We start from the raw sequence: 236,377 nt of genomic DNA, 5'->3' as shown, positions 1-236,377 counted from the left end.
AAGATCTTGGTTTTAATAAACGCTCAGATTTACTTCAATAATTTTTATTTGAAAAGTATCAACATTATATGTAGCTTTATGACACAAATGCATCCTAACACCTGAACCCAGAATGGTAATTTAAAATACCATTTTTTTAAACAGCTGCATTGAGGTATGATTTACATTTCATTAAGCCCACCAATTGTGAGTGTACAGTTTAGTGATTTTATTAAATTATGGAATTGTGGAATCATCACATAATCCAGTTTTAAAACATTAGAATATCTCTCCATTTGTTCAGATTTTTAAAAAATTTTCTTAGCTCTGCTTTATAGCTTTTAGTGATCAGATATATTACACTTGTTTTGTTAAGTGTGTTGCTAAGTATTTTATTATTGTGAATGAAACTGATTTCTTAATTTCATTTTTGGGTTGTTCATTGCTTTTATATAGACACTAGAGGCCGGGTGCATGAAATTCGTGCACTGGGAGGGGACTGGGTGTCCCTCAGCCCAGCCTGCACCCTCTCCAATCTGGGACCCCACAGGGATCGGGCCTAAACTGGCAGTTGGACATCCCTCTCACAATCCGGAACTGCTGGCTCCCAACCGCTCGCCTTGCCTGTCTGCCTGATTGCTCCTAACCACTTCTGCCTGCCAGCCTGATCACCCCCTAATTACTCTCCTGCCAGCCTGATCGATGCCTCACTGCTCCCCTGCTGGCCCGATCGCCCCCAACTTCCCTCCCCTGCAGGCCTGGTCACCCCTAACTGCCCTCCCCTGCTGGCCTGGTTGCCCCTAACTGCCCTCCCCTGAGGCCCAGTGCCCCCCAACTGCCCTCCCCTGCAGGCCCGGTTGCTCCCAACTGCCCTCCCCTGCCGGCCTGGTCGCCCCCAACTGCCCTCCCCTGCAGGCCTGGTCACCCCTAACTGCCCTCCCCTGCTGGCCTGGTTGCCCCTAATTGCCCTCCCCTGAGGCCCAGTGCCCCCCAACTGCCCTCCCCTGCAGGCCCGGTTGCTCCCAACTGCCCTCCCCTGCCGGCCTGGTCGCCCCCAACTGCCCTCCCCTGCTGGCCTGGTCAACCCTAACTGCCTTCCCCTGCTGGCCATCTTGTGGTGGCCATCTTGTGACCACATGGGGGCGGCCATATTTTGCAAGGGCATGACAGTCAATTTGCATATTACCTCTTTATTATATAGGATATTGCTAAGAATTGCATAATGAGCTGTATCTTACAGTATTGCAAAATTCATTTATTCCAGTAGATTTTATTTGTAGATTCCTTATCATATTACAGATACACCTCAACTTACAATGGGGTTATGTTCTGATAACATAACCCCATTGTAAGTTGAAAACATCTTAATAAAAAATGCATTTAATACTACACTGTAGAGTATGGGCTGTTTATCGTCATGACCAGGTGACTGACTGGGAGCTTGCTGCCACTTCCCATCAGGAAGAGAGAGTATCATACCATACATTGCTAGCCCAGGAAAATATTAAGATTCAAATTTTGAAGTTCAAATCATGTCATGCACCATCTGTATCTGTAACTAAGGAAGTTTTACTTTTTCCTTTCTAATCTGCATGCTTTTAATTTATTTGTCTTGCCTTATTGCTCTGGTTAGATACCTCCAGTACAATACTGAATAAAAGTGACAGGAGTAGACATTCTTGCCTTAGTCCCAGTTATAGGGGAGTATTCAGTCTTTACCCATTAAGTATTAGGTTAACTACATTCTATAAATTTTGATATGCTGTCTTTTTGTTTTCATTCAGTTAGAAATATTCAAAATCCCCTTGTAATTTCAAAATTATCCCAAATTGCTAAGTATTGTCAGATTGCCCATATTTCTTTATGTTGATTTCTAATCGAATGCTGGTTTGAACAGAGACCATTCTTTAAATGATTTCAATGTTTTAAAAATAATGTTGAAGCTTTTTTATGCTCTAACATGGGAGTGAGCAAATTCTTTCTGACTCAGTGAGCTAGTAAACATTTTACACTTGCGGCCATACAGTCTTTGACTACTCAACTGCTTTTATGGGATGAAGGCAATCATCAACAATAGGTAAATAAATAAACATTTATTTACAAAAATAGGCAGCTGCATAAGCATGTGAAAAGATGCTCAACATCATTAGTCATTAGGTAAATGCAAATCAAAACCACAGTTGATATCATTTCACATACCCATTAGAATGGCTATAATTTTTTTTAAAAATTAATGTATTGGTGACAATAGAGAGAAATTAGAACTCTTGTACATGGCTGGTGGAAATATAAAATGGTGCAACCACTGTAGGAAACAGTTCAGTGGTCTTTCAAAAGCTAAACATAAAATTGCTATATGACTCAGCAATTCCACTTCTAGTTATATACCTAAAAAAATTGAAAACAGGGACTCAGATAGATACTTGTACACTAAAGTTCACTGCTGTGTTTTTCACAATAACCAAAAGATATAAGCAACCCAAGTGTTGATCAATAAATGAATGGATAAAAAAATGTGGTATATACAAATAATGGAATATTGTTAGGCTATAAAATGGAATGAACTTCTGATATATGCTACAGTATGGATGGAATTTAAAACATTATTTTAAGTTAAATAAGCCAGACACACAAGAACAAATATTATGTGACTTTACTTATATGAAATACTAGAATAGGTAAATTCATAGGGACAGAAAGTACATTTAAGGTATTGAAGGGAATGAGGAATAGAGAATTATTGTTTAATAGGTACAAATTTTATGCTTGGGATGATGAAAAAGTTTTGGGTATAGATAATGGTTGCACAATATTATGTAATTAATGCCACTGCATTGCACACTTAAAAATGGTTTAAAAGGTTTTTAAAAAATTAGGTGGTTGGGAACCAGACAAGTGGCTTGTCTTAGTTGGTTGGAGAGTTGTTCTATACATCAAAAAGATTGTGGGTTGATTCCCTGTCAGGGCATATACCTAGGTTTTGGGTTAAATCTTCAGCCTGGAGCATATGGAGGCAATTCATGGATGTTTCTCGCTCCCTCCCTTCCTCTTTCTCTAGAGTCTATAAAAACATATCCTTAGCCAGGCCGGCATGGCTCAGTGATTGAGTGTTGACCTATGAGCCAGGAGGTCATGGTTTGATACCCAGTCAGGACCCATGCCGGGTTGCAGGTTTGATCCTGTGTGGGATATGCAGGAGGCAGCTGATTAATTATTCTCTCTCATCATTGATGTTTCTATCTCTCTCTCTCCCCCTCTCCTTTCCTCTCTAAAAGCAGTAAAAATATATTTTAAAAAAACCCAACATCCTCAGGTGAGGATTAAAAATAAATTAGGTAGCTGGCCCTTGGGCTGTAGTTTGCTGACCCTGGCCTATTATATCATCTGTTTGGGGGGTAATACTCCCTGTGTGCTTAAAAAGAATATGTATTCTGCTGTTGGGTGGAGTGTTCCATGAATACCAATTAGCTAAAGTTGTTTTTCCATGTCTTATGTCTTTGTTCTTCTGTTCCTCCTTTATTGTCTTAAATATTTATTAGTATATCTATTTCATTCTTTTGTTGACTTTTAACAAAATTATTATTTTTAAATAGTTACTCTAGGGACTAAAATATATCTCTTAACTGATCCAAATCTACTTTAGATTTATACTGACTTAATTCTGTCAAAATGTGGTAGTTCCAGTTCTCCTCCCTCATTGTCATGCATATTACTTCTACATATGTTATAAATACAACAATACAGTGCTATAATTATTGCTTTACACAATCCAACAAAAATGCACGTTTTTAAAGAAATTAAGAGAAAAATGTATGTATAGTATTTACTCATAAATTTATCATTTCTGGTGCTCATCATCTCTTATTATCTATAGTCATTTCCTTTCATTCTGAAGATTTCCTTTAGTATCTCTTGTAAGACCATCTGTTAACAATGAATTTCTTCAATCTTTTAATTAATCTGTAAATCCAAAACAATTGCAATAAAACTCTCAAGTGAAGGGATTAAGCAAAAATAAAACACCATATATCCTATATAATAAAAGCCTAATATGCTAAGTGTCTGATTGTTTGTTCCATTGTTAGACCAGGGGCGCAGATGCTCTGACTGGTAGGTTAGCTTGCTGCTGGGGTCCGGCCTATCGGGACTGGGTGCGACATGCCGAACATGCCCTGGAGCCCTCCCGTGGTCCCTCCCCAGCCCTGCGGTCCCTCCCCTGTGCCCTCTCACAATCTGGGATCCCTTGGGGGATGTCAGAGAGCCAGTTTTGGCCTGATCCCCACAGACCAGGCCGAGGGACCCCACCAGTGTATGAATCCGTGCACCGGGCCTCTAGCATATTTATAACACACAGACATAGACAACAGTGGGGTGATAGCCAGAGGGAAAGAGAGTTAGGGGGTAGGTGGATGTGGGCAAAGAGGGGAAATGGGAGCATGGGAACAGAAAGAGACTTTGCTTGGGATGATGAATGCACAATGCAGATGATGTTTTGTTCAGTTGTACAATTGAAACCTATATAGTTTTGTGAACCAATGTCACCCCAATAAATTCAATTAAAAATAAATAAATAAAATTAATTCAAAAGAGAAATGCACACAAATGCTCAAGGCAATTTATAAAAGAACAATCTTCCAGCAAATAAAAAAATGAAGCCATAATAATCAGAAAAATTGGTATAAGAATGGACAAATAAATCATTAAAACAGAAAATCTAGAAAAAACTCATGATTAGAATTTACATGATTTATATTCACCTACTAAATAATAACAGTGACATTTCCTATTAGTGATGACAGCATAGGTCAAATGGTGATGAGAAAACTTCTGTACATCAAAACATACCAATGTTAAAAGAAATGAGGCTACGCCGAAACCGGTTTGGCTCAGTGGATAGAGCGTCGGCCTGCGGACTGAAGGGTCCCAGGTTCGATTCCGGTCAAGGGCATGTACCTTGGTTGCGGGCACATCCCCAGTAGGGGGTGTGCAGGAGGCAGCTGATCGATGTTTCTCTCTCATCGATATTTCTAACTCTCTATCCCTCTCCCTTCCTCTCTGTAAAAAATCAATAAAATATATTAAAAAAAAAAAAAAGAAATGAGGCTGGGAAAAAGCATTTGCAACATATACAACAGATAAAGAATACATTTAAGAATATGTAAAGAACCTCTTATAAATCAATAAGAAAAAAAACAAAAAACCTAATAGAAAAATGAATGAGACAAAAACAAAATACTTGAAAATGGGGGAAAACAAATGACCAATAAGCATGAAACGATGTGCAACCATAATAGTAACAAAGGAAACAGAAATGAAAACAATGAGACCCCATCATTCATTCATCAGGTTATCAGCAATTAAAATAAATTGACAGTGCAAATTTTATTGTTGTTGTTAATCCTCACCCGAGGATATTTTTTCCATTGATTTTTAGAGAGAGTGGAAGGGAGGGGGGAGAAACAGAGAAACATCCATGTTGATTGGTTGCCTCCCACACGTGACCTAGCCTGCAAAGGAGATACCTACACTTGATCAGAATCAAACCCTGGACTCTTCAGTCCGCAGACCAATGCTCTATCCACTGAGCCAAACTGGCTAGGGTGATAATACAAATTTTTAAGAATATAAGGAATTGTGTGTAGCTTTAAGAACTTTTGATTTTGAGTATTGATATAGCTATTCTGGAGGGCAATTTGGCAACAGTGTCTAAAATGTTAAATGACTCAGCAATTTCACTTTTCAGTATCTGTTCAAAGAAGCATCCCTCAAGGAGATATATATAAATAATGTTAATTGTAACATTGTTTATAATGGTAAAAAATTGGAAGCAATTTAATTTCCACTAATTAAGAAATGCTTGAATAATTTATGTTGTATCCATATTTTGGACTCCACATAAGAATACAAAATATGTGTGCGTGTGCGTGTGTGTGTGTTGAGAAAGAGGAGAAACAGAGGAAGGCACAGAAAATATTTGGAGAAATAATGGCTAAAACTTCCCAAATTTGATGGAAAACATTAATCTACAGATCCAAGAACTCAGTAAACCCATAGAAAGTTAAATACAAAGAGGTTCATACCTGTTTCCTCACACAGCATGAGAGGTGAGAGAGCTCTCCAGGGTCTCTCTATAGGTGCACTAATCTCATTCTTGAGGGCTCCACTGTCATGACCTAATAACCTCTCAAAGGCCCACCCTCTTTCTGATGCCACTGTGGTTAGGATTCAAAATACATGTCATAGGGGTCATGTCTTCACAAACATATGAGTTTTTGAGGAGACACAGTCTATTGTAACATCCTTCACGTGTATATTGCTAGTAAGTTTGAATGCTATAGTTTTTGTCTGTTGATCTTGTTTCTGGTTGCCTTGTTGGATTTTATTATTATTTGTAATAGTTTGTTAGCTTATGCTCCTGAGATTTTAAAAAGGACAAATATATTATCTGAATATATAGGCTATTTCCCCTACTTGGCTATTATTTACACATTATTTTGTTCTTGCCTTATTTTTATTTGTTAGAATATCCAGTGTAATGTTGGATATCAGAAGTGATAGTCATTCTTGTCTTATTTCTGACTTTAATGGAAACCTTCCTAATAGTTCACCTTTGTACCTGAGGATTTTGGAGAATAAGGGCTTCAGATTAATAATATCCTTCATTTGGGTTAAGAAGGTTCTTTCTATTCCTATTATGCTAAAAAAATTTAAATTAGATATACATTTTGAATTTTATCAAATGCATTTCTGAAACATCTATTTGCATGACTGCATAGTTTTCATATTTAATCTAGTAATAGAGCAAATAACATTAATATTTTTTTCCAATTTTGAACATCTCTGGCATAAATCCTGCTCGGTTATGACATATAATTCTATTAATACATTACTGAGTATGATGTAATAACACGTTCTCCAGCATTTTTGCTCTACTGCCTACATTTTGTCCCATCTCAGTACTTCCTGGTGGCCTAGGGCTCTTCCTGTTCCCTGAATCTGCCCTTTCTGAGTCTGTAGCACATTGGAAGTTGTTCCCATTTTTAGGTAGTAGCTTATCTCTGTTAACATTATTCCATGTGCTTTGCATATTTCAGGATTCCTTATAATAATTTCTGGCTCACACAGTATCTATTTCTTTATTCAAATACTGCTATTAATTTAAAAAAAAAGAAAAGCAAAAAGCATATGATCTGTCATAGGAGTTTGGGATGGAGGGACAGGAACCTTTGTAGGGGCTCCAGCTTCCTTCTTATCCCAAATCCAAGACTGATGCCATTTTCAGGCTCCTGCTGGAACCTGATTATTTCTAGTACGCTCTGATCTGATGAAATACCACCAAACAAAACAAAACAAAACGAGGCACATCTACCTAATGTCTCCTCCTTTTCTAATAATGTGCTTTTTGGTTGAATTCCATAAAATGTTAACTATTAGGAAGGTGGCACATTAGCCAAAGTTGTCTGTAATGTAGATATGTCACATTATACCTCTCCCAGATGGCTTTTCAACACCCATTTGGAACAAATGCCTAGAATTTGTTCTTGGAATGAGCCAGCGTGGTATGCCATCAATACTGTTTTTCTCCTCCACATCAGAACAGGATTTTGTTTTTTTCAAGTGAAGTGCTGGTGATCTTAGTAGCATTAAGCAGCATTTTCTTTCAAGTTCCCTCTCTCCTGAGGTGAAAAGGACACTGTATCTTCTAACAGTTTGTTTTCCTCAGAAGCTTATCACACACAATCTTTGGCCTAAAGAGGGTGGCAAACTGCTTTGGGCTTATTTAAGGGCAAAGAATGGATTCTTGTCTTAGAGTTTCCCAGTGGCAAAGTTGGAACTGTGTGCACCTATTCTAAATTAATCCTTAATCCCCCAGTACAAGTTATTTCTCTAGCAAGCAAGACTCTACCCAGGAGGAAGCTAGAATGGCCAACTTAGGCTAGCATAGAAGCCAGCATCCCCCCAACACACTGCTGAGCACATGGCCTTTAGTGGCTGAATCCCAAATCCATTCACTGAATCCAAATATGCTAAGAACATTCATTCATGTATTCAATATGACCAACCACCTACCATGGGCCTGGTAGTGTTCTGGCAGTGCAGATTCAACAGTACACAAGATTCTTAAAATATAAATGCTCTTTTAATATCATGCTATGCTTTGAAAGCTTCAATTTTGTATTAGGTTTTTTGATGCTGAGGTAATATGATGCTGGTAGGGAGGGCAGAACCTTTTTCCTGCAGGGTACACTGTGAAATGATATACCATTTCTTTCCTAGGAAATGAGATATGCAAAGAGATCATCAGTTTGCTTGTCATTAGATATGGTAGAACTATATTGGATAACCAGTCTTTTCTTAACTAAGATCCTCACCAGTAACCCACCCCACACCCTTTCACATTGGGGCATAATTCTTTGAGGGAGGACAGCTTCTTAAGGTTCGGGGAAGGTAGGGTTAAGAGAGAAAACTCCCTCTGATCAATACAGCTGCAGCATCATTATAAATAATTTAACCACATACACTGCTTTTAGTTTCTTTGGTCTGCTTCTCTCATCAAGCCTGGCTGTGTTTCTGCCACAAAACTTTGCTCTTTGTGAGGCTGAAGAACCTCCCCTCAGTACTTTAGTCATCACCTTGTATCATTGTTCCTACTTTATAGCTAAGCATCCATGTGTTTTACCATCCTGAAGGATGTTGAAGACATTGTTACTTTGAGATGTCATAAGCCAGAGATGAAGGGAGTTACTTATTAGTGCTGGTAATAAAATAAATGGGCTTATTCTAAGAGCCATCTTCCTGCTGCTCCTTATTTATTTTAGAAGGTTGTTTGATAAGTGAGAGTTGGGGGAGGGAAGATATGAGGAGGAAAGAGAAAGAATTTACAGGATCTCAGAGTCAGATTTAGTATAGTTTTTCACAGCAGTGAGTGAGAAGAATAGGGTATGCAAGAGGTAGTACTTAGTGTAAGATTGGCTGCTATGTGATTATCAAACAAGGAAATGATTGGCTCTGGCAAAAATGATAAAGTGTGTCTATTGTTCTATTTTGCCACCAAGACATACTTTTAAAATCTGTTTCTTATTATGTCAGTGTTCCTCAACAAACAACACAGCTGAAATCTCCATGAATTTAAATTAAGAATGTTAACACCAATATAAGCTACTGATTTATTAAGTATTTGCAAGGACTTAGCACTGTTGTTCTATTATAGAGGAGAGAAGTATCTAGGAAAAAATTTGCAGAGTAGAAAAAAAATGCTAAGAAAGGGATTCTATAAGCATCATACTATAAAAATAACATTGACTTTGAGGAGCAGGAAGGACAAGCTTTTGGCCCAGAGGGAGGCATATTACCACCTGTCCCCGAACTACAATAAAGCTATGGTGCATGTTTAAAATTTTTAAATCATCTTATTCTAAATAAGATCAAGGGCACAATGGGAAAAGCATGCTGAGAATTTTATTTATTAACTATTTTCAGTTTTTTGTAACTGCCACATTGACTATCTTTGCACAGAACACTCCTTCAAAGTCTTACTATTCTTGCTGCTTTCCTTTCTGCCCATTGACTCTGCTTTACTTCATTTGCTTCTTATGTGAATCCATAATTGAAGTGGAAGTTCTGTGTTTTCTGTTATTTAAAGGACTCAAATGGCGTTTGTGGCCCTTTTCCCCAATACTCACTCATTTAGACAGGTCTCCAACTGGTGTACCGAAGCTTCTGGGTGCTCTGAGTTTCCTGCCTCAGCCAATGCTGGCTGTGTACTCTGGCAATAAATAAATAAATAAATAAATAAATAAATAAATAAAATAAAAAGGGAAGAATTCAATAGTTTGAATAGCTTGTCTGGTGTCAGAAGGCAATCAATACTAATAACAAACTGAAAATAAATCATGACACCTCAGCCATAGCCTTAGGCTCTGATGCAGAACTCATATCACTTTGTTTACTGTGACATGCACAATTTTGAATTCTGTCAGGGGAAACGTTATTATAATATTTTCCATTGTAGAGGATTCATATACAATGATTTTCTTCTTAAAACATTTCTGGAACACAGTAACAATGTATATAAATATTTCCTTAGAGAAGCAATATGGCTACATTAATATAAATGAGAAGAATATTTTCTGCAAACATGTCTATTTTAGAGTTGTATCAGCTCTAGGGGAGAGCACTGTATGTCACAAAGGCATTTCACAATATATTGTTTACTCTTAAAAAAAGGAAAATTGTCAATACTTACCTTTTAGTATCCTTATATGTAAAGATTCATAACATGTTTTTCTATGTGTAATGTATACATAGTGGAAATATTCTTATCTCATGATTCCAAAAGTTTTCGGTTTCTTTTTTCAATACACCAAATTTGGTTTACCTGTATGAAAATAAATACTTTCTGTTTACTTGTAAAAGTACTTGTTGAAGTACAAACTTTAAAAATTTGTTTCACGAAGAAACCAAGATGGCGGCATAGGTAAATACCTAAACTGCTGCCTCGCACAACAATTTCAAAACTACAACTAAAAGACAAAACGGACATCATCCAGAACCACAGGAAAGCTGGCTGAGTGGAAATTCTACAACTAGAAGGAAAGAGAAAAGCACACGTAGACTCAGAGGAGCTGCAAAAGGCTGAGGTACAGAGACGCACGTGGCGAGGACTGGTGGCTGAGTGTGTGGCTAGCTTTCTCAAGCGGGAGGGAGATGGAAGCTCCTGACTGCGCTAAACTCCAGTTCAGGGTGAGACCCTGAGGACCCAGACTCATACGGGGAGAATCTGGACTGTCAGGAAAAGAGAAAAGCCCACTGAGACTCAGGGGAGCTGCGAAAGGCAGAGGTCCAAAGGCGTGCACACGGAGAGGACTGACTGCTGAGTGTGCGGCTGGCTTTCTCAAGCGGGATGGAGATGGAAGCTCCCGACTGTGCTGAACTCCAGCTCCGGGTGAGACTCTGGGAACCCAGACTCATTCTGAGAGAAACTGGACTGTCTGGCAGCGGGCGAAACTCGAGGGCGGCTTTCTCTCAGAGGTGCTCACAGCAATTACCGAGGGACACAGACCCAAAGGCCTCATAGGGCAGGGCTGATGGGAAGCCAAGGCTGTCTGCTCTGCCCTGAGACTCCGTCCCATCCAAGCTGAGCACAGAGGCTTTTGCAATTTTTCAAGACTTGTCTCATAAGGGTGTCTCCAGCACAGAAGTTCTCCCAGGGTAGACACAGCTGATCCTCACAGCCAATTGGCCTGGAGGTCAATTCCTCCCAGTGATACCAACAACAATCAAGACTTAACTACAATAAGGCTGTGCACATAGTCCACAAAGGGGTGCACCAAGACTGTCCACCTCAGGTAACTGGGGAGGCTGAGCCACTGGACCCTAGAGGACACCTACCACACAAAGCTACTCTACCAACTCAGGGAAGCAGTGAAAATGCAGAGACAAAGAAATAGATCACAAATGAAATAAATGGAGGAAAGCAAACGACTGGATATAGAGTTCAAAACCACGGTTATAAGGCTTTTCAAGAATTTCCTAGAAAAGGCCGATAAATTTAGCAAGACCCTCGAGGATATGAAAAAAGACCAACTAGAAATTAAACATACACTGATTGAAATAAAAAATATTATACAGAGACCTAACAGCAGACTAGAGGACCACAAGAATCAAGTCAAAGATTTGAAATACAAAGAAGAAAAAAACACTCAACCAGAAAAGCAAAAAGAAAAAAGAATCCAAAAATTTGAAGATAGTGTAAGGAGCCTCTGGGACAACCTCAAGCGTACCAACATCAGAATTATGGGGGTGCCAGAAGAATAGAGAGAGCAAGATACTGAAAACCTATTTGAAGAAATAATGACTGAAAACTTCCCCCACCTGGTGAAAGAAATAGACTTACAAGTCCAGCAAGTGCAGAGAACCCCAAACAAAAGGAATCCAAAGAGGACCACACCAAGACACATCATAATTAAAATGCCAAGGGCAAAAGACAAAGAGAGAATCTTAAAAGCAGCAAGAGAAAAACAGTTAGTTACCTACAAGGGAGCACCCATATGACTGTCAGCTGATTTCTCAACAGAAACTATGCAGGCCAGATGGGAGTGGCAAGAAATATTCAAAGTGATGAATAGCAAGAACCTACAACCAAGATTACTCTACCCAGCAAAGCTATCATTCAGAATTGAAGGCCAGATAAAGAGCTTCACAGATAAGAAAAAGCTAAAGGAGTTCATTACCACCAAACCAGTATTATATGAAATGCTGAAAGGTATTCTTTAAGAAGAGGAAGAAGAAGAAAAAGGTAAAGATAAAAATTATGAACAACTAATACATATCTATCAACAAGTGAATCTAAAAATCAAGTGAATAAAAAATCTGATGAACAGAATAAACTGGTGAATATAATAGAATAAGGGGCATAGGAAGGGAGTGGACTGACAATTCTCGGGGGAAAAGGGGTGAGTGAGATGTGGGAAGAGACTGGACAAAAATTGTACACCTATGGATGAGGACAGTGAGGGGGAGGTAAGGGCAGAGGGTGGGGTGGGAACCCGATGGAGGGGAGCTATGGGGGGAAAAAAGAGGAACAATTGTAATAATCTGAACAATAAAAATTTATTAAATCAAAAAAAATTTGTTTCACATTACCCAATTATTTTGTTAACAATGCGACAGAAATGATTATCACATATAAAGCATCCAACACCTTTTAAACCCAGAAGTATTTAGTGAATGGATAAATGAATGACTATACTTTATACCTGGAGAAACTGAGATCAAAAGAAAGGTTTTAGCCATAATCAAGTATAGTATAACCCAACTAAGTAATTGTCTAAATATCAATTCAAATATTATTTTCCTTACTTTCCTTAAAAGACAAATGAAAACTTTAATATTGGACATTTGCTTTATTTGAAAGGGAAATCTGAGTAATGTCTTGCAGAAAAAAAAACAAAAACCTCCAGATAAAAATTTCAGAATAAAAATAAGTATTTCTTCTAAAACCACTTGTCTTTCTTTTATTCTTCATTTTAAGAGTCTACAATATTATTTGAATACTATGAAGTTACAGAATCTCATCAACTATAAATTGTGGATAAGGGAAAACTAGGAATCTAAGTAAAGTTCTAACTTAAAAAAAAATTGTATAAACCACCTTGTTTGCATTTTTAAATGACTACTGCAAGTGGGAAATAAAAACGGTAATACAGCCTTATTTTCACCTGCCAACAAAAGCCACAATTCTATTCTGAGAAACTGTATTCTGTGGTGCATGAGTCTAAAATTTACTGTCTCTTTTTTTCTTTTACAGAACCTTCAGAAATGTGTCCAACTTAAAAAAAAAAAGAAAAGAAAAACACATTTCCCAGCTTTCTTTGCAGCTGGGGTAACCAGTGAAATGTCCGTGAAAGTTGTTGGGTGGGGCTTCTGGGAAAGCCCTTTGGCCCTCTTCTTCCTTCTCTTCTAACTAAAACAGTTTTGACGCCTGGCATTCCAATCCCATCTTGGACTATTGAGGAGAACCCTAGGATAGAAGCCATGTGCTAAGATCTCTAGAGAAAGAAGAAAGATGAGCCTGAGTTCCTAAGAATGGTGAGACTGCTATTCCAGCCTTTGACTACCTACCTCCCATCTTCTTTTACTCAAGAGAAAATTAAACTCTAATTTGTTTCAACCATGTCATTTGAGTTGTTATACAACTAAAACGAGTTCCAGCTGATATAGCCACATTAGAGCTATTTGACCTTTAGCAATTCATTTAACTTCTTTGTATCTCAATTTACTCATCAGTAATAATGGGCATAATAACAGAGAGTTGCCATAAGGATTAAATGAATTAATACCTGTAAAGAGCTTAGAATTGTAACCAGCACACTGAGGGCTCAAGGAATCCTCTGTTGTTATTATTCTTCACTTGCACCATCTATACTATAATGCCTGGAGTATAAATGTAAAAGAAAAGGGTAAATGAAGAAGAGAAATCACCACATTCCTTTCTTGTCACATTCTTTTTTTAAAATATATTTTTATTGATTTCAGAGAAGAAGGGAGAGGGAGAGAGAAACATCAATGATGAGAGAGAATCATTGATCGGCTGCCTCCTGCGCGCCCCCTACTGGGGATCCAGCTCGCAATCCAGGCATGTGTCCTTGACTGGAATCCAACCTGGGACTCTTAAGTCCGCAGGCAGATGCTCTATCCACTGAGACAAACCAGCTAGGGCTGTCCCATTCTTCAGAAACAGAGACCTGGGCAAAGAGCTTAACAGAACAGTGACAATACTTCTCAATGAAAAGCACTTTACAGATTACCAATAGTGTTCAGATAACTAAATTCCTCTAATCCTTACCAGAGTTCTAAAATGAAGGTGAATGTTGAGGCTTGTGTTGACAGGTCAATAGCTGACTGGCTGAGTGGCCAGAGTCCAAGTTCACTGTTCCAGTAAGGGCCAGTTGGCGTGGTTCCATTTCATGGCCCAGTGAGGCATACTTAGCCCTGGCTAATCGCTCTCTGAACATGATTCCAAGTTTAAATTGTATGGGAGAAGACACAAGGAAGTATAACTCAGACATGCTCCTGAGAAACTCTAAGCATCTGCCTTCTCCACCTGCCAGCAGGTGCATACGGATGGCAACAAAGGCTTTTTTTTTTTTTATTTTTTTATTAAGAGAGAGATTTCCTGATTTTTCCCAGAACAATTGTTTTGTCAGCTAGCTTATTCAGAAGCCTTCTGAGCCTTAGGATTTTAACTTCAGGATACTTCCAGGATTAGCTCCATTTCAATCTTAGTCACCACCTGATACCTGCCATATTCATAAACTCTCCACTTCCTGCCTTTACTCCACTGATAGGGCGTGGGTGTTTCTTTGACCAGGTGCCTTTTATTATGGCCATATTTTTATCACTTGTTATTCCACATTCCAGTCTTTCATTACTCACAAAGGATTAGAAAATCCCTCAGGAGATCAACCAAAGGACTTGTATGCATGCATATACCAGGTAAGCATAACCAATGGACACAGACAGCAGGGGCGTGAGGGCATAAGCGGGGGGGGGGGGGGGGGGTGTAGGTGGGGGGGGGCAATGGAGGGATAAGGCACATATGTAATACCTTAATCAATAAATAAAGAAAAAAAAACAGAATAGGGACAAAAAGAAAAAAGAAAGAAAATCCCACAGGCAGCGTCGTCTTCTTCCAGGTCAGCTGCCAGGATGGTTCTATTTTCTATGCCAGACTTGTTGCCTTTGCTTGGACCCTCTTATCAGTTCACTCGCTATCAAGTCTGTGGCTCTAAGGCAGTGGTCGGCAAACTCATTAGTCAACAGAGCCAAATATCAACAGTACGATTGAAATTTCTTTTGAGAGCCAAATTTTTTAAACTTCTTCTAACACCACTTCTTCAAAATAAACTCGCCCAGGTCATGGTATTTTGTGGAAGAGCCACACTCAAGGGGCCAAAGAGCCGCATGTGGCTCGCGAGCCGCATTTTGCTGACCATGGCTCTAAAGCAACTCATCCCAGGAAATTCTCTCTGAGGAGTCCATTCCCACTAGTGATATCCAATCAGGGGGATATAGACACATATGTAATACCTTAGTCAATAAAAAAATAAAATAAAATAAAAAAGAATGACTTCCTGTAATACGTACCAGAATGAAGCCCCATTTCCTTGATTCTAACAGGTACTATCAGTATAATAACAGGTTTGGGGGTTGGGGGAGATAAGGAGGAATTGACATGGAATTTTTAAAAAGTAGAAAGGTATAAAAATGCACTATACTTTTATTTTCCTTGCAAAACCCATAATCCCATTCTAATAATGAGTAAAATATCAGACAAACCCCATTTGAGAGATGTTCTGAACTCTAATGGTTCCCATGAGACTTGCAATGCAGTGGCAACTGAGGAATGGTGGAATTAAAAAATAAGAATCTTGTTCTGTGACCTTCCAGTTATTGTTTAATTATTTTTATGGTTTTGTAAATTATTTTATTAAGTCATTCCTCAGCCCTTTCTCAAATATAATAAAGATTATTAAATTTACCATTTTTCCTAATAATTGGTACTAGATATCTGGAATAGAAAAATGCCAGGCTATGTCAATTGAATGAAAATTTGAATTTCTGCAGAGTCAGTTGGTCTTTGGGTCACTATTATATGTAAGTGTATGATTATAAACATACTCACACATATGTAGTTGTATCTACAGATCCATTTCTAGAAAACAAACTGCCCACACTTGTTGCTCCTGCAGAGGACTAGGGAATGAGGGTTGGGTGTGACAGGGAGACCTTCCTGTCCACAGTACCTCTTTTGTCCTGTTTAACCGAGTTGTATCAATGGTTTAAAAGTATGATACTTGAAGCACTTGTTTGGGTAGTGACAATCACTTTCCTCATGGGGCATCTAGTCTGAAATTCTTCTTGTACTGTGTGTTTAAGGGGAAAAGATGAAAATCATTAGGTCTCCTGTGTTTAAAGCCAGGTTGCTAAGTTACCCAGACTCTGTTAATAAGGAAATAAACCTTTGAAAATAAAAAAGTTCCCCATAAATCAGAATATTTTGCAGCTGTGTGCTCAGTTGACAATATCTGCCCTCTTCTCAGACAATAGTGAAACATAACTGAAAAGAGATGTAACATTGCAAAATAAAAAGGAAATGGAGGAAAAAGCATTTCATTTTAATAGTCAAGCATCTTCACTGATGCCCCTCCCACCAACTTCTCTCTCCTCTCCAAATATACCATCATAGAACTCTGGGGACAAGCGCATTACAGATATACTCTTTATTCAATATTAAAATTTTAATGGGTAACTTCCATTATGTTATTATATATTTATAAACACAGAAGTGTTATTGTGCCTCCCATAAATACATTGAATATTAAACATTCAACAGTTATTAGCTAGTTTGCAATCTCCTATGACTTAGGTAAAACCTCATTTTAATAAGGTGGAGTGAGCTCTAAGAACTCATTTAGACTCTAAAGTAATGTTAGTACATGCCTGTTATAGAGACGAAAGCTGAAATAATTTTGGAGCTCTACATTCTGTAATCTGTGCTTCCTCCCCTCCTAGTAGGCAGTAAAACATTGAAAAAACTTAAAAGCAGTGCTTCCTGAAACTAATTTGTCTACTTAGATATTAAGAGGCCTTACATTTAGTAATTCTTCTTACACTTTTAGATTTTATCTGAGGGATGTATAGATAAAATAGAAATATTTTCAGTATATTAAGGAGTCAATTAACATGGAGCCGACTTTTTTTTTTCTTTCTCAAATCCCCAGGCTTCCAATTACTGATGAACCACCCCGGAAAAAAATATTTTTTGCTAGAAACTTAATTGCCTCCTAAAGATGTGGCTCTCAACTACTATTTTTATGAGAAATTCATTAACCAGCCTGAAGTCACCTTAAGATCATGTACTCTCATGTAAGAAGGGACCTTTTGAGTTATTTAAAAAAGTGATCCCCAAACCTGGCTTTTCATCAGAAATTCCCATGGAGCCTAAAACTACAAGATTCCTGTCCTTCTGAATAAGAAGTTTTGGAGGTGAGTGCCACTATAATGTTTTTAAAGCAAAGCTCTGAATTTGATGATCCAAATTCTGAACGTATCTCTAAAATATTTTTATACAACACAAACCATTATCACAACAAAATTTAAAGTAATTATTTAATTTCGAATCCATAATCAAATTACTGAGTAGCCAAGTCCAGACTGGCATGAAAAAAACTAAGAGCAGAGGGGCTGGTGGCCTGCCAGTACTCCAGAGGACCCCATTCCAGTACTCCCATAAGATGCGGAATTGGTGGGGCCCCTTGTAGAGCACGCCTCACATACCAAAGATCCTGGCATTCTTACCTGAATCCACTTCCAGAGCCTGCATGGGGCTCTCCCCTGGCTCCTGTTTGGACTGTGCTGCCACGGTGTATACCCCAAGGTACAAGGTGTGAAGATCAAACAGCTGTTTGTGGTGGGAGTTAGAGGTGATCCAGAGCTTGTCACAAGCATGAGGGAGTTCCTCACGGTGTGTGACAGTGCCTAGGGTGGGAAAAAGAGGCCTGGCCTTGGGCTGGGAACTCTAAGGAGGCCAAGATTTCTAAATTTGAACCTGGCCTTTAAGCCTCAGGTTCCTTTGAGGTGCTTGAGTGATGTTGGGCATGGAGGCTGGGCATGTGTTGTGAGCAAAGATCACCTGACTCACTGTGTGGAATAAAGAGAAATCTTGTGATCAGATGGAGTGGGTACAGGTGGGTAAAGAGAGATCAAGTGGGGATGAAAGGACCACCCCCTTTCAAGAGAAAGTGGATGTTTATTTTGTGGATATTCCCAATGATTGCAGGGAGCCAGAATGGCAAGCCAGCAAGAAATCTTTTCCCTGGTCCACTTCACTCCTGCCCAGCAGGAGTCACTGCCAAATCATGGCCTGGGGTGGAACATGAAGTTAATTATGGGTTGTGCTATTCACAATGATTTGGTATGATCTGCTATTTGATATATTTGCCAACCTATGACAATAGAACATAATTTTCGTTTGATTTGTAACTCTCAAACATGTAGACATGTGGTATGTGAGATGGTCCTGTGACCTGCTTCTCCAGGCATTGCTTAGGAGGGGAGGCAGTCCTGGGAATGTCAGTTTGTCTTCTACATCCAGGGAGGCTCAGCAGCATTGGAGTGGAGGGGAAGTACCTAGGTATATGAAATGGAGACAGTGCTTCAGGCATTAATAGCTAGGAGTTTCTGTATATGCCAAGGATGTGTGTGGGTACAGGGGGCTGAGGGGTGTAGAAATGGAGTTGCTTAGATCAGGTAGATTGCTGGAGGCCTGACATCAGGGCAGAGGCCATAGTGCTGGGACTGTGCAATCAGAGGCAAACGGCAGGCAGCCCACCTCAAAAGGCCCCCACTAGACCAGCAGCAGACACCTCCATAGTCATCAGCCCCGGAATCAAACTAGAGCAGTAACCTGCAAGAGGCCTCCACCAATACCCAGAACACAAGGAGCAGGAGGGAAAAACAAAACAAAATACTGATATTAAAAGACTGAAATTGTTAGTTGACCAATGTAAATGGCGCCGCTCCCAGCCCTGCCCATTGATAGCAAAAAATACAGGCAAATGAAGATCGGGTCCATTTGAGAAAATAAATTTAATATTCTCTTTGCATATGTGAGCATTTATTACCATAGACTGATATCATATTAGTTATTTCGGGCAGGAGTAAAGATCACATTGTTGAATCATACTGAGCTTACTGTTAACTAACACCCCCATTTAAAATTTATGGGGTTCTCTCTTGTCTCTCCTGCCCAAGCCGCTTTTTCTAAATCAGTGATGGGTCCTCAGATTTTGAGTGTGCACCAGAGCCACTTGGAGGGCTTGATAAAACAGATAGCTGGCCTCTCCCCCAGAGTCTCTCATTCAGTAGGTCTAAGGTGAGACCTGAGAGTTTCCATTTCTAAAAGTTCCCAGGTGATGCCACTGCTCCTGTCTGCAGACCACACTTTGAAAACTATTGTGCTAAGTCTATATTAATACATTATTTTGTCTGGCTGGCGTGGCTCAGTGCTTGAGCCTTGACCTACGAACCAGGTCACAGTTCCATTCCAGGTCAGGGCATATGCCCCACTTGCCAGCTTGATCCCCATGTGGGTTGTGCAGGAGGCAGCAGATCAATGATTTTCTCACCACTAATGTTTCTATCTCTCTTTCCCTCTCCCTTACTCTCTGAAATCAATAAAAATATATTAAAAAATAAAGACATTATTTTGATTTCACTATCTCAGACACAGCCCAATTAGTATTCATTCATATAACACATAAAAAATAAACTCCCCCCAAAACTTAAGACTTGTTTTCTACAAATGTTATTTATTAACAAATGAATACTTTTCTTCTTTTCATGCAGAAGGGAACAATTTTAAGATTGATAACATCCAGTGTTGCAGAAGATATGAGGAAAGAGGTACTCTAATACCCTGTTGGCCCGGCAGGTATGGCTCAGTGGTTGAGCATATACCCAGGAACCAGATCCCCAGTTAGGGCACATACCTGGTTTGTGGGATTGATCCCCAGCAGGGATCCTGCAGGAGGCAGTAGATCAATGATTCTCTTTCATCACTGATTTTTCTCTCTATCTCTCCCTCTCCATTCCTCTCTCTGAGATCATTAAAAACATATTTTAAAAAAAGAAACCCTGTTGGTGAGTTTCTGAAAAGCTATACTGGTTTTGGGTGGCAATTTAACAGTTATTACCAATACTTTTAAAGTACACATTATTTAATCATGAAATTTCTTTCTAGGAAAGCCACAGAAAAATATATGAGCTTCACAGCAACATTTATAAGTTGGAAATAACCTTAAGATGAGAAATATTTTAAAATAAGTATCAGTTACAAAAGAAATAAAAAGGTATTGCCTGAACAATTATTCTTATATGCTTATTTCTATAATTTAACCACTGAATCATTTTCTATAGTACACCCTACAGCAGAAAAAAAAACACATTTTGTAGCACAGAATTCTAGCATGGTACTCAACTGCTGAAATTCAGATGGCAAGGTAAAAGTCCATTAACATTCTAGAGCAAGCTACTTATGTACACTTTGTCAAATTCATTATTTTCTTTCATTCCTTAGAGACTTTATATAGCTCTACCAAACTCCCTGACTTGCTCATCTAGGATTAAATGAGGGAAATTGGCTTTGAGCCTAAGCTCATATTTCTTCCAGTGAATTTTAAGACTACTTTCTGATCACATTTAAAATCTGTATCAAAGTACTGTCTACCAGTACAACCTTAGAAAGCAGTATGGCAAAAGCTATCAAAAATTTATAATGTGTGTATTCTTTGCCCCAGAACTCCACAGCTATAAATTTAAAGAATTACATGTAGGCAGCGATACATTTTCAAAGATCTTATAGCAATATTTTTGTAATTGTGTAAAACAAAGCACCAATTGGTACATTTATGCAATCAGATACTATGCAACTGTTTAAAGCAAAGTATGGATAGTGAAACACATTCATAATATACTGTTGAACGGAAAGTTATAGTACAAAATATATAGCATTTCTCATAGTCATATTATGTATACTTATATGTGTGTATTTGGGTACGTATGTATGTGGTATTGGGAGGATTTAAGAGTATGTTTTAATGTCTGGTAGTTCCCTCTATTTTTTTTCCCCAGTTTCATAGTTACTCTCATATGTTCTCTAAAAAAAAAACCCAACAACAAAAAATAAAAAACCATGGTAATTTTTATTGGGATAGCTTAAATTTGTAAATTAATCTAAGGGAAAAACAGGTTTTGATGTTGAGTCTTACCTAAAAATATGGTATAATCTTTTCATTTTGTTCAAGACTTTTTTGTCTTTTACATGTTTTATTTTTATGCTTTCCTCATAGGTTTTGGACATGTCTTAAGTTTACACATCTCTCTTTTTTGAAATCACAAAAGGTAAATTCTCTACAAGTATATTTCCTAACTAGTTTAGGTTTGTATATATATATATAGTCTTTTATTCTTCTTAGTAAACATTTTTATTGAACTATGATTATACATATAGAAAAGTGCATAAATCATAAGTGGACAGCTTCATATTCATAAAGTGAATGCACCTAGGAACCAGCACCTGGATCATATAATGGAATATTACCAGCACCAGAGAAGCTTCCTTGTATTCTTCCAGTCCTTGTTGAGCTAAAGAGGACAGTTGGAAAAAAATGTATACGTTATGAATCCTTTTACATCAAGTTCAAAACCAGATAAAACTAATTGGCAATTACGTCAGGGTAGTGCTTACCTTCGGGGAGGGAGGTAGTGACTGCAAGGGGATGCTGATTTCTGACACCATAGGTAAGTTTTTCCTATTTTGAACTTCATTTAAATGGAATCAGAGTATGAACTCTTTTTTACCTTGTGAAGGCTACTGATATTTCTGTTAATAAATTGCTACTTTACTAAGTTCTCAGAGTATTTCTACAAATTCGTTGGGTTTCCCAGATAGAAAATCATACCTGCAAATAGTTTCACCTCTTCCTTCCCAAACTTCATTAGCTAAAACTCCAACACAATGTTAAGTAGTAGAGGAGATAGTGGGCCTTGTTCCTGACTTTAGTTGGAAAGCCTCTTTTGTTTCAACATTAAGATGCTGGTTTTTGGGCAGAGGTACAATGTTAATGAATTACCATCAGTTTCTACTTGACTATATTTAACATAAATGAGTGCTCAATTCTGTCAAATACCTTCCCTGGATTATTAACTTTTTAAATAGAAATATTAATGGATTGTCTAATATTGAATTTTCCTTGCATTCCTGTAATAAACTCAACTTAGTCATGATTTATTACTTTTTAAAAGTGCTAGTGGATTGTTTGCTAATAGATTAAAATTTTTGCAGTGATGTTCCTGAGAGTCTATAATTTTCTCTTTGTCAGGTTTTAGAGACAATGCCATTACATTCATTTTATAAAATGAATTTGGAAGTCTTTTTTTTTTTTTGGCACTTTTGAGGTTCAACATTCTTTTTCTAGTCTCTGGGATTCTTTAAACATTGAGACTATTAATCCTACAGATTTGGTAGAAATCTTAAAACAATCTGGGCCTGATGCTTTTTTTGTAAGGAGTCCTTTATGTTTCTTCTATAGTAATAGTTCATTCTGAATTTTTCTATCTTACTAGGGTAAATTTTGGCAATTTGCATTTTTCTAAAAAAGGTATTTTTCTAATTTATTATATGCAATTATTCAAAGTAGTCTTATAATTTTGAAAATTTCCCTGTTTTACGGTTATTTCTATGTCATTTAAATTTTTGTTTCCTCCCTTTTTTCCTTAAGTAGGTTAGCTGGTGGTTTGTCTTTCTTACTCTCTCTCCCCTTTCCCCCCCACTTTTTACTAATTATTTCCTTCTGCTTTCTTTTGGCCTTTTTCCTCATTTTTAAGACTTGATAGTTTAATTTTCAGCTTTCCCCATTTTTATTGACATAGTTCTAAATACTATATATTTCCTGTCATAACTGCTTTAAAAATATATTAGGTTTGCCCTGGCTAGTGTTGCTCAGTTGATTGGAGAATTGTTCCATACACCAAAAGGTTGCAGGTACGATTCCCAGTCAGGGCACATGCCAAGGTTTTGGGTTTGATCCCTGGTTGGGGCAAGTATGGGAGGCAAATAATTGATGCTTCTCTCTTACATCGATGTTTCTCTTGCTCTCTCTCCCCCTACCCATCTCTTGCTAAAAAAAAAAACAAAAAACAAACAAACAAAAAAAATCAACGAAAACATATCCTCGGGTAAGGATTAAGACATAAAAAACTTAAAAAACATTTAAATAAGAAATATTAAGTTTTCATCAGTCTCATGGTGATGTCTTTCTGGTGTGCTTTCATTGTCTATGGGGCTTAATCACAAGGAACAACAGCCCGTAATTATTGGAATCAAGAGGTCATTGGTCAGCAAACTCATTAGTCAACAGAGCGGCAAACCGCAGCTCGTGAGCCGCATGTAGTTTGCGAGCCGCAGTTTGCCGACCACTGGTCTATGGTGATATTGGTCTGCTTCTTATAACTCTGAATGGGATTTGATTGTAATCCTTTTCAGCTGCTCATTTAGAAAAAAAATTAGTTTCTCTGAACTTTTAGGAGGGAGGGTGATGACTATTTTTAGATCCTGGCCCTAACCCTCCCTTTTCATTTTTACAAAGTGATTTTAAAAGGTTATATGTGTCTGTACAGGTCTTCCTTCCCAATATTTACCTAGACTTTCTCTTCCCTTTGTCCTATTGTACTTATCCTGTCCAATTTGGGTTCTAATTCTAGTTGTTTTTCCTCGGTGCTAGATCCCCAGGGGTGAGTATGGGAGGCAAACAATTGATGCTGTCTCATTACTTTTTTTAAAAAAAATATATTTTATTGATTTTTTTACAGAGAGGAAGGGAAAGGGATAGAGAGTTAGAAACATCGATGAGAGAGAAACATCGATCAGCTGCCTCCTGCACACTCCCCCACTGGGGATATGCCAGCAACCAAGGTACATGCCCTTGACCGGAATCAAACCTGGGACCCTTTAGTCCGCAGGCCAACGCTCTATCCACTGAGCCAAACCAGTTAGGGCTGTCTCATTACTTTTAAGAGCTACATAGGATAGGCCCCAGATCGCTCTAGCACAATCATCACATCTTATTGTATTGCTGAAACACTCACCTGAAAATGGGAACTTGTAGAACCCCTCCTTAGTTTCAGCTTCTGTTCTCGGATTGGCCCACTGCACTTTCTAGTGAGAAACTGTGGGCAATGTTATAGTTCAGTGGTCGGCAAACTCATTAGTCAACAGAGCCAAATATCAACAGTACAACGATTGAAATTTCTTTTGAGAGCCAAATTTTTTAAACTTAAACTTCTTCTAACACCACTTCTTCAAAAGACTCGCCCAGGCCGTGGTATTTTGTGGAAGAGCCACACTCAAGGGGCCAAAGAGCTGCATGTGGCTCGCGAGCCGCGGTTTGCCGACCACTGTTATAGTTCTATTCTCAAGACTGTCAGAAACCAGCTGCCTTCCTTCCATTCATACAGATATTGAGACCATGTTGGGCAGTGATTGTCCTCACTTACTTGGATATTCACATTCAAGGGGAAACCTTGTCCTTTAGTTTTGTAGAATAGGGTCTGCGGCTATCCTAGTTACAATGTATTCATATGGGGAGATTAAAAAATTATACTGCTGCCATCATTTTCTCTGAGTTTAAACTGAGATCTCTATTGTAGAAAAGAAGTTTTAATAATAATTTTATGGCAGTTATGACAGAAATTGTAATTGGGAATATTCTGTATTTCAGTTACTATGCTAAGTACTTTATATGTATTATCTCATTTCATCTTCAAACAACCATATGAGTTAGATATCGCCCCCTCCCCAGTTTTATCAGTGGGGAAGTTAGGGTCTAAGATCACACTGCTGCACTGGCAGGTCTGGGATTTAAACCCACCATCTGACTCCAGAAGACCTCTTTACTAAACTGACTCACTCTATCAAGACGAGTAGTTTTCAAACTATGTACCACTGCCAGCAGAACTTCTATTTGAATTTAAATATTTACAAATAACTGTTTAAACATCTAATGAAAATGTACACAAATTACAGATCAAATCTAAAACACTAGATGATAAATAGGTTGAACTGTATTGTATGACCTGATTAACCTTGTTTTTATGAGATGCTCAAAACAAAGCTTCTACTCTCTCCTAAAAAATACCATATTAAAAGAGAGAGAGAATACACCATATTAGAGGTGGGGATACAGCATTGGGAATAGTTATTTGAGATTTTGGAGTTCATATTTCTCTTCTCATTGTATCACCATTGCTAAAAAACAAAGTATATATGTAAAATATTACTTATAATTTACCTAATAAATACTTTCCTTGTAAATAACTATTTAGAGAAAGTTAGGAACAGTTTCTCCACAATTCACACTAGTCTGGTATTTTTTGGTCAGTATGCTGCTGTGGAATATGACAATCACTGGTTCTTAAAGTTTTTTCTATTTTTATAGATAACTTTTTAAAAAAGATGTTTTTATTGATTTTAGAGAGGGAGGGAAGAGGGAAAGATAGAAACATCAATGCATCAACAATCGGCTGCCTCCTGCACGCCCCCTGCTGAGGATCGAGCCTACAATGGGGCATGTGACCTGACTAGCAATAGAACCAGCAACCTCCTGGTGCATGCGTTGACGCTCACCCACTGAGCCACACCAGCCAGGCTATAGATTTTTACAAGAAGGCCCCTCTCAAGTATATAAATTAGAATCTTATTATAATCTATAATCTTATGCTATTAAATTATACAAGGAGTCAGAAAATATTTCTTAATAGTTTATGAAATATTTTACCTTGGCATTCTCTTTCATTTATGAATACACTTACTGTTACTAACTTTCCCACATTCCAACGACTAATGGTGATTCAGGAAAAATAGTTTGGGCTTTGCCGTTACATACGTTATTTTAACTCCGATGGCTAAATGATGATGTAGTTTGAGATGTGGATATCTTAAAATGCCTGAATTTAAACAGAAGCAACTCATGGAAGGATTACATCTGTGGTTAAACTTATGTTTTTCCCATCATCAGAAAATTGATTTTATTTCTAATGTAAAAAAAATTTACTTTGGCAAATTGAAGTTTAAAACTGTCCATACCAATAATACATGATCATTTTTTTCAAGTATATACTAGCTTTCCCTTTATTTGGGAAGAACCATAATTTAAGGCTATTTTTCCTCCAATTTAGAAAATTAAAATAAAATGTTAAATGTTACTATACCTAAGTAGCGATACTAGTAATTTAGTTTTTATACTGACACTTGGAGAACAAATAATTCAATATTTATTATCACCACGATTTTAACTTAAATCCAACCCCTTAAGTGAAGCGTTTTCCTTCTCCATTTCAGTACTAGTTTCATATCTTTGAATGTCATCAAGCAATAGTGATTGATGTGATTTACTGAATAACTTATTATTGACCAGATGAGTTTTTATACTACCTCCTTTACAATTAGCAAGTTCACAGAATAAACAAAACAAAAAGAACAAAACCAAACCCCCGTCTTTAACCCCTAAATAGTACATTTCCCTCCAACTTACCTGAAAACATAAAAACATAAATGGCCACATATGGAGCTAAGCCATTCAATTTACTTGAGCAGTCCTATTTTTAAATTAAATTTTTAGTTATTAAATTTGAAAAAATTAGAAAATCACCAGTTTGAAATTAGAAAAGCTAAAGCATGGGGCAACAAGCTAAAAATAAAATACAAGTGGCTAAAAATAACTCAGTTATAAAAGTACTAGGATAAATTATGATATCACATATCTCAGAAAAAGAAACAAAACTACTAAATGTCTTTTCTTCCAGATAATACTGTTTTCTCCCCATAAAGGAAAAGAAAAAAACAGGAATAATTTGAGATTAAAGTAAAACATAACTGTTAATTCACCCCAGCAACATCTAAATAAATGATCTGCACAGCACATAACTTTTCCATTCACTATCACATACAGTTAAATTACTTTTCCCTCAGTTACATAATAGTCTTCTTAAAACAATCTCCCTTTACAAAAATTATTGTATTAGTTAAGCCTATTCATTCGTGCTATGAGGTTAATTTCACTTATACTGGTATAGCCCACACAAGTTTAATTGGCACACATTTATGAATGAGACAAAAAAGTCATTCTTCTTTTTAAAAATTATGGGATCAATTGTTTTCAAGAATAATCCCAGATACTTAATTCTTAAAGCAATTTTTTACCATCAGCAGTCAAGCTTTTAAAATGATCACTAAGTGTTCATCCAAAGATTATCAATGCTATGTGAACTGTAAACTTGAAGATTTCTATTTTATAATGATATAATTTGTACTGAAGAGTTTAAAAAAAGATAACCTACATACACACAGTTAATTTTCCTCAAAGAACTTCTTAGAAATACAGTATAAACATTTAAGAACCATAACAGAGTCCATTGTGGTTCAAACTTCAAAGATTTTCTTGAAACCCATTACAAATACTGGCTCAAGACCATATTCCAAAGTGACACCAGCACAAGATTTGATTGTAAGACTCTACACCTCTTAAAAAAAGAGCACACTTGGTTATACATGGCTTTTAACCTTGAGCTACAGTTATGCTACAAATCCCCCCACCACCCTCCCAGTCTAGAGTCAGTCATGTGGAGATGTGTACATTCTCTGAGCACTGCTTAGAGTCCTTGGTTTCCCAGCTCTGATGGAGATCTCGAAGGCGTTCAGAAGTCCGTGTGCTTACATTCAGGGCAGGATGAACTGTACAAATTCCACTTTCCTCCATTAGAGACAGGCCACAAATTCCAAAGTATGCATGCAAAGCATCTGAAAATGAGGCATTTTGTCACAATAGGCATTCTAATTTGTACATGCTACAAAATACTTTAGCTACATATCTGTCAGCCCATTACTACATTAAAATTCTATAGTTTTTGAAATATTTGCTTTCACAAAGTCTCAGACACCAATGTCTAAAAAACCAGATGATCAAAATCTGATATTTTATTCAAGACAATAATATTAACAAAGGAAAACAGTTCCTAGCTGAAGAAGTGACATTTCCAACATACTTTGTGACTAAAGAACAAAAAGGAAAAGTAGCAGTAATATAGTAAAAGTCTTCTCACTGTAGTGGGGTTTCCCCTTTGCTTACTCTAGAATATGGAAACAAGGGGCTTTAACTCTATTATCATAACAGGAAAATATTTTCTTAAAAATGAAAATAAACAAACCCCTGAACCTAGGTAGTAGCACCCTTCCCCTTTAAGTTTTATTTCTGATAGTACCCAAGCTATATATTATCCTAACGGTGTGTTAAAAGGCACTTAAGCAAAATAATCCATTCTGGAATGCTGTACCATATTTAATTTTCCAAAATAGGGTACTGTCAGTCATTCTAAAAATATCTGACCTGAAAATAAAAGCAAGCTTACATTCTATTTGGCTATAATAATGTGAGATTTCATACCATAACAATTCTTCTACACTATTCTCACTAGTTTCCCATCTTTCAGGGGTCAGCAACCCTCTTCCATTAAAATGGCCACTGAAGTCACATGGCTGTTGCCTGCCTGAGAGCCTTATATGGACTTCTAAAGAGCTCAGAGCTCTGCAGTTATGGGAACACTACAAAAAAACAGATTTTGTAGCAGTAAATTTTTTTTTCTATTTTTGATTTGGCCATCATTTATGACCTCAAGAGCTATTAAAGTTCAAAACATCTTACCAAGTCAAACTTTGTCAAAGAATTAAAGAATAAGTTTTAGACAAGTATAATTTACTTTTCAAAACAGAATGGTAAATAGTTGTGCTTACTCAATCTTATTGTGAAAAAGTTATTTCACTAATGGAGGCCCATGTTAATGCCCTTCTTTGTCTTTTCACAGAATGCTTAGGTTTCTTCTGGCTCATTTTCCTCTAATTTTCAAACCATAAGAAAAAATTTTGTATTTTCCCTGTACTATTATATGTTAGAAAGTACTTTGAAGTTATTCTAAAATTAAAAAGACACAAAGCAACATTAACTTTTACTATCTATTCTAGACAATAGGAAACTTTCCCAGAAAAGAATGCAATAGAAAGAGAAATAAAATACATCCAGAATAACATAAAATTGGGCCTTACACTTTACAGTTAATATACAAACACATTTTTTTTTCAAAAGGATTCTTGTAAAATCCAGTGAACCAGCAATTAATTGTTTCAAACCTCAAATATTAAAAAAAAAATAAAAATCTTAGTATTCAAGCACTTAGAATACATTATAAATACATTCTTTTTTCAAGTTTCCTCTATAAATGTACGTAAAATCTCCTTGTCAAATTGGTTATTAGATTTATTAGAACCAATAATAAGTTAATTTTAAAGACTTGTTAAAATAATTTTTATAAAAGCTCTAGGAAAAGGTCTCAGGTCTATCCACATAAGTTCAATTTATCATACAAAGACTTTCTTTTTTTAAATATATTTTATTGATTTTTTACAGAGAGGAAGGAAAAGGGATAGAGAGTTAGAAACATCGATGAGAGAGAAACATCGATCAGCTGCCTCCTGCACACCTCCTACTGGGGATATGCCCGCAACCAAGGTACATGCCCTTGACCGGAATTGAACCTGGGACCTCTCAGTCCACAGGCCGATGCTCTATCCACTGAGTCAAACCAGTCAGGGCTATCATACAAAGACTTTCTATGCTCTGTAGTGTACAGGCTCTGAAGACACTGTAACATATCCGTAAAAAGTATTACATCGAAGTATTCACACAAATGTTATAGAAACTGATCTTGCAAGAAAAAAGCTTCAAGAATTTTCTTTTTAAAAAGCTATTATAAATACTCAAATGTATTTCAAGTATGCTCATACAAGAAAGCTTTCTAAGAGACTGTCATTTCCCTATTTCCATTATTTGTTAAAATAGTACATTTTTTGTTAAAATAGTACTATGCACTAGCTGAAAAAAATGGCATCAAGACCAAAATAACTGTTTTCTTGAGTCCCTTTTCTAACATATTTATGGGTATGTGTTATAGATACCAGAACTTTAAAAATATTATTTTGCTTTAGGAATTAAAAGCATTGTTCATTTTTTCTAAAGGAGAATATTTTGCATGAAAATACAAGTGTGGATGTAAGGACATATTCCTGCTCATTTCAGGTACAAAAATATAATTTTATGAGCCCCCTATTTATATTTTGATTCAAGTACATGTTCGGACAATAGCAGTTCAATAATAGAAGATGAACTGAAGAGGCTCTAGGCTAATAATAAAAACCATGATTCTATTACAATGCTGCAAAAACAATCATTTCTTGAATCTAGTTTCATATATTTATAGCTAATAATTTTTCAACTTGCTTATTAAAAATGTCAGTGTTCTGAATTATTTTTAACGAACTCTCAAAGTGATTTTTTTTTTGAAGCTGTAAATAGATTCATTTTGCTGGAGGTAATAACATAAGGCGGGGGTGGCGGGCAGTAGCCTGAAGAATGATGCTAGAGGTGGAAGAGGAGCCAAATCCCAGGAAAGCCTGTGTACATGCCAAAGAACTGACTGAGTGCTAAGAAAGTCTTTGAATTTTTAAAATACATTTAATAGAAGAGTTTAGATTAGAGGTTTTCAACTTTTTTTTACATCAGAGATCCATTTGAGAGACTGAAAAAAGCTTTGGTCCCTTCTCTTCTTTAAGCACACGTACATACACACATATGAGGGGGACAAGGCTAGAGGCAGGAAAGCTAATGAAAAGACTTCTGCAGAATCCTAGGCATGAACTTGGGTTTAGTGCTACTAGAGTTTTGGGCCAGGTGGAGCATGCAAATAATGAGTTCAATTGGCAGGTGAGGTCTGAAGGGCCTTTAGATGGCATCCATGTAGTTACTGAGCAAGCAGTTTTGTTTGTTTTTTTGGTTTGTCTTTTTAAAAAAATATATTTTATTGATATTTTTACAGAGAGGAAGGGAGAGGGATAGAGAGTTAGAAACATCAATGAGAGAGAAACATCGATCAGCTGCCTCCTGCACACCCCCTACTGGGGATGTGCCCGCAACCAAGGTACATGAACTTGACTGGAATCGAACCCGGGACCCTTCAGTCCGCAGGCCGACGCTCTATCCACTGAGCCAAACCGGTTAGGACTGAACAAGCAGTTTTATATTAAGAGTATGCAGCTTAAAATAAGGTTTGGAAAATATCAGAAATATCCACGTATTTTGAAGAAATGTCATTATTAATATGGAGTTCTCAAATATTTTGAAAAAACCCACTTAAAAGTACTTATGAAATTCAAGAACCTTTTACTCTTCACATCTATATCATTCCTGAGTTTGGAAAGCATAGATTATCATACTGTCTGAATCTATTGGGTTCCTGAGTTTTAGATAGTGAGTGAATGGTTAGAGTTAACACAGCAAAGTATTCATCATTAATCTGCCAAAATTCAGGTAAGAAAAGTCTGGATAGTGAGGGACACCTGTATTCAAGATTTGAGATTTTTGATTTAATAATTTTTGAAAAGAGCAAAAATGGGTTCCTCCTTTTGGATTAAGAGCTATTTATTCTATGTAGCTCAACTGATAGCTAATAACCTAAAGACTTTGAATGGATCAAATGATTCTGTAGTTTGGACAGGGCTTATTTAGACTAACCTGCCTTACTGCCTCAAATAAAACATTGCTAAGTAAAATATTTAGAAAATGATGTAAACTATACCAATATATCTTTTTTAAAAAGTATTTTTATTGATTTTTTATAGAGGAAGGGAGAGGGAGAGGAAAAGGGATAGAGAACTAGAAATATCGATGAGAGAGAAACATCAATCAGCTGCCTCCTACACACTCCCCACTGGGGATGTGCCCGCAACCAAGGTGCATGCCCTTGACCGGAATCGAACCTGGGACCCTTCAGTCCACAGGCCGAGGCTCAATCCACTGAACCAAACTGGTTAGGGCTATACCAATATATCTTGATAATCATATCCTTCCTTTATACCCCCAACACCTAAATCTACCCTAAACTTAAACAATTTACTTACCTTTTAAAAAAACATATTATTTAATGTAAGTTTACAACTAAGGCTAAATTTCCTATATGTCCTTTCTGACAAAGACGCTTGAAGGTTTAATCAAGAAATAAACAAAAGGAAAGTTCTGGATTCATACAAAAAAATAAATTACCTGGATGACTATCTGGCCACTTGGCAAATCCCCCTACGAGGCGATCTTGAGTTGATAAGATGTAATTTCTATTTTTCTCAAAGTTAGTGTATTGGAAAATTTTCAGAAGCTGAAATGACAAGACAAATATAAGTTTACTGACATAAAACTTGCATATTGACCATTTTCAGATCTATATCATTTAAATACGCTTTTCTCAAGCTAAGGCTCTCAGAGCAAACCTCTGGGGGGGCTTGAGCACTTAAAAGTAGTCAACCACATTATCTTTTATATTATCGTATCAAATGTACTCTCCTGATTTCTTGACCCATTCAATGTTTCCTTCTTTTGAACCATGCCCACTTAACCTCTTTGCATCACAACTTCCCAAATCTGTTCAACTTCTTTAGTCATTTAAAAAAGTACAATTTTATCTACCATATTTTAACTCTTAAGATAAGCTTTAGAGCTGCTATTAAGTTACAAACTGGTAGTAACTAGAACTAAAAATAGTTCATAAAAGAGCAACAAAACTTTATTAACCTGCTTTGCCAGAGCAACAGAAAAAACTCAGTAGCCTAAACCTAACAATATTTAATGCTAGAGACAGTTTTGAGAATAGTAAAAATATTATAGATCTTTAATTAGAAAAAATAAAATATAACTGAGACAAATATAATTTTAGCCTAACAATTATGTAGCTTAAAGATTTATGTCATGTATTATTTGTTCTCTCTCTTAAGATACCATTAAGTAGGAAAAAAAAAAGGATAAATCAAAGTGTAATGAGAAGGGGGTGGTAAGCAATAGGCAAGAGAGTTCAAGATATTTCTGTAAGACACAAAGTAACTGAAAGTGTATTAATGACTAATGAGAGGCACGGAGGGTATAAGTGATCAATGAAAAAGCATTATTTCTCAAAAATAAAAACAAACCAATAAAAAAGTTATGGTACAAATAAAAAACAAACTTATTCATTTTGATTTAATTAATCTTTATATAATGAAGAGGTAATACGCAAATTGACCATCACGCCCTCACACAAGATGGCCACCCCCATGTGGTCAAAGATGGCCGGCCGGCAGGGGAGGGCAGTTGTGGGTGATCAGGCCAGCAGGCGAGGGCAGTTAGGGGTGACCAGGCCAACAGGAGAGGGCAGTTGGGGGCAACCAGGCCGGCAGGGGAGGGCAGTTGGGGAGGACCAGGCCTGCAGGGGAGGGCAGTTTGGGGGGACCAGGCCAGCAGGAGAGGGCAGTTGGGGGCGACCAGGACTGCAGAGGAGGGCAGTTGGGGGGGGGGGGGGGACCAAGCCTGCAGGGGAGGGCAGTTGGGGGCGACTGGGCCAGCAGGGGAGGGCAATTGGGGGCAATCGGGCCAGCAGGGGAGCAGTTAGGCATCAATCAAGCTGTCAGGGGAATGGTTAAGGGGTGATCAGGCTGGCAGGCAGAAGCGGTTAGGGGCAATCAGGCAGGCAGGCAGGCGAGTGGTTGGGACCCAGCAGTCCCGGATTGTGAGAGGGACATCCCCCGAGGGATCCCAGATTGGAGAGGGTGCAGGCAGGGAGGGACACTCCCTCCCCCCCGCCCCCGTACACGAATTTCGTGCACCGGGCCTCTAGTAGAATATAAGGAAAAACTGTTTAGAATCCTGATGCTGGAAACATTTCCATCAAATTAGTCCCTCTACTTTTGAATATATTGAAATTTTCCATAATTAAAAAAACATTAAAAATGGTACAGGAGAGAGGAAGGGGGCTATTGCCCTCATTTTAAATCATTCTGTTTTTTGAATTTACTTCAGCCATATGTATAAATTTTTGTCTAAGAGAAAAAATTAGGAAATTATATAGAAGATTAATATAGACTTTTATTAGATTCCAGAATATCATAACTAGGTGATACTTAAAAAAGGGAAAACCTTTAAGTAGTAGCTAATAACCTTATGGAATTATGTGTATCAAAATGTTGTAGAGATGGGGGAAAACATACCAATCAATACACTGCAGACGGTTTACATAAACAAAAATAGAAAACCTTAAATGATTTTTAAAGAAATGACCCATGGTTTATCTTTTAGGATTAATATCTTCCCATAAATTCTTTACTGGTGTGCTTAGACAGATCCATGCCCTAGATGGACTACCAATCAGTTTCAGTAACAAGTTTTATTATACCTACTTTCTTACCTGGGCCACCTGAATTTTGTAAGAATGGAAATTTTCAAGTAGTACAACAGATAACTGAATTCTATCAAAAAACCATATAGACACTGGCTTTGCCAGAGCAACGAAAAAACTCAGTAGCCTAAACCCTCTAAACACAGCTAATATTAACAGAGAGTATAGGTTTCTCATTTTTACTATTTCTCTTACCTTTAGAGTTGCTCCCACCCAAAAAGAATAACAGGTGTCTACAGGCTTATTCGGTCTTCCATGATAACCATTTTGTTGCCTCATTATACACCATCTCTTTATCCTGTTCAATTCTTTTTCTGAAAAAACTTCTTCTAGTTTACCCATGAGACATAGCGATGCAATGCCACAAAAAGTTGAGCCTCCTGTTAATCAAAACCACATAGCTCTTTATACTTCAAAACAGATGCCTAGGAAAATAATATAAAATGGTCGGAGGAAAAAAAGTGGTTAAATAATCCTAGAAAATAGTGAAATAAAAGTAGTTTAAATTTAAGACAACTATAATTTTAAATAGCCACTAAACACTGAAGCCTTCAATATTAATTTGATGAAACAAATTTTAAAGTAATTTAAAGCTATAAGAAACATTTTACTTATGAAAACAAGTAAGGCTTAGGGAGACTAAAAAACTTGTTCAAAGTTATATGGTTAATGGCAGAGCTGAAACTAAAACATAGGACAGACTACTATTTTCTGTCTAGGACTCTACCACCTGAGTCTGATTTTAATTCCCTTAAAGATAGTGTGTTACTTATGAGTTGAGGTTTTATTTGCCTGAAGCTACAGCTAATTTTAACATATAACATAAGCTAGAAGCTGGTATGCAGATGTGATACTTAGTCGGCTTAATAAATTTAAGGAAGAAAAGTTTGAGCAAGGGAGTGTGTGGGCAGGGGAGAAGAAAGCTGTAGCTGGAAGTAGATGCACAGTGAGTATCCATACTCACTACAGTAGACTGAATAGTGCCCCGCAATGATATCCAGGTCCTAATCCCTGGAACGTGTGCATGTTACCTTATATGGCAAAAAGGACTTTGCAAATGTGATTAAATTCAGGATCTTGATATGGGGAGATTATTCTGGGTCACCTGGTTGGGCTCTAAATATACCCACAAGAGCAGAGGGAGATTAAACCACAGAAAGAGGAGGCAATGTGACTATGGAAGCAGAGCCTGGAGAGATGTGGCAATAAGTCAAGGAATGTTGGCAGCCACCAGAAGCTGGAAGATGTAAAAGAACAGGTTCTCCCCTGGAGCTTCCAGAAGTAACTAGCCCTAGTGACATCTTGATTTTAGCCACATAAGATGAAGTTCAAACTTCTGGCCTCCAGAACTGTAAAAGAATAAATTTTTATTGTTTGACACTCCCAAGTTTGCAGTAAAATGTTACAGCTGCAATAGGAAACCAATATGCTCATAAATGTAATTACTTTCCTCAGAAAATAAAAAATCAGTATTATTTCATAAAGAAAAGAAATAAGACTTTCCATGGGCACTATTTGTTGTCAACTCCAAACAATTTAAAAATCCTTGTATTTCCAATTTATTACAACTTCAGTTAGTAATTTTTATTTCAGCTATTTAAATAGATGATAGTTCCTAATATTCCTCATCCTGTAATTTTCCTTTTGGTGTTACAAATCTTGGATGTGTTCTCTGGAAAAGGAAAAGTGAGCATTCCCTGTAGAAAATTTAAGGCATCTATCACATCAAATGGATTACTGTAAGTAAAAACTATTTAACCTTTAGAATTTTCCCCAATTAGCTGGGTGATCTATGTTAGTCCTAAGTGAATTAAAACAGAAAAGTAAAAAAATTATCATCATCTTTTAGAATAATTCTAGGAAGCAACCCTCAATCTTATTTCCTCTTCAATAAACCTCTAGTTTCAATTTTTCTTTCATAAAAATCTGGCAATGACTTCGGGTATTATAATATCACTAGTGGCCCGGTGCACGGATTCGTGCACATTGAAAGGAAATTAATTAGAAGAAATATTTTAATACTGCTATTCACCCTTTCTCTATAATACAAGTGTCAACCAAATTCACGATGGACAATGACATATCGAAACATGTGCGTGTGACTGACGCCAGTGAGAGCTTTATATGTATCACACATGTGCAAGTCAACTTAGCCTTTTATAGATATAGAATAAACTTGCTTAATTAGAACTGCTTTCTGATGTAGCTAAACTTTTTCCAGCCCAGTGAAGCACACCAACTTCTCTTTTAGGTAATTGTCAGCAACACAGCAGTAAATATCAACACAAAGCAGATTATTATTGTAGATCATGCAGGAAGAACAAAGGGTAAAATATTTAACTGCAGCAGTGTTTGACTATTTTGTGCAGTGAGAAAACCTGAAATCATTTTCAAAATCCAACATTTCTTCTTTTCAGTCGGGTCAAGTTTCTAAACTTTCTAAATCTCCATTTTCCAGCTACTGAAAAGAAAATAGGATTCTCCCAAGTCTCCTAGTCTACCTACTCCAGGACTTGTGAGGATCAAATAAGATGAGGCACGGGAAAACGCTTCACAAACATTTGGTTAAAGTGTAAAATACTTGCACCTGGCTATAAAGCAAGTCGGGTTCCTGGGCTGAAGAAACTCCAAGGAGGCTAGTCTCTAGGGCAGGGGTGGGCAAACTTTTTGACTCGAGGGCCACAATGGGTTCTTAAACTGGACCAGAGGGCCGGAACAAAAGCATGGATGGAGTGTTGGTGTGAACTAATATAAATTCAAAGTAAAGGAGCGGAGGGGAGAGCAAGAGAACCCTCCGCTCTTTCGGCTCCGCGGGCCGGATAGAACAGCCGAACGGGCCGGATCCGGCCCGCGGGCCGTAGTTTGCCCACGGCTGCTCTAGGGAGAGGAAGCCTGGTGTTGCTACATGATGTCATTACCCTGCACCCACAGTGACCGTTTCTGGGTTGGGCTGGGCTGTGGGCCACATTTTGCGCCATGGGGTCTTGGCAGTGTTGGCTGCAATTTGGTGCGCTGTTGCTCCAGGGTGGTGGTGGGGCCTGTGTCCCACTTGGGGGAAGCTGAGTGTTGCTTTGTTGGCACCAGGTCTGTGCTGTTTCTCTGTAAATGGCCAGTGCGTGTCACAGCAGCTCCTGCATTGAGTATCTGCCCCCTGGTGGTCAGTGCTCGTCATAGTGACCAGTTGGACAGGCAGAGGGACACATAGCATATTAGCCATTTATATATATACACACATATATAGATTAAACATACTAATAGTATATTTCCTTAAAACTACAGAAAGGTAAAATGAAACATTTAACTGTTACTATAAAAATTACTCTGTTAGAACTCTTAAAGCAAAACAGCACAATTCAAAGTAAAAATAATCTTTACTTTGTTCAAATCACCAGATTTTGAAAATATTAATGTCTGAAGTTTGGGTTTTGAGTAGTCAAAAACAGTAATTACAAAGTCCATACTTTAAGCTAAAATTCATTAACCAAAATTTACCCCTAAGAGATTGTTTCACAAAATTCCAAAAAAAATTAGTTCTAAAAACCTGGATTTAAAGCCTTATATTAGACATAAAAAACAGAAAGAAACACAATAACACCTTGACAATAAGTAAATTAAGAAGTATTATAAAATAGCAGGTACAGAACTCAAATAGAATTATCTTCTGGGGGTTAAACAGGATTAGATTAGATCAATGATTCCCACAAGCTTCAAAAAAAACCCAAAAAAAGGCTGAATTTGTGCTCTGTTCTTTTGCCAATAATGTAATATTATTTTACATTATTAAAGTACAATACAAGAAATGCTTCTCATGGTAATGATCTGAATTCAAGAAAAGGTTAAATTATGTTTATTATGCCTTAGTTGAAGAAGGTATGAAAATAACCTTCCTTATCAGAGGCATATAAAAGTAAAAATATTGAGGCACATACAAATAAGAGAAATATTCCCACCTGAAATTGCTAAAAGTTTGCCACCTAAAGCGATACGTTTTAGTTGTATAAATAATTAATGTATGCACAATATTTCAATCATAAAAAAACATCACAGGAAGGGACCATAGAGATTCTCTTTTAACAACCTTCTTCTTAAGTTCTTCCAGGTGTAGGCTAAAGGTGTTCCTGACTCTAGTTTTTATGCTATGATTTACTAATATTTTAAAAGTGTAACACAGTTATAAGTTAACTTATTGCTCCCATAAGGTTTTACAGCTCAATCTTAAGCATTCTCTTAGTATCTATTTGTACATACCAAATTATCTGAAAGAATCTATATACTCTGAAATGTATAATTTAAGATGGTCAACTAACATATAGCTAGATATAAAGTAGAAAGCTTAATAGTTACATAAAGAAGTACACCATTTTACACTTCAATATCACATGAAAAGGGTTAAGTGAGGTAAATTCAAAGAAGTTGAGTGCTTAGATGAAATTAAGTCAAAGAGAGTTTACTACTTCTCTTCTGGATTAAGAGTAGAGATATTTTAAAAGAATCATGGAATCAAATTAATTTGTCTGAACTTTTACGTTTATATTATTCATCCTGAGAGAGAAAAATAGTTTTAATCCTAGCAAATCAGGTAAATCCAATTTGTTCCAAACACCAGAACTGTGCTATTATAAGAGAATCACTAAGGTAAATAGAATCATTACATGATCATGGCCTAGAAGGGTATAATGTGCCTGTTTAGTTTTCATGACAAATGGGCTCCAGGCTAAGCAGTAGTTGGAGAAGAGTAGATGAATTAATAAAATAAAACAAAATAACAGTGCATTAAATAACATTTAGATTGCAGAATTAGGAAGAAAAGTACATGAAGAAACTTGATTATTACCAAATTGTAGCAGAAGTACATAGCACAAATTTTTGCTTTGAGATGCAGAGTGGAATACCGGATAAGCTATTCATTAAATACTTACTGAACAACTACAATATACAAGCACATATGGAGTAAGACATGGTCAGCTTACAATTTAGCAGAGAAGATCAAATAAACTGAGGTAAGTACCATGAAAATGGTATGAACCAAGTATTACAGAAATATAGACAAGGGAAAAACTGCTCAGGGCTTGGGGGATGGAGGTGGAGGAATGACACCAGATGATGAAAGGTTCAGAAAATGTGATACTGGAACCAGGCATAGAAAGATGGGTAAAACTCTGAAGGTTAAGAGAGGGAATCAAGAAAAGTGGAGGGGAAGCATTTCAGGCATGCATGCATGCATGCATAAATAAGTAAATAAATAAATAAGAGTACTAGCAAAGTCCAGAGGTGAAGAGGCATGAAGGAGCACTGGAGAATACTTCTCTTTACAGCCTATAATAAATTCTCTGAGTAAAATGGCAATAATTATTGCAGTGGTTTTGTACTGCAACAACTTAGCTACGCTAGAACTTCCTGTATGGCCTGAAGTTAGAGAAAATCTGTAAGATTTGTAAGATGGAAATGAAGCAGCAGCCAGTGCCCTGGTTGTTTTTAGGGGCGGAAGGAGACAAAGGCAGAAGTGCTGGCAGATTCCTGCTTGACCTTATTCTCCATATACTTGGAATCCAAGTTTTTCTTACTTCTTGCCCTTGTGACACCAGGCCCATAAACAGATGCAGGAGCAACAGCCCTCCACAGACTCCTCCACCACAGTCACACTCTGCAGCTGGATGTGCCTGGCTTCCCAGATTCCCCTGCAAGGTCTCGCTTGCCCACCTGTGCCAGTGCTTCAGGAGGGCCTGTCAGTGACTTTTCCCCAATCCATCAACTACTCATTTTAGGACCTTACTACTCAATCTTTTTCTACAGTGATGGAAAATCTTATTCTTATAATAATAAAACCTTATTCTTTCATATCCATAGGGTTTTGCTTTTCTGAATCTAATACAAAAATGACTACTCTCAGAGGGCTGGTGTCAGGATTAAATGATACTAAATGGTAGCTGGCACAGAGTAGCAGTTAATAAAAATTATTTTCCTTTTAGTTTATAGACCAAACATTATAAACTGGCAACTTATGTGGGACAACTGGTATGACTAGCAAATTACAAAAAAATAATGACAGAACAGATTACACACCCAACATTCTGGATTTCTGGCTTCTCTGGTAGTAGCAGTTTCACATTCCTGAATAACAAGGACAGGCTTGGGAAGAAGAGGAGAGGAATGGTTTAAACATGTGCAGTTTGGGATGCTGAAGAGACAGAATGGGGGTTATGCAGATCAGAAGCAATAGCACATGTTTGGAAACATAGTTTGGATGCCATCAACACAGGGATGATTGATAAACAACCATCTGTTGGTTCATTCAACTGTGTGCCACACATGTTATAGTGTGGGGATACAATAGTGAATAGAACAGGCCCAAATCTCTGTCCTCATGAGGCTTACATTATGTGAGGAGACAGTGAATAAATAGCTAAAATATAAAAAAGTGATATGCAGAAAAAGCCAAAAAGGGGGATAGGGTATGAATATGTGGTTGGTATGTGATTCTAAATAGGCGGTATGTTGGTAGTTTGCAATTTTACTGTAAACAGGGGGCTTATCCAAAAATATCATATAAACCCAAACTTAAAGGATGTGAAATAAAGCCAGGTGTATGCTAGGGCTGAGGTTGGAGGAATCTATAAAAAACCCAGCAAGTATAAGAACCCTGAGATTTAGAAAGAAGAAAGTTGGGCTGAGGTAAAGAGATCAGAGGAAGAAACAAAATGGTGAAGAAGCCAGAAACAAATTGTCAGGAAGTGGGGCAAAAAGAATGTGATATTTCAAGAAAGAAAGGGGAGAGGTTAATAGCTTCAAATGCTTCAATAAAGATAAGGAATGAGAAAGAGACACTAGATTTGAAATAAAGACCACTCATAACTTTAAAAAAGAAACTTCCTAAGTTGCTGAAGCCTCACACAGAAAATTAAAGAACAAGCCATTTTGGTAGAAAGGCAAATAGTATATTTGGACCACTATTCTAAAAATATTAACAATAGAAAGAGCTCCCTCTCCCTCTAGGGAGCACGCCCACACCTTTCTGTTTCCCCTACTTTTCCCCAGGCGTTACCTTTGCCTTTCTCTCTAAGCTCCAAGGGCTTGTCTTCTACCTCTGTAACTTGTTTCCTGAGCCTACGCAGCCCAGCTGTCTCACTTCTACTACACCTGTCATTTTCTAAATAAACTTTTCCTTATAATTTGAAAAAAAGAAAAAAAGATTAACAATAGAATGAAGAAAAAGGGAGTATACAATGACTTTGCAGGGAGACCAAATTGCAGGACTACTATTTAGGAAGAGGTTTTACTTACCACTATAGATAGTGATAAAATGAGACAGGGAAGGAAGGCTATACCAAAGACCTCTAGAATAGTACTTCTCATCCTATCTAACCAGAGCACAAAAAGAACAAGAGTATCTGATATTTGTAGGACATCCTGAGGTGTCCTGAGGAGGGTGCTCCTGGCCAAAGGCCATCTTACCAGGGGCTCTAGACACCCAGCTTTTCTTGGCTGCCACAAAGGCTAATAGAGCAATAGCTTGGCACACCAAGAACCCATTTATGGTACTGCAGCACTCTGATGAGGAAGCTCTCCTCTAGGGCTTTAGGCCTCAAACCTACCATGGTGAATTTAGAGCTAGAAGAAGGATGTAAACTTTTTGGCATGAATCACAGTCCATCACTAATGACCTTGATTGGTACAATCCTAGGCAAATCGTACTGACTCAAAATCACTACTTGTGTGACTCAGCAAGATTTTTCTCCTGAGAGGATCCCTCTCTGTTTCACATCCCACAGAATGTAATCCCAATTTCTTGGGAACAGTGTCTGTCCGACAGGTCTCCTATACTGGTGTCTCCTCAGCTAGAGTGTCCATTAACAACCTTTATAATAATGATTACCAGACCATATCTTTTCAGAAATTCTTATAGATGCCAGATTTCCTATTTGGGCTACAAGTACATCCTTCCTTACCAAGTAGTGATGATCAGTGACATAATTGCTACTGCCAGCTTGCCCCACTGCCAATCTCATATAGACTCAGGCACACACAAGAATTATGGTGTCCTAATAACAATGTGGCCTCAGAGGAAAATCCAAGATAGTCTTCTATACAGTTCTAGTGACACACACTACAAATACGTACATCAGAAGAGGGAGTAAAGATGTGAGAGAGTGAAAAAGATACCTGATAGAACAAGGTTCCAGGGAAAGTACAAGGATATGGGATTGAGAAATATATATTAAAAAAATATTTTTATACGTGTTTTATAGTTTACAACCCACTTTACCTCCTATAATCCTAATAACAAAATAAAAAGACAATTATTTCTACACTGTTGATGAGGAAGCTCTCAGAGATACTAAGTGAGGAGCCAAGATCATACAGCTGGGGTCAGGGATGAGACCTGAAAACTGACCTGTTCTTTCCACTGTATCACGCTGGTAGAGGGATGGACACAACAGGTGAGTACAAAAATAACTGCTGTGATGAAGAGGAAACAAGGAGTTCACTCAAAGAGTCTGCTTGATTTAGCCTCTTTCTTTTTTAAAAAGGAGCATGGAAACTTGTTTACTTCTACGTGGAAATACTCAATCTGAAAGAGTTGACTACTGATGTGCTGATAAATTAAGTGACTATTATCTCTCTATCCTGGTTCTGCCAAAAGTAGGAAAAAATGTGGAAGGAGAGATTTTATCAGTGTATATATTGAACATATGTTATGAGGCAAAATGTTTTATGACTATGACTTAGGATAATTATATTAAAGAAGGTAAATAAAAATCTTTCATTTTTTCACAAATTCATTGATTCATGTTTAATAGCCTGCATCTACTCTTCTAGTGTTATGCCAAAGAAGAAAACTTAATATTTTCTAACAATATCTTAAAAAAATCACCCCAAAATATTTTCATGAAAATTCTGGTCTGAGTAATTTATTAATGATTACTGACCTAGAAGAGGTTCAAACTGGCACAACAGTGTCAAAAGAAAGAAGTAGGAAGGAAGACGGTCAGGCTGCACCAAGGGCTGAGACAAACTTCTGAGGTCCTCCATGTTGAAAATACCATGATGTTATTTGAAGAAACAAAAGAAACTACATGTTCATTTATTTTAAGATGCCTTACCATGAGATTCAAGTCCAGCTCCCTGTGCCAACCCATTGTCATAGGACTGAAAAAGAAAAACATTATTTGGTTTAATAGGGAAATAATAATAAATAAGTTGTCATGTTATTTTTTTGTCTCCTTTATATCTTCCAAAATATGCATTCTTTGCCACAAAGAATAGATGTAGGCATTTTCAAGTACCTGCTTTTGTCTTACTAACAACACCAAATTACTAAATGCATACATTAGGCACATTCTGAAAATAGATTATTCAAAGATGGCACCCACATATACAATTTCTACTCAATAAAAAGACCCAACTCTTATTCCTCTCCCACTTGCAAGAATATACGAGTTTAAAAAAAAATGTAAAGATTTTATACTAAAAAATCATTATAAACACAAAATAAAACTATTTTGAGGCTTTTAGATAGCTTAGGATAATGATGCCTGCCTAAAATTTAATCTCCCTATATGCTACAAAATCAAAACAATACAACTATATAAAAATAAAACCTTAGCAAAGCTAAGTTTTTGTTTTGAAGACATGTTCAAGCTTCAAATCACCTATCTATAGAAAAAGAAACATCAAATCCTAGCAAGTCATCTCTCCCACTCCTGATACTTTTGCAGAGAGCAAGGGCAATCTGAAAAATAGTGAGGAAGTGAGAGGAGGGGAGATAGTGGCAAGTCTGAGACTGATCTAAACTCACTACCTGAAAGAGAGTCTACCCTAAGTGCAAAATACAGGTGGTCCTTGCTTTGCACAGTTCCAATATGCACAAACTCTAAGGTTCCATGGCTTAAATAACACAATATGACTCAAATTCCAGTAACTACTTATACATTAACTAAGAGCAATTGCATAAAATACAACCTTGCTGCTAGTTCCTCAGTCCACAAATCACTACATAAATAATAGATATGCATCATGACAAGTGACCAATCACATTATCCTTTTCAAAATCTGTTAGTAATTTGTCATTGCACATGTTATTCAGTTCATGCAGATACAGCAAGTGTCTCTTAGTAATAAACCCACATGACAATTTATAAAAGATAGTGTCCACCAAAGATGAACGTGCAGTAAATAAAGGAAAAGAATAAACACTGAAAGTGAAACTGAGATCCAACACAGAGTTATAGAAGAAACAGCTGATCATGGGAATGCTGACAGTGCTACAGTCAGAAGAACTAAGTAAAGGCAAAATATCTACATGGATGAACAAAGCAGTTGTGTTGAAAAGAATGAAGATATTATAGAAAAGTGATGCAAGAAACTTCACATAGAAGGAATTCTGAGAGGTACACAGAGATTCACTGCATATGATGAAAGTGCAAGAGATAAAATGTTGGAAGTTGATACAAACTTATAAAGAAGTATGATCATTTACCAAGACAGAAAAGATGCTTAATCCACACTGTAACTTATATAAGGAGAAGCAAAGCACTGTCCAAACTATTCTTGATAATTTTTTTTACCAAGAAAACACTTTAATTCTCAATCTTGCTAATATTTTAAATTACAGTGTATTAAATAAATATTGGCTTTACCATTAAAAAAATTCTCAATACATTTATAACTGACAGGAGAGTTTTTAATGTTTGAAAAAAATTGCAAAGGTCACAGAACAATTGTAATTTCCCCCCATAAATGATTAAGACCACTTAGTATCACCCTGGCCTGTTGCTCAGTGGTTAGAACGTTAGCCCATGGACTGAAGGGTCACAGGTTTGATTCCAGTCAAGGGCACGTATCTGGGTGGCAGGTTTGATCCCTGGCCCCAGTTAGGGTGCATTCGGGAGTTAACCAATCCATGTGTCCCTCTCACATCGATGTTTCTCTCCCCTTCCCTTCCATTCTCTTTAAAACTCAATTGGAAAAATATCCTTGGGTGAGGATTAACAACAAAAAAGATCACTTTGTATCATTTTAGTTTGCATGATCATCATTTACAGCCTGGCACTACCATGCAAAGCAAGAACTGCCTGAACTGAAAGAGTTCTGGTAAAACTGAGCACTAACTTCAGGAGTGTGCAAGCGAGTTAAGAGTGTGCAAGTCAAGGTGGCAGTGTGCAAAGGAAAACTCAAAAGAGCAAAATTTACAGACTTGGGAAACAAAACAAACCTCTTTTCCACCAGAAAATCATAGAACTTACAATCCTTTCCCTATCACTAAAAAAGAACAGAACAGCCAACACTCGTAAAAAAAAAAAAAAAATCAAACATTGTTCCTTTGCATTGAAAAAATGGCAATCAAAGTAGGAATTCTTGAAAGAAAACACAATCCACAAAATGACTAAACAAGGCAAATCTATGCAAAGTAACTAAGCTGAAACACAGCAACTGAAATGAAAACATCTTATATATGAAAATCTGCCTTTCCCTCCCCCCAAAGAGTGATAAAGTGGAAGAAAACTCTTACAGCACCCCAAACTAAATTACATATCTTCAAACAAGCATTTGAGAATGTGAAAAGAAAATGTTAAATAAAAACCAGAAAAGGATAATCAGTAAAAAGAAATAAAAAGTTAAATGATTTCAGGAGAGGGAAGAAAAAGACAAAATAAATTGAGAAATGAAGACTAAATTACAGTATGCCTAAAGAATAATAGTCTCAAATGAAAAGACAATAAGGGACATTAAAGAAAGACTGAAAATAGCCAAGAGAATAAAAATGAGATAAAGAAGTAAAAAGGGCCAATGAGAAAGTGGTTGAAATGAAAGATAAGCAATAAAAAAAACATACACAAATTTGAAATACCTAAAGAAAAAAGCAAATAATGAACTAGAACTAGAGGTCACCAAACCAGGATTGCAGGCTAAATTTGGCCTGTGGTTCTGTTTTATATAGTCCTGGAGTTAAGAAAATGGTCAGTCTTACTCATACTATATAATAAAAGGCTAATATGCAAATTGACCGAACAGGCTGGCCACTATGACACGCACTGACCACCAGGGAACAGATGCTCAATGAAGGAGTTGCCCCCGGCGGTCAGTGCGCTGCTCAGCCAGAAGCCAGGCTCATGGCTGGCGAGCGCAGTGGTGGTGGAGGGAGTCTCTCCCTGCACCGTCAATAGGACATCCCCTGAGGGCTCCTGGACTGCGAGCTGGGCTGCAGAGACCCCCGCCCCTGCCGCCCCAGTGCATAAATTTCATGCACCAGGCCTCTAGTAATAAAAGCAAATTAAAAAAAAACACCCTCCAGACTGGTAAAAATCAAAGTAAGATAACACATTTCATTGGTGAGGCTGTATGGAAATGGGTACTGTCATACAGTGATGGAAATAAAGTAGTCTGTACTGTTGGTAAAGAAAATGGGGAATATCTAATAATATTACATATGCATTTATCTTTTGATCAAGCAATTCCACTACTATGAATTTACCCTAGAGGCATGTATCTTGAACAATACATAAGCATATAAGCAGGAAATCATATTAATTTCAACATTATTTGTATTTGGAAAATATGTATTCTGCACATAGAATAGCTGAAAGAAACAATGGCATACCACTGTACACAATAGAATACCATTGTACACAATGGAATACCTTTATTATATCTAAAAAAAGAATGCAGACAATCTCTATGACCTGATACGGAATGATTTTCAAGCTATGTTAAGTGAAAAAAGCAAACTGCAATAAAGTATTTACGGTATGGTACCTTTGAGTAAGAAACTGGAAGAGAGATAAAAATATATATATATGCTCATCAAAAAGAATTATAGGAAAGACAAATAAAAAATTAGAAGAATGGTTACCTACAGAGCAAATGAGAATAAGGTGGTAAACATTGTGGTTAAAAATGGGAGTGGATGATGAAAAGGACAGGAGGCCTCCATGAGTTACAATCTCTGAATATACATTTTTACATAGTTCTGACTTTCAGAACCAGGTTAATATTTCATTTTTAAAAAAATCCTCACCCAAGGATATGTTTTTATTAATCTTTTAGATGGAAAGTGGGGGGAAAAGATGGGGAGAGGGAGATACATCGACGTGAGAAACAGCTATCAGTTCCCTCCCATACGCGTCCCAATCGAGGATTGCACTCTCAACCTAGGTATGTGCTCTGACCGGGAATCAAACCTGAAACCTTTGGTATACGGGAAGATGCTCCAACCAACTGAGCCACCTGGCCAGGGGAGGTTAATATTTCACATATTAAGTGTATAAAATCAACAAAGAATGTGTGTATGTGTGTGTATGAGGGAGAGGGTATGTCCTAAAAAGGAACCCAAACTGAAACAAACTTGTTTCTCCAATAAATACCAAAAATTAAAGGGGAAAAATAAAAGAAGTAAACTAAGTATTTCTGAAATATACTATTCTGAATATATACCCTCGGGCTCTAAATAAAAAGACTCATTCTGGATAATGAAGCTCTGTTTGTCAGTACCAGAGAAGGGAGTTAATATGAAAAGAGAAGGATTAAAATGAATCTTGTGATGTAGGATTGAAATCTGAAGTATCAGTATGAACTCCTGGTTTTTAATATATAGATAAATAGATACAGAAATAGAAATAGATGTGTTTAAGGGAGCGTCTGTGTATACTTGCATACATATATACATTTCCTACCTCTGCTTGCTGAGAAAGGGGCTAGAAGCAATATTGTACTAATACCAATAGCACATTGATATTGGGACAAATCCTGGTTTCTAAACCCCACTCTCCAATAAGAAGAACCAGGGGTCCTTGCAGAAACGACTAAGTCCAGAGCTGAGGCTGGAAAAAAAAAAAAAGATGAACCTAGAAATATCTTGTGTCAAAGAAAGCAAAGAGATACTCAAAGAATGAAGGGGATATGTCAAAAAGGCAAAGAGCTTGCTGAAGGGTTTCTCACTGGCCAAATCTGGGACAATCTGAGCATCAAAATATTGGGAAGTAATAAACCTGGGAAGCAGCACTTCCATTTATCCAGTTTTATATAAGAGACTAAAAAGTAGAACAAAAAATAATTCTGGCTGAGATTAAGATTTCCTTATAGCTATCGATAAAAAGATTAAATTGTACTGTGTGAAAGAAAAACATATCTACTTGGTATTCTCCTTAAAATAAACCTTAGATTTTAAAAAATTACTAAGAAACCAAAAACATTTATTGTCAGCCCAGTCAATCTTGTTATACTTGGGTCTTGCAAGTCAAAATGGCTTAAGGAACTCACACCTCACATGCAATATAGGAATCATCTCACCAAGGATGCCAAAATTTCCCATTATGCTTGGCCAAGACTCCTCAGTGGTCCCTGCTAGGATGGACTATTACTGTTTGCCTTTGAGATTTTACTATTTTTCCTGCTTTTAAGGCAGACCATTCTCTTTCTGAAAAAGACAATGTTTCTTTAGGTACAATCAGATCACATTTTAATTTTAATGGTCGAGAAAATCTGTCCTTGAAGACTATTTCTATATGACTGGCCTGATATATGACATACCCAAAAAGCAATCTTATTACCCTTATTTCCAAATTCTTGCTGGAAGAGATGAGGTATGCAATACACTGTAGCCCCAATAGACCAACAATAATAACATTTTAAAAAGTCAATTTAGTCCTGGCCAGTATGGCTCAGTTGGTTGAGTGTCGTCCCATGCATCAAGAGGTCCCCGGTTTGATTCCCAGTCAGGCACATGGCTGGGTTGTGGGCTCAATCACCAGTAGGAGGTGGGCAGGAGGCAGCCAACTGTTATTTCTCTCTCATCTATGTTTCTCTTTCTCTCTATCTCCCTTCCTCTCTCTCTAAAATTAATAAAAACATATTTTAAGAAGTCAATTTAGCCACATAACTCACCATACTTCTCCTAATATAGTTGATGGCTTTTTTCATATCCATGCCAGACCAATTGTTGAGCATATAGCAAATACAGGAAGCACAGTATATAAATCGCATGTCATTTTCACTGCCTTCAGGTACTGCACAAAAACTGGAAATAATAACAATATGATTTACTATTAACACTGTACAATAAATCTTATTTATTTTTTTGCAGGGGGGTTAGAAACACCTACTTCACATCTTTTTTCACAGAAAAATCTATCACAAATAGGATTTAAAAATCTAAAAACAGATTTAAAAACCACATACTCCTTGCATTGTTCAATAAAGAATAGGTCTACTAACTTGAATAATATAAAACTATCTCTAAATCATTACTCCAAAGTTCTGATTTCTGGGTAGTTTTACATACTACCAGAGTTACTCCTCCCAGATGCCACCAGTCAGAGTAAGTTGTTCTCAGCCAGAAACAGCTATGGCACACTATGATAGAAAATTAATGGCCAAAAAAAAAAAAAAAAAAAAAAAGTAGCAGGTAAAACCTGGAAACTATTGGGTAGTAAGAAATTCCCAAACCCAAGTTTTGCCATGCGGAATTTCTTCTAACTACGGTATATATACTAGTATATATAGATAATCAGTAATTAGTTTGTTGATTATGGTATTTTAACTTAATTTTTACCTATTTAATTAGTTTTAAAGAGGTAGTCGCCTCTTATCTATTCCTTTATTTATAAACTAGAGGCCCAGTGCATGGATTCGTGCACCAGTGGGGTCCCTTGGCCTGACCTGTGGGGATAGGGCCGAAACCAGCTCTCCAACATCCCCCGAGGGGTCCTGGATTGCAAGAGGGCGGTTCTCAGGTGATGCACCCCAGAATCAGGCTCCCTCCTCTTTGGTTCCGGGTGCATCACCTGAGAACCTCAGCTGCCAAGTCACCACAGCTTGGCAGCTCCTGCATTGAGTGTCTGCCCCCTGGTGGTCATTGCACATCATAGCCACCTGTCAGACGGTCGAACTGTTGCTTAGGCTTTTATATATATAGATAAGGATAAGGTTGCAGTAAACAGACTATGCAAAAGTATTGAGAAATTAGCCACATGTACCTGATGAGATAAATGTTTAGTATTTCCAACTAATGTCAATTTGTTATATGTTGACATTAATTTTCCCCTCATCAAGAACAGCATTTTAAAAATATTGACAGGAAAATAGAGATAATAGTAGACAGGACAGAGAAATAACAACATAGCAGGAATTGTTTGCAAAGTCTTTTCTTTAGGTAGTATAGCTACTGCTTTATCACTTCCTGGGCTTAAAAAAGTTTCACCATAAAACTCTAGGAAAATTCTTCTTTAGTTAGATACACCACACGAACCATCAAATATTAATGAACTCATTAACTTCTTTTTCTATCCTTTAAAAATGTCAAGAAAACTACCTACACTAGAATATTCAATGCTCATCCCTTTCTCCTCCTATCACTATGTCTTAAGGAATAAAAGTTCAGACTAATAATAATTTGTGATAAACTATAAAGTTCTAGTATAGTATTACATTCATTTTTAGTTTCAAAAGACTTTTCTTTAAAAAAAAAAAAGGTAAGAAAGAATGACCCATACCTTCCATCTTCCAGCTGAAGAGCTCTCAAGCCTGCTAAGCAAGCTTCTTTATTTACTCGGCTTAGATCGTCTCCAAGAATAACTAAGCAAGAAAGACCAGTGTAGGTCATTGCTATGTGGCCACTGTCATAAGGATGAGCTATTCCAGGATTCTGAATTAAAAATGAATATGTTAATTAGTAAAATGAAATAAAAACGTATTTCATTAAACAATTTCAGCAAATAGGTAAAATTAAAATGTTGTCTATACTAATTTGTGTAGACATCTGACTGAGAAAAGCAAACATCAATTTTATATATATTCACAGTTTATGAATCCTTTGTTTTTAGATTACCTGCTAAAAGCAATGGGCACACATGGTTGGAGACACCTTGGCAAATTATTGACTGTGACATAGGCAAGTTGGTGTATGGCCAAAGACAGAGGAAAAAAGTTGAAGTAGTGCCTCTTATCAAATCATGTCACCTTCTCTGAAATCACTGCTATTTTTTCCCAAAATTTTGAAGCAGATGATAGCAAAACTAGCAGCAGGCCATTTACCTTCAGATTGCAACTGGATATAAACCTTAGCATACTCAGTGTAGCCATATACTAGCTTGTAACCATTATATAAGCAAGAAAATAGTTTCTATTTTGTGAAACCTCTTTTGACAAAATGATGTTTGCTATGCTTCCTACTGTAGAAAAATATTGGTATTTTGTGCACAGATGAAACATCTACAAAGCCTGTGCTGGTTCTGCTTCTTTGAAGAAAAAGTTTCTCACTTTGTTAGGACTCACTGCTTTCTACACCTGCATGTGCTGGTACCAAAGCCTATGGCTGTAATGCTGAAGATATTTTGCCTATTGCCACAAAGGTCAACAAATTCATCACAACTTAGGTCTTTAATCACTGCCTAGCAAGAGTTTTTCTTTTATTACTAAAAAATGAGAACTAAATATAAAATCCTTCTCTACACACACAAGTTCATGGGCTTCTTAGAGAGCAAGTATCCAGCACTTGAGTGCTTTATTTTCATTTTCTCCAGGGAATCAATAATTAACACACACACAGAATAGTAAGAGAGACAAAATTTTTGTGACAACAGGAATATCAGTGTATATGTACTGTACATTCTTCCAGTAAGTACGGTGGGCATAGCTTTCCCTTAAAGAATTCAGTTCATGCCCTCATTGGTTTGGCTCAGTGATAGAGTGTCAGCCTGTGGACTGAAAAGTCCTGGGTTCGATTCTGGTCCAGGGCACATGCCTGGGTTGTGGGCTCGATCCCCAGTGTGAGGCGTGCAGGAGGCAGCAGATCAATGATTCTCTCTCATCATTGATGTTTCTATCTCTCTCTCCCTCTCCCATCTTCTCTGAAATCAATAAAATATATTTATTTTTTAAAATATATTTTATTGATTTTATGCAGAGAGAACGGGAGAGGGATAGAGAGTTAAAAACATCGATGAGAGAGAAACATCGATCAGCTGCCTCCTGCACACCCCCGACTGGGGATGTGTCTGCAACCAAGGTACATGCCCTTGACCAGAATCAAACCTGGGACCCTTCAGTCCACAGGCCGACACTCTATCCACTAAGCCAAACCGGTTAGGGCTCAATAAAATATATTTAAAAAAGAAAAAGAGTTCAGTTCATAATGTACATTACTAGAGGCCCAGTGCACGAAATTTGTGCACTTGCCGGGGAGGGGAGTCCCTCAGCACGGCCTATGCCCTCTTGCAGTCTGGGAGCCCTCGGGGGATGTCTGACTGACGGCTTAGGCCCGTTCCTCCTGTGGGAGTGCACTAACCACCAGGGGGCAGCTCCTGCATCGAGCATCTGCACCGTTGGTCAGTGTGCATCATAGCGACCAGTCGTTCTGCCGTTCGGGTCGATTTGCATATCAGCCTTTTATTATATAGGACTAGAGGCTCAGCCCACAAAATTTGTGTGCAGGTACGGTCCCTAGGCCTGGCCTGTGATTAGGGCCATTTTCCCCAGCTGCTGGCCCCACCCCCCCCCACCACCCACCCCCGGTTCCCCATTTGCCATCGGGCAATCGGAGCCTGCCGGCTGGGGGGAGAGACCGAGAGGTCAGCAGTTCCCACCCACTCACTGGCCCTGCCCCCGCCATGAGCTGCCCTCTGGCGACCGGTGGGGTGGGGGCCTTGGCCCATGTCCCTTGCCACCCACCCCCAGTTCCCCATTTGCCATTGGGCGATGGAAGCCTGCCGGCCGGGGGGGGACCAAGAGGTGGTCAGTACACCTCATGGTGACTGGTCGAGTGGTCATTCTGGTTGTTCCACCGTTAGGGTCAATTTGCATATTAATTATCCTTTTATTATTTAGGATTAGACAGTTTTCAGCCATATTGAAACTGGGAAGCTTGGTTCTTTCTGTATCCTGGTTTAGTATTCTTTCTCACTAAAATCTCCCCACCACTCCTCTCTTTCCTTCTGACCCAAACAAAACTGACCTTTGATGGATTGAATGGAATACCCAGGTATGAAGAGCCTCGGAAACCACAGCGATTTAGATTTGACCCTAGAAAATAAAAACTTAGTCTTATTTAAAGTATCCCTTACTTTTGTACAGATGCTAAACCAGTTCAATTACATTATCATTCAGAAAGAGACTATTTTAGTACCAAAGCTTTGTCACTACCTCCATTTTCATGCTAGCTAATGCTGAATGCTTACTATGTGCCTGGTCTCTCCTAGGTACTTTATGGAAATTTCCAAACCAGTCAGGTCGAAATAATGATTTTCTACCTGGTACCTTTAGTTTACAACCCAACTCACTATTACAAAATGCTTTTCTACTTTTTCTGTTTGACCATTTTTATGTGATCAACATATTCAATCCCTCATTCTACAGAACTGAAAGCAGAAACCCAAAAGTGACATGTTCAATGTAACTGTTGGTTAGTAACACAAAAGGATCTAGAATCCCAATTTCCTATCCAGTGTCTTTATTTTAACTCATTGCTCTTTACAGAGGAGCAAGCTAAAGATAAAATTGATCTAGTCACAGAATATATATGTGCTTTGTATTTTAGTATTAGACAGACCTCATTCTGAGTTCAATAACCCACTTTTCTTTGAAGTAGATAGAACACTATAAGTTAGCAACTAGTCTCTCTCTACTCATTCAAAATGTTTACTAATACAAATTTTTTTTCTATCTAAATTTTTTTATTTTTCAAGGTATCAATGGAATATAACTGTGAACTTAAGAATATAGTTACATTCATAAAAAGAGAACTCTTGTGCACTGTCATTGGTGGGAATGTAAAGTGGTACTGCCACTATAGAAAACAGTATGGAGGTTCCTAAAAAAATTTAAAAATAGAATTACTATATGGTCCAGCAATTCCACTTTTGGGTATATAGCCAAAGAAAATGACATCATTATCTCAACAAGATATATGTACTCCCATGTTCACTGCAGCATTATTCACAATAACTCATCTAAATATCCATCAACAAATGAATGGATAAAGAAAATGTCACGCACAAATGGAGAGGACTATTATTAAGTCATCAAAAAGAAGGAAATCCTGAGCTCAACCAAGATGGCGGCATAGGTAAACAACTAAACTGCTGCCTCGCACAATTTCAAAACTACAACTAAAAGACAAAACGTCCATCACCCAGAACCACGGGAAAACTGGCTGAGTAGAAGTTCTACAACTAGAAGGAAAGAGAAAAGAGCATTGAGACGTGCACAAGTGCTGAAAAGCTGAGGTACGGAGGTGCGTGAATCGGGCTGGCGGCAGGCGACTGGGTGTGCTGCTTTTTTCAACCCGAAGGGAGACAAGCTCCTGATTACTCTGAACTCCAGTCTCTGGGGAGACGCTGGGGACCCAAACTCCTATGGGGAGAAGCTGGACTGTCTGCCGTTGGGTCGGAAAGTGAGGGTGGCTTTCTTGCAGAGGTGTGCGCAGCAATCATTGTTTACTGCGCTGGGGCGTGGGACATGGGGACTTGGAAACGCGGAGACGCAGAGACAGCTGACTGGCAGCCATCACTGTTTGCCACTCCCTAGCCTAGTGACTCCCTGAGACCCCGCCCCGCACAATCTACAAACGCACCCAAGCTCCACACAGTGGCTTTTGCATACAAATGGTCTGCCCTATCGCAGCTTAACCTAACAAACTGCAGCTCTGGTCAGACAGCTCCGAAACCTCCAAACCCCAAGCAAAGAGGAGAAAACTGTAGTTCTCGCTGTAGCTCCTGCTGGGTGGCCTCAGACAGTAGCTGACCTGCACCCCATTGGAGATCCAGAAGCTAGTGTATCTAGTGGTCAGTGTGAGACACCAGATTTCAACTCCTCACATCCATAAGTGACACATTCAAGAGGCAGACTCAGTGAGCACCAAAGCCCCACTGAAGCAAGTCCTGCCCCATAAGTGTGTCTCCAGCACAGCAGTTCTTCCATTATAGACACAGCGGGTCCTCACAGCCAATTGGCCTGGAGGTCAATTCCTCCCAGTGTACCAACAGCAATCAAGGCTTAACTACAACAAGACTGTGCACACAGCCCACAAAGGGGTGCACCAAGAGTGTCCACCTCAGGTGATAGGCTGAACCACTGGTCACCTACCACTCCATCAACACAGGGAAGCAGCAAAATGTGGAGACAAAGAAACATGTCATGAATGAAAGAAATGGAGGAAAGCAAACTACTGGACATAGAGTTCAAAACCACATTTATAAGGATACTCAAGAATCTTCTAAAAACCGCTGAGAAACTTGATGAGACCTCCGAGGAGCTTAGTGAGACCTTCAAGGACCTTAATGAGAATGCCTAAAAAATGGAAAAGGACCAGTCAGAAATTAAGCATACACTGTCTGAAATAAAGAATATACAGAAATTCAACTGTAGATCAAAGAACCCCAAGAAACAAACCAAAGATCTGAAATATGAGGAAACAAAAAACACCCAACCAGAAAAACAAAAAGAAAAAAGAATCCAAAAATATGAAGATAGTGTAAGGAGCCTCTGGGACAACTTTAAGCGTACCAACATCCGAATTTTTGGGGTGCCAGAAGAAGACAGAGAGCAAAATATTGAAAACCTATTAGAAGAAATAATGACAGGAAACTTTCCCTACCTGGTGAAAGGAATAGACTTACAAGTCCAGGAAGCGCAGAGAACCCCAAACAAGAGGAATCCAAAGAGGACCACACCAAGACACATCATTATTAAAATGCCAAGGGCAAAAGACAAAGAGAGAATCTTGAAAGCAGCAAGAGAAAAACGGTTAGTTACCTACAAGGGAGTACCCATACGTCTGTCAGCTGATTTCTCAACAGAAACTATGCAGGCCAGAGGGAGTGGCAAGAAATATTCAAAGTGATGAACAGCAAGAACCTACAACCAAGATTACTCTACCCAGCAAAGCTATCATTCAGAATTGAAGGTCAGATAAAGAGCTTCACAGACAAGAAAAAGCTAAAGGAGTTCATCACCACCAAACCAGTATTATATGAAATGCTAAAAGGTATTCTTTAAGAAGAGGAAGAAGAAGAAAAAGGTAAAGATAAAAATTACGAACAACAAAATGACAACAAATACATACCTACCAACAAGTGAATCTAAAAATCAAGGGAATAAAAAATCTGATGAACAGAATGGACTGATGAATATAATAGAATCAGGGACATAGAAAGGGAGTGGACTGACAATTCTCAGGGGGAAGGGGTGTGAGGGTTTCGGGAAGAGATTGGACAAAAATCTTACACCTATGGATGAAGACAGTGGTGGGGGGTAAGGGCATGGGGTGGGGTGGGGAATCAGGTGGAGGGGAGCTATGGGGGGGAAAAAAGAGGAACACCTGTAATAATCTGAACAATAAAGATTTATTTTTTTAAAAAAAGAACTCTGACTTTAAGTAAAACATATGTGTAGTCTCATGCTCAGTAAAGGAACTAAGTTTTCTCAGACTATTAAATTATAGTCCAAACTGGCCATGTGACTCATTTTAAATGACTCTGCCAAAGACAAAAATAAAAAGTCATTGGGAATAAAAAAAAAAAAAAGGAAATCCTGCCTTTTGCAATAATATGGATGGGCCTTGAGGGCAGTGTGCTAAGTGAAACAAGTTAGAGAAAGACAAATACTGTTCTCACTTATATCTATACTAAAAAGGTAATATGCTAATTAGACCAGGTTGACTGGCCATCTTCTGGACATCTGACTTCCTTCTGGACAAAGCCATGGTGGTGGGGGCAAAGGCAGTTAGGGGTGATCAGGCCAGCAGGGGAGAGCAGTTAGGGGCAAAATTGGGCTGGCAGGGGTTAGGGGCGATCAGGCCGGCAGGAGAGGGTAGTTGGGAGCGATCAGGCCAGCAGGGGAGGGCAGTTGGGGGTGACTAGGCCGGCAAGGGAGGGCAGTTGGGGGCGACCAGGCCAGCAGGGGAGGGCAGTTGGGGGTGAACTGGCCTGCAGGGGAGGGCAGTTGGGGGCGACCAGGCCTGCAGGGGAGGGCAGTTGGGGGCGAGATCAGGCCAGCAGGGGAGGGCAGTTGGGGGTGACCAGGCCTACAGGGGAGGGCCGTTGGGGGCGACCAGGCCTGCAGGGAAGAGCAGTTGGGGGCGACCAGGCTGGCAGGGGAGGGCAGTTGGGGGCAACCAGGTTGGCAGGGGAGGGCAGTTGGGGGCATTAGGCAGGCAGGCGAGTGGTTTGGAGCCAGTGGTCCTGGATTGCGAGAGAGATGTCCGACTGCCGGTTTAGGTCCGATCCCTGGGATCAGGCCTAAACCGGTGGTCGAACATCCCCCGAGGGGTCCCGGATTGTAGAGGGTGCAGGCTGGGCTAAGGGAACCCCCCGCCCCATGCACAAATTTCGTGCACCAGGCCTCTAGTGTGAAAAATAAAAAAAGCTGAAATCGTAGAAATAATAGATAGTGGTTTTCAGGACTGTGTGTGTGTGTGTGGCAGGGGGGCGCTGGGAGGTGAGTTAGGGAGAAGTAGGGAGATGTTGAGATGTTGGCCAAAGCATACAAACTTGTAAGACAAGTTCTAGGGATCTAATATACAGCTTGATGACTATAGTTAACAATACTGTACTGTATGTTTGAAAGTTAAGAGAGAAGGTCTTAAGTGTTATTGCCACACTAACACAAATAAAGGTAATTATGTGAGGGGACAGAGCTATTAACTAACCTTACGTGGTAATCATTTTGTAACATATACATGCATAAAAATCAGCAGTTGTACCCATATCTCAATAAAACTGGAATAAAGTAAATTTAAAAATGTATAAAATTAAAAAATGGTCACACCCACAATAAGAAAATAGTTATAGTTTTGATAGCTATTAGAAAATCAGCATGATACATACATCAGGTAGGAATGTAGTATCAACAGGGTGGACATGTATAGCTAATAAAAAATCAAGTTGATTTAAAAATAGGCTCTGATCTGAGGAAACCAGCTTCATATCTCTTATGACTGGTACATGACTAATTCATAATAACTGGTTTTTAATCTTCTATTCTTTAAATCAGGTACTATTCTCTATTCAGCTTTATATCCCCTAAAATATATAGAATAGTACCTTATACATTAATTCTTTGAACAATTTAGGAAACCTTACCCACAAATTTAAAACTCTCCACCAAGCATCTTCTCCCATTAACAAAAAAATAAAAAAACATTATCTAATGGTGACAATAATTTTGATGAACATGGTTCTCTTATCCTTGTTGAAGACTTTTAAATTGGTAAGCACTTGCCATTACAAAAACAACAACAAAAAAAACAAAGAAAGACTTGCCATTATATATGGACCCATAAAAATGCTCACACCTCCTTCAATCCAGTAATGATACATCATGTGCACAGAAACACCTGCTGCAGTACTATAATGGTGAAAATTTAGAATAAATAAATACTCTCAAAAGTTTTACATTTTCCTGGTTTATAACTTTTTGTTTTTTAAAAGACTCCAAATGTAGTGTCTTTACAATGCTTGACATATTGTTGGCATTTATTATGAGTTTAATAGTAAGACTTTAAGTTTTTCTCTGAGATATAACCCAATCATCAGGCAAGAGCTAGTTTTGTAGCATAATAATTGTCTTTCAGGTGCAGGCACACAAATAAAGGGATTGTTTTTCCTTCCAGTCGATAGCTAGACACTTATATTCTCTATTAATACACCTATAACAATATATCTCTCTACATGCTCACACATAAGCTCACATATATACATTAAATTCATGTACATATTCCCATTCTTGCCGCTGCTTCTTTCCATCTACCCAATTTCACTTTCTGAAGTAATCTGGATTTTTATGATATACTAGGGGCCCGTTGCACGAAATTCGTGCACTGGGGGTGGGGAGTCCCTCAGCCCAACCTGCCCCCTCTCACACACTGGGAGCCCTCAGGGAATGTCCTACTGATGGCTTAGGCCCGCTCCCCCCGGGGAGCGGGCCTAAGCCGCAGTCTAGCCTCCCTTTGTGGGAGGCGACCGGGCTGATCAGGGGAAGGCACCAGCCCCATCACCCCGCTGCTGCAGCCACTGCCAGTCACCTCAGTCACCAAGGTGTTTTCATCAACACGGACTCCAGTTCCTTCACCATGAAAAAATGACAACTTTCTTTAGGCATTTTCAAGATGTGTCTTTCATAGGATATGACATTTCTTTATTTTTTTTTTTTTATCCTCACTTAAGATGTTTCCATTGACTTTTACAGAATGTGGAAGAGAAAGGGAAAGACAGAGAGAAACATCAAAGTGAGAGGAATACTTTGATTGGTTGCCTCCTGCATGAGCCCTGACCTGGGCCCCAGCCAGGGAGGAGCCTGCAACCTAGGTACATGCCCTTGATCAGAATTGAACCCAGACCCTGCAGTCGGCAGGCCAAGGCATTATCCACTGAGCCAAACCGCCTAGGGCAGGATATGACATTTCTTAGCCCTCCAGCAGCAGACCTTCGTTTTTTTCTCCAGAAGTGTGGTGGAAAAACCCTAGATCACCTTTTTGGATTCTTATTACCCAAGTTACTAAGAATATTACCAGTGGCATACAGGAAGCTTAGCCAATGAGCAGTCAGAAAAGGTGTTTCCTCTGTAGTTCACACCTATCACCTCCGATCTCCGGCTCCACCCCTGCCAAGGCCTAAAGCCTCAGGGACTGGGCAGGGGCCCCCCAGTTCCCTCCAATCGCTGGCTCCGCCCCTGCCCCCTTGGCTCTGATCACAGGCTTGGCCCTGCCCAGGAGCCCCCTGGCTCAGGCCCTTCCCAGGCTGCTCAAGGCCCACGCGGGGCCTACCTCAGAGTGACCTGGGTGCCAGGATGTTCCTGGGACCCAGGCACTGGGCACCTATATATGCAAATTAACTGCCATCTTTGTTGGGTTAATTTGCATACTCACTCTGATTGGCTATGGGCGTATCAGAGGTACGGTCAATTTACATGTTTGTCTATTATTAGGTAAGATTGCTATCTAAACTGCTTCCATGTAACAAAATAAACTAATTTGTCTTCATGGCTCTACCATGGTGTAGGATCACCAAATCGGTGGTTCTCCATTCTTACTGTGCATCACACAGGGATTGCTGGACAGGTCAAAGATAACTGACTATATATACTCAAAGGAATACTATACTCCTATTAAAGTAATAATTAGGGGGAACTATGTAGCAACATGGAGAAATGTATACTGCCACGAGAAAATATAAAAATATGTGCATTATGCTTATAATTAAACAAATGGTACTTATCATTAAAGCCCAGAAGAGAATAAACAAAATAGACACTGGATGATGGCAAGTTAGGATACTAGGTCCTTTTTTGTTACTAAGCAAATGTTAAGTATAAACTTCCCATTTATTCCAAATTTACAACTGGATGCATAGGGCATAGTTTAAAATTTTTTGGAGATTATTAAATGGCACCACCTAGTGTTCCTATTCAGTAGTAGCAAAGCAAAATGAAAGAGGTCTGGCTGCCTAACAGACTCAATTGTATAGTTTCAAAAAAATAGATGCTTCTTAGGTCCTAACCCAAGCCCACATCAAAGCTCTGAGAATTGGGCCTGGACAGTCATATAAAAAAAGAAAAAACAATCCCATGACACTATTAATGGTGGTCATGCCACTTAAATATAATTCAAAAGTGATTTGGTCATTTTCCTAACTTCTAATACCTATTTTAAAAGTTAGGTTTTTGCACTAAGCAAACAGAATTCAAGTGAAGAATATGGCAATTTTTATGTAAAATTTGACATTTATATTTTATGACTATGGAAATAATTCTTCATAGGTCTCAAGAAACACGAGGTTTCCTAGTAAAAGGACACACCTTATACAATCTTTTTCAGGATGTCAAGAGAGACACAGACAAGGCAAATGTAAATTCAATAGCTTAAAAATGTTTTTGTAAATACCTATTTTCTAAATTTCACAGATTAGTTTTAGAATTGGACCTAGATCAATTAAAGAAAAGGCAGGTGAAAGACTTTCTTTCATAGAAATTAGAGATTAAACAGTGTTTCATCCAACAAAATAGTAAATTGAGAATTTAGAATTACAGTTGGACCGTGAAAAGATTTGTGGTGTGGCCCATCAGACATTATGACTAGGGACAGTTTGGAGCATAAACCAACCTCTGTGGGATCTTTGCAACAAACTCTTGATCACAGTGCTTCCAAAAAGGTGCTCTACAATTTTTTAAACTTGCAACATGCTTGAGTTAGCCACAGGAAATTATATTTACATTTTAAGCATATTATTTTAAAAAGGCAACAATCTGCCCTGGCCAGTTTGGCTCAGTGGATAGAGCATCAGCCCTTGGACTGAAGGGTCCTCGGTTGGATTCCAATCAAGGGCACATACCTCAGTTGCAGGCTCAATTACGTGCGGGAGGCAACCAATCGATGAGTCTTTCTCACATCGATGTTTCTCTCTCTTTGCCTCTATCCCTCCCTTCCACTGTCTTTAAAAAATCAATGGAAAAATATCCTCGGGTGAGGATTAAAAATTTTTTTTTTAAATAAAAGACAACAATCTGACTGAAAAATCTACTAAAAATAAAACCATTAAGCAATTTACCTTTTAATATTAAACCACCTTATCTACATTCCCAAACACTTAATCATAATATTTTATGAGATCTATTAATGGACATATACCAATAATGAAAATAACAAAGGACTAGAAAACAGAAAACTGTATTCTAATTTTGCCTCTAGCCTTAACTGCTTGGGTATAGAGCCATTATATACATTGTGGACAAATGACTAATCTCTCTGGAGCTTAATATCCTCATTTGTAAAACAATGGACTATAATATCCCTTGCTCTATACTAGCTTAAAATTCTCTAGTTGTGCCCCTGATCAGAAAAAGGAGCACACAATTCCCAGCCTGATCCCTTGTGTTTCCTAAATACTTGCACAGGTTGATAAGAAGGGTCCCAAGCCTCCAATGGTCTGACCACACACAAATTACTAGGATACCACTACAACTCTGGAGTTAAGTGGAAGGTCAGGGTTAATTTTGATTAATTATTCACAATGTACTTGAGTGCCATACATGGCAGTATATATATTTATATATACACACTTCAAAGCAGCATTGTCAGAAGCCCGGGATTTCATGCTGGCTCTACTACTTAACATGTATGTGGCCTCTGGGCAGGTCTCTTAACCATTTGTACACCATAAGCATCTATAGATGCAAGCAGCGGACCTTTTTTAATTAAATTCAAAATATCGTGGCAGTTAACTGGTTAATCACTCCGCCTCTCATTTTCCTCTTTTGGGTCAGGCAGATCAAATTTAATAAAGTATTTGACAATGCTTTCGAAAATTATAAAATATTAAATAATGTACAGCATTATTTCTGCCAATATCAAATCCAAATAATCAACAAACAGTCATCAATGTGGAAATGCACAACACAGGATGGTGCCACAATTGTGAATCTTTTAATCCCAGACAACTCTAAATTATTCTCCTGAAAGAGTAAATATTAGACTTGTTAAGTGTTATACTTGAACAGAATGGAGTGTTGCATTACAATAAAAACATAGATGAATAAAATATATTAATAGTTTATGAATAAATATGAAGGTAGGCTAATCCAACAACACATGTAATGCCAGGTACCAACTAGTCACACTAAAAATAAAATGCTAAAAACTCACTCACTGTCTTCTGTGGGAAGGACCTGCAGGGAGTAAATCCACTCTATTATATCATCTTTGTTCACCACATCTAAGGAATCCAACATATCCAGCCCAGAGAGCGCAAAAAATGCAATCGTCAACCTAAAAGAAAAAAAATGTAAGATTCCATCTTTACTAGGGAACCACTGAAGTCTTTCTGATTCAAAAACATAATAAATTCATTCTAATTTAAACAAAACTCTCATCTTGCAAATGTAAAAAACTCCCAATATATTCTCATAATTTAGTAATATCAATCAAACCTTTGCTTCAATTTTTAAAAAAGAGATATTTTGGGGTTAAAAACTAATCCCACCCATCTGAATTTATTGAAGCCAGTATATTAATAACCTGAAGGCTAAAAGTAGACTTAAAGAAAATTTCTCACAGCTGTTCAGTACAAATAAAGTCAAAAGCCTGGAAAAAGATATAAAAATCTCAATTTTCACTAATTTGCCAAAAGCAATTATGCTTATGGCTGCTGCTTAAATCTTAAAAAATGTTAGAATAAATCAATTTTTATTCAAATTTGTTTACAAATAATGTGACCTCTTAGAAAAAAACTTACAATGAATTTTGGAAAGAACACTTTAAAAAATACAAATGCATTTCAAATTCATTCTCCCAAAGAGATCATTCTTTGATGGAATGAAAAACTGTAAGACAGCACTTATTCCAAGATTGTATACTAAATCAGAAACCTAAACCTTATGCTTTCATATAAAAACACTATCTTAGTGATTGCTTTTCACATAAAGAGCTTGTTATATATAATTCCTTTCACGTTGAGATGCATTCTACAATGCTGTTTGATTTGAGTATGGTTATGCCATTCCCATATTCTAGTAATTCCTATGACTAATATGGATAAATTAATACTTGAAATGATCTGGTCTAAAATCTTGTAACAGAGCCACTTGAGTCATTCTGTAACCTTGTTAACAGAGATTCTAAAAGAGAATTAAGCCTTAATGCCTAAGGTACCTATTGTATATAGACTTCTTCCCTCTGTATCTAGAATGGTATTATCTAGAATGGTATTACCAACTTGAGGAGAAATGAGAAAATAATCACTTTTTTTTAGATTGTAATGTTCTCTCTGATCCCTGGTTGAAAAAAGCTGGCATCTATTAGCTAATGGGGGGATAAACCAAAGATGAACTTAATCCCAATCAAAGCTTAAGTGCAAAAACTAACACTAAAAAGATATTGGTACACTTAAGAACAATAAATTTTGGGAGACTTAATTATTGAGATTACTGCATATTAGACACTGAGCTAGAAATTTCTCATACACTATCTGAATTTAATTCTAATAACCCACTGCAGATCCACCTTAATTAGGGAGGTGATTTATCTGGTTAAGATCAGGATTAAATAGAGGGGAATGGAACACCTTCATACGGGAAGCTGTAATTTAGAGCTCAGATTTCGTAGTCAAATGAGTTAGGTTCAAATTCTAGGTTGGCCAATTTAGAGCCATATATAACCTGGGCAGGTTACCTAACCTTTCTAAATCTTTCTAAGTGCTTATCTGTAAATTATTGTTACACCTCACATAGTTACTGTGCTTACCTACCCATAAGCAAGCACTCAATAAATGGAAGATACTATTATTGGTATTTTCTCTGTTTCGAAGGGATAGGAGTATCAATGACTACAATCACAGTCTCCTGTTACAGGTCTTTTCTCCAGATTTGGGTTGGCAACCTTTCTCCCCCAGGGAACAGCTCTTCTCTAAAACAAAATGGTATACAGACTTGAGGAAAACTTCTACTAAAATCACTACTCTTGGTAATAAGTATATTTCACGAGATAAGGTCTGCCTTATTTCTGGTATGAACTCAAATATCTATTGAATTAACTAACAAATGAAAGACCTGCAATACTACATCTAACCCTCCTGGAGAGCTCTCACAGGGTTTTCAGTTTTACTACAATCCAGAAAGTGAATGATCACAATCAGATAAAATTAAACATCTAATAATTTAGTTTATTAAAGCATTATTATAGAAAAAAGCAAAAGGAAGACAGACATAAAAATGGAGAACAACATGAGATTGTTGATAACAACCTGTTGAGGCTGAATAAAATAAACATCTTCTAATCAGTAAAAAATACATACTAAGCAAACATATCGAAAGAGCTATTAAAATATGCTGGTATTCTTTACTCAGTTAAGAACTTGAGAAATAACAGTCCATCTCTTAAAATTTCTAGCACAAGATAATGAAGTTCAAAGAATTAAACTAATTTGCTTAAGATTTCAATGTTATATAACCAATTAAAACTAGTCAGGAATTCTGAGTGGCAGTGTGGTGTTCTCAGGAGTGTTTCTCAAATCTGGCTGTACATTACAATCAGTTTAAAAACAAGCAACTAAAACACCACAAACCAGTGGTCGGCAAACCACAGCTCGCGAGCCACATGTGGCTCTTTGGCCCCTTGAGTGTGGCTCTTCCACAAAATACCACGGCCTGGGCGAGTCTATTTTGAAGAAGTGGCGGTAGAAGAAGTTTAAGTTTAAAAAATTTGGCTCTCAAAAGAAATTTCAATCGTTGTACTGTTGATATTTGGCTCTGTTGACTAATGAGTTTGCCGACCACTGCCACAAACAAACCTAGAGAGGCCTGGGCCCTACTCTATGACAGTAAAATCAGAAATTCTGGGAGAAAATTGGGAACCTGGTATTTAAAACAAAACAAAACAAAACAAAACAAAAAACCTTCCCAGGTGAGTCTAATGTGCAGCCAGGCTTTCCCATAGCTGAGGTTCTCCACTGGCAGCAATATTACCCCCCAGGGAACATTCTGAAGATTTTTGGTTCTCACAAATAGGGGAAGGTGCTACTGGCATCCAGTTGGTAAAGGCCAAGGATTCTGCTAAATGTCCTCTGGTTTACAGGTCAACCTCATTAAATAAATACCTGGTGTTTCATAAATACTTGGAGTTTCATTAAAGATATAATAGTAACTCATCTTCTTTTCTGATAAATATTCTTACCTTTGAATATATCACCAATAGCTTATCCATTTCTATGAATATTTGGTTATTTCTAATAAAGTTGGTATCAACATTTCTGTACAATTCTTTATATAGATATGTTTTATTTACCTTTGTCAAAAAGTGAGTGCATAATCTGAGTCGTTGAGTATTTGAAGGTTTAAATTTACAAAGATTAGCACATTGTGGTCTAAAGTGAATATACCATCATGGATGTTGTGGTTCAGTTGTTTGGGTGTGATCCCATGTACAGAAGGGTTGCCAGTTGAATTGCTTGGCGTTGTCCCTGGGTTGTGGGCTAGCTTCCCAGAATGGGGTGTGCAGGAAATGGCTGGTCTATGTTGCACTCTTGCATTGTATTTCTCTCCCTCACCCTTCTCCTCTCTCCAAAACTTAATAAAATTGCCCGTCTGGCATGCTTCAGTCATTGAGCTTTGACCTATGAACTAGGTGGTCATGAGTCAATTCCAGGTCAGGGTACATTCCGGAGTTGCCGGCTCAAAGCCCACTGTGGGGTGTGCAAGAGGCAGCCAGTCAATGATTCTCTCTCATCATTGTTGCTTCTATCTCTGCCTTCCTTTCTGAAGTCAATAAATATATATTTTAAAAATCAATAAACTATTTCTTAAAATTAAAAAAAAAAAAAGAAATATCTGATGGAGCCCTGGCTGGTGTGGCTCAGTTGGTAGGAGTGTCATCCAGTACACTGAAAGATCTTGGGCCTCGGGTTCCATTCCTGGTCAGAACACAAACCTAGATTGCAGGTTTGGTCCCTAGTCCTCAGTCAGGCACCTTTAGGAATATTTCTCTTTTACACCCATGTCTGTCTGTCTGTCTGTCTGTCTGTCTGTCTCCCCTCCCCCCTCCTTCCCTTTCCCCTCTTTAAAAATCAATGAGCATGTCCTCGCATGAGGATTAAAAATAAATAAGTAAGTGAGTAAGTATCTGGTCAAAAATGTCAACAGTGCTGAGGTTGAGAAACCCTGATTTAAAGTCAGACTGTTACCTGTTTATAAGTGTTACCTGAATGATCTGTTTTTCATTTTACTTGCTCTTGGATATGAAGACAAATATGAAGTCATCTGGTGGAACCCTATTTTAAAATCTTGCATATTTAATTATTAAAGGCTTCTAAATGTCCAGCATTTTCAATTCATAGCAGTTGAAACTATGGTTTATAGAATTAACAGCTACAGAGCAAAGCTTATGTTTATAAAATGAAGTGCTCAGCAGTGGCTGGCAGACAGGACCAGGAAGTCATCTGGGCCTTCCCCTAAGATAGATTAGGAAAGCATTCCTTTTCTGACTATGCCAGAGTTCTCAAGTAGTCCTAAAACTCTGAGAGGAAGAAAATTAAACAGGCCACAGGAAATAGAAAGGAATTTTAGGCTGTGGGCCTCTGGGAGAAATAATGTAGGATTTTATGTTGACCAGATGACTGCTACTTGGAGTATAGATTGCTGTGCAACTTGCTCTGTTGCAGGTATACAGAGAGGTAATCTTGTCATGTGTGTACCTAAAATCAGGCCAATGAGGTTATTTTTATTTTATTATTTCTTTGGAGGACTTTATTCTTTCTTTCCCCTAAAATTGAACTCTGAGTATGTAGTCTGAAAAACAAAAGCAAGCCAAGTCTTTCTGCCTCTTCTACACTGAACAATACATATACAAGGTATATCTTACATGAATGAAAAAGTAACATTTTTTGTCCCTACATCAAATTGCTTCACCAGTGGAGCATAAATGACGTCTCCAAAAGATCTCAAAATTTTCAGGCTTAAGAACAAAGCTCACAATCCAAGACTTAATATCCACTTGAGTTGACTATTAACTACTTTTCAGAAGCTAATATAAAGAAAAATTTCAGGTGAAACAACAAACAATATACATTTGAGTTTTCATAGAGCAATTGTTATTTGAAAAGTAAAAATTATTTATTCTTATTTGTTAGACTAAAGGAAACAATTCTGCCAAAATGGTGGGTCAGAAAATAAGAATCTAAATGTCTAGGTCCAATATTAGCCTTCTTTAGAGTCAACTATTTCATATCCTAAAAAGGAATGAACACAGGAACACCTGAATCATTGATTTACTACCATATCCCCATACCCAGGCACACACAGGCACTCAATAAATGTCTGTGGAATTGAACTGCAGTACCGGATAAGAATAACGTCAACACACAGTTTTATCTTAAAACTCTAGTATCAGTAGAAATTTTGTGACCAATCACCTTTGCTTAAAAGGTTGGAGCTTCTTCACAAGTATCTTTTAAAAAAAAATGTATTTTATTGATTTTTTACAGAGAGGAAGGGAGAGGAATAGAGAGTTAGAAACATCGATCAGCTGCCTCCTGTACAACCCCCACTGGGGATGTGCTGGCAACTAAGGTACATGCCCTTGACTGGAATCAAACCTGGGACCCTTCAGTCCGCAGGCCGACACTCTATCCACTGAGCCAAACCGGTCAGGGCTTCACAAGTATCTTAAAGTCAATATGAATCATATACACCACAAAAGGACTTAATGCTAAACTAAGAAAAGACTGTAAATCAGGAAACAGAAAAACTGAAAACTTAAAAAAAAATCACTACAAAAACTGATATGTACAGATTATGTTTTAAAAAATATATATTTTTATTGATTTTTAGAGAGAGAGAAAGGGAAGGGGAGAGAGAAACATTGGCTGCCTCAAACCAGCAATATTTCAGTGCACAGGACACCCAATCAACTGAGCCACACCTGCCAGGGTTGTACTGATTATCTTAAATGTATTATTGAGCCATAAGAAACCAAAAATGATTTTTAAAAATTCTACTCAAATGACAAACACAAGGCATAAAATATATATAATTAATATCTAGCTAATGTAATATACCATGATATAATATATCTTTTATCTAATATGTAATGCCTGGTATAGATCCTAAGATTATACTAATGTTATTAAATCAAGTATTAAATTGGCTGTTTAACTTAACATTTTTTACTGTTTTACTTATATTGTGACCAGGATTACACAATTTACTGTCAATATGCATTAGTCTATGTGGTTTTGTCCATGCTGAAATTTTAAAGGGTAAACCAATCAAACACACCTTCATTTTGAAATACAACCACAGACCTATAATAATAGCTACGAAGTTCAACAGTCAAAATAGGATGGAAGATTTTTTTTATCCAATTGCTATGAATTCACATAAAATTAATCCCAATTAAGTTATGTGTTTATCAAAATATTTCTTAACATACTATACCATACAATTTTGGAACTCTTTTAAAAAAATAAATTTATTGAGGTAACATTGGTTAATGATATTATATAAATGAAAATCTTAAGTCTAGGCATGGGCTCTGCTAGTCAATCAATACTGATGGACAGAGAAAGGAATATAAATAATGCTTTACTCTTTTTGAACAAGAATCTGTTCATCTTTCAGGGCTCAGCTCACATTATTCAATAAATATTTGTTTAATGCTTCTCATGTGCCCCAAACTGCTCAATGTCCCAGTACAATGCTGTCCAATAAGATTTTCTGAGATGACAGAACTATTGAAATAGGAGCAAAAGCCACTGCCAATGTGGTGACTGAGCATTTGTACTATAGTGGCTACTGTAAACAGAATTGAATTTTAAATTAAATTAAATTTTAATTAATTCAAATTTAAATAGTCAAATGTGGCTAATGGCCACCATACTTAACAGGGCAACTCTAGTATTAAAGAAATAAACAAGATAGATAAAGACCTTGCCTTCATGAAGTTTACAATCCAGTATGAAAAAATATATTAAGCAAATAAGCCAATAAATATATAATTTTGGGTGGCGATTGGAAGTGGTGTCTTTTGGAAAGGGTGATTAGAGAAGGCATCTCTAAAGAAATCTGGATTAGGTACCTGTCCTTCCAATTAGCTCCCATGAATCCTACCTACACTAATAGCATAAAACTCTATTGAAACTGCTTGCTTATCTTGGTCAGCTGTATTCCAGCAACTAACATAATGTTTCCTGAGCAGTATGCAGAAGTAATCTACAAAACTTCCAAAACTGACCCAGTCAGACAGTGTTCAAAATACACTAAAGACTCAGAGTTCAGAAAATGTGGAGAGAGATCAGAGCAAAAACAATCTGCTCTTCCCATCCAGTTTCATGCAGCTTTGGAGCCTCACTTCAAAACAGCAATGCGGAGCAAAGACTGCCTCCTCCTTCCGTTCTTCTCATCCGCAGACTTTTACTCTGAATGACTAATTCATAGTTTCTCGGCTTCTGCCAGATCACACTCTTATTGCAAATATACTTTTCCAGGCTGCCTTCAAGCAGTGCACCTCCTTCGCCAATCTTCTCCTCTCATTAGATTTACAGTTCCTGGAAAGTTAATTTCTATTCAAACCTAGAAGATCTCTGCTGCTCCTATACATCAAACACAAGACAGTCATTCAGTTATGAGTTAATGAGTCCAATACATGGTGAACAATGGAAACAGACTTTTAGTGATGAACACCCAACAGCGTATACAGATATCGAATTATAATGTTGAACACCTGAAATGTGTATACTGTTATTAACCAATGCTACCTCGGTAAAAAAAAAAAAAAAAAAAAAAAAAAGCCAATGAATTAGGAAAGGGAAACACAGGAGAGGCTGTTTATCTAAAATATAATGACAAACGCTTTGCCTTTTTCCCTTTATACTAGAAAAGTAATGAGGCCGGGAAGACGGAGTAAAAAAGCTCAGAGTTGACACGGTAAATGGTCGGGAAGTGAAAAAGGCGGAAACTGGAGATTGCCAAAGCCCAGACGTACAGCTCCCCCAAACCCTCTCGCTGTAGCTCGGAGGAAAGAGAGTGATCACAGGCCCAGCGGAGAGCTGAGGCGCGGGGCAGGGCAGGTGGGCGGCGGCGCAGCCCCCCTCCGGCGCCTAGTTAGCTGACAGGCTCCGCGGCGCTGTTCAGCCGGGGCCCGGACTCCGGGCCGGCCCTGTTGACTGTGGCCACCAGTTACCTGCTGGTCTCCAGCGAAGAATAGCGCTCCGGCAACACCTGGAGGCAGCGCTGGAAGAACCGCACGTGTCGGTCCCGCAGGAAATCCAGCCGCTCTCCTTCGCAGTCCCCCGCCAGCTGCCCGTCCTCCGTGGCCGCCATGCTGCTGCGGAAGCGACGCCTGCCGTGACCCGGAAGCAATTGGCGAGCGGCGCGAAGGAATCCCGAGGAGCTTAACAGGGTGGGTTTACTGAAGACACCGTCACTGGGGAATCGGACGCCGCACTTTATCGCCGGGTTTCTTCCTAGATAGAGCACGACCCAACCTTTCCTACTCTAAACCCCAAAGCTTCGGAAACACCTCGCAAGCCTAGTAAAGTTCGGCCCACAAATCTCTCTAGTACTTTGATCCTCCTTCGGTATTTGGGAGGAAGCGCATTGTCAACAGTTTCAAGTGTGCTTTGAGGAAGTCAGGCCCTAAAGGTCATGAGGATGGTATACATGAAAACAGGAATGGCTCGGTATAAATTTTCCAACACTCATTTTGTGGGGCAGGCCACAGTTTTAAGCTGAATGGATATGTTAACTAAACCTACAATTCAATCTATGGATATAAACAAATGTTTATTAAGTGGTTACTGACACTACAAAAGTTGAGTCGTTCCCAGTTCTCGAGAATACCAGAAATCACGTTTAAGTATATCTAAATGCAATTTGCATGCACAACATATATTCATACATGTGACTGCTTGCATTTTTCTTTTACAAGTTTTAACATTTTACTCTTTGATGAATCAATGTCTTGACTTCAGCATCACTGTTTTATCAATTTACAACAGCACATAAGCTCCACCTATTCTCCAACTACCCATATACTAAAAAATGAAATCACATGCTCTTTTTTTTCAAAAAGAGGGATTTAAGTTGCTTTAGCATTTCCCTTTAAAACTTCATAATGAAATATTGAAAGAAACCCACCCTAGGATCAGGCCTGAACTAGATTTTTGTTTGTTTGTTTGTTTTATAATCAATTGAGCTAATAGAAGTTTGGGTATAATTTTAATTAATAGCTTTGTTAGAAAATTTATTTCTTAAAAAGTGTATCATGTGGGCTGGAGTTATCTCATACTTATTCACCAATCCAAAGTGCCTTGCATAATTTTAGGTACTACTTACAGATTTCCTGAATGTCAACAAATACAGCAGTAACAAATGGCTGGGTATAAGCAGAGGGCTGTCCTTGGTGCTTTTCTACAACTATCGAGTCCATAATTCTTGCCCTTCAGGTATGCCCTATCTAGAGAGTTTTCACTACATTATTACTATTACACTCTCTCTCTCTCTCTCTCTCTCACACACACACACACACACACACACACACACACACACAATCAAATATCTGAAGATGTTCAAAGTGGAGTCATATAAAATACATTTAACTTACTAGAATCAACTATGCATACTCTATATATGCTCTGAAAAACAATCCTCTTCAACCTGGCCCTTAAAAGGAAGCCAAATATTTAATCTGATTCTCAGCTCAAGAACCAGCAATCTGATCCAAATCAGGAGGAAATATTTCTATGATGGGCTCAGTGAGAAGTAATATTATATACTTCTAGGTAAAGAAAAGGCTTTTCATGGGTGATTTTGATCATACAAGGTTTCTGACATATCCATGACAGAATCTAACCCCTACATAAAATGCCACTCAACATCATTAGCTATGTTTTGTTTTATAATCAATTGAGCTAATAGAAGTTTGGGTATAATTTTAATTAATAGCTTTGTTAGAAAATTAAAGAAGTATAAATAGCTCAAGTCTTCAAAGTATGAGAATGATGGAGCATCCTCATTATAATTGAATCTTATTTAGCCATTAAGTGATAATGTCTAAATTATGTAGAAAGATAGAAAAATGTGTAATGTAAAGTGCTTACAGTATAGTAACTAACTTATTCTATGACTATAGCTATTTTAAAATATGTAGGTATACTTTTGGAAAAAGTTACCCCGGGGGTGGTTGAATTGGTGCTTTTTAACATTTGTGTGTGTGTTTTTTTCTAAATTTCTTATTAACATACTTTTAAACCAGTTTAAGAAGTGTTTATTTGACATCTCTTCTATGTACTTGCAACTGAAGACATTTCTGTTGTTTATTTTACATAGACTTTATAAAAAGTCATATAACAAATTCCTCATTCATTTTAGATTCTGTTAGAAGGACTGGTTGTTCAAAGAAACTTCCATACATTTTCTATTATTAAAAAAACAAACAAAATAAAAATAAACAAAAAAACCCCATACAGCATTGCCCACTATGCTTACCTTAGATGCAGGAAATTGAAAGCTGCATTTGTGTGCAAAAAAAAAAGCAACATGTTAGAAAGTAGCACATAAAAACCTTTACTTTTCTGTATCTTCTTAGTTATTCAATTCTGTTTTTAAATTCCCTTGTCCCGTTCTATATTTTATTCTAAACTGCCTCAAATCATTTTTAAAATTCATGGAAAATGAGTGCTACAAATAAAATGTGCATTCCTGATTAAGGATGTTTTACGTTAATTCTATTTTGCAACAGTAACTGTATAATAATAATTCAGTTCCCTTTAGAAATTATATTTACTTTGAGTCGTAAGTGTGAAAGAAGAAAAAATTTTGACTACTATTACTCATAGTAAATTTGAGTCATTTGACCTAAATGTATCAAGTTACATCTAAGATAAAAGTCCTAAGAAATAACTTTCCTATGTTTATTATGTATACTAGAGGCCTGGTGCATGAAAATTCATGCACTGGAGGGGGGGGGTCCCTCAGCCTGGCCTGCCCCCTCTCACAGTCTGGGAGCCCTCGGGTGGGAGGTGACCCGGTGATCAGGGGAAGGTGACGCCCCCATCACACCTCTGTTGCTGCCACTGCTGGCAGCGCAAGCCTCGGCCGGCCCTGGTTACCCGAGCCTCTGGCAGCCCTGGGCGGATGGGCAGCCGATATGCGAGGCTTGCCTGCGCCTCGGGCTGGCCCTGGGCAGCTGGGGGGCTGAGGGCGGGTCCGGCCACACCAAGTGCCTGCCCCTCCCACTCCCCGGCAGGGCTGAAAGGACTGGGGGACTCCAGCAGCGTTGAGGGGACTGGGCGCCGCCATCTTTGTGATGGTGTGATGGTCAATTTGCATATTCACTCTTTATTAGATAGGTGGTAACTTTTTTATAAGCTGGTGAGAACTAATTAAAGTTAGGAACTAAGATTATATATGAAAAGTTGAGCCGAATTCTTACATTGTGTTTTCATGTACCAAAGCTTGTAAATTTTAAAAGTAACTATTTTGAACAAATGTTTTGAGGCAAACAAAAGCAGAAAATTGAATCAGGCAGGAAGATATGAAAGGCACAAACATTTTATAAATGTGTGAAGTCCAGAAAGGCTGAAAGGAAAATTGGAAAAGCTAAAGGAAACCAAAATGATTTTATCAGTAATACAAATAATAGAGTATAAATGAGGTGTGAACTGTGAGGCATATTTTTAATATAAATACTTTATATAAAACAAAGCATGCTTCGAACAAATACAAAATATTTATTACATAAAAATGTAGTAACTGATAAACTACCAATTCGTTAAACTTAGAAAAAGTACTAACTTATTTCATAATTCAAACCAAAAAAAACTTTATATTTTTGTTACTCAAGCTAACTTACCTCCAAAATATAAATGTTACAAAATTTTGGTTTGAAAATGTCATTCTGTGATTGTCCCAACTTATTTTGCTGTGCCATGCCAAAAACAAAGTATCTTTGAAATGTTCTGAGTATTTAAATGAAATAGTATTTGTAACATAAACTTATTCAAAAAACTTTTACATAATAATAGGCCAACATACACATTACATACCCTCTTGGTATAAACAGGAAATACTAATGACAATACTACTTGGAGCTTAACATCTGTCAATTCACATACAACACCATAATCAGTCTGTCTTAGCTAGTGATATTTAAAAAACATGCCGTTAGTCACTCTGTCCTGTTCAAGCTGAATATGCTAACATTCCCATCAACTGAATACCAATTTCATTATCTCATATTCTTTTCTAAACTCCTTGTCTCCAGGTTGGAATAGCCCTAAGGAGAAGAAGAGAAGAGTAATTATAAATATACGGAAAATTTTTATAAAAATCCTAACTGATTAGATGTTAACTTCTATTTCTTTTATTTGAACTTTTTTATAAAGCAAGTTTTATTCAGGTAGAGAAAAAGTAAGAGGCCAGGGTGCGGGCGCCAGTGTGAAACAAGTGAAAAGTATGTATCCAAGTGGAGGTGGGCCAACTCAAGTTATGCTGATTAAATGTTAATTTTAAAAAATATATGTAGATTTATTTTTATCACTTTTTACTGTAAAATATATACATATCAAAGTTGCACAAAATATAAACATGGTTATTTTTTAAAATATTTTTATTGATTTCAGAGAGGAAGGGAGAAGGAGAGAGAGAGAGAAACATCAATGCTGAGAGAGAATCATTGATTGGCTGCCTCCTGCACGCCCCCTACGGGGGAATGAGCCTGAAACCCGGGCATGTGTTGTGACCGGGAATCAAACCATGACCTCCTGATTCATAGATCAGTACTCAAACACTGAGCCATGCTGGCCAGGTGAAACATGCAGTTATTAAATTATTATGAATCATTCTAACTCCTTTTTACCTATGTGGGATATGTAGAAGTGGCCCAGAGCCTGTTGGTCCTAAGTTTTTGGTCCGTTCTTCCCAACCTTTGGTAGGTTTGTAAAGCCTAGAAGGATCTCTGCTAACATTGTTTTCAACCTGTAATCAGAAGTAAAATGAATCTGATATATTAACATTGTATTTGTGATCCTTACTGAGAAAAATACTTGATATTAAAAACTGTTAATAACCTCTTCTGTAAACTTTTTATTGTGCTCATATAGCTAAAATAAAAGTTGGGACTACATCAATCAATAAACTGTTACTTTAGTTTCTTTTTTCTAGTTCAATTATTTTATTCTCTTTATATTATGAAGGAAATATGATGCAGCAAATAGTGGCATAGCCAGGCAATAAATTTAGGATAAATATCCACCAGTAAGTTCTTTGTTTTGTCGAGAGTCACCTATATCTTTAGCTATTAGTATCACCAACTGAGATTATGCAATGTGTTTATAATGTGAAATGGTAGAATTCAAACAACAGTTTAAATTGTACTAAGCTATGCTAAATAAGTTCATTTTAAAGAAGATGATATAGAAATCAAGCTGGATATAAAGAAAACGGATGTTTGTATCCTTACAAACCAAGGAATTAGGATAACAAAAATAAATTAATCTCAGTACAGAGTACCTTTTTTTTTAATTTTGCCAGTCTTCTTTGTTTTTCTGCCTTTTCATCTTCTTTAGACTGTCTATCAAGAATTTTCAGTTCAAGTTTACGCAAATCCTAAGAAACATATGCCAACAAAAAATATAACATTAGAAAGTAAAATCAACTAAAATTTGTTGCAAACTTTAGTTGCTTGGAAGTAAAATTAAATCACCTTAAATATCAATATTCCTTCAATAATGACCTTTTCCAACAAGAGTAAAATCTTTATTTTCCTTGAAAATAAGTGTGATACATGCACATCTTTTGGAATAATTTTCTGCTTGGTTATTTCTTATTTTAATAGGTGAGTTAAGCCCACTTTCAGTACAGATATGTCTGGTTTTAGAGCTCTCATATTTGGGGCATTTTGTTATTTGGGGAGATATTTTTATAGAGATTAAAATTCCACTAATGTGTTTTTGCCTAATTTTTTGTACTTTCCTTATTTTTTGCTTTATAGATATTGCTATGTTTTATCTCATTTGCACTCTTTCGTTTTAAGGTATATACACTTCTTTGTCTTTTTGAGACTCTTCGGATTGAATTCCACTTTGATAAGATTATAATCTCTTTGATTGCATTTTCTTATATATATTTGTTTTTAAATCATTTATGATCCTGCCTCTCAGCAATAACCTTGATTCCTTTAAGTATACATTGAATATCTACAATGTACAGGGTACAGGAATAAACAAAAGGACAAAATCTCTGCCCTTGTGGAGCTTCTATTATGATGGGAGATGGACCGTGAACAAGTAAGGAAATCATCTGTGGGGAAAAGCCAGTCAGTTTGGCAAAGAAAAAGTAGTCTAGCCTGTGGCTACCTTTCCAGCCTTGTCTCCTGCTGATTCCCACCTTCCATCTGATGCCCTTAGAATACTGAAGTGTTTATGGGTTCCCCCACAAACCACTGTTACACTTCTCCAAGCTGTCATTCATGCTGTTCCCTTCGCTAGGAAAGATCTCCCCTTTCTTCTTCAAGACTCAAATATCACTTAGTGTCTCTCTGACACTAATAGCTATGGTAATAAGCTACCCTTCCTGCATACCCATCTCCTAAAATTCTCTGTCCACAATCACCTCAATCACTACACTATTTACAACGTCATACAGAAATATACTTGCCCATCTATCTTTCCCACTAGACTACAATATACAAGAAATGAGGGGGGAAAAATAAGGGAGCACTGGTAAGTAGAAGCCTAACATAACAGAAGCACTCAATTTTTCCTGAACTGAATCTGGAAGTAGTACCGCTATTTGTAGTAATACCACTAAATAATTCCTGAAATTATTTAGAAAACATATTTACTCACTCTTTCTTGAAATCTGGAAATTTCATCAGCAACAGTTTTCCTTTTTTCTGCCTTTTCTGTCTTTTCCCTTATCTCCTTTTCAAGTCTTAAAAATTCTTCCTGTTCTTTCTTCTGCTGGGTGTAGTTTTCTAGTAGTAATTTTAGTTTAAACTGGCGTTGGCGCTCTTTCTGTTGCCTTTTCTCTTTCTCTTCCTCTTCTTTTAACTGGGAAGCATATTTCATTGACATTTCTATACTTTTCTGTTTTTTCCAAGCTTCCACTGCCAATTTCTGCTTCTTTCTTTGTTCCTCTTTTTGCTTTTGATTATCTTCTTGTTTGTTATGAAAAAGCATAGGTATGTCCTCTGCCTTTTCCTTGAAAATTTCCTCCTTTTTTTGCAGCTTTTTAGTTTTCCAGTTCTGAATAGACTGATGAAGAAAATATAGTAAGGGAAAAAGAACTTTAATAACCAAAAGCACTTTAAAATACAACCTCAAGTCCATCTTTCTATAAAGAATATTGGTTACAGGATGCTTAGGTTTCCAAGTGTTTTTTGTTGGTTTGTTTTTTAACCAGTACAGTTTTTTCTACTTTTGTTTTTAAAAATTAATGTCTCTTAAAACACTGACTAATGATTTATTCTTTTGGCCTTTCTTGTCCTCTCTTAACCCCCAGGTTCACAAAGATTGCACCTCATTTGTGTGTTCATGGGAAACATTCTTTTCCTCTGATCATCTTACTTATGCTTCCAAATCCTCTTTCAAGGCTTACAATCCTTTCTGAGTGACCCTTCTTTGTTCAAATATCAGAAGAGGAATTAAGAGTGGTGTGGTTGAGAGTATGGGCTCTGAAGTCAGACCATTTAGAACCAAATCATGGCTTTACCATCTACTAGGTATGACCTTGGATGAGTTACTAAATTACTCTGTCTTCATTTTGCTCAAGTGGTAGGGATATATATCTCAAGCAGGGATATTATAAATACTAAATGAGTCAGTCCCTGGGAGGTAGTGCTTCATAAGTGTTAAAAAAAAAAAAAAAAAAAAAAAAAAGCAAATTAGCTTCATTGCTTTACACAGGGTATGTAAAGATTTTTTAAAACTAGAGGCCTGGTGCATGAAATTCGTGCACGGGGTGGGGGTGACCCTCAGCCCAGTCTGCACCCTCTCCAATATGGGACCCCTCAAGGGATGTTGGACATCCCTCTCACAATCCAGGACTGCTGGCTCCCAACCGCTCGCCTGCCTCTGCCTGATTGCCCCTAACCGCTTCTGCCTGCCAGCCCGCTCACCCCCTAGCTACTCCCCTGCCAGCCTGATTGACACTTAACTATTCCCCTGCCAGCCTGTTTGCCCCTAACTGCCCTACCCTGCCAGCCTGGTCACCCCTAACTGCCCTCCCCTGCCGGCATGGTCCCTCCCAACTGTCCTCCCCTGCAGGCCTGGGTCCCCCCAACTGCCCTCCCCTGCAGGCCTGGTCACCCCCAACTGGCCTCCCCTGAGGCCAACATCCCTTGAGGGGTCCCATATCTTGCGGTGGCCATCTTGTGTCCACATGGGGGCATCCATCTTTGACCACATGGGGGCAGCCATCTTGTGTGTTGGAGTGACAGTCAATTTGCATATTACTCTTTTATTAGATACTAGCAGCCTTCTGTATGCCATAAAGGATACATCTACTGAATTCCTTTACCCTCAAGTCAGGAAGTTGTTCCCTCATCTTTCCTCATGGTATATCATTCATTTATTCATTCAATACATTCCTATCGTATGCATACTCTATGCAAGGCAATGTGATAGGAATCATAGATGATTAAAATAATACCAAATGTCATTTAGGACAGTGCTACTCAATGTGCCAGTCCACAACAATGTCAGAGATTCATGCCAGAATGTAAATCAATGTATTGCTTCCTTCAAAGAGAGGGTTTTCTATTAAAAAAAAAAAAAAAAGTAAAAACTGAACTAATGTGCTTACTGGGCAGCTGATCCTAGTTCAATCACTTTATCTCACTGAAGACCAGTAACAGTTTGCAACCTAACAGCCAGTCCATGGACCAAGTTTGAGTAGCACTGTGCTAGGTGACATAAGATAAATGCATAAGTACCAGAATATGTTCTAGAATATATTATGATGTGCTATAGCACGCCATAAAAGAGGTATAAACAACATGTTAGTAGGAATTTCTGAGAGGGACTACTTATGTTTGAGTGGACAAGAAGGAAACAGCATCTTATCTGGGCAGATTTTAATAACTGGGAGTTGAGGGGAAGGAATGGAGGTTCCAGAAAGTGGGAATAAGATAAACAAGGGTATTCGGGCCAGAAAGTTCAGGGCATATCTGAAAATAAGTATCTTGAGCAAATGGCGATAAAAATGGTAAATCTTCTCAGCATCTTAAACTGAGTCACTTTAAAACTATATTTTGATGCTTTCCCCCAAGTTTCCTCCTCCTCCTCCATGTCCTACTTCAGTAATTTTACCTCCATTTTCATACCCCCTCCTACCTCACCCCTTCAATCAATCAATCATCAAATATCAGGAAACAGTGGTCGGGAACAAGCTAGAATCAAGGTGCTTTACCTTAACTACATGAGGCACTGTGTCTATTCTTTTTCCCTAGAGAGGTGGTTCTTAAACTTTAGCTTATTACAGAATAACCTAAAGGACTTGTTAAAACACAATTCCTGAGCCCCACCCCCAGAGTTTGGCTTAGGTCAGTGGTTGGCAAACTGCGGCTCGCGAGCCACATGCGGCTCTTTGGCCCCTTGAGTGTGGCTCTTCCACAAAATACCACGGCCTGGGCGAGTCTATTTTGAAGAAGTGGCGTTAGAAGAAGTTTAAGTTTAAAAAATTTGGCTCTCAAAAGAAATTTCAATCGTTGTACTATTGATATTTGGCTCTGTTGACTAATGAGTTTGCCGACCACTGGCTTAGGTCTATTATAAGTTCTAATAAGCTCCCAGGTGATGTTGATTTTGCTAGTCCAAGGACCACTTTGCTGGTCTAGGGACCCCATGTTTTCAGTATCCAGGAAAAAAGCCTAAATAATTCCTAATAGCTTGTTATTTTTGAGTTTTAAAAAATTACTTATGTTTCAAAATTTTTCTTAAAGTCCCAAATTTCAATTTTCTTACATTTAACTTATTTAGGAGAGATAAAACAATAAACACAAGCTATTTCCTCTAAAAATTTAGACTAAACATGGGATCAGTATTTCTTTAATACTCCTTGGGCATGTCATCTGTTGAATAGTCATACTCAAGCAAGTTAAAGTTTATAATAGCTGACTTCTACAAAAAATGTGACTCAGATTTCAAGTATCTGAACTCATGGTTCTCAACTAGGGGCAATGTTTGCCCAATGGAGACATTTTTGATAATCACAACTAACGAGGTGTTACTAGCATCTAATGGGTGGAAGCCAGGAATGTTGCCAATCATCCTACAATGTTCACAACAGCAGTCACAGCAAAGAATTACCTAGCCCAAATGGTTAACTCTGCCAAGGTTGAGAAGTCCTAACAAAACCAAAGCCAGAAGAATATTTTTGTGAAAATGAAACTTTTTAGATATTTGCTATACTTAAAAGTTACTCTTTTCTCTGGGGTAGTCAAAATTTTGAGTCTTTTCAAATAAGCAATCGGTCTGAAGTTCCAAACCTCAATGAAACTTTGAAGAGTGAAAATTGTTTTTCTACTGCCTCTTTATATTTTACTAGAGGCCTATTGGCACGATTCGTGCAAGAATAGGCCTTCATTCCTTTGGCTTCACTCCCAGCTGCCCGGGAGCCAGCAAGTCCCCGCTCCCCACCCCATCCTCCCGGGAGCCCGCAAGTCCCTGCTCCCAGGAAAGCCTGGGAGCTGGCACGTCCCCACTCCCTGGCTGCCCGGGAGCTGGCAAGTCTCCGCTCCCAGGTCTCCGGGAGCCGGGAAGTCCTCGCTTCTGTCTGGAGCACCACTCCAGTAGCTCCCTCCGCTGCCCCCCTTCCCCTTATAGCAGGCTTCACACCGCTCCATGCCTGCATATGTAAATTAACCTCCATCTTTGTTGCATTAATTTGCATACTCATTCTGATTGGCTGTGGGCATAGCGGAGTGATGGTTAATTTGCATGTTTCTCTTTTATTAGGTAAGAAGATTGAAAACCATGTGGCCTTTGCTGGTAGGCTGCCTTTTATCAAAAGCCTGAGTATATCTGGATTTCCCACATTTCTGGTGGACATAGAGGGTTTTGCCCACAATCAGAAGTTTTCTGGCCCACTATATTATTTCTTGGGGTAGAAATGTTTGGCCTTCAGAAAGTCCAACTATAGTTCCTTTAGTTAAGTTACTTAAAACTTCCCAATGCCTGTTGCACCTTCTGTAAGATGGGGGGAAAACTGCAATACACCTCATGGAGTTGTAAAATTAATAAATGTTAAAGAGTTTACCACAGTAGCTGGAACAGAGAAAAATACAACAAATAATAGCTATAATAATTATTATTACCTCTTTTTTCCTTTCTTCTAGGGCCAGAAACTTTTGATACCATTTCTCATGCTGTTCAACTTCATCCTGTGTTCTTCCAGGAAGGTGTTCTAGGACTTCTCCCATAAATGTTGGCTTCCCTTTATGTTTGTTTCTCACCTTTACAAAGTTCTGGTGATCATAATCATCCCAGCCCCCTTGTCGCCCTCCTGTTTGCTGAAGGAATTTTTCAAAATCCACCACTTCTTCTGGAAGAGTACTTGGTGCTACTTTGTCTACAGGAACTTTGCTTGACATCACTCTGAAAGCTTTCTCTGTTTCTGAACTACCCAAAGCCCATGTGTCAATCTTCCTTGATATGGCGCTCAACTCATTATTAGTTATTTTCTCTTCTTTAATAAGCTCTTCATATCTAAAATTTCAAAAATAAAGTTTGAATAATAAGATACAAATCAATCCATATTAACCCTTTATTTTTTCCTCTTAAATTATTGCTCTTTCCATGTCATCTTCTCCACTTAGCATTATTAACATTTATAAATCTAAGACTTGAATTTCCTTAGAGAATAAGACAATCTTTCACATTCTTATCTGAGATTTTATAATGTCCATATATAAATGAACATTCACTTTAAACATAAAAAGCAATTTATAACCTAAAACAAAATTAGAAAAGTGTTGTTGCCTTTGTGTAAGACTAATGTTAAATATCTATACTACTAAAAGGGTAATATGCTAATTAAACTGGGAGACCTTCCGGATGTCCTTCTGGACAAAGCCATGGTGGCGAGGCTGAGGCAGAGGTGGTTAGGGGCAAGCAGGCCAGCAAGGGGGGGGGGGGCAGTTGAGGGTGAGCAGGCCGGCAGGGGTAGGCAGTTGGGAGCGAGCAGGCTGGTGGTGGGGGGCGCAGTTGGGGAAGATCAGACTGGCAGGGGAGGGCAGTTGGGGGCGAGCAGGCCAGTGGGGGGGACAGTTGGGGGTGATCAGGCCAGCAAGGGGGGCAGTTGGGGCAAGCCGGCCGGCAGGCAGAGTGGTTAGGGGCCTGGGATCGGGCCTAAACTGGCAGTCAGACATCCCCCAAGGTGTCCCAGATTGGAGAGGGTGCAGGCCGGGCTGAGGAACACCCCTCTCCCCGCACCCCCGCACAAATTTTGTGCACCAGGCCACTAGTATAACAATAAAATGGTTTATATATAACAACCTAATGGAGACTTATTGGAAATATGTCAATTTTACATTAAAATGTGTTTAAAACATACATCAATCTCTGCTCCTCCTTAAAAGTGTTAATTGCATTTTCGATTTCTTCCATCATTTCTCTGAGCTTTTCAACAACTATAAAAAAAACAGAAAAATTATATCATTTCAGTATGACTAAGAATTAAATATTAGGGAAAAATGGACTGTTCCCTTAATTTAAAAACATTTCTTAGCCTAAAGGATAAGAAAAATATACTTATAAAAAGCTAATTTTTATTATTATAATTTTTTATTACACATTTTTCCCTATGTACATATATCATTAAATATTACTATTATTTACCAAAAATGTTTCATACTACATAAGCTGTTTTGTAACTTGTAGTTTTTATTTAACAAAATGTTAACTAACATATTATTTTATTATCTAAATCTATCCTAATTCATTAAGTAATTCTCCAATAATCAACCTTTAAATAGATGCAGTAATGTAATAAATATCTTTGCATGTATTTTTTTGCATGCTCAAATAAGTATTTTTAGAGGATAACTGCTAAAACTTGAAATGCTAAATAAAAAAGTATGCTTATTTTCCAATATGCTAGATACCATCACATTATACTTCAAAGAAGCCACACCAACTTACAGATCCTGAGAGTGCTCCTTCCCAGGTACTTTTAATCATTTCCAATATGAAAGGCAAACATTTATCATCCCTGATTTAACGGACATTTTTTGTGATCTTTAATAAGCCTTTTCTCGTTTTGTATTTCTCTCACTGCAAAATGGACCTTATTATCTTTGCCCATTTTTCTATTAGGTTATTTACCTTTGTTACTCTAATTTGTAGGCATGCTTTATATATTACTAGAGGCCCAGTGCATGAAATTAGTGCACGGGTAGGGTCCCTAGACCTTGCCGGCGATCAGGGCCAATTGGGACTTTCCGGCTGCCAGCCATGGCTTCCCTTCCCTGACTGCCAGCTATCAGCCAGGGCCTTCCTTCGTTCCACGCCATCCCCCCTGGTGGTCAGCGCACATCATAGCAAGCAGTCGAACTCCCAGTCTCCCAGTCCAACTCCTGAGGGGACACTTTACATATTAGCCTTTTTATATATTTACATATATAGATGGATATTAGCTTTTTAAGTTACATATATCACTAATATTTTCCTATCTTTCAACTTTGCGTATATAAGGGTTTGTGGGCTTTTCTTGGTATTTTGTTTTTTTAAGCAGTCAGTTTTGCCCACTTTTTTCTTTATGGTTTCTGATCTTTGTCATTCTTATAAACTATAATCCTATATAATAAAAGCCTAATACGCAAACTGACCAAATGGCAGAACGACTGGCGGAATGACCAGTCACTATGATGCACACTGACCACCAGGGGGCAGAGGCTCAACACAGGAGTTGCCCTCTGGTGGTCAGTGAACTCCCACAGGGGGAGCACTGCTCAGCCAGAGACAGGCTCACGGCTGTTGAGTGCAGCGGCGGGGTGGAAGCCTCTCCCGCCTCTGTGGTAGCGCTAAGGAGCAGCCAGCTGAGTAGTAAGGAGTAGCGAGCAGGCGGGTGGTAAGAAGTGAAGGCTCCCAGACTGTGAGAGGGATATCCGACTGCCAGCTTAGGCCCACTCCCTAAGCTGGCAGGCGGACACTCCCTGAGGGGTCCTGGACTGTGAGCGGGCACAGGCCAGGCTGAGGGACCCCCCACCCCCGCACGAATTTCATGCATTGGGCCTCTAGTACAATTATAAAAATATTAGCCCATGTTCTCTTCTAGCATTTTTATGGTTTTTTATATTAATTTAACGAACTATAATATTCATATTTGCTATTTTTAGTGCTTCCTAAATTTTAAGCACGGCACAAGTGCTTTATGTACACTGTCTCACTTCATCCCCAACAACCCTGAGTTAAGTCCTGTGGTTATTTTCATTTTAGAGCTGAGAGATGAAAGCTCAGAAAAATCAAGTAACTTGCCTAAAATCACATAACTGGTAGATCAAGAATTTGACTCAACATCTGTTTGATTCTTACAATCTATTCATCTTGAGCACTTTACTGTTTCTCTCTAACATAGATGTTTCTCTCTCTCTCTCTCAAAATCAATAGAAACATATCTTCAGGTGAGGATTTTTAAAAAATGCTATAAATTTTTATAAATTATGGAGTGGGCAGAACAGATATTAGGGTCATTTATATGATGGAGAATCGGTGGTAATGAAAGATTCATATGCAGTCAATGAAGAGGAAAAAAGACTGATTTCCTGATTTTTAGCCTAATGGTTTTCCCATCATTTGCTTTTTGAAATAATTGCCTTTTAAGATGCACTTTAAATGCCTAAAGAAATGGTTAAATAATATTAGGACAAATACTAGTCATTTATAAAAAATTAAAATTGTATCCTTTCCTCTCTACTTATGTAAACATAAGGAAATCAGTTTTTCCTCTTCAGCTACTGCATATGCAACCTTGGCATGTGCTCTGACTGGGAATCGAACCCACAACCTTTTGGTGTACAGGACAATGCTCCAACCAACTGAGCTTGGGCAGGATTTATAGCATTTTAAAGATAAAAAGCTATGTAAACGTCAGATAATACAGTTCTTTAATGTATTCTTATCAATCCCTAACCAATAAAGTAGGGCTTAGTTCCATCAATGCTAAAGAGAAAAATTCTTGCCAAAACCGGTTTGGCTCAGGGGATAGAGCGTCGGCCTGCAGACTGAAGGGTCCCAGGTTCGATTCTGGTCAAGGGCATGTACCTTGGTTGCGGGCACATCCCCAGTAGGAGGTGTGCAGGAGGCAGCTGATCGATGTTTCTCTCTCATTGATGTTTCTAGCTCTCTATCCCTCTCCCTTCCTCTCTGTAAAATATCAATAAAATATATTTTTAAAAAAAGAGAAAAATTCTTATTAGAAAAGTGTAAATGTTTCTAATGAACAATAAAAAATACTAATATATAAGAATATAAAATCTAAATGTACTTACAACCAGGTGTAGGCTTCACATCTTTTAACTGATGCTGAAGTTTCTTTACATTATTATGTATTTTGGCTAATTGTTGCTGGATTTTTGATCCTATAAGGAAGAAGTATGTACTTTAAAATAATTCTATGACAAACATGATTACAGTTCAGGATTCTACACCTGAGACGGCTCATCCTCATTTGGTAAAAGATAGCCAAGAGAAATTAAATAATGAACAAAAGATGGTTACTTAAGTGTCATTACAGCCTGAACCTTTTAATAAGTACCCTTGCTCTAAATAAAGCATCTCTCAATTTCCTCCAATATTTAAAAGCACAATGGGGTAAATCTTACTATAATCTGTGCCAAGGAAATGTCTTTTTCTTTACTCTGTGGAGATTGAGTTATTGGACACTCTTTTAAATACATGGATCAATAGCTTAGGCTTAATCGTATTTTATTCTTCAACAGAGTTTTCTTTTTTTAATTTGTTATAATTTTATGGGAATAGAATTTGGGCTAGATCTCAACTCTATTTTTAGAATATTAAAACTAAATATTAATTCTATGAATACTGACAAACTTCCTAATGAGAATTAATTTCATCTAACCACATCCTTATGTGACTGACTGTCACAGCCTTGACAAAGTGCTTTCAGGTGCCACTCAGTGATATCTACACTGTAGCTGCCAAACTCATCCAAAGGATCAGCCTGAAAATGTTGGGCCCACAGTAAAAGCCTGTAAAACGGAGGAGGGTCTCAAAGACATTTTCAGCTGTTCTGTATCAGCAGCAGAAATCCTAGATTCCCCTTTTGAATTTTCTTTCTGAAGTAATAAACTTACTTTAATACTTATTTCAGTTATGTAGGCTAAAATCATATATTTATATTCATACTTCTATATTTGTGTAATATATATAACAGTAATATTATTTTATCATCTTTGGGTACTTTATTATGCCCCTCCATTTTTTTAATGTTTCACAAATGAGCATGAAAAACCAAACAGCTATGTCCAAAAGTCTTTAAAATATATATATTTTTTAAAAGGTTACCAGTAAGCCTGGAGCCAATGCTAATATCCAAAACAAACCTCAAATATGTGTATGTGACTTTGGCTTGTTATTTCTTAATTAAAATTCAAGTGTTCCAGAAGAGCAGAAACTTTATCCATTGTATTTTTAAAGGGTCCTATTTACTGTTGGAACTTAAAATCAAGAAACTTCTCTAGTAATGTAAGCAATTAGGAGAGTGGGTTTTTGGGGGGCTATAGTTTGATCAGTTATAGTGACATCTCTATAGGGCAAGTAATCTTTTATTTCTTCATTTCGAACTGCCACTCTATTAGGCAAACCATTCAAGTACAAACCATTTAAATACATAAATGCAGGCTAAAATTGTGGCATGATGTTTGAGGTAAGGAAAAGAAATTTACTACTTCTGGGTTGTAATAGGGGAGGGAAAGCCTCTATATCCTTATATTAAGTGCATTCCTTCCTCTCCTTGATAAGATAAACACAACGTGTTAATAAAGAGAGGCAAAGGTATAGCAGAAAAGAATAAAAAGATAAAAATAAAGTTGCCTTAAAAAGAGAAAATGAAGTGACTTAAAATGCAGAGAATGGAGACACTATACATAGTGGCACAACTGAGAGATATAAAGATCAGCTTCTCAGTATCTATAAAAGAACTGAGGGAATTTAAGAAATAGTAAACTAGGAATGTTTAGATTTCTCTATGAATCAAAGAGGAGAACTGAAAATCTGGTTTTATATTAGGTCCTGTTGTCATTCAAATAGAAGAGGGAGAATGATTCTTGCCAGTATCCAACAAAAGATGACTTTTAAAATAGTGCAATCTTATGTTCTGAAAGAAAAAAATTATTAAGAATTTCTTTTAATTTCTTTTAATTGGCTATAAGGGATTTATAATTCAATATTTTATAAAGCTTAGTTAGTTGATAACCATTATTTTTCCTTTAAACAATGCTAAGCAATTTTTTATTATTATAACCTAAGAATTTTTCAACATATAAAATCTACTCTTCAATGAAAGAAGGTATTCTTATAGAATTAAGACCAACATTTAGTACACTATAAACAATGATTGATATTCATAGCAAACAATAGAACATTTTCTGTGTAATCTATAAGGCACTTTTTCATATATTATCTCATGGGATGTACAGAACAAATGCCCTGAGGTAGAAATGGTAGGTATTGTATCACAGACAAGTAAACTCAAGTTTACAGGATTATGTGACCTGATCACTTCATACTATTATGATGAGCTAAGACCAGATAGCCCAAGAATTAATTTCTATTTAAGAAATTTTAATAACATTATCTAATTTGTCAACCAAAAAACAAAATCCTCTTTTTCCTATTAAATTGAGAGAAATACACACAGAAAACAATCCAGCTAGAATCACTAAGTAGTAACCTGACAAAATAAATACATATCCCTAAAAGACAAACACATTACTAACTAGAAAGTGTCTTGATAGAAAACATAAGTCAATGCACAGATAAAAAGCACATGGCAAAATTACAACTTTATGTCACTCAACAGTTTTTGTTCATCATGAACTCAACTTACTTTCTGTTTTCCTGCTGTTAATCAATTTATTTTCCAATTCTTCCAGCATACTATGCTCAATTCTGAAGTCACTTTTTTGGTTGTAGAAATGACTGTGTTTATCTTTTTCTATGTTAATAATTCTTTAGAAAAAGAAATAAATGGTATAAATATGACTTAAATATATTTTTAATTGTTTAAAATATGAAGACACTTATAATAATCAGAACTTTATATTTGGATTCATTCATCTAAGGAGTCAAAATATAATGACTTGAATAATAAGGCTAAGGAGTCAAAATAGTAGCTAGAAAAGAGTTAAGTTCAACTAACACAAGTAATTTGAATTATTTAAATTATAAAATGTTAATTTAAAAAAATGCAGACTTGCTTTTAAAATACATAAACCTTTCACTGTTGATTCCAACTCAATCTCACTGTGCCTGAAAGTGGCTGCCACTGGTGATGGCTGCTTTCAGTAGAAGATACTGTTAACTTTATAATCTGAACCAAGACATTTAACCTTCATCATTAAAATGTGAATAATAGTTCTCCACTACCCAACAGGGCTGTAATTCATTATATGAGATAATATGTATGAGGGATCTTTATACAGTAAAAATGTGCTATGGAAATTCAAGTCATTAATATTATTAATAAAACTAAAACTTCAAGAGGCAAACAATCTATGAATACAGAAATTTTATTGTATTTAAGGGAGACTGTCTACATTTACTTCAAAGCTTCTTTGATTTAGTTCATCTACCAGTAAGAAGGTCTGTTAGTCTGAATCCTGGGGTAAAACAAAACAAACACTGTACGAACAAAAATCTTTTTTAGTTGGACAAAAAAAATTCTTTTCTTTTTTTTTACATTTAATAAATCTTTATTGTTCAGATTATTACAATTGTTCCTCTTTTTTCCCCCCATAGCTCCCCTCCACCCAGTTCCCATCCCACCCTCTGCCCTTACCCCGCCGCCACTGTCCTCATCCATAGGTGTACGATTTTTGTCCAGTCTCTTCCCGCACCCCCCACACCCCTTTCCCCCTAAGACTTATCAGTCCACTCCCTTTCTATGCCCCTGATTCTATTATATTCACCAGTTTGTTCTGTTCCTCAGATTTTTAATTCACTTGATTTTTAGATTCACTTGTTGATAGATATGTATTTGTTGTTCATAATTTTTATCTTTACCTTTTTCTTCTTCTTCCTCTTCTTAAATACCTTATAGCATTTCATATAATATTGGTCCGGTGGTGATGAACTCCTTTAGCTTTTTCTTATCTGTGAAGCTCTTTAACTGCCCTTCAATTCTGAATGATAGCTTTGCTGGGTAGAGTAATCTTCGTTGTAGGTTCTTGCTATTCATCACTTTGAATATTTCTTGTCACTCCCGTCTGGCCTGCATAGTTTCTGTTGAGAAATCCGCTGACAGTCATATGGGTGCTCCCTTGTAGGTAACTAACTGTTTTTCTCTTGCTGCTTTTAATATTCTTTGTCTTTTGCTCTTGGCCTTTTTTTTTTTTTTTTTTTTTCAAATATATATTTTATTGATATTCTACAGAGAGGAAGGGAGAGGGACAGAGAGCCAGAAACATCAATGAGAGAGAAACATCGATCAGCTGCCCCCTGCACACCTCCCACTGGGGATGTGCCCGCAACCAAGGTACATGCCCCTGACCGGAATCGAACCCGGGACCCTTCAGTCCGCAGGCCGACGCTCCATCCACTGAGCCAAACCGGCTTCGGCTGCTCTTGGCCTTTTAATTATGATGTGTCTTGGTGTGGTCCTCTTTGGATTCCTTTTGTTTGGGGTTCTCTGCACTTCCGGGACTTGTAAGTCTATTTCTTTCACCAGGTGGGGGAAGTTTCCTGTCATTATTTCTTCAAATAGGTTTTCAGTATCTTGCTCTCTCTCTTCTTCTGGCATCCCCATAATTCTGATGTTGGTACACTTGAAATTGTCCCAGAGGCTCCTTACACTACCTTCATATTTTTGGATTCTTTTTCTTTTTTGCTTTTCTGGTTGGTTGTTTTTTGCTTCTTTGTATTTCAAATCTTTGACTTGATTCTTGTGATCCTCTAGTCTGCTGTTAGATCTCTGCATAATATTTTTTATTTCATTCAGTGTATGCTTAATTTCTAGTTGGTCCTTTTTCATATCCTCAAGGGTCTCGCTAAATTTATCGGCCTTTTCTAGAAAATTCTTGAAAAACCTTATAACCGTGGTTTTGAACTCTACATGCAGTCGTTTGCTTTCCTTCATTTCTTTCATTTGTGACCTGTTTCTTTGTCTCCACATTTTGGCTGCTTCCCTGAGTTGATAGAGTGGCTTTGTGTGGTAGGTGTCCTATAGGGCCCAGTGGCTCAGCCTCCTCAGTTACCTGAGGTGGACACTCTTGGGGCACCCCTTTGTGGGCTGTGTGCACAGTCTTGTTGTAGATAAGCCTTGATTGTTGTTGGTATCACTGGGAGGAATTGACCTCCAGGCCAATTGGCTGTGAGGATCAGCTGTGTCAATGCTGGGAGAACTTCTGTGCTGGAGACACCCTATGGGAGAAGACTTGCAAAAGCCTCTGTGCTCAGCTTGAATGGGGTGGAGACTCAGGGCAAAGCAGACAGCATTGGTGTCCCGTCAGCCCTGCCCTAAGAGGCCCCTGTGTCTCAGTGTCCCATGGTAATCGCTGCAAGCACCTCTGAGAGAAAGCCGCCCTCGAGTTCCACTGGCTGCCAGACAGTCCAGTTTCTCCCCGAATGAGTCTGGGTCCCCAGAGTCTCGCCCGGAACTGGAGTTCAGTGCAGTCGGGAGCTTTTGTCTCCCTCCCGCTTGAGAAAGCCAGCCACATACTCAGTAGCCCGCCCTTTCCACACACGCGCCTCAGTACCTCTGCCTTCCACAGTTCCTCTGAGTCTCAGTGTGCTTTTCTCTTTCCTGACAGTCCAGTTTCACCCCGTATGAGTCTGGATCCCCAGAGTCTCGCCTGGAACTGGAGTTCAGTGCAGTCAGGAGCTTTTGTCTCCCTCCCACTTGAGAAAGCCAGCCGTGCACTCAGTTGCCAGTCCTCTCTGCGCGCACATCTCAGTACCTCTGCCTCCTGCAGCTCCTCTGAGTCTCAGTGTGCTTTTCTCTTTCCTTCTAGTTGTAGAATTTCCACTCAGCCAGCCTTCCTGTGGTTCTGGATGATGTCCGTTTTGTCTTTTAGTTGTAGTTTTGAAATTGTTGTGCAAGGCAGCAATTTAGGTGTTTACCTATGCCACCATCTTGCTTTCTCCAAAAAATTTATTTTCTTAATACCTGTTCTCTTTCTCCCAGAAGATGGAAATTAATAAGAATACATCTCTACTAATCCTGGATTTAAGGAATGGTGGAGTATCTCTGGCCATTGACTTAATTTCATATAACTTGAGGGGCAACTATCTAAGGTAGAGTTCCCAATCTTTTTCACTTTGGCACACATAGAGAAAAATTTGATAGTTATAAGGCATACTTGGAAAAACAGATGAGACTGCTGCAGGCACTACCTCGCTGCCCCAAACACTGAGGGGATCATAGCTTAGCACTTGTGTTTCAGAGAGGAAGCAATGAGTAGAACAGAGATGCCAAATAGATTTCAGCCTGCAGGTCAACTCTAATGGATTGATGGTGGCTACTGGAGTCCTGTGCTGAGGACTGGGAAGCCCATCTAGGTTCAAACTGGGGATGGGGAAATTACTATGATCAAATAGAAATCTCTAGCATTGACACAGGATGTACTATGACAGTAAGTAAGTTATACTTTGCCATTCCTGGATTAGAAATATTAACCTATAAAGACATTCAAAAGATAATAATGGAGACAAATTGCCAAAAAGATGATCAACCTCACTCACAATAGAAGAAATGAAAATTAAAACTATACCATGGTAACACTGTACACCTATCAGACTGGCAAAAAAATCACAAGTTTAAATAATGTATTCTAATGATAAAACTGTAGGAAAACAGGTCCTCTCATACATTGTCGGTGAAACTGTAAATTGTCTATGGAGGACAATTTGGCAATATGTCAGTGCATATTCATATAACTTTGACCCAGAATTTCTACTTCTAGGAATATTTCCTAAAGATACACCCACACATATGCAAAATGATGTGGACCTATGTGAATACTGCAATTAATTGCAGCATTGTTTGTTATAATAAAAGATTGACTATAACCTAAATGTCAATCACTAAGGGGCAGGTTAAATAAATTATGTCTCAATTATAATTTAACCTGGAATACAATGCAGTGGTACTGTGTTCCATGTACTGATAAGGAAAGATCTCCATTACACACACTTTTTATAACAAAGAATTTATATGACAATGTTAGTCAGACCAAAAAGTAGAAAATGCTAAATTGTATACCTTCAAATGATATTATTCCCCTCATATCACTCTGATTCAACAATTTTACCTCTTCTTCCTCTCTTGGCTCATCTATCTTTCTTTTTAGTTTTAGCTTAAGTATTCTAAATTAAACCCATTTCATTATTTAACTAGAGGCCCGGTGCACGAAATTCGTGCATGGGGGGTGGGGGTGGTCCCTCAGCCCAGCCTGCACCCTCTCCAATATGGGACCCCTTGAGGGATATCCGACCCACTGGGATCGGGCCTCAATGGGCAGTTGGACATCCCTCTCACAATCCAGGACTGCTGGCTCCCAACTGCTCGCCTGCCTCTGCCTGATTGCCCCTAACAGCTTCTGCCTGCCAGCCTGATCACCCCCTAACCACTCCACTGCCAGCCTGATCGATGCCTAACTGCTTCCCGGCTGGCCCCATTGCCCCTAACTGCCCTCCCCTGCCAGTCTGGTCACCCATAACTGCCCTCCCAGACCAGTCTGGTCACCCCTAACTGTCCTCCCCTGCAGGCCTGGTCGCCTCCAACTGCCCTCCCCTGCTGGCCTGGTCACTCCTAACTGTCCTCCCCTGCAGGCCTGGTCCCCCCCACAATTGCCCTCCCTTGCTGGCCTGGTGTCCCACAACTGCCCTGTCTGCTGGCACAGTCACCCCTAACTGCTCTCCCTGCTGGCCTGATCGCCCACAACTGCCCTCCCCTGCAGGCCTGGTCCCCCCCCCACAACTGTCCTCCCCTGCAGGCCTGGATCCCCCCCAACTGTCCTCCACTGCAGGCCTGGTCTCCCCACAATTGCCCTCCACTGCAGGCCTGGTCCCCCCCTAACTGCCCTCCCCTGCAGGCCTGGTCCCCCCCAACTGCCCTCCCCTGCAGGCCTGGTCCCCCCCAATTGCCCTCCCCTGCAGGCCTGGGTCCCCCCCAATTGCCCTCCCTTGCTATCCTGTCTCCCCCAACTGCCCTCCTCTGCTGGCCTGGTCACCCCCAACTGCCCACAACTGCCCTCCCCTGCCAGCCATCTTGTGGTGGCCATCTTGTGTCCACATGGGGGCAGCCATCTTTGACCACATGGGGGCGGCCATCTTGCATCTTGGAGTGACGGTTGATTTGCATATTACTTTTATTAGATAGGATTTCACCCCAATATACTTCAGTGTGCATCTCTAGAGATTATGGATATTTGACTTACATCACTAAAATGCCACTATCATGCCTGATAAGATACAATCCCTTAGTATCTAAGATATACTCTTAAGTTAAAAAAAACCACACCAACATGCAAGATCCAGAACAGATATTAAAATTTATATAAAAAGACAAACTATGAATATGTACTTTTATTTCCTTATAAGCACAGATTATAAAATATCTGTGGTACGATATACAAGAAACTAAAAATAGTGGCTGTATGAGAGGAGGGGAAGTGGGCAGCTGGGGTCACAGGCAAAACAGACTTTTCACTGTGTACCCTTTGATATGTATTGATTTTTAAACCATGCGAATGTTTTATCTATTCTGAAAATAAAACAGTTATATTACAAATTGTGTTTTGTTTTTTCTTTATATGCAATGAGAATTGCTGAATGGAAATATTCTTCTAATGGATTTTTATAACATTCTCCCAATGAGTTTTTCCAAAACCTTTTAACAGATGAAGAAAGCCTACTCAGAGCTGTAAAACCAGCACATACTGGTAGACAAGTATCAAGACTGGCATAATCTACTGGTTTGCTATATATATGGACATTAACTGCTTGGTAGATTAACTGTCTAGAGAGAAACATAAACCAGAACCCCTAACTAAGAGTCTAATGCTATCCAAGGTAATACATTTTAGAAATCAAAGAAAATAAAACTGTATTTTTTCAAATTCTGAGTATTAAAAGTAGTATATAAGTATTACATAAATGCAATTGAGAATTCAATCTCCCAAATCTATAGTATAGTACAGCTTTCCAAATTTCAAACAGTATTACTTTTTTATTGGTAGAATTTCTAAACAGACAACTGCCACTAATTCTGGTCCAGAGACCATTTTTTTTACAAGTCTTCTTTTCTCTGGGTTGTTAAGCAAATGGATAATTTATAATTTCAAAGAAGTGTTTTGACAAACTTCTCAATTGTAGGGTAGGGTTGACTGCTCTGAGTTCTAATTCTTTTATCATTCCTCATGATATATATCATAACACTGAACATTCAATATAGGGCGTCCCATAAAAATGTATACACATATATTTTTGACAGCTCAATTGATGTTTCTTTCTCTTTAGATTTAACCCATTGGAATTAATAATTACTCAAAGTGTGTATACATTTGGAGAGGGACACCTGTACATATCACTAGTTATTCAAAGAAAAAATACAAATACACCACAAATTAAAAGTTCTCAGCCTAATCATTGTGTGCAGGATGGATCTGAAAGGGGCAGAGACCATGAGAGGGAGACCAAACAAAAGGACATTTCAAAAAATAACTTGAGGTAGAGACTTTTCATTAAAATTGTTCACTCACTCAAAAATATTTACCAAAAGCTAACCTTGGTAAGTGAAAATATATTCAATCTGTTATTTGATATATGAGATATAAAGAAATAACTATATTGTTTCCTTTGAAAGACACTGGTTCAAATGGTAAAAATAAATAAAATTCAAATAACTGCACTTAAAATTAACTTTATATTAAATAGTCTCATCATTTGTCTATTGTACACACTCCACCTTTCTCTAATGACCAGAATTTTGTAACTTAATGTGGAGATTGGACAGGGTGGAGTAGAATCAACTATACATTGTTCATAATAAAATGGCTAGTAATGTTATTTGGAGACAGTGTTTTTATACTTACAGATTTTTAAATTTGTCTGCTGTGCGTATGAATTCTGCTTTCTTAGGCTGACTAACTTTCTGTTTCCAGTTGTGAAGCTGAAAAGAACGAATTCCACCTGAAGTACCAAAACAGCCATCATTCTGCATAGAAAATTAAAAAAAAAAGTTTATCCTCAATAATAAAAATGGTAAAAGATGAAGGTGGAATTTTTTTCAGAGATGAAATGTCAATGATGGAGTTTCTCATGGGATAATTTTATCCATTCATCCATTGATGGCTACTGTAAATAAAGTTACAATGAACATCTATTCAAGTTAATGTTTTTGTTTCCTTCAGATAAATGCCTAGAAGTGGAATTACTGGGTCATATAGTAGTTCTATTTTTAATTTTTTGAGGAACCTTTGTATTATTTCCCATAGTGCTGCACCAATTCCCATCAATAGTGCACAAGGGTTCCTTTTTTTCCACATCCTTACCAACACTTGTTGATTCTTGTCTCTTTGATGGTAGCCATTCTAACAAGTGTAAGGTAATATCTTATTGTAGTTTTGATTTGTATTTCCCTGATTAGTGATGTTAGTACCTTTTCATGTACCTGTTAGCCATTTGTAAGTTTTCTTTGGGAAAATGTCAATTTGTTTCCTCTTCCCATTTTTTAAATTGTATTGGTTTTCTGCTATTGAGTTTTATGAGTTCTTTATATATTTTGGATATTAACCCCTTATAAAATATATGATTTGTAAATATTTTCTTCCATTCAGTAGGTTATCTTTTCATTTTGTTGATAGTTTCCTTTGTCATGTAGAAGCTCTGTGTTTGATATAGTGTCTTTATTTTTAGAGAATAATTTTGCTGGACATAGATATCTTGGTAGGCAGTTCTTTTCTTTCAGCATTTTGACTGTCATCCCACTGCCTTCTGGAGTCAAAGGTTTCTAATGAGAAATCAGCCATTAATCTTACTGAGGATCCCTTGTATGTGTTGGGTTTCTTTCGATATTTTGTTTTTGTTTTTCTACAGTTTGATTATGATGTGTTTAGGTATGGATCTCTGAGTTTATTCTGTTTGGAGTTTGCTGAGTTCTGACAACATATAAGTCAATATTTTTCATCAAATTTGGAAAGTTTTCAGTTATTATGTCTTCAAATATTCGTCTCCTTCCCCTTTTCTCCTCTCCTTCTGGGACTCTCATCCTATATAATAAAACCCTAATATGCAAATGGACCAAATGGCAGAATGACCAGCAGAACGATCAGTTGCTATGATGAGCACTGACCACCAGGGGGCAGATGCTCAACGCACGAGCTGCCCCCAGCCCGCAGACCCCAGGCCAGCCAAGGCAGGTGCGAGCGGGGATCCCCTGATCGACTCACCAGTCACCCCACAGATTGGCCCTGATCAGTGGCCAGGCCTAGGAACCCTACCCATGCATGAATTTCATGCACCGGGCCTCTTGTTATACATAATGCTTGATGGTGCCTAATAGATCTCTGAGGCTCCATTCATTTTTCTTTCTTTTTTCTTTAATCCTCATCCGAGGACATGCTTAGAGAGAAAGGGAGGGAAGGTAGGAGGGAGATGGAGAGAGATGGAGAGAGACTGAGAGAGAGAGAGAGAGAGAGAAGAGGGAAGAGAGACATCAAAGTGAGAGAGAAACATCAGTCGGTTGCCTTCCCACCCAACCAGTGTGGCTCAGTGGTTGAGCATGAACCAGGAGGTCATGGTTTGATTCCCGGTCAGGGCACATGCCTGGGTTGTGGGCTAGATCCCCAATGTGGGACTTGCAGGAGGCAGCAGATCAATGATTAGCTCTCGTCATTGATGTTTCTCTCTCCCTCTCCCTTTCTCTCTCTGAAATAAATAAAAACATATTAAAAAAAAATTGGTTGTCTTCCGTACCTGCCCGATCAGGGACTGAACCCACAACCCAGGTATGTGCCCTGACCGGGAATCAAACCAGCAACCTTTCAGTGAACAAGACGACACTCAGCCAACTGATCCACTCCGGCTGGCTGTTCATTTTTCTTCATTCATTTTTCTTCTTTTTGTTCCTCAGTCTGGACAACCTGAATTTACCTATCTTCAATTTATTGATTCTTCTACCAGCTTAAATCTAATGTTGAGTCCCTCTAGTAAATTTTTCATGTGAGTTATTGCACTTTTTAACTCCAGAATTTCTATTTAATTCCTTTGTTATAATTTTTATTTCTTTAAGATATTTTCTATTTGGTGAGACATAGTTCTCACACTTTATTTTAGTTTTTTAATATAATTAAAACAGGTGATTTAAAGTCTTTGTCTATTATGTCCAACATGTAGTGTTCCTTAGGGAAGTCTACCTTACTACCTTTTAAAAAAATTATCCTGTGTGTGGACCATATTTTCTTATTTCTTTGTTTACCTCATTTTGTTGTTGTTAAAAACTGGACATGTTAAATAACATGTGGCAACTCTGAAAATGAGATTCTCTCCCCACAAAGATTTGTTGTTGTTGCTGTTTGTTTAGTTACTTTCCTGAACTAATTCAGTAAAGTATGTTTGCATGGCACCTGAACTCTCTGCTTGGTTAGCTTAGTTGTCAGCTAATGGCTGGTTGGTCAGAGATTTTCTTAGATGTCTTGAACCAATAAGTCTCTTAGCCTTTGCTGAAGGGGTCTATGTCCATGCCAGGCATGCTTTCAACACTTGTGTAAGCAGTTTATACCTCTGCCTTAGCCTTTACTTCCTTTTTGCAAAAAGTTTCAAGGTTAGCCAAAGATAAAATCTTAGGCCTATTCAGTTTTTCTTTGGCATATTAGTTTCCTGTTGCTACTATACAAACTTACCACAAACTTAGTGGCTTAAACAACAAATTTATTTTTTTACCGTCCTGGAGGTCAAAAGTAAAATTAAGATGTTGGTAGGACTGCCTTCTTTTTGGAAGCTTCAGGGAGAACACACTTCCTTACCCATTTTTTGGCTTTTAGAGGCCTCCTTCATTCCTTAGCTCCTGATCCCTTCCTCAAATCACTTCATCCTCTTACTTCCATCATCACATCTCCTACCACTGGCTCTGATCTTCCTGCCTCCCTCTCATAAGGACCTTTGTGAATATACTGGCCCACCCAGATAATCCAGGATAATCTCCCCATTTCAAGATCTGAAGTTAATCATGTCTGCAAAGGATGTGCTATCTTTGGTAGGGGGGTGGTGTGCATTCTTCAGACTGCTACACCCGAACATACATGCAGTCCTATGGTTGTGTGTGATCTTCTAGAAGAAATCCGTTTTGAGTAATCATTTGAAGTCAGAGAAGTAATGTCGTTATTACTGAAAGACTACTGCAGGGTGCCAAGTATCATAAAATATAGGCCATAACAGGGAGGTCACTAGAAACAAAACAACAACAACAACAATGAAACAGAAGATGCAGCCCCATCCTAGTACAAAACCATGACATACACTATTAGAGATATTTCCAAAAAGTCACAATTCAACAGCTAAAATGATCAAGTGGGAAATGGCATTTGAGAGGAGATAAAGATATTTGTAATTTTAAGTTATGGAAGGCAATGGCTGAGGGTAATTGTAAAATAATATACAAATATTAAAAAGCATAGATAGAGCACATTGTTATTTTTCATAATGGGTGAGAATTTTATGGGATTCCACAACTTACAAAGGTTGTAGAATAAAATACAATATAAAATGTTTCTAAAACTTCAAAGATAATCACTTCAAAATAATTTAAGGAAACTGTTATGCACTGAATTGTGTTGTTCCCCCTCCCCACAAATTCATATCTTGAAGCCCTAACTTCCTTTGTAATTATAGTTGGAGATAGAGCCTTTAAGGAGATAATTAAGGTTAAATGAGGTCATAAGGATGGGGTCCTAATCCAATAGGACTGGTATGCTAATAAGAAGAAATGACACCAGAGTGCTCCTCCCTCTCCCTCCCTCTCCTCTCTCTCTCTCTCTCTCTCTCTCTCTCTCTCTCTCTCTTTCTCGATGTGCACAGACATAGCAAGAAAGTGGCTGTCCACAGCCAGGAAGAGAGGTCTCACCAGAAACCAACCCTGACAAGCACCTTGATCTTGAATTTCCCAGCTTAGAAAACAGGGGAAAAAATTTTTTTTTCCTGTTCTTTAAACCACCCAGTCTGTGTTATTTTGTTATGGAGCCCTAAAAGACTAAAACAGGAACTTTAGATATTTTGGCAGATATCTCTAATATCATGAGGTTGTCATCAGAAAATTATCTTAAGAAAACATTAGTTGGTCTCAGTGTTAGAGTCCATAGGAACATTCATTCATGTAATCATATGACAATATTCAAGTTCAGTGTTAGGCTATAGAATTTGAGCATATCATTGTGTGTATGGGGGAGGGGAGTACAAAGATGGGTAACACATACACTCCTCACAAATCACAATAGTACAGCAGAGATTCTAATTCCTTTTTTAAAAACCCAAACACCCTTGAGGAGTTCTACCCCATTATCATTGCAACTGTCAACTATGAGGCTGTATCCCCTAAAGTGGTGAGAGGATATAAAGCAGGGTGTCTTAACCTCAGCACTATTAATATTTTGGACCAGATAATTTTTTGCTGTGAGGGGCTATTCTTTGGCCTCTACTCACTAGATCAGTTGTGGGCAAACTACGGCCCGCGGGCCAGATCCGGCCCGTTCGGCTGTTCTATCCAGCCCGCGGAGCCGAAAGAGCAGAGAGTTCTCTTGCTCTCCCCTCCGCTCCTTTACTTTGAATTTATATTAGTTCACACAAACACTCCATCCATGCTTTTGTTCCGGCCCTCCGGTCCAGTTTAAGAACCCATTGTGGCCCTCGAGTCAAAAAGTTTGCCCACCCCTGCACTAGATGCTAGTAGAACACCAACCTCCCCCTACACCTCCACAGCTGTGACAACCAAAAATGTCTTCAGACATTGCAAAATGTTAGGGACTGATACAACATTTGAAACAGCTCCATGGTGATTCTGATCACCCTGGAAGGCAAACCCCTGGAAGGCAAACCCCTGGAAGGCAAACCTTATTTGTAAGAATTTAGGGAAGAAATCTCTTTTAACCAAAGTAAGACAGAAAAGTTTCATGGAGAAAGCCAGCAAGATGGCTAAACCATAAGGGTTATACATTTAAAAAAATATTTTTAAAGTGTTTAAAAAATATTTTTAATACTAGAGGCCCGGCGCATGATATTCGTGCACTTAGCGGGTGTGGGGGCGGGGGAGGGGGGAGGAGTCCCTCAGCCTGGCCTGCGCCCTCTCACAATCCGGGAGCTGTCAGTCAGACATCCTTAGCGCTTCTGCAGAGGTGGGAGAGGCTCCCGCCACTGCTGCTGCACTCCCCAGCCGTGAGCTTCTGGCTGAGTGGAACTCCCCCTGTGGGAGCGCACTGACCACCAGGGGGCAGCTCCTGCATTGAGCGTCTGCCCTCTGGTGGTCAGTGCACATCATAGTGACTGGTTGTTCCTCAGTTTGGTCAATTTGCATGTTAGCCTTTTATTATATAGGAGGATTATGAACTTTTATATATTTTATATTTTTTTCTGAGTCATTTGGGCCAGAGTTAGAATAATAAAGAGAATTACAAAGGTGTGAGAAAAATTGTCTGAGGTGGAATTCCTTGAATTTATATAAGACACTGTATTTCCCTAGATTAGAACCTGGGTGGGAAACTTTTTTTCTACTAAGGGCCATTTGGATGTTTATAACATCACTCATGGGCCATACAAAATTATCAACTTAAAAAATAGCTTGCTATATTTGGTCAAACATTTAACTAACTCACCCTTAATGCCTCGGCAGGACCAGAGCAAATGATTTCTCCGGCCTTATATGGCTGTGGGTTCCATCCCTCCCTTAGAGAAAGAAAAAGATGGAACATGTCCTCAGCTCACAACAGCCTTTCTTCACAAAGATTTAGCGAGCACCTACTATGCTCCAGGACTAAACAGGCACAGTTCTTGGTGCTGGGAACACAATAGTGAATAAAAATTTCTGCCCTTACAGAGTTTACATTCCTAAGGGTGGATGGTATATGGAGAAAGACATTTTAAAAATAGGTATAAAATATGTAATAAATCATGGTAATAAGTGCTACGACGAAAAAGGAAACCAGAAAAAGGGACGGGTTATGCTGGATAAGGGAATTCAGTTTGGGGAGGGCATAGAAAGAATCATCGAGCCGATGGCATTTGAACGAAGATATCTGAAGGTGATGACAGTGTTAAGCATCGGGAAGAGCATTCTGAGCAGAGGGAATAGCAATTTCAAAGCCCCGAGGTAGGAGAGTGCTTGGCATGTCTGAGTGACCAGCAGGGAGCCGGGATGGCTGCAGCAGGGCACTGGAGATGCAGTGACAAGGAGGTGGGCGAGGGCGGGGCAGCTCATCGGCGGGGTAAGGATGTTGGCTTTTACCGTGAATGAGATCAAGGCGCTCTCGGAGGCTTCTGGGCAGAAGCGTGTCCTTACTGGACTGAACCGCCCTGCTGTTGAGAATACTTTAGAAAGGCAAGAGTGGAAGAACAGAAACCACTTAGGAAAGCATTTCAGCCAGGAAGAAATGATGGTGCGGACAAGCGTAGTGGTGAGAAGAGGTGGACTCTGGGTTTATTCTGAAGGCGGAACAGACAGGACTACCCATGCTCCATGCGGACTGTGAGAGAACAGCGGAGCCAACATCTTTGGCCTGAGCGACGGGAACCAACAATTCTCCTTGAGGGATCCTCTGGTCCGCACTGTGGAGAAAGGGGTCCCAAAATGACCTCTGGAAACACATCTGCCTCGGACCCTCCCTGTCAGGTACAATAGCAGAGCAGCCACCAAGCAATTACTCGGCACACAATCACTCTCCACCAAGCACTGTACCAGGGGATTCCCAGACACGATGGCCAAGCTCGGGCAGGTGCATACCACCGGCTGCAATTTTTCAGGGAAGCACCCGAGTCGCGGAGAGGAGGTGGCTCTCAGTAAAAAGCAGTTAAACGCACAGGCGAACAAAGCGCCACGCCAGGGCTGTGCCAGGCCTCGAGCAACGGGAGACGAACACCTCCCGGGCCGCGCTGCAGACACCTGTTCAGACACTTCGGGCTCACGGCCGCCACCACAGAGGTTCCGGCCCTCCTCCATTTACCTGTTGCGGCACCTGCGCTGCTCCCACGCCGTTCCCGGCGGCAGCGCCCGCCCCCGCCACAGCCCCGGCCACCGCGGTGGCCGCCGCCGCCACCACGACCGTCGTCAGGGCAGCCATCTTTTCTCGCCGAGCCGCTCCGGCCGCTGCGACCACCTCGACCTGGGGGTTCAGGCGCCGGACGCTCCCGGAAAGGCAGACGCTGCACAAAGCTGCCGGGCTCGGGGCTCCGTCGGGATGCCTGGCCGGGCGTGGATACGGGGCGGGGCCGGAGCGTGGGGCGGGGCCGGAGCTCGTAGCGGGGCCGGAGCGCGGGGCGGGGCCGGGCGTGGGTACGGGGCGGGGCCGGAGCGCGGGGCGGGGCCGGAGCTCGTGGCGGGGCGGGGCGGGGCCGGGCGTAGGTACGGGGCGGGGCCGGAGCGTGGGGAGGGGCCGGAGCGCAGGGCGGGGCGGGGCGGGGCCGGGCGTGGGTACGGGGCGGGGCCGGAGCGTGGGGAGGGGCCGGAGCGCAGGGCGGGGCGGGGCGGGGCCGGGCGTGGGTACGGGGCGGGGCCGGAGCGCGGGGCGGGGCCGGGCGTGGATACGGGGCGGGGCGGGAGCGCGGGGCGGGGCGGGAGCGCGGGGCGGGGCCGGGTTGGGGCGCAGGTTAGATAGAGGCCTGTCTTGGCTCTGAGCTGCGGGGGTTGGGGGTGCGGGGGGAGGGGGCGGTATATAGCCTTCTTAGCAAAATCTTGCTACACCTAACCTCACCCGTTCCCTGACCACCAGAAAAATTCATTGCTTTTTATTCTCATACTGAAATGTATTCTTGACATATATAGAAATATCTGTATCTATCTTAATATATAGAGATAGTTTACATAATAGAACTTATTTCTAGGTTCCTACTAAGTGCTGCTGAGACTGAATCTAAATGAAAAAGTATTATTGATGAACTTGAACAAAAACTACATTTCACTTTTTAAATAAACAAACAGAGTATGCCCCACACTATCAAATATGAGAGACAGGAATGCATCAGGACTTGAGGTTTTTGTCTTTCCTTAATATCTTATATGCATTTCTTTTCCCTGAAAATCTGGGTTCCTTAGAATATCAGCATATTTACTTATTTGCTTTTTCTCACACAATTAGGTAGTTTCAAATTACAATTCTAATATTACCACTAACAGTAAACTTACAAAGTGACGTTAAAGAACATGTTGCAGTTCTTTTCATCCTTGGAATATCTTCTGGACAGGATATCCAGGCAGAGTGTTATGTTCAAAAGTTTTCTGAAATCTGTCTTTTCTCTGTGTGGTTATAAAATCAATTTGTATATAGTTGGGTTCTTTCGATTGTATTTGTGTTCAATTTCAGTGTTTTCTCTTTTTATTTTCCCCCCTTGGATGCCAGTAGAAAATAAAGAAGACAATCAATCGTGTTTGAATGGTTGTTGTCATTTGTAGGTAGTCCCAGGTTTACCTTCCTTAGATCAGCCTTGGGAAAATGAATAATCTTCAGTGTGCTTGATAGTTTTATGACTACACCACTTAGACCCAATAGAGCACTTTCCCCTGAGAATTCCAACTCATTTGATGAACATGAACCTATCATTTAAAAATTAATTTCAGAAAAAGTTATCAGAAGGTCATTCTTTTATAGTTAAATAGAAAATTAAACTGTCATATTATCTACATATTCATGAGAACAAAATAACTTTTCAATTAAGTATTGATTCTTGCTTGAGAATTTAAAATAAAAAAAAAACAAACAGATCCCTATACATAAACGTACAAGTTAACAAGTTATACATCAAGAAACTAATAAAGAAAACAATGAGTGGTTGGGACTTCTGTAATACTGGAGTTTTGTTTGTTTGTTTGTTTGTTTTACAATTATTATGTATTAACTAGAGACCCGGTGCATGAATTTGTGCATGGGTGATGGGTGGGGTCCTTCAGCCTGGCTGGAGATCGAGGCCTATGGGAGCCTGGCAAGCAGAGGGGAGGGACCACGGGAGGTTGGCCAGCTGGCCCCCTAATTGGGGTTGGCTGTGGGTGTCATAGCAACTGGTCAACCAGTTGTTCCAGTCGTTCAAGTTGTTTGGTTGTATGGTCACTTAGGCTTTAATATATATAGATATGAGGAGTTATACTGGCTACCTCTGGGCTTCTTTTTATGTGAGAAAAACAACCAACAATTTTGTAAAAGCACTGCTTTTTGTATTTTTGCTGAGATAATCCTGCCACTGCCAGCTTAACATTAACTGATACCTATAAAATATAACAAATAGTAAATGTCTAGTGATGGGCATAATTTGGAGCACAGAAATATTTTATGGCTTACTCACGTTGGCAAAAAAATCAACAAGTATTAGAACCATTACCATGGAAAGATTGTAGATAGCAAACCAGTTGCCAAGGACAGGGAAGTACATGGAAGTGGAAATACCACTCTGATTTGAGCTTGGAAGTAGGCAGTATTGAGAGACTGCACAGATGGTGTTATAGAGCAGCCTGAGGGAAGTATCTGGTAGAAACTTTGGCGGGATCAAAAATGAAAGGAAAAACAAGAAAAGAAAGGTTTTGGTTTTGTCAAATTTGTAAATTCAAGTGTGTGCTTGACGTGACTGCTGGTGTAAATGAGTGAGAGATAATGACTAGTTCTTGTAGATCTATTTCCTATCAATATTTCTGCAAGGACTGGTTCTTAGTTTGGGGGCAGGGATGTTCACTCTCTTGGCAGAGCTTGGGATCGTAGCTGTCAGACAGATTCCAGAACTGCTCTACCTTCTTAAGGCTGCCAAGCCATGGGGAGACTACCTGGAGAAGGGCATAAAAGCGGGGGGGGGGGGGGGGGGGGGCGGAGGGGGGGCTCAATATAGAGTGGATTAAATGACATATTTTATAAGATAAATCTAAATTTATAAGATAGATCTAACATATTGAACTCTATTCATTGAAAACAGGAACTATACCTTCTTTTTTAACATTCATGAAACATTCACAAAAAATGGCCATTTATTTAGGCCACAAATCCTCAATAAATGCCAAAGAGCAGAAATAATGCAGATATAATTCTCTGGTCACAAGCAAACTAACTGAGAAGACAAAAAGACTGAATTACCTGGAATTTTAAAACTCTAGAGTCAAAGAGGATATAAAAAATAAAACTGCAATTGAATTAGAAAACATTGGTGACATTACATATTAGTATCCATGGATTATAGCTAAAGCAATCATCACAAGAAAATTAGCATTTGAATAATTTTATTAATAAATAAGAAAGAATAAAAATAAATGAATTAACCACCCAGCTTAGGAGGAAATCAACAAACAAAAAAAGGAATGAAGGAAAAATGAACTAAGAAGTGTTAAAGCAGAAAATAATAAAATAAAAAACAGATAAATGGTGATTCTAATGAATAAATTTAACAAATTAAGATAGATAAACCAACTAGCTAACCTGATTAAGAATTAAAATTAATACAGCACAAATAACATTAAAAAAACACAAAAGAGAATTTATAAACTACTTTGCTCAACTATCTGAAAATAAATTTGAAAATCTAAATAAAAAAATAATTTTTCTAAGAAAAGACAATTTTCTAAAATTGGTAAATTAAAAATTCAAACATTAAACATTAAAAACCTAAGAAAAAGGAAAAAGTTGTCAAAACGATAGGCTCCCAAAGACCACCAGGCCCAGAGGGCTTCACAGGTTAATTTTACCAAATATTATGGAATAAGTAGGCTCTAATGTTTTTTAAATTGTTCCAGAACAGAGACAAAATGAAGAAAATTCCAAATTCTAATAATAAAAGTGACATATGCTTCTTACTCAAAACTGACAGCAATTGCACACAAAATACCTGACAGAAATCAATTATGAATATTGATGCAAAAAACATTTACTAAAGTTTTAGCAAATGAAATCTAGCAGCATCTCTGAGGAATGAAAAGAAAAATACTTTTCTCCATAGGATCATAAGAATGATACAATATTATTCACTATGTTGGGAAGTGCTTGGGTACAGTCAGTTGGCTCATCCAGCATCTATTCCTATCTCTTTTTAGCGTGCCATCCTATACTATATAGGCTAGAAAACTCAGGATTCTCATTTCCCAAGCTCCCTTGCAGCTAGGGCCCTCAATGTAAAATACATTTTGCCAATAGGATGCACTCCTGTGAAACTTGATTTCAACTCAATTAAATAGGAGAAAAGGTGATGCCTGAGGCATTCGTTTTGTGGGGGTGTAGCAGACAGGATGAAACTATGGAGCTGACAGTTCAAGCATCAGTTTCCTGATCCAGAGGTGATAGGTAAGAAGGAGTGTTCTCCTGGAGCTAAGAATTCTGGTGGCAACTTCTCATTCCTAGATCACATCAAGATGGTGTGCTCCTGGAGCTAATGGATGGGTGTGAGTCTGACTTCTTGACTGTAGCAGAGGGAGGGAGCAGGTCTCTTGGTGGGCGAGTGCTGCAGTGTGGTTCTGGGAGTTAGCCTCCTCCTCCAGCTCTTCACTGATTTTCATTCCCGGCATTAAATCTCTTTCTGTTTTCTGCAGTTGAACCCTGGCTGATAAAATAGATTACAAGAAAAAAAATTGTATGATTTTATCTAAATATACTGGAAAGACATTTGATAAATTTCAACATCCATATTTGACTTTAAAAAATCTTCATAAAGTAGGGAAGATAGGTAGTTTTTAAAAGCATTACTAGTATGTTTAATGAGGAAACCCTAGACACATTCCCATTAAAATCGACAGCAAGACAATTATGTCTACAGTCTATTATTTAGCATAGCTCTGGAGGTTTTCCAATGGAATTAGGCAAGAGAAAGACATAAGAGGTATAAACACTGGAAGAGGAGGACATTTATTACTGCTTACAGATAATTGTGTACCTGGAAAACCAAGGAACTCAATTATAACTTAAGATGGATAGTATCAAATTAGTGTGTAAAAATCAATTGCCTTCATCTATACGAACAACAACCAGTTAGAAAACATAATGACTATATGTCAATTATACCTTAATTTTTAAAAAAGAAAAAAAGAAATAAAGGCCCAAATTGCAATAGCAAAAATGAAAATACTTACAAATAAACTGAAACCTAGTATTTGACAAAGATAAAATTTTAAATTAGCAACCCAGTCCTGGCCGCTGTGGCTCAGTTGGTTGGGCATCATCCCATGTATCAAAAGGTTGATGGTTGGATTCCCAGTCAGCGTATATGTGGGTTTCAGGCTCAATATTTGGTAGGTTGCAGGCAGGAGGCAGCTAATCAATCTCTTATCGATGTTTCTCTTTCTCCATTTCCCTTCCTCTCTCTCTAAAAATCAATAAAAATATTAAAAAATAAATACAAAATAAATTAGCAACCCAAAGAGGACTTCTGAAAGGTTAAGTTTCATGTATGTCTAAAATTATTTAGCTCACAACAGGACAGTTTGACTCAGTAGAAAACTCAAGATAGAAAGAAAATTTCCCTCAGAATGCTGAACATATTGTTCTGTTGTCTCTCTCTCTCTCTCTTTTTTAGTATTGCTACTGAGAAGTCCAATATCATCTGATTCTTGTTTGTCTGTAGCTAATCAAGTCATTTAGCTCTTTACTGTCAGAGGTTTGAGCAGAACTCAAAGCATGCCAAATCCAGGAGAGCACTGGAGTGTTCTCTCTATCACCATAATGCCATAATTCCAAAATGATAAGCAAAATTAATCTCCAACCAACTCATCTCATATTTTTAAATGATTTTCTACCATGGAATTTGAGAACCTCACTTTTCTTAAACTATATAAAACTGCATTTCTATTTTTATCCACCAGATGTCATCTGAGAAACAATAAACAACTGTACAGTCTATATTTGATTTTTTTGCAAAATAAAATAATTTTAATATTTTATGCATGAAAATTAGAAGTTCTTGTTATATCAGCAGTAGGGGGAAGAAAGCATATACCAGTTGAATCCTTGGCAGATAAATAAAAACATTTATTCTCAGAGTCAAACTCTCAAATATAGTCAACTGACATTTAGTCTCTTAAGTAGATTGTTTCCCAAATTTTAAACTAAATCTAAGAGTTCCTCATAGTTCAAGTTGTTAGAATATTTTAATACTATCAATTTCTATATAATATAAACAGTTAAAAAGACAAACCTCAACTACTTACCAGAATGTAAACCAAAATAATAAAGATGAGTAGCTTCTAATTCATGAACGAATTTTTACCAACAATCTCATTCAGACTTCTGTAACCTATTTTTCCCTAATGTGTCCTTAAGACTCCTTAAATGACCCACAAACCTTGTGCTATCTGGCCCTGACCACCTTTCTTGCCTCCTTCACTTCCTCCCTTAGTTCTCCAGCTACCCTGGGCTCCTTTCAGATCCCCAAATGTAGCAACATCCCTTTGCATATGTTGCTATTTTTCAGTGCCTTTACTGATTATCTCACAGGTGGGTGGAAGGGTGGAACAGCTTTTCCACCCAAGAAACCGTTTGCAGAGGGGATTTTTCCAGGTACTACCACAACACGGCACAGGGACCCTACCTGGAATTGTCAGTTATTTCACAACTATCATTCATTCATTCATTCATTCACTCATTCAATAGCTTTCTATTGAATAATCATTATGTACCAGTTACGCTGCTTAAAGCCAGGGCTGTAAAACCAAATGAGACATGCCAGTGGACTAATAACTGAAGTCCAGTGTGGCACATATATATGTACAATGCACAGGGTGTTACAGGAATGCACAGCTCAACATAAATTAGAGTTGGGGCTCGGTGTCCTCAGGAGAGCTTAAAGAGAAGACACCGGAGCTTGGTTTTCAAGGACAAGAAGCATTTAATTGTAGTAATAAGGGCGGGTCAAACAGTTGCTTAGAAGAGAATATAACCTGAGGGTGGGCACAGAGAAACCGACACAAAATCTTGTTTGGGGAACTAGAAAGAAGTCAGTATGCTCTCACAAAGCGTGGGGCCAGTTCAACTAGAAGCTAGGAGACTCTTAGTGATCCTGAGAATTGACAAGTTAGTTCCTTCACCTCCACTCTCACAGCCCAATGCCCCATTAAATAATTGTATTTATTTTTTTAACATGAGGCAAAGAGTTAGAGACAGTAGAAAAGTTGTTTTCAGCATGAGTCACAGTCGTGGCAAGTGCAGGTTTATAAATCTGCATGAGTTTTCATTGCTAGATTTCTAGGGAAAATAATTGAAGCTGGTCATAGCGACCAGGCAAAGACCTGGTGAGACTATGTTGCATCTGCAATAAGATGCTCCTGTAGCCTGGGTTCTGTGAGAAACCAGAGCCTAAAGGAGATGTTTCTGAGCTGCCACTTTTCAGGGCCGCGCAATCCCAGAGAAGCAAGCCTGAGGCAGGCGTGAGGCCAGGCCGGCGTGAGGGAGGCCTGAGTCAGTCTGTTATTGGCAGCAAGTGTGGTTATAATACTCCGGCTCATGGGGTGTGTTCAGTCAGACCAAGTAAAGTACTGCTTCTCAAGGTAGCCCAGGAGAGAGGAAGGGAAAGGACTCTTCTGCCACTCTTTTCCACTCCCGGTCTCCCAGTGGTCCAGCGTCTGCCCCATGGGGCGTTAATGCCCCAGGAAAGGTGTGACTGGTCTCTCCAGGCATCTAGAGGGAGCTGAGGTTATACTACTTCAATGGCATTGAAGTGGCATTTGTCAGATGTTTTTTGACCACCCTTTACCATTGGCTTCATTTTTCATTTGGACAATGTCCTAATTTCAGAGAGTCTGCTCCCCAAAGAAGTCAGAAACTATCTTGACAGCTTAGATTTGAGTATAGAGAGAGACCAGGTTCTGCCCATTAGACCCACCTGACTCAGATCTCCATGCAGAAGGAAGTGAGGTACCTCAAAGAATCCATCCTGGCAGGTAGAGGCACCTTCCAGAGACCACCGCCAGAGGGCCCACCTCTGGTGGTCAGAATGGGGTGTCTGCACCTAGGGACAGCACAGTGTCCCTGGATCCATCCTGTGTGTAACTGGATGTGGCTCCTGGTCTCAGAACATCCGTGGTTGAGGTTGATTCTCTGGCCCTCACGGAGAGTCTTAGAACTACTTAAAACCTTTAATAAAATCATTTTCTTTCCCTTACCCTAGCTGGAGTGGGTTTTGTTTCTGAAATCAAGAACCTATAAAGATTCATGTTCCCTAAAAATAAATTCTGGATTGTCTTCAAGTTATGACATACTTCTAATCCTAGATCTGCTCATTTATGTGGGACACATCTCATTAATTTCTATTCTGTAACCTACAATCATAGAATTCTAGAATCTTAGATATAGAGAGATCCTTTTAGAGATGATTTTCTCACTCACCTTTGGCTTTGAACAAACTTTCATACCACATCCATTTGAAGGAACTGAGTTTCTCTTGAAACAAACAAATAGAAGTTTACACGGGCTGAAATGTCTTTGTGCCAGTCAGTCAGTGAGAGGGCTGCAAGGGCACTCTTGGGAAATTTTATTTATGTGACAGACAGGTGAAGAACCTGCAGGCTGTGACCCAATTTAGTCAGATACTCCTAGTAGAAAAAAAGCAGTGACCTATAAATCAGCACTTTTCCTGCACTGTCTAGTGAAACCAGGTGACTATTTCCAGCCCTAATTTTGTTCCCTGGTCTCTTAGCATTTAGCTATGTCACAAATTTCCTTTTGATAAAGTTGATTAGTAAATTTGTAGGAAAACCAAAAATTTAAAGCAAAACCCACAGGAATTTTTGGAAAGTGTCACTCCATAAGGTATCCATCTATGAATCAGGTATGTCACAGCTGTATTATACTAGGATCATAAATTATAAGAATTATTATGGCAATGTTCTTCTTTTTAGGACATCATAAAAAATCTGATGAAACTTTCAATTTGTTTTGATTTCTCTCTTGAGTGGAAGGTTATAATGGCCAATGGGCACTGATTTTGGTCCTTATTTAGAACTATTTGTTCCCCAAGGATGGCTGAGGGAGTGAGTTTGGGTAGCAGATTGGGGTACGTCTCAGAATCACTAGAGGACACTGCCACCACTCTCCTCACCCCTGGTTCTCATATCCTGCCCTTTAGATGAGGATGGCAAAGAAACACAGCTCTGTAAAGCTGGCAAGATGCCCTAGGCAGTCCAAAGAACTGTGCCCCAAATAGAACACCTAGAAATATACTTATTTATTATTATTTTTTAACCGACATCCGAGGATATGTTTTTATTAATTAATTTACTTTTTGGTAATCCTCACCCAAGGATATTTTTTCCATTGATTTTTAGAAAAAGTGGAAGGGAAGGAGAGAAGGGAGGGAGAGAGAGAGGGAGAGAGAAATATCGATGTGAGAGAGACACATGGGTCGGTTGTGCCCCGACCAGGGTCAGGGATTGAACCTGCAACCCAGGTTCGTGCCCTTAGTCGGGAATCAAACCTGAAACCCTTTGGTGTGAGGGCCAACGCTCTAACCACTGAGCGAGCATGCTGGTCAGGGCATTGATTTTTATTATTTTTTTTAGAGAGAGGAAGGGGGTGGAGAAAGATGTGAGAGAAACATTGATCGGTTGCCTCCCGTAAGCACCTGGGGATGGAACTTGCAATCTTTTGGTATACAGCACAATGCTCCAATCAACTGAGACATCTGGCCAAGGCCGGGTAGTTTATTTTTAAAAACAGAGATATTCTTTCCTATACAAGCAAATACCTGTGTGTGAACTTACGTTTTTTCTCCTATTGCTATACAAATATTTATATGCTATTTACACTGTTTATACATCTTAGAGGTTATTCTATATCAGCACAAACGATTATTCTTTTTGATTGCTGCAGAATAGGGACTGTAACAGAGAACCTGATAATTTCTCAACTATACTCTAATTACTCTATTTCCCCCAGTCTCATCTCATTGTCAACTCTAAAGTAATTAGATAATATGGCAGCATTTTCTATTAGCCAACAGTTTTACCTTTCTATAGGAAATATCATTTAGGTGATGGAAGGGTACTTTGCTAAACGTGACATATTTTTGTTGGTGTTTTTTTCTTTTGTATATTTAAAACCTGGTTTTAAAAGAAAGACCATAAGCTTTGCTTTTCCCAAATACTTTCTCTCCTCTTGGCACCGATCCTTTACTTATTGATCCTAAATACGTGCAGGTTTGGTTTTATGTTACTCCCAAGTACCTTTGATAGAATTCTATTTCCTATTTTCAGTCAGGGTTCATGACCAGGGTTCATAAAAGTAGCCTAGAATTTTTGAGGGATGGGATGGCAGCCAAGCTCCATCTCTGCCCTGCCCCAAGTGGTTCTTTAGCTTTCCTGGCCTCAGAACACATGTCCTTGGAATGCCTGCTGGCCTAACATTTGGTACAATCTGGTCTTCTCGTCCATTCCTTTAAAGTTCATAAAAAATTCTTCCTGATGTAGTTATTAAGCATGGCTGTAATCAAAGGATCTCTCAAAGTCTCAAAGTTCAGGAAAGTGACAATGAATGAAATCTGCTGTGTCACCTGCGCCCCCCCCCCCCAGACCAGATACCAATAATTTACAACTAATAATAGTTCTCTTTCATCATGCTACCAAATATGATGGCAAGACAGAAAAGTTACCTGTAATTCTATGTATTTCTGCTGCTACCAAGACTCATGAGCCTATAATACCGTCCTTAGTACAAAGAAAAGTCTAGAGAATAAAAACCTTAGAGTAAATAGCTCTCTTTTTTTTGATGAGAGGTGCAGAGGGAAAGATGGCAATGAAAGGGAATACTTCGTGCAATTATAGATTGTTTTTAATAGCCCTAACCAGATCAGAAGGTTATTTCTGCTAAGAAATCCAAAGTTCTGGCAAACACAAAATCCTTTTACCCCCTTTACTTCTGCCTTTTCTTTTCATGTTGCTGTTACTTTGGGTTTTTCCTGTCTTATTCTCTTTTTGTTCTGTATAATATCATTACATCAAAGGTTTGGAATATCATTGTGGTGTTTATTATTTCCATACCTATATATTAGATTTAACCTCTATCTTTTCCCCATGTTTAAGACCCATATAGCCACAAAATTCTTAGACATCTCCACTTGGATGTTAAACATATACCACAAATTCCAATTGTTTAAGATCAAATCTGTCATCTTTATCCTCAAACCGCCATTTATCCAAGCTACAAACAAAGTATCAGTACTGATGCTTTCATTTTCACACTTATCTCAAAATCCAATCAGGTGTTGAGTCCTTTGGGCTTCTACAGGTTCTCTGACTCCATGCTTTCTCCTGCCTTCCAGCATCTGTAATACTGTTCACGCTTTCTTTGTCCTCTCCGCCCTCCCTTTTCCCCAACCTGTACTTCAGCAGACTAATGCCAACTCAAAACTTGAGGATTAATCCTAAACCTTCCAACTCTCCCAAGTCTGATTTGACCTTTTTATGTGATCTTAATTTTGCATCTTAAAATCCTCTTATTGTAATATTTTCACACTGTATCATAATGGCATTGTTTGGTATATGTCTCATTTACTACATTAAATTTCCGGAAAGAACAGGGTTATGTTAATTTTATTCTCACTGGCATCCCTCATCCCTAGCATTATGTCTGAGTCAGTGTAGACCTTCAATAAATTTTACTTGAATGAAAGGGAAAAAAAACCCCAAACGTCTTTTCTGAAAGAACCAGCAACACCACTTTTAGGTGTTGTAGGAGAGATGGTCAGCGCCATCCTCCAAACATTTATTTCACCTTCTGAAGATAGAGTAGTGTGGGGAATGAGGCTGCCTAACCAGGGGCAATATTTCCTAGCCAGGATACATTTAGGTGCACTGGTTATCACCAATGGAAGTTGAGTGGACATAATGTGTGTAATTTCTGGGCCAAAGAGCTTGAAAAGCTAGTATATCTTCTGCACTCTCTCTTTCTCCGTTACTGGCTGGATGTTGAAGTTTAGGCTAACCTTGACAGGAGGCAGGATCTCCTGCAGCCTGGATCTCTGAAAGGTTCTGTGGGACAGAGCTGTCTACCCCCTTACTCACACCTACCTCATACATGTACTTGGACTTTACATAAGCAAGAAATAAACTTTCATTATGTAAGCCATAGAGGTTTCGGCATCTATCTGAACTTGGGTTACATCAATTAGCATTTATTAACTCACATAGATAGATAGATATCTACCATAGAAAAACTCTTGCACAAAGAAACATATACATAAATATATCAATTATAGCATTGCTCATTCTGAAGAAAAAATGGGCACTCTCAAAAGGAGTTTGTCCAGAGGACCTGAGCACTTTGCTTTAGGGATTAACAGCCAAATGGACCATAACACTCTTGATTCAGATTCAAATTTAAATGACATTTCTCAACTGAGAGAGCGGCCCCAGTGAAGTGATTGAGTGTTTATGGACTCTAGAGTTCGACCTTAATCCAAATCTAGACCTACTAACCTACTACTGAGTCAACCTAGGGCAAATTACTCAACTCTCTGTTTCTGTTCATTTCCTATCTGCCTGGTCAGGTTGTTTGTAAAGTTTAAGCGAGGCCATGAGTCCAAAGCCCTTAGTAAGGTCCCTGCACCTGGCAGAGACCCAGGAGTTAGCAAGCAGGGTCCTGAGTGTTCCTGTGCATGTGGGCTCTGCTTCAGAGACCCATCTCAGAGAGCGATCTTGTGAGAATGACAAAATGTGTTACTCTGTGAGAAACTAATATTTCTAATCCACCAAATAAATAAAAAGCTATTTTATTTTATAAACTTCATTTAGAAAGTGCATTTTTATGGTATTAGACCAAATGTCCAATATTTAATTTGCTTCAGTAAAATCTGGGCCAATCCTCTTTCAATTCAATAAAAATATAATCCTACTGGAAAGCCATGTTCTTCATCTGTTTCATTTGGAATTTCTCGCTCAAATCTGTGTCTATATGAAATTCTGAAATTTTGCAAGAATTAATGTTCTCTTGGTCTGTCTAGATTGATGTTAAATAATTTATATGAAGAATATTAAAGCTTGGTCAAGACAGCTCTTTCAGATATTTTGCTTGACATTTAGAACTTCCAGATTTAAATATGGAATTAAATGTTTTTTTATTTGATAAGTATCTGTCTTCTTTCCCTAGTACATAAGTTCTGTGAGAATCTGGAACTTCACCTGCTATATAATAAGAACTTAATAAGTCACTGTTGAATGAATGAATGAATGAATGAATGAATGAATATATGAACAAACCAACAAGGTTTTTAACCACACAACTAAAAAGAGAAAGTCTGAGCTAGAAAATAAGATGTGTACATAGGCTAAGCCTCTTTCATCTAAATGCACTGAATTTAGTTTTTCTCTAAATTCACAGAATTATTTTTCATTCTCCCCTTTTTTATTTATGAAGTTGATTTAGAATCTTTCCCATATATGAACTGAGTGCATTTTATGTTGTATGCAAATTTAAATTAAATAAATTTTCAATGATAATATTCATGTGCTATTGACAAATGAACTGGACATGTTTGGTCCTAGGAGATACGCCTGACGAACTGGAGGCCTGCTTTCACGGCAACCTTAGCTTACCAGTATAGGTAATTTAAGGGGCTGCTTCAATTTCTCATTCTGTGTAGTGTGTAATTTTAGTTCTAGTACAAAAGAACTTCTGCTAGAGGTCTTTCCAAGGGTTAGTGACATCATTTTTTCCATATGACAAGTCTATTTTTACTTTTTGTGAAAATATTAAAGAATCACTCTCAGGTGCAACATTATTTTCCTTAATTGGCTTTTAGATGATAACTTTTCATATTAAAGAAAAACACACCTGGAAATGGAACCATAGACAAAAAGTTCAAAGAGTGTTGATGTGATTTTTGTTCTCTTCTGAAAGAGGGACTTGGCCTTTGACCATGATCCCAGAGACAGTGAAGGGAATTCCATTTGTCTTCTGGCCTGAAAGGCAGTTTGATAAAAATTAACAAGGAGGACTGTAATTGCTAATTAAAAGACACTTCCATAGACTTTCCAAGTAGGAAAGTCCTGCCTAAATGACAGGAAATAGAATGCAAGTATCAGAAGAATGCATTTTGAAAGCACATTCTAAATAGCTGTTTGACAGTCTTTCTGTGTTTCCCGACTGCACTCCAGTGACATACTGCTCCCTGACCTAAATTAACTTTCCAGAAACAGTTCTTATTTTCTACCTCAGGTTTTGTTTTGTTTTGTTTTGTTTTTTTATTTTAAGTTGTGGGGTAGAAACCTTCCCAGTTCATTCATTAACTACCAATATGTACAGAGGAAATTCTAGGCTCTCACAAAGCTTATGTACTAGTAGAGGAACACAGACATTGTCAACTAAGCAAATAAGTAAACAAGATAATTTCAGTTACTGATGAAGGCTGCAAATAAACTAAAACAGGAAGATGTGATGGAGAATGTGAGTGGGTGATCTTAAGAGAAAGTTGGTTGGGGAAGTGCCATTTGAGCTTAGACCCAACTCTCCCATGAAGAGGTGGGGACACTCTTTCAGGCAGAGAGAAGTGAGGGGAAGGCAGTTGTAAACACCTAAGGCATGAACTTGGAACAAAAGAAAGCGTATGTGGTGGGCCTAAGTGAGCAAGGAGAGAATGGTGGCAGATGGAGGTCAGAGAAGTAGGCAGAGGAAAATCTTGGAATTTATGCCAAAATGAGAAGTTGGCAGAACATTTTACTCAAAGGAGGGACTGTGTTTTCAAAAATCACTCTGCATGCTATGTGAAGAATGGCTCTATTTTAGCTTTATAATTATTTCAATTAATCCAGGAATTCTACCTAGATCAATAAAAGAATTATGTTTTGTTTTGTTCTGTTTTTGTCATTTTCAAATCCAGATTAGTTTGTGATCCCTCCCCTTATTCTTCCTCATCTTTAGAAGTGACCTCCAGCAATAGCAGAGCCTTTAGGTAATAACATTTCCTATCCCCAGAGAACATGATCATAATGACTACCTACATAAGAAATGTCCAAACCTATAGTGAATTTTTATAAGAGTTTATCTGAGCCAAACTTATGACATATACAAGGGAGCAAGATCTCAAATGCTTTGAAGAATAACAGTTTTGCAGACTCTTTTACACATTTGAAATTAAATAGGAGATGTAAGGAAGATTGGAGGAAGCAAGGTAGGGAGTGGGTTATAGGATAGTTAAGATTATGTGCTCTCCAGAGGGTTAAAACCTGCCTCAAGTGGTATTACTTCTGGCATTCAAAGCTGTGTTAGTCTGTGAGTCTGTCTCTATTTGGCTTGTTAGTTCATTTTATTCATTAGATGAACTCATAGATAGAGAGCAGGCTGAGAGCTATTGGGGGTGAGGTGGAGGAGTGGAGGGATTGAGCAAAAAAGAGAGAGAGAGAACTAAGGGACAGGAACAACAGCATGGTGATTGGTGGAGGAAGGAGAGAAATTAGAGAAGGGTATTGGGGGTAATAAATGGTGATGGATGGAGACTTGACTTGGGGTGGTGAACACACCATACAATGTACAGATGTGTTGCAGAATTGTGCACCTGAAACCTATATACTTTTATTAACCAGTGTCACCCCAATAAATTCAATGAAAAGGAAAAAAATATATGTATATATATTTTTAAAAGATGTGTTAACCTAGATGCACAAGAACAATGGATAGGGCTGGCTAAAGACCTTTCACTAAAAAGTTACATGCCTGGGGCATGACCAACCACCGCCTGCCCAGTTAGGAATTTATGATCAGACCACCCTGTGAGGTTACTTTCCATGGACTCCCTTTTTTCTGGCCAGATGACCTAGTATAAGGATAAAAATTCGTCTATTGCCTCATGCTTTCCTAGCAAATATATTTGTTTGTTTGACCTGGAAAAGGCAAGCTGCAACTATGCCAAAACCCAGGAGTTTTTGACAGGTCAGTTGTACTTGATTCACTAAAATGACTCTAGTTTTCTCAGAGAGAAGGAAACCTGTTTTACCAGGTTGCTGCTCTCAAAACACAGGCCTAAAAAATTAATAGAGTTTCTAGGTGAGAGACTCCAGAATTATGATTGAAGGGTAAACTATTTGAAGTATGAATTGTACCAGGGCCTCAAAAAGACGGGACAAGTCTGTTCCCCAAGACCTCAATGTGAACGTTAACAATAACAGTGACAACGATAGCCAATACTTATTGAGAACTCAGTTTTTGCCAAACATTAATCTAAACCAGGTGTTGGCAAACCTCTCCTGTAAAGGACCAGAAAATAAATGTGTTAGGTTTGTAGGCTGTCTGGTCTTGTAGCAAGTACTTAATTTTGCTGTTATAGTGAGAAAGCAGCCATAGGTAAGGAATGAGTGTGGCTGTGGTCCAATGAAACTTTATTTTTCAAAACAGGCAGGGGGCTGAATGTAGTCCACAGGACATATCTTGATGCCCCCCTGACTCAAATGACTTACTTGTGTTAACTTATTTGAACCTCAAAACACCCTGATTTTATTATTCCCCTTAATTTATTGATGAGAATAGTGGCCCTGAGAGGCCCAGATGACACAGCTCAAACATTATAGAGCTGAGGCTCACACTGGTGCAGCGGGACACTGGAAGCTGAGCACAGAGTCCTTGCAAGCGTGGTGTGTATCAATAGTTTTGTCATTTTTATTGCCGAATATGAATGTATCACAGTTTTTTTAACCATTCACCACCCACTGAAGGAAATTTGGGCTGTATATAGTTTTTGTATATTATGAATAAAGCTGACATGGATATTCATGTATATGTTTTTGTGTAAGCATAAGTTTTTATTTTCCGGGATGAATGCCCAAAAGTAATTGCTGGGTCATATGTTAAAGAAACTACAAACTGCATTTGAAGGGACTGTTCTATGTTATTCTTATTTATGTTTAAAGTCTATGTTAAATAAGAAAACTCCTTTGTTATTCCATATTAACAAGTTGTGCATATTTTTAAATTTAGTTAAATCATTTTATTTTGCCATTACAAAGTTAAACTTATATCAGATCTATTTTTACTTTAAATTCTCAGTGGTGGAAGATAATGTAATCCTCATCATGCCCCTACTATTGAACATACTTGATCTTTTTTTATGTTTACCTCTCTAAACTTATAAAAATTAGACAGTCTCCATAATACTCAAGACTGTGTTTTTCTCCTCTTTTTGTATAAGTGGAGAATATAACGCAAAGTAAAACCAAAAGTTTCTTCCAATATACTATAGTTTGAGAGTGGAAAATATAAGCTCTTATTGGGTTGACTCAAAAGCAAATTTAAAAAAACACAAAATGAATCTGATTTTTATCTCCCCCCACGCCTTTACATTTTCATGTAGGTAGACCAAAAGATCAAATAGCAGACTTCTTTTTCTAAAAAAATAAAAAAATGCTTAGAAGTAAAAGTAATAATCTCTCTATAAAAAGCAAACAGAAATGAGGACAACTGGGATGACACAATGTCACCAACTGCAGAAGACACGAGAGTCCATGATCTCCACTGCAGCATGCGTGACGCAACTGATAAGTTTTTGTTGAGAAGTCATTATATACCAGACACCATACTAGGTATTGTGGGGAGAATGGGATTTAATAACATAGGATGAAAAGTATAATGCCATCCAAACACTTTTTGTCCAGTGGGAGACACATGGATCCCACAGGAAGGAGCTGGAGAGTGATACAGAACAGTACACAGTTAAATAAGTGGCTGGCATGTACATTGATTGTGGGCCAAACACTGGGCAGAGAGCTTTGCATATGCTACTCACTCAAGTTTCACAACAACCCTGTGAGATCACTATCACCATCCCCATTTTTTTGCAGATGAGGAAACGGAGGCTTGCAGGATTAGTTACAATATAATGTCATTTGCAATCGTCTGGTTTTCCAAGCTCACTGAAACTGTCTCTCTCATGTACATATCTTTCCAGCCCCAAGGATGGAATGGAAAAGTCCCCTCTCTGCAAATGTGCACCTGGAGCTGGGAGGCAGCGTAGGGTAAATCTCCTTGGGCCCAATGTGGCCCTGAGACTTAGTCACGTTAACCCTGGGTATTGGACTCACCTGAGCTCCAGGAAGCAGGAACTAGAGCACAGAGCTTCTCCATGCCTGAGAGCTTTAGGTGTTTCACTATGGTTTTCCATCTTTATTTTGGTCACAGAACTCTTTGCTCAAACGTTTTATACTGGGGGAAAAGAAAGGAAAAACAAAGAATTGCTTTGGTTGAAGACGACAGTGGGGGAGGAATCAGAGTCCCACCTGCTCCCACCACCTCCCTCCCCTGGAAGCCCCCAAGGGGCTCATGTTTAAGCAGTTACTGCACAAAGCTCTGCTGACTCTTGCTTCCCTGAGCCAAGGAGACACAAAAGTATTACCCTGTTAGGCATAGTGGGATGAGAGACCTGGTGAGAAGATAAAGTTGGCGCCCAGGCAAGCAGATGAAGGAGGCTACTCCTCACCTGCTTGGGTACTGGGAAGGCCCTGGTGCCCACAGAGTCCAGCTTCACCTGCTCCTTGTCCGCTCTGATACCAGGATTCCCCAGTTACAGCATCCATGTTCAAATGCAAGTATTTTAAAAAGGGGTCTGAAAGTTTTTAATAGCCAGGAGACAGAAAAAAACACAGAGGAAGAAGAGAAAGACGGTCCACAGTGGAAGCCACGGGCTAAGAGAAACCCTCTGCTTTACAATGTTGCTGAGATCCAGCCTTGAGTGTGAAGTTTGTGGCAAGAAGCCTTCCTGCCGATTCGAGCAGGTGAAGTCCTGTCAGAGCAGAGGCAGCTCAAGGCACAAACCAGTTGGACAAAACAGTTGCTTGGACGCTCATACAGGGCTTTAAATAGAAAATAAAATGCATATGTCCAGATCTGAGAATTTGATATGGGACACGAGGCCATTTCACTGCTCTTTGAAACAAGACAATCTTTTAAAGCAGATTTTGTTGCTTCCAGAATTGTTCTGTATTCTTTGGAGGCTTTCTTTCTTACTTATGTGGCTTTCTTTTGGCTTCTTAGATTAAAAGAGTATGATACATATATTCAATGTGTTTTTTTTGTTGTTGTTTTTTTTTAAAATAACAAGCCCAAAATTATACCTTTTCTAGAGAGGGAACTTTCACCCTTGTGTTTCTGATGGGAGTCTTTGATACTCTGCCAGGATTTGATTTTGAGCCATTGAGCCATTAGGATGATATAAAAGTCTATCTCCTCTGCTCCATGACCCACAGCTTGAGGCATTCAACAGAAAAACTAACATTACAGATGATGGTTCACAGAGCCCACTGGCAGATTTCAGGGTCAGAGATTTCCAAAGAGGAAAATTTCCTAGAGAGTTTCTATGCAAAGATTTTAAGCAAGACTGTCTTTTGAATATTCTGAACACTCCTCTTTCCTTTGTGAACAACTAAAAAATTAGAACAAGATGTCAGACTGACCACACGTGCCAAATCCTTTCAATTAACAGGATACTTAATTTTTTAAATTTTATTTTTCAATTACAGTTTGCATTCCCTATTATTTTGTATTAGTTTCTGGTGTGCAGAAGAGTGGTTAGACAATCATATACTTTTCAAAGTGCTCCCCACCCCTGATATTTTAAGTACCTTACATAGTTATTATAATATTACTAGGGACCTGGTGCACAAAATTCGTGCAGGTGGGGGGGAGGGCGTGGTCCCCTCAGCCCAGCCTGCACCCTCTCCAATCTGGAACCCCTCGGGGGATGTCTCACTGGCAGTCAGACATCTCTCTCACAATCTAGGACTGCTGGCTCCTAATCGCTCACCTACCTGCCTGCCTGGTCGCCCTTAACTGCCCCCCCCTGCTGGCCCGATGGCCCCTCAATGCCTCTGCGTGCCAGCCTGATTGCTCCTAACTGCCCTCCCTGCTGGCCTGGTCACCCCACTGCCCCTGCTACCAGCCTGGTCACTCCTCATGCCCCCCCGCTCACCACTGGCCTGGTTGCCCCATGCAGCCTGCTTGTTCAGTCATTTGGTCGTCCCTCACTAACTCCCCTGCCAGCCTGGTCATAGGCAGCCATCTTGTGAGGGTATGGGGGTTAATTTGCATATTACCTCTTTATTATATAGGATTGACTGTATTCCCTATGCTGTACTTTATATCCCAGGACTATTTTGTGGCTACCAATATGTACTACTTCTTTTTTTTTTTAACGATATGTTTTCAGAGAGAGGAAGAAAGAGGGAGAAATAGAAATATCAATGATGAGAGAAAAATCATCAATCGGCTTCCTCCTGCATGTCCCCTACTAGGGATCAAGCCCGCAACCTGGGATGTGCCCTGACCAGGAATCAAATTGTGACCTATAGGTTCATAGGTCGATGCTCAATCACTGAGCCACACTGGCCAGGCCAATCTATAATTCTTAATCCCTTCACCTTTTTCATCCAGCCCCCAAACCCTCTACTCTCTGGCAACCATCAGTCTGTTCTCTATATCTATGAATCTGTTTACATTTTGTTCATTTATTTTGCTCTTTAGATTCCACATATACTAGTAAGTGAAGTCATAGGGTACTTGTCTTTGTCTGACTTGTTTCATTTAGCATAATACCCTCTAGGTCCACAGGTTTTGACAAAAAAATTAAAAATAGTTTTTCATTCATGAATTTGTTGATTTGGAATGTCATAAAGAGGTTTAAGAAATCATATGTATTTATATGTTAATGAATTGGTTTTGTTACAAAAATAAGATTTTATGAAATCAGAAGAGAGCCCTTCACTCCCGAATTCATTCAACATGTGTGTGCTGCCCCCTCCTCTGTGGCACTCGCTGGACCTGGGTCTCGGAGGCAAAGCCTTCACAGGTTACCTTTCAGGTGCTGAGAGGGGCTGGGAGACAGACAGGAGAACAAGAACTTTATTTCAGAAGATACTAAGAGCCATGAAGAAAACAGACTTAGGTGATATGACTAGGGAGCAATAGGGACTTTACTGGTTTTCCATTGCTGCCCTAACAAGTGGCCTCAAACAGATTGGCCTACACCACCAAGTGTGTGATCGCAGGTGGTGTGGGTCAGAAACCCAAGGCAGGCTCATTGGGCTGCGCGCCTCCCTGGAGGCTCCAGGAGGCCCCGTCCCCTGCTCATGGGGTGCTGGCAGAATCTACTCCTTACAGGACAGTTCCCTTCCGTGTCCTTGCCAAAGCCACTCCCAGCTTCCAGGGGCCACCTGCATACCTTGGCCCGAGGTCCCTTCCTCCAGCCTCAAAGCCAGCAACTCTGGTTGAGTCCTTCCCCTAGCATCTCTGACCCACGCCCCTGCCCCCATCGCACTTTCAAGTTCACCTGGTTACCTTAGCCCAGTGGTCAGCCAACTGTGGCTCATAAGCCACATGCGGCTCTTTGGCCCCTTGAGTGTGGCTCTTCCACAAAATACCATGGCCTGGGCAAGTCTATTTTGAAGAAGTGGCATTAGAAGAAGTTTAAGTTTAAAAAATTTGGCTTTCAAAAGAAATTTCAATCATTGTACTGTTGATATTTGGCTCTGTTGACTAATGAGTTTGCCGACCACTGCCTTAGCCCACCTGGCTGATCTGGGATAGTCACCATCTTACCTGTGTGCCTGTTCTTCTGTTTGCTTCGTCATCCTTATTGCGTTGGTCACAATCACATTTATATTACCTGCTTTCCTATAGTCATTTGAGTTTATGACTCATGACATTCTCAAACCACTTTGCTACATTCTGCTATCGCAGTTACACACTGGGTACTCTATAAATATTTAGTAAATTAATGAAAGCATAAAATGCTGTGTTTTCCACACAGATACACTTGCCATCAGCAGCAATTTGGTCAAGAAAAGTTTTACATATTTTCATAGTATTTTGTTTTTTTTTTTCCCTCTTTTGCTCTTATTCTCTACTAGAGGCCTGGTGCACAAACTTGTGCACCAGTGGGGTCCCTTGGCTTGGCCTGTGGGATTGGGTTGAAACCAGCTCTCTGACATCCCTGGAGAAGTCCTGGATTGTAAGACGGTGCAGGCCAGGACGAGGGACCCCACTGGTGCACGATTGGGGCCAGGGAGGAACACGGGAGGTTGGCCAGCTGGGGAGGGACCACAGGAGGGCTCCACAGCATGTCCGGCACATCTCGCTCAGTCCCAATCGGCTGGACCCCAGCAGCAAGCTAAGCTATCAGTCAGAGTGTCTGCTTCCTGGTGATCAGTGCACGTCATAGCAAGTGGTTGAGCAGCCTTAGCATATCATTTAGCATATTACGCTTTGACTGGTTGAATGGCCGACCAGACGACCGGACACTTAGCATATTAGGTATTTGTTATATAAGATTGTTACAGTTTTTCCCCTTATGGAAAATTTATGGAAGAGCATGCATGGGTAAAGGAAAAGACTATTACCTAGCCTGTTGATTTTATGTGACCTAATTTCTAATTGTTCTCTGAGTTTATTTTGTGATGAAGCAAATATTTCACACTGATACCACCAGAATAGAAGATAAACTTTGTCTCTCACTAGGCTAGGGCTATGTGAAATAGGTCAGCTTAATTTTAATTAAAAACAAATTAGAATTAAATAAGTATTTTAATCATGACATGTTGAATAGTGTTTATTAATAAAACACACTCCTAAATGCAATCCTTAGGTCAGCCCTTAGAAATAAGAATAAAGTGAATCAATCCTTCATCAGAATAATGTTTCTAAACCTCTTTGCAATTTACCAATTTAAACCGGAGGCAAAGTCCGAGGGCAGCTTCCACATAGAAGGGCTGTGGTGAAACCAGATGACTCACTGTTTGATTTAGCAGTTGTAATACATATCCTTGCCAGTTTGTTTTGTTCCCACTTAATTCCCAACTTCCCATCTTTTTTCTAATGAAAAATCAGCTTTGAAAAATTGCTTAACAAACTGCTTTCACTGAGTCAAAATTTCATAATGCAGCCCTGATTGCTGAAGTCCTTTGAATGCTGGATTTTGCGAAGTTACCTCTGGGAAGCAGTCAATGGAGAGAGGAGGGGAAAATGTTCCCATATTCACTGACATGAGAGACTATTTCTTCTCAGTGTGTTATAAAATCAGAGTGAGGCTGTAACAATCAAGCTTTGATTTTCCTCCCATTTCTCTTCAGAAATTCTCTCTAAGGGAGTTTTTGAAGTTTCTGGATGAAAAGCATTATGTAAACGCAAGGTGTCTAACCTATCTCTGGTCTGTACATAGAGGAGAAGGAAGGTTATTTTGTGGGCTTCTTGGAAGGGAGAAGAGGATCCTTCTAACCCTACCTTTCCCACATGTATATTTGACTGTGAGGTTATGGCTGCTCTTTTGCATAATCTCTGGGCTCTTTGCTGCTTGAGGCCATGGCCAAGTGCACAGAGCATCATCTGTCTCTGTCAGTACAGCTGACACCTCCTGTAACTAAGTCAGAACACTCGTGGCTCCCTATGCTTCTCCAGGACTCCCTTCCAGGCACTGAAGATACAAACAGGGGAGGAATCTTTTCAGTTACTTCATGGCCAAAGGGCAAGGCAGTAGGCAAGACAAAGCCATTCTTAGCGTTTAGCCTGGTGCCGAAGGGAAGGGTCCTCTTCCTCGCTGGAAGGGCTGCCGTCTCATGCAGGAAGGTGGTGCAGGTAAGGTGCTTCTCTATGCAATTTACCTGGCTCTCCTCCCTGAAGTGTGGAGAGCCCACCACAGCCACCAAGGCCCAGGGCACCCACAACAACCTGGCCAGGGGAAAAACACCCTCTTAGTGCAGCCCTAAAGAGTTCACGACGGGGTACTCAAATCAAACAAGATGATGATGCGCCAAGATCTAACTCAGCCTTTCTCTGCTGGAGTTCTGTGGAGGACTATTCCCTGCTACCCTGAGTCATGCATTATATGTAATAAATGAACTCTGCTTGATGCAGAGACAATGGTTCTAGTTATGAATTGTCTTGTTTCTATGGATCTATAGCAGTACTAGTTTTGTGTCATTCTTAGGACTGCCCTTGGGGGAATTTAGAAATAGCCACTCATATAATTTTCTGTGCCCTGTCCCCTACCAAAAGTCTTGGCCCTGGGTAGTGATGAGCTGCTTTCCCCTGCTTAGGGAGTAGAAAAATTAAGCAGTAGAATGGAAAGAGGCAAACAAAAGAATACATTTCCTCTGCATTGCTGAAGCTGACCTGGCAGTTTCCCCCCTCACCCCTCACCCTCTGCCCACCCCCAACCCCCAGAGGGTGGGAAGACTTTCTGCTTAGACAGTGAGGCACCACCATGGAGGTGCATTTGCAGCATCTGAGAGTGCATTTTGGAAGCATTCCAATTCAGCTGAAAGTGAAGTGTGTTAGACTTAAAGCCACCCATGTATATAGCAATGTAAAATGTACTTCACCTTATAACACGTGCACATGCTGCCCATGGAATCAAAACATTCTAAGAATAAAGAGCTGAAGGCCTGCTTTAAAATCTGATGTATTATTAATGCTTCAGTGTTTGCTTTGTTTTATGCGCCTCATTCTTGCTTGGCAACCCTGTCTGACTGGCAGCTTAGAGGACTGAACTAATGTTTATCATTAGTAAAAAGCTCCTTCTTCAATATGTGTTATGCAGCTAATATGGGCCAGGCAGTGTGGATTAAATGGAATCACATAAATAATGGTAGTTTAAAAATAATTATGATGGTAATAATAACACTGATGGTTGTTTGTTCCTTCCCTGAATTCATTTTCCCTTCTCCAACAACTTCTGACCTTCACTGCAGATTTGTTAGGGGCAGAAATAGAATATTGGAGACCAGCTATAATTATAAGAAATATAAATCACGCTCTATTAACCGTGATTGCTTTGTTCTCATTAAAGAAAGCACATTCTAACCTGGCTGGGAGTTGCACGTGGGACCTGGGAGCTCACTTGGAAATGCAGCCCATCCTCCCCCTCCAGGAGCTGCCTAATACCATGGAAAGATGAACAACCTTGTTGTAGAAACCAGATGCACCAGCCCTTTGCAACCCCCAGGACTTTGCAAAACCCCAGCCTTTTTCAATGCGCGTCCCCCCCTCCCCGCCCCGAGCCTTTTGTAAACCCCAAGCCCACCTTGCCTGTAAACTGCCCATTTTGCATACCCATTCTTATCTCTTTTGCCTACTTCCCCATGTAATCTTTGTCCTTATACCCAATATAAGCTGCTGGGGGAGACAGAGCAGGTTTTTGTGGATGACCCACTGCTCTCCCACACTGCCAGCATTATTTTAGAATCAGTGCTCATATATGATTCTCTGCTGAATTGGTTCAAGTAGTGACAGGCAGCCTGGACCCAGTGGTTGTCTGGTTCCATAGTCACTGCTTGCCCCGTGCGGTTCCTTCCCTGGCTCTAAGGACAGAACATGTGACTCAAGCATAAGCCATTCAATATACTGTCTTCCTTTGTCCATAATGATTGGTTTAAAGATGGGCACATGACCTAAACTCATAAGTCTTAAATCCTAGTAAGTCTTGGGCCTTGTTCAGAAGCTATTGGAAAAGATCCTCTCTTTTGAGCTGCACTTTAACCGGAGAAAATCTAAGGCTAAAGCTGCCCCAGCAATCACATCACTAGGAAGGAGCAGCCTGGAACCTGGAGCTAATTGGAGACAGAATGAAGTCAAAACAGGAGGCAGCACTAGTAGAGATAGAAATTGAGCCCTAATGGCAGAATTTAAGCACTACATCCAGCTATGTCTGAAGTCAGCCCAGCCCTGGGCTGTTCAGCTCCCAGAGCCAATACGGGCACTTTTTGTCCTAAGCCAATTCGAGTTTAGTTCCATGTCACTTGAAACTAAGGAAGAACTCAGACAAATGATAATAATGATAATGCAAAGACAGTGGGGGAAGGAGGAGCCAAAGAAAATTTTATGTGAAGAGGAAAATGATATTAAGACTCGGGATTTTATAGAAACCTTGCCTGAACAGAAGCAAAGCAGAAAATATTAACTAAGATCCAGAGAAACATTCCTGAAAACTTTAGGCTCACTATATTACCCAAGTGGAATTCACCTTGGCCCCAACAGGGCACATGAAACAAAAACCATACACGAGATACTAAACCCCTCAGGCTCCAGAAGAGCAAGCCACTCTCCTGATCAAGCTTGGAGGAAACCCAGGCTGAAGATATCATTTTTTTAAAGCTAGATTCAGAAGCTTTGTGCAACCAATACAGGCATTTCCATCCCCTGCTTGCTATCAAGACTGCATATAGCCCTAAGCAATAACGTCAAAACGATAAGTAAGAAAAATTACCCCTAAGAGTCAGAGGTACTGAATGTCAGAGACAAAGTACAATCTCTTACATCCCTGGAGTAGGCACAAGAAAGGATTGCTTGGTGCGAAGGTAAACAGACTACTATTTGGGCAGCCACTATGTTAAATCAAATTGTGTTCTGACTAGTCCCAGTTTTTTACCACTAAAATGAAGTTCAGAAGTGCTGTCCCGCTTCCTTTATGACACTCTCATGAATCATGTAGTTCAAGGAAGGGCCTGGAGCTCAGCAGTTTACTTACTGTCTTCTCTATTTACTTACTTTAAAAACAAAACGAAACAAACCCCAACACACTCCATTCTCAGCTTTGCTAGCTTGGAGACTGCTTATTATTTTTTTCCACTTGGTAGATTTTCCCAAGTAATAAAAAAGCCCAAAACTGGGAGAGAACTTTTCTCTTGGATTCTAAAATTGGAGGGTTCTCAAAATGCACTGTATTATTTGCCACAAAGTAGGGAGTAGGACCCTGTGTGCAGGGGGTGAGGGTGGGGATTCACCCCACTGTGAAGTTAACACCTGTCTTTAAAAACCACATCACTGTATATTTTGTGTATGATTCCATGGACAGCCAATCTCTTCCCTTCAGGATGGGCACTTTGCCTTTTAAATATCATATTGCTGAATATTTTCTACATTATTCTCTGGACAGTACCTAGTCCCTTAAGGATAGTGTGGCAGATTGTGTTTTCCAAAAATGGTCACAAAAATATCTCTGACACTGGCAGAGTAACCTTGCTACTCCCACTTCAAGAACTATCATTCATTTCTCTCTCTTTTTAAAGATATACTTTTATTGATTTCAGAGGGGAAGGGAGAGGCAGAGAGAGATAGAAACATCAATGATGAGAGAGAATCATGGGTTGGCTGCCTCTGATACACCACACACTGGGTATTGAGCCCACAACCCGAGCATGTGCCCTGACTGGGAATCAACCATGACATCCTGCTTCACAGGTCGACACTCAACCGCTGAGCTACGTCAGCTGGGCCATTTCTCCATTTCTCTATCTGCCTTGAACCTAGGCAGACCCTGTGACTACTTTGACCAAAAGAATATGAAAGTAACACTGTGCCGATTCTAGATGTAGTCCTTAAGTGTTCATCTTCTGCCCCTTGAAATCCATCTGCCATGTGTGACTACTCGGAGATCAGCAAGCTGTGAGAAGCACCAAGCCAGATGGAGAGGCCCAGGACGATGAGGCACCACGTGGAAAGAGAGGGAGGACAAGAATCAGGTGTGTAGGTGAAGTCTAGCCCTCAGATGATTCCAGTGCCAGCAACTGTATAAGAGACACCAAGAAGGAACCACCCAGCTGAGCTCAGTCAACCCCCAGAACCATGGAAGATAATAATAAATTATTGTTTCAAGCTACTAAGATTTGGGGGTGGTTTGTTAGATGCAGCAATAGATACCTGGAACAGATAGGTAATTTGCCAATCTGGGCATCCATTAAAGTATAGTGGATGTGGTAGATGCTAGAAAAAATACTGGATTTATTATAACAATAAGTACCTTATCTGTTAGAGGTCTTCATAGCAAGTAACAGAGGCTAATTCTGGCTGAGTTAAGCAAACAAGGTTTTGAAAGGACAGTGGGTAATTCATGAATCATACCCGTAGGAAGGTCTGAAGATTTAGCTTCAGTCCAAGCAGGAAATAAGAACACCAAAGCTATGGCCCCAAACCATTCTGGAGAGGAAAGGACTGACACCAGCACCCAGAAATGACAGAGAGCTTCTGGTCCTTTGGTTATAGTGTCACTAGTTGCCACAGCAGAGTCTTGGTGTAGGTGACTCTAACTGGCAGAGCCCGAGGCATGGGCCTCGCCCTTGCTGCAAGGGGGGCTGGGAAAACAAGTGCCCAGCGGACTCCACACTGAGAGGTCATCTTTGTCCCATCAGAGTCATAGGACGAGGGCGACCTCTCCAGGGTCAGAAGTTCAGAAGCTGGGAAGTCAGAATGAATCACGAGTCCACCACTACTACTGGGTATCCAAACGTGTGCGTGTGTGTGTGTGTGTGTGTGTGTGTGTGTGTGTGTACTTTTTACATTACGCAATTCCTGCTTTATCACAATTTTTGTCTTCCTGGTACACTTAGCATTCTACAACATTAATAATAAAATTAGCATTTATACCAAAACTATAGAAAAAGGAGCATACCTGTTAAAATCTATACAAATTTGTGACGGGCCATTAACAAAAATAACAATCCTGATAAAAATATTATAACAGTAAAAAAAACAAAAACAAAAAAACCAAGTTAAATTCCTAATAAAGAAATACTACAGTAGATCTAAAATTTTTATTTAAAGCCCTAGTGGTTTGGCCTGTGGACTGAAGTGTCCTGGGTTCGATTCCAGTCAAGGGCACATTCCTGGGTTGCGGGCTTGATCCCCACTGTGGGTGTGCAGGAGGCAGCTGACCACTGATTCTCTCTCATCACTGATGTTTCTATCTCTCTCTCTTTCTCCCTTCCTCTCTGAAATCAATAAAAAATATATTTAAAAATAAATAAATAAAATAAAATTTTTACTTAAAAAATTAAAAAAGTGAATGTACCTTGGTCTAAGGGAGTGTGAGGCTACTAAGTTATGATGGTTAGGGCATCCTGCCCAAAGATTGGGGAAAATCATACAATAAACACTTTCTGGACAGAGCAGTGGATCAAACTGAGCCCAAAACAACAACAAAAAAAAAAACAAACACCAGGGAACTTTCCAGACCGCTCGGTGAGAGGTGGAGGAGCGGCGGCTGCCTGAGCTGCGCGCAGCAACGCTCTCTTTCCAACTCCTTCACGCCTGCCTCGGCCACTCACTGGCTGTCAAAAATGATGAAAGAAACTACTTACTATGATGTTTTGGGGGTCAAACCCAATGCCACCCAGGAAGAACTGAAAAAGGCTTATAGGAAGCTGGCCTTGAAGTACCACCCTGATAAGAATTCAAATGAAGGAGAGAAGTTTAAACAGATTTCTCAAGCTTATGAAGTGCTCTCTGATGCAAAGAAAAGAGAATTATATGACAGAGGAGAACAAGCAATTAAGGAAGGTGGAGCAGGTGGTGGTTTTGGTTCCCCCATGGATATCTTTGATATGTTTTTTGGAGGAGAAGGAAGGATGCAGAGAGAAAGGAGAGGTAAAAACATTGTGCATCAGCTCTCTGTAACCGTAGAAGACTCATATAATGGTGCAACGAGAAAACTAGCTCTACAAAAGAATGTGATTTGTGACAAATGTGAAGGCCGAGGTGGTTAGAAAGGAGCAGTAGAGTGCTGTCCCAATTGCCGAGGTACTGGAATGCAAATAAGAATTCATCAGATAGGCCCTGGAATGGTTCAGCAAATTCAGTCTGTGTGCATGGAGTGCCAGGGCCATGGGGAAAGGATCAGTCCTAAAGATAGATAGATGTAAAAGTTGCAACGGTAGGAAGATAGTTCGAGAGAAGAAGATTCTAGAAGTTCATATTGATAAAGGCATGAAAGATGGCCAGAAGATAACATTCCATGGTGAAGGAGACCAGGAACCAGGAGTGGAGCCAGGAGATAATATCATTATTTTAGATCAGAAGGACCGTGCTGTTTTTCACTCGATGAGGAGGAGACCTTTTCATGTGTATGGACATATAGCTGGTTGAAGCATTGTGTGGCTTCCAAAAGCCAATAGCTACTCTTGACAACCGAACCGTAGTCATCACCTCTCATCCAGGTCAGATTGTCAAGCATGGAGATATAAGTGTGTATTAAATGAGGGCATGCCAATTTATCGTAGACCTTATGAAAAGGGTCACCTAATCATCGGATTTAAGGTAAACTTTCCTGAGAATGGCTTTCTCTCTCCTGATAAACTCTCTTTGCTGGAAAAACTCCTACCTGAAAGGAAGGAAGTAGAAGAGACTGATGAAATGGACCAGGTAGAACTGGTAGACTTTGATCCAAATCAAGAAAGACGGCACCATTACAATGGAGAAGCATATGAGGATGATGAACATCATCCTAGGGGTGGTGTTCAGTGTCAGACCTCATAATGGGGCCAGTGAATAACACTCACTGCTGGCATTTTATATACAGTAGTGAATGAGTGAAGGACTGTAACCATAATATGCTCACTACTTGCTATTGTTTTTGTTTTTAATATTCAAGTATAGTAGTGTTTTAAATGTTAAATGAAGCCCTAACCGGTTTGGCTCAGTGGATAGAGCGTCGGCCTGCGGACTGAAGGGTCCCAGGTTCGATTCCAGTCAAGGGCATGTACCTTGGTTGCGGGCACATCCCCAGTAGGGGGCGTGCAGGAGGCAGCTGATTGATGTTTCTAACTCTCTATCCCTCTCTCTTCCTCTCTGTAAAAAATCAATAAAATATATTTTAAAAAAATAAATAAAAGTTAAATGAAGAATAAACTCAAATATAAAAGCTCTGACTTTGCCCTGTATGTATGATGACTTAAGTGTGCAAGATAAGTTTAATACCTGTAAAAAAATTCCCCTAGCATTTGCTAGGCCATACTTTGTAATTAATTTTGGCTATGTATATGGAATAGCTTACACTGAAATGCTAGATATATTTATTGACTTGGGTGTGTGACCCTTAATTGTTAAGCTACGAAGTTAAAATTCTGTATTTAACTGGCAGTCAGACAAAGAACTTAATTTGCAGAGAAGTGTTAGTTTGTATAGTTGAATTAAGTGGGATTCAATGTGATACCTCTGCATTTATGCTATTGCCTCAACTGTTACTTGAAGGTAGCATGCCATATAATTTAATCTGTGATATCAATGATAGAAATGATACTTTTCCAAAGAAGGGGTTTATCATAATCTGCTTCTTGAGGGCTTGCACTTGTAGAATTGCATTCCCTTCTGTGGTGCCATCTTTTTTTTTATTATTTATAACTATATATCAATCCTTGGTTACATTTTTCCCCCTTCTCTTTGGACCATAAGCCTTAGAGTAGTGACTTCTGGAGTATGGAGTAGGCTAACTTAGAAGAAGTTGAGTGATGAAACCTTTACATGGAGAAGTAATTTGCATGTATGAGATAGGAAGGTGTGTTTTGGGTATGTTACAGGCTTACTTTAAACCATTTAACTTACGCCGAAACCGGTTTGGCTCAGTGGATAGAGCGTCGGCCTGCGGGCTGAAGGGTCCTGGGTTCGATTCCGGTCAGGGGCATGTACCTTGGTTGCGAGCACATCCCCAGTGGGAGGTGTGCAGGAGGCAGCTGATCGATGTTTCTCTCTCATCGATGTTTCTAGCTCTCTATCCCTCTCCCTTCCTCTCTGTAAAATATCAATAAAATATATTTTAAAAAAATAAAATAAAAAATAAATAAACCATTTAACTTACGCTCCAAAGTAACTGTAATTTAATGTTGGTAGTATAGCAAATTATGAATAGCTTTAATTGTATGTTTAAAGTCATATCTTCACAAGCTTAAATCTGGATATCAGAATTTAAGCAATTCTTGAAATGTATGAATGTCTCCTTAATACACTGATTACAAAGTAAAAACAAATAAAACCAAGGGGTGACTAGACATTGTGGACAGTACTGTAGACCTCACATCTGTCATGTTCAGCTGTGTGGATACACGCTATGACCTGCTGCTGATACTCATGGAGGAAAGCATTGGCCTGCTGGTGACGTTCATCAGCACTTCATGTTATATGCCATCATTCCACTATGTACCAATCACATATGAGATAATTCATGCCTACAAAAGCAGGCTTTAGCAGAACAGAATGTTCTCTGTGTGTGTGTAAATTAATACAACCTTTGCAAGCTAGGTATTATTCTCATTTCATAAAAGAGGAAATAGAGGCTCAGAGAATAACAAATGTGACTTAGTTAAAAAAAGATGGGGGTTAAGCTCAGATTTGAAGCTTGTACTGTCTCTTTCCACCCTGTCTTGTCATTTACTAGGGAACCACCTTCCACTTTTAGAAATTTAGATCCACATCTCCAAGTTGGTAAGCGTCAGACCCCTAGTGAGACTGGACTTGTCAGCATTGTCTTTCAAACTAAAGATTGGTTCAAGTTGATTCTTCTCCAAGGTGGAGATGTGGTTCTTTGGACCCTCCAGAGTCTCCACCTCAGCTCGTTCAGAGCTGGGTTCAAGAATCCATGAAACCCAGTGGGTGATTTCCATTTTCCTGCTTTCACTCAGGAGTTATAATTCAGATGACTGTTGTAGAAATACAACTATATTTTCCAAAGGCAGTTTCTAATCTCTCAGAACAATATATTTTTTCCACAAAACAATAATTTCTCACTTCTTAGACATCAAGGGACAGAAAAAGTATCTGATGTAATAAGCACAGATTTCTGCTCATTTCTTTGCCTCTGTTTTTAACTTTTGCATAAGTCAACTAGTTAAAGAAATGAAATGCCTCAGTAGGGATCTGCCAATGAGTGGGTCAAGTTCTCTCTCCTGCAGCTGAAGGATCCAGAAAATGCTTCACAGATGATAACACTTCAAGGATGAGGTGCATCAAATCGGCCTGAGATGTGCTCAAGGAATGAGATGTTAAATGGACACAAACTGGCAACCAGATTCGAAATCCTTTGAGGACATCAACCTCTTGGCCAGGTCTGGATTTAAGAGAATTATTAACCCGTATTTCCTAACAATAGCTATACAGCACAGGAGGGGATGTGGGACATCACCACCGGATAAACCCCCACCAAGCAGCAAGTAAGGGCAATGAGTCATTTAGTGCCTTACTTCTGCATTGCACTAAACAGTCCTCTCAGGGGTTCCCAGAACTGATGTTTTTTTGTTTTGTTTTGTTTTGTTTGGATATAACAACCCATGTAACATATATTTATTGTTTCTTAATTCATTTAACATCTAGAATATAAAGCCAATTAATTTATTTTATTCTTTAAGAAAAATGACCTTTATTTGATGAAAACTCTAAGCTTGAGAAATATAAAAATATATTGTCAATAGTGATTCACCGTCTTATTGATGTGAGTATAGGTTTATAGTTTTTGTACAGCTCTAGAAAAATGTTGACACCAATTGCACCCAAGAAAAGTTTTAAGGCTTAATAAAAATAACTAAGACTAGTAATTTCTCGATGCAGCTTAAGGGTTGAGAATAGGATGCTAAACTGAATGAATCTTCCGAATGCCAGCAGTCCCCAATGTATAGCATACACTTTAAACACACTCCTAAAACCTCAGGGAGGGAAAGATGAGTAGAAAAATAAAACAGGGAGTTTTATCATTGTTGCCCAGAGTTCAGGTTTTCTTCATTCCCCCAGGCCTCTCTTCCCATCTCTGGTTTCCCCCATCTACACCCCAGAAATCCCTGCCTGGACTAGGGAGCTCTCCCTCTATCTGGCTGACAGTGAGGTTGGGGGTGAAGTCACAGGGCCAGCACTACAATGTGGGTAGAACGGATGTATTTTAACACTGAAGCTGATGTTTTCTCAGCAGTGGTTCTCGGTTACTGAGCATAACATCACTGGGCTTGTTAAAATAAAATGGCTGCCCCCTCCCCCAGTGCTTCCTGATTCTGTAGGTCTGGGATAAACCTGAAGAACCTGCGTTTCTAAAAGTTTCCAGGTGCTGCTTTGAAGACTATTGTCTGGGCACTAGGAAGAACCCAGCCCCATTTTGTTCCAAGTGGCAAATCTGTGGTTAACATTCCTTAAGCTTCGCAGAAATCAGTGGATTTTCAAAGAAATCCTATTTTTCAACAGTCAACCATATTTCTTTGTATGTAAGCTGTCTGTCTCTGTCCTAAAAAAAAAGTCATTTTGGTTTGATTATTTTGAAAGATGGAGAAAGAACAGATCTATTACCAGTTACTGGGGAAAACACTTTTTCTGCTTGTCTTAAGTGAGCGCTCATAGACCTAACACATTTTTAATAGTGTGTGCATCTCTAAAGAGCAAATTTGTTTCACTGGTGCACACTGTATATTCATGTATATGAAACCATTTAATAAAAGCATCTCATAAGAATTCTAAACAGTATTCTTACTTTATCTATCATTACATTTCCTGAAGTATTTTAAAGAAGATATCAGGCATTTTATCACCTCACCCCTACAAACGTCAGCATATATCTTTTAAAAACAATGGACATTCTTATATAACTATAATGCCAATATAATAATCATCAAAATTAATAATTTATTGGTATAATTTAACAGCAGACCATCTACAAGTTTCCCTGATTGCCTCAATTCCCCTCACCCCCCAAGTTTGTTGTAATCAGGATCCAAATAAGGTCCATTTATTGTATTTGGTTATTATATCCCTTAAGCATCTTTTAATATAGATCAGATTATTCTCCTTCTCCTCCTGCTTTTTCTTACTCTTTAATCCCAATAATGTGTTGAAAAAAACCACGGCCAATTGTTTCACAGAACGTGTCATGATCTGCCTTTGACTGTTTGCTTCCTGGTAGCATCATTTAACTTCATTTCTCTACCTGTGTATTCCTATAAACTGGAACATTTACAGGACTGATTCCATTTTGGTTAAACTCTTTTGGCAAGAATACCTGATAGGAGATGCTGTGTTTTGCCCAGTATACCATAGAAGGAGACACGTCTGGTTGTCCGACTCTTGGAGGTGCCGAGTTTCATTAGGTGAGGCCTGATGGGTGCAGGTAGGGCTATCTTGATCCCTCCTTTGTGAAGTTTGTCTAATGCTTTCATCACACATGATCATTAAACAGGGCTTCCGCATCCTTAGACAGATACCAAAGGGCTGAAATCAAAGTTTTTTCATTGCCGTGGTCGCCCCCTCTCCTCTCCCTTGCTCAGCAGAGTGCAGTGCAGGGGAGTTGATGTCAATCAGCTCAGGGCAGTGGGAGTGCTCGGGGCTGGAGTGCTCCCATTTTGGAAGGTGACTTTCCAGCTCGTTCTAAACTTCCCACGGGCACTGCTTTAAATGTTCCCAGATGGTGGGCAGTGTCACTGAAAGAATGTTTAAGTTCAGAATGTTTTCTCCTAGTATTTACTGGAACACTGGAAATTGGGAGAGGTCTCCACGGCTGTTTATGTCATATGCTCTACATAAGAATTAGAATAAGAATAAGAATTTCTGCCGCATCCTGTCCATTCAGGCACAGTCTTCCATGTTTCTCAGCCTGTACTTGGAGACACCTCATTTCCCTCTTTATTGCACAGTGGCCTTTCCATTTCTTTCATTTTCTTAACAACAGAGGGACTAATATTTCTGTTATTATTTTTCATTTCATGAAATTCCAGACTATTTTATGTCAATTTGTCAACTTTATGTCATGGCATCAATTCTCATATTATTTTAAAAAGTATATAGGTTTTCTAGAGATTGCTTTGCCTGTAACTGACCTGCAAAGACAACTTTATTACTCAAAGGGTGAAAAAGGGATCTTGTTTGTTTATAAGGTTTTTTGGTTTTGTTTTGTTTTTTACTTGTGGGTTACACTGCACCTATTTCTGAAGGACAGAATTGGGTGTATAGAGAGATGGTCGGCCCAGACCAAAGACTGAATAGAGGAGACATATCTTGGCCATGACTTTTGGCTTTCTACTCTTCCTCCTTCACCTTGTGCCTCACCACTAAATGCCATTAGCTGCATATACTAGTATTGCTGCTTTTGACTCTCCACTCTCATTCTAAAGGCACAGGGTTGGTTTTTTAAATTTTTTATTTTTTATTTTCATGGGCACTGCAGACCAAACAGCAGTTTCCAGCAAGCAAAATTGGGCACAAAAATAATCTTCTTCAGATGAGTGGGTGATAGTGGCTTGGATGACAGTGATTTGTAGGAGGCTTGTCGCAAGAAGGAAAAGACTGTCATACAGGGTAGAAGTCAGTCTTCAAGCAAAGAGAATGAAGAGGGAAAGCATTAATCATTTTAGATGACTTGAAGGAGAATGCCTCTAAGGTCCAGGGTGTTACCTTCTCAATTCCTCAGTGTCTCCTCCTACTCCTCGCAAAGAGCTATAACTTTCCAACTCACCTAGGCACTGCCTCAGCCTAGGATGATGGTGGGAAAGAGGATTGGGTGTGGGGGTGGAGGGTCAGGTGGAGGAGAAACCTTACATTTAGGGTCTTGGGCCCTTCTCCCTACCTCCAGCCTGGGGCTCCTGTTGAAGGTCTGGCCTCCCACTTGAACTGGACTCTTGCTCTCTGGGCCTTGGAAGGATCAGACTGGGCCCCAAGAAGGCTGAAGGCCTACCTCTTCCTCTTCACACCTAGGCTGAGGGCCACACCCTTCTTCTCCCTGAAGTCCTTGGAGATTTTTTATTGCTCTTTTCCCTCAGTAACAGCAGCCATCCCTTTACCAAGGCCTGAGGGGCCGCTTTACCTTTGGGGGAGGCTGGAGAGCGCGTGGCTCTAGAGAAGGAGGTGGGGGGCCGCTTTACCTTTGGGGGAGGCTGGAGAGCCCATGGCTCTAGAGAAGGAGGTGGGATTCTGGGTCAGGCTGCAGGCAGTGAGAGCCGTTCCCTCCTGTCCTGCAGGGTAGTGGGTACAGGTTGGGGGTTTGAGTGTGAGGGGCAACATGTTCTGGAGAAGCAGAGAGGTGGGCTCCCACCCGAGGCCCCAGACTATCTGATCCTTTTTCCTTTCTTTTTCCTTCTACTCTGGATCTCCAGGCGCCTCTCTTTCCTGTCCATTGTGATTGTCTTTGTCCATGTTTGCTCCTTGAAAGATACAAATCTCCTGCAAGGAGTGCTGATGAATCCAGGCTGGGGCAGCCTCCCTGACATCCCCAAACTAAGCATCACCCTTGAGGGGCAGGGGGAGCCTCACCTCTGCTCAGTGGCCTCCTTGGGATAGAATTGGGCCTTGGGCCTATATGATGAGTGTGGAATCCAAATGACACTGAGGACCTGGTTGGGCCTGAATTTGGAGTGGCCTGAGGTTCTTCACATAGGGCCTGCAGTCTGGAGGCCAAGTGCATGCTGAGCTGTGAGGGCAGCTAACAACCTGGCTAGAGCCTACCTCACTGGAAGAAACAGACTGGTTGCCATAGCAAAGTTGAATTGTCGTTTTGCTTATGAATCGTTACATGAGCCTATCAAGAAATGCCAAGCTGTTTCCAGTTGACCAAGTTTTCCTTTGTCTGCCCTGAAATCTCCAGAAGAGAAAAGAAAAGCTTTCAGCATTCTCTACAGCTGGTTTTATATAAATCACACACGCAACATGCTTTCAGGCAGCTGCTGTGGCTGCACGATCCCCTGCAGGCACAGGACCAGAGCGCAGGCTCTGAATGAAAAGGGAAGGAGGGCTGTGGGCAGGTGCTACTGATGCTGTCCCATGTCTGAAATGGGTGGACTGCTTTACCATTAGGATGTTTACTTTTAGTGTTCTAAAAAAAAAAAAAAATCCCAGGGCCGTCCTAGATTGTTGTAATGTTCAATTTGTAAAACCTCTATTCTACTTACTGCTTCTATGAGTTTGGCTGTTTTAAGTACATCATATACGTGGAATCATATAGTACATAACTTTCTGTGTCTGGCTTCCTTCACTTAGGAACATGAAATATTGTAATGTTTTCTATCCATGTTGTAGCACATGTCAGAATTTTCTTCCTTTTTAAGGCTGAATAATATTCCATTGTATGTATATACCGTATTTTGTTTATCCATTCATTCACGATGGACATGTGGACTGTTTCCATCTTTGGGCAATTGGGAATATGCTGCCATGAACATGAGTGTACAAGTGTCCATTTGAGTTCATGCTTTTAATTCTTTATTCTTTTCTTTTGGGTATTTCATATGTTTTTAATGAGCTAAACTAGAAGGATCTGTCTGCTCTTGAAAACTTTAAGTTCCCTTATATAGAGAGCTAATAATATTCCTGCAAATGCCCAGCCTTCAAAGACCTCCTAGAAGAGAGGTCTCTGAGTAGAATATTTGACTAATCAGTGAATCCTACACCTGGCTTTACATCAGAATCACATGCGTGGCATCTAAACATTGTGGATGCCTAGAAATCTGTATTACACCACATAAACCAAGTGATTAAACTTAACAGCACCGATGATGAAGACAAACTGACTTCGTGTGTCTCCTAATATAATGCACGTTATCTCTGTAGCATCCATGTCAAAATTGGGTTGAAATTTTAAAAATAAACAGAGAAAGAAAGAAATGGGGGGAAAAAGCAAGATGGAGAACAGTTTGTATAGTATTGACTTTTTATGTTCAAAAAGACTGTATGTGTGTACATACATTTGGTGCTTGTATATCAGCAAAATGTTATGGAAAATATACAATAAATGATTAATAGTCATTATCTCTAACTTGGGTTCTGGGGTAGGATACTCTTCACAATCCTTCAAATAAGCAAAAATTCTAAAAAGTGGTATTCAGCGTGGATGAGGGCATAAGAATAAAGATAGACTTCTCTGAGACTGTTGTTGATGTGTAAATTGGTCCAGCCTTTTTAGAGGCCAGTTTGACAATGCCTATACAATTTTTAAAATATACATATTTTTATTGATTTCAGAGAGGAAGGAAGAGGGAGAGAGACATAGAAACATCAATGATGAGAGAGAATCATTGATCAGTTGCCTCCTGCATGCCCCCCACTGGGGATGAGCCCACAACCCGGGCATGTGCCCTTGACTAGAACCGAACCTGGGACCCTTCACTTTGCAGGCTGACGCTTTATCCACTGAGCCAAACCAGCCAGGGCACAATGCCTTATACACTTTTAAATGCTAGTACCCTGTTACCCAACAATTCCAATTTCTGTGGGAATACATCCCACAGAAATACTTGAATGAAATCACAAAATTATAGGTATCCAGCGATAATCTGGGGGCTAATTAAGAAGTTACTCAATATGAATAATGGAGAGACCATGATATAAGGTATGGTGGCCCATTTCGATGTGGAAATAAGACTAAGCAACTGTGAGGATTACAATCCCTAATAGAATATAAATATTATAAATGTTGACCATGTAAAAATAATAATACATACAAAACCCAAAAAAAAACAGTAGAGGGAAGAGATGTGGGAGGAGAGGTGGTAATTCATACCTCTCATAGCAAAGCGAGTAAATTCAATCTGTCAAATTTGAAGCCTAGTGTTAAAAAATAAATTTGCCAATCTCTTAATGTTTTACAAAATCTCTTCCCCTCCCTTGCTTTTCTTTTTCTATAGTCAACTTTTTTAACTTTACAGGGATCATTTAGGAAATAATGGCACTCATGGTAAAGAAACATTTACCCAGCCCTGGCTGGTTTGGCTCAATGGATAGAGCGTCATCCTGCGGACTAAGGGGTCCCAGGTTCGATTCCGGTCAAGGGCACATGCCTGGGTTGCGGGCTCAATCCCCAGTCAGGAGTGTGCCGGAGGCAGCCAATCAATGATTCTCTCTCATCATTGATGTTTCTATCTCTCTCCTCTCCCTTCTTCTCTAAAATCAATAAAATATATTTAAAAAAAGAAACATTTATCCAAAGTTCATCAGTCCTTCAGGTTACTCGAGGCCATGGCACTTGCCTGTGTCTCCGAGCCCTGCAGAGCACTAAGAGGTGCCCTTCGCAGGGCCGTCAGGTGGATGGGCCGCTAGGGTTGGGCTGTGCTCACCTGCACAACTGTGCCTGGCAGCCCAAGTTTACTATAGTTTTCTTTCTTCTAATATTCAAATATAAAGTTAAAACTTTTCCATTAAACATAGCACATGTAAAATGATCCCACTGAGCACAGTATTTTTCGTTAGAGCTGCAGTACAATGTGGTGTTTAGAATGCAGATTCAAGAATCCTGCTGCCTGGGTTCTACCACTGACTAGCTGTGCGATATTGGAAAAATGACAGCCTCCCTGTGTCCCAGGTTCTTCATCCATAAAACATCATGATTATAGCCCAGCTGGTAGTTGTGAGGATTTAATGAAGTAACGCATGTACTCTGTTTAGCTGTGAAACGAGGAAGATGAGCGGGCAGTCAAACGTGCTCAAGCTGACTGTAAGAAGAGACGCAAGATGAAGGGCTCTGGTCTCTGTGCTGCTTGTGATCCCAAAAGGGGTGGCTCCTTTGATTCCAGTTCAGTAAAGAATTCTGCCCACCTCAGGAAGTTTACTTTGTTCCAATTTCCCATGGTTTAGGGATATGAACATTTTGGTATGAATCTTTTAAATGTCCAGCAAACACAACCAGTAGAACACCTGTGCATGTTTTGCTTTTCTAAAGAGAAGCCTTATATTTTAAAGTCAATTCTAATTTTTAACATTGTGAATTGCTCTGAAGAGTTTTAGTGCTGGCCTGTTGTGGTTGATTTGCAGATTTGATAACCACCTGGACATCTGGCGAGTTGTGACTTCCCCTCTGTGGGCTGCATAGGACCCTGGCGTGGCTTCTTCACTGTATTAAGCTCATTTGTCTCCAAGAAAAAGAGATGGGAGTATAAACAGCAGATTGTAGAGACAGCCTTACCCAATACTGTAAAGCGCTTTCTGTGTACATTATCATTTACACCAGGGAACACAAATTTATTCTGTTTAGAGGAGAACGGAGGTTCGTTAAGGAAGATACTTTGACAGGGTATCATCAAAATCCAATATCCTCCTGCCTAAAATTTAAACAAGCCTCACAAAATTGAACACTTTGTGAGTCTTCACATCCCTCAGTGTTGTGTGCCCTCACGGAAACCCACAGAAGCATTTATGCAGAACTTTATACAGCTGGCAGCCTCTGCTGCCTAAACCCCTCAGATTCACCAGCGCTTTCCAGATGCTCCCCTCTAGCATCTTCCTTTGGTCGTCACAGGCCTGCCTGTCTGCTTCCCAATCATGGCCAAAGGGGCCCAGCACATGCACATTCATGAGGAGTGTCTTCATATATTTTTCAGGAACAAAGCAAAACCTACACATAAATGTAAGACTAAGCTCTGCTTCCTTCTTCTATGATTTCCTAGAGCTCATTTGTCTCCAAGATAAAGAGATACTTTCTGTATCTACACTTGCGTACCTCTCTCACCAGTTTGTTCAAGATCCCAGGGTATAGCAAGGGAGCGCAGCACCTCATATTCCAACACCCTCCCACCTTCTTGCTGAGACTTAACATTGAAAAATAGATTTTATTTGTGTGTTGTTGTTTTTTTTAAATAGCTATAATATTCACATGGCTTAAAATTCAAAAGTTACAACAGCCTAAACAGTGAAAACTTTCCCTTCTTCCCCTGACTCCCACCCACCCAGTTTTCATCGTCAGAGGCAACTGATATTGTCACTTGCTTGCATATTCTTCCAGAGGTACTATAAATATAGTCTCCCTGGCTTTTTCAACTAGCATAAGTACCCTCTACACAAAATCCTACTTCTTGTTTTTACACTTGACAATGTGTATGCACTTGATGAAGGAATGGTCTATCTAGGAAAGGTGTCTCTCTATTGACAGCTTTAGGAGGTGCCCTATGGACTAGGAGGGAAGACAATCTGTCTGCCAACCACGGAGATAAGTGTAGTCAGCTCTTATAGTCAAGTGCAGGGAGACACATCTCATATCCAGAGCACCCTTATGTTCTCTTCAGAATTGAGGGCAGCAAGGTAACTTCTCCATGTCTAGATACCTAGAAGGCCTCCATTGATATTTTCCAATCAATCAATAATGAAAAACTGTTGAACTTATAGAATTAAGAATAAACATGCTGCAGAACTGGTAGAAGGGTTTTTAAGTCTGTTAAAAGGTGTTTGTGGCAAAATAAGTTTATTAGTATCTCTTTCTTAAGCAAAGAGTAACCCCCATAACTCCCCGCCCCCGCCACACACACACACACACACACACACACACACACACACACACACGCACGCACTAGCCTTGGGGCAAAGGCCCAGGGTCTGGCAGGACTGGGGGAAATTGTCACCAAGAGCCGCAGAGAGCAGGTGTAACCTGAGGTGGAGAGCAAACCAGAGCCCGAGGAGGCGGCAGATCTCAAAGAAACATCGAGCACCAGGACTGAAGAGCAAGGGAGATGCCAGAGAATGCAGCTGAGGCAAATGCTAAGATGCCTAAGATCAAGAACTAGGGGGAGAGCAGCGGACAGGGCAAGATCAAGTGCTGGGGAGACAGGACGGGAACCAAGGAAGGGTGCCAAGGAGTTTGATCCCATCAGCTGCCTCGCTGGGGAAGAGTTTGGCCAGGGCACCTAAGGGGGCCTGCAAGTGATAGGTTGTATATTCCTTTAATCCCTGTGTCCTGGAAAATCACATATTTTTTTAAAAAATGTGTTTTTATTAATTTTTAAGAGAAAGAGGAAGGGAGAGGGAGAGAAAAACATCCATTGGCTGCCTCTTGCACATGCTGACTGTGCAGGACAATGCTCAACCAACTGAGCCACACTGGCCAGGGCCAAACCATACCTTGTTAAAGGTATAGCTGTATACTTCGTATGTTGTTCAAAGCCGTCCTAGGACTCCTACTTGAAATTGATCTAAATAGTCATCTAAAAAAATCAGTCTCATTACTTTAAATTATACACTGTAGGATCAAGAAGTCAGTGAGATCATTTCCCTTCTTTAAAGAGGAATAAGACAAGTGAAACACAAATACTTTGAAATAAGTTATAGGTAATGTCAGCATGTAGCCATGAATTATTCAGCTGACTAGTGATGACCATTTTCTTGGATTACTTAAAAAGAAGTTCTCAGGCTACTCTGATTGGGCTATCAGACTGAAATACCAGGCAGCCTATACGTAAGCCTGGTTTTCTGTCACAGACCCAAGCAGTGCTGCCTGCGGCTCTCTTTTAGCGTGTCTCAGGGACGGCATGCATTTCAGGGCTACTGCTACAGGGGAACCCCATCCATTCTGAGTCTAGACAAGTGGAAGACTCAGATAACCAGATCACTTCTAAGCAAGTACTTTGATAAGAAGGTAGCAGAAGTCCAGAATCAGATAGTAGGGACATACTCACAAGAGAGCTTAGGGGCCTATGTTGGGCCCAGTGGCTTACATTTTCTCAACTATAGAACGGCACAGTGATAATGACAGCGCCGAGGTCCTCCCAAGATCCTAAATCTTTTCAAAATTGCCAAACAAAGGGTAAGCTAACCCTACTAGCTTCTGTGCTAATGCATTTTGTCGAGTTCTAGTTCTTTGAAAGTTGGTAACCTGCGTATGACCGCAAAAAATAGCTCAGTAAGGCAGAGAGAGTAATCAGAACATGCTTGGTCCAGTATCCTGCCAAGTAAATAGAGCCTACCAAATCTAGAACGGCATCGTAAGTCATTACTGCCAAAAATAGAGCTCTTCTCTTCCACTGTAGACTAGGATAAGCTCAGACCTAAACACACTAAAAATAAGTCTCTTATATTAATAGTTTGTAAATTCAGCAGTGCCCTGCTCTGCAACAAATGGTTGTGACTTGAGGCCAAGCACAGGAGTAAACCATCCCCTTGTAAAGTCTGGTTCCAGAGTGGACAAAGGTTAAAGCTTATTATAGACCAGCTGAGGTTTCACACACTACGTCAAAAGTCCTTATATTTAGAAACCTTAGTCAATTCGCCTGTGCATTGTCAGCTCTCTCAGTCACTGCTGGCTAGCCTCCGCTAGGCCCCACAGTGGCTCTGTGTGCCTCCCACATGCCCACAAACCATGACCTTTGGCTCTGCTTGCTGACCCTCACCCACCACGTCCTGTTCCTGCCTGAACCCAAGTGATTCATTCCTGGGATGGCCACCATACATGACCACACCCCTCCCTGTTCCCTTACATGTCTACTCTCAGGCATCACTGAAAATAGCTATAGCTATAATTTTTATGTAATTCTCCCAGAATTTATTCATGTTCTGCTATCTTGCTATTTTGAAGGTGAATCTGCATTCAGATATTTTTTAAAAGTACTTATTTTTCGCCTGGCTGGTGTGCCTCAGTGGTTGAATGTCGACCCATGAACCAAGAGGTTGCTGGTCCCTGGTCAGGGTACATGTCCAGGTTGTAGTCTTGATCCCATGTAGGGATCATGCAGGAGACAGCTATTCGATGATATCTCTCTATCCTTTTCCCACAAAAAATAAAATACTTATTTTTTTCTGCATTCTTTCATATCTACCCCACTACCTATTGGTTTAGATCTCTTGCAGCAGAAAAATTACACATTTGGCAGATTAAATAAAGAGGAGGGTTTGTGGGGATATGACAGAGGACAAAGACCCTATGGGCCTCACCGTTATCATCATGATCATCATTATCATCATCATCATCATCATCATCCAACACTTTTGGTGCAAGGGCCTATGCCAGGCTCTTTGTGGGCATCACCTTACTGAATCCTTATAGTAGTTTCAGGAGGAAACAGCTCTTAGAGTCTCAATTGTTCATATGAGGAAGCGGAGGTTTTGAGAGATTGTCTTGTCTAAGAACACACATCTGGAAGCATCAGAATCAGAACAATCCCACTCCAGAACCCAGGCTCTTAACTACTAGCAACACTGCCTCCCACTGTGGTTGGTCAAACTCTTACAAAGAGCACTTCAAAGCCCTTACAAGGACAACCCAATATTCCGACAGGAAGTGCAGTAACACCTTCCTAATCCAGCTGTGAGTGCAGCAAATAATTGAATGGTTGTATTTAAATAAAAAATTTGCAAGTCAAATCCTGTTCTAAATTCACCAGGGAAGCTTACTTCATTTCTTCATAAAGAAAAGAAAAAATATGATTGCAACAAAATTAGTTAGAATAGATCTATTTGGTAAAGTTAGATTTTTATATACATGATTACCTTAGAATTGGTAGTCATGTATATAAAAATCTATACCCTTAGCCAAAATTTATACCCTGCTGACAATGAGGGTAACTTGTGATCCAGACAGAAGAAGGAGAAAGTCCCCACCCCCATCCCCATCCGCCACAACAGACATTGCTGGCCTGAGGGTAGGGTAGCAGGAATCAGTGCTCCTTTGGGGGAAGAAGGAGGAGAGGCCTGAAATATGCATGAAGCAGACTTGCACCAATGGCTAATTAACTCCTCGGTTAGCCTTCTACTTACTGTTCAACTCCAGCAGCAAAATGAAGGTAACAGTGCATTGAGTCAGATACCCTTCATTTGAAATCCTCTGAGGAAAACAACAGTCAATAAATATCATTGTATTATATGTCTGTGCAGCTCCTCCTGCAGAGTAAGTCAGATGCATGTGGCTAGAACCTGACCATGACTCAATCAGCATTCTGCTGGGTCTGGAAGGAAGAGCCTTCAGTCTCAGAATTGCCCTCACCTGTGGGCACTGGTAGGGATTGCTTTGCTGCAGAAAGCCACTTAGCCCAAGGTCATGTCCTTCCCAGTGGACTTTAATGATTGATGGAGGAAGCATCCTATATAATAAAGAGCTAATATGCAAATGGTCATCACACCCTCATGCCCGTCATGCCGTAACAGCTCAGACACTCAACACTGGGGAGAGAGGAATGGGGACCAGCCAGGCTGTGGTCTGGGAGAAGGACAAGCCACCGGCCCCATGGTCCTGGGCGCCAGTGGCTGTGCCTGCATCTGCAGCCCGGAAGAGGGACAAGCCACCCATCCTGTGGTCCTGGGTGCCTGCGGCTGGCCAGAGGGAGGGAAGGCCGGGTTCCGGGTGTGGGGAGAGGAAGAGGTGGTTAGGGGTGATCAGGCCAGCAGGGGAGCAGTTAGGGGCAATCAAGCCAGTAGGGGAGCAGTTAGGGGTGATCAGGCAGGCGGGCAGAGGTGGTTAGGGGCGATCAGGCAGGCAGGTAGGCAAGCAATTAGGAGCCAGCGGTCCCGGATTGTGAGAGGCAGTTGGACATCCCCCGAGGGGTCCTGGATTGGAGAGGGTGCAGGCCGGGCTGAGAGAACCCCCCAACCCCCAATGCATGAATTTTGTGCATTGGGCCTCTAGTTGTTTATAAAGGCCCAGCCATATTGGCCCAATCTGGGACAACTCTGACAGACCATTTTATTTTTTAAAATATGTTTTTAGTACTTTCAGGAAGGGAGAGGGAGAGAGAGATAGAAACATCAACTATGAGAGAGAATTGATTGGCTGCCTCCTACACGCCACCTACTGGGCACATGCCTGCAACTCGGGCATGTGCCCTGACTGGAATCGAACCGTGACCTCTTGGTTCGTGGGTTAACACTCAACCACTGAGCCACATGGGCTGGCCCTGACAAGCCATTTTAGATCCAGAACTCTCCAAGAGATCAACTGAGGCTGGGAGCCTCCCTGGCCTATCAGTTTCTCTCTCTGCTCCTCCCTCTCTCTTCCACAGGTGTTGATGCCTTATAAACATGGTGTATACTAGTACTACATCCCATCTCAGAGTTACCTCCCATAAGTCCCAGCCTGCAACAAGGATCTATACAAACTATTGCAACATAAAAGTTATTGTATTGTGATTATTTCTGCAATTATTGTATTAAGCCTTACATTTATGTGTATAAAATCTAGGAAGCCAGACTAAAGTTAAATGAAAATTTTCCCCATGTTTTCATGGTGTCAATATTAGCAAGAACGACTGCTTATTATTTCAAAAGAGGTACAAATCCATACAATTTATTTATCAGCCAATTTATGAAAAATTCACCTGTGATAAAATTATTTGGATCTATTTTGCCTTTACTTGGTAGGTGTAATAGATTGCAAAAATTATTACATTTTTTCTCCTTCCAGTATCTGTGCCTCTAGCAATGTATGTGATTTTGAAACCTTTCCCATCAAGGGGTGGGCTAGACCTTGAATCTGAAATGACTTTGTGACTTGCTTTTGCTAATAGAGTGTGATGGAAATGGTGTTGTACCAGTCTCAAGGTAGACCTTAAAGAGGCCTTGGAGTCCTAACTGGTTTGGCTCAGTGGATAGAGCGTCGGCCTGCAGTCTGAAAGGTCCCAGGTTCGATTCCAGTCAAGGGCATGTACCTTGTTGTGGGCACATCCACAGTAGGGGATGTGCAGGAGGCAGCTGATCGATGTTTCTCTCTCATCGATATTTCTAACTCTCTATCCCTCTCCCTTCCTCTCTGTAAAAAAAAAAAAAAAATCAATAAAATGCATATTGAAAAAAAAAGAGGCCTTGGACACTTCTGCTCCCTCAGTAGGATCTCTACCCAGCTACTATAGAAAAAGCCTGGGCTAGCCTGCTGGAAGGTGAGGAGACCATGTAAAGCAGCTACAAGCTGAGATCACCCTACAGTTTCTAGCCAACCCCGCAGACTCATGACCAAGCCTAGCCAAGACCAGAACTGTTCAGCAAAGCTCCGCCCAAATTGCTGATCCACAAAGTTATTAGCTACATAAATAGGCATTGTTTTTAGCCACAATTTTGGGAATATTATGCAGCAAAAGCTACCTGATAGAATAGAGTAGCTCGTGGTTACCAGTATTTCCAACACTGATTCTGGAGAATGAATTTTTGAGCAACCAGTCCATTACCAAAAACCCAACAAGTCGATATTACTGTTTTCCTCTCCCATTTTCCTTTTTCCTTTTTCCCAGGCAGCGATCTGAGTCAACGATGCTACTGAGTAGATGGGAAGAAATACAGAAAAAATTCTACATAGGTTTGGTTAAAATTTCACTTTAAAAATGGCTCAAGAAAAGACTGCATAGGTTAAGAAATGAACTTCCAGACAAATATATAGGAGGAAGTTTGTGGCCAAGTTGAAAGCTTGAGAATCATAACTTTGAAAGTTCTTGTGCAGCCTGCTGCCTAATGTGTCTGTCCTGTGGACACAAAAGTGGGCAATTGGAGCAGACTCCTTTAGAGAACCTTTAGGAATTGCCACCCCCTCTTGCCTGCTATGGGATACAGCAAGTAAAGAAAAAAAGAATATCTCGTTTTTCCAGTAACAGAATAAACAGCTTTATGGCTTAAAAAGAATTTTTTTTCAGAGCTTGACACTGTATTGTTTGTTCCTATATCTGGTGCAAAAGGTTTTCACTCGGAGAAAGATAGAATCCACTGCCTAGGAAAAAAGTCTCCCTGGTTTCTGGCCCAGGTGTTGACATAAGCCCGATTCCTTTTCTGCTGCTGTGATGGTCCAGAGAAGTTTGCAGAGGGCAGCTGTTTGCACCTGCTGCTTTGTGGGGAGTGAGCTGTGCATTCCTCTGGTAGCAGTGCCTGCGGTGGTTTGGTGAGTCATAGTTAGACTTCAGAAATCACTGATTGGCTGCCTCCTGCACACCTCTTTCACCTCAATCTCCAAATCAACATTTTCTACAAATACATCATCAGTTCTTATAGGATCTTTAGCTTTCTAAAAAACCTTTGACTTCCTGATACTTCTCATTTCTCCAGTCTAGATGCTTAGGACACATCTGCTTTAATTAGACTACTTCCTGCTACCCAGCAGCCAGAAGAAGCTGAAAGAGGTACTGTGTTTAATTTACATGCATCTGAGGAGGTAATCACCTGTTGACTCTCTGTGTGGACACCCAGAATGTGGGCAGCTGGCCCTGGGCAGGGGTACATAATTAGGGTGTATGTGCTAGCAAGGTACTCAGAAGGTCCTGTCAATAGGTCCCATTAAATCTTCCTGAATTATGACCTGACCTCAGAATTATGACCTGACCTTTCAGTAGCATCCTTATATTTACAGGAGTCCATCTGCATGGCCACAATGTCATTTGCCCTGAAAGGGTTTTCACTCGGAGAAAGATAAGAACATGAATGACACTGCCATCCACCGGCCTCCACCAGCATCTAGATTGCTAGGAAGACCTGAAACATGTTATTTTTCTTCTTAACAAACTCCCACCCGCTCAAGCAAGTACACTCATTCACAAGTATAGAGCTGTCAGGGTTGGGGTGAAGGGTTGGTTGGGGATACAGGCATAGCATATTAGTGAACTCCTGAAACACATATACCCTCTCCTCCTTTGTGTAGAGATAACATCTGATCAAGATGACCATCAGGTGTGGTCTCCAAGGAGAAAGGTTCAGAAGGATAGCCCAAGACATGTGGATGTGGGTATCTGTTGTACAAGGGGAACAAAGAATCCCCTGGGCTCTACCTACAGGCTAAGGAGATAACAGAGAACACAGGCATGCCATCTGAAAGAGTCCTTCATGGGGCCCCTGCAGCTAATGAATGTGCAAGTACCTAGTGGTCTCCATAATAAGAGCATGTTCATTCATGAAAATTGGCAAGGTCAGGGAACATTTCATAATTATGTTATGCATTTCTGAGCTTTGTTTGTTTCATGTATTTAAATATAATAGAGTTTTTACAATTACAACTTTTAGACAAGTGTTCAATATTTGAAGCTAATAAAGTATGGACAAGTGCTTATAAGAATTGTATGCATTTCTCTGTGTTTTTATAGTAAGTATACTTTCTTGTGCAGTTTGAGCATTTATGTGCTTAAGCAAAGGTTATTAAGTTTTAAGAAGTGTAAAAAAGCAAACAGATGAGCTATGTAAGAAATGTTAATGCAAGATTAGACAAAGGTCAAATGGAATATGAAACAAACAAAATTACAAATGATGAGAGAAAAGTCAGAAGAATTCAGTAAGAATGCAAAAGTAGGAATTCTGTATAAAGAAGAATAGTTAAAAATTTGAAGAGTAGATATAAGACTAATAACCAGGACTGGATGTGAATAATCAGTGAGCTATAATGAAAAACAGAAGCCCCAAATTATAGAGTATAAATAGGAGCACTACAAAGTAAGGCTTTGGGGACAAGAGTTAAATACAACAATATTTTATGAGTAAATATTAGTAAATTCAAGAGTGGATATAATTCTGGGAAAAGCTAAAATGAATGTACAAAATTCTCAGGGTGGTTAGGGCCCTTGCTGTGTGTTTTAGCTGCAGCTGCTGGAGCTACAACCTGACTTGCTGAGTCACTGGCCAGTCAGGACCTTAGTGCAGAGGCCTAGTCACCACTTAATTGGCTGTGGCTGTATTTAAACACCTTGCTCTTATTTTATAACAACAACAACAATAATAATAACAAAGATAATGGTAATAATTTAAATATATTATTTAAATTATATTGATGCCCAATATAGTAAGCTTTATTGAAAGCTCACTATCAACTAGGCTCTGTTTCAACCTCCTTACATGTACTGTGGCATCAATCCTTACTAGGAGTCTTATGATCATCATTTTACAGACAAGGGATTTGAGGCAGAGTCCTGAGCTCAGATTAGCTTTTACCACTTTTTAAATGTCAGATCTTATAAGATAATATGAAGTAGAAAACTGTACTAATGGCCTGGAATACTAGCTTGTTCATGAACTACGCCAGGCGATGCTACATTGCAGTCTACTATTTCCATCTCCAGTATTTCCAAAGGCAGCCTGGTAGCTGCCTCACACTAACCTGGACCCCTGGACACAGAGTTAGAAAAATATGGGTTTATGGACAATAGTGGGCATTATCTTTAATCTGAACTAACTAAGGAAGTGAATTAGCTTGTTTATTGAACAATCTAATTAACCAGGCAAGGAGTCCTTTGGTTAAAAACAAAAGAGGGGCTACTTTAGTAGATTAAGACCCAAATCTTAAGTCTACCACTTATTAGTTGAAATTATGGGCAAGTAATTTAACCTCTTTAAGCTTCTGTTTCCTCCTACACTGCAAAAAAGACAAAAGGAATTAGGTTTTACCTGCAGCATGAAGAATTTAAGTGAAAAATCAATAGACTCAGGTTTCCCAGAGTCAGCATTTCCAACAGCGAGAAGGATCTGCCACAGAGGTATAGAATTCTCTTTTCCATAAACCTTTAAAACTATGATAGAGACTCAGTAGATAGATGGGTTTTGATGAGGCCTCTCCCCTTTGGAGTGCAGTTTGGTAGTCTGTGAAGGACTTACAGGTGGTCCCTTTGGTCTCTTAATGTCAGATTAATGACAATCTTTTGCTTCTAACCTATTTGCTTAATAAAAGCTAATTTTTATTTAATGTAATCTTTGTTTTGTTTGCCTTTACCTACATTCCAAACTTATTAAAATGCAGACATTTCTGTTTGAAAATTATTGGTCATTTATCTGTTTCAAAACAGCAGAAAGCCCCCATTCAAACTTAATATGAACCTGATACTCTTGGTCAGTCTCCCAAAATGCATCAAAAGCAGTCAACTGCCTCTAAGCTTCAATGAAATAAATAAGCAGAGAGACAGATGCAAAATGAAGAATGGTTACATTAAATGAAGAACTTAGCAATCACCTTTTTGTGCCCGAGCACTATAATTGATTAACTTAGGTCTACTCTATTTTTTTGTAGAAGCCAAAAATGGAGACAAAGACAGGTAAACAAATGTAGAGAGTGCAAGAATGAGCTTTATGCACTTGTGATGAGAGTTTCTGCCTGAGAAAGTGAGTGAGTTAGGCAGTGGCCACTTGTACCTGGAAGCATTGCTAGAGAAAACTACATCAGTGCTTCTGCTCCAGGGCAGACCAGACCCAGGAGAGTTGCTCAAGGGTGCAGACGTAGATACGGATTCATTCATGGTGCAGGCCAACTACACTACCTTAGGATGGTCCCCCAAACTATCTAAAACTTCCTGTCCTGGTGGAACATTCCATACAGGCAGGCAAGTGAGCAACCCCAAAACTCATTCCATTATTCCACAAACCTTGACTGTCCTACACAGCTTTGGGCTGTACTGGGGATACAAAGGTGACCTGGACCTAATCCTTGTTCTCAGCACACTTGCAGTTTCATAAAATAAACAACAACACATATTTAGAGAAGTTACTATAAAATATAATGAGAATCATGGCAGGGGAGGTAGAAGAGGTGTGTGATAGGGGTCCTAACGTCATCTAGGGGTCAGGGAGTTGTTGATAAAGAGAAAAAAAGCCAGACACTAGTTAAAGGCTGTCTAGGCAGATTTTATTCAGTAGGAAAAGAGACTTCTGTATAGAACTGAGCTCTATTCCAAATACAGCCAAGACAGCTGGGGATTCACAGCTAAGAAGCAGAGGGAAGGGGTCAGTAGACCAAAAAATACCAAGAGAAGACATCAAGGGTTGGGGATTCTTGCTAAATGGACCTAACAGGATTTTTGCTAAAGGCAGGTCAGGGACTCAGACATCAAGGGTGGGAATGAGGAACTTGATCAGTTCTTGCCAAACTGACTTAGCAGAATTCTTGCTAAAACCTGCCAAAGATGAGGCCTAGATGAAAAGAGGGCTCAGAGGAGGCTATCTCCTTTGAGGACTCAAAAGAGAGAGTCTTTGTCAGTTTTTCTTGCAAAAAGAGGTATTTAAGCTGAAAACTGAAAACTAATTAAGGTTGGAGGATAGCATATGCTAAACTGAGATGAGCATGTGTGAAGTCCTTCGAGGTGAGACAAGAGTGTATTTGGGAAAGTAAAAAAAAGCTGGTTACGATTGGTAAGTGAAGTTTGAGGCAAAGAGGGCAGGAAGGAAGACTAGAGGCATAATCAAAAGAGAGATTTGGAGGCATGTAAATTTGTTGGAAGTTCAGATTTTGTCCTCAGGACAGTAGGGCCGGTTTAACTGGGGGAATAATATGATTTGTTTTCTCTAGCCTCCAAAGTAGAAGATAATTGAAGGGGGCAAGACTGGAGGCAGGGAGTCCAGCTGAGCGCCTGCAATAGTAATTTGGGTGTGTGGTTGGTAATGTGACTTGGATGAGGGCAATGACCTGGGGCCAGAGAGGAATGGAAGGGTTAAGATGTTTAGGAAACAGGAATTGTAGGACTTGGGCATGATTTAGTGGCAGGAGAAAGGCAGGAGTCAAGGATGACTCCCAGGTTTCTGACTTTGGTAACTGGGTGGATACTGAGATTAGGAACATTGACGGAAGAGCAGCTTGCAGGGGAAGATGATACATTATTTGGGGACATACTGAGTTTCAGTTGTGAAACCTTTGAGTTTGGATCTCAGGTGTTGAATTCCTATGATCCTCAGTCCCATAGTACCTGGCGTTGTGTCTGGAGGGCAAATGTGGCAGACACCACCTGGACCAAAAGATAAAGGTTAACATCACCAGAGATGTCACGTGGTATCATATGCTCCTGATATGATGTGACAAGAAGGGCATTTCACCTCTGTAGTATTCTTTCCCAAAACCCACAACCCCAGTTAATCATGTGAAAAACAACAGACAAAACCAAATTTGGGGGAGGGGCATTTTACAGGATACCTGGCCAGTCCTTCTCAAGACTGTCAAGGTGAAGAAAAACAAGGAAAGGCTGAGAGACTGTCACAGACCAGAGGAGACTGGGGACACAGGGCAACTAAACGCAGTGTGGTTGCCTGGGTTGGAATCTGGAACAGAAAGAGGCTATTAATGCAAAGGGCGGTGAAATTGAAACAGAGTCTGGAGTTGAATTAATAGTAATGTACCCATCAATGTGTTTCTTAGTTCTGTCAAATGTACTTTGGTTATGTAAGTTAACAATGGGGGAAAATGAATGATGGGATTTATGAAAACAACTATTTATACAGCTTTTCCGTAAATCTAACATCATTCCATCAGAAAAAGTTTATTTTAAAAAATGACTATGCCATCGAGAACTGTCCACTTCCATCATCTGTGTCTTTGGGAACCGCAGCACATTACTTCCGGAAGGTACAGCAGCACCTTGTTTCCCAGCCCACATGGAGAAGGCAGTGCACCACAGAGGTCAGCTTTTCAGAGAATTGAAACTAACCCTTCAATCATAGACAAAACGAGTTATTTTCAGCTATTTTCGATGGCAAGCTTTCAGAAGTGGATGATAAAAATTCCCTGCTCTCTGAACAGAGGACACTAAGTGTCACTGAACCCTTTCTGGGTGAATCAGGGTCACCGGTGTGAACATCTGTTATTACATTACATCATACCAAGCATGGTTCTGCCTTCCTTTTCTTTCTTTCTTTTTTTTTTTTTCACTGTGGCATGAAGAAGTTGGAAATGCAGGGGCCACCTCCCCACAACTAAAGAAAGGAAAAATAAAGTTGAATATGGATTAAGAATATGACAGATGTTTGTGCAACCTCAGGTGAGCCAGCACTGGATAGAGAGCATCTTCCACCTTCTTAAACAGCAATTTAGCTAAGGACAGCAGCTGATTTTCCCATTTTCTGTGCCATTTTATGGTTAGTAATGTACCCTCTGCAGGTTTTTTTTAATGCAATGCATATCCTCTGGACAATAACTGAAGACGCCAATAAACCACCTTTATCTCATTCTAGGTAGGTCTGGGAAGCAGGTGGAGGTGAAGGATTAACCCATCGATATTTTCACGAGGGAGTTTACATTGTGGACTTTTCCAGCTCTGCTTAGAGAATATTTTCTTTGTGATGTACTATTTGGTTCCTATTACATGAAGAAGTGTCTAATAAAATTATTTGAAAAAGCAATGTGATGTGGACCTTGGCAACAGTCAGCCAGCGAAGTAAAGGGAGTTTAGTTTGAGAAAGAAGGATTAAAATTCTGTCTTTTATGCCACCCTCATCCAGAGCCATGTGCCAGCTGGGACTCCCTGCTTGGAAAGACCACATGACCCCAGAGCCCAACAACTGCCCACACTCACAGCCCCTCCTTTGGAAAATGGACTTCCCCCAGCTCTCTGTCCCAGCATGTCCTTCAGCCAACCTCTGACCTTTACTTAATCCCACGTGAAGACACAGAGTATCCTTCCCTTGAGTTACTTCTGCCACTGAAATGCAAGGCCCTTAGTATCACAGCCTCTGTTTTCTGCCTCTTTTTTATTGTCCAAATCACCTTAGTCAATGTCAGTCTGGGTAAATGTTTCTGGGTTAACTGATGGTTTATGCAAAAAATCTCTCCATGTAACCAGGCGAGGCAGGAGGTAGCAACTGTCAAACTATTGATATGGACAGAAGGTATTTAAAGAGCAGTGGGGATGTTTAAGGAGTTTCCTATACTTTGTCCACTTTGTCACTTGTTTGTTGGAGACAGGACCTGAGCTCTCATCAGCATCACAGACATAAATAAATTAGGCCGAGGCCCAAGGTTTTGACCTGAAACTAATTGTCAGCTAACTAATCTTAAAAGTCTGACTAAGGAAAATATATTTTAACATCTACACTATGTTTCCATTCCTCTAGGAAAATATGCAAAGATCTATACTTCCCTTAGGGCAGGGTTTATCAACTTAACTACTATTCTCATTTGGGGCAGACCACGCTTTGCTGTGGAGGGCTGTCCTATGCACTGAAGAAAATTTAGCAGCGAGAGTTACGAGAGTTAGCAAATTAAACTACAGGGTTCCCAGTTAAATTTGAATTTCAGATAAACAACAAATATATTTTTTAGTATAGGTATATCCCATGCAGTATTAATAGCATCCTAAGCCTCTGTCTACTAGATGTCAGTACCTTTACCACCCTCCCACCTCCCACCTCAAGTTGTGACAACCAAAAATATCATCAGATATTGCCAAATGACCCCTGGGAGGCAACACTGCCCCTGCTTTAGAAACACTGATTCAAAATAATGCTTAGAAAATTACAGAGCTGAACTTTATCATAGCTTCCAGAAGAAATAGCTATATCTGATAGAGTATCAGTGAGAGAATTAGCCATATTTAAACCATTATGAAAACATCACTCATTCTGCTTTTTAATGTCCCTTGCGATCAATTCCCTTTAGGTTTTCATGCCAATTAAATGCTTGGCTCTCTTTCAGATCATATTTCCTTTTTTCCTGAACTGCTAGAAAGCTTAGAGGTAAATTTAATGCTCAGTTGCCAAAGCCATCTAAGCTCATATAGCTAGTATTTTATTTTTTAAATACAAACATCTACATAGTGGCTTTCATATGCCACATATACTTTAAATGCTTTATAAATATTAACTTCCTGAATTCACTCTATCACTGCAACAACCCTATGGGTAAGCATTATTATTACCCTTCCTTTTCAGAATAAGAAACTGAAATCCTTTTTAAAATTTCTATGAATTATATTGCATCCTCATCATTACTTTATGAAGAAAGCCCCTTCAGATTCTGTTTGGGAGTTGGTTGGGTGGAAGTACTGTATTACACACTTGGCCACTGTGGCCACCAACTCCACCTACTTCTCCCAGGTGCACCCAGCCTCATGCCCAAGCCACAAGCCTCCCACCTCCCATCCTGGGCTTCCCCAAGATGGGGGTGCAGGGAACCTTGCTTCAAGCCCAGAATTGCACAACCAAGAATTGCAGAGGAATTAACATCTCATGGTCAAAATGTTACCAATTGGGAAATGGAAAGTAGATAAATCTGTTCTCTTTTTTTTTTCTCACCCTAGACCAGGGGTCGGCAAACTCATTCGTCAACAGAGCCAAATATCAACAGTACAACAATTGAAATTTCTTTTGAGAGCCAAATTTTTTAAACTTAAACTTCTTCTAATGCCACTTCTTCAAAATAGACTCAACCAGGCCGTGGTATTTTGTGGAAGAGCCACACTCAAGGGGCCAAAGAGCTGCATGTGGCTCGTGAGCCACAGTTTGCCGACCACTGCCCTAGACAGTCTGCCCTAAGATGCAGCTGTTCAGAGCATGGTTCCATAAGACAGAGCGATCAGTTGCACTTGGTGGCAACCAGCTCAGTTATGCCTGCTCAAATTTCTCTCCCTCCTCCCCAGCCTCACTCCAGTATCTCTGGCTTCTGCTCGTTGGGATTGTATCTCTAACAGAGCAGCAGCAGCAGCAACAAAGCATTGTCAGGCTTTGCTTTCTAAGGAATCCAGACTAAGACAATTATAAATAATTACAAATAAAATCACATTGAATCGAAGTTTACCTAGTTATTTCCATTAACTTCAGAGTCAGTACTAGTCACTGAGGTTCAATCGAATACAATTCTGGAACGTTATCCCGGGCAGGACGTTAAGGGCCAACCCCCTCATCTTTACAGCTGAAGACACCAAGACCCGGAAAGGGAAGGGGGCTGCTTAAAATCACAGGCCCTGCTAGTAGCCTTCAAACAGAGTATAAACGTTTAGTGCCTGCAATGTCAGATTTCTATATAAATTATTCCACGTTGTGCTTGCAAATTGCTTTATTGGTATTATTGTCCCTATTTTATGCTTAAGAAACAGAGGCTCAGAAAAAGTGAAGTGAAATGTTCAAGGTCACAACCTTAGCAAATGGAAGAATCGGGTTTGCACCAGGCCTCCAGACTACCCGCTGCTTCCTGGAGGCCTGGGGATGGACCCTGGCTACCTGGGGAGCTTGGTGGAAAACCAACATGGACTTAGAGGAAGACAGGCTTGAATTCAAGTCCTGGCTCATCCACTTAATAGATTTGCGACTTTAAGTTACTTAATTTCTCTGAGCCTCAATTTTTTTATTTCAAGAATGGGGATCATAACATCTATTCATAGTGTGGCTATGAAGAGGAAATGAGATAATACATGTAAATCTCCCACCACAGTGTCTACCCACAGTAGTTTCTTAATAAATGTTAGCCAGCATCAGTTCTCTGGAATCAAAGATGCCTTCCAAAAAGCATATTACCTTCTCTGTCATAGGTGCTTAAGTGCCAGGCATGGTGTTAGCATTTTCTATAGAGTAAGGAATTTCTTCTGACCATTGTAACTTCACTGAGAGAGGGCAGATGAGGGGAGTGTCTCTTACCTCCTCTTAATCTCTTATTTCCTCTACCAATGTCATAAACTTTAGTCATTTATATACTCCCTTGTTGAACTTTGCCATGTCCGTTTTTAAACTGTAGCAGTTTTAAAACTTAAATTTATAGTGAAGTTTTGTCCTAAGCAAGACTACTCTGAAGTATTAGGTATGATGTGCTAGTTATGTTTTTTCTTATACATTCTAAAACATAAATACTCCATCATTAAATTAAAAAGTGTCAGTATTTAAAATGCTCCAGAAAAAAAAAATAAGATAAAACATGATTGGAAAATACTCCAGAAAAACATCAAATAGAATAAAACTGGCATAACGTTGACCATGGTTGAAACATGGGGCTATACTATTTTCTAATTTTATGTATCTTTGAAATTTCCATAATAAAATAGTGTAAAAAATAAAATATACTTATCAAACCCAGGGGTAGGGGTGGGAAACATTCTCTGGCAGAGATCTAAAATCATCTCAAATTCCCCAGAAGATCACTTGGGCAACACTGGCCCACAATGCCCGCTAGAAAGTCACCAACACTCAGGCTTCAGTATTTCCCATGGGCTTCGTCCCCTGTGCTTAGAACAACTAGACACCTAGATAAATGCCCATTGAAAGTGCTGAATCCATGAACAAATGATGATCTCACCTGCTATCCTACTTGGGGCTCTTAGCTCTGTTTCCTTGGATGCCTTACACTGCTAACTCTCCCTTAGGGAGTGGGCAATAAATTAACATGGAAATTTTCACCTCAAAATGATTAGCAATGTAAAACTAGGCCTAATCGGAGAAGCCCTGCTGTTTCTATTTTACTGCTCTGCCATTTGGCTTCTGCTACTGTAAAGAAATACCTAGAAAATGTCAATAAACTTTTGAGTTGGCATTAGACTTATTTTTTTTTTTCTTTTGCTAAATGAGGTCAAATATGTTGGATGATATTATTTGGCTACTGGTTATGGTTTTTTGTCAAAGAATCTCTCGTCAGATGCTATCAAGACCAAGTTTCATAACCATTTTTCTCAAACAGCTTATGTGACAGCAGTTTGGAAAAGGAGGAAGAGGCGAGGTGGTTTCAGGAGCCAGAATGACTCAGTGTGCTTAGGGGTCTGACAGGGCCCAGCAGGCGCACGTGGAGTGTGCCTCCTCTGTGCTACTCTGGGGGCCATCCTCTCCCACTCCCACCTGGAGTCAAACCAATGATACCCACTCTCTGCAGATACTCTCCCTGGGATATTCTGAGACCAGAGTCTGGTACCAAATTAGATACCTCAAGCAAAGGGTGAATATACTAGATGTCTAAATCTATCCAGGATAGAAAGGCCTTGGTGGGATCCTGTGTGTGTGTGTGTGTGTGTGTGTGTGTGTGTGTGTGTGTGTGTATAATTATCCTAAAACTCAACAATAGCATCCAAATCAATTAGTATTATAAAAAATACTGTTTCAAATGATAACATCTTTTCTTTTTCCTTGGCTGCAGGATGTAGGCCAAATTTCTATTAAATATCCATCTATCTATCTTTTGAATCTTCTTAGGTATTCAGTGTAGACTTTTTTGGACACAGAAACAATAAGAGAGATTATATCACTATTTAAAGACCAAAAATAGAGAACTAATAAAAACGAAGCCTGAGAAATTAGAGCAGCAGTGCTACTCTGCTGCCACAAAACACAAATACAGAAATTAGGCTTGTGCTCCCAAAATCTGTCTTCTGGAAATAGCTCTCTCTCTCGTTTATAGAATGAGAACAGCCCATCAGATTATTTTTATGGATCTTTTTTAGAAGTGAAGCGGCCCAAGAATGGAAGAGAATGAAGTGGTTGCGGGGTTGGTGGCTCAGCATCCTCCCATTAGGATTAGCACCATGTGATGCAAAGCCTCATGCTGTATTAAGCCAGTGCAATCGGACTCCCCAAGACAAAGAAAGGGTCTTGCACAGCTCCTGGAGTAAATGAAACCTAAAACGTTTTTCCAAGGAAGTAACTGAAGCTTGTAACTGTCAATTTAAGAATTTTACATAAATAAAATACAAATGGTCCAAAAACAAATGAGAAGATTCTCAATCTCACTCTGGAGAAATTAAATTTAAACAGTACTTTCTTTTTCTATATACACTAGAGGCCCAGTGCACAAATTCATGCATGGGTGGGGTCCCTTGGTCTGACTCGATTGGAGCCTATCAGGCCATTGCCCAGTCCCAATCAGGCGATCCAGTGGGCTGGCTGAGGAGAGGGACTGCGGGAGGTTGGCTGTGGGAGCACACTGACCACCAGGGGGCAGCTCCTGCATTGAGCTTCTGCCCCCTGGTGGTCAGTGCGCGTCATAGCTACGGTCATCTGGTCGTCTGGTCATAATGGTTGCTTAGGCATATATATATATATATATATATATATATATATATATATATTTACAAATATATTTTTATTGATTTCAGAGAGGAAGGGAGAGGGAGAGAGAGATAGAAACATCAATGAGAGAATCATTTATCGACTACCTCCTGCATGCCCCCCACTGGGGACTGAGCCTGAAACTCAGGCATGTGCCCTGACTGGGAATTGAACCATGACCTTCTGGTTCATAGGTCGAAGCTCAACCACTGAACCACGCCGGTCGGGCTAAACAGTACTTCCTTACCTCTCTGCTGGCCTGTTGAAATAGCCTCCTGACAGCTCCCCCTGCTTCTATTCTTGCAGACAAGCAATCTTTTAAAAACAAAGTCATGTCTTTCCACTGCTTGAAACTTGGCTCCCCAATTTACTTAGCAGGTATATTTAAACATAAGTTACATCACACTTCAACACAAACTGAACACAAATTATATCACTCTGCAACTTTTTGCAGTTATGTCTTAGAAATCTTTTCATGTTAGCTTACAGAAATCTGCCTCCGTCTTTTTAGCTGCTGCCTGACCTTCCACAGTATGGCTATGACTCGCTTATCCATTCTCTTATTACTGAACATTTCTGTTGTTAACAATTTTTCACTGCTAAAAATGAGGCTGAAGTGAACATCTTATATGTGCCTTCTTGTTGGGAAGTGTTTGTCTAAGGAAGATTCTGAGGTCATTTTCAAAAAATTATTAGCCACTGCCAAGTTGCCTTGCAAACTAGCCGTGGGGACAGCCCCGAGCAGAAACCTCTTTTCTCACACCGCTGCCCTTATTTGCTCCGAGATGCAGTCTGGACAGTTTCACTGTCCATTCTTACAACTCATTCTTTAATTCTGGGAAATCCTTGTCTCTTCTTTAATTATTTCTTGAAATACTGTATCCCTCCATCCTCTTCATTTTCTACTTGTGAATGGTGGAACTTTTGAATCTACACTTCGTTTCTTTATTTTCCTTTCCTACATATCATCTCTTCAGCTCTTTATGCTGCATCGTGGGAGAAATTTATTGTCTCAATCTTTCAACTCATGAATTGGCTCTTCGGCAGTGTCTACTTTTTAAATCCATTTCCTCTGCAGGCTGCACGCTCATGGCGCGTGTCCCATGCGTGTCCTCGAGGCGCTGCCAAGCCTCCAGCCGGGAGCCGGGAGCCGGGAGCCAGGAGCCGGGAGCGCGCAGGCCAGGCCGGGGGTCCAACTGTCAGCGCGGCGGGCCTGGCTGCCAGCCATGGGGGCGGCCGGGCAGCTCCTGCGCGCGGTGATCATGGGCTCCCCAGGCTCCGGCAAGCACACCCTGTCATTGCGCATCACCAGACACTTCGAGCTAAAGAAGCTCTCCAGCGGGGAACTGCTCCGAGACAACATACTGAGGGACACAAAAACTGGTATGCTGGCCCAGCCTTTCGTGAAGCAGGGGGAGCTCATCCCGGACGACATCATGACTCCGCTGACCCTCCAGGAGCTGAAAAACCTCGCTCAGTACAGCTGGCTGCTGTGTGGTTTCCCCCGGACACTCCCACAAGCCGAAGCCCTGGAGAGAGCGTATCAGACACACCTGGTGCTGCACCTGAACGTGCCCTTTGAGGTCATCATGCAACGCCTCTCTGCTCGCTGGGTCCACCCAGCCAGTGGCCGCGTCTACAACCTTGAATTCAATCCTCCCAAAGTGGTGGGCGTGGATGATCTGACGGGAGAGCCTCTCATTAAGCGTGAGGACGACAGACCAGAGATACTCATCAAGAGACTGAAGGCTTACGAAGACCAAACAAAACCGGTCCTGGAATATTACCAGGAAAAGGGGGTGTTGGAAACCTTCTCTGGAACAGAAACCAACAAGCTCTGGCCCTATATACATGCTTGCCTGCAAACAAAAGTTCCCCAGACACACTGGAAGCATTGGTTATTCCATGAGGAAAAATGCTCGTAATTAGCGAGATGAGAATCTCTACCTTCCTTCATTTAGAAGTTCCTCCTTCTAAGACTCCACCATGTATGAATTCTTTGAAAATTATATTCGTATTATTTCTACGGATTTTATTCTGGGTAGTAAAGATATGCCAAAAGAGTCAGATAGTAAGACTTACCTTTTGAAATTGTCTGGTGTGTTTTATCCAGCTATCTTCTGTATGTAACTCAAAGTCATCAGAGATGGCTAGACTCTAAAAAATTCTTTTAGAGCCAAATTAAAAGAGCAATTGGCAGTAATCTAACTTTTGTTCAGTAAAAATAAGTGTTTGATAAGGTTGCCATGTTTTTCTTGGGGATATTGCTGGTCTGAATTGTCCTCTGGCCTATTCCTAGTGGAGAGGGATGTCACTGGGTGGGATTTCAATGAGGTGTTCAGTTCTGGTACCCCATTCCTCTGGCAATGGCCAGCCTCATGACCTATGGCCATGCCTGTCTAATTTGGGCTCCCTACCTGGAGACTGACCTGTCACTGCTCTTTGGTTCAAGGGTCGATGAAAGGGCATCGCTGGAAAATGAATCTCTGGTCCCTCCTACAGCAGTGCCCCAGGGACCTACATGTCCATGGTCCTTAATACACTCATGCTTCTGGTGTTTTCCATCTTTGGGGATGGAGTAGTCTTGGTGCCCCCTTCACCTTTGTGGCAATAGTCTTCTGTGCACATTTTAGAACGGGTTTCCTGTTTTTGCATCAATCCAGTCGACATCCCATACCTTAGGATTTATCCATGTTTCTGGTTCACTGGAAGTTTCACTTCTTTAGGATCATCAGTTGAGGCTCTTGCTGCACCATCCTGAAAGGAAACCAGATTTCTTTGTCCACCCTCAAAATACAAAGTCATCAGACCTCTTAGAGCTGCCACTTTTGATTCTGGCTGCACAGCAGAATCATCTTGGAGCTTTAAGACTGAATACCCTGATAACTTTGATTTAGTTATCAGAGGTGGGGGCTATGTTTGTTGAATTATAAAAGATTCCAAGCTTTTGCAAACCACTATGGGATTACCTCTGGAGGGCCAGCCTTCAAAACAGGATCCGGCGGAAGCTCAGAACCACTTGGCAGTCTCACCAGTGGGGACTTTCATACAAAAGGCTCTGCCCTCCTTGTCACCTCTTTTCTCCCACATAGATATTTAAGCAATAGGTAGTTTATCATTATTTTATCATTAGTCATCACCATGTCTAACTAACATTTTTCATTTGATCTGTGTTGCTCACCAAATGCCATATCAAATGTCATTCTAGTTACTGATTTTTGGAAACTTGTTTAAACAGCCTTTCCTGTGTGGCTGGTTGTTCAAATTCTCTGATATCTCTATTGTATTTAAACTCAGCTAATGATGCTCACTTCAAGTGTGGTGGTTGAGGAAATCAACTTGCAATAAGATCCTGATGTAGTTACTTTATTTTCTAGTCTTCAATAGCTTTGGTTTGGTCCTAATTAAAAATCTGAAATAAGCTCGTTAAATGGATTTGGAAGATGAGGTGACCCAAAACACAATGCATTTCTCCAAACAGCTACATTTTCTATTAGTGACTTACTTAAGCTGAAATGGGAACATGTTTATGTGCAACTGTGAGTTGTCCTCTTTCTCTAATTAGGCCTACAATCCAGACTCAGGCCTATGATCTTGTGAGGTCCTTGCATATTTCTGGTTGTCGATCATCTAGACAACTTTACAGCAATGCCCTCTCCAGCAAGGGATAGGAAAACACCAGGTAAGCAGAATGAATATTGAATTTGAATAGAGTGCAGGTGGGGAGTCAGAATTAGGAAGAAAATTGGGGAAGTATGTGAGAGGACTTTGACTATCATGACATGATGGCACCACCCACCCTTCAGCAAGTGTAGAAAATTGTCATAATGTCAGGAGATTGGGAGAAATATTCAAAATTGGTGGTGGTTGTTAAGGACTCCAAAGGGGCTAGGATTATCTACAGGTAATCAGAATGGTGTGTTAAATGAAAAGGACGTCAGGCCACGTGGATACAGAATTTAACTACTGTCAAACTGTAAGGCTTTGGGAGTTTATCAGATATCCCACTGAGCCAGTGTTGCAAGGGTGGCAGATGCCCACCCAGTTGTGATTTTATGAGGAAGAAATCATGAAGTAGAAGAAATGAGGAGGATGTAAGGTTAAATGTTGACAGGAAAGACTCTGGGATGAGAACAGAAAATCTATTATTGGAGGGGTGGGGAATTTGAGAGTGAAATAAATTAGAAGAAAATCTTTAGAACTAAGAAAGAAATGAGAAAATATTAGCAAGAGAAGTGATGGAATTGTGATAGGAGAAAAAGAAACAGATCTACACTCAGAGGGAACATGCTCTAGTTATGTTGTCTTAATTTTTTTCTATTTCTCCTTATAAAAAATGAAAAATATTCCTACTACCTTCCTTGAGCACTGGGACATTGATAAGAACCATTAACTTAGGTAAGTAAAGAGGTCCAGGTAAATTACTTTGAAACAAATTAAGTCTTATTGGGATTTTTATCTAGCAATAATAGGATTTACTTCCTGGAGTCATTACCATTTGAAATGGCCATTTCATGGGGGCTATAACAGGTGGATACATTGCATAGGATATGCCTCCAAATGCGATCATTTCAGAAATAATTTGGGAATCAGTGAAAATCTTTAGCAAGTTTAACAATCCTAGAATCTTCCTTTCCTTAGTCTCCATGACTTTGCTTTCAAAAGTTAGCAAATTTAAGCAATAAAGCAATCAAGTGATATTTTTGTATTTATATGGAGCCTGGGCTCTGGGTTAGCCTTTGCAAGTGACAACAAGGTGAGATTCAAGCTAAATAACTATAGTCTGAAAGCAACGTTTTCAACTCAATTGTACTCTCTTGTCACTAAAAATGTCCTCGTAAATAAAGTGGACAGGGATCCTCAGATTAAACTCTTAACAGGAAGCTGTAGTGACTAGTCAGTCCCAAAGCCATACCAAGTGCCAGCCAGTGTTGCTGCTGCATGTGTGAGCACCAAAGGAGGAGAAATGTTCTCAAAACAAAACCAAAAATCACTAACAACAAAAAAAGCAGCAATACCTAGCAACAACCCTAATCCCTTGCAGGGACCCTGTCCTATTTGGATGGCTTTATGCTTCTGGTCTCCAGCTGGATATGCTGTTCGCCATTTTCTTTGCCTTAAGCAGAGCCTGCCTTAAACCATGATGTGTGGTTTCAAGAAAGTAAAAAAGTCTACTTATTGTCCACAGGTCCTTCCTCTTCTGATGATAGTCACTAAAAGGGGGGACACATTTTTCTATTTAATAGTTAATAATACTCTTAGAATCATCTCAGAAAACTCAACATCGTGGCTAATACTTATTCCAGGAGAAAAATGAGGGATATAAGAGGGCAGAGAGAGTGATGATTGTCCAAAGCATGGGTAGTGGTGAGGTGGGATGTGTGATAGCCAGGAAGGATGTCAAGAAAATGGTACTGGCCTAACTGGCATGAGTCAGTGGTTATATGCTGACCTATGAACCAGGAGATCACGGTTTGATTCGCAGTCAGGGCACATGACCGGGCTGTAGGCTCAATCCCCAGTTGGGGGTGTGCAGGAGGCAGCCAATCAATTATTCTCTTTCATCATTGATGTTTCTATCTCTCCCTTCCTCTCTGAAATCAATAAAAATATATTTAAAAATATAAAAAGAAAATGGTACTAAAAGGGAAGCTTTTTTAGGAAAACCCTCAGTCACATATCTGCCTAATGCAAGGCTAGGTGGTAATCAAATATTTCTTAGTCCAGCAAACCTTCCTCCTTGCCCACTACAGAGCAATCTCTAAAAGTTTTCTCTGACACAACAGGTACTTGCCACATGTAATCCGTGGACATGGCTCAGCGTTTGCTGCACTGATATTTTGCAATACTTTTAACAACTACTTCTCCTTGCATGGCCACTGCTACTTCCAGGAAAGGGTGTCCATTCTGTGCTCGGATGCATTACAGCTGCGGCTTGCCTGGAGTTTGCTCATCACCATATGGCCTTCTCAAGTCAGAAGCCTTCTTTCATCATGTCTCACATGTGTTGGCTAATAGTCATGGGATTACCCTTTCAGTGATCTAAAGCTGAACAGCCAGCTGAGCATTACAGGCCCCAGGTAGATTTAGAACTTAGCCTTGGTCTTAAAATCAGCAGGAGCTATTGGGTGAACACTCACGGGAACAGCACAATAATATGTCCACACAAGTGTATGTGGTGGGAGGAGAGTGCCATATCAGCAAATACATGTTCTAAAAATGTAGAAATCCCAAACATGCCTGGGTCTTGAACTGCATTAATGAGTTTTTGCATTGTTAGGTAACCACACACTCTGTGCAGTTTATTGGGGAAGCCCAGCCACAAGTATGGGCCTGCTTAGTTTTAGACACCTGGTCAAATCTACTTGCTCCCAACTCCCTAAAGACACAGCGTCAGGGCAAGTGTGGATCTCCAAGGCTGAGCTGTACCAGTTAGCTCAATGGGAGTGCTCAATCTGACCCTTACCATGGCCATACGGAGCCTCACTAAGGCTTTGGATGAGGGGTCACAGTCTCCCTGGGAATAAATTTAATGAATTGCTATTATGTTTGGATTGCCCTGCCCACACTCACCAACTATTTTAGATAACACATGACTCTGACTCACAGAAAAGAGCAAAGAACTGCACCGTGGCTCTAAAACATGCTGCTCACCCACTCCCTTGGGCAAGAGCCAGAAAACACTCAGGTCTCTAAGTGCTGACAGTGAGGGCCAACCCCCCGCCCCCCCCCCCCACCAGCCCCTCTAAGCAAGGTCACCAAAATGCAGCAAAACACAAGCACATATTTAAAAATATCTCCTAAATATACAAATGGACAACTTAAGAATGTGGGGGCTAAAGAAATAAAGTAAAGGCCTTTTATAGCTTAATGTCTTCTGTGATCTAGTGAGCTCTGCCCAGAGGCTGTGGGTGGGATGAAGCCTGAAAGCATCCACATCAATAGGGGTTCTGGGGCCACCAACATGGTAGATGCAGGGCCTTCTTAAAGGGACCAGTGGCTCCAGATGATGTCGTGGAAATTAAGCCACACAGTCTGGTTTCACAACCCATGGCATCTTGCCTTTGCCAGGTTAATTTTCAGAGGTTGTTTTAGTTGGAGCTCCTTTGGCTTCCAGGTCTGAAGCCACTCAAATTTGCTCAAATAAATTGTGTATTGTGTGGGGACAGCAGGCAGAAGGGACAGTGCACACCCTAGGTATGAAAAATCTTGGGAATTCAGGAATTGTTAACAACCAGACCTCAGTCAGGGCAGGAACTGGAACCCCTCAGAAGCCCTCCTGAGCTGAGCTCCTTCATTTAGTGCAGGTTCGCAGGCTCCACGGCCTGTGGGGCTCATACACATGAAACAGTGGGTCCAAAATGAAAATTGCACGTGTCCCTCAGGCTCAGGGTCAGGGTCTGGGTAGCAAAATTGAGTAGTGGGGACTCTGGGCCACCTATATAAAGCAGAATTCTTCATTCATCTTGTCTCCTGTAAGTTTGCTGACAGTGCTTTATTTACTCTGTGTAGAACCCCACAGGCAGCAGGTGAATCTGCAGTGTGCCCATTAATGCTTCTGAATGGATACTCATGGGAACATATGTGCAGGTGAGCTCCAATGGTCTCTGAATGTATGCTTTAAAAATCTGATAAGACCCAAATACACCTCAAGTCTGGCTTCTATGTTATCACCATGTTCATTCTTAGGTAGTCACAATTCCCATGCAGTTTGGCTGGAAGCTCATCCATTTTTAAGTGTGACATATTCCATTGTTTATGTGTTGGCAATCATTTAAAATTTAATCACCTGTAAGCCAGACAAAACATGCTGTGAATCAGATATGTCCTGTGGGTGGCTGATTTGCAGAAGCTGGTGCCCTAATGCCTCAGCTTACATTGCACATATCTGTTCCCTTATGTTCCTTAACCATATTAGCAAATTCTATCTACATCTCCCAGTTCAGACTCCCTAAAGAGTAATTTAATTGGTTCTGGCTTGGGTAGGGGCCATTTCTGGTCTAATCACACAACAGTTGTAGGTGAGGAAGTAGGTGTGGCAGATAAACTGAGTAACTGTTGTTGACATTTCCAGAGTTTGTTTCCTCTTTGGGTCATGTTCTTGAACTGAGAAGGGAGCAGAGGGGTTGTCTTATTTGAACTTTCTGAACCTTCCTAAATAAAAGAAGCTGGCAATGATCAGATGCCCTGTGAAAATGGCCTAGCATGCTTAGAGGTGGCAATCTAACTCTGACAGGGTGCCTTCTCCACCAATTATTCTCAGTCAGTTTCTGAGAACAGAGATGACTATGGGCCATCACCCAAGCTTTCTTCCCCCCCCCCCCGCCCCCCACCCGCCCTTTGGCCAAAATTGACCCCTTTGTCTTTTTTATTTACATTTCTAAACAATACCACTCCTTTTTACTAATGTTTGTTTGGAAATAGGCCTATGCCTGATTACCTTGCATAGAGGAAGTTCCAGAATATGCTCTCCCCAGTGAGAAAAGGAATCGGCAGGTGTCAGTTTCTGAGGTGAGCTACTTGTCTTCACACAGTCCTTAATTTTTTTAGCGGTAAAAAGCTCTGGCAATGATGTATTTTTCTCTGCTTGCTTGACCTGATCATATAATCTGCATTCTGATCCAGCATTTTCCAAGTCTCTGCAGACTCCACTCAATCTGTGTATTATGCAAGACAACATTTCTCAGTCTTACAAAAGTATCTTTTCAAACCTCACATTTCTGAAAGGTAGCACCAACATTCTTTGCTGCTCTACCCACAGCAGACACAGAAGAGCTCCCCTTGCTTTGGGATCAGAATGCCTAAGTATGGGTCCAGTGTGTCATTGATTGGCTGCTCTGAAATGTTTTAAAAACAGAGGCAATCATGGAATAAAAATAAATTAGGCTGGCTCCCTTAGGTTTGGGGGAGGAATTATAAAGCTCTTAAAAAAACTTTTGAATTATTGTACCTCTCTTGGGGAAATCTAGACTGGGAATCCATCCAGGTTTGGGAATACTCCTAAGAGCATGTGTCTTTTTTGGTCCCAATCTGTCTTCAACCCCAATATTTGGGATAACAACAAATTACTCAAAGACTCTAGAATCAGCACCAAAGCCTTAGGTCAGTGGTCGGCAAACTGCAGCTCACAAGCCACATGCGGCTCTCGAGCTGCGGTTTGCCGCTCTGTTGACTAATGAGTTTGCCGACCACTGGGATAGGGGCTTAATCACAAGGAACAACAACAACCTGTAATTATTGGAATCAAGAATCTAGGTCAGTGGTCGGCAAACTCATTAGTCAACACACCTGCAGTTTGCTGACCACTGCAGGTTATGGTCAGGGAGCCTCTAATCTCTAACACTTCAAAGAAGGGTGTGTGTGTGGGGCGGTAAGCTCCTTTCTCCCTTTCATTTGCTACTGGGAGCTTAAAGCTTGGAAGCCTATACTGGTATAGTGGACATTTAATTTTCTGTTGACTCCTCCTGAGTCTGATTACAACACACTCATTTCCCTGTGAACCTCCTCTTGAACTCTATTCTTCACCCCCAATCTGCTGTGACTCTAGCTTCAGGCCTGGGTACCAGGTCTGGGTCTAGAAGATCACAGGAGCCATGATTGGTTCAGAGACAGACACATGTCCCAAACTAGACCAGGAAGACCAGTCCCGACATTGTTGGAACTAGAAAGAGGTACCTGACGCCGGGATTGCTGAGCTGGTGGGCAGAGCCCTTTGTAACATCTTTACCACCATGTAGGCAATGAAACCAACACCAATGAAAGCAGGGCTGAGAGAGAGAAGCAGTGGCAATGTCCTTGTACTGTTGAAAGCCCTGGATCTAACTGTGCCTGAAATCACCCACCCAACTTCCCAGTTACATGGATCAATAAATCCTGGTTTTTCTTTAAGTTGGTTTAAATGGGACATCTACTTAATAATTACAATGGTTGGGACTAATACACCTAGTCTAGTGACAACTTCCTAGTTCCCATATTTCCCACATACTCCTCCCTTCATCTCACTGATTTTACCAACTCATGTTAATCTACATGAGATTCCAGCTTTACAAGGTAGAACTCACCACTCTTTAGACCCGAGTTTTCTTAACATCCTACAGTAATCCTTTCTGGATCATGAGGTTGTCGGGGTTCAGATTTTATCATTAAAGTACACAGCCAGCCGCTAAGTTACTTCCCATAAAAATAACTGTCCTAAAATTGAAGCACCAATTGAGCTGCTCTTGGGAGCTTCACCTTGAGATCCTTTGGAAACAAATGTCACCTTTTCTGCCATCTGCCTTATGGATAATGGCTGTTGTGCTGCTATCTCCCTGCTGTGTCCTCATCCCACTCTCCTTAGCAGAGGAAAAAGTCAAAATAAACCTTTGCCTTCATTTGACGCCTGAGTAAATAAACACCCGGACACATGCCAAGTACTGTCAGAGTACATGTGTCCTCACTCATCTGAAAGAAACACAACCTGCCGAAAACCACTTGGAGGCCCTGAGTGTTCCCAGGACTCTGTGTTCAGGCAGAATATTGGTATTGTCCCCAGTGCTGGTCACAGAATGCCTTCATGGCCCAGCCATTCCTGGGAGGTTCTTTCCTTTGTTCTGGTCTCCCTCATCTTGTACAGGGGATCTGGGGAGACTTTGTTCATGGAGAGTCCATAACACTACACATTTATGGGTGGGGGAGAAGCAGGAAGAAGGAGTAGGAGTAGGAGAGGGGAGGAAGAGGGAGGGGAGGACAGGGACAGGGAGATGGGAGTGGGACAACACCTTTATTATAACCATTTAAATTAGTACAGACTAGAAATTAGACTGTACCTTAAATGTTAAGAGAGTGATATTGAAGAAAATTCGACAAGTGAAAACTCTTTGTGCTATTAATTTATAAAATTAGACTTTGAGCAAATGTGTGCTACTGGAAGTAATTTTTTTATTAATATAGAGAAAAACAGACAGTAGAGAGAAAATTCAATCTATACAAAAATATATATAGTGACTAGTAAAAGCCTCTCTCCACACTAACTCCCAGGCCCTCTCTCCCTTTGGTTAACAGGTTTTTGTTTTCTGCTAAGAAAAAAAAGTTATATAAATATGTATATTTATATAAAAATTATATAAATAAATATATATACATATATATTTGTTTACACAAAAGAGATCAAATCACATGCTCTTTTGTAACTTATTCCTTTTTACTCAACAATATGAACGGAGACTCATTCATAGCAATGCAAACAACTCTATCTCATTCTCAGAATCGCTGCCTGCTATCCTGCTGAAGGCTCATTTATGTCACTAGTTCCCATGCACGGATGCTTAGCTTATCTACAGTGTTTGCTCTTGCAAACAATACTATTTCTTGGTGTACATGATAAAATTCCAAATGAATTTGCTGAGTCAATGACTTGATACCCTTTGACATTTGATTAGTTAATATCAAATTGACAGTGCTTTATTTATTACCAATAAATAGTCATTTGCCTATATCAATTAGCATTAAGGCTCTGTGCATATACATGAAAAATCTTAAGTAATTTGGCTCACTCACATGAAGATTTATTCTCACTTTGTAAAATGCATCCAGAAAAAGACATTTCGGAGAGTTGTCAGCAACTGGGCTGCTTTCTTCCTGCTTTGCCACATCAGGTGTGTGGCTTCCTTCCTCAAGGCCACCTGGTGGCCCAGCATGCTTGCTGGAGCTCTGTTACACCTCACATCTGCCTTCCAGGAGCAGACAAAAGAGGGAGGAGAAGAAAGAAGGAGACACCTAGACGAGTCAGTTCTTTTAAGGAACCTTCCAGAAAGTCCCACATAACATTCCTGCTCACATTTCATTGGCCAGAACTAAATCACATGACCACACCTCATGATAACGAGTCTGGGAAATGTTTGGGTGGCAGTGAAGCCTGCCAAACAATTAGTATTCAGCTTCTGAGGAAGGAAAAGAGAAGAGGGCAACTAGCCTCTCCCACATCACTCAGCTTGATAACTTCTAAAATGCTGCTGCTTTTCAGTTTTTAGTGGAAAGAACTTGCTATGAATATATTTAAAACAAACACAAATACTGCTCTGCAGCTCCCACTTTCTTGCAGCTCTGTTTCATCTCTCTAGCCATGTGCTCATTTGGATGTCTTCATCCTAGAGCAATAGAACATTCACCCATAGGAGCAGAGAGACACAGAGCTCTAAAAACTTTCCTCATGCAGCACACAGCTATCATCACAAGGAAAGCACTGGCTCCATGTATAAGGAACCCATCATCCTCTTTAACAAATATCAACTCAGAGCCAACCCTGTTTCAACTAACTCTTCCCATTCTCCCAAATTTTTTGAAAACTCCTGTCATATAATTTCACCTATAAACTAGAGGCCCGGTGCCCAGATTTGTGCACAGGTGGGGTCCCTCTGGCAGGTGGGGTCCCTCGGCCACCAAAACCAGCTCTCCAACATCCCCTGAGGGGTCCTGGGTTGCGAGAGGGTGGTTCTCAGGTGACACACCCTGGACTCAGGCTCCCTCCTCTCTGGTTCCGGGTGTGTCACCTGAGAACCCCAGTTGCCAAGTCACTGCAGCTCGGCAGCTCCTGCATTGAGCATCTGCCCCCCTGATGGTCAGTGCGCATCATAGTGACCAGTTCACTGGTCGTATGGTTGTTTGATCACTTAGGCTTTTATATAGATAGATAGATACATCAGCATGTATCTCTAACAGATAAGGTTTGAAAAAAAAATACCACAATGCAATTATCATATGTAAAAATAGTAATCCCTTAATACAAAAAGTCAGTGTTTATCTTTGCAAATCTCACAAACCTTTTAACAATTTGCTTAAACCAAAAATCCAAATAAGATCCCTACATTGGAACTGGTTGATGTGTTTAGTATCTTTTAACGTATAGATTTCCCCTCCACCTCCTGTTTTCTTACATTTAAAGGAAATTTATTATAAAAAATTTGAAACACATACAAAAGCCTATAGGCATTTCCATTTGCAACCAGTGGTTTAATTGGTACTCAAATCTCCTCCCTTTTCGGCATCTCCAACCTTCCTCCTCACCCCATCTGTCTGGGCCTTGGTGCATACACTCTTGATAACCTTGGGCTTCAGGAATGTCCTGGGTTTTGTCAAAGCCCAGTCTCCTGGCTCACATTCTCTACCCTTTCCTTCTGTGGGGGAGCCCTTTCCTGATTTGGTTCCTGCCTTCTGGATCTGTCCTTGCTCACATGCTTCAGCGTCCCTGCTTTCAGCGCTCCTTGGTTGCTAGTTGCTACATTATGTTCCTAGATACCAGCTTGGCTCTCTCTTGCCCAGCTTTGAACCCACCCCCATTCAAACTGTCATTTCAAATAGACTCCACACACCCATTTCACTAACACACACACACACACATACACACACACACACCACCAACAACAACAATAACGATGACATATGAGTTCAGATATTTTTTTCCTTCATCAGCCACATTAAATTATCACCATACCTCCTACTTCCTTCTGTCCTGAATGAATTAACCACCTAGTGAGACAGCAGAACAGATTAAGTCCACACACTAACAGTGTCCCTTCCCGCAACCTGAATGCAAAAACCAATGTGTAGCCTGGCCGGGGGACCTGGTGTTTAGACGTACAAAGATTTCCCAGGTTGTTGAATAATCAGAATATACTGTACTTATTGATGTATCATGTATATCCAAATGTAAGTTTAGGTTGGTGGCAAAGACAAAATCATTGTCTTGTTTCATCAGGCTTGCTGGATAGATTATACTCTTAATATACTGCTGGAGTTGAATTTGTGCTGTAGTGAAAAGCAGAGCTGACAACAAGAGGAGCAGAGTGACTTGTTGAGTTTGTTTGCTGGCTCTGCTTTCTTCCCCTCCTCTGATCCCAAGTGTTCACAGCTTATCTGTCTCCCAAATGGTCTCCCAAAATAACTTTCTCCCCAGGGGTCTTTATCTCTGCTCCCTTCAATGGAATAAACGGATTTCTTTCCAGTGGCCACCGTTCAGCTGAACTTTCTGCCTTCCAGAAATAGAGTGTGGCTCTAGCCAGCTAATCCTGTGTTCTGTGAACTGCCCCAGCAGGGAGGGGCAGGCTGCTGTGCCCGAGTCTTATATAAGACCCTCCGCATGAGGAGCAGTGCCAGCCGGAGCAGGAATGTGCCCGGCAGGGCCACACTGCTGTCCCACTGCTCTCCTGTCCCCACCATGTGAACTACTGGCCATTCAGAGTGGGTCACTTAATCTGTTATTTTTATTACAGCTCTGGCTGCTACTTTACTAGAAAATCCGAGGGAAGGTACCCTTCCACTGCCAAGTCCCCATCAGGAAAGCAAGTAGCCTTTGAAAGAACAAAGACCTTGTACAGGCTGGAGAACTAGGACGGAAAACCCAGTCCTCCCTCAAACCGTTCAGAATAGCCCACTTAGAGAGTTGACTTATGCTATGGCCACCCAGGGGGCAGTTATTTAGCCACAGACTCTTTGAACAAAGGTGGGGGGTGCTTAGGAAGAGAGATTGCCTAGTGGGACTCTGTTATAATTCTAGTTAAAGGATGTTGGGATAAACATCTAATAGACATTTCCACCTCCCCAGGAGCACTCACATGGACCCAGAAAGGAAGGAGTTAGGAGATCAGCTGAAACTCATGTGCTTCTGCTCCAACTCAGACGCTGGGAGAGCAAAACGGAGGTGTGGGGTTCTACTCCTTCATTCTCTTCCTAGCTCCCATTTCCATGGAAAATCAAGGAAGGTGATACTACAGATAACATTACAGATGCTATATCTGGCAAATGCAGAGATAGTTGAAAAGTTAGGTGATCTGACAAAATATTTTCCTCAAATGAATGAGTTTAGCTCTGAGCTTCCATTCATTTGCCCATGTTATCTTTGGTAGGTTATGTTAAAATGTACAAAGGGAAAAGGTCATTCACACAGACACGTAGTCTTGCTGTCACAGTCCGAGCCACCAGACCTTGCCAAAGGAAACTGACCCCAGAGCCTTTCCCCTGCAGGCACAGATGGCAGCTCTGGCAGCAAGCTGTTCCCCTGGGACACGCAGCAGGTCCTATCACTCTTATTCAACTGTCTTGAGCATGTATGGTAGTGCGCAACTGCCAGTGGATGTCTTCACCTGCACATGTTAGAAGGGCTCCTTTAACTCATACATAGATCTGCATATGTAGAATTAAGGCCTTCTTCTAGACACCACATTTCAGAAACAACTCTTCATAGGAATCTATAATTCACTGGGGAAAAAATATGACCAACAGGACTAGAATCAGTGCAGGTATGTTTAACAACTGGCTGTACAGGGAAATAAAACTCTGATTTGTAGTGTTTGCCATTTTCCACAGTGTTAATATTCTCACTACTAATTTCAATGACTGTGGAGTTGGGAAGAGATGCACAAAATTGGCTCTTGGAGGCAGGTGTGAGCCAGCGCAGACCGGCATCAACACACCACTAGTTGGAATCATTAACAACAAATCATCCCTGTCCCTTCTAGGACAGCTTACTTTTCCTAGACCAGTGCAGAGCTATTCTTTTCATTAGATTTGATTTCATTTATGTTATCCTCACCTAAAAAGGGGAGCAAGTCGGGCACTTTTTGGATCACTGTTGTGCCTTGATCTCCTCACTGCTCAGGACTGACTCAATTATTACTTTGGGATTCTGCTGGAGTCTGGGCAACTTTGGAGTGACTTGATAAGAACCTGTGGACCCAAGAGAAACAGACCAGCCCAACGACTGAGGATAGGAGTCCAGACAAACTGGGTTCAAAGTGAATTCTATGATGAAGATAAGCTAGGAGATAGGATTTGGTTCCATGACCTCTCCTAACCTCTCTAAATTGGATATTAAATAATAATATAATAAGCTCATTGGGTAGCTGTGAAGATAAAATAAGCAAAAGTATGTAAAACATCTGGTGCAGCATCTGGCACACAGTGTTCCATAGATAGTAACTATGATTATTATTATTGCTATTACTTGGCCTGGTTTCGATCTCAGCGCTGTTACTGCCTCACTAGTCTATGAGCCCCTTCCTGTGATGTGATCAGGTGTCTGTTTCTTTTGCAGCACACCAGGGGCCACCGAGCAAGGCTCTAGAGAGCCCTAGGGTGGGACATCAGGGTATCAGCCCCTGTAGTCCCACAGACAATCATTTTGTCTTTAGAAGAAACAGCACAACAGACATTTCCAGCAGTAAGGCCATACACAGAGGGTCTCTGAAGTGGACACAGGAGGCTCAGGGCTACCAAAGACCCCAGCCTGAAGCTGACTGCTGGATAGGAGCCTCCCCCTATACTCACGGGTCTTCCAGCCCTGCCCTTTACCTGGCCTGCCTCTGCTCCTCCCTCCGGCCAGCTCTTCCCCTTCACCCCGGTGCTGAAGTCCCAGTCCCAGCTTTCTTCCTAGGCCAGGCACAGGAGGAGCAACACCTTTCAAAGCTGATCACAGTCCTTCTATTTCTGTGGCATGGTATGGTTTTCAAACTCGTTTTACTTCCATATGTATTTTTATCTTATCAAAAGCCGATGAACAAGGCAGGACTGATCTTATTACCCTCACTTCACACAGAGAGGTGAGTGACTGAGCCAAAGGTAGGACAATGTTTGTGGCAGAGCTGGCTGGCCCTTACTTTTAGGTCTCTCTCCCGCATACCTTTCCATTATGCTAGCATTATGCTAGCATTCTAACCAAAAGCCACATTTTCCTAGCAAGCCCCATGCCAAGGCCTGTATAGTCAGGATGATGAATTCTATTAGCCCTCCCTAGTCTATGACTGAACATATTGTTCCCACACTACCGTTGGCTGAAATATCTCTCTGAGCTTGACTAGTTTTATGGGATGAGAGCACAGCTGAGGCCTTGTGCTTCCCTAAATGGACTCTTAGCCTTGGGAGTTATGTAAAGGCTCTGGAATTTTCAGGGAAGATCGCTAAGCAAGCACTGGAGCTGGAGAGGACCTGAGGGATGACCTAGCCTAGCATCTCACTGCACTAATAAGTCAAGGCAGAGAGCTTAAGTGATGCGGATCAAGTCGTCTGACTGGTTGGCCAGTGGCTGAAGGGGCAGCATCCAGGCCTCCTAACTCCTTGTGCATTGGTCTTTCACCCTAGGTCAAGGCTGTTTCTTAGGCTTCTAATCCTCTTCTGAAAGCTTGAGTTGTTGTTAAAAAATGAAAAAAAAAAAAAAAAGAGGCACAGTCATAAACCCAAATATGGAAAAAAATATAAGCTCTTCCTTTTCTATGGCAAGATCCTGCTGTTTCTTTATTTATGTGTTCAAGGAAAAGAAGATTAGAAAATGTCAACTAAGGTAAACAATATTTTATACATAAAGTATTACACCTTTAAATATTCTGTAGTATTTTTCTTTACTATATGTAAGGTGTAATGCCTAAACAATGAGATTTCCTTTTTCAAATGAGACCAAATGTCTGAGTGAGTAGCATGAACACCATGCTCTGAATGTTTTAGAATCCTTCTTGGAATTTTCTTTAAAACCAATAGCAGTCTTTTGCATGTCTCCAGTGAAACTGTCTTCTCTCTTGGTGAAATTGGATTCTTAGCGCCCTCTCTAGCAAAGGCCACAAAAAAGACTCCGTTGTCTTCCTTCATCTCTCCACTGTGGAGAGTCAGAGAATGTTGACCACTTATGTGAACCTGAGTATTCTGCCAACTGTGAGAAAGTTGATCGATCTTGGAAAACCTGTTGTCCTCAGATGAAGAGAGACTAAGAGCTGAGCTTGCTCATATCATCAATAGAGTGACTCAGTCTTCCTTCAGAACCAGATAAATTGTTCCAGGGAGGTGTAACAGGAAGTCCCCTTCTTTCCTCCTCCCAACCTTCCAGACTGCTTGCTGAAGTCAAAAGTTTCTTTTAAAAATGGTTACATATAGAAGGGGAAGGCTGAGACTTGGCAGGGGAGAGATTAACAAAGTAGTGAACCTTTCATTCTTTAATAAAAGATTTTTTTTTAATTAAAGGTAAACACCTGGTTGAGTAACCTAGTTAAGGGAGAGAGTAAGCCTTCAAACAAACAAATTGTGTAAAGGACCCATTTTCAGAGCCTTCCTGGTTTGGATGGTATGAAAAGCTGTAGAAACCAGGAGGTGCCAAATACCTTCAAGAGAAGAAAGGATGTCTATGGACGGTGAGCAAGAGCCCATTAGGGCTCTTTTCCACTAGTTTAACCAGGACAAAGGTAACAGCGCTGACTTACCACCTAACGAATGAAGCTTGAGCTCAGGTTGCCTCAGTTGTACAGAGGCTTAGGTCCTGCCAAGCCTCTCCAGCCAATTTTATGTGTTTACGTTAGTTTTCTTTTTGTTTCCCAGATTATATAAATTTTAGTCCTATGAACTCTGGATTGCCAGGTGGAGGTTCTGAGTGACAGAGTTACATGTGAAGGCCAGTCTGATGTGGGTCATGGATGAAAATGCTTAGAGCTGCTCCTTTCACCTGGGTGTGCAAGAAGGACCACGTCTCTATTTCCTATGAAGCCCCCTGATTTTCAATTGAAAGCTCCACCCTACTTGGATGTTACACACACACACACACACACACACACACACACACACACACACTACCCTGAGGATGGCTGCCCTGCCCATGCTTGAGGAGCTGCTTCCAGGACTGAGAACCCCAGAGCATGTACCCCCATCTCCTCAGGCACATCACACAACCATGTCCCTTTAAGAACCGGCCACTTCCTTGGGCTCCTGAACCAAAAGAGGGCACATCCCCTTCCCTAAAACCCACAGACCTCTTTCTCCTTCTGCCACAAGAGTATTTCCTCTTCACTACACAGCTTCCTACAAGCCACCTGACTCTTCTCTTTCCTGTAATTTTACAATATATATATATATTTTTGCCTACTCTACCTGTAGTATGATAATTAACAAACCAAATGTTAGTTTATCTTCCCATGGAGTGGCAGGCCCTGATCAGAAACTCTCTCAAGAAGAGGGGACTTAAGCTGTTATAATCCAGAAGAGGAAGCCCTTCATGAATTTAGATGGGGCATAGAAGAAGACTACTGCCAAGGAGACTACAGGTTGCACATAAAAAGTGTTCATTTTGTCAAGGGCACATGCCCGGGTTGTGGGCTCGATCATCATTGATGTCTCTCTCTCTCTCTCTCTCTCTCTCTCTCTCTCTCTTCTCCTCTCCTCTCCTCTCCTCTCCTCTCCTCTCCTCTCCTCTCCTCTCCTCTCCTCTCCTCTCCTCTCCTCTCCTCTCCTTTCCTCTCTGAAGTCAATAAAAAACATATTTTTTTTAAAGTGTTCATTTCATGCTAGATCTCAGGGTCAGTGAAAAACTCTCTAAGGGCGTACCCAGCACTTTAAATATTGGCCCAGCTATAAACCAGGTTTGTTTTTCAGCCTCATACTTAGAGAGTCAATATTTGCAAAAATGCTGCAAATATCACCTCAAGGAAATGTTTACTACTGTGCCCCTGGCCTCATTTTTATTGTTTGCTTATTGTTTTTCTTCTCCAGATTCATTAGAAACTCTTATCAGGTGGCTTATAGCCTGGTAGAATGATATACTACCCCTCCTGTTGTCCAGAACTGACCGAGTAAACCTTGACCTCTCCTCGTTCCCTTAGTCAGCAGGACGGGCAGTCCCAGAGGGCTGGAGAGCTGGCCCTGTGCGTGTTTATGCAGCTTCTGTGCAATGCTGGCCCAGCTGCACTGCAAACAGGCCGGCATAAAGGAAGGTGTGCTCTCTGTGGGAACAGGAATCGGTGCTGTTTTTGTGTTTGTTTTTGGTGCATGGTTTCCAATTCACTTGAATCCATTTCACATTAATGGAACAAGCAAGTGCATAGGGTATCTTGTGTTCAAAGACATGATGAATTAGATTCAGTGATGAGTCAGACCTTTGGGGAAGAGTAAAACCTCTCCTAGGGTTCTTCCCAAGGGCTCTCTAAATTCTGTGATACAAATCTAGCTGAGTGTCTGCCCTCCTGAGGATTTGTAGCTTCCAGGTCAGGTTTGTGTGCCATAAACTCACCCAAACAACACTCTTGCTAATGGTGTTTTAAATACCCTTAGTATTGCCAACTTACTGCTAAGCATACGTGAGGGACTGAATAAATAGTCCCCAATTGACTCCACCTCTCTATCTCCAGCTTGTTACTAGCATACCCAAGAAGAGAAATTCCTCCTGAATCAACTCACTAAATCTAGACAGCATTTCAAGCACACTTGAGCTTTCTATCACAATCATTGTTTTATATTTCAGGAACCCACTGGTGCCTGTCTCTGTCTTTAACCATCTGACATTTCTTAAGCCTGTAGCAACAACACCACTAAGTTTACCCAGGATGTTTACCATCAGTCATTCATCATAGCACGTCCATGGGGCAGGTGGCTGTTAGCATTGGCATTTTATGGGCCAGGAATCATACTCCTGATGACACACAGGGAATCTGACACAGAACTATGATCAGAATTCTAAATTCTCGGGGCTGTCTATAACCCAAGACAACAAACGCTACTGAGTTAGGTGACCTTACATTATTTTATGATTGATCCTTTATTCAAAGCACTACCTTCTCTAGAAAGCTTTTCTCAATCATTCCAGTCCACAGTGACTCCTTCCTAGTGCACCCTCCACAATGTGAGAAACGGCTCACCTGTCCAAATTTTAAATGACAGACTAGGAAACAGAAGCATGGCGAAAATGAGACTTTTAATCACACTCTAGAGAGTGGGTGCCCATTGTACAGGATCACGCGTGGGGCAGGGGACATAGCCTATTTATTTAGGCCCTCTTCCAGTTCCTCATTGGCTGAGTACTATTTGATCACCTATTTCCTAATAGGTCGCCTAGGTCTTACTGCCTACCATTGGGTTATTTAAAAAAATGGGCTGGGACCTTCTCTAGTCTCTTCCACTTCCCTTTATCTAGGGGAATCATCCTAGGACATGTGCTATCAGCCATGGTGTACAGCTGTCATCCTGTCTCCCCACCCCCACATCCTGTTTGCTCTGGGGAAATTCAGCAGCAGCCGCCTGGCCACACGCTGTTTCTTTTCTATGAAGATAAATCAGAGGCATATATTTTACACTAACCACTTCCCAAACTCCTAACACATTTTATTTGAATGCTGCATTGGTCTTTAATCACCCCTTCTATATATGAGCAATAATTTCCAGTGGATTACATTACCTTCCCTCTGGAGTATTACCTCCTTGAGGATACTCTTATTTTCATTCCTCTACCAGTCGTAGCAACATGCTTCTTCTCAGATGGGGCTGAGAATGCACTGCCCTGTGGCCACCACTAGCCTGAATGGCTGCTCATTAAGGGCCATAAAATTTATATAAAATAGAATCAACATGTGCTCCTCAGTTTGACCCAAAAAAGGACACATGAATAACCCATCCCAGGTACTGCCTCCCTGGTGTTCTCCTCTGACCCAAGCAGGCTACAGCAACTGCCTCCTACAGCCCTCAAAGAATTCTTGCTGAGCAGACACCATCTGGGAACAGCCCTCTTGGTCTCACAAGTTTATGCAGAAACAGGCTCATGAGCTAACCTTGAAATGAGCACCCACAGATTGTCAGATTGCCCTGGGGAAGTGGGCAGTAAGACAGAGCTGAGTAACAGCCTGTCCCTGTGTTCACACCAAGCTCACGAGTAAGTCCACCTGTCTTCCCAGCACTTTCCCATTTGATGTAATAATTACAGAGAAAACAAAAAATCACTAAGACAAAAGAAAAATGTTAAAATGTTCATTGTAGAACATCTGAGAATAAAGGAGAGTATAAAAAACTATAAAATTATCCATTGCTCTCACAACCCAAAGATAAACATGTGTTTGTATATTTCTTTATAGTCCTATTTTCTATCCTACCTAATAAAAGAGTAATATGCAAATTGACCATACCTCCGCTACACCCACAAGCCACGTCCACCAGCCCATCAGGAGTGAGTATGCAAATTAACCCAAACAAGATGGCTGCAGCCACGGAGAGAGCAGGAGGCTTGAGTTGCCCCTGGCAATGGAGGAAGCCAAGTTTCCACAGCCCTGGTCTACCTTTGCCTCTGCTTAAGGCTACAAAGTTTCAATTATAGAAGATAAATAAATCCCAACAAAAATGGCTGCGGCCACGGAGCAAGCAGGAGGCTTGGCTCTGCTGAAGGCTACAAAGTTTCAATTATAGAAGATAAATAAATCCCAGATACCAGGGCCTTCTCCACTTGAGTTGCTGGGGGACGAGGCCAGCCTGCCAACCACCACAGGCCCCTTGCCCAGGCTGTCCCACACCCCAAGGGAACCCCCACCCTGATCTGGGACACCCTTCAGGGCAAACCAGCCAGCCCCCACCTGTGCACCAGGCCTCTATCCTATCTAATCCTATCTAATAAAAGAATAATATGCAAATTGACCATCACTCCAACACAAGATGGCTGCCCCCATGTGGTCAAAGATGACTGACCCCATGGACATAAGATGGCCGCCACAAGATGGCCAGCAGGGGAGGGCAATTGGGGTCAATCAAGCCTGCAGGGGAGGACAGTTAGGGGTGACCAGGCCGGCAGAGGAGGGAAGTTGGGGATGACCAGGCCTGCAGGGAAGGGCAGTTGTGGGGGACCCAGGCCTGCAGGGGAGAGCAGTTGGGGGGACCAGGCCTGCAGGAGAGAGCAGTTAGGGGTGATCAGGCCTGCAGAGGAGGGTAGTTAGGGGCAAACAGGCTGGCAGGGGAGTGGTTAGGGGGTGATCAGGCTGGCAGGCAGAAGCAATTAGGGGCAATCAGGAAGGCAGGCAGGCGAGCAGTTTGGAGCCAACAGTCCTGGATTGTGAGAAGGATGTCCAACTGCCTGTTTAGGCCTGATCCTACTGGGATCGGGCCTAAACGGGAAGTCGGACATCTCTTGAGGGGTCCCAGATTGGAGAGGGTGCAGGCTGGGCTGAGGGACACACCTTCCATGCACAAATTTCGTGCACTGGGCCTCTAGTGTAAAAATATTTTTCTCTTGTAACTGAAATTATAATTTTATAACCTAATTTTTTTTCACTTAACAGTGGCATTTCACTTAGCATTTTTCATGTTATTAAAAGTTCCAAAAACATGATGTTAATACAGGGGTGGGGAACCTTTTTTCTGCCAAAGGCCATTTGGATATTTATAACATCATTCTCGGGACATACAAAATTATCAACTTAAAAATTAGCCAGCTATTTATGGCCAAACATTTCATTAACTCACCAATAATGTCTTGGCAGGGGCACACCAAATGATTTCTTGGGTCTTATATGCACCCCAGGGCTGGAAGTTCCCCACCCCCGTGTTTATAATTTTTCCTATCATGGAGGCACTCTGATAATTTAACTATGCTTATATTACTATATCGCTCACATGTCATGTTAATGTTCCTACAGGACATGAATTGGAAACCCTCCCTAAATAATCAAATAGACCCTTTTCCTGCTGGAGAAAGTATGTCCCTTATCTATTCACCTGCAGTGATGGCAGATCCCTCTCCCTGCCCCCTGACAGCTTCTCATCTAAAGCACCAGCTATTTTCCTCTGCCTGGGCGTTTTCTCTAGGATTCAAAACCCCAGGGGCAATTCTTAACCAATGAGGGTAGGAGAGTTAGTGGTTAAATATCCCAACTTCCATGACCCTCCCTGGGAAAGGTTTGAAGCTCAGTCTACATGGTTACTTGAAGATTTTCTGTAGGATTGAGTGGTAGATGCCCACGGTGATCATCCACTATTGGCTTTCTTCCCTTCCCCATCTTACTATCCCCACTTCTTCAGGGGTGCTTCTTGGGGTCTACCCCCAAAAAACTAGCCAAACTCAGTCTTGGTCTCTGGGTCTTCTTGGGGGAACTCAAACAAAATAGTCACCTAAACTTATCTGAGAAAGAATATAGAGGGGGAAACTCAATATTTCACAATTGGCCAATAAGTTATTACTAATCATGCACTCTCTGTGGAAACTACCTCATAGAGCTTGCAGCACTACCAGAGAGACTGTCTGAATGCTCCTTCCCTTGTGAGCCATCTTGACTGCCTCCCACCCCCTCTGCAATTCACATGATTTTAGTATAAATAGAATGCCAGTCCCTATTTCTTCAGTGGTCATTTTTTACAACACACACATTTTTTTTGTCTTTAGGACTATTGAACACGCCTGTCACCTTCAGTGGTTGTTCTGCAAAGAATCTGGAGACAAAGTAATTTGAAATGTCAGTGGATTTAAACACACTGAAGTGTCTGCTAAATCCAACCAATCGGTTAATAGTCTTTGTTTATACAGCTGTGTCTTGATATAATCCTGCAGCAACAGTCAAGTACCACATAAATAATTTACCAAGGAGTGCTTGAGGCCAATTCATGAAGCAATTGATGTCTCAAATAAATTAGAAAGCCAAAGAGTCTTTGAAACCTCAAACTGTTTACAAAAGAACTGAGACTCTCTTTCTGCATAAAATAATACAAACCTTTTGTACATTTCTAGAACATTTTCTACCAAGAACTGTTTTGTATTCTAACGATTAAAGAGTTTATGGGCCTTTCCTGCTCCCCAGTTCTTCAGAACCTCATTTCCCACCACAGTATATTTTTTCCTTCTTCAGATCTTGCTTTTTATGCTACTTTAGAGACATATGAAAATTGTTAGAGGCTAAATTATGGTAGATTTCCCTACTGATACATAACTAAAAATCAACACAATTCTAAATCACAAAATTAGTAGAAGAAAGACAACAAAGTCCTAATATTTCCTATGATACATATCTGGATGATTTTTGAAGTATCAACTACATTCCAAAAATATTTCTTCTCTTTTCCTAAGCATAGACCTAGTTTGCCTATTCACTAACCCCATCAGTGACACATCTGTGATTATGAGTCAGTTTGTAGAATGATGAAGTGAAAAACTAGCTGACATCCCAGGTCCCATATTCAGCTACACCTTATATATAAGCTAACAGCCAAAGAATTAAGGGCTGCCCCAAATTTGGTCCTCTGGTTAGTATTCAGACATGTGGTGAATTTATTTTACAGGTAAGTAAAACATCTCATCCAAAAAGGCTATTGTGATGCTAGAGCCCCCTCAAATGAGGATGTTACAGTGAAAATCATATTAATGTACATATCACCAAACAAATGTCCCTACCAGTTTCTCTCCCGGCTTCTGGAAACAAATTGACCTTAAACAGCCACTGGACAGGGGTGGCAGCACAGCCCATTTATCAGCACTCGTGCTGGCCAAACCCTCAGCTGATGGTTTGGTCAGAGGATGAATGGGAGCAGACTGTCCAAGCAATTCAAGTGGCCTGAGATAAGAGTCCTCCATATCTCAGGACTTGTAGTTGACACGGAGAAAACCCTGACTCAATCTAGCTCAAGGGAAAAAAAAAAAAAAGAGGGGAGGAGCTTTGGGGTTATGTATCTGGGGAGTCCTGGGTCTTCAGGAGAGTCCAGTGAACTTTAGGCAAGGCTAATCCAGGGGCTCACACAGTGCCACCAGGCCCATGCTCCCATCTCTTCTCCCTCTGGTTGTGGTTGCCTGGAAAGTTGGAGGCTCCACAGACTGGAGCCTCTCCTTTCTCCTCCCCAGCTCCAGTAAGCCTTGGGGCTGTCCTGTTTGATGCGGCTTGCACCACTTGCCCATCCTCAGTCTTAGCATAAATCTGGAGAGAGGGGTGGTTCCCCAAGAGATCCTGGGCAAGCAAGAAAAGAAGTCCACTCTGATGTTTTATCCCTCACTTAGAGCACATGTTGATTGAAAACAGCAACAATGTTATGCATCTTCATGCTCGAAGCAGCCAGCATTGACCCTCATCTCTAGTAAGTGCTCATCGCCATTTGTGCATCAGTTGATTGACTAGTGCAGAATAAAGCCAGGGGGTTTCTTTTAAGCAAAGGCCACGCATGGCAGTCTGTGAAGACAAAGTACCTCACCAAAAAAGTCAGAGCTTACTCACACAAGCTCTTAGGGAATCTTTGGAGACGTTTGCCTATCTTAGAAAGCATGTTAACTTCAAACAGGAAGCCCAAAGGTAGAAAGGGAGACCCCACTCCATCTAGATCTAAATTCTCAACAACAGAGAATAGCATTTTGAGGGGTGAACCTGTGGCTGGTCCTGTGTAGAGGGGAAATGGGGAGCTACTTACGTAATATTCTAACAACTTCACAAGCACTTTTAAGTCCCCAATTTCTCCCCAGGGAATCAACCAAAGCCTGTGTGGTAGAGTATTATAGAAAAAACACTGGGATGATATTCTGCTATTAATAAGATGTGTGATTGTCAGCAAATCACTCGGTTTCTCTGAATATTTGTTGCCTCATCTAAAAAGCAAGGAATTAGTTGTCTTCAAGCTCTGGCATTCTGTAACCCATAACTTACTGAGTGCTGAAGAAAAGGACTGGCTTCCAACCTGGGCTGCATATTAGAAATAGTTTGGGAGCTTTAAAAATAACTCTGATGCCTAGGCCACACCTCAGACCAATTACTAAATAAGAGTTCCTGGTGACAGGAACAGCATCAATATAGATTTTAAACCTCCCCAGGTAATTCTGACTTTAAGCCAAGATTTCACTACCCTATTTCATTCTGCAATCTTTTAGAAGAGTGAGCTGAACAGGGTGAAAGATGAGCCCTGGCAAAGGACGCCTCCCAGAGACCCTGTGCATGTGGGCCTGACACTGGTGGTATCTGCCATGAACATTCCAATTGCTGCATTAGAAATGGTCTTTCACTGATGTTCCTAGTGTCATCGGGCACTCAACACATTTTCAGGGCAACTTTCCAGAGTTAGGGTGTTATTATTTTTGGTGCTGACTTCTTAGCATAAATTGTTTACCTGAAGCCATCTCAGCCAAAGGACATTTTTCACTATGAAGAGAATAGGAAACTTCAGGGTACTCCACATGTTGCATAATAAGCTATGAAATGAGAGGCACCCAAGTGATAGTTTAATCATTTCCCCTCTCTTATGTAATAACACATATTTTTGTTCAATTACATGAATCATCAAATTTGCTCTAACATCAGAAGGCACTGAAAAGTAGGGGGGAATATATCCTTGGCAATTAGATGCTTTTTAAAAGAAAAAAAATAGTAATCAGTTGAGCTTTCTGTGGTTCAATAGTGCTAACCAGCACTTATGTCACTTTCAATGACAGGTTGGTCTGTTTCATTGAACCTTTCTTCCCAGGGGAAAAAAATTTGCTCTACAATTTCGTGATCACATCCATACCTCCTACCACAAAATCCTGTGTTCCATGCAAGCCTGCCTCCTACGTGCGAAGGCTTGCTTCTCACTTTTGTTGTTTGTTCCTTCTTGTCTCTGCTTTGTGAGCTATGATGCCCTTTCAAAGCAGCAAGATAGAAACAACTTGGGTTGATGTTTCACAAAGTTACCTGATCTCCATGAAACACCATTCATCTAAGGATTCTAAAATGTAGCTCACACAACTGAAAAACCTGACATAAATGAAGTCAATGGATAGGTGAGCCCTCTTCACTCCCCACCCACTTTCTCCTCAGCATTAAAACAAGGAAACATGGTGGTGATTAGATAAAAACATATGTCAGTTAACCAAAGTTAGCATCGTTAATTTTCTTTAAAGAGGCTCAGACTCCTGGCATATGTTTTCCTCTTTGTGTAGGGAGATCCCTGGGTGGGAGGGCATGGGGGGTGGGAGGGAAGGCTTGTGATTATTTTGTATGGCTTCAAACTCAGTATTTCCTGTACTTCAGTGTAGATAGCACTTCTATGGGAATGCTCAAAACCTACCTCTTCTACAGAACACTTCCTGAAGTGATTTCCCATAATAATTTGGATTTTGGTTTCTCTTCATTAATCACATTGCCTGATAATACCAAACTCCATTTCCACAGGGCAACCCTTGCCTGGGGTTGAGTAGAAGTCATCCCTTTTCAAAGGAGTTTGGGTCCCTAACTCTTCATTGTCTCTACCACTCCTATTTCACTCACTTAAGTTAGCATTACTTTTTCTGGGATCTTATCACCCATTGCTCTCACATTCCCTGAATCCCTCTGGGAGTTTTAAGAAGCTTCTATTAGTCAGAGTTTTCCAGAGAAACAAAACACTGTATGATATGTATATGAGAGAGAGAGAGAATTTAAGGAATTGGCTCATGTGATTATGGGGGGCTGTCAAGTTCAAAATTTGTAGGGCAGACTAGCAGCCTAGAAATTCAAGTAAGAGTTGGTCTTGCAATCTTAAATCTGATTGCAAGAAAGTTAAGTCAGGCAGGTTTCTATGTTGCTGTCTGGATGCAGAACTCATTCTTCAGTTTTTGCTCTTAAGTCCTTCAACTGATTAAATGAGGTCCACCCACATTATGGAGGGTATTCTGCTTTACTTAAAGTCTGCTGATTGTAAGTGTTAATCACATCTTTAAAAAATACCTTCAAAGCAGCATCTCACCTAGTTTTGACCAAACAATTGAGCACCAAAGCTTAGCCAAGTTGACACATAAAATTAACCATCATGGAACTTCAGGGAATAGGGCCCGTTTCTCAGGAAATACAATGTTAATCACCCCTTACTTCCATTTCAACCCTCCTCCTTGACTAACCATAGGGCTCTTTATCTAGTAACAAGACCAGGGAGCCTTGTATTCCTCCAAAGTTAATGATGATATTCTGAGAAACCTTTTGTCTGCTATAGCACCCCTTCCCTGAGACAGGACATACTGCAAGCCTGAGCTGCCTGAGTGGGAGAAAGACCTGGGGTACAAAGACATATGGAAAACCACATCCTCAAGAAGTATTTCAGAATGTCACCAGCCACTGAGACATTCTGTGTTCCTCAGTGCTGTTACAGCTGAGCCCTCTCTTTTCCTGCCCAAATGACAGAGTTTTCTTCATGGCTGTTGTTAATTCTTCAACACTCATTTATCCTTAAACATTTTTGTGTCCTGACTTCTGCTTCCCATCCCCACCTAACTGAAACTGCTTGTTGGAGATTTCTTGATGATTCATGAATTGGGCCCACTCTCTTTGGCCCTCAGCTGCATTTGGGGTTGTTACCGCATCTTCCTTTCTGGCTCTTTTTCTTAGGCTCTATTTGTGAGAGAATCTTTTCTATCTGACATCCTAAGTACAGTATTCCCCAACAATCTGTTGTTGTTGTTGTTAATCCTCACCTGAGGATATTTTTCCAATGGTTTTTAGGGAAAGTAGAAAAGAGAAGGAAAGACACAGAGAAACATCGATGGGAGAGAAACACATTGCTTGGTTGCCTCCTGCAGGCGCCCAGACCAGGGTGAGGGCCGGAGAGGATCCTGCAACCAAGGTATGTGCCTTTGATCTGAATCGAACCAGGGATCCTTTGATCCACAGGTTGACACTATCCACTGAGTCAAACCCTCTAGGCACTGGTCACCAACCGGTGGTCCACGGACCACTGGTGGGTGGTCCGTGAGGTCCGAAAGGTTGGTGACCGCTGGTCTAGGGCTCCTTAACAATCTTATTTACCCTCCAACATCATCATCTTGATAAAGAAGATCCCAAAATATTTATCTCTAGCTCCAAACTGTCTCATAAGCTCTAGATTAATATTTTTCTCCATATTTAGGATCTCTCCACTATATCTCACTATGTCAAAAAATCATTGTAAAAAAAGTGTGTGTGTATGTGTGTTTCTGATACTGAATGCTCTATGAATGTATCATATTTTCCAAATACTCAGGGTTTCAACTTAAAGTTGAAGGGTATTTTCTGGCCATTGTTTTGCCCTGGCCCCCACATACACCTCATTTCCATGCACTATTTATTCTACCAGTATGTTGTCTCACAGTCTCTCACACTGCCCCTGCCCATGATGTTCTCACTGCCACCATCCTGGTGAAGAAGGCCTTCTCATCCCTCATTTCCTGTCTTGCAATGGCCACCTCACTGTCCTCACTCTACCCGCAGAGGAGCCTCCCGGTGTTCCTAAGCACATGTGGGATTCTCATTCTCCATCCCCGCTCAGGTTCTTTCCTCTGCAATGACCTTTCAGGAAGTTGCCCTTGTATCCAGAGACTTTACTCTGTGCCATTTTGGCCTTTCACCATATTGCCTTGAAGCTATTTGTGCATCTCTAGTTTACCCATGTGACCTTAATTTGTCTTGGAAGCCCCCGTAAAGGTAAAGAGTTTATAATCTGAAAGGGCAGCAAGCTACACCCACCAGTACAAAGTATTGCTCATGAAGGAGCTTTATCGATATTTGTGGAAGGAAGGCGTGTACATCAATCTTGCTTCTTCTCTGGAATTTAAACTAAGGATAAGGACTTTGCCTCAAACTCTTCTATTCTCATTCCCACTCCAAGTCCAGGCTAGTGTGGGACACACAGATCACAATAAACCTCTGTCACTTGAGGGACTTACAGACTTAAAAACACCTGGAAAGAACTACCCTGCCTTGAGCCAGAAAGAGCTCTCAATGCGAGATAGCAAACTGGTGCCTACAGACAGAGTGCAGGGCCACATACTGATTGCAAATGTACTTTGATGATTCTCCTAAGGTTTTAAATTAGTTGCTATAATAATAATAAGGCATTTAATAAATCAGAAGTTGCATACAATAATCTGGATCTACACCTTCTCTCAAAAAACCAATGACATTTAACAACATGGTACCCATATTCCCACTGGATGACAATTGGCTGGAGCTGATTCAGGGGCCCCCTTGGGACAGAATCTATACTCCAATGTGCTGCAATTCCTTCCTGCCCTATGTAAAGTACCTGCCTGGTCCCTATAGTCACAGGAGTTTACAACCCTGGATCTAAGCCATTCAGGATCATACTTCCTTTGGTAGCCACACACCAGGTGGGCTCTTCCTATGACAATAAAAGTATCCCAAACCTCACACTGACCGCCATCTCCAGGCTGACAATGAAGGCCCACTTCACAGGGACCTGTGGAGCCATTCTCTGCACCAATTACTGCCTGCGACCTCATTCTGTTTCCTCTTTCTTCTCCTCAGTTTCACGTGAAAGCAAGCCAAGACCCTAAACAAAAACAAGCTTTCATCCTCACTCTCCTTAAAGGACAAATTGGAGCAACTATTGCCAGCCCATCCCAAGCACAAACACTGGCGAGTTTTACGTAGCCCAAAGGCCCATGGACTCCAAGGGGAAATGAAGGGAATTTCCCAAGTCAAGCAAGGATTCAGCACTACTGGTTCCAAAAACGTTTTCAGATAAAATGTGAAGTCCTCTGGATATTTTGTTTATAAAAAAGACAAGGGACTCCCCAGAATCTTCCAGACGATTAAGTGAATCTACCCCTTTCATGCCATTACCTCCATACTGTAGACTCAGCCTCCATAACAAAACAAGACAGTACGGTCTTGAAACAGACTGACCCTTCAGCGTAGCAGAAATACTAATGATGACTGTGAAATGTAAGCTGCTGGATGCAGTCCCAGCTGAGATAAGTGAAACAGGGCAATTCTTTAAGTGGAAGTATGTGTTCAATTAATGTGTCATCAAATTCCTCAGGTATTACTGTAATCTATTCTTTTCTCACAGCCAGTCTTTTTTGAGAGTAAAGTATATAATTATATATACATAGGTTATGATTTGACTATGCTTTTCTTCCATAATTTTTATTTTTATTTATTTTTTTAAAATATATTTTTTATTGATTTCAGGGAGGAAGGGAGAGGGAGAGATAGAAACATCAATGATGAGAGAGAATCAGTGATTGGCTGCCTCATGCACACCCCCCACTGGGGATCAAGCCCACAACCCAGGCATGTGCCCTTGACTGGAATCGAACTTGGGACCCTTCAGTCTGCAGGCCAACGCTCTATCCACTGGGCCAAACCAGCCAGGGCCTTCCTGAATTTTTGAGAAACGTAATTAGCTACATCGGAAGCATATTTCCTAGGTCGTTTTTAATACCAATGAAGGGTGAGTTGTAGTCACCTTGCAGGTGCCTTGGCTCTAAAGAAGCAGGAGGTTTTCTGGTTAAAACCATCACCTTAGCCTGACCTGTGACCAGACAGACATTTACCTAATACAGGTTTCTAGATGTGTGTGTTATTAGAAAGAACTAGAAGCCATGCAGCTGAGCAGGCGTTGGAGGAGCTAAAGGTCAATGATTTAATTCACCAGAGCCTCTGCCTCGCGTGTGCAGAGGAAGCCCACACCCTCGGGGACCTTTCCTGGGGGTGGGAGCAGGGTGCTGGGCACTCAGGCTGGCCTGCCTGAGGGGCACTAGGAGCCGGGCATGGGCAGACCCACAAAGCCCTGTTCCCATGCGCAGGTGCCTGGTGACAGTAATGACAATAATAAAAACAATACAAGCGCAGACAGTTTCAGGCCTCTGAGGGGCTGAGTGCTTCTCAGCTGGCCCTCCTTGCTTTGAGACACAAAGGTCAAGTGCTAACCTGAGTGGGGGTTGCTCAGCACACCTACCCCTCTCCCCAAACTGCCCATCCCCCAAATCCACACTATGTTCAGGTCACAAACTAGCAGCCATGGGACTGGGCCCCGCCTGCAGGAAGGCTTTATTCACTCCACAGAGTTCTCTGCTCACTATCTTGTTCTTGGCCATTGCACAGAGTCCTGTCTGCCCTGAAGGGGACTGCAGCACCCCTACCTTTAACACCTGGCTCCCAGGTCCTCACCCTGCGCCTTCCAGGCACCACTATGACCCCTCCCCGTGGGCTCCTCGGCCAGGGACTCGCTGTCCTACCTCAGGACTTTATTCTTTATTATTTTTTAAATATATTTTTATTGATTTCAGAGAGGGAGGGAGAGGAAGAGAGAGATAGAAACATCAACGATGAGTGAGAATCATTGATCGTCTGCCTCCTGCACGCCCCCTACTGGGGATCGAGCCCACAACCTGGGCATGTGCCCTTGATTGGAATCGAACCTAGGACCCTTCAGTCTGCAGACCGATGCTCTATCCACTGAGCCAAACCGGCTAGGGCAGGACTTTATTCTTATTGATAGCATAGTGTAAGCATCTTCTCAGTCTTTGTGGTCGGTATGTGCCCTGCTTCTCTCCTATTGGAAACAGTGAGCTCCTTGAACCTGTACTCCAGGTATTTTCATACAGCGTGTTTTTAAGGGGCATCTGAAAGTACCATGGAGAAGATGAGGTGGGTGGGAAGACAGGAAAAGAGAGGAAAACATGGTAAAGAACCAGCTCATTTCTTTTCATAATTTCCTTCAAGGCATACAAAAAAGATTCATTCTACCCATTCTCCAGATCTGTCACTGAGGCCCAAAGACTGCAATGAAATCCAACACAGACCCTCTGTGGGTGGGGCCTGGATCTGCACCTAGACTTTCAACTCAGTGCTCTTCCTGAGGAAGATAAGTTGTCTTATGTTCCTTTGACCTATCTAGATATTTCCCCAGAAGCAAGAAGAAGCAAAAGAAATAGTTCTATCTGAACAAAGGAAGAAACCAAACCAGATGAAACTCCTCTTTCTGTCAATCATGGTGGAGGTGCCTGAAGAGTGCAGCAGATGGGCCAAATTAAGCCCTTTTGCTCAGCAACCCTCCCCCTACCCCCGTCTCGGAGTGTTTCTTTTTCTCCTGTAGGAAGAGTCCAGAGCTTCCTGTTGCCGCGCTCAGCCCGCCAGCACTGCATGCTCATGGGTGCTCAGAGGCCTGCTTCCAGATTCCTGACCAATGAAGCCACCTTGGAGATGTTCTAAGCTGTGGAATGCAAGCCTATTTTGCTTGGTAGGAAAAATCTGCTATTTTGTACCTTATTTTCACCTCTCTAGGAAAATTTTAAGAATGACAAAGTTACTCCCACACCTAGCCCCACCTCCCCCACCCCCAGAGAAGAGGAGGTGAAGGCTGGGCTCATTTTAATTTTGTCTAGTAAAACAAAGACATAGGCAGTTACCTGGACAGAATTCATACCAATAACAAGAGGAGAGGGGCATATTTGGGAAGAGCAAGGTCGGTGTTAGGAGTAAGGGGAGTTAAGGTGCAATTGAATTGTTTAATCTTCCCTAGGCAGGGCCAGAGCCACCAGGCACTTGGTTGCTGCTGAGTGAGAAAACTCTGCCTTTTGGGTGGTTTAAGGTCTCCAATATCACCCTGATGTTGGAATTAGGCAGCCGGTGCCAAAACCTCACTCTTAGAAGCCAGGTCAAACCAGGCCTCTTTCTAGACAAGGCCAGGGGCAGAGCAAAGCGGGCATCAGAATGTCTGCCAGTTCTCAGAGTGGCGTATCCTGGGGCCACAGGACTCAGCCAGCCAGAGCAGAGCGGGAAGATAACCTGGGAATTCACCTGCGCTCCAAAGCGTGAGGCCCCACTGCTCAGCTCAGGCAACTCCTTACTTTATACCATATCTACATTTGGGGGGATGCATTCTCTCCTGACCAGCTCCTGTGAGGTAACAGTATGTTCCAAAGACTGGATGAGCTACCTGGGTGATGGTTCCAGGGCCAAGGATTTGGATTCTGTTCAAATGCATATAGCCCTAGGAAGCCTCCATCTGGGCTGGCTGGCAGGGGTCAAGTTTGTTGAATTTCATTATTTAAATAGGTGATCTCTTAACATGTTTCAAAACTCAAAATGATATAAAAAGTTGCATTGAAAATTCTAACACCCTCTTCCCTACTATCACCCCTTCCATTCCATTCTCCACCACCAAAGTATTGGTTCTCCACTATTTCTTTATGCAAATACAAGCAAATATAAATCTATATTCATTTCCCATCCCTTGCACAAAATGTAGCAAACTATTTTTATTTTATTTTATTGATATTTCACAGAGAGGAAGGGAGAGGGATAGAGAGCTAGAAACATCGATGAGAGAGATACATCAATCAGCTGCCTCCTGCACACCTCCCACTGGGGATGTGCCCGCAACCAAGGTACATGCCCTTGACCGGAATCGAACCCGGGACCTTTCAGTCCGCAGGCCGACGCTCTATCCACTGAGCCAAACCGGTATCAGCTGTAGCAAACTATTTACACTGTTTTGTATTTTGCTGTCAATCATTCGCTGTCAATTTACTGCCTCATTCATTTTTTGTAGCTGTGTAGTGTGCATGTGGTTCCATCACTGTTCATTTAACTGTCCTCTATAGACGGTCCCTTAGGCTGTGTTCAAGCTTTGCCATTACAAAATAGGCCGCAATGGACAATCTTATACGCACATCCTGTTATATATATGCAAATCTGTGTGTGTAGGAAAATTCCCAGAACTGAGATTGCTGGATCCAAGAGTCAATGCAATTATCATTTTGAGGGATATAATGCAATTGCCTTCCATGCAACTGGCCTGTTTACCCCTCACAAGCATCATAGGAGATGGAAATGTTTGAGGCCAGATGGGTCCCTGTGCTGGGGGCAGGCCTGAAGCCCCTGTGAGAAAGGTGCGAGCGGCACCCAGGGAGCACTGGAATGAGTCTCGAAGATGTTGAGTCCACTCAGGTTGCTCTGGGTCTTGGAAAGCGCTCTGTAGCATGATTGCCCCTGGGAGACCCCTTTCAGAAAAAAACCCTTGATGAAGAACTCAAATCCGATTGGACATTCTCAAGATGATTTTTGAGCCTCTGAGACTTTTGTTGTCAGAGGCTGGAACCCTGGATAATGACAGGAGGGTAGTGGGTACCACGGGGAGAGAGAGAGAGCGAGCACTGGCCTGGGGGTCTGGATTCATGTGTTCTAATTTCACTGCCTTTCTGAGACCTAACTTGCTCTCTGAGCTTCAGGTTCCTCACCTGGGCAATAAATTAAGTCAGGAGAGTCCAGGGAGTCAGATCATGTGGATGGAAGCCCCTCACGATCTGTCAAATACTCTTCCTGTGTTGGGTTATTATTGCTGAAAGGCAATGTCCAGTCAGAGTGCTGAGACCTGTGGATTAGGCAAGGCAAGTGAAGGAAACACAGGCTATGAGAAACCGAGTCACGTGGGTCCCTCAGGGGTAACCTGGGTCATTTGCAGAGAATACATGGGCCAGCCTATTCTACACATTGAAGACAAGTCCTGTGATTGGAAACTCTCTGGCTCCTTCCCCAACACTTCTTGGCCTTTGGCAAGTTTATCATGGACATGAGAAAGACATTCTGTTTCTTTGGGGTCAGAGATGAACTCATTTCCCTCTTCAATGCCATGAGCACAAAGGCCAATCCCCTTTACCAAGAAACCGCAAACAGTGCTGAGAGTGGCGCCCTTCTGGATGGGGGTTGGAGGGGGGGAGGGAACATACATCTATGAATATTCATTCACTGTGCACTTAGGAGTGTTCTGTGTAAAGACCCTTTGAAAACTGATGAGAATTGGCATAAAAGAGTTTGATTAATTCCTGAGTCAGCTGGCCCCTGCCCGAGAACACATGCAATGGTTGTCATAGAGAGCTGGTTTACAAAGAACATGTTTCTGCAGATGTGTGGGCTTGCACTGCAGCGGCCTCCCACTCTCTGGCAAGTACAGCACAGACTCCGGGATTGGGCTGGGCCTTTAAGAATTAAGCCACAGATCTAAAACCCAAATTCAGCTCCCTAAGGGAGCATCCTCCATGCTCACATTCCCTATCATGCGAGGTCTGAGTATGAGGGACCTCTACCTGAAACTGCCCCCTCTTCCTCCCTGCTCTCTCAGCTCCCACCTGTCCTAGACGGACCGCCTCAGCCTACTGCCTCCTGGTGAAGGCTCCCCCAACCGCTCCATCTCACTGGGATGCTTCATTCTGCAGTCACTGAACTGCTGGCAGATGCCTCCCATTTGAGAATTAATTACACACCTTGCCACCTTGTCATGTCTCCCTGCATTGTTGGCCTGTGTTAATAATGAGTTTCATTATCATTATTTAACTTTTTACATGTTCTTTCCCTGTTCATTCACTCCCACGCTCATTTTCATTCAACAAACCTATATCAAGCAATAATATACCTTGACTAAGTGCTGAAGATGCAAAGATAATGATGAAAATAATAATAATGCAATAACACTACAACAACAATATTTACAAACAACAAAATAACAATATTTACTAAGTTCTATACTCTAGCATCTGGACTAGACTCTACCTCACTTAATTCCCACCACAACCCTTGGAAGGAAGGTTTATTATTATGCCTATTTTACAAATAAGGAAACTCAAGTTCAAAGAGGTTAATTAATTTACCTGAGGCTACATTTATTAATTAGTGATTAATAGTGCTGTCCCCCAGAAGTGAAGGGCAGGGCAACAAGCATATCTTGCTACCACACAGCTGCCGATGGTCTGTCCATGGTCTCCCCTGCCCCTGGCTCTGCCTGCCACCTCCCTTTACCTGGTTCCCAGTCCAGCCTTTGCCCCTGAGGTTGAAGAGAAGACATCTGGTCACCTGAGCTTGACTTCTTCCCAGCTTCAAGTTGTGAGTCCTGCCTAAGACTTCAGATGACTTGCCCCTGTTCTCTGGGTCAGTCAGAGGGCATGGAGGTGAGGCGGCACCTGGTGACAATGCAGAGAAGATTGCATTCTAAATTTGAATCCAGGACTGAGTAGAGAAAAGTTCACATCAACAGTGAGGAATTCTTGAGGAAAAGAGAAATAGACTTTCCAACAGTGTCTGTGTCAACAAACTCTGCTGGCAGAATTGTAGAAAGAGGAATCAGGCATGTGAAGGGTGAGGAGGCATGAATTAAAATCCATTTGTTTTGTAAAAGATACCATTTACTACAGGTCAGTGAGCTAAGCGATTTACGGATATTATCTTTTCTCCTTACAACACCCTGGGAAGTAGATAATTCAGTCTCAATTTCAGAGAGGTGTGTCAAGGATTATGTAACTTTCCCCACTCTATGCTGCTGGTAAGTGGCAGAGCCAGGACTCAAACCAGCTTCAGCTGACTCAAAAACCCATGCTCACAAACTACCACAATGTACCACCTCATTCATTCATTCATTCATTCATTCATTCATTCATTGTTGTAATAAGAATTTACTGAGCACCAACACTGAGCCAGCCAAGACTTGCATTACACATTGAAAACACAAAGACAAGTAAGACACAGTGTCCTTATGGAGCTTACAGGCCACCAGGGACAAAGTCCCATCAACATCTCCATGTAGTATCATCCTCAGTTTTAAACACTAGAGAAGCATAGCTAGGGGGACAGTGGGGGGCATGCTGCAGAGGTAACAAAACAGCAAAAGTGAGCCTGAAAGAGAGTTGAGATAACTCACAGTTGGAGGTAATTTTGCTCCTCAGGGGATATTTGGGAATGCCTGGAGGCATTTTCACTTGTCACAAGGAGGGGAACAGGACAGCAGAGGGAATATGCTACCCCAGGGATACCCCTAAACATCCTACAGGGTACAGTAGAGTCCCACAATGAAGAATTGTCTGGCCTAATTTTCCTGCTAAAAAGCAAGTTGAGAAACTCTGCTTTTGATATTTAATCTGGACCAACCCTTCATTTTGCAGATAAGCAGGCTGAGACCCTAGGTCCTAGGGTTAAGTTATCTTGAATCCAAGTAGCCCAGGGCACGCAGGACTTACTGTTGGGCAGCTGAGACCTAGCAGAGTAGAGCGTGGTGGTTCAGGCTCTGGAGCCAGACTGCCTGGGCTTGAATTCCATGTCTGCTTCTTACTATTGCACAACTTTGAGCAGGTCACTGAACCTCTCTGTGTTTTGGTTTCTTCATCTGTAAAATGAGGATAAAAACCTCTCCTAGGACATAGTGTGGTTGTTCCAGTTATCTGTTGCTCAATGCACACCACCCAAACACAGAGGTCTAAACACTCATTTTAGTTTGCTTACAACAGTGGTCGGCAAACTGCGGCTCGCGAGCCACATGTGGCTTGTGAGCCGCGGTTTGCCGCTCTGTTGACTAATGAGTTTGCCGACCACTGGCTTACAAGATTGTGGGTCAGGACTTTAAGCAGGCTCAGCTGGGCAGTTCTTAGATCCATGTAGTGTCACCTGGGCTGGCTGGATCCAAGATGGCTTTTCCTTTTCCATGTCTGGTGCCTCACCAGGAACAATTCAAGGCTAAGCTCAGCTGGCCCCTCTGCCTATCCATGGACTCTCTGGCCCCTCCCTATGGCTTCTACAGTGAAGTACTCAAACTTCTTACATGGTGTATAGCTTCTCTGCAAGCATGTCAAACTCGCAGCCCGCGGGCCGCATGTGGCCCACAACGAATATTTTTGCGGCCTAGCCAATATAACGGTATGTAAGAAATGTTTTAATAAAAACTTAGTTTTTACAATAACATATTATACATAATTATTAATAACGAACTACAACGTTCGCTAATGACTGATTACTATAATCGTGCTGCATTCATTTCCCTTAAGCACCTTCCGCACAGGTGCACTATTTCTCTCCACTAATACTAGTGGGGAATGTTTTAGCAGCTGATTGCCACGTCATTAGTCGTGGACTGACTTGTTTGATGTGCTCAAGAGGAAATATTTCGCTTTCGGAGAACAAGAAAAATAGGTTTATTTGCATTACGCTTATTAATTTGTGCAGTTATTCAGTGTCTGGTAGGTTAATATTCAAGAAAAATTTTTATTAAAATGTTCTGTTATTTTATGTTAACGATTACTCATTTATTTCAGCATGTCTCTATCGAAATAAATCTATGTTTCTATGAAAATTGAAGCTTTTGTTTTTTTGTGGCCCACATAAACTTAAACCTTGTTTATTTGACCCGTGTTAGTCTTTGAGTTTGACATGCTTGTCCTAGAGTGAGCATCCAAGAGCAAGTTCCAAAAGACAGTTTATAACAGGCGCCTCCTAACTGCCACCATATTCTATTGGTCAACGTAGTCACAGAGCCCAGCCAGATCCAAGAGGAAAAGTATCCAAGACTTTGTGGCCATCACAAATATACCTTGGTGGCTATGGAAATTGTGTTCATACATATAAAACATTAGAGCAGTCCCAACATGAAGCAAGCACTGCACGTATTTGCTATGGTTGACATCACCTTAGTAATGGTAGTACATCCAAAAGCCTTGCTGGCAAGATCAGAGAAGCAGGACCTTTCACAGCTGACTCCTCCCTCCATAACCCTTCCAAAGAAAGTGGTGGTTCATGCCCACAAGAAGCTATGATCCTGACCTGATGCCTCAGCCTAGCATGGCAACTCTGGTCAATGGCAGCCCACGACCTGATGTGGCTCCTGAGGGTGACTTACAGGTAAGGGTAAGGTTTGTGCCCTTGCATACAACAGCCAGTTCACCATCTGCTGCCTTGATTCACCATAGGCTTGTGTTGAACACATCTTGCTATGATCACTTCCTTTGCAAGACCTTCTGCTCCATGGTTTCCAGGTAAAGTCTTCAAGAAAAAGAAAGATTGTATTTTCCAACTGTCCTCCTTTATGGTAAAATATTTCCTATATTTTTCTTTTTTCTCATCAAGATGAATCTATGAAGAGTTGAGCGTGCATGCATGCATTCATTCATTCTCACATTTAAAAACACTTGCTAAGCACCTACTGTGTAACAGGCACTGAGCTAGACCCCAAGAGTACAAGTTGAACAAGACAGACAAATCTTTGCTGACAGGAAGCTAATACTTTAATGGAGGAGCCAAATGACAAATAAGTAAACAAAGAAGCAGATGAGTGAGAGACAGATTCTGATCACTGCTCTAAATGAAGGGGACACAGTAGAAGGGAACTTGAGGGGTCTCCTTTACTTAGATGGTAGCTTTGGAAGGGCTCTTTGAGGAGGTGATATTTGAGTTTGCCAGCCTCTTAAAAATCCAGGGAAGAGAATTCTAAGCAACATGGACACCGAAGGCAAGGACACTGAGGTGAGAAAGGGCTTAATGTATTCCAGGTCCAAGGATGAGTGTAGAAAGGAGAAAGGTTTGTGATAAGGTTCAAGTCTAGGCAGGGGTCAGATCCTGCTGGGCAAACTAGCCTGGAAACCAAGTGAAACCCAAGCTGTAAAGGGAATTTATTGGCTCAACTGAAAAGTAGAGGCATAGCATAGGTTTACACTGGGCTCCGACAGAGTCAACAAGACTTGGTCTTTTCCTTGTCTTAGTCTCCTTTGTTCTGAGAGGGCTTTAGCTCAGGAAGCCTTTCCCTATGGACGAGTTTCTGTAGTTCAGGCATACATACATCATCTTTACAGCCAGCAATTCCCAATGTTCTAGCCACAGTCTTATTGGATCAACTCAGATGTATTCATCTCTGGATCAATCTCTGTGACACAGGAAAAGAATATGCTGATTGTCCATGTTAGTATTATACACTGACCCCCTGATATAGGAGGGAAGTAGAGTCAGCCTGCCAAGATCACTTGCAGTGAGAATCAGGGAGTAAGTCCCCAAAGAAATATGGAGATGCAGTTATAACAATACAAGGCATGGATGCTGGGCAAGCATGATGGTGAGGTGGGGGAGATATCCACAAAGCAAGGCTGTGCAGACCATGGTAAGGGTTGAGATTTTATGCTAAGGGTACTGGGAAGCCATCAAAGGGTTTTCAGCAGGAGAGTAATCTGCTGGCATTTAATCTAATAACAGTTCAAAAAGTTTATTTTGACTGCTGGGTAGAGAAAGGATTGCAGGGATTTACGTTTAGAAGGATTGAAATCAGGGAGCTGTTACAGAATGGCAAGTGGGAGAGGTTGGTGCCTTGGACTTAGGTACTTGGGTGGCAGCAGTAAGAGTCAGAGACTTGTGGACAGACTTGAGATTCTCTTGTGGAAGAGCTGGCATCTATTTTTGATGGAGTGGAGGTGGGGAAACAAACAAGTGAAAGAAGAAGTCAAGCATGATTCCCAGGGTTTTCGCTTGCTCACCTGGATGAATCATGATGCCATTTACCAAGAGGAGAAGGACATGGGAGGTGGAAGGCAAGAGTTCCATTGTGAATGTGTTCGGTTTTAGATTCCTGTAGGAGATGTTGAATAGGTAGATGGATGAACAAGTCTGGAATATAGAAGAAAAGGAATCATCAGTACATAGACATTATTTAAACATGAAAAACTGAATGAGATCACCTGGGAGAGCATGTAGATAGAGAAAAGAAGGGGGCATTCATGCTACTTCCCCAACAATTTTTCCACTCTCCCAAACTGCTTTACTTAGGTTCTAGGCAAATATGGGCTCTCCTGCCCCTAGACTGTGTGTGTGTGTGTGTGTGTGTGTGTGTGCGTGCGTGCATATGCATGTGCCATTCCCTCTGCCTGCAATGACTTCTGTTCTCTCCCCTGAACCCCCGAATAAGGATCAGCTCAAATCTACCTTCTATAGCAGCCTTGGGCAAACTACGGCCCGCGGGCTGGATCCGGCTGTTCTATCCGGTTCTCTTGCTCTCCCCTCCGCTCCTTTACTTTGAATTTATATTAGTTCACACAAACACTCCACCCATGCTTTTGTTCCGGACCTCCGGTCCAGTTTAAGAACCCATTGTGGCCCTCGAGTCAAAAAGTTTGCCCACCCCTGTTCTATAGCAATCCTTGCCTTGTTAGCTGCATTGCAAATGTCAGCCTCTTTGCTTCCTATAACTTTCATTGTCTATTCACCATACATTTGGCATTTACAAAACACTGTTCTCTGTGTGTGTCCTATTTCCCTCAAAAAGATTATAAACTCTGAGAAGGCAACCTGCAAACCTTTGTACGCCCAACCTGGCAGATTGGCCAGATAAAAAGTTAAAACAAAGATCTGCTCATCAATGACAACACTCATACTTTCTTTTGGTAGTTTTTGTTCCAGTGGCTGGGAATTCATCTCAAACTCCTATGCGTGGTGAGAATGCAGCTCAGCAAGGGTGTTCCAATCAATCCCCGGAGCATGAGGCAGCAATTGTCCAATGCTTTAAAATAGTTATGGCAAATACAGGCTTGTGGCAAATAAAGAGCACATGACTCAATCCATATTGAAAAGAACCAGATGAAAGCAGTTTCCCACAGAGGGAAACCAAAGATTTAAAATGAGCACCTGGGAAGCACTTCAACTGTTTCTGCATCTATTCCTGAGTAATATTCCACTTCATCGGAACACATCTCAGTGTGTTTGTGCCCGTTTAGCACTCCCGCCTCCCTTCCCAGCAGAGGTTTCATAACTTACAGCCCATAGTCATTCCAAAATGTTTCCAGGTGGATTCTCAAGCTCCAGACGGCTGAGTCAGCACCGGGGATGCTAGGGAGCACCACTTTTTCAATTTTTCTGGTTGAACTATGAAACACCTCCCCACCTCACTTCTCCCCCAAACTACCCCTAAATTATTCCCAAGCTGTATTTGTCTCAACCTGGAATTCCAATAGTCTCCTGCTCTTTCACATGCATTTCTTGATCAGCAATGCAGAACAGAATTCTCCAATTAGGCAAATCAACCTTCAATTCCCCAATTCTCTTTAAAGTTGCAGCAAGCACACCCACAATGCCTCCAGTGACAATACTGAAGAAAGTTGAGCTGGTCTGATGCCGTTTTCCAAGACAATTTTTGCTACTGATTAAGTCATATCTGCCTGTTTTCCATAGCTCATATTATTTTCCCTTTTTGACACATGACTCACTTCAAAACTAGTATCACTTGAGTCTGCCAGTTGAATGTGACCCTTCATTTTTGCCTCCAGGGTGTCCAGCTGCACAGCAGATGCTGTGTGGTGGAAAAGGACCCATCTTGGAACAGGCTTTCTGGATTTACCACTTACAATTGCTGCGTGACCTCCAGCTAGTGAGTCTGAGTCTGTTACCTTGCACAAAAAAATGAAGATTAAAAACACTTTGAAGTACGAGCATACCACAGTGGAAGACCACCACAATAAAGAGAGTATTACAACAAAGTCATAATCTTTTTGCTGGTGGAGGATCTTGCCTTCAATTTGAAAGCAAAACAAAACCAAAAAAAAAAAAAAAAAAAAAAACAACTCAGCACCTGTGAAGTACAATGAAGCAAAGAGCAATAAAAACAAGGCATGCCTGCACTGTTGTGAGGATTAGATGAAATGGCATAACAGAAGTGCTTGGAATCAAACTTGCATAATATAAGTAGGGGCTCAGCAGAGGATAAGTTGACCCATGTTAAATTTCCATTTGCATAGGTCCAAAATGGCCAAAATTGACAATTTCACATGGTTCAACCAGCCATTAGCCTGATATTTAAGCATTGAGGAGATCAGTGTCCAATTGACTGGAAAATTGAGTACAGAGGAGGTGAAACCTCAGAGTTGACTCTTATTTAAATCATTAAAGAATTAAGGAATGCCAGCACCCTGCTAGGTGCTTTAATTGCAGGGAGATTTTCTTGACTCTGAGCTGGCAGTTAAGCAAAGCTAATTTAAGAGCCAGGATAACTATGTGGTTAGGAGTCTAGACTCTAGGGAGTGATTTCTTGAGATCAAAGTCTAGCTCTGCTACTCACCAGCTTTGTGACCTTGAGCAACTTTGTTAAATAATCTGAGTCTCAGTTTTCTCCACGACATGGGATCACACAGGGTTGTTGTTAGGACTACATAAGTTAATGTATGTAAAGTTCTTAGGACACTGAAGTGTTAGTTATCATTAACTTGATTGAAAATAGGTGTTTTGGCCTGATAAGCCCCATGGGTAGAAATCAGAACCGAACAATGGAAAATCAGCCTTGCCTTCTTGATCAGCCCCAATATAACAGTTGGGACACCCCTTGGGAAGCTCAGGAATGGAGGATGAAACCACCCAGGAGAGCTCAGTGAGAATCCTCCCAGCCAATGGCATTGCATACTCTCTCCTGGTGTTTCAAGGGAAGGGCAGAGAACTTTGTAGTTACCCAGAACAGAAGTGACTAACACATGCCCTACAGAACCCAATGAAAAAAGATGACAGGAGATGAAAGGGAGGGGAAAGAGCTGTCACACACCAAGAAGAAATACTCTGCTCATTCTGATGGGAAATGAAAGCATTATTTGAATCCACCATTTATAAAGACATTGTAAGGAAAATGATAATAATGTCCTATGGGTTTTCTCATAACCACTTTTATGTATATTATTTGACCACACACACACACACACACACACACACACACACACACACGCACACACACCCTGTGAGTCAGGTAGGCGAAGCCAGCATTCTATTTAAAGATGAGAAACTGAAGGATCAGGGAGCTTAAATGACTTACTCAAGCCTACCTGGACAGTAGGTGATGAAGCTGGAATTTGAGTCCCTTAAAGGCAGGGCCATGTTTATCTTTTTTCTTCCTAGCACCAGGCACCAACCTCACATTTATTGAGCAATTGAATGGGGGCGGTGGGGGAGTGGGGGGAGGGCTGTACCTAGAAAACAGGCTCACTTTCTCAGGCTAGTTCAGGTTCTCAGGTTAATGGCTCTAATGCTCATACTTTGTAGAGTCCTGAACCTGTAGTTGGGCAATAATTCAGAGGTATCTAAAGGAGGCAAAGAAAAGGGTTTCAACAGTGTGTGCTAGGACAGATTAGGTATAGAACACATAATCAGCATTTAAAAATGCCCTTCTCCATAACTCTAATAACAGGTGAGACTATCCACCCATACTGCTCAGGCTGCCATTTATAATCCATTTGCACATCTGAAAAATGAGGAGATAAAGCTTATAAGCTATATGCTATATACATTTGCTTAGTAAATACACAATTTGATTTGCCCCACATCTCATTAGGGAAAGATCTGGCAGAGCACTTAAAAATCTCAAGAGGGCCGGGCTGGTGTTGCTCAGTGGTTGAGTATTAACCCATGAACCAGGAGGTCATAATTCTATTCCTGGTCAGGGCACATGTCTGGGTTGTGGGCTCAATCCCCAGTAGGGGGAGTACAGGAGGCAGCTGATTGGTGTCTCTCTCTCTCATTGATGTTTCTATCTCTCTATCCCTCTTCCTCTCTCTCTAAAAATCAATAAAAACCATATTGAAAAATCTCAAGAGGATCATTGAATAAACCTATTTTCTTCTTGGATCTCTGAATGGAAGGGGAAATCTGAGGTTGAGATTGGGCAGTCTCAGGCCTTGCTTTGGGTTTTCCCTTAATGTAAAGGATATTCCTCCTCCATCAAGATGCAGGAGAACGTATAATTCTAAGTGTCCAAGTCCTCCCACCCCCCACCCCCCACTTCTGTTTCAAAGAGTTTTTAGGGACTCTGAACTGCTGGTAGGATAAGATGAGAGGGTGGCTCTCCAAATGGAGCATGCTCATTGGAGAAGTGGGGAGCCTGGAGGCATCACAACAATCTGGAAGATAAATGGGCTCTGTGCTTTCTGCTGTTAATGGGTGGACCCTCAATGTCTAGCAAGGAGAGTGACAAATATAGCAACGCCATGCTGATACAACTTCCACTGGGTTTCCTGGTCCTGGTAACAGACAACATTTGCTACAAAGGGATAAATATTTGCAGTTTTTATTTGTTGTCTCTGTAGTCAGTGATTCCAATCTGTTTGTGATGAGTGGAGAAAATCCTCAGGGTATAAATTTATTTAACTTATCTTTGCTCTCTTGAATCCTTCAGAATTTCCTCTTTATCTTTCTGAAAAGTTGTCCACCATGTGGAGTAGGATGTGTGTTTTCCTCATTCTGAAACTTGAGGAAATTTTATTCTTTCATTTCTTCCTCTACTTTCTTGGTCCTATCCTTATGAAAGAAACTCTTATTAGAAGGCTGTTGGAATTACTGGATCTGTTTGCCACGTCTCTTAACTCTTCCCTCATATGTTTTTCTCTTTGTCCTTTTGCCCTATGTTCTGGGTCAAATTTTCAGGTCAATCTTCAGGCTCACAAATATGCTTTTCATTTGTGTCATTACTGCTCTTCATCAGAGGAGCATTTTTAGTAATGAAGCCAACATAAAAAAATTGCAAAAACTTGCAGAAGGTCATAATGATCAAAATAAATGGTGAGACTTACCATATTTGGATATGAAGACACTGTAACACAGAATTGACAATTTTCAAGTTAACCTATAAATCCAAAGCAATCCTAGTAAATTGTCTTTAACAGATAAGCTATCTAAAGTTCATTGAAATATGTTTCAAGAATGAGGATTTTTGTCTTCTCTTCTGCTTAAGACTCCACTAAATTGATAGTTAAGGAACTACAACAACAAAAAGAAAGTAGAAACCTGTATAAGACAAAGAGAATAAAGAAGATGAAAGCAGACAAAAGAATTCAATGCAATTTTAGGAGATAGGCCAGTTAGAGGAGCGGTGAGTGATTTCACATGGCAGAGGAAGCAATGATCTAAGCCACCAGGAGGGGCATAACCACTAATAAGTGAGCCAAGTCACCTGAGGGAAAACCGTGAGATTCTCAGCTTTGGAGAAAGCAGGTACAAGGAAGGGCTGGGTTGAGCTGAGGAGCTAAAAATAGACGTTGTTGAAAATTTGTTTATGGAATAGTCATATCTTTCCCTCTCCTCACATAGTCAGGCTACTCATTTCCAAGTCTAGTGACTGAAGAGTTATTTTCTGTATAATTTAATGATGAAGGCCAAGACTCAAGGATACCCAGATGAAGGCAGCAGAGGGGAGGCACATGGAAGTCAGCAAAAGAAATGCAGTCACCTTTTCACAAATTGCCCTCCAGGCTGACAGACACATAAAGAATATCAGAAGATTCTTTTTTGACAAACTAAATTTCCCTACAGAAAAAACTTCCAGTTTTTTGTTTTCTCCCTCCCACTCTCCTTCCTCCCTTTCTCCCTTCCTTCCTCCCTTTCTCCCTTCCTTCCTTCCTTCCTTCCTTCCTTCCTTCCTTCCTTCCTTCCTTCCTTCCTTCCTTCCTTCCTTCCATGAACTCCCTGCTAAATGGAGCCTACAGGTCAACAAGTCCTACCTACTCACTCAGAGACTCCAAGCAATATTTTAGAGGCTGACTCTTAAATATGAACAGAAAGCCAAGGCTCCCAGGTAACTGAGGAAAACTGAGAGCATGAAAGAGAAAGAGAGACACAGAATAAAGAAAAAAAATAAATCTGAAGGAAACAGAGGAGGATATTTAAAAATTTACATCCGTAGAGAAATAAGTGAAGTGAATGTATACATATACCCAGAAGTAGAGGTTATGTAAAAGGATAAGTCAAAAAACAAGAAATAAAAATTTCTTCTGGAAATAAACATTTAATTAAATTAAAACATTCATTAGAAAGATTGAAGACTAAAGTTGAGGAAACCTTCTAAAAACTAGCACAAAAAGACATTAGCACAAAAAAAAATAGAAAAAAAAACAATTAACATAAAGGATGAATCCAACCAAAATGATTTCTTAAAATAGAGAAGTGAGAAAACAGAGAGGTGGAAAATATGAAAGTAATATGACAAACTTTTTTAGCAGTAAAACAAAAATCTCTGGATGGTAAATGTCTTTTTTATGCCCAAGAAAATGGATGAAATAAAATCCTTATAAAAGTATGTAAATTGTGAGATGTCAGAGTTCTGGGGGAAAAGAGGAGAACCTAATGGTTCACATAGAGGTTGGTCGGGGGGGGGTAAGGGAGGGAGTCATTTCCAAGGAAACAGGCATCAGGTAGTAATAGGATTATTCAACAGCTACAGTGAATGTTAGAGATCAATAAAATAGTGCCTTCAAATATTTGAAGGAAAATTAAGGTTCAGTCTAGACTTCAAATCCCAGCCAAATTATGGCTCCAAGGAGTGGCTAGAATAAAGACATTATCAAAAGGGTCAGAACTCCAAAATATTACCCATTTCTTCTCTTTAAAAGACACTGGAGGAGGAATAGCATGAACCTGAGTCTTGGCTTCTTGCCTTCCTCCCTGGACAATGAGTTTCAACACCAGCTCCACCTTCTCCACCAACTACTGGACCCTGGGCTCTGTACAGTCACCTAGCCACCAGGCCCAGCTGGTCAGCAGTATGGCCAGAGACTATATATGCCCAGGTCTCCATGGCCCACTCCATCAGCATGTGGGGCAGCTAGGGGCCCAGGGTCCTGGCTGCAGAGATGGCCCAGGGTCTGGCAGGCATAGGGGGCATCCAGAGAAAGAAGGAGACTATTCAATACCTGGAGAGGGTGAGTAGCCTGGAGGTTGATAATAGAGGAGACTGGAGAGCAAAATTCAGGTACACCTGGAGAAGAAGGGACCCCAAGTCAGAGACTAGGGAGCATTACTTCAGGATCCCGGGGGACCTGAGGGCTCAGGGCTTTGCAAGTTCTTTTAGCAATGCCTATGTCATTTTGCAGATTGACAATGCCTATCTTGCTGCTGATGACTTGAGAGTCAAGTATGAGATGGAGCTGGCCATGCGCCACTCTGTGGAGAGAAACATCCATAGGTTCCAACAGGTCACTGATGACACCAATATCACTGGCTGCAGCTTGAGACAGATCCAGGCTTTCAAGGAGGAGCTGTTCTTCATGAAGAAGAACCGCAAGGAGGAAGTAAATGGTCTACAAAACCAGATGGCCAACTCTGGGTTGACTGGGGAGTTGGATGCCTCCAAATCGCAAGACCTCAGCAAGATCATGACGAACATCCAAGCCCAGTATGATGAGCTTACTCGGAAAAACCAAGAGGAACTAGACAGGTACTGTTCCCAGCAGATTGAGGAGAGAGCACCATAGTGGTCAACTCATGGACTGTCGAGACAGGAGCTGCTGAGATGATACTCATGGAACTGAGATGTATGGTTCAGTCCTTGGTGACTAACCTGGACTTGATGAGAAATCTGAAGGCCAATTTTGAGAACAGCCTGAGGGAGGTGACGATGCACTATGCCATGCGGATGGAACAGCTCAACGGCTCAGCTCAGGGACCACCTTAATTGAAGCCCCAGACTTGAGATTCCCTGAGTCACCCATGTGAGGACAGTGTTACTTCCCATTCACTCTCTCCTACTGCAGCTGGAGGCAGAGCTGGCTTGAACCTGGGCAGAGGGGCAGAACCAGGCCCAGAAGTACCAGACCCTGCTGAAAACCAAAGTCAAGCTGGAGAATGAGATCTCCACCTACTGCCTCCTGCTGGAAGAAGGGAAAGACTGATTTTGGTGACAATGTAGATCACAGCAACTCTATGCAATCCATCCAAATGATGACCACCTGCATGATGGTGGATGGCAAAGTGGTATCTGAGGGGCAGGGGGACAGTAGGCCAATCAAAGTTCAGAGATCAATGAACATTAAAAAAAAAAAAAGCAACTGAAAGATTTTCAATTCTCTTAATGGCAGGCTAGATCAACCCTTCCATTGAGGTCAACTATAGAAAAAACTACATAACATATACCTATTTATTTAAGACTAGAGGCCCAGTGCACAAATTCATGCACCAGCGGGTTCCCTCGGCCTGGCCTGCGGGATCAGGCCAAAACCAGGTCACCGACATCCTCAGAGGGGTCCTGGATTGCAAGAGGGTGCAGGCCAGGCCAAGGGACCCCATCAGTGTACAACCAAGGCTGGGGCAGGACGCGGGAGGTTGGCCAGCTAGGGAGGGACCACAGGAGGGCTCCAGGGCATGTCCAGCCCATCTTGCTCAGTTCCAATCGGCCAGACCCCAGCAGTAAGCTAACCTACCAGTCGGAGTGTCTGCCCCTGGTGATCAGTGCTCATCACAGTGAGCGGTTGAGCGGCCTTAGCAGATGACCAGACACTTAGCACATTAGGCTTTTATTATATAGGATTATTTATATTTAAATATGTATAATATATTAAATATATAATTAAATATATATTTTATAAATATAAATACAGTATATATTTTAATTTTTCTTAAAAGTATCAAAGAGCTGATAAGACAGTGAAGGATTTTCATGCCAAAATTTGAATGAATTTGAGAAGCAAGTACTCAAAGCTGCCCTTGCCCCAGTCAGGAAGAAACAGCTGCAATGTGGAGCTGTGGTATTTGGTGGCCTCACTGGCAAAACAGATAAAAGGGCCTGCCAAGTGGAGAGTCTGATAAATACTCACACACTAAGTTGAGGTCCTGAAGGGCTTTACTCTTAGAGCAGAGCTTCCCAAACCTGTCTGCACATTACAATCACTGGAGAGCTTTTAACAATTCCAAAGCACAGGCCACCCTGCAGACCAATTAAATCACAGTCTCTGGGGTGGGACACTGGCATCAGGGTATTTTGAAGCTCCCCTGGCGATTCCAAGGTGCAGGTGAGTTTGGGAACCACAGCGGTGAGAGTGAATGGGATGTAACACTGTCCTCACATGGGTGACTCAGGGAATCTCAAGTCTGGGGCTTCAATTAAGGTGGTCCCTGAGTGTCAGCTGCAAATGAAAATGCTCTGTGGGGCATTATATTCTCATCCTTGGCCTCACATTATTTCTACAAACAAAATTTCAAATGCAATGTCAAGCATAAGGTCCCTATGAGTGAGAAACGGGGATAAAGACAACAGACACAAACTCACGAAAGCATACAACTAGATAGCATAGCATGTAATTCCTTCTAATGCCCTGTGCTCAATCTAGAAAATTTTCTAAGAAAACTGCACGGTAAACACTCCTTCTAGATTATGGTATGAAATGTCTTAGAACTCCAAGGCAATATTGACAATTGAAAAATTGGAGGTGATAAAAAAAAAAGCATCCCTATATATTATTAGGTATAAGAACTGTTGGGGGGAGATGGGAGTAAGCACTCAGAAAAATATTTCCAGAAGCATTTAATTAAAAATAAATGCTTCTTGCTCCAATTTTTTTAAAAGCCGCAATAGTAAGATCCATTTTTTTCCCTCTCTGTAGGGTAGGAAGAGATCAACAAAATCAAATTGAAGGCAATAGAAAAAGATGAGACTGGAGTTTTTATATTACCCTGGAAAAGCCACCTGGATATCGCAGATTTTAAGAAGCATGGGGCCTAAATCTTGACATCTTTCTCCCACCTCACTGTCATTTCCATTTCTCCCCATCATTTATACAAGACTTACTGCTTTTAGCCAAGCATTGTGTTGGGCCGTGGGGATGTGACAACCTCAAGTCGCTGTTAGCACAGGGCGTGGGAGAGAGAGAGAGATCAGCCGGAGAAGCCAGCAGGCAGTTACAATTCAGAACTCAAATGCAGAGGTGTGTGCAGAGTATGAGGCAGCCTGGAACTCAGACCGCTTCCCAAACACACCCATTATCCCCTCTAAAGACGAGAAGCCACAAGAAGAAACAAAATCTAAAAGCATTGTAATTTGTGATTGCAAAATAAATACCCGGTGATATCACTCAGACAGGAAAGAGTGAGGTGGATTTGGGAAGGTGAGTAAAGCATGGGAGCCATGCTGTGTGCACAGAGGGTGGAAGGCCCTCATCAGGCCAGCCAGGACCTCTGTCCTAGTCCCCTTCCTTCCCCTCCTCACCTGGCCCCTGACCTCTGTGCCTGTCTGGACCAGTGTCCTTGTCCTGCTGTCTCCCAAGGATGCTGTAGGCTGTGCATGGCTCTGCTCTGCTGGAGACAACCCTGCACACACACCCCACAACTGCTCCCACCACTCAACCCTCCAGGGACAGGACACTTCTTTCCTCCTGGTATTTCTATACCCAGCCCAGGCCTTCCCTTCATTCTCCACACATAACAAATGTCCAGGCAATATCATTTGAAGAATCTGCACCTACAAACCGGAGATATTGGACTTCATGTACAATTCAAAGACCAGCTTCCAACAAGTGCCAAGAATCAGATCTGCCCCAGGGTCCCTTCGTTCCTCTCCCTCTCAGTGCCCCTTCAACCCTCTCCCTCTCAGTGCCCCTTCGACCCTCTCCCTCTCAGTGCCTAGTCTGCTGCCACTGTGGCCAGGAAGTGCTCCAGGCCTCCTCGGAGCCCAGGGACCCAGTCTTTTCTCTTATTTCACCTCTGAGTGTCCTAAAAGAGAGATGACTATTGGTCCTGGTTCACACCTTAGGTTCCAGTATAATTATTAATAGTTCCCCCATTTCACTCCCCAAACAGCCCAGTTTGGATGTTACATTACACGATCACCTTGCCTAGGAATAATGGGCTAGGAAGACTGACAGCGAGAACACCCATTCCTTTCAGGGAAACCCATCCCCAGTACCAAGGGAATGATTGGGCCCCGAAGGACCCAACAATAGTCAGATGCCAGCTGTCTGCAAGTGTACATTCACCAAAGCTTGGCTCACTCAGGCTTACATAACAGTATGCGTGGGACATCAGTAGTCCAACCCAGGTTGCAAAGTGACAAGATCAATACTGTCCCTTTTCAGTCACACTTCCAGTAAGAGGTGAGTCCTCTGCTAAGTAGGAGTCCAAATAAAGTCCAAATCCAGCCTTGATACATGACGTTCAGACAGCCAAGCCAACTTTCACAGGACAGTTCGTACAGGATGGCTTACCTCCAGTGACAAGAGCCCCGTGTGTTAAATGACTAAGCAATTTCAGCTGATATACAAGCAACTTAATATATAAAGTAACCTCGGGTCGAGCTACCAACTCTATTTGAAGAGGGAGGCAAATATCAGCTCAGAAGTAAGACTCTGTCTGCAATACTTGGGAGTGTACGGCCATATCCAGAGGCTATTGATAAGAAAGCTTACGCTACCCACCAATGAGATCAGTGAGGAAACTGGGCGTTGGTACTCCCCCTTCACCCTCAAACCCAGCCAAATTGAATCAGAATGTGACATGTGAGAGCTGTAAAAGAGCAGGCCCAGGGCCCTACTGCGGTGGGCTCTGTTTGCCATGGGTTTTTTTTTCCTATTCACGTCTCATGTCAATGTTTATGTCACAACTGTTGGATCTGCTCTGCTTTCCATGCCTCCTGTCCTGTGAGACAATTAGTAAACAAAGGAACATTGGCATGTCCAGGCTGCCCAAGTGCCTCGCAGGCTGTGTGCAGCTAAGTTTTCAAGACAACCCTGCACTCGGCTCATGCCAGATTTAAAATCTGCAATGCTAGCCTGCAAGTGGCATACAGATACCCTGTGGGTGTGAAACTCTCCAACTTTCCCCATATGTCTAAATCTATATGGAGTTTCTTGTTTCCTAAATCAAGTCAGAAAATTTAGACCTGAGTTCTAATTCTAGTGTTTCTTCTAAATAGCTCACATCTATGCTCTAGGCCTCAGTATCCCCAACTGGAAAATGCAGTGGCTGGTCTGGGAAGTCGCTGACTCCTCTTCCTACTCTGACATTCTGTGGAACTACACTTCTTGTGTCAGTTGTCATCTGGTTGTTGGACCTCAGAAAACATTCTCTCTGGGCCTCAGTTTCCTCACTTGTAAAAGTGGTGCCAATATAATAAGCACCTCCCAAGGTGCTGGGTTTTAAGTGCGATACATGCAGCAAGTGAGCGCATACAGTAGGAACTCCATAAATGTTTTTGCACCGTCTCCTCGATTCTCCATCCATGAAAGCTGAATAATACTTGCCAGTCTATCTTGTGAAAATTTAAATGAGTATTTTGGAAAGAGACGGAAAGTGCTTGTAATTTTAAAAAGCACATGCAAATGCTAGAAATTATTATAATTCAAAATGGGCTAAAATCAGAGTTTAAGATGTGCCTGATTAATTTATTAAGCAAACTAAAACCATAAACAGGGACATCTGCTCAAATCCCTGGATTTATCTCAGATGGGATTGAGAGAGAAAGGGCAAAGAAGGAATCAGATGGTTCCTGGACTTGCCCAAACCCAGGCCATGAGGCACCACAGCGGCTGGGGAGGAACAATAGTGAGAGTGACTGCTGGGGGTGGGGAGTGGGAGCTGACAAAGCCAAGGGAACAGCTGGGAACAGAGGTGATGACAGCTGAAGCAGAGGAGTTATTTCAGAACTGCTTGCTACTCCGCAAAGAGCGCTTTGGGGCTTGTTAATATGAGGGGACCAACCGAGCTGGAGGGAATTTTGCTTTCCTTGATGTAGAAAAGGGTGAGCCTTCTTTGCCTCGGAGGGGAATCATCACATACAACAGGGTCCTTTTTCAGCTTACAGGTCTTACTGAGACCCAGCAGCCAGACCCTTAGGTAGTGGGTCTTCTCCTGGGGCACAAAGGGAAGCAGGAGCCATGGGCTGGTCAGAAAGATGAAGCTCTTGGGCAGGAATCTGGGCTTTTGGCTACAGTGATTTTTTTTCTAAAATTTTTATTATGACAAATCTCAAACATACAACACAGTTGAAAGCAATTTCCAGTGAATATTGGCATGATCCCACCTGGATTCTATCATGATCATTTTACTGTATCACATCAATCCATCCATCCATCCACCCATCCCTCTATTCATCCATACTCCATCTTAGTTTAGGTGCTTTTCAAAGTAAATTATAAGTCTCAATACACTTCCCCCTAAATACTTCAGCATGCATATTGTTAGCTAGAGCTCGATGTCTGTTCACAGATGTTTCCTTCTGATATAAAATTTAAATACTCTGAAATTTACAAATGCTAAGTCTACAGGTGCTGTGTTTTGACAAATGCATTCACCTATGTAACCCAAACCCCTATCAAGATAAAGAACATCCAATTACTTCAAGGTTGGGTCACAGGTTTGTCATATGACCTTGGACAAGATATGTTTAACTTTGATCCCAGCATGTCCCAAACTTTTCTGATCATAGAACCTTTTTCCAAGTACCAAGTTCAAACATTCCATCTTTAATCATTAAGCCTAGATGTCATGTTAAATACCATTTAGTTCAAGCTCCCATATTATCGTTGAAGAAACCTGAGGACTAAAGGAAGACCATATTGCCTTTATTTACTGCCATATCTCCAGTTCCAAGCATAATAAATGATACATAGAAACACATTATAAATGCTTGTTGAATAATGATTAATAAATTAACTGCTGTATACTAATCACTCCATGGACCTAGCTCTATAAACTCCATTGGATATACCTGGACTACTCCCTTCTCCCAGCGCAAGTCATGTTCCCTCTCTTAAGGAACTAATCAGTTTCTCCCAAGTCATGGTTATTTTTTCTCCCACCTCCAACCCCCACTAGACTATAAACACTAGGGAATATCTGCTCACCTGTTTGTAGCTTCTATAATGTCTAGCACAGTGCCTTGCACTTTATAGGTGGTCTAAAACATATTTTAATATAAATTCAAACAAGGAAGATGGTTGACTTCTTGCTCATGTATCTTACCTTTCCCCCGGCCTACATTGCTAAAGTGCATCTTGATATTCCTAGATGAGCAAAGGATAGTGGGATGGGATCAGAAATAAAGAAGTAAAGGGGAAATTTGTGATATGATAAATAGCTGAAGGGAGATAAAAGAAGGGGAAAACATGAGGAAAAGGAATAAAGAAAAGGGGGAGGAAGAGGGAAGAAAGGTAAGGGATGGGGTTACAACCTTATATTATGATTAATGAAATAGATTTGAAGTCACAGTTATTAAAAACAGTTAAAATTTTCTTCTCTACTCACTTTTCTCTGCCATATTGCATTTGATTACTTCCACTGCCCAGGCTTTTTACTAAAAGTTGAAGGATCTGATAGTGGTACTTCCTATTTTGATTCTTATGGCTCTTGCTCCTGAATCCTCCTAATAGACCTGAAGGTATTAGAGACTGACAGTGATGAAAGCACCCCTGTTTAACAGATGGAGAAGCTGGAACTGCAATGGTTGGCCAGCTGGCACCAGAGAGTAAGGTGTCAGCAAGCTTGACCTCAGGTCATAAATGGACCTGAATCCCAAGGGTCTCAAAGAGCTCCAGTCAATTCCGAAATCTCACAATCCCTGGGTCAAAGTGTGTCCTTTAGTCCCATGTGTTATCAGGATGTGCCCAAAAGAATTTTTTTTTCTCATGAGTGGCTCTGCTCTTTCTATCATTAAATATGATATCTCAATGGTCAATCATTGTTTTGTTCCATTTGGCCCAAAGAATAAATGATTTTCTAACCTATGTACTAAGAAATATTCCATTGAAATGCCTATCAAGTAAAGTCAAAATTTAAGTGGGAAATAACTGAGATCTCTATTAATATATTCTAAAAATGACATACCTACTTGTAAGAATGAAAGGGTTCAATTGGTTGGTGGGAAGGAATAGACTAAGAATAAGTAGACACTTTAACCTTGACAGCATTAACTTCATAATAATATCCAGAGAATAAGTCATTTTCCCATTCCTTCACCTGATCCCCTTCGGGGAGACACAGCATCAATGAAGTTGAGATTTGCATGGGCCTTATAGGAAAGAATAACATGTAGTGAGAAGTATACTGAGCCAGGGATTAGAAATCTGGACTCTATTCCCCTTTCTTCCAATAATTAGTGTGAACTGTGGTAAAGCCAATCCCCATTCTGGGCCTTAGTTTCCTGGATAATAATCTTTATTATTCCTTCTAGCTTCTATTTTTTAATATTCTAGGCCATCTGGCTTAATCTTCCTGCCCCCAATTCAACAATTCCTCCTAAATACTCTAATGTAAGCATACTCCTCTTAGCTTAGACCCATGAGTGACAGACAGAGAGCTCTGTTTCCCAAGGCATTTGCTCCTTGTTAGTCCATGTGTGGGCTTAGAATCTCTGTAATTTCCTCTTGTTGATTTTTCCACATCAGGACTTCTCTTGGTCATAAGCAAAAATGGGTAGGGTGCTACCTCCCCAGACAACAGCCATATCAACAGCCAATGCTTGCTTTGATTCATTACTCATTAAGCCAAAATACTTAGAGAAGTGTTTTTTTCTAGATTACTTGAAATACTTTTTTGAGCTGTCTGCTGAGATCACAGCTAGGATATACAAATTAATTTTGGGAACTATATTTTAAGACGGACTTTGGTTAGCTGGAGAGGTGCCAGCAAAGGCAAGAAGGATGTTGGAGTGTCTGGAAAGCTTTTAATAGTGTGAAAGAAAGTGAAGAGGTTTAACTTAGAAAATAGAGGCTAGGATAATGTCTTTCACATTTAAACAGCTATCATGTGGCCAAATAGGTCTCTTGTTCTGGATTATTCTGCTGTACAGAAGTGTATTTATTGACAAGGAGAGATGTCTAGAATACACTAAAAAAAAAAAAAAAAAAAAAAAAAAAAAGATTGACAAGCAATAATAACAAAGAAAAAATATATGTTATAAAATGTTAACAAAGATGACCTCTGGGCTTATTCTTACATCTTTGTGTTGTTTTTCTAAATTTTCTCATGTGTCTATAATAAGCATGATTTTTTGTGTAATTTTAAGAAAATAGTAATAGCACTAAAAGAAAATATAGTGTCAAATATACTTTAAAGAATTTGGGAAGATTGGGAAATACATTAAAAAACTCCTAGAAGACAAAGCCCTATGTTTGTATATCAGTGTGGCAACTTGAAGGGTGTGGTGGAGTCTACAAGATGCCAAACCAACTGGTTAGTTGACTAGCTTTTATCCAAAGAGTCATTTGGTTGAAGGAAATGCCAATGATCCCTACTCTAGCTTCCCCAGCTTGTGCCGCACTGACCTCCAGTCAGCCTCACTTAGAAACCCGTCAGCGTCACCTCCGGGTCTCCCCCACTTGAGGTCTGGGCATCTGCATGAAGCAATGAGGAAACACCATGCTCCAGGTTGCTTGGCCAGGTCCCTGGCAGGAGACCATCTCCCACAGGAGAAGATGAGCCAGGAGACTTCAGGGTAGCCACCCACAACCAGTCCTCCCTGAACCATAAATAAGGAATGGGGCCCAAGGCAGAGTGAGTGCTGGGAATAAATGCACAGACAACTAATTTCCTCCTGCTTGGTAAACCAATCTGATGACTCAATTTATTTATTTTTTAACGTGGTTAAAAAGTGCCCACGCAGTAAGAGCAGCCAAGGAAGTATCAGTTCTGTGTTTTCTTTTGCAGTTGCTACATTTTCCGGTTGAAAATTGCTTCCTTATCTACAGTGTCCTCTCTGCTTCATCACTCTAGCTTTCTTGCTTTACTGAGAGCCCTGAGATTCCCCATGTCTCTAGAGCAGTGATTTTGAACCTTTTTCATCTCATGACACACATAAACTAATTACTAAAGTTCTGTGGCACACCAAAATATATTTTTTGCCGATATAACAACAAGAAAAAAGGTATAGTTTTGATTGATTCACACCGGGCTGTTATTGTTGTGTTGGCTGTTGTCATTTTTTTACTTGACAATCTAAGGGAAAAGAGATCAGTGACCCTGACTAATTAGTCAGGTATTGCATGTTTTAAAGTTTTTGTGGCACACCACTTGAAAATTGCTGCTCTAGCCCTAGCTGGTTTGGCTCAGTGGATAGAGTATCAGCCTTTGGACTGAAGGGTCCTGGGTTCGATTCTGGTCAAGGGTACATGCCCAGGTTGCGGGCTCAATCCCTAGTAGGGGGCATACACGAGGCATCTAATCAATGATTCTCTCTCATCATTGATGTTTCTATCTCTCTCTCCCTCTCCCTACCTCTATGAAATCAATAAAAATATATTTTAAAAAAAAAAGAAAATCACTGCTCTAGAGTATATATACTTGTTCAAAAATCCACTCAACTGTGAAAGTATTAGAAATTCTCTATAGCTTGTCCTTTCTCTGATAACATCTTCTGGTTGCTGTATCTCTAACAACCTTTGAGCTTGTAAAACTTGCCCAGATCCCCTCAGTCTGCAGAGGGGTCAGGAATGCTGGGAAATTTTAGGAAAGACCCAGCACCAGGGTTTCCCCAAGAACAAAGGTCCTTTGGCACAAACATCATCCTGGACCCACAATTCCTTTTATAAAGCTCTGAGGAACAGTGCTCTGTTCCTTCTGTGCACGAATTTCTGTTCTGAGGATAAGTCCAATGCCAAAGCTCACTTTCCTACACTCTCTGGGAGGACAGGAGGAAGGCAAGGAAGAACTATAGCATTTCTTGTTGTTTCTGAATGAAAAGTAATTTTTTTTCCCACTTGTTAGGTGGTTGAATCTCTTGGAACTCTTTGTGAATGCCAACTGAGAAATAGCCCAAGACCAGTAGGCTTAAGCAAATGGGAATTTATTGTCTCAGGGAGACAATAATCATAATTATTTTAATTATAATCATATTATTTTAAATTTTAGAATGCATATACTTATGTGAATAGAGGGTTAAGTTTCTTATACATGGATAGAGGGTTGTTTTTCTTAAGTTTCCTTTTCAAGGCCTGTGGGTCTTGCTGGATACATAATTCAGATCAGATGATGCCAGGAATCAATCAACCTCTCTCTTGCTAATTTTTACCTAATTTCCTCTGAGTTGGCTTTATTTTCAGCACACTCTCACGTTGAACCCCCAAAGAACCCAGGCTTTCACCCAAATTAGACTAAGGAAAGAGAATTTCTCTCCTTCTTAATAGCTCCACATAAGTCCCAGCACTGATTCATAGTGGACTGACTTGAGTGGCATGCTCTGCTTGAACAAATCAGGTGATCGAGAGATGAAACAAGCTGATTTGCCACACTAGTCCCTCCCCCTGCTACTCCAAAGGAAAGTTGAAGTGATGCCACCAGAAGAAAGAAAGGATGTAAGTCAGACAAGAAAATTAATGCCCTCCACAATGGGCTTGTGGTGGTCTTGGGTAGCAGATTGTGTCAGATACAGGCAAGGAGTTCTCAAGGGTCAGCAGTTTCAAGGGTCAGTCATGTCAATCACCCATAAGCTCAAATGCCATCAAGAGAGCAGGGAAACAACTTTGAGAAACAACCCACATCAGATTGTGATCTAGAAGGGACGATATAGGCTCTGGGTGTGCAGAGGTGAAGCCAGAAGAATCAAAGTGGTGGTCCTCTTGCCCCGGTCGAGAGGAGATACTGCTGACAGCAAAGGTTTGTCACAAAAGCAAGGCTCATCTGGGTAGCCTGGCACCACACTGCTGGCCTGAACCTCCACTGCCAAACCTACTACACCACTCTCTCAAGTGGCTGGGGACAACATCCAAAGGCCAAGCCCAAGTCACCTGTCTTCCCTAAGGCTATTTAAGGCAGAAAGAGGCCCCACGTGGGCCCTTGGGCTTCCTCCCAAGACCACACACAGAAGTGGAAAGGGAATCTATCAAAGAAAATTCAGGGTGCTAATTAGACAGCCCTAAAGAACAAACATATATAGCCCTCTCTTAAGACTCATGACTTTTCCATTCATAATAGCTGTTTACTCTGTGCTAGATCTAGAAGCATGACCATTACCAATCACACCCAAAGGAAAACAAATCTCTAGTCAATACTAATTTTTTTATATACCCATCCATAAGATCAAATCACTCTATCTTCCTACTTCTTTCCAGGTATCCCCACCCCACACCCCAAAAAGGTCTTCACTACCTTGGTACTTACACAAATTGGCAAGAGTACTAAGAAAGTAATCATAGACTGTCAGTTTAAAAATCCCTCAGATGGGCAACAGAGTCCTTTTAATATGGCAATGAAGAAAAACCAGTTCTAGGACAGGATTGTGCTGGAATTGATAGGGGTATTTATAATCTGATAGAGCACCTGAATTAATCTGAAAAATAATCATATTATTTTAAATCTTAAAACACATATACTTATGTGAATAGAGGGTTACGTTTCTTATACATGGATAGAGGGTTAAGTTTTTCTTAAGTTTCCTTTTCAAGGCCTGCGCGAAGCGATTGAGGAGGTGACTCAGCTATGAATCCAGGAAGCAGAACCAATAAGCATGGTCAGACTGACCCACCAACAGTCAAAACATCATCTCATCAACATCATCTCATCACCTGACGACTAAAGGACAATAGCTGACGTCTGTGGACCTCCAGGGCTGCCTCACTCTAGTCCCTTCCCCTTTATAATCCGTTCCCCTGCACCTTGCTGTAAGACAGGATTTGAATGCTTGTAAGCACCCTGTCTTCTTGGTTGGCTAGCCTTCTCAATAAACGCCTACTATGATTTAACCCTGCCTTTGTTATTGGACATAGCAACAGGCAACCCGAGCCCAACTGAGGGGTTCCAAATAATATACTGGGACCCTCCTGACAACAATACCATTCTGGACACATGCCTGAGATCCGAGGGGGGGTGGGTGGTGGAAACAGCAGAAAAGAAATTGAGAGCATGAGAGAATCCTCACTAAATAGTCAGACATCATAAGCTTCTATGTCTATTCCTTAACTTATTAAAAGAGAGAGAGGGAGATATCTAGGCATTAAGTGTGCCAAAATATTATTTAAGGAAAGCTTCACATGCACATGCATGTACACAGGAGGGGAAGAAGACCATCCTTTAGAAACATGGAAAATTTTGTGTCCAGATTTGTAATAATGACCAAGACAGTGTTCAGTGGAAAAGGCAAGTTGCTGAACACTGTGGTGACTATGGTACCCGCTGTGTAAAAATAAGGAGTAATTACATATACATTCATAATTGCACATGTTTAAAATATCTCAGAAGAGTATATGCATAAATTAGTGAAGGTAGTGGCAGGGGCTGGATGTTGAGAGACTAGGAATGAAGGGATGCTTTTTCACCAATTTCTCTGGTGCAGTTCCTCCTGAAAGTGTTGTGAAAGCAAAGAAAAAATTGAAATGCACTGGTTTATATTACACCACAGATCTACAAAAGAAGGGAACATCCACGTATATTTATTATCTACTCAAAACTGTAAATGGAAAAAGAGGGAAACGCATTGCACAGGTAAGCCAACAGGAAAGTAAGCCACAGTGCTGGGGGTTCACAAAGACAACCCTTTCAGAGAACACAGCCTTTACCCGCCCTCCTAGCAGCGAAGTCTTGAGCAAATAGGATCTTTAAATAATTGAGAAATCCTGAATTGCTTGATTGATGTATGATTAATTGAGACCTGGAATTTGCTTCAAAAATTTTTGTTTGTTTGTTTGTTTCTTATTTATTCCTTCTGTTGTAGAAGCACAAGCATCGGCGACATGACTTTCTAACCTTTGGAGAAACAATGAGATGTGGGTGAAGGAGATTCTACGAAGCCAAGAAGCACAAGAACAGCACCCAAATAAACGCCTACTATGAATAAACGCCCAAATGCTTTCATCGACTTCTGGGAAATTGCTTAAACATACTCAGGACTGTGGAAGAGCAGATTTGCTGAAGAGAAAGGAAATTTGAAGGCATGGCAAAGGTGAACAAAGACCATCATGAAAGGGAAAACTTACATGTCTCCCAAAGGGGAATTCAAATTATTGTTCTATTAACTAAAGACTACTCTAGAATTGCAAAATAAGGAGTTGCAAGTATATTGCTGACATTCTGAATATATTTATACTATATTTTTAATAGTAAAAAGGAAAGAAAGATATCAGCTGTTTGAAAGAACATAGGAATCCTCCAACATTGCTTGAATAATTGTTTTTAAAAAGTATGCTCCTCTCTGTTAAAACTGTGAATTGAGGAATAAAGGACACTTAGTGTGTGGACACTTGATAAACAGCATCTGCTTTAATCCTTCCAACCACTCAGTGAGGTAGGTACTGTTATACTCCCTATTTGTCAAATAAGGAAACAGGCATCAAGAGGTTAAGTATTTGCCCAGAGCCACTCAGCTGGAGCAGAGGAGCAAGTCGCTCCATTGGAAGTGGGCTGGGAAAGGCGTGCTTGATGTGGGGGTGAGGAGACTCAAAATCTCCCAGGTGCTCCTAACCTCACTTCTATTGGGGCCAACCTAATTTCACACATGGCCTGAATTCCCTTGTGCTCAATTTAATTTGTAAGATTGTCCTACATTTTCCTTTAGAGAGTGACTATTTGAAGGCTCCTCGTCACAAGGGCATGAACATCTTTCCTAAGTGGGAAATGTTTCTGCTAATTAAGGAAGAAGAACACTGGAACAAGTCTCTAACTCACCTTCTTTAGCTGCATCTATGAAAATGGACCCTGGAGATTCAAAAGAAGAGAGATGATAAAAGACACAGCTGGGGCACCATCCTTCAACTGGTTGAGAAAGGCATTTTGAACATGGCTTCTGTCTGACCCAGAAATAAGGCTTCTACATCTGAAATTTGTTCAGATACTCATCATACATATTGCTGCCTCTTCTCTCTCCCAAGGTGCCTCTGGAGCCACACAAAATCTCAACTCAAATATTCCAGAACACCTCCTCCCTTTGGCAAAGGATGACCAAAGCTGTCTAATTTTAGGATCTAATAGTTGGCATGCAATTAAAACTATATTTATTATGGGCTTCATGGGAGAATAACTTATTTATGGTAAATTAGGATCATTGCAATACAAACATGCTCCCACGGATCAGGACTTAACTATGCACAACCAAGGACAGGAAGAACTGTGCCATTTTTACAACATGAGGCTAATTGTTTCCAAACAAGCAAAAGATCAGGCACTGCTGGTCCACTTTTTAACATCAATCCCCAGTGCTGCAATGGGGTTGCAGTCAAGACTCTATTTCAGCATTGCTAATGATGAAAGGAAATCAAAGGAAACTATAAACAAGAAAATGTGTTCCCCTTCCTGAAAAGAAATTTATTATTGTTTATGTTCAGAAAATCAGACTGAGAGTTGTTTTGTTTTGTTTTGTTTTGTTTTTGCTTTAAAAACTTTGCTGACCAGAAATTTAGTCTGGTTTATTTTGTGATATTGATTTGCTAAAAAAAAAAAAAAAAAAAAGAGTGAATAAATGCATACCTTATTATTTAAATGAGAGAAAAGGAAAAACAAATAAAATAGCTTATAGTATGCAACCATCATTCTCCTGAGAACAAAGTTACCAAAATACTATTGGCAATTCAGGACCACCTTTTATTTAGTTTAAGTTTTCCAACCTAATCAGATGTTTCCACCTCCACCAGAGCCACTTTACAAAAAGATATAAAAATACACAAAAGTATGTGTCCCTCTCAAATAAAAAACTATAACACAATGTTCTATGTGGAGGCAAGACATTTGGTTTTTGAACTTATTTTTTTGTGTTCTGATCTAGAAAGAAGTCTAAAACCTAGAGCTAGGATTTAGTTTTGCAGCTCTATTATTTCATTTAGGTTCCCCAAATTGAGTACTTTATTATTGGTAACCTGTGACTACATTCTCTCGGTTATGTTTCTGCTGCTTTTTATCCAGCCCACTCACTATTATGCATTGGCCCAGGCATAAGTACTTACACATGGTTTCTAACTAGTACCTTTATGGTCAAACCCATTCAGTATAAAGAGAAATGGAGAGCTGATAACTACCCCTGAACACCCATCCAACTGAGGACACAGAGGCCCTCCCCAATTCATGTTGAAACCTAATCCCTAGTGTGATGGTATCTGGAAGTGGGGCCTTTGGGATGTGGTTAGGCAGGGCCCTCATGAATGGTTTGAACAGGTTGACCTCTAGATGGAATCCATATCACTTGCTTCCTGGATCCACCTACAAAAGAGGCTGGGTCTCCAGACTATCCAAAAATGACCTAGTCATTGTTGCCTCATAACTTACAAAGCCCTGATAGCAAGGACAAAGAGAAAAAAATCTCCCGAAGTACATACAGAAGGTGGGTTCTGGGCCTGACCCAGATATGCTTACTGCATGGAGGACAGGCGTGAAAGGAGAACACATCTGCTGTGAGGCTCAGACTGGCCAGGGAGAAACCTGCCAGAGTTGAACCATCAGATACTACTTCTCCTTGAGTAAGGGATAGAGAGGCGGCCTGCAAATGAAAGATCATTCATGGAAACACAAAGTCTGGGGAATAGGAATTTCTCCATCAATTTAAGGTAATAAAAATATTGTTGTGTGAAGGGCTGAAAAGCGAGTTGACTAGTTTATCTCCTTCCTCCAACCACAACTCAATGCTAGAAGAAATGCAGGCTCAGTGAGGGCATCCAACCCTTATTATTTTATATGAACATTGCTCACACTTTACTGGTACCTTATCTTTGGCAAATTAAAACACACGTTACCCTGCTCCCATACCCAACACCTATTCTACTTGAACCTGGTTACATAAGCTAATGATCCTCCTACTTCTCCTGTCTTTCATGTCATTTGCAAATTAAGTTGCCTTTCTCTTTGGTGGCTTTATTATCCTTCTGTATCTCTGTGACTGTTGTGCTAAATTGTAGGTTCTTCATTTCAACCGAGGTAGCAATACGGCAGTACCAGACTTACTGTGCAGAATGATACCATGTTGAAGGTGCTTAAAAAATAGTAGAGAAAAGAAAAAAAAACTAAATACCCACTCTTTCTTCCATCTTCTCAAATGCACCCTCATCATTCCCCATGTGTTGAATGCTAGGCTAGGCCCTGGCCCTGTTAAGTCACATGACCTTGCAAGCCTGATCACCCTGGCCTGATCTGTGCCTTGTGTTTGATCTGCACATCTACCATTTCTCTTGACAGCAAATCACAAGTGAAAATAGTGTCATCTTAATTAATTGTGAACATTTCTGAAAACAGAACAGCAACAGAAACTGAATATGGACCTTTTAAAAATGTATGCCATGTAGTTGTTACTTTAAAACACATGTAAAGAAGATTTATAGGAACAATGGCAGCATTAGAGTAAATGAATATCTGTATCACAACAAAAGTCGACCTGAGAAAGTCATGGGAACTGATGTGGCATCTAAAGCCATTTCTAAATACGCAGATTCTTAACACTACTATCTATGAAGCGTTAGCTATCACTAGGCATTTAAAGAGCGTAAGGGTCTCTTAGCATTCTTTTTCAAAACAGTTAAGCAAAGATTTTATTAAAACCAGAGTTTGTTGCCCTGGCCAGTGTTCCTCAGTGGTTAGAGCATTGGCCCATGCACCAAAGGGTCATGGGTTCGATTCCTGGTCTAGGGTACTTACCTGGGTTGCCCATCCCCAGTTGGAGCCTATGCCGGAGGCAACCAATCAATGCGTCTTGCTTACATCCATGTTTCTCTCTCTCTCCCTCTCTCTCTGTCTCTTTCTCCCTCTCTTCCTTCCTCCCTCCCTTCCACTCTCTCTAGAAATCAATGGGAAAAGTGTCCTCTGATGAGGGTTAACAAAAAAATTTTTTAAACCGCCAGGGTGTGTTGCTAAAAAGATAAAATTTAACTGTTTCAGGTAAGATTCTTCTACTGCAAGCAATAGAAACTAATACCACCTAACTTAGCAAGAAAAGGGATTTATTGACAGGATATGGGAGGTGATATTCACTAGGGAAAAGCTAAAGAACCAAGTCTCAACAGGGACATGAATCAGGCTGCTCTGGAATCTAGGTAATCGAAACCAACAGGGGGGTCTCTTTAAGATGTCATTGTTGAGTTTAACAAGTTCAGTCATTTTTGTTTGTTTGTATTAAATCTACAGAGTGAGTGCATCTGACTGCCCTGCCTTGGTCAATGTCAGCAGGACAGTCCCACTAAGACTGTAATCACTGGGAGAGGGGTTAGTCTATCAAATGAAATCAGAAAGCTGTTACAAGAAGACAAGAATGGATGATGCTGGGCAGTGGGGTTGGGATTTGGAAGGTGGAGGGATGGATAAAGGTCCACTCTAGACCACCAATGATTTACTGATGGAAGATGTTTTCATCTTAGTTGTGTACTTTTAAGTATTAATTTGATGACAGTGAGTAATTTAATACACTAAAAAAAAGTCTCCTTATGCATTGGCTTAGCAATCAGGGATAGCAACTTTGCATGGTGATTGTCTTGAATTTGCACCAGAGGGAATATCATATGTCCCTTGAAGGCATTGTCTTCCTTTCCTGTTAGCTCACAAATTCTTTTCATCCATTTCTCATGGTGTGCATCCCGCACATTTGGTTTGTGCTTCCCTTTTTTTTTGTTTTCTAGTTCCTGTACTTCTTGGAGACCCATAAGCTAAATATTGTTTTGTTTTTTAACTTTTGCACTATTGTTATTTGGGTGAGAAATATGTACTCCAAACATGGATGGTCAGACTGCCTTAATATCTCCTCCCATGAATCTTTAAGTAGGTAAACATTTTTTTAAAAAGGCCTTTTTCATTGTGGATTTTATATTTATGTTCCATGTGAATCAAAATCATTTACACAGTTCATTTATTTATGCCTATGGGTTTTTTTTGTTGTTGTTTTCTTTTTTTAAAATTCCAACAGATACTTTCAGTATTCTACGTAAACCAAATATCATTTCTAATGGTATGTGTATGTGCGTGTTGAGTGTGCATGGATGGATTTTTTCTTCTTCTTTAAGATTCTGACAGCTAAGGGAATATTTGCTATTTCCTTTTTGAGACAAAATTAAAATAATAATTTAAAACATTTTAAAGCTTCAATTTTTAAAATCCCATCATCACTCACAAGTGCAAATATACTGCCAGTCACTGCTGCTGTTTCTAGGAGTGACAGAAATGACTGGGTAATCAACAGCAGGTTGCCTTTTGTTTTATAACTGTTAAGAAAGTGACAAGTTGCCAAGCATTTGTTGAGTCCTTGATTCCTCATCTTACCCTCACACTCGCCATTCAATCCATCAACAATACTTTAGGAACTTCCTCTAAGCATTAACCTATATCCTTCCACTTCTATTTTCATTACTATAATCCTAGGCCCAGCCATCATCATCATCTTTCATCTGGACTATATAGTAACAGCCTTCCTTCTAAAGTTTACCAGCTTCCACTTACAACTAATTCTCCAGACAGCAGCCAGAGTTATATTTCAATAACATATAGCATGTTAATTGGATGTCAGAACCCTCTAACGGCTTCCCATCATACCCATAATAAAATCCAAACTCCTCCACACGCCACCGAGGCCTGATGTAATGCACCTGTCAACCACTCCTACTCTCCTGTTTTGTCCTTGTCATTCCTTAACCAGGCTGGAGCCCACCTCTGGGCCTTACACTAGCTAGTCTGTCTCGAACACTCTATCTCCTGAAGGTTGGCCAGCTCTCTTTCCTATTTCTCAGGTCTCAGTGCAGATGGCAGGTCCATGGAGAGGCCTGAAGTGATCACCCTTTCTAAATTGCCACCACAGTCCTATTCCTATTCACTTCCCACCCCTCTATATTGTTCATACAGATATTTCTTTTCCTGAAGAGCACACATTACTGTCTGAAATTATTTTCTATATGTCGCTCTTCCATTAGAAGATAAGCTCTATGAGAATAGGAATTCTGCCTTAATTCCTGCTAATTTTCCAGCTCCTGTGATACTGCCTATCACACAATATGCTCTCAATCAATACATGCTGGATGAATGAATTCTCTTACTTCTGGATACAATGGTTATTCCCATGAGCTATTCCCAGTTGTCATCATGGATAAAACTTATTTCAGTCCTGAAGATGTGAGAATAGATGTCTGAAAATGTGGTGGTATAAAAGAAACAAAATCGGAAGGACCCTAGAGATCCCAATCATCTCAGATAGTCTCCTACATCGTACCAAATCGCATTATCCCTAAAAGACTGTCAGTAATACCCTATTATCTGTGCCTTAAAGATCTCTAGCAAGAATGTATAATCACTTGCGTGTATAGTACCAGGATGAAAAATGGTAAGTGCCCGTTCTTCGGCAGACAGACGAAACCAGGAATCTGGGCCTTCTTAAAAATCTAGGCCTATGTCTTGACAGTCAGAATTTGCCTAATTTCCTTTGCAAAGGGTTTAACTCTGACCATACTTTCCTTAGTCTTTTTAAATGGAAGCTGATGGATGGTAGCTCTAATGGCAAGAACTCCGCACTTGGGAGTCAAATAACAAAGGCTTGACGTTAGGAGCACTAACACTTAATAGCCTGTGACATTGGTCAAGTTTCAGATGAATGTATTCCCTTATCTGTAAAGTGGAAATGATGCACCTACTTCACAGGTGACCATGTGGAGTCAGCAAGATGTGGCCATAACAGAGCCCAGCCCAGTGCTTGGGTGGAAGCGCTCCATGCACGTTAGCTTCCTTCCATCTTTCAAACTCTGTAGCTGTTTTCCTTTTGTCCTTCAAACACTCACAAGAGAATGATCTGGCATGCTATATATGCTTTTAGAGCAGTGGTTCTCAACCTTTCTAATGCCGCGACCCTTTAATACAGTTCCTCATGTTGTGGTGACCCCCACCCATAAAATTATTTTCGTTGCTACTCCATAACTGTAATTTTGCTACTGTTAATGAATCGTAATGTAAATATCTGTGTTTTCCGATGGTCTTAGGCTCTACAGCAGCGGTTCTCAACCTGTGGGCCACAGGTTGAGAACCGCTAGCAGGGTCGCCTAAGACCATCGGAAAACACAGATATTTACATTACGATTCATTAACAGTAGCAAAATTACAGTTATGGAGTAGCAACGAAAATAATTTTATGGGTGGGGGTCACCACAACATGAGGAACTGTATTAAAGGGTCGCGGCATTAGAAAGGTTGAGAACCACTGTTTTAGAGCATCAATATATAGGCTTTTAAGGTTTGTTTTCTGAGCCTCACATCAGATGATGAGTTATGCCTAATCAGCCAGAGATGCAGTCTTCTTTGGAGGATAACAGCTTTAGATTTTGAAAATACAGGGCCTTGACTGCATTTATTCTCAGTACATCACTAAAATGACAAGTTTCATTCCTCACAATGTATCAGGAATTCTGTTTCTTAGCAACACCCCTCCCACAAGCAATCAAAGACAGAACATAATTCCCTTTGGGCATTAGGAGTCTGCTCATAATACTAAAAATGTGGCAAATTTTCCCTTAGATGCAGAAGTGGTAATCATTCTCCACCTCTCAAAGACAATACATTTGAGACCCTTCAAAGTAAAGCTTTTGAAAAGTTTGGAACATTTCTCATTCCAATACTTGCTATTTCAGGACTTGTTTCTAAAGATATTACAAAATTTTAATGTATTAGGTCTTATAATGTTGCTCTTCATGATCCAAAATTAAGAATGAAGCTTTTCCAATTTGAAGCTGTTTCCTCCTACCACCTTCCAAGTTCACTGTTCAAGAAAGTATAACAGCTTTCTAGTTTTGAACACCAGCTGCACTCTTTAGTTATATATTCAAGAATTCAGAAAAATAAAAAAATTTACATTTTTGGTCAAGTATAGAATAAGCTCATTGTACATGTAAAGTTTATTTAAAGGTTAAAATCCAAATAAATCCAGTATTTATCTTATTTTCTTATCAATTTTGTCACCAAATAATAATAGATACTACATTTACCAAGATATTATGTGCCAGGTGTTCTACTGAGCACTTCAAATACTTTATTTTCTCTTCATAAGAACCTTATGTGGTGACCTAAGATTGAAGTTCTCCATAGGATGTAATAGATGCTCAATAGTGCTATGTTTTCCTGAGGAGATATAAAATTTATCAATGATTGGTGATGTGGGAAAGTAAATAAATGTTTCCCAAGTTTAAAAAACATAGCAACCTCATGTGATAGGTATTATTAATTCTCATTAACTGTAGAACTAAGACTTAGAAACATTAAGTAACCAGCTCAAGGTCACACAGCTAGTAATAGAGACCCATGCATGTAAGTAATATATTAATCTTTATACTTGAATAAGTAAGTCATTAGTTCCCTTTTTATTTTGTGTTCTGCTCATCACTGCCTTTGACCTATTTTGTTGAATCTAATTAAATGAATAAATAAAACCACATGTAATTTTATATTTCTAGAAAAGGTAGTCTTCAGTATTACCGAAGGAAACTTGAACACATTCATAATTAATACTTAATCCTTTAGCTCCGTAATTGTATGTTACAAAGAAGGCATGTTGAATGATTTCAATGCACTAAAAAGGCCCCAATGAGCTTTGATGGCTTTTGGAACAGATAAGTTTCTCATCACCAGAGCCAGGCTATTTTTTTCAGCTATTTGACAATCAGAGTAACTTACCACATCTTCTCTGCAATTCTGTCCTGTGGGTAACTAGGAGACCAGCAAGCACAACAAATGTAGTCACAATTATTTAAAGTGTGTTCCCATCTGATGGATCTAACTTTTCATTAGACACCTGACATTTGAATGGCTATCATTTTCTGTGACTAAAAAAAATTCTTGCCATTATAACTTAATAGGCCTCTCCTGAACTTTACACAAGTACTCCAGCAAATATACTATGTGTTATGCTGTTGGCACAGTCCAGCAAAGTGCATTATCATTTAGCTATATATTAAAGTGTCTTGAGAGGGATTGCTCTCTCTCTTTCACACACACACACACACACACATATATAATGTAAATTTAAATATATTCTATATAAATATATAACATGTATGTATTTATATATAGATGTATACATTAAATGAAGTATCTTGGGGGTCAATATGTATTACATAGTAAATGGGGTGCTTGTGATGAAAAGATATATTAAATACACATTTCTTCTTTCAGCTACCTTGTGATGTTAGTCCACTGCTAGAGGCATAAGATATTCTCTTAAAGAAACATTAAGCAATAAATGCTTCACATATGTGTAAATAAGAATAAAAATAAAAATTGTACTCTGTACACCAAAATAACCCAAGTGAATTTTTCTAGTAAATTAGAGGAAATGCAATATACAAACTTTCATCCTACCCTTTGAACTGGACATTGCAGGAAGGTTTACTTGAGCTAGGTCTACCGTGACTACAAAATGAAAACTGCTCTGTGGCTCAAAAGATTCTCAGCCCCAAGTCTTGGCTTCATTACAGGTTGCTCTAAGCAACTTTGCTTTTTATTGTGGCAGAGAAAAAACAATGTTCACATTCAAAACTAAATTCCAGGGGCATGACCAAGGTCATATAGGACTCTCAACACAATTATAATTCTATGTTTTGCTGATCCATTAACAAAGTATAATTGAATTCTAGGGAAAATATCAATGTAAGAATGACCTTGACTCAACTCTAATTTATAAAACTGAAATCCCTTAGTAACTCTGGTACTTGTGACAATTTGAAATGAGACTGGTGGACTAGCTTTGAGACTATCCACTCATTCCAAGCACATGGAAATGGTGGATAAACATACCTTGCCTCCCCAGCCCCCAATTTTTTTTTAATACATAGCTGAGTTTGAAAGGAAAACCCTTAAGTTTCAGAAATAAAGAGGGGAATTCAAAGCCAAAGTGTAGTGCACAAGCTAATGCCAACACTGATGGAGGTGGGGTATCTAATGGCCAGGACTGAAGGTTTAGTACCTACAGAAGGCATCTCCTTGAGTCCCAACTAGACAGAGAGCTGAAACTAAATTCTACATATAAGAACCTGAGAAAGACTACTCCTTGAGTATAGGAGCCAAAAAGACCTTATCTTTCTAGTCCAGTGAAACAGCTAGGAGCCTTGGTTGTCTATCCATTAATACAAAGTGGATTAAAAACAATATGCTCCCATGAGAAAGTATAACTTTAAGCCTGCACTTGCTGCATAGAATCCAAATTTACTTCACTCTCTTCATATAGGATGCCCAAGCT

The 236,377-nt window shown here is 40.4% G+C and overlaps 3 protein-coding genes, 1 long non-coding RNA gene and 2 pseudogenes across 13 annotated transcripts; 3 read left to right on the top strand and 3 right to left on the bottom strand.

Moving 5' to 3' along the window:
* Positions 1-26,664: 26,664 nt before the first annotated feature.
* PGGT1B (protein geranylgeranyltransferase type I subunit beta) lies at positions 26,665-73,415 on the bottom strand. 5 transcript variants are annotated; one of them, XM_080680292.1, is made up of 9 exons: positions 73,360-73,415; positions 63,033-63,151; positions 53,348-53,415; positions 50,889-51,040; positions 49,282-49,414; positions 43,503-43,548; positions 34,597-34,781; positions 32,247-32,355; positions 26,665-27,898 (listed from the first exon to the last, which is right to left on the bottom strand). In XM_080680292.1, the coding sequence occupies exons 1-9, from the start codon at positions 73,410-73,412 to the stop codon at positions 27,717-27,719; spliced, it is 1,047 nt and encodes a 348-aa protein (XP_080536418.1). In that variant the 5' UTR covers positions 73,413-73,415; the 3' UTR covers positions 26,665-27,716. The 5 variants fall into 5 exon arrangements, with proteins under 5 accessions (XP_080536418.1, XP_080536417.1, XP_080536419.1 ...); XM_080680291.1 differs by lacking the exon at positions 73,360-73,415 and adding an exon at positions 71,054-72,450; XM_080680293.1 differs by lacking the exon at positions 73,360-73,415 and adding an exon at positions 70,223-70,264.
* A 992-nt stretch (positions 73,416-74,407) lies between these two features.
* On the bottom strand, positions 74,408-103,506 carry CCDC112 (coiled-coil domain containing 112). Of its 2 annotated transcripts, XM_080680290.1 has the most exons (11): positions 103,259-103,506; positions 102,544-102,863; positions 96,146-96,267; positions 88,942-89,063; positions 86,363-86,452; positions 83,428-83,503; positions 82,190-82,580; positions 77,721-78,128; positions 76,384-76,479; positions 75,731-75,849; positions 74,408-75,148 (listed from the first exon to the last, which is right to left on the bottom strand). In XM_080680290.1, the coding sequence occupies exons 4-11, from the start codon at positions 88,988-88,990 to the stop codon at positions 75,118-75,120; spliced, it is 1,260 nt and encodes a 419-aa protein (XP_080536416.1). In that variant the 5' UTR covers positions 88,991-89,063; positions 96,146-96,267; positions 102,544-102,863; positions 103,259-103,506; the 3' UTR covers positions 74,408-75,117. The 2 variants fall into 2 exon arrangements, with proteins under 2 accessions (XP_080536416.1, XP_080536415.1); XM_080680289.1 differs by lacking the exon at positions 102,544-102,863.
* A 2,639-nt stretch (positions 103,507-106,145) lies between these two features.
* Positions 106,146-201,914, bottom strand: LOC308254324. 3 transcript variants are annotated; one of them, XR_013961212.1, is made up of 5 exons: positions 201,765-201,914; positions 200,608-200,714; positions 165,981-166,060; positions 121,264-121,384; positions 106,146-107,816 (listed from the first exon to the last, which is right to left on the bottom strand). It is a non-coding gene; the product is annotated as an uncharacterized lncRNA (long non-coding RNA). The 3 variants fall into 3 exon arrangements; XR_013961213.1 differs by having other exon boundaries at positions 106,242-107,816; positions 200,554-200,714; XR_013961214.1 differs by lacking the exons at positions 200,608-200,714; positions 201,765-201,914 and adding exons at positions 171,744-171,960; positions 173,537-173,649 and having other exon boundaries at positions 106,242-107,816.
* Positions 132,280-133,474, top strand: LOC308253799 (dnaJ homolog subfamily A member 1-like; annotated as a pseudogene). The gene has a single exon. The product of its transcript is annotated as a dnaJ homolog subfamily A member 1-like (transcript).
* Positions 164,267-165,228, top strand: LOC308254323 (GTP:AMP phosphotransferase AK3, mitochondrial-like; the record flags this gene model as incomplete). Its single annotated transcript, XM_080680288.1, has 1 exon — positions 164,267-165,228. The coding sequence occupies exon 1, from the start codon at positions 164,407-164,409 to the stop codon at positions 165,226-165,228; it is 822 nt and encodes a 273-aa protein (XP_080536414.1). The 5' UTR covers positions 164,267-164,406.
* A 10,052-nt stretch (positions 201,915-211,966) lies between the features above and the next one.
* LOC308252737 (keratin, type I cytoskeletal 18-like) lies at positions 211,967-213,185 on the top strand (annotated as a pseudogene). The gene is made up of 2 exons: positions 211,967-212,945; positions 213,016-213,185. The product of its transcript is annotated as a keratin, type I cytoskeletal 18-like (transcript).
* The last annotated feature ends 23,192 nt before the right edge of the window (positions 213,186-236,377 follow it).

Source organism: Plecotus auritus, assembly GCF_963455305.1.
Source record: "Plecotus auritus genome assembly, chromosome: 7".
Taxonomy (NCBI): domain Eukaryota; kingdom Metazoa; phylum Chordata; class Mammalia; order Chiroptera; family Vespertilionidae; genus Plecotus; species Plecotus auritus.
This window is presented reverse-complemented; position numbering and strand designations above follow the sequence as displayed.

Bases quoted from the DNA above. Each gene is read 5' to 3' on its own strand.
- PGGT1B (XM_080680291.1), bottom strand. From the start codon at position 71,193: ATGGCGGCCACGGAGGACGGGCAGCTGGCGGGGGACTGCGAAGGAGAG. The intron at 63,152-71,053 runs GTAACTGGTGGC...TTTTTCTTTTAG, and splicing joins TCTTCGCTGGAGACCAGCAG to GTTGACGATTGCATTTTTTG. The intron at 32,356-34,596 runs GTAAGAGAAATA...TTGTCATTTCAG, and splicing joins GGGTGGGAGCAACTCTAAAG to CTTCTGAAAATTTTCCAATA.
- CCDC112 (XM_080680289.1), bottom strand. From the start codon at position 103,375: ATGGCTGCCCTGACGACGGTCGTGGTGGCGGCGGCGGCCACCGCGGTG. The intron at 96,268-103,258 runs GTAAATGGAGGA...TTTTCTATGCAG, and splicing joins CAGCGCAGGTGCCGCAACAG to AATGATGGCTGTTTTGGTAC. The intron at 78,129-82,189 runs GTAATAATAATT...TTTCTTCATCAG, and splicing joins TAGAAGAAAGGAAAAAAGAG to TCTATTCAGAACTGGAAAAC.